Source organism: Oryzias latipes, chromosome 19 (genome assembly GCF_002234675.1).
Source record: "Oryzias latipes chromosome 19, ASM223467v1".
NCBI lineage: Eukaryota > Metazoa > Chordata > Actinopteri > Beloniformes > Adrianichthyidae > Oryzias > Oryzias latipes.
The window spans coordinates 23,103,918-23,392,275 of NC_019877.2; the positions used below are offsets into that span (position 1 = coordinate 23,103,918).

Here is a 288,358-nt window from a genome sequence, read left to right on the forward strand (position 1 = left end):
ATCCATCCATCCATCCATCCATCTCTCTCTCCATCCCTCCCTCCATCCATCTATCCATCCATCCATCCATCCACCTTCTAAACCAGCAAGGCCAATGTGCCCTATATGGTTTAAAAAAGGGCAGATAAGTGCTGTCCATCGGGCAGCTGGTGGCAAGCACCGCCCAGTGGACAGCTGAGCTGTAGCGAGCAAGTTTGCCCCCAGTGTCCGCTTAAGCCAGTGTGGGCAAACGCAGGTGGGGCCACCATGGAAACTGCAGACAAACCCATCTGCGGCCCACATTTTCTGCCCACTTTTAAACCATATGGGACCCACTTGGCCTTGCTGGCTGGGAACCCGCTGTATTGGGGTCTCAGGGTTGCTGGAGCCTATCCAAGCTACTGTTGGGTAAAGGAGGGGTACACCCTGGAGAGGTCACCGGTCTGTAGCAGGGTCACACACTCATATTCAGACATTTAAAGTCACCAATGAACCTATGCAGTATGTCTTTGGACTGAGGGAGGAAACCAACGTGCCCAAAGAAAACCCGCACATGCATGAGGAGAGCATGCCAATCAACACAGAAAGGATTCAGCCAGGACAGGATTGGAAGCAGGACGTTCTTGCTGTTTGGCGAGAGCACCAACCACTGCGCCTTCATGTCTGCACTATCACTAAAGAGGCTGCGCCTATTACAGTCAGATTCTGTAGGCAGTGGGAGACAGTAAACCAGAGGTGGGCAATTGTTTTAACTGGGGGGCCACAGGGGTGTAAAACTGGATAGACGGGCCGGACCAGGAGCAGATGCGTGGAGTGAGAAGGAAACAACATGGAATCTGGAGGAAAACATCTGGATTAAAAATCATATATTAAAACAGAACATTTTAGAGTTTTTAGGTTAAAACTTTTGTTCTCATTTTAGAGCCAACGGCTTGATGTTCCTCGTGTAAAACTTGGAGAAATGCTGCGTTCATGTGGTGTTTGAATGATGGGAAGAATGAAAAACAACACATCTACCAACACCACATGGATGCTAGAGCGGCTCCCCAAACGTTTCTAGTGAGGCCACAGGAACTCTTTTTTTAAAAACTTTTTATGATCTTTTTTATTGTAAAGCCCTATAATAAAGTTTTATTACTTCATGATCCTTTTAATACAATAAATAACACGATTTATGAAATAAAAGAAATTATCAAATAACTGATTTTCAAAGACAAAAATTCAGGAAGAAATATACTGATACATTAAAAAGAAAAACCAATAAATAGTGGATCCTCTGCCGTCATAATCCTAATGAAGACTTTGAGGCTGCAGCTCCTCTCGTCTAACAGTTTGCACTAAAACTGATCATCTGTGTCCTGCACGTCTGTTTCTCATCCAGTAATAATGAAAAAATCACATTTCTATGTCTTCTGCTGCAGCTAATCATATATCTGTGTTACCTTTTCACCAGAACAGAGTTCCCTCGTTTGTTGCAGGAGTTATGTTCTCAAAATAACTGTGATCTGTGAAATCCACGGAGTCTGATCACAGACGTTTATGGCAGTAAAACTCCTCACTGTTCACTTTCTACACTTTTCTCACACAGACATGAACATTTTCTCCCTTTTCTCTTGTTAAATTCTCAAACTTTCATAGAAATTAGGTCCAGGATCTTTGAATGAAAACAAAGATCTGATCGATCACAGATTTCTGATCTGAAGAGCTCCACGTTTACAGGAGACACGGAGGAGATTGATTGACAGGGTGTCCAACCAATCAGGATACAGAACAGGGTGCACTGTTTAAAAAAAGCAGCATAATTGCTCAGAAATAATGAGCTAAACCGAGAAAAATGAACTGTGACGTAGAAAGGGAAGACTGTCTTCTCTTCTGTTTGACAGAGATTTTAGAGGGTTTCAGGTTGGAGCTCAGACTGCAGGAGGGGGGAAGAAAATGTCACGTTCTTTGCAGGTCTTGATCGTGTGGCCAGATAAAAATTAAAAACATGAGTCTCTGATATTGTTCAGTGGGCCGGACCAAACATGAAGGCGGGCCGAGTCCACCCCGCGGGCCTGGTTTGCCCACCCCTGCAGTAAACCATGCAGGGCAGCTTGGGTACCAGGGTGGAAAAACTGTTTAAATGTAAAGGTTCATTGTGGGTTTAGTGTCTTACTCAAGGACGCAAAGACTGTCAAATCGAGAATTTTAAAACCTTTCCAGCCATTTGATTAACAAACTGTTTAAAATGACCTAAATGTTCTCTAAAACATTTAGATAAACCTGCTATTAGCCTCAGTAAGTCTTCTCTACTTTCACCTCTCGGCTGCCTTAGTTATTCACTTTTTAGTTCACATGCTGGAAACCATTTCATTTCCGCTTGAATGGTTGTTTGTTAACTTTAGGAGGTGAGTCTCTCAATGGCATAACTTTCAAATATCAGTCAGCTAGTCTGCATCCCATCCAGCAGAGTTTCAGTGGTGAATAAACTTCCAACACAAAATCATTTCTCTTTTATTCATAACTGTCAGATTTGTATTCTTCCACTTACTGCAGAGTGGAAGTGTTTGGAGGTCATGAGGTGTTAGGCCGGTCTGAGGATGCTGATGATGCACACATGGAAGCTGCAGACCTCAGAACTCCATGAGACCTTCAGACTGGCTCAAGATAGTCACAGAGAGCTTCATGAGTGGGTCTCTGTGGGCGAGCAGCTGCATCCAACCATCACAGAGAGCAATGAAAACCCTGGATGCAGTGGTGTAACGCAGTGTTTCTTAACCCTTAAGTAGCATGTTTTATCGTTTGGCCTCAGCACCACGGAGGCGGAGCTCTTTGCAGCCTTTAACTTCATTTAAAATCCTCAAATAGCTGCGCCTGAAGACTGTTTTTTACAGTCATTGATTCGTTGTCATTTGAATAATTGGTTGTTCTGGATTTCAACAAGTTGCTGTCCTTGAGGAGGATGAGAGGTCCCAAATGTTTAACGATCGTTATTGTTGTTGTTGCCCCAATAATATTAAAATTCGAGTAAAGATCTTATATTTGGTCCTGAAGAACAGTCAAAATCCTTAAAACAACTACAAATCTGAAAAGCTTCCAGGAGTCCTAAAACTGAAACTCCGTGGATTATTATGGGATGGTCGTGTGTTTGAAGACAGGTGGGTGAATGTTTTTGGGGTTTAGAGTCTATCGTTTTTCTTTTTGGATGATCTTTTTCTGTTTTCGAGCTGCAAGCTTCTCTCAGACAGCTGAGATGTTTTGCTCTCCAGGGAGACTCCAGGTCTCTGCTGACCTCTGGAGGTTTTGGACCCTTTTGATCAGCCGAACCAAGACTTCCACAAACTGTTTGACACCTCCTGAAGGAAAGCTGTGCATGTCTTCCACTGGGGAAGCAGGACCTGTGCACTTGTGCGAAGTGCTGAGTCCACTGAGGGCTGTAGAAAACTGTAGAATCAGAAGTGGATGAGATCCAGCATGTGAGCCTATCGAGGTTCTGGATGTTGGTCTGATCCCTCTGCAGCATCGTGTGGACTACTGCATCTACAAGCTGGTCTGGCAGCTACATTCCCATTGCTGGCCACCTGTGTGAAATTTGTTCTCCGCCTTTGACCCATCCCTTGGGAGAGCGGCGAGCTGTAGACACAGTCGCTCTCAGGAACCATTTGGTGGTCTAACCCCCCCAATGTGAATCCAACCCCATAATGCTGAGTGTTAAGCAAGTAGGCACTGGGTCCCATTTTGAGTCTTTGGTACGAGTCTGTCTGGATTTGAACTCACGACTTTATGGTCTCAGGGCGGACACTCCACCACAAGGGGTCACACTTGTCTGGTCTCCTTTGCTAGACTCTTCTTCCTCTGTTTTTTTTATAGACTTGGAGAAAACATTTGATTTCTTCTGAGGGTGAACTCAGCCATTTGAATCACGTAATTTCAAAAGCAGAGGGCCTTTCATTATGAAAATTTAGAATCTTTCTTCTTTTTCTAAAGTCTAACAAACTACAAAAAGCCCACTGAACCAGCAAAATGAGTTTAAAACACGTCTGCTCAAAATTAGTTCATAAACCGATCTCACCTAAAGATCTTTTGATGGATGAATCGTGCTGCAAACCCTTTTAGTTTCATCCTGACGGGCGGTAGAGGACGACCATTAAGCTTGTTTGACTTTCGCCTCTTAGCGTTTGATAAATCAGTGAGGCCGGATGAGCTTGACCTGTTATTTCATGGAAGCTAAGGTGAAGAGGATCGACAGCCGTGGAGACAGACAGAGTAGACGACAAACAACCACAAGTCTGCCAGGACACCCCCCAGCCCCACCCAGCTACCCCTTTTAAATGAGCTTCAGTGTTAGGTTGTGAAGTGGGTCCTTTAATCGTCACTTATGTAGAAAAGACAGCAGAACTGGAACAACGTGTTTGAAAGGATACCCAGAACAACAGTGGGGAGGGAAGGCAGCAGGTGAGAGTTCCGTGTGTGGACCGATGGCGAAGGGAAGGATGGCGTCCAGCATCCCCCATGATTCTACACCGGATGGACGTTGTAAAAAGACTTTTCAAACCTGGATTGACCATTTTTTGACAGACAATTTTTACATTGATGTCTTAGGAAACCTCAGAGTCTTGAGTGGCATCACAGCCTAAAAGGCGATCTGTTCCTTCAACTCTTTCATCTGCCTTGATGGAAGCAGTAGACATTTCTCAGGAAGGTCCCTGTACTGTAAGAAATCAAATTGTTGGTGATTAGTGTGAGTAATAACTACAGATTACTTGTTGTTTTTGTTGAAAAGTAATCCCTTACTTCCAACAAGTATTTCTGATTGTAATTGGTTACACGAATTATGTTACTTTTAAGCCATTTTCTTTGTGACAGTTGCAAAACATATGAATGAAAGATTTACCACAGTGTATTTAGCATTGAAACGAGGAGCAAAAAGGTTTAATAAGGATTCAGTTTGGGACAAAAGTGATATAAACCTGGGAAGAACAGTTGGAGGACCACCTGTCAGCTTCAGTCTGTTTTATAGTTATTCAGAAAGCTCATTTTGAAAAGAGAAAACAGAAGCCAAAGAGAGAACTTGAAATGATTGTGTGTGCTTCAGACAGATGAGAACTGATAAAAAATTAACTAAAAAAATAGAAAGTTACTGCTCCTATCCTACAACAACAGGACAGGCTGAATGAAGATCAAGGACTAGACAATCCTATCAGGAGCATCAGATCAGAAATTTGTCTGAGGATTTGATGAAGACGAGAGCAGAAAAGATTTTATTTCTGGTATTCTTCATTTTTTTATTACTGTTATTTTATTTAAATATATAGGAGTTTATGACACATTTCTTAAGGTCCCACTATGATCTATTATTAAATTGTTCCCAGTTGTCTTTACTCATAATTATGTCATTTTTTAACCAAAATACAAAAACCTGTGTTTTTTTAGGACCTAGTTTCTGCAGAGCGGCAGGAGGTCAATAGAGACTTGGCTCTCAGTTGTGTGTGTGTGGGGGGGTTGGCGCCTAAGTAAGCCTCAGCTTATTTCCCATGATCCCTTTGTTTATGTTCTCTCCCACTAGCTTACAGCCCCTCACATCCCCAACCTGCAATACAAAAAATGGCAGCAGCCAGACGTTCCCAGCAGACCCTCACAGTACGTTTGGGTCTTCCAAGTCTTTTCGGCCTCCTTCCCCGCCAGCGAATCCAACTCACCACCAGGTAGTGATTGGTGGACAGCTCTGCCCCCCTCTTTACCCGAGTGTCCAAGACACAAGGTCGAAGGTCGCCTGAAACAACTACAAAGTCAATAATTGACCTCCTGCCTAGGGTGTCCTAATGCCAGGTGTATTGATGGACACCCTTGTGCTCGAACATGGTGTTCGTTATGGACAAACTATGACGAGCACAGAAGTCCAATAACAAAACACCACTCAGGTTCAGATCAGGGGGGGCATTCCTACCAATCACGCCCCACCAGGTGCCACTGTCATTGCCCACGTGGGCATTGAAGTCCCCCAGGAGGACAATGGAGTCCCCCGTTGGGGCAGTACGCCTTCGAGAAACACCAAGAAGGTCTGGTACTCCAGGCCCCTAAGCTGAAACTACAGTCAGAGACCTGTCCCCCACCCGGAGGCGGAGGGACATGACCCTCTCGTCCACCGGGGTGAACTCCAACACTTGGTGGCTGAGCTGGGGGCTCACGAGTAAGCCCACACCAGCCCGCCGCCTCTCACCTTGAGCAACTCCAGAGTGGTAGAGAGTCCAACCCCCTCTAAGGACTGAGTTTCAGAGCCCAGGCTGGGTGTGGAGGTAAGCCCGACTATATCCAGACGGTATCTCTCAACCTCTCGCACCAGCTCAGGCTCCTTCCCTCCCAGAGAAGTGACGTTCCATGTCCCAAAAGCCAAGTTCCATGACCGGGGTTTGGGCCGCCAAGGCACCCGCCCTCGACAGCCACCCAAACCACATTGCATCGGCCCCTTTTGAGGTCTCCTATGGGTGGTGCGCCCATGGGAGAGTGGTCCCACATCACTCCTGAGAAGAGCCCTGGTCACCAGGTGCTCGCCTGCGAGCCCCAAACCCAGGCCTGGCTCCAGAGTGGGGCCCCGGTGACGCCAATCCAGGCGACGTAATCGGGTCCTTGTTGTTTCCTTTCGTCAGGGGGTTCTGAACCGCTCTTTGTCTGGCTCGTCACCCAGGACCTGTCTGCCATGGGAGACCCTACCAAGGCCTTAAGCCCCAGACAGCTTAGCTCCTGGGATCACTCAAGCTCTCGAACTCCCCCACCACGTTAAGGTGGCGGTTCCCCGGGGCGTTACTGCCCCGAGTGCTCCAATTACCACAGGCACCACTGTCACCTTCACTTTCCAGGCTTTCTCCAGTTCTTCTCTGAGTCCCTGGTATTTCTCCAGTTTCTCATGTTCCTTCTTCCTGATGTTTCGATATATACATACATATATACACACATATATATCCTCCATCATGAGAAAAATGCCACAAGAACATGTTAAGGTCTGTGGGTCCTTAATTAAAATATTACTAAAATTTCCTTAGTAGTGAAGCTTTGGCCCAATTTCAATGAGGAAGATCTACCTCATGCGCAGGTACGCTGGGTTATTGATTCTTGACTCCACACGTCACTCTCATCAACTAGTCTTCAATCGGAGCCAATAGCTCAAATGTTTCTTCACAGCCAATCATGATCAATTTCCTGTCTTTAGATTCATTACTGTAGTGAGCTGCTCAATGGTGGTGATGATGTGCTTTCTGTTATTGTCCATCTACACCCCATTCCTTACTAAAACACATTCAAATGGATTTATCTTTGCATTACTGGCCTGGCAGAATGCAATGATGGCAAACGGATGATTAGAGAATATCTGATCTTTAGAAAATATTAAACTAATAGAAAGAAATCTGGTTGATGGTTCTCTTTCTGACTGTTCTAAAGTCTATGTTGTTCTATGAGCTGCTTCAGAACCTTGATGGCGACGCTGTGCAGCTGCACCTTTACCAAAGCTGGAGTTAATTAAAAAATAGTCATCCAAATCCAGGCGTTTGTTTTTGCTGTATGTCCTTCACCTCTCAGGAACTGGCGTCTACATGCACAGACATCATATTTTGGGTCACATTGCTGTGTGTAGAGGGTTAGCTCAAATATTAAATGTTAATCATGAAAAGATCAGAGCTTGAAGATTCATTATTGAGGCTGATTTGAAATCTGGTTGTGATGCCGTGTGATCATTGTTGTGATCCCATCACAACTTTGAAATGGAAAAACTAAAACATGCTCTGCTGCGAATTTGACAGTTTTTTTTCTTCAAAGTTTAAATAAGATATAAGAGTAAAATTGTTAAAAGACTGAAACAGAGAACGTTTTGGGTTTTTTTCTCTTTTTATTAGAACCTCATGAAATCACTGAACTTGTTAGGACCTGGAGACCTGCTGTCTCTGAATATGGCTGAGCATTTTTGAGCTCATTTGGTCATGGTTGGAGATGGAGTTAAGATGGTGTTTTTGTGTGTCTCTCTGCACTTGCTGGTGCACATGGTTAATGACCAAGCACACTAACGAAATGAGAGTCTTAGGGACACTTGTGGAGCCATCAGAGCTTGGTCCTGGAGGTGAAGAGCTCTTTGTACAAAAAAAAACCTTAGCATGAAGCCAGCCTGCTCACTGTGTATGACCTCCTCCGTCTTACACAGTCCACACACTGAATCATCGTCCTCCATCTTACCCTCTCCTCTACACCCTCCTCACTCACACCCCCATGGCCTCCTCCTCCTCTACATCCACGACACTCCTCTTTCCTGGTAACCCCAGCACACAAAAACACCATCTTAATAATTTATTGTGACTCATCAGATTTATTCCTCTGTAGTTTCCATGACTCTTCTTTTAAAAATGAACGCCACATTTCCATCTCTGTCCTCATGTCTGCCTGGTCAGTTGTGGTGATGAGTCTCTATCTGGAAGTTGAAAGTGTGACGGGGATTGTTGTCCGTGGTTCTGTTCCTCACAGTGTCCCCAAAATTGTAATTCAAGCCCGTCCTGTGGTGAGTCCCCCTTTCTCCACAGACACAGCCCTCATCCTTGCTGCAGTGCTGCCCTCTGCTGGACAGCTCTGCTTTTACACATTCGGTTTAAAACAGAACAGTTGAACAGATCTGACCTGGATCAATGTTCAGAAAATAACGTGTCAGATGAAAAGCGCCTGGAATCCTATGTGGATCTACCTCAAAGGTATTTTTTTTATTCTGTTTAAGTGGCAGGATTCACACGCAGGACGCTGGGAAAATTCAAGTCAACTGTCTAGGTTTTAAACATCTTTGCAGACTTTCCTAACTTGTGGCCCCAGAGCCCGGACTGGGACATCTGGACAACCCCTTGGCTTCAGCGGTGAACTTTATTGTGCCAGGATGTCCTTTAATGTTTTTTTTTTGTTTGGAGTGTCACTTACAATGGGGGTCAGAAATTGTATAGCCGCCTGTGAACCCGGACACACATGAGAAGCATGCAGGAAGTCAGCAGGAAGCTGGGATGGCGTGGAGGGGAAGCGCACAGAAGAATAGACAGACCAAGAAGGAACATGAGCACATGATGAACATGTCACACATTAGTGGATCAGAGCCTTTAGCTGTGGTTTTCCTTCTTTTGGTCGGGTATTTTAATGTTATGTTTGTCTTTCTGTTTAGTCCACGATCACCGTTTTTCCTCAGCTGCTACTGTTTCAGATAATTCTCCTTTATACCGTTACTGTCCATCACTTCTTATTTCCGTTAAAGTGGAAAGTCGTTTGAATGATCCGCCACGTCAAAAGTGCTCTACAATTGATTTATTGATAGGTTTTGCAATGTTTCGGGTTTTTGTCATTTTTAAGGTCTTGTTAAAGTTTTTTTTTAATTAATTATTTGTATTTCAAAAACTCTGCTCTTTCAGATCTCCTTCATTAAAGACTTTGTGATAAAACATACAGTAAATGTAAGCGTTTTAGTGTTCTGTCACCATTATTTTCTTGATATCTTGTGTTTTTTGGAAAGCAAAATCTGAAGGATTTAATTTGTCTGCTGAAAAACAAGTAAAAATAAAAATTATTATTTTAGAACAAAATTTAAACGTTTTGTCATGTGAAACAATCTAAGACATAAAAAAATAATCTTCTATTTCCTGTCATCATTTAAGCACAGCCCCCAATGAAAACCTGTTAGTTTCAGTCTTTAATTCTTCATAGAACATACTTAGTATATCAATCAATCCGTTTATTAATGTATGGCATTTAAAAAACAAGAAATGCTGCAGAGCCTAAAGAAATAGATCAAATAGAAAAAAGGAATCACAACATCATAGAAACTGCACCACATTTATTAAAAAGAAGAAAAAAACAATAAAATTTTTTTACAGATATAAAGATAGAAAATCTAGAAGATTAGTTTGGATATTGAAAATCAGTGTATAGAGCTAAGCCTTTTTCTTGGTTTAAACCTAATTCTGTTGGCTGCTTTTACAGGAAACACTCCAGCTGCTCAGAGTTCCAGAGGTTGACTTCGTCGTGTCGATTCTGTTTATAGTTTGTACCTTTTGACCCGAAGGTGTGACAGGTCTTCTGCTGTGAGACCAGATGTGGACACGTTAAGATCAACCATGAACCTTCCGTGAAGCAGCGTTTCTCAGTCAGACGTGACGCAGCTGAAAGTGCGGCGTTCAAGAAGACGCTCCCTTCAAACATCAAACACTGGACGATGGTTTACATCGTCTATCTGCACTCGTGCCTACTTAGACTTGTTTTATTGCTTCTTCGTTGTTGTTGAATGCTGCTAAAGCATTCTGTGTCTCTGTACAGCTCTATGAACCGTATCTGGAATCTGACTGAATGCTGGTTAGAGATCCTTGTTTGAGAAAGACGTTTCTCAGGAGGGATGTCGTTGAAAACGGCATAGAAACACGGCTGCAGAGCAGCAGGATTGTTGTGTTTCCTCCATGTGAGACACTGCTGAAGTCATACAGGAAGCGTTAACTGGAAAGTATTGCTGCTGAAGGATCTGCAGGCTGCTGGATTTTCTCTTTAAGACCAACGACTGCACTTCTTTTGTGCATGTTTTCTGTTCAGATATGGGTTATCAGCGGGCGCTTGGTGTTATTAGTTGAATGCTATAAATCCTTCCACCCATTGTTTTCCTGTTTCTCTTTATTCTAGTATCTTCCTCCATTTTTTGCCGCTTAACTCCTCCTACAATTTTTCATCTATTTCAACCATTCAACTATTCAAATGTTCAGCTCTTTCCAGCTGTGACTTTTGGTCCTTCAGATCCTTGAACTTTTCCAGATATTCCCAGGATTTCTGCCGGATTTCTTCTGAAATCCATGGGGAATCCTTGGTGCAGAAGCTCGCTGGTTCGATACCCGGCTCAGGCATTTTTCACAGACATATCTTTTTTGTTGTTGTTGTGCTGTTTTCACTTTATTTATGGTCAACTTTGATCACTTCTTTATTTAATTTTTTTTGCCAATTCTTACCCTTCTTTACGTTTCATTTTCATTCAGCAATAAAGCATCAACCCTGTATTTTCTTCTGGAGATGCAGCTCCTTCAAGTTTTTAAAGATGTTTTACCTCTGAGAGCTGGTTTAAGGGTTTCTAAGAAGAAGATGTCGAAAGCATTAATGTTTTAAAGTCCTACTATTTTCACAACTTGACAAAAAGGGGTCGTGTCTTCAACGTCTTCTTCATAGAAGCAGGTGAAGCAGCTCTCATCTGGATTTCAGAACTGAGAGAGAAGAAATGACCAGTCTTTTAAAACAGAACCAAGTCCAGCTGACTGACATTTATGTGGTCCTGTTCATTCAGAATGTGTTCGGCTTCATGGTGTTTGGGTTTGAGGACGTGTAAAATCTCAGAAAACAAACAAACAAAATGGGAAAAAACGTATCAAGGAGAACAAAAGGTAAGAATGTAGCAGGAGCTGGGGCTTCCTGAAGGTGAATCTGATCCCTAAAACCACTGTTGTGTTTGCCCTGTTTGTGCTTTGAATGATGTAATAGGGGAAATCATAGCAGAGGCTTCATTTTCTATTGCCGCCTCCACACGGCCCACCCCATTTGCAGAACAATAGCAGGAAACTGAAAGTGATTGTGTCAGGCGGCCTCTTCCCCTGCTCAACTTCAGGAACGTCTGCATCAGCCGTTCTTCATCCACTGTTCTTAACACAGCACGGTCTTCACCTGGGACTTCATTACCAATGGAGTACTTCACCGCATGATAGATGAAAACAGCTTTTCAGCTTTTTGACTAAACAGACCGACATGTTTTTGCGAGGTTTGTGTTTAGGTTGACACAAAGTGTTCAGCAGGTTAATTCAGAACTGAATGCGTTTGATCATGTTTGACATAAAGAGGAGCAGCCCTTCAACCATTGACTGTATGTGAGAACTGGACTGAGTAATCATGTAAATGATAATCCAACTTTTCTTCCTATTTTTTTGACACATTTAGAGTTATTCAAGTTATAAACTGACCAATCAGATGCCTCAATAAAAGTCGGTGGTGCCTGCTGGCTCCCATGAACATTTGATTGACAGATTTCGTGTCGCCCTCTTTAAAGACCCACTCCAATGAAAATTGTGTTTTTGGTGTTTTAACGTGTTGCAGCATTTTTCTCACCATGGAGGACAAATACAAAAATTTGTTGACATTTGAAGAAGATTAAGACTGTGTTTCTGAGTATTGATCAAAGTCGTGATGGATTCCGAGCAGATAAAAACCTGGTGTTCGAAAAACGCTACAATTTACAATAAGTAAAATGGGTGAACCACAGTCTTCCTGCTCTGCTCCAATCTGATCATCCACTGTCAGACAAATAGATCCATGAACGTCTTTGTTTTCCCGGTCTGAGCTGGAATCTGGATCAGAACCGGGCGGATGGATAGATCTGATATTGCTGCCATTTTTGTTGCACCACTAATGTTAACTTGAGGGTGTGAGTGGCTGTAAGCTAGCAGGGGAGCATGTAAACAAAGGAATGATGGGATATCAGCTGTTCTTGCCCACAACTCAGAGGTGAATTTCTGATGAACTCCTGCCGCTCTACAGAAACTATGTCCTAGAAAACAACACAGGCTTTTGAATTTTGTCTAAAAGCGACATCATCTTATCTAAAAGACCACTGGGAACGCTTTTACAGTAGAGGAAAGATGATTATGGGACTTTAAAGTGGCAGGGATGTGGACGTCTAACAAGCTCACTCCTGATTGGCCAGAGTGGTTTCCATAGAAACGTTGACTCCGACCGTCTCAACTACATCTGGCTACGAAGTGGCAGCGTCTATATCATGAAACAATGGCGACTGAATTGACTTTGTTTTTGTTTTGGACAAACATCAAGTATGGTCTCTTCAAGTTGCTGTTGTGGATGTGCAACTAATGCACTTGATGCATTAGTTGCTGGGAGAGAAACCTAAAAGAAACCTCATCTGCACAGTCAGAGAGTTTTCTTGGTCCCTCCTGCATCTGCAGCCCGAGGACACAACGGCTGACTTTTATTGTGCTGGTTTCCAAAGTCCAGAGAATCACAAGATCTCTTTCCTGTTGCACCCTCTTTTTCTGCTGACCATAGCAGGTGGCCTGGAATTCACCTCCCAACCACACACACACACACACACACACACACACGGACCACAACGGGTCACATGCCGTCCTCATCACTTCAGTTGTGGTGAAGATGGACACCGACAGGCTCCACGCTGCTTTACCTGAGCCTCCAAGCCAAAATGAAGAAGACAATAAAGGTGAAGAGAAGATCTTCGGGAATATCTTTGCTGAGCTGGAGTCGGTGGACTTGCCTTTGGGAACCACTTTAAGGTGCTGACTTCAGAGATACTGCATGTCTGAATGCACGAAAGCAGCGGCTGATCCTGTGTTAATATCACAGAGAATTTTCGTCATGCGTGGAAATCTGTGAACTTACAAGGATAAATAACTTTTGTTTTGTAAGAGGCAAAATTAGCATTTTTTGTGCACCAATTAGTATTTCCTTGTCACATTTTTTAAGGCAAGGCAAGGCAAGTTTATTTGTATAGCACAATTCGTACACAAAGTAATTCAAAGTGCTTCACAAAACAGAAAAATGCATTAAAATCACAATACATCATAGAAATAATCAACATAAAATTTACTTTAAAAGAAAAGGAAGAAAAAAAAAAAGATTTAAAAAGAAAGGAAGGAAAGAAAGGTAGATAGGACCTTAAGCATTTTGTGTGCACAGTTTAGCCTTTTGTGTGCACAACTTAGCATTTCCAAAGGCACAATTTCATATTTTGTGTGCAAAAATGAGATTTTATACAAAAATGAGTATTATGTCGTCACATTTGTTTTAGCATTATGTGTGCACAAATTTGTATTTGTTGGCACGAATTAGTAGGAATTGATTGTGCAGAAATTAGTCATTTGTGCCCACAAAATACTAAATTGTATCAACAAAATGTTAATTTGTGCATACGAAATGATAATTAGTGTCAACATAATACAAATTGGTGCCTGCAAAATGTCTATTTGCAGCCACAAAATACTAATTTGTGACTAAAAAATGCAAAGTTGTGGGCCACAAATAATTAACTTCTTTTTTCTTCCTTCCAATTTTTGGAATGCCATGTCCAGGGCTCTGCACATTATTGTTAATATAAAGAAACTACAAGGCAGCATTAATTTGTAAAAGTAAGGTTAGTCTTGCAGACTACATGGAAGTCTGCTCAATGTTAGCAAATTTTATTTTTTAATACCTTTATCAATTAAAAAATTAACAAAGGCAGATAGACACTAATAACCGACATGATCAATGAGGAAACTCTTTTCAGAAAATTGTTCACATCATTTAATGACCCACACTAACAACTTAGGACAGTGGTCGCTGTATGAGCCGCGCAGGCGGCTGCGACCATCTGCTCTGCGCAGGTGCAGCTCTCCGGCGGCTGCACCTGCGCAGAGCAGCGGCCGCGCTGACCTCCGCTCTCCACAACAATCATGGCGGAGGCTGACATCCCGGAGTGTATAACGGAGCACGAGCGGATCTTACAGGAAATCGAGAGCACAGACACGGCCTGCGTGGGGCCCACTCTTCGGTAAGGATGATGCTCTGCTCCGTGAACCCGAGTCCCTGAAAACGACTGCATTTCGTCGCAGTTCGTTTATTTCCGCTGTAAACAGCAGAGCAGCCCGCGTCGGCTAACGCTAGCAGAGGTGGCTAGCATGTCAGCTGCAGGCTGATGCTAGCAGCAGCTAGCTGCGACTCGGCTTCTTTCATGGTCCAAACCTCCGCAGCAGAAGCATTCTCAGGGTTCTGTCTGCTTCCGGTCCTTTTAGGACAGGAGCGGCTGCGGATCCTCCCCGTTCGGCGCTTCTGCTGTCGGCGGCTAACGGCTAACTCAGCATTTCAGTGAACGAACCGAGCCCCCTGACCCCCCCGCCGCTCTAGTTCTGATGTTTTTGGTTATGTGGGGGAGGCAGGGGGGCACAGCTGACTGGCGTGGGTGTGTGTGTGTGTGGGGGGGGGGCTGGTCCGGCCACGGGAGGGGCCTGCATGAATGGCAGCAGCTGTCAATCACCCTGGCCTTTAAACGTAGCTTCAGGCGCTGGTTTCTGTCGGAGGACGTGAAGCATCCGAGCTGCGTTTGTTCGTTACTCCTCTTATTCCAGTTACTCCACACTGAGAGAGTTCAGCTCAGGTGTTTTTAGGTGGCGACAGGTGTAGCCTTCAAGTCCCACCCACCCGCAGTCATCCTTTGATCTATTTCCAGGTGTTCCAGCGGTCTTTTCATGAGGATGATGCTGTTTTTAGCCGAAATCTAGGACCTAGTTTCTGCAGAGCGGCAGGAGCTCTTTAGAAATTCACCTCTGAGTTGTGGGCGGGTCTGTTGGCGCAAAACAGCCCCGCCCCCTTCCGCTCCCTGTTGGGAGGGGAGGAGGGAGCGTTTTATGTCTACGTCACAACTACAGGTTTTCTGCTCCCGATTTGCAGCTATTTGAACAAAGAATACATAAAGGTTGAGCTGAATTTCGACTTGACTTATTGATTTATTTCAAGCAAAAATAGTAGAGTATAATAGAAAAAAATCACCGATTTATCAAGCTCATCTTTAGAAATAAAGAGCTGCATGGATTAATAAAACAAAGAAAAATGAGTCTGAATGAGAATCCTAAAAAAATAAACGCCACAATGTCATATTAAAAGCAGCAAAAGCACCATTGTCATTGGAGTGGGTCTGTAACAATCAAGGTCATGTTTGAAAAACGAACAAATTGTCAATTGAGTCATGAAAAAGATTTGTTTAGAAAAATCTTCTTCCAATTGTGATGTTATAGCAGATTTTCAATCATCCACATCAATTCTACATTTATTATAACTAGGCGCGGAATGGTTTTTGCGTTTTCCAATCCGACATCCCCCTAACACAAAATCCTACATGTAGACGGGAACTTGAAGATTGCTTTATCGTCAAACTAAACCTTTTGAAGGTTTTGAGCTTCCTGTCTAATTGCTGGAGCCTCAGGTAAAGAAAGCACCTCCATGCTGTGGTCAACATCATCAATTTCTTCCTAATAATGAAAGGTTCTTGAGAAAAACACAGTCTAGAAGGCTTTCAATTTAATTTCTGAATTTAGAACAATTATAATCAGCGCAAAGCAAAGCAGGCTGTTGAGGACTCCCCTTCATGTTAGTGGGAGATGTCTCCTTTAAAAGGAGGTTCCTCGCCGGGACGTTTGGGAAAGTTGTTTTCTTGACCTTCAACGTCGGATCGTGCTGTTCAGTCGACACCAGAATCTCTGGTGGCTTCAAACTTTTCAGTCGGGGGACAGTTCAGCTGCTTTAATCTGTGGTTTCAGATGAAACTGCTGGTCTTCTGTAAACCTGGTGTAACAGCAGAGTTACTCTTGAGCTTCATGAAGCTGATTGGACAACATGAATGGATTATTTTCCCCAAAGCAGCATCTGAGGAGCCACAAAAAGACGTGTTTGTGTTTTTAACATCTATGCAGATGGTTGGAAAGTAAAAGCCATGGCAGATGAAGAGATGATTTTCCATTTCTCTTGGTGGAAATGGGCAAATGTCTATTTCCTGCGTTTTATGTCAAATGGAAAATTATAAATATTTTAGCTTGTGTTCGTCAGAAGTGCTGCATCAATAAAGTTCCATAACAGAGCAGACGCTGATCTGCTGAAACCTCTAAAACAAGTTTGACATGAACGGTTTCTTCTCTTTATTGTTGCAACTGGAAACGCACTGTTCTCCTTTTATATGCAACTAAAGTCAGACAGAGATGAACTATACATTTCTGTCTTGCTGCAGCTTATTACGTTTGTACACATTTCTAAATAGTTTTGACCTGCACATTTTAGGTCATCAACCATATTTTAGCATTCCAATAGTGGCCCGTAAAGCCTGGATGTGATCTGCACAGGAACATTTTATTGCTACTTAAAAGCAAACTAGAGATAGTTTACAGTTGGATTAAATCCATGGATGTCATGAACGATCATCACGTCAGTACAGTCTGCTCTGGATGAAGATTATTCCCTTCTGGTTCAGGAAATTCCTTCTTGGTGTCTTTCAAAGGTTCAAAAAAGAGTTTCCAGGACAAAAGCAGGGCAATTCCTTGCAGTTTTCCTGTTTCTAATTAGAGATACATGTTTGTTTAAGTGTTTGTGTGAATGTAAGGAGACACGGACATGACTGGATTTTACCCAAATATTATTTTTTAACATCATTTTTCAGCCATTCAGTCTATGACCACTAGATGGCGCTGTTCCTCATGAAATACCATGATGTCACCTGCTGGCTGGTGACACGTTGGTCATTTTCAGTTCAGTTTTCGTTTCAGTTCATTTCAGACACAATTGAAAAATCAACACAGTGGTTTAAAAATTTAAAATTTTCGGTATAGATACGCTTATTGCCATTAGTACATGATAAAAGCAAGTACATTGGAATTTTTATTTGGCAGCTCTTGAGTGAGAAAAAGAGAAAAATATGACTTGAATATGATTTAAATTTAATAGTTTATCCACCTATAGGACATTAGGGATTTCACATAGTGACCTCACAGAAGAAGACAAACAACAGGTTTCATCCAGTTTCACTAATAAAGAAATAACAGGCAATATATGAAAATGTGGAGTTCTACAGGTCAAGCTAGTGGGAGAGTTTAAACAAAGGGATGATGGGACATCCGTGCTGGCTTACTCCACGCCAACAGACCCGCCCACAACTCAGAGGTAATTTTCTAATGAACTCCTGCTGCTCTGCAGAAACTAGGTCCTAGAAAATGTTTTTGGCTAAAAACGGCATTATCATCATAATAAAAAGACCACTGGGAACACTTTGACAATAGATCAGAAGATGACTGACGAGGGACTTTAAAGGTTTTTAAACCATGACACATAAAAAAAACGTAATAAAAACAGTAAAGATAATTTTGGGGTAGTTTGCATTAAAGCTGTGCCCCTAGTTTGCTTGCTCTTATTGTGTAATACTGTCTATCACAGAGAGAACTCTGAACCATGGTGATCATTCATTTAACTGTTGCAGGAAAAAACGTCTTTGGAGGCATTCATGATGTCATTTCATCTGTCAGTCAATCTACAAGGACAATTTAGGTCCAAGACATTTGTGACATCCATCCGCCTCCAAAGGGTTTTCAACAGCCTCCTCCCTGAGGGGTTGAATACACAAAAATCAGTGTTAATCTATAATAATAATAATAATAAATTGGAGTTTTCTGTGCCTTCCAGACGCTCAAAGTTCTTCCAATGTGTCCATTAATTATTCATATTTGGTGATGGTAACTACTGATGTACCACAGCTGCCGTGGGGCAGACTGACAGAGGTCGGCTGCCAGTACAGCCCCTCTGACCATCACCGGGACATTCATACACATATGCAGGGAGGGTGAAGTCTGTTGCTCAAAGACACAATGACAGCTGGCTGGGGTGAGCGGGTATTGAACCGCCGACCCTTCGATCATTGACCGACTTGCTCAATCGCCTGAGCATTTAGGTTTTATCTGCACAGATCACCTGCAGGATAGATGAGGGCTGGAAACCAGAGAAAAGACGCCATGAAAATGTTCTCTTTTGTCTCCATTGCCTCTGTTTTTTGTCTCAGGTCTATTTATGATGACCAGCCCAACGCTCACAAGCGGTTCATGGAAAAGCTCGATACCCGGATAAGGAACCATGACCGCGAGATTGAGAAGATGTGCAACTTCCACCACCAAGGCTTTGTGGACGCCATCACAGAGCTCCTGAAGGTCCGGGCCGATGCGGAGAAGCTGATGGTAAGACCACGGCTGTGCAGGCGTCACGGTTCTCTGTCCTGGTCTTTCATTCAGGGCGGATTCTGACTCGCACAGAGCTGCAGGAACAGTAAACATGCAAAAGTTGGACCTCAGAGTTTTTACAGTTCTAGCTAAATACCTGAAAGTGAGACCTAAAAACCGACTTTTTCCTTTGCTGTTTGGAACTCTGCTCATGTGAAATGCTTCTGCAGAATGACATAAAGAAAGTGATTATCTCGTTGTTTCCCGGTTGGGAAGGCCGTCATCCGAAAGCTGACTGGTCAAATGGGTCATGGCTCCGTGCCGCATGACAAGAGCTGAAAGTTCAAAAATCCACCTACAGAATTGAGAAGTTTGTCACTGAATCTGTGAGAAAGAGCCTGTCACAAGCCATTAAACCCCATGAAAGGCCCAGCGCTCCGCCGATGGGTTCAGGTCCCCGCTGCCTGGTTAATCTGAATTTGCCAGCCTTTGTCCGTGCTCCTCCATGGACAATGAGCTGATTACAAAGCTGAGCAGCTGCAGGGAGGGAGGAAGAGTGGAAAGGGCATGAAGAGGGAAGCAGAAAGAAAACAGGTTCCGCCGCGCTTCCTACAACACACATGGATGCTAAGGGGGGAAAAAATGAGACGTCACCTTCATCCCTCAACCAGAAAGGGTCTGAAAACAGCAGCTCCTTCTCACATCTGTGCGCTGATGCTGAGGGAAACTGAGACGGTGAGCTGTAGCTGCAGCTCTACAGGATGCTGGAAACGCATCCGAGTCCAGAGGAAGGACTCGGTAGGACACCTTATCAGCTGCTCCTGCTTTACTGCAGAATCCTGCAGCGCATAGGAAATAGAACCTTAATTGATCCCACAATGGACAAATGGATTCGTTATCAAAACTAAGAAGATCACAGATAATAAAAAGCACTAAAATACAATAAACAACATAATGAAGTCTCCTGCACGTCTGACCTTTATTCAAATGGGTCTTTTTATTCTTAACCAAATTAAAATATAACATTTCATTTGTTTTCTGCTAATTGTATTGAATTTGATTTTTTAATTATAATTATCTCAATTAAATGTATTAAGTCCCACAATCAGAGTTACTTTTTTTCTTTTCATTATTTTCTCAAATTTGCTGAATTCGATGAAACAGTAGAGCAGCAAGAACAAACACTGCTTTCATAGTCGCTGGAGGACGGGCCTACAGAGATGTTTTTAGGGGTTTGTTTTGTGGAAGGAAAAAGATTCAAGACTTGAATTTGTGACCTTTTCCACTGAACTATCCGCTCATGTGTGGAAACTGCAGCACATGCTCCGTCCTGGTGTAGATCTTCCTCCAGAGGGTCTTCTGAACAAAACATCTCAACTCTGCTTGTGCTTTCATTTCTAAGGGTCAAGTGACGGACACCAACCGAAGACTCCAGGAAGCAGGGAAGGAAGTAAGTGTGCTCTCATGATGTCCAAACTCAGCCTGTGGTTCCACCCCCAGGACCTTACACCGCTCTGGTTTTGCCATCCTCTCCTTCCTCCTCCAGGTAACGGCTCAGACGGAGGAGGTCATCCGCTGTCGCATCCAACAGAGGAACATGGCCACCACAGTGGAGAAGCTCCAGCTCTGTATTCCAGGTGTTTAAGGCTCACGTCTGTTTCTCTAGATATTGGTGACTTCACCAATATTCACCAAAGATTAATACTCTGCGCACACAATAATTAATGCGCACAAAAAGACGTTTACACCGAATAACTACAGGAAAAACAGTGAGCTGTCTTACACTTTCACTGCCCTGTCCGTTGCTATGGAAACTGGGTTCTTGCTGTAGAGGATGCAATGGTCGGTCACGTCTGTGGCTGTGTCCAAATTCCTTCACAACACAGTGCGCCATAAAGCGCCTTCACCATTTTAGAGTGCTGTCCGAGTCGACAGTTCCAACATTTAGTGCCCTAGAAATTTCCCAGGAGTCTCTGCGTAAAAGCAGTGGGCATCGATGATCACTAGATTGGCGCATATAGACCACAATGCATTGTGTTTGAACAATATTTGCAAAAGAAGAAGGATTTAAATATATTTTTTAAATAAACCATCAATGTTTTCCTCTTAAATGGTCGTCGTAAAACGCTCACACCGGTTAGATTTTCACTTTGTGAAAGCGGAGACGGCGTATTCGCCATTTAACAAAAAAACAAACAAAAAACTAGTGAGCGTGGTGTCGGAGTTGCTTTTAAAATCCAGGACACTAGATTGTCCGGCACGATCGAGTTTTGTATTATTTAGGGGTTAGGGAGGAAATTTGGACACAGCCTGTGTGCTTTGATTTCAGCTAAAGCAGACTTCTCAGTTGGATGTCTATTGTGTTTTCTCTTTTCACTGTAAAACAAAAAACTTTTCAGGAATGTAATCCTGTCCTCCTTCCTTCCTTTGTAGTGCTGGAAATGTACAGCAAACTGAAGGAGCAGCTGACATCCAAAAGGTAAATGTCTCACCGAGCATTCAACCAAAACTCCTACATAAATTTGAACTTCTGAAAGCCCCCATCAGGCACAAACCTTGGGTCCTGAGAGCATAAACAAGTCTCTACCGTTGGTTCCTTTCCACTCAAGTCCCCGTCCTTGTCTCTCAGCCGTCTCTCTATCTGTTCACTGCATGTAACCCCCAGGGAGATATCGGGAACATTTTCAGTCTGACCCCACTGGATTCTAACCCACGATGACCCAATGTCAGGGTGGACACTCTTCCACTGGGATAGGCTTAAGCCACAACTGAGTCTTTCCTGTGTGAGTGGCGCCGGATAAGGATAAGGGTGGAGGACGAGCGCAGAGAGAACCCATCCTATACTTACAGTTGTCGATGTTTATGAAAAGAAAAACGTTTCCCTTCAACTCAGCACGCTTTGACGAAGGATTTTCACTCCATATTTTAGGAGCTTTAAAAGCCAACAGAAAATATTTAGTCGAAGGAGTTTGAATGATTGGAGAAATGACGGTCCTGACAGAGATCTAGACGATGCAGGACATGTGCAGCAGGTTCCTTTCAGACTTTTCAACCCCTGCCCCGTTCTGCAGCTCCCCTGAACTTCACTTTTACCCCCTGAACTTCCCCTTGAGCTGTGTTTATGTGCCTGCCTGTATGAAGAACGGAGGGGAGCTCACTTTGGACAGGAAAATAATGACCCTTTCTTGTTCATGACTGTGTTCCAAAGAAGGAGACCATTCAGTGGAAGGACAATTGACCCTCAGTATGCCCTTGTTCACAACAAGGCCCCCTCACTGCCGCTCCGCTGTGGCCCTCAGCCAATCCAAGTCAATTAGACCATGATGGCCACCATGTGTGTGTGTGTGTGTGTGTGTGTGTGTGTGTGTGTGTGTGATGGTGAAGTGTACTTCAAACACCAGTGGCAGAGCTTCTGGACTCGTCAGTGAGTCGTGTACGTGGCTGTGCGTCGTCCGTTTTGCTGCCCTGCATCTTGATCAACCTTTTCGCAGTGCAGTTTGTGAGAGTGTCTCCTTTATTCGTTTGTCAGCGACACATTTTACACTCCCTGACCGACCAATTAGATCCCTTCACAGCTTGCTTAACAGTCTAATGATGGGAGCTTAGCACACTGACCCAACATTGAACTCCACGTCATTTATTCCCAGACTGTGAATTAAAAAACAATTTAAAAAATCTAAAACCGAAAAACTTTTAGAAAGGAACTGTGCTGCATTCATGCAAATGAGGTGCATCATACCATGGTCTGGGTGAATTCATGATTCTGATTGGCTGCTGGGTGTGCATTAAAAAGTGATGGACCACAACTGCACGCCTAGAAAAACGGTCCAAACCGTAAAAACAGCAAGAATAAAGGACTAAAAACTAGTTGAATATGTCATGGTATAAGTGGGTTAATGGCCTTCCAAGTGTGCATTATCAGAAATGAACTCACTTGTGTGCATTCATTTCTGATAATGCACACTTGGTCAGCCCTTACATATACACTAAGAAGTAGCGTTTGAATGCGGCTGCCGCTGAACAGAACTGTTGAAACATCTTGTCTTTGTCTCGGCTGAACGGAAATCCTTCTGCTTAATGAAAAAGTGGAAAAAAACGTCCCGAGAAATGAGAAATATATCAAACGTGTTGTGGACAAAGTGCCTCAGAGGCGCCACAGCAGCAGTCTGTTGTCCTCCAGCCTCAAGTCGCTTCCTCTCCACAGGTACTATGCTGCTCTGAAAACCATGGAGCAACTGGAGAAGGTGTACATCCCCAGGTAGGATCACGTTTGCTGTTCATCCTTGAATATGAAGAATAATTCCTCATCGTGCAGCTCTGCCCGACTTCCATCAAGAGCCATTTCAAAATGCACTTGTGAGAGAATGAGGGGCTGTGTTTGTCTTTACAGAGTGAGTCAGTACAGGTTCTGTCAGATCATGGCTGAAAACCTGCCCAAACTCAGAGAGGAGATCAAGGACGTCTCCATGTCGGACCTCAAGGACTTCCTGGAGAGCATACGAAAGCATTCAGACAAGGTTGGAGAGACTGCCATCAGACAGGTGGGTCCAGGTGTGACGGCAGCTTCATCCTCAGCCGAGTGGCTTGGATCCATCCGCCTCACCGTGAGTTGTGCACAGGCGCAGCAGCACAGGACCTTCATCAGCACGGTGGCAAAGCAGGCCGGCTTAGACCACTACACCAAACCCCTGTTCTCCCTGAAAGGACGAGCGCACTCGCACATGCCCAACGGTCTGCTGATGGATGACGGTGCAGGAGACGAAGAGGACGCTGATGATGAGGTGAGGACATATTCTCTGGTCTGCATTGCAGGTCTTTCAGTGTTTGTCTGCATGTGGTGCAGACATCCTCATAACTGTCCAGGTTTATCAGTGCTGTGTTGTTGTTTGACTACAACTATGAGCAACACTGATGGGAGAAACGTCTGATCTTGCAGTTACCTTATAATAAAAGTTAAATCAATAAATCCGGAAGAATATATAGGCCTTCAACTGCTTTAGTTTGCTTTTGGAGTCAGACTAAAAACTGTTCTTGGAGCCTAAATCCTAAACTTTCCAGGATTCCTGAGGCTTTTGTTTTCCCTTATTTAGTTTTTCAAATTGGAATATGGAAATGGCAGCATTGAATTTCATTCGGCTCGTCAGATTCGCAGGTCTCTTGTGTCTGACCTGATTTCTTGTGTGTGTGTGTGACAGATCCTTACAGCTCAGGACCTGGTGGACTTCTCTCCCGTCTACAGATGTCTACACATCTACACGGTGCTGGTAAGTGTTTTCGCTGCAAACACACTGTTCTGTGTTTTGATGCTGATGACACTCTGAGACGAGTTCACCTGCAACACCTGACCGTCCAACCTGAAGGCGCCTTGGCCGTGTGGTGCTGCTCATCCGTTAAGCAGCGTCGTGTGTTCATGGCTGTTTGAATGATGACCTTGGAATGACTTTCTGACTAAATCAGCTTTTCAGACCCACAGAACGTTGGCATTGATGCCACATCGATAATGTTTTTTTGATTTTGGCCCCTTGAACTTTTCAAGATATTCCAGGATTTCGGCCTCCATTGAAATCTATGGGGAATCCTTGGTGCAGAAGCTCGCTGGTTCAATACCCGGCTCTTGTGTTTTTCACAGACACATCTTCTTTGTTATTGAGCTGTTTTCACTTTATTTATGGTCAACTTTGATCATTTCTTTCTTTCCTTCTTTGCCAATTATGACTTTCATTTTCATTCATCAATATAGCATCAACTCTGCATTTTCAGCTCCTTCTAGTCATCACTGTTTTTTAAATGGGGCTCCAGCTCTTCATTGTGTGGGCTGCAGCGCTGAGCACCGGACGAGGTGGAAAGATGGTTTCACTGCTGATGCAGTTTTGTCAGAATCCTTTTGTCACTTGAATGCATCTCCTGACACCAAAGCCAGGGAAGCTGGTTCCGTCTCATTCAAACTGATTACATTTTTCTGATGTCGATTAGGAGAATGAGTTTATTTGGCGCGTGGGGGGGTTGTGTTAAGTGTGTGTGTGTTTGTGTCTGCAGGGCGACAGAGAAACCTTTGAGAACTACTACAGGAAACAGAGGAAAAAACAAGCACGGCTGGTTCTGCAGCCGCAGGCTAACATGGTGAGGATGAACGTGCCCTCCCTGTAAACCGGCATCAGGGATTCAGACGTGTGGTGCACGGCTCCACAGAAACCTTTATGGAGCAAACCACATTAAAAGACTGCAAACATTAGTGAATGCATCGCAGAAATACAGGAAATGCAATGTTCTTTGTTTTGGAGCTGTGGTGGAAAAGGAAGTGGAAACGACATGAATGCATGTCTGCTCACAGCATTTGTTGTGCTTCCAGCATGAGACGGTGGAAGGCTACAGAAGATACTTCAACCAGATCGTAGGGTGAGACCTCCTCCGCCTGTCGCTCTGTCTGCTACAGACGAGACGAAGAGCCTTCAGACGCTCACGCTTTTCTTGTTGGCCTCAGGTTTTTCGTTGTGGAGGACCACGTTCTTCACGCCACTCAGGGGCTGGTGACCAGAGCGTTCACGGATGAACTTTGGAACATGGCCTTGTCCAAGATCATTGCTGTGCTGCGCACGCACTCTGTAGGCCCTCACACATGCATGAACACGCCTTTGGGGGGTGACTGGAGAGTCTGCTGAGAGTTAACAGAGGGGGGTGTCTTACCATTCAGAGGCTGATACACACAGACCCCCCCCCAGACTCACTAATAACATTTCTTTTGGCAGAGAGGAGCTTAAACTCATCCAGACTGTGGTTTTGATGTTTTAACGAGAACCAGCCTGCAAGACTGAGCAGGAGAGTTCCTGACTGCTGGTCAGTCAGATGGAAATGACCCGGAGGATTATGCTAACGGGTTCCTGAATGAGCCACCCAGCATGGGAGGAGAGCAGGAACAAAAGCCCCGGTTTGTCCTTAAACGGGGCTCAAACCTGCGGCATGTCAGCCCTCTGAGGCAGATTCCTGTTTGTACACAGTGAAGCATATCCATATCTGCAACTAACAGGAGAAATCTGTGTTTTTATGTGGAAACGTCTAGTATTTCAGTCAAAATGACTGAACCATCATGGAAACCTTCGAACTGGCTTCCCTGCTCCGCTCTGAATGGCTGACTCAGCCCAGAGCTCTGTTACCCTTCATAGTGCCTCTCTGCAAACGACAGGGGTTTCTAAAATAAGGGGATACTCCATTTGCACTGCTTTCCTTTATGTTTCCATATGTATAACGGAAATTCCCACGAGTCTGCGTAAAATTTCAAACCTTTTGCAGAAAGAGGAGAAACACGACCAGTGAGACTCGCTGGTTCTCTGCTATCTCTCTGTCTTCAAGGCAGAAAGGTCTTTTTTATGTAAGCATGCAAAAACACGTCATGAGGCTGTTTTGGTCCAGTCTGCACTGCAGGTGTCGTGGCTCCAAAACTGAGACCAAAAGTCACAGACGGGTCTGCTGCTGACCTCAGCACATCTTATCTGTTGCTGCAGCCGGGAAACAAGCTTATTTCTGCAATACAATATTCATGCATCAACAGAATCAAGTAACTGCATCATCTAAAGAGCATAACAATATAATGTTCACCTCCACATTAGGTGTTATACAGTTGCAGCTGAGGTGACCCTAGAACAGATCAGTTGTACAGCTTTTTACAGTTTATCTGTAAAGAAAACGTTCCACATTACAAAAATAAACCAAGAGGCTTTTCGTGCTCCGCCGTCCCTCCACAATACACAGATTTCCAATGCTAAGCAGATCTATGGTAAAGAGTTTGAACTTCTCTGTTCGCTCCGTTTATCGTATGAATTTAAAGCACATATTCTGCACAACACTGTTTAGTTGCGTCGCAGTAGGAAGTTGCTAATAAAAGGCTGTTTGTCTATTCTTTATGTACTACTTCTATTGAATCATTAAAGTTGTGTTCAGGTTAAGACCAGGAATAATTAAAAAAAAAGGAAACCCTCAGGTATAGAGAGAAAAAATGCAATGTTTCCAGCTTTTCTTTGGAAAACATTACCTGTAGGTGAAGGATCCTATCAGACACTGGATGTCTCTTATTTTGAAAGGAAGTCATAGAAAACTATTTCACATTTATAGGAAAAAACGTTTTTTCTGTATATTTCTGTTTTTATTCAAACAATGAATTACATTTTTTTTATATTTCTAAAGTAACTACAGCACGAATGCAAACAGTATCAACATTTTCCAAAGGGTGAAAGAGACTTCTAGGAATTGATCCATAAGAAACAGACCTAAAGGCTCTTTTAGTGTGAACGGTTGCAGACTTTGTTTTTCTCTCCTTTGACTCTCAGATTGTCAGACAGGAACTTCACTGTTCAGTAACTGAAGCTGTTTCTCTCACAGTCATCAATTTATCCTGGATCTTAGTTCCACTCAGGCAAATGTAATAGAAAGCACAAATCATTGTTTTTCGCCTGATGGAATGTTAAATGAAGAACTTTTCAGCGTGGAGGAGGTCGTTCCTCTCGTTTGCTGACGTCTGTTTTCTTCTCCTGCAGTCTTACTGTGACGATCCAGATCTGGTTTTGGAGCTGAAGAACCTCATCGTTATCTTTGCCGACACCCTGCAGGTTTGTTCAGAGTTATGTTTCAGAGAAACGCGCTGGTCACACGACGGCCACCAACACGCCTGTTCATGTGTGTGCAGGGTTATGGTTTCCCGGTCAGTCGACTCTTCGATCTGCTGTTTGAGGTCCGAGACCAGTACAATGAAACCTTGCTGAAGAAGTGGGCTCTGGTGTTCAGGTAGGACGCCGCTTCATAGGGGTTAGAAACGGAGACGTGACAAAAACAAGGTCAAACTGCTGCCTAGGCTCTGGATCCTGTTCACAACTCATCCACTGAAAACTATTCGGAGAAAAAACATTTACCTTAGGTTAGATTTGGTGTCAATATGTGAGAAAGAGGACTAAGGGGGAAATTTCACTTCTAACTGCTTGTTTTTGTTGAGATGATGAAAAAAAGTCCACAAGTTGTTTCCTAGATTGCCTAGAGATGCTGTCATGTCCATCATAGAGACATTTTGAACGGACAGAGATTTGCTGTTGTGCTAAACTCTGGAATAACATCTGTCCACCTGTGTTCCGTGTTTCTGTTGTTCTGGTTGGAGTTTGGGCCAGAGCAAAAATCTACAACATTCAGGCTGTATGACCGGGGCATTTTTTTACGTGTCCATTCCCCTTTTTTTTAATGGACACCCTGCAGCCAATCAGAATTGAGCATTCACTCAGACCATTGTGTAAACTGATTTATAAACCTATTTGACCTGATTTACTTACACTGGTGCCTTATAACTTGTGTCTGGATCCAGTAAAGTCTAGTTTAAACCAGCAAGCTCATCCATTTCTGACTTAGCCGCTCTCGGTCTGTGTTCCAGCGTCAGAGAAGGACACAGGTCAAGCTGTGCCCCGAGTGAGCACGCTTCAGGAACGTTTAGCATGTGCAGTCAATGTTCTGAATGCTAAAGAAAAAAAACACCTTTTCCAGGGAGATCTTTGAGACGGACAACTACAGTCCCATCCCAGTGGAAACGGAGGAGGAGTATAAAGTGGTGGTGAGCCGCTTCCCCTTCCACGATGCTGAGATCGAGAAGGTACCCGTTCCTGCACCAACATCCATGCTGCCGTGTGCAAACATGACGCTGTCAGCTGCTGAGTTGATGAGGTTTGATGTCTTTGTGTGTGTGTGTGTGTGAGCAGCAAAGCTTTCCAAAGAAGCTGCCCATGTCCCAGTCTGTCCCTCAGATCTACTCGCAGGTCAAGGAGTTCATTTACGCCAGCCTCAAGTTCTCCGAGTCGCTGCACCGCAGGTACGATTGTTCACCCCAATGCAACAAACATCATTCTCTCTATTGTTTCCTCCCAGAGTTACAACTACAGCTTTAAATAGTTTCTTATAAAAACAGATACGTTTGTGTTTGGGCTCATCACTGAAGCAGCAGCTGAGGTGAAATTACACAAAAAAACAAACGGCATCAATAAAGTCCTGCTGAACAGTGACGGTCTGATCTAAAACACCACCGGGTCGCTTCCTGAAGAGCTTCCATTTCCACCATTGCTTTTATTTTGTCTGGGAATAGTAGCTGAATGGAATTGGTTGCCTTTTTAACAGTAACCTCTAAAGGTTTGGGAACCTTCTCTGATTTCCTCCATCAGGGACCTGCAGGTTGTTTTAGCCTCCAAAGACCAGACCTGTGGTTTACGCCGCCCTTATTTAGTCATCACAGAGCCCCAGTTAAGCAGGATTCACTTGTATAAGCCAAAGGGTGATGTCCAGGTCTGAAGGGGTCAAAGGCGCCTCTGCTCCATGAGTTTAAGCCTCTACGCTCTTGTGTGTCCAGTTCCACAGAGATTGATGACATGTTGCGAAAGTCCACCAACTTGCTGCTGACAAGAACTCTCAGCAGCTGCCTGCAAAACCTCATCAAGAAACCTCACATAGGACTGACAGAGGTGGGAGGAGTCCTGCATTCGGCGCCACGTGGGCCTACGTGCCGCACTCACCTGGTGCTTTGTGTCTGCAGCTGGTTCAGATCATCATTAACACCACCCACCTGGAGCAGGCCTGCAGGTACCTGGAGGAGTTCATAACCAACATCACCAACGTCTCTCCAGAAACCGTCCACACCACCAGACTCTACGGGTTGTCCACATTTAAGGTGAGGTGGACCTGTGCTGTGTTTGCCTCTGGACAGACTGCCAGTTTTTTGGTTGAAATAAATCCTTCAACCCATTATTTTCCTGTTTTTCTTTCTTTATTTTAGTATCTTCCTCCATTTCTATCTCCCCCTATAATTTTTCAGCTGTTTCAACCATTCATCTATTCAAATGTTCATCTCTTTCAGCTTTTTCCAGCTGTGCCTTTTGTCCTCCAAATCCTTGAACTTTTCCAGATATTCCAGGATTTTTGCCTCCATTGAAATACATGGGAAACCTTGGTGCAGAAGCTCGCTGGTTCAATTCCTGGCGCTGGCACTTTTCTCCAAAATATCTTTGATCATTTCTTTCTTTCTTTCTTTCTTTTTGCCAATTTTTACCCCTTAAGTTTCATCTTGATTCAGCAACACAGCATTCAACCCTGCATTTTCCTTCTAGCTTCAAATACTCTCATCTTTGTGTGTCATAGTTAAAGGTTTAGGGTTGGGGGTTGTGGCATTTTGGAAGGCATAGCTGAAAGTATTTATTATTCAGGGATGGGAGGTGTTCCCTCCTGGAAACGTTCTGTCAAAACACAGCCTCTGTTCAAAGTGTCTCCTGCTTTGCTTCACAGTCCAAATGCTGCAGGAATGACACCCCCCCCCCACCCCCCCATTAGCACCGTTTTCATTCAAAATTTAGGTTATAATTGTAAAACCTTTGGAATAAACTGAGTGGAGCTTTTTTATTTTAGACAATCGTCATATTATTTAGATCTCATCTTTGCTTTGATTTTGGTTTAATCCTTTTTCATTTTGCCTCTAAATGTTGAATCTTCTTTTTTTATAGATCAATAAAACAGTTTGATCTCAATGTTTGGGATTTTTGCAGTTAAAAAAATACCTCATTTAGCCCTCAGACTTGAGTTAAATGAACAGTTTCAGGTTTATTGTGGAATTATTGTGTTCTGTCATTTAGCGGATACGTTCAATAAATAGCTGATTGGTGAAATCAGCAAACTGGGTTTAATGCAGTAAAACTTGACTTTTCTCAGACAGGAACATTTTCACTCGTTTCCCTCCTAAACTCAAAGTTCAAACCTTCCTAGAAAAATAATCCCACGATCACGGAAGGAAGACAGAGATCTGATGACGATCAAAGACTTATGTCACTTCTGGTGAGCGACACATGCGGGAGACGCTGCCTGGAAGGGATTGATTGACAAGATCAATAGCCAATCAGGTCAGAGAACACAGTGCGCTGTGGAGAGGGAGAAAAAAAAGGCATGAAAAAAGTCTGCAAAGCATCCAGACTGAAAGTGAGGGAACTCTGTAATGTCATACAATATTCATAAAGAGGAGCTGGGGTTGCACTAAAAAGATTGATTCAAGCTTTGCCACAAAAACACTTTAAAGGTAAATTATTAGAGCAAACTGTGAAGTAGTATGATGCTCAAAGCGTTACTTCTTTTCATGTAAAACGTGTTTCAGGACGCTCGCCACGCTGCAGAAGGAGAAATTTATACCAAACTGAACCAGAAGATCGATGAATTCATCCAGCTTGCAGACTACGAGTGGTGCATGGCCGAGTCGGACGGCCGCGCCTCAGGATACCTCATGGACCTGATTAACTTCCTGCGCTCCACGTTCCAGGTCTTCACGCACCTTCCGGTGAGTCTCACCTCGCCGTTCAAGCCGTGTGGCTTCTCAGAGATGTCCGTCTGTGTCGTTGGTGTTTAGAGGCATTTTGTTTTTTTTGTCATACGTGTTAAGGAATCATCTCCTGCTTTCATTCCTCTCAGTCTCACAGGCTCTGCAGGTTTTTTTACCATCATGTTCACCTCTGTAGGAATGTGGATTTCTGTCTGAGGATGAACTGCAGCACTTTTCCCGTCGTATGTAACAACTTTAGGTCGTTCAAAGCAGATTTTTTGTTGTCAGTAAGTAAATAAATGAAGAGAGGATGAGAAGCTCCCTGTTAGTGTCTTCTCCGGTCAGACTCTGTCGTTGCTCCTTCTTTTCCCTGCTCTTCTCTCCAGCATCTGTCATCCCGTCCTCTTTTTTTCTTTTTGGTTTGTTTAATCTGCTGCCTCTCCATCCTCACCTTCTGTAGTGAGCAGCACTGTTGTTTTGACTCCTCGATTAATTTGCCTTCATCCAAGATTTCTCCAACTGAAATGACTTCCTCCTGTCCATTTATTCTTCCCGCTATTTTCTTTTCCTGTCCTCCCCCCCTCCCCCCCTCTCCATTTGTGGTTGGTTTGGGCTTCTCTGCTCAGAAAAACAACAATGACCATGCATCAATGTCGGTGAGTATGCTTGCCTGGATCTTCTAACGCTTCGCTGCCGGCAGTGGGGACGTAAAATGCATGCTTACGTATGAATGCAGAAGCTCCGCCCCTCTGGGCTGGTGTCTCTGCGGGCGCTTCTTACAACCTTCTCATGACCTTCATTAATAGAGACAAAGCAGATCGTCTCATCAGATTAGTCAAATTGAATCCAGTTTCATATAAAAAATATCCTGAAGTCATATACCTTTTTTTTTTTAATCAATACTACATTTTTTAAAGACCCACTCCGATTAAAACGGTGTTTTTGATGTTCTAGTGGCATTATTCTGATGATGGAGGACACATATTAAGAAAATGTATCTTCAAATTGCATTTCGGAGTTTTTCTTTATTGAAATCATTGTGAATCAGGAGAAAACACACAAAAAAAGATCCTGTTTGTTACGTAGAAAAGTCAATGGGCGGAGCAACGAGCTCCCCGCTCTGACCAGTGGATCCATGAACGTCTTTGTTTTCCTGGTCTGAGCTGGAATCTGGATCAGAACTGGACGAATGGACAGATCTGATGTTACTGCTGTTTTTGTTGCACCAGTAATGGTAGTTTGGAGGTCGGGGGGGTGTAATCTACCAGCAGAGAGTGTAAACAGTTGGATGACGGAAAGTGGGGGCAGAGTTACTCCGTGTCAGTTTTGCAGACAACTCTTTTGGCTAAAAGCGACTTAATCATAATGAAAAGACCCCTGGGAATGATTTGACAGGGGAGTGGGTCTTTCAGGCGTTCTTTGAGGACAGAGTCCATCCCATCGGTCAAAACCGTTTGGTTTCAGAAGATAATTTGATTTAGCTTTTAAACCAGATAAATGTCTTTATTTCAGACATGTAAGGGGCAGCTGAAGAAAAGAGGTCACAATGGAAAGAAAGTACAGACCTTGGTACTGAAGAAAACATGACTACCATTTCTGTTTGTTTGCTTACATTTGCACAGTTGCATGCTTTTGTATTTTCCTTTCTTTGGTTTCTTCCATTGGATGTTTGGGTTTCAGTGTGCATGGCATCAGCCCACAGGTTTATGGACAGGCTTCTCTATGTAGCCAAAACTATTTTATTCTCCGTCCTTAGACCTGAATTCAGGTGTTTCAATCCCTCATGAGAACAAATATCACGTGATGAACCTCCACACCCTCTTGCTTTTACACACCTATAACCTCATTGAGATTCATTGAGTGCAGTTCGTTTATAAAGTGCTGAGCGACCCCGGCCAGCGTGGCACACAAAGCAGATGGAGGTTTCCAGACGTTCAAGCTCTTTTGAAGAAGCACAAAGAACCTTTCAGGATCTTAGACGGCGTATCGGCCGAGGAAACTCTGTGCACCAGGAGAAAGAGACATCAAGCTCATTGCAATTAGAAATCATAAGATGTCCTGCAGTCCCATCCGTCCAGAACATGCAGACAGCTAGACCTGCAGACGTGGAAATGATCAGAACACCTAAATTCAATTTGTGGACGAGTGAGTCAATACTTTTGGTCTATTATGTGTCACGTCTTTCAATGGGCACAGTGTTTGTTGGGTTTTGATTACATTTTAGTCACATCTGAACTATTTTATAGGGGGAAAAACTCTGGTACAAATGTTTTTTTCCCTTTTTAATTTAATTGCAATAGTTTTTTTCAACTGGATTCAAATATATAGAAGCTGCCAAAACATTTACTAAATAACTTTTACATTTGTGTACTTCAAACTTCCAACTGATCTTGTGGGTTAGGACTGATTTCCTTCATTGTGGGTGGAGGTTGGTTTTTAGCTGAAAACATGAAGACATTTTGTTAAATGATTATTAAGATGTATATTTTTTATCATGTTGTGAAGCAGAAAAACAGTTGCATGCGGTCTTCTCTGATTGCTTCAGTGTGAATAAGAATGTTCTGATCAAAAGAGGCCATTCAAATCCCTTCACTTTAACTGTGTAATTGGAATTTTAGAGCAATATGGTTGCTTTTTTTTTGTCCAGCCAACTTAATCTTTTACTACAAAGAAATTGGATCATTGTACTTTTAATTTGTTAAGTTTGCATGTCCCAAGTCTTCATCAGACATGTCCTGCAAACATCTTCATTAGAGTTTCAGAATCCAACTTGTCCACCAATGGACTGAAATCCCATCTCAGGGTTCCTGGCCTGGGCGATAAATCGATTAAATGAATTCATTCAAACTTTTTGTTATGGGGCGATATAAAAAATAACTAAATAGAGTTTTTGTGTAATGGCGCATTTTTGGCTCCCCAGAGTTTCCGTAGAGTTAGTTTCACACGGTGGTACGGCAAGCGACAAACAACAACATCATAGCACACAGGAAACAGCAAGCGACAACGTGGCTACCGGTGAGGGTGGAATGTGGAGGGGGAGGGGGTTGATTGCGTCTTTTGCTGCTTCATCACCGCGGTGATCAAAAATCCCACACCATCACAGCTCTACTTTATATCTTCAGGGACACAAAAAAGCGACTTCTCCCGTACCGATAGCAGAACCGTTGAGGTCAGATCTTCACGATACTGCGGTCTTGAAGAATGTTGCCCCGGGGCTCGTTCAATACCGGGGCTCGGTACCCATCCCTAGGAAAGGGGTACGGTGGAGAACCATCATTTATTATATGAGCTGTATTGTTAATCCTTTAGAAAATGGTGCTACTATCAAGGTGAATCTTTGTCTCCTTTTAGTCTAGACTACAAAATGTGACTGAAAACACAGCTGGGACTTTGATTCCAAGAGTGAGATCATTTATTTATTATTCATCCCAGAAATGGGGGTTACATTTGTCTTGAGTTTGATTAAATAAAAGCAAAATTTGCTTTAATTTGTCTGCAGTTTGTACTAATTGCTTTCCTTAAGTGGGGGGGGGGGGGGGGATTAAAATAAATAAAATCTGAGATTGTATTTTTAGGCCATATCGCCCAGACCTACTGCGAGGTCTTAATAAGTCTTAAAAGCATTGAATTCATGAAATGATGCCTAAAAAAGCCTTAAAAACTGTGCTGCTTGAAACGTCTCTGTTTCACGTTTCTTGTCAGAAATGTTTTTGTTTTTTTACTGCGATTCTTTTGGTCAAATAGTGTTAATAAACAGCTGCAGAACCAATCCTGATCTACCAATACGCTGAATTCCTGCCGTCGGTTTAAAGCATCACAACACACAGACCACAAACAAGAAAAGAAGCCACAGCCTTGGTTATAAAAGGGGAATTTTTGAATGAAATGGGAAATAGGCGAAGAAATTGGTCTTAATTTTTGATATGCATGGCCTTAAAAAGGTCTTAAAGTCTGAAATTTCACTTGAAGAAATTGTAGGATCCCTGTTTTTCAATGAGAACGCCTGTCTAACTGTCTAAATGCTGAAGTGAGCTGACAAATTTGAACATGAGGAAACTGCAGTGTTTAATACTGTTAGGCTGCAGCTTCCTATGTTAACTGCTGGATTCCCTGTAGGAAAAAGTTCCACATCAAATGGTTTTGTTGCTCTTAATCCTTATTCCTCTTTTTTTTTACACTTCAATTTTCTTTTCACAAACTCTTCGTCCTCTTCTCCATCCTTTCTGGATGACTTGCTCTTGTTTCCTGTTCGACTCCCTCATCATCTGCCCTTCTCTGCGTCTGCAGGGGAAGGTTGCGCAGACGGCTTGCATGTCTGCCTGCAAGCATCTGTCCACGTCGCTGATGCAGATGCTGCTGGACTCTGAGCTGAAGCAGATCAGCATGGGAGCCATTCAGCAGTTCAACCTGGATGTTATGCAGTGTGAATGTAAGTTTGAAGTCCCTGTGGAGCTGTGACCATGTGACCATGTGCAGATGAAGGCATTAGCTGTGAGTTGCAGCTGATAGAGGTGGATGTTTTGGGTTTTGAAGTGTGTGAATATTTCTGCTCCAAAGGGTTTAAAGTTGTCTGGTGTTTTTTTAGTGTTTGCCAGCTCGGAGCCGGTTCCTGGCTTCCAGGGGGACACGCTGCAGCTGGCCTTCATTGACCTGCGACAGGTAACCCAACCCAGTCTGCCCGCCTCATCCATGCTGTCTGTGTCCCGCTGAGACTGTTTCAAACATTCTGTAAAAACTACAGAGGTTGTAGGCCACAAAAGACGAGATTCTGTCATCGGGAGTTGTCAGAACAAATATTTAGGACAGATTTCATTTACTTAGTTTAGATTCTAAAAGTCAAATGTTGCTGTTGACAAACCTCCACCAACTAATTGACGATGAGCTTTATCTGCAGTAATGTCTATTCATAGTGCAGTCATTCAAGTCCAAAGAAGAACTCTTGTTTCCTATGATTTCTATCAAACTGGAAAGAATTTTTAGGAAAATTTGGATTTTCTGTCTTTAAAAACAAGACAAATATTTAAGGAAAATCCCTGGAAGAGCTGGAACGTCTGCTGTTCCTACAAACTTTGATCCGTTTGGATTCCATAAAGCTCCCGCCGTTATCAGGACGATCTTAAAGTTTTTGTTTTTTTCCTATTGATCATAATCCAGTTCCTAACTTCTGTTTTAAGTTATTTAGGCTTTACTGTTCCAAGTGCAGATCATTTATCAAATTCATACGTTTGAATAACCATCCGCTCCCTCATCAAGAGGCCTCAGCAGAGGATGTTCTTCCTGCAGCAGCCGAGGAAGCTCGAGCTGCCCACCAAAGTGTTGGTGCAGTTCTACGAGGCCATCAGTAGCTGCGTTTACACGGACAAAAGGAATCAGAATAAACGCCTGATCAGAATAAAAGGCGTCATGTAAACACGCCGTTTGTAATTCTCTGCCCCGATCAGACTCATTCGGATCAACATTCCTTTCATGGAGATGGGTGTTTATGCCGATTGTTGATCCGATCGTGGTGCATAGAAACAGTTTATTCAGATCGTGGGTCACTGCTGCTCTGGTTTAGGTCATGAGTAGACGGTCCAAAGCCTCCTCCGGAGCGCCAACAGGACCACGAACCGTGTCTCTGATCAGAGCAGCCAGACTCGTAGCTTCGTGTTTGCGGGAAGGGGAGGGTGCTTTGTTACGGCGTGCGCTCTGGAGGAGGCTTCAGACTGCAGTCTGTCCAGCTGCCCTACGCCAGCGAGCTGCCGCCCTCAGGAGAACCGGGTCTCCTGGGAGAACCGGGTCTCCTGGGAGAACCGGGTCTCCTGGGAGAACCGGGTCTCCGAGCAGAGGAACGGCTTTGGGACGGTGCGTGAGGCGGCTTTTGAATGCAGAAACTCTACACAGTCCTGAGAAACCGTGTAAACAATCACGTGGATTTGTGTTTCCAGTCAGACAAATAAAGGCTGATGTTATGGCAACATTTTTACGTACAGCCCAGATGCAGATTGCAGCATTGACCGCATGGATTTGAACTACATCCACAGCTCAGTGTTGTTGTTGGCTCGTATTAGCCTAACCCTGACCCTTTTCCGGCTCCCTGTGGCCCAGAATAAAGCACTGTCTGAATCCCCCCCATGACCCCGTTTTTATTCCAAATGCAGCATCCACACAGAAATGCACGGACTTCCTAAGGCTTTAGAACTGTTACATAATAATTCATCAGGCTCCTCCTCTTGCTCATTTTATTAAGGTCAGACTCTGTAAAGTGAATAGAAATCCCGATACAGATGTTTGTGTTCGTGCCCCTGGCTCAGGTCCGTTTGTCTCGCCTTCATGTCTGAGGCCTTCAGCTCCTGTTTTATGTCCGTGTTTTTGTCTACAGCTCCTGGATCTGTTCATGGTTTGGGATTGGTCGACTTACCTGGCAGACTACGGCCAGCCGAACTCCAAGTACCTGAGAGTGAACCCCGCCACAGCGCTGGCTCTGCTGGAGAAGTGAGTGTCTGACATGCACACCTGAGACGGAACCAGCCAGGTTTTTGCTTTGTGTCAACCTGTAACTTCAACTTTACAACAGATCAGATAGAAGCTCTTCTATTAAAACAGGACTGTGTTCTCATGTAAAACACTGCTCTTCTTCTGCTCTCTGTCTTTAACGCTGCCGCCAGAGTCTACAGGGGGTAGGTGCAGCTTTGTTCTGCGCTCATCATCGTGCACGCTTCACATGCAGAATTCTTGTTATGGACAGAAATGGGATGTCATTTAGTGTACTTCTCTCTTTTATTGTCTTTTCTTATCTGCTTTAGTCTTTTTTCTTTTGATGAAGTTGAGGGTTACTGGTACAGACCATAATCAACACCAGGGGTCCCCAAATCCGGGCCTAGAGGGCCGGTGTCCTACATGTTTTCCAACTAACCTGCCACTGAAGCTCCTTATTGGTTGAACGCACCTGATCCAGGTTTTCTGGAAAACCAGCGGGAGGCCGGCCCTCAAGGCCCGGATTTGGGGATCAACACCTTTAAGATCCCTAACATGTCTTCCAGTGGAAGAGCTGATGCTGGTGGGAAGGCGTAGAAAGATCTCACCAAGTATGGATTTGGTTTAGTTGTTTCTCACTTTGAAATGAGAAAAGTGCTTCTCAGAGCTGATCCGGAGCCACAGAGTGGATCAGACCTTCCTGTCCAGCGCCAGTGTTTCATGGGGAGGACCTGAAGATGACGTTCTGCCTCTCTCTCTCTCTGGCTCTTCAGGATGAAAGACACCAGCAAAAAGAACAACATCTTCTCACAGTTCAGGAAGAACGACCGCGACAAGCAGAAGCTGGTAGAGACCGTGGTCAAGCAGCTGAGGAGCCTGGTCAACGGCATGTCCTCCTAAACCCACTGACGGGACGAGGCCGAGACCTGGGACCTGGTTTCAGCACGCAGACAGCAACACAACAGCAAACACACACAATAGGTCATCTTCTTACCTGAGTCCTTGGGGGAGGCGTTCCTGCAGGTTGACAGGAACATGTGTGGCGGTGGGAGTGCACAGAGGGAGCAGCGGCCACAGGGGGAGGGGGTGTTGGGACGCGAGTTCAAGTCCAGATTCCCTGCAAAGCAAACGCGTGGACCCACTGTTGGTGCAGCGCCATCACCTGGACACAGTGGACAAGTCCTCTGCTTTTATTTTGAAAAGAAACAGACTTCCTGGTTGTAATTAGCTGTTAGTTTTCACATGACAAATTTAAATTTAAGCTTGCCTAAAGAACTGAACGTAACATAGCCTGCTGTGGATGTGAAGCTTTAGCATCAAACTACAGCTGGATCAGGGGCTAAAGTCCTGAGCTGGATCCTCTTTAGGAGGATTTAGACTCAACCCAAGTTAAACCTGAGTATGTTGGATGGCTAAGACTCTTGCTTCGAGGAAAAATCCCATCAAACATTTGGGTGCATCAAAACTGATCCAACGACTGAATCGGTTCTGTCCGGTTATTTCAGCAACAGGAGGGATCTGGGAAAAGAATTCTGTGGTCTGATAGCAGCGGCATGAGCTCAGCGTCCCAACGCCTCAGCTCCTCTTTCTGTCCCGACGGTGTCAAAGGACTCTGTGGACAATGACGTCTGCTTAGACTGATGTTCCTGGAAAAAGTCCACGAAGGCACTTTTGCTGCTGCTCGTCTCACCGAGCAACATTTCTCCGTTTTTGACGCCTAGATTGTAGCTGGAGCCTCTGAAACTCAGCGGTGAATTCTTTTTGTTGATCCAGCTAGTAAAACCGTGTGGTTTGAGCATCAAAACCCTCAAGACGAGGAGACCGTCACAAACCCGTTTCAGAAACCTCTTTCAGTTGCTCCTAGAGAATTGAAGCTTTAGCCACACAATAAATGAAGCACAGCAATAATCCTCTGGTTTCCTGTCACACTTCCAGATCTTTCACCTCCTTCCGTTTGGGTTTTGCTTCTTTTCTAGACGCGTTTGCACTGAACTCTGGCTTTTGGGGTCAAAACTGGACTCAAAGGTCATTGCACATGGCGGGTTTAGAGGTCAGGTTTGTCTGTAATGGGGTTTATTGTTATTTTATTCCTTTATTGTAATGGGCTTGAATGAAGATCCAACCTGAACTCGGGCAGCAGGACGGGCTAACACCTACCCAGGACAACAGCGCAGCTTTTTGGGGATCTGCCTGCTGCCGTGGCTCTACAGGCCGAACATCCCTGCTGACGCTCCGACTGGCGTGACCAGAGAGGCTCACGGCTGAGAAAGCCTGCAAAGCTTTGCTCTGACGTGCGAAATGTAAATAGACCAAAATACTTCACCCAAAGACCCAAAACCCTTTCAGGAAGCGCACTCCTTATTCCTGCAGTTGAAACAGGAGGAAAGGACAGCGGGAAGCGGTCCTCATTTTATTTAAATGAAAATCTGAAGCTTTTTTTTTTTTTTTACATTTAAAGCTTTGTTGTGAATAATTGAATTTTTTTTTTTTATTTGCTTTGCAGTTTTTTCCATGTGTTACCAGTTCTTCAGAGCTGGAATTGCACTTTATTAAAAACAAATAACCCAAACTCCTGTTAATGTATGGGGATGCTGACTGCATTGTGCCAATGAATGTCCCCACAAAGATACAAAAACAAGTGTGTGTGTGTATTTATTTATTTGCCTTTTAACTTGACTGCTTGTATATACGTCTGTACAAACTGCGTTTTTGTAAAGAATCGACGGGTTTGCTGGCTGACTTGGTGATGTAACGATGTGACTGAACATTTCTTTGTCTCCTGGAGAACTTAATGCATCGTGAGGAGCTCAGTGATTTTTTTTTTCTTCCCTTCACTTGAATGCATGTTTAAAATACAAAATGCTCTGATGTGTAAATTCTGTACAACAATGTAGGATGATTTATTTAAATACAAGTCAGATTTGAACCGCCAGCCTCTGCGCCTCATCTGTTTTGATGAACACAGCACCCAGAAACACAGCAGGAAAACTGAGACGTTTTCAAAAACATGAATCAAATCCTTGTAAACTGTCTTCATATTTATGAGGCAGGGAATCCTGCAGTTTTGTTTTTGTAGTAAGAAAAGAATTTCCATGACTTTTAAATGTTGCGTGTTACCACATCCATACACGGAGGTTTGACTCTTTCCTGGTAGCTCAAGCCTCCTTTCACCATCATCCTCCTCACTGCTCCTCCCTTCTAACGTCTCCATCTGCTTCCCTGCATTGATCTCCAGAACATCTATGATCTGAGTATATAGTGCACTATATAGAGCGTTCTCCATCTTCTAGGCTCTGCAAAAACCAGTGTGCATCAATGCTCACTAGATCTGTGAATTTAGACCACAATGCATTGCAAGCGAAACAATTTTTGCCAATTTAAATGTATTTTTTAATAAGCCTACGTTTTTTTCTTCAGACTCATAATCATCACAAAACGCTCATATTCATTAGATATTAACTTGGTGAATTTGATGACGTCATGTCCGCCGTTTAAAAAAAAAAAGAGAAATGTATGATGTACTCATCAGCGTACCTTCTTACCCGTCTTCTCCTCAGTAACCGCCCTTCAGCACGCCTCCTCTGCACCTAAAAAGCGAGTCAAAGGTGATGTGCCGAACGCTGATACAGACATTCAAAAATTGTGAGCGCAATATAAAGTTTGAATGACCTAAAAGCCCAGGACTTTCATCATTTCTGCCTCTAGTTGCTTTCCCCCGCCCACATAATCCCTGACCACTGAGAAATCTGTAGTCACATGGTTGGGTTTACTAGCTTTAGTCCAGAACAGGAAAAGCTCCTTGAAGGCAGTCTGAATCCCCGGTCCGAACCAAACTAAGAGGTCTGGGTCCAGACCAACAGACCATAGTCTGAACACACCCGAAGGCAAAATGCAGCAGAGCAGCAGATAAACTGTAGTTTGGGGTCATCCATCCTTTTCTTCACCCGATGTAGCCCTTTTGGGGTCACGGGGCTGCAGGAACCTAACCTGCTACTGTAGGGCGAAGGCGGGGCTGCCCTGGACAGGAACCTGTTGCAGGGCCACACCCTCACAGTCACAATCAACCTATGAAGCATGTTTTTAGACGATGGGAGGAACCGGGACCCCCCAGAGAAAACCCACGCAGTAGCCCTGACCTCCCACCTGATGAAGACCATGGAGAGGCTCATTTTCAGCCACCTTTGCTCAGTGGTCAGCACCGCAACAGACCCGCTGCAGTTTGCCTACAGGCCAAACATCGGGGTGGATGACGCTGTCATCTACCTGCTGCACCGGGCGTTGACTCATCTGGAGGCTGCTGGAACCGCTGTGAGGGTCATGTTCTTTGACTTCTCCAGCGCCTTCAAAACCATCCGGCCAGCTCTGCTGAGAGAGAAGCTGGAAGGGGCTGGAGTGGACGGACGACTGACTACATGGACGACCGACTACCTCACCAACAGACCACAGTATGTGAGGCTACACAACTGTGTGTCGGAGGTGGTGGTCTCCAGCAGAAGTGCTCCTCAGGGGACGGTGCTTTCACCGTTCCTCTTCACCCTCTATACCTCGGACTTTACATACAACACTGGCAGTTGTCACCTCCAGAAGTTCTCTGACGACTCGGCCATTGTCGGCTGTGTGTCGGGGGGGAACGAGCTGGAGTACAGGTCAGTCATCAAGGACTTTGTGGACTGGTGTGAGTGTAATCACCTGTGCTTGAACACCAGTAAAACGAAGGAGATGGTGATTGATTTCCGGAGGAGAACACCACAATTCACACCGGTGAGCATCCAGGGCTCGGATATTAAGGTAGTGACAGTTTTAAGTACCTGGGTGTTCACCTCAACAAGAAACTGGACTGGACTCACAACACCGATGCCCTGTATAAGAAGGGCCAAAGTGGCCTCCACCTTCTGAGGAGACTGAGGTCCTTTGGAGTGTGCAGGCCTCTCCTAAGGAGCTTCTATGACTCTGTGGTGGCCTCTGTTATCCACCACGCCGTGGCCTGTTGGGGAGCAGGCAGCACAGACCGGGACAGGAAGAGACTGAACAAGCTGGTCAGGAGGGCCAGTTCTGTCCTGGGCTGTCCACTGGACTTTGTGGAGGAAGTGGGTGAAAGGAGGATGTTGGCCAAGTTAACATCCATCATGGACAACACCTCTCACCCACTGCATCAGACAGTGGAGGCACTGAACAGCTCCTTCAGTGGCAGACTGTTACACCCCCCCATGCAGGAAGGAACGGTTCAGGAGGTCATTCATCCCAACAGCTGTGAGACTGTACAATGCCACAGTTTAAACATGCATGTACAAACCGGTTATCATACATCCATAGACCATCTGTATATTCTGTGTCCTTACTTTATTTATTTTATTTTATTATTAGGCATAACATGTGTTTTGTTGTAATAGTGTACATAATTTATTACTTACTTACTTTTTCTATTTTTGCACATTTTTTGTATTTGAATACTTGCAGATTTGGGAACACCCCTCACTTTTGCACATTGCTGTCACTTTTCTTTTCTCTGCTCTTTGGAACTGCCGTGACAATTGAATTTCCCCAATGTGGGCTCAATAAAGAATATCTATCAAGGAGAACATGCCAACCCCACACTGCTGGGGATTTGAACCAGGACCCTCTCGCTGTGGGGCAAAACGAATGGTGAGCTGCAGTCAGGTGGGCCCCTGTCTGGAGATGGAGTTCTCCCTTTGCCCCTTCAGATCTGTGGCTGTGACGAGGACAGCGGTGAGAAGGAAGTGCTGAAATGACGAGGGCTGAGGGATGGAGGTAAAAACTGGAAATCAGACCACTGCTGATGAGCGCGGGTCAGCAGGATGGTCCAGATTCGTTCTGCTGGGGTTCTAATTTTGGTGTGATGACTCTTGAGTCCAGCATAGCCCACAATGCAACAGGGAGGGTGTGTGTGGCCCCTCCCTGTCCGGCCTCACACAAAGACAGACGCAGCTCTTGTTCTGGAGAGGTTTCTGTTGTCTCACCCTTGGAGCCTCGCTGAGTCCCACCACAAACACGCTAACTGGGAAACAGCAAGTGAACTTTGCCCTGGGTCAGCCCGTGAACGCCAGGATGCCTGTCGCCGCAGATGTAATGAGGCGAGAGGCATTCACAGAGCTCTATTATTGCTGGACAGCAGCCGCCTTGGCAGCGTACACACTCTCACACACGCATGGAAAACCTGCCTACTTCAGAGGGCTGCGCTGAACTCTGACCTCCGTCTGCGGCGCGCTGCGGTGGACATGTGTGGGCTCCATCCGTATGTGCCACAGGAAGGGGAATCGTGTGGCCTCCGTGCGCGTTTTGGTCGACCGATCAGCTCGGGTCAGGAGATGAGAAGCTTTGGGGGAAGACTGAAGGTCCTGGTGGAAGGGTGAGACACGGAGGAGGTCACGGCAGGTTCTCCAGAGCGCTGACATTTCAGCAAAGATGCAGAATATTGAGCTGCGAGGATTCAAAACGATTTGATGGAGAAGATTCCACAGATCTGAGCAGTTGTTCCAGTTCAAATCATTTGAGGCCCTGTTGATGACGGCAGTGTGATGCTTGCTTCTTTTTTAAGGACTCTAAGCCAGTCTTTTATTTATTTCCAGTTTGTTTTATTTTATTTTTTGAAGCTTGGTCAAAAACAAATAAAGATGCTTCTCGCCTTTAACCCTTTTTTCTTCAATGATTTGTGATCTTCACTGGTGTCCATGGATTACATGAAATCTTTCCACCTTTATCCACCTTTGTCATGGTAGGGAGAACACCTCAATGGAAGGGGGGGTCATCTAAGATAACACAAGGGTTACATTGCTCACCATAAGTGAGGGAGCTGTGAGCAGAAGTGATGTTAATGCTGTTTGGCTGGTGGTGGGTGTGTTCAAAATAAACGCGTAGATATTATTGGCCGCTAGGGATGGAAATAGAAGCTCCATGAAGCCTCATTGGGGTTCATCTAATTGTGCCGGAAAAATGAACCACCCATTCAGGGCTTCGAAACCACACAGAACAGCGGCATCTGGTGGCGGACTGGACGTACATCGACATGTTTCAACTAAGCTCCTTGTAACACTTCAATGTGGAAATGATGAAAAAACATAAAACAAAACAATGTTGTTAATGATGATTAGAAAAAAAACAATGTAAAATAACACCACGTGACGTTTTCTGTGAAAGGTGCTTGACACAGCAAAATAAACATCACATGAAAAAAAATCAACGCAACGCAAAAAATAAAAAAGTAAAACACCAGCCATGAATTCAGGGCCTGTAGAGGCAATCCCCACTGAGGGTTCCACTGAGCTATCTCTACTGAGACCAATTTGGTTTGCCATTATAGATTCATTGAAGTATTTTATTTATACATAATGTTCATAGTGTATTGTTTTATTAGGAGAAATCGAGTTGAAACGATCTTGAGCCACAGTACGTTATTTACAAGGAGCCATGATAAAGTGAAATGAACTGACACTGATTCCAATCTTGGGGAAACAATAGACCATGTCGGGGACCTTCGGGATTCATTTTGTATTTCTAGAGAATAGCGCGCCCAACTGTTCAAAACACAAGTGACATCTGAACCCTGGTTCGACCAAATGAAGCATTTGGCGCTTAATATGTCATCAACCACGTGATCTGCGCTAGTTGACACACGCCCCGAAACATTGTGCCGAACCACTCTGTTTCACGAAGGTGAAACGTGTGCCGAAGCGTCTAGCCATCCCTGTTGTCCGCTAACTTATGTGAGTGTCGTTCTCAGCAAACCACGGTTGTGCTCTGCATGGGGCACGGGTAGCAGGTTCGGACATGTCCAGTGGGTCCGCTACTAAGTAAGAGGATAGTGAATTAAGACTCGGGCGCAACGGTTCTTGCCTGGATAGTAGAGGGTGGCGATTCAGTGCTTGCTATTAGTAATTGTGGCACTTTAGTTCTGCTATCGTGAAATATATGGAAGAGTACGGAACGGCCTGAACGGTCAAATTGCACTGTCTGCAGGATTGAAACTTGAAACTTGAGAAAGAGGCGTGTGTGTGCGTCTGTGTGTGTGTGTGTGTGTGTGTGTGTGTGTATGAGGAAGAAAAGGGGAGGGGTAGTGGGCGCAGGTTGCGAGGTAAAACGGCGCACAGAGAACATTGCTCAACACCTGGATCATCGGGGGCTTAAATGACTCAGCTCGTTCTAATAATGTCATTCTTCACCAACTATTGCAGACGTTTTTAATACTTGTCTGTATTTTCCATATATATTTATTTCTACGGTTGTTTAGTTGGTGATAGTAACGTATAAATAAAGACAGCAGGTAATGCAGGCTGGAAAACAGCTGCACTTTTTCAGTCCATAAATAAACTATGGATCATTTGTTTATGAAAATATTGAGGATTTAGGAGGATTTTTACTGTTGGTGTTGCACAAAATTAGGAAAATGCCAAATATTTTGGAGTAATCCCAGTGATGAGTTCTGTGATTTAGTTTTTAATGTTTTATGAGACCTAAACATGATTTTCACAATAACAAGACAGACACAGGAACAGAGACACAAACAGGAACAGAGACACACACAGGAACAGAGACACACACAGGACCAGAGACACAAACAGGAACAGAGACACACAGGACCAGAGACACACACAGGACCAGAGACACACACAGGACCAGAGACACACAAAGGACCAAAGACACACACAGGACCAGAGACACACACAGGACCAGAGACACACACAGGACCAGAGACACACACAGGACCAGAGACGCACACAGGACCAGAGACGCACACAGGACCAGAGACACACACAGGACCAGAGACACACACAGGACCAGAGACACACAAAGGACCAAAGACACACACAGGACAGGAGACGCACACAGGACCAGAGACACACACAGGACCAGAGACACACACAGGACCAGAGACGCACACAGGACCAGAGACACACAAAGGACCAAAGACACACACAGGACCAGAGACACACACAGGACCAGAGACACACACAGGACCAGAGACACACACAGGACCAGAGACACACACAGGACCAGAGACGCACACAGGACCAGAGACGCACACAGGACCAGAGACGCACACAGGACCAGAGACACACACAGGACCAGAGACACACAAAGGACCAAAGACACACACAGGACAGGAGACGCACACAGGACCAGAGACACACACAGGACCAGAGACACACACAGGACCAGAGACGCACACAGGACCAGAGACACACAAAGGACCAAAGACACACACAGGACCAGAGACACACACAGGACCAGAGACACACACAGGACCAAAGACGCACACAGGACCAGAGACACACACAGGACCAGAGACACACACAGGACCAGAGACACACACAGGACCAGAGACACACACAGGACCAGAGACACACACAGGACCAGAGACGCACACAGGACCAGAGACACACACAGGACCAGAGACACACACAGGACCAGAGACACACACAAGACCAGAGACACACAAAGGACCAAAGACACACACAGGACCAGAGACACACAAAGGACCAAAGACACACACAGGACCAGAGACACACACAGGACCAGAGACACACAAAGGACCTGAGACACACACAGGACCGGAGACACACACAGGAACAGAGACACACACAGGACCAGAGACACACACAGGACCAGAGACACACAAAGGACCAGAGACACACACAGGACCAAAGACACACACAGGACCAGAGACACACACAGGACCAGAGACACACACAGGACCAGAGACACACACAGGACCGGAGACACACACAGGAACAGAGACACACACAGGACCAGAGACACACAAAGGACCAAAGACACACACAGGACCAGAGACACACACAGGACCAGAGACGCACACAGGACCAGAGACGCACACAGGACCAGAGACGCACACAGGACCAGAGACGCACACAGGACCAGAGACACACACAGGACCAGAGACGCACACAGGACCAGAGACGCACACAGGACCAGAGACACACACAGGACCAGAGACACACACAGGACCAGAGACGCACACAGGACCAGAGACGCACACAGGACCAGAGACACACACAGGACCAAAGACGCACACAGGACCAGAGACGCACACAGGACCAGATACGCACACAGGACCAGAGACGCACACAGGACCAGAGACGCACACAGGACCAGAGACACACACAGGACCAGAGACACACACAGGACCAGAGACACACACAGGACCAGAGACACACACAGGACCAGAGACACACAAAGGACCAAAGACACACACAGGACCAGAGTCACACACAGGACCAGAGACACACACAGGACCAGAGACACACACAGGACCAGAGACGCACACAGGACCAGAGACACACACAGGACCAGAGACGCACACAGGACCAGAGACGCACACAGGACCAGAGACGCACACAGGACCAAAGACACACACAGGACCAGAGACGCACACAGGACCAGAGACACACACAGGACCAGAGACACACACAGGACCAGAGACACACAAAGGACCAAAGACACACACAGGACCAGAGTCACACACAGGACCAGAGACGCACACAGGACCAGAGACACACACAGGACCAGAGACGCACACAGGACCAGAGACGCACACAGGACCAGAGACGCACACAGGACCAGAGACACACACAGGACCAGAGACACACACAGGACCAGAGACGCACACAGGACCAGAGACACACACAGGACCAGAGACACACACAGGACCAGAGACGCACACAGGACCAGAGACGCACACAGGACCAGAGACGCACACAGGACCAAAGACACACACAGGACCAGAGACGCACACAGGACCAGATACGCACACAGGACCAGAGACACACACAGGACCAGAGACACACACAGGACCAGAGACACACACAGGACCAGAGACGCACACAGGACCAGAGACGCACACAGGACCAGAGACACACACAGGACCAGAGACACACAAAGGACCACAGACGCACACAGGACCAGAGACACACACAGGACCAGAGACACACACAGGACCAGAGACACACACAGGACCACAGACACACAAAGGACCACAGACGCACACAGGACCAGAGACACACAAAGGACCACAGACGCACACAGGACCAGAGACACACACAGGACCAGAGACACACACAGGACCAGAGACACACACAGGACCAGAGACACACACAGGACCAGAGACACACACAGGACCACAGACGCACAAAGGACCACAGACGCACACAGGACCAGAGACACACACAGAACATCACACACCAAGCAGAAATGAACTTATTGCTAAAAATGATGTCAGGAGTTGAGCTCTAAAAAAATGTCAAAAGAGCAAAGAAAACGGAATAACTTGATTTATTATTTCTAATTATTAATATTTCCTGGCTTTGTTTGTTCGTAATTGCATAATTTTGACAGAATATATTTATTATTCTGGATTAATGTTCCTGTCTGTTTATATTCACATGTATGTTATAAAAGTTAAAGTTAAGTTAAAGTTTTAAAGGTTTAAAGGTTTAGCTTCAGTGTGTTCAAGAAATGTTTATCTTGTTCGGCCTGAAACCTAAAGTGTTATGGATTTAGGCCCCCTCTGCAACTGAGTTTGACCCCCCCTGTCTAGAAAATTCATGCATTTCTTTGTGTAAAATGAGCAAATAAGTAGGGCTAGGGGGGGGTTGAGGAAGTTTTTAGCAAGCAGGTCCACTTAGAGCCCATGAAATAGGCCTCAGTCTCAAAAAGGTTGGCGACCCCTGGTCTAGTGGGTCTAGATGACCCAACTCCCAATGCTAAAGTGCCTAGGATAGCAGGGTTACCTGCTCCGCTCAGCGTCGCTCAGCCTGTTTTGTTTGTTTTGCAATTTCAGTTTTTATTTATTAAATTAATAAATAAAAAGAGAAACAAAGTCACAAATTTGGCATAAAACCATTTTAACTAAATATTCCTTTAAATGTTTTTGCTTCCTCAGAGTTCTACAAAATGTAAATATGCAAAACATTTGAATGTAAATAATAATTTGTTCTCACTAAAAGGAATCAGTTTGAATCTTCTGCTGTACTTTGACTCATAACTGTGTAACTTGTGATCTGATTTTGGCTTCATCTTCTCAAACTTGTAATTCTACGTTCAGAAACTCTTGAAACGTTTTTTCCAGAAATAAAACTCATTCAGGTACACGGCAAAACACCATGACACTTCCACCGCCGTGTCTGTATGTAGGCTTTGATAAAACAGCTACTTTTTGACTTATCAACTTTAGCTTAGATATCATTGGGAACGCGTCTTTCAGAGCCAAGTTTTTTTTCTTGGAAACATGTAGGATATTTGATAAAAGTGAGTCTTTATGTTCTCTTTTTGAAGAAGATATTTTGTTTTATTGCGTTTCATTCGCGATCACACGCTTCTTTAAACATGGGTTAAATCAGCTTTAAAAAGGTTGTTGCTGTTTTTGAATGAAAAATATTTTGGGGGTTAAAAAGAAGAAAAAGACTCAGTGATCAGTACATTTCAGATCTCTTTATGCAGAGCTGAATGAAAAGTATGGTTTTTGTTTCATCTCTTGTTGTGTAGCTCTGATCAAACCAGAACCAGTAGTTTGAAATAGTCTATAGTTTAGGACAGTTGGCTGAAAACATGTGTTACCTGTAACTTCAGGCACTTGTCTGCGTCAGGATGTGTCATCTGGAGTTATCAGCAGTGAAAGCAAAAGCACAAACGTTCCTGTCCGTCGTCATGGATGATGGTTGTGTATTTATGAACAGGACTGTGTTACAGTTTTAGCTTTTGAGGATTTATTTCAGGGTTTTGGGGGTTTGGTCATAGGAGTCAAATGTCATTTGTCAGATCTTGTGTTATGTAGCTTTTCTTCACGCTACTGTTTCTGTGTCCTGCACTACATTCCTCCTAAAATAAACTTGTACAGGTTTTGAGGCTGCTCAAAGTGTGACGCTGCTGCTCCGTCTCTCATGATTTGTAGCCACAACAAAGTCCCACATTTGTGCGTGACTCTTGGCATAAAACAGGATGTGTTAAAGTATCAGAGTTTTAACGTTAGAGCCTATTAGTCCCACATTTGTTCAAAGGAAACTGACAGCTTGGTGTCGCCGTCCTGTAAGGGACACCAGCAGGTTTGAACTTCCTGTGTCAATGCAGGGAAATGAAAGGAGGAGGAAGGCCGGCGGGTCGTCCAGTGTGGATTTTAGTGCAAAGATCAAACGCTTTAACGAGGCAGTAAACCTTTACATTTACTCCAACAATGCAGCAGACAGACAGAGGAAGAGAGGGCGGAGGATACACACCCCGGCCCTGACCCCAGCTCCGCTAGAGCACGCCATTCCCGGCAGGCCAAACGCAGGACTTTCCTTCCTGGTTGGTTTGAGGGTCACTAAGTTGTGGAGCTGCAAACAAAACGGAAAATGAATGCAGCAGAACGTCTGCAGAACGTCTTCTGTGCAGATCCTGCACTGACTGACTGCAAACGCTCAGACTTCTGCAGGTTTTCTGTACTTCTGATCACTTTTCTGTTTACTTGCACTGATGCTCATCGCTGACGTCAGGATGAGAAGAACACAAACTCTCATCTAAAGACGGCTCCATCACAAAAAAGGAAATGTGCAGGTTGGAGAAAAGCTGGTAATCTATTTTCTGAATTCTTTTTTAGACAGAAAGAGGCAGATCCTTGATTTGTTCTAATTCCCATCAGAGAGGTGATCCGTATTTTGGATTTCAGCCCTCCTTTCCCTCACCAGCTCTCTAAAATTCTCTATTCTGGGATGAGTGTGCTTTGTTCTTCATCATCTGGGGAGTTTGAGCACACCAACTGGACTGGCCCCCTTGGTACACTCTTTTGGTCATTGAGATTTCTATGGTACCATTTCCCTGGGACTGGCCCGCCTTGCAGAGGTGTGTCATGGTCCATTGACCCAAGGAAAGTGGTGCTGTGGACGCGAGCTGCGATGAACTGTGCGGACAGTAGGAGGAGTTTAACACCGACCCCTACTGTCCTGGAGGATGTGTGGGTCATGCCTGGGAACTGGCGGTACAGCTGTCAAGCCCCTGTGGCGCTGCTGGAATGGTACGGTCCAACTGGTGTGCTGCGAGTGGACCCAAACGAACAGAACACTGTGGAAATCTGACGCTACGTACACACCAGGCATGTGCGACGGGTTCAAGAACGCCATAAACGTGGGTTTCTGAACATGCTTTTATCCCACGAACTGTTCCTACCCGATTCAAGCACATGTACGCAATTTAATTCAGTTTTATTTCTACAGCCACATATTACAACAATAGTCGTCTCAACGGCTTCACTCATTGTACAAAAAATAAAACCAGTTATAAAATACGAAAGCTGATAAACGAAATTAAACGGACTAAACTAAACCGGGGTCGCCTGCCCTTTGACCCTCCTTGGAGTTAAGGAAAAACAGATTCAAGGGAACAAAAAGAAGAAAACTCATGGATGTCCGGGACTTTTTACATATATAAAACCAATGTGATGTATTTTCCAAGAACTGCCAGCTACACGCTAACATACCGGCGACTATCGATGACGTCATCAAGGGGTAGTAACATGTGGATTTGAAGACGGTTTTTTCCATATCTCTCCACTTGGAGAGGTAAATGTAGGAGAAGCCGTAGGGGTAGGTAATGAATTCTGATTCAGTCTTCCGGTCGGGCTCAAACCACAATTATTCATTTCTCTGTCATGATCCATTGTCCAGCGGTTGCCACTTCCGTGTTTTGAAAAAGACACTACTAAATCCAAAAGTTTTGCGTTCAATGGTTGCGTGTTTTGTACGCAGAGCCGGAAAATGGTCTTAAAATTTGCGTAGTGATGCGTGAATGTGCGAATATTGAATGCGGAAGCCCGAGACGCGTTTACATGGACTTTTAATTGGAAGTGGTCGCTTGAACGCGCATTTTCAAACCCGTGTGAACATAGCTTTACAGAAAGGCAGGGGGGCTCTGAGCCTGAAGTATGTGAACCCCATGCCATGTACAAACAGAAAACAGTGCTGCAGTGATGGAAGGGGGACATGAAGGCCAGTATCGAACTCCCATTCATGACACCGTTTACAGTTTACTATAGTAATGAAAGTATTTTCTGTACGCAGTGAACAAAGACTAGGAAATTGGACTTAAACTACTGTCAGTGTTACACAACACAGTTTGCTTTTGTTAACTTTGTCTGTTACAAACAGGAAACCGGCGTACAAAAATCCGTTTTTTGTGATTCTGTAAACGCTGAACAGAGATGGGCTCTGGTCATATGCAATAACCCCCACCACCCTCACATATGCACACACCCCATCTGATGAACACTGAACTTGGTTGCACACAAGAGTTCACCGGGATGTCAGGGTCACAAGCAGGTCAGGCCTGGGGAGGGAGGAGCCATGCAAACACGCACAGGAAGATGAAGGTCCCTGGTTTTTTCTGAGTGCCCCCTCCCTCTGTGAAGGACTTATGTTTGATGCAGGTGAGAGCTGAGCTAACGCACTAAACCGTTGTTCCCCCCTAACATCTGTTCCTCTGGACTGGATTAGCAATAAAGACAATGAGAAAATAATACAAAACGAACATAGAATCAGTGGAATTTATGATAAAAGGAAAAAATGTTTATGCCACTGGAGCAGTTAGACAACATAAACTGAACAAAGATAAACTCTTGACCTTCTGTCAAAAGACAAATAAGAAAAACACCAGAGACTGCAACCATAAGAAAGCCCTGAAGCATCGGTTTGAACACAAAAGACATGGATTTATAAGTAACTCCAATAATTGTATTTGCATTAAGAATCCAATAGAGAATCTGTAAAAGTCTGTTGCCCAGAAAACAAACCTGTAAAGCCACAACAGCCATACCGGGGTTGACCCATGCCGCTGCATGTGACTAAAGCTTTACATTACAAAGTACTGAGCTGAACTTTCATTGGCCAAATATTTGTTTTTTGCGCCATTTTTTAAATTATACAATGTGATTTCCTGGATTTTTTGTTTTTCAGTCTGTCTCTCACAGTTGAAGTGTTTAAATATTATATACCAAACTTTTTCAGACGGACATCTTGCAGAAGATGTGACCGTATTTGTCCCAATGTACCAGTCTTTGAATGGCTTTCCAGTACATAAATGCAGCTGCATCGTCTTACATGAGACGTCACAGATGTCCTCCCCGCCATCTCAGGAGTCAGACTGTGGGAGTCTCTGCTGCTGACGTTTGTCTCGTCCATTCAACTGTCTGTCTTTCAGCGGTTCCCTCCATCTTGTCAGTGAGAAAAAGCGCCACGAGGTCCGTCACAGATGAGAGCCAATCTTTGCTGTCTGTTCATATGGACCCCCCCCCCCCCCCCCCCACGCCAAAGGAAGGCGGCGAGGCTGTGAGGAAGAAGCCGTGCTGACAAAGTTATACATTATTAGGATGTTTTCTGATATATCTCATAAAATTCGAAAAGCATTGATATGACAACAATGCAATGAGCATGAAAAGCATTAATATTGCAATAATAATTAAATTTTTTTAATTTAATAATAATATCTCTTTTCATTATTCAATCAGAGTTAATAACAAAAGTGATGGTTCCAGCAGCCTTTCAAAGTAGCAGTTTGGCACTGGGATCACATAAAAGCCTAACAGTCTCCATCTCTAAATACGCATCACCTTAACCCTTGAGCTAACCTATGACCCCCCCCCCCCCCCCTTCCATTGAGGTGTTCTCCCTACCATGACAAAGGTGGATAAAGGTGGAAAGATTTCATGTAATCCATGGACACCAGTGAAGATCACAAATCATTGAAGAAAAAAGGTTCAGAGCACTGTCTAGTGGGTCTAGATGACCCAACTCCCAATATTACAGTGCCTAGGATAGAACAAGGGTTACAAAAAATAAAATTGTGTGACCAGAGGCTTTCCTGACACAAAACGTTCACCACTGAGTCTGCCGGCATCTGTAGATCGCCACCCTTCCTGTTTGACTGCAGTGATCCATCATTTTCTGCCTTCATCCCGCAGGAATCGGTAAAAAGATTTAGATTTAGATTTGCTTTATTGTCATTGTGCATAGTACAATGAGATTTAAGCATCGCCATCAGTGCAAGAACAGCAAGGAAGGAAAAACAAAGTTAAAAAAAAACATCGTAATACTATAAAATCAAACAAACAAACAAACAGTGTATACAAGTGTGCAATATAAACTGTAAACTTAAATAATTGTGCAAAAAAAAAAAAAAAAAGAGACACTTGACTTTGGAGTTTTTCTGTTGTGAAAGCCAACAGTGATGCACGTGAACCACGATGAGGTTTGGTGGCTGTTTCTGTACCAAAGTCGCTGATTTCACCTGTCAGATGTATCAAAACAATCTGTGCTTGACTCCCAAAATAGCATCGTGTCACCGCGTCTACGGCTCCCATTGAACTCAGACGTTCCATTGACTTTTCTTTTTTTTGACGGCTTAAGCTGAACTCTGAACCAGACCTTGTCTGTTATCAGTGGATATCACCAAACTTTAACTTAAATCTGAATCAAAACCCAAGAAAACCTTTTACACGAGGAAATGAAATGAAGCCCACTGGTCCAGGTCTGTTTTTTGGTCACACCTCTGACTAGGACAGGAGTCCACTAAAGTCTCTAATGGAAATCAAATCCGTCTTTCTCTAAGTCACATAAAAGTCCTTCCATAAGTAAATTTAAAAAAAAACTAAATTTCAAATGACTTTTATTCATAACACTGAAGATAAAGTTCATTTAAATGCCTTTTTTCCACACCTAAGGTCACAGGGCAAACGAATAATGAACCAAAATGTTTTATCTATAAACTTAAAGATGGAGCAGATCAGGACTCCACCCTGACAGAACAAGATAGCCTAAACAGACGAGTTTTCAGTTTTTATTTGAATTGTGGAAAACAGATAGTGTTTCGGAGATGTAGACAGGATCCATACCTGGGGGGCAGACTGCTCTCTGTCCAATGGAAGTGAGACAAGCAGAGGTGGGGAGGGGGGTGGAGTTATGGAGATAGCCAGACGAGATCAGAGCGAGGCTGTGGACGGTCTTGAAAGTAAAAACACGTCTGTGACATTTGAACGGAGGTGATGCTAAAACTGGACCAGGATAAGCGCTTCACTCTTCGTTCATACTTGGTGACGGTGGAGGCCTGGCTGCCAGTTCCCACCTACGGTCCCTCTGACCAACACCAGGATCATTCATGCACAATCATGATGGTAGGCAGTAGCGTTAAAGGTCTTGCCCAAGGGCCCTCACTGGGTGTTACCTGACTGGTGTTCTGCTCACCAATTCAATTTCTTGCTTGTTCATTGCCCGCCACGAATTGAACCCTGCATGTCAGTCCTTCCCCTTACCAACCGAGCTACCCAGCCGCTCATGTGGTAGTGTGACATGTGATAGTAGGACAGAGCTCTGAACACCAGAGCTGACTAAGAGAGGATGGACAGATTTGAACTGCTGCTGAAAGCAGATTAGGCATGGATGGAGTCAAAGGCCTCGCTCCGACCACGCAGGATGAACCCCCGACGGCGAGGAGGAAGGTCAGTAGTTTGGATTGAAGCAGTCAGTCTCTGTGAAAGGGAGAGGAGGAAACCCCCGTTTATTCAAATGATTTCATAAAAGACATTTTTCAATGGAAAAATGTTGAGATCATTGGAACCAGCAGCAGTTTTAGAAATGAGAGAGGAGAGAGTCGTGAGGAGAGATGCCAAAGAGGAGGTGGGGGCTTTGAGAGCAGCAGAGGGAGGGAGATCCTCCTGATGGTTCCTGTTTGATGAGACATGCAGTCACTTTAGTGACAAATGAGAAGAAATAAAAGGTTTAAAAAATAAAGCGTGTAAAAGCACAGCCAGCCTGTAACTTCAGACTGTCTGGCTCCGCAGTGCCGCGCGTGCGCGCGCACCCACATACCTGATTGAATGACGACAGCGTCAGGGATCCAAACACAACAGATCCACGCGCAAAGTGGGGATGTCGTGGTGCACTGCTGCCCCCCCCCCCCCTGTTTGTTTGCGTGCAGTGGCGTGGCCCGGGGATAACCCTGCGTGCGTTTGCGCGCGCGCCCTTGCATGCCTCATCTGACCCAAGTTTGAACCCGGACAGAGATATCATTATAGCCGCCGCGCGGCTATGTGGAGGGTAAAGGGGGTTCTTGGGGGCCCGGTGGTCCGGGCGTGCCCGGGGCCCGGCGTGCGTGCCAATGGTGCGTTCAGGGGCCCCGAAGAGCCTCTTTACCATTTAGTAAAAGCCGCGCTAAGCCCGTTTTGCTTGTGAATGCAGGCCGTCGCCCTGCAGGCATTTGTGCTGTTCCTTAAGTGGCTCTTGGCGCGGTCATGAGGGTAACAAAGGCGCCTCGCGCCCCGCAGTCATTGTCTTCGGGGAGAATTTTCTGGGGGACCTTCAGCGGATTGTCTGCGTGCAACAGGAGGTTGAGATTAAAGATGCAGCACTTGAAACAAATTATGAGGCAAATCAGCCAATGCAGGCCAGAGGCGGGGCCAGCAACACCCCGCAATTAGGCTGAACTCTCCGTGAACTGACTCATCTGAGGGAGGTGAGGGCTGCGCGCGCTCCTGCAACCTATAAAGGGTCCGCGGGGAGCGCGCGGGACCCCAGTCTGTGGGAGACGTTCACCTGAGCCGCAGCGCCCCGCACACCGCGACATGGCCCTCAGCGCGCTGCTCGCCACGCTCCTCTGCACCGTCGTGCTGCCGCTCCTGCTCTTCCTGGTGGCCGTGAAGCTGTGGGAGGTTTACCTGGCGCGAGGCGCGGACCCGAGCTGCGCCAGCCCGCTGCCCCCCGGCTCCATGGGGCTGCCCTTCATCGGAGAGACGCTGCAGCTCCTCCTGCAGGTACGTCTGTCTGTCAGTCTGTCTGAGCGGGCGGTGGCGGTGCGCGGGTGGTTTGATCACGTGCCCCGCTGGTTTCAGAGGAGGAAGTTTCTGCGCATGAAGAGGCAGAAGTACGGCTACATCTACCGCACGCACCTCTTCGGGAGCCCCACGGTGCGCGTCACCGGCGCTGATAACGTCAGGCAGATCCTGCTGGGGGAGCACAGGCTCGTGTCTGCGCAGTGGCCCGCCTCTGTGCGCACCATCCTGGGCTCGGACACGCTCTCCAACATGCACGGATCCCAGCACAGGACGAAGAAAAAGGTGAGTCTCCAGGTGGTTCACTTTGTTTTCTTCTGGGAAGTCCGACTTCTCCTGTTTTCATCAATCATGTCCATCAGTTCAGTCTAGCACCTGACAGTAAACTAATGTCAGTGTTTATGCATATTTGCATCATAAAATCAGCTTTCTTTAAATGCTGGAAACAATCCTCTCATGGCTGCTTCCTTGTCCCTGAAGCCGCCGTGGCTGAAGGCCTCTTGGATAAACCTGTGACCGTCTTTTCAGGCCATCATGCGGGCCTTCTCCAGGGAGGCTCTGGAGCTCTACATCCCCGTCATCCAGGAGGAAGTTCAGGCGGCGGTGAAGTCGTGGCTGGCCCGGGACTCGTGCGTGCTGGTGTACCCAGAGATGAAGCGGCTGATGTTCCGCATCGCCATGAGGATCCTCCTGGGGTTTGAGCCGGAGCAGATCAGGACGGACGAGCAGCAGCTGGTGGAAGCATTTGAAGAAATGATCAAGAACCTGTTCTCTCTCCCCATTGATGTGCCCTTCAGTGGACTGTACCGAGTAAGGAAACAATCAGCATCCCTGCAGCAGAATGCGGGCTCCCAAAAGACTGTTTGAATGTACCATTCTGTGGACCTCTTTCCATTCCTCCTCTCTCCTGTCCTTGTAGGGTCTGCGAGCCAGGAACTTCATCCACTCCAAGATTGAAGAGAACATAAAGAATAAGGTGCAGGAGTCTGAAAAAGGTTCAAAGCACAGAGACGCGCTGCAGCAGCTCATCGACAGCAGCAAGAAGAGCGGCGAGCCCTTCAGGATGCAGGTAGCAAACGTCCCACGTTTGCAGATCCAACAAAACGTGTTCGGATGAAACTTTGACACTGTCTCCTGTCTACAGGGAATCAAGGAGTCTGCCACAGAGCTCCTGTTCGGAGGCCATGAAACCACGGCCAGCACAGCCACCTCACTGGTCATGTTCCTCGGCCTGAACCCCGGAGCAGTGGATCGACTCAGGCAGGAGCTGAGGGACAAGGTGATGTTTCTGGGAGATTCCCTCTTGGTTCCACAATGAAAGGACGTTTAAATGTCAGGTGGGGGTCATAGGTTTTACACTGAGCACCCAGGGAGGGTTCAGGATGTCGCTTTCTGGAGGACACTTGTATGAGCTGAGCTCAAATTACTGGGGATGCATTTGTTAAGAAAACTTCTGACCCTGAGATTTTCAAATGGTTTGACCGCAGACGAGCACCAATCTGTCTGACTGCAGCTCACTTATGTCAGTTTGAGCATCACAAACACAAAAGCTAAGAATATTCAAAGGAAGTCTTGAATTATTTGAAGTGTTTTGGTTCATTACTCCCAGCAGCCATGCTGGAGGAACTGTCCTCAGACCAGCAGACTGCAGGACGGGGGTTGGTCTCAGGGTGTGTCTTTGCACCAGCTGTTGACTGATTTCTGCTTCTTGCATCTTTTTTAAGGGTATCCCCTATTTTGAACTTTTAAGTGAATTATCATGTTAATTGCTCACTAAAAACAACCCCAAAGTGGTATTTTGATCCATTCATTTCTGAGCATTCCTCAAAAAATCTGCTCTCTGAGCACCAGCCCCTCCCAACCCACGAAAACCAGTCTGTTCTCACATTGTGACATCACAAAGTGAGGGACCGCCCCTTCCAGGAAGTGTCTGTGCTGGCAGCCCCGCCACGGGGCTAACAGACACACACACTTGATCCATGGAGCTAGTGGTGATCGGCTAAATTTCATTTTATATGAACATCTATCTTTGAAAAAGAAATGCAGAAATGCTGCAGAGGCCAGCTCTAGGATGACATCATTAGATGGGCGGCACCCACAAGGAGCAAAAGGCGGGACCTCAGAGTCGTCATACTTCTGGGTTGGAAGAGGAGCTGTGAAAATACTTCATATTTCATAAAAAATGGTTTAGTGTGCCAAAGGTCATATATGATCGTATATGTGGATATAGTTTACTCTGAAAGGCTGAAGAAAAGCATCATATAGACCCTTTAAGCTACTGACACACTAGCGCTAAACACACATTCAAGAACCTGCATTTAGCCCATGGTGTTCACACTGGACATGCAGGGAGGGGCTTCTTTTTCTAGTGTTCACTAGTGCATGTCCATCACCTACAGTTGGAAGATGTTTGGTCTGAAATGTCAAAGCGCTGTAAAATCTCACTCCAGGCGTTTCCTGTCACAGCTCTGTTGCGTTATGAGAGACTTGACGCATAGAATTCCCGCCAGACACATACCGCAATTATTTATTTCTCCTCCATGATCTGTTTTCAAACATTTGGTACTTCTGTGGATTAAAGGGACGCCATGCCATCCATAATGTCATGACTCGCTAGACGAAGCAGATCCAGACACTGGAACCCGGAAGGAACACAGGAGAGAGAGAGAGAGAGAGAGATGGAGAGTAAAGAATTTATTTTCCTGGATGAGAGTTAGTAGTCAAGTATGCTGCGAATTCTCCGATGGCGTGATGGTACTGGCGTGGCGACCAGGTGTTGTGGCTTGGGGTGGTGACTTGGCTGGAGTCGTGGCGTGGCTGGAGGCTCAGGTTCCTTGGTGGGGATTAGTCTGCTCGTGAGAAGGCGAGACCCAGGTAGACACTCTTGGTTATTTGTCTTGTAGACAAGGCGGAGAGACGAGATCAACATAGAACAAAAGCGTAGAGAGCAAAATTCAAAACTTGAGACCAGACTAAGCACCATCAGGAGCAACGAACTGGTGATGAATGCTGGAGCTGGATCTCCGTTAAGAAGGCTGGTAGGTGATGTGGTGAGTGTCCACAGCTGGTCCAATCAGGAAGCAGAGCAGAGAGGGGAGGGGGAGGAGAGACTGCCAGAGGCACCATGACACATACGTCACTACCAAATCCCCTTTTCTGATTGGTTTAACTTTCAACGGACGTGGTTTTTTTCTTCCCTAAACCCTGAAAAAGTAGCATAGGTACGCATAGACACGGTTTTAAACACAGAAGCGTTTTATGTTTCCTAACCTTGACTTTCCTCGTCTCCCATCCCCGTGTTCAGGTGGAGCTGGGCATGGACCTCCAGAATCTAAACATGGAGTCGTTGGAGCGGTTGAAGTACGCGGGCTGTGCCATCAAAGAAACGCTGAGGATCAACCCCCCCGTGCCTGGAGGCTTCAGAGTCGCTCTGAGGACCTTTCAGCTCAATGTAAGAATCCAGACCTGCAAAGGGAAGTCGGTGTGTGTGAAGGAGCTTCTCAGTGATCAGCCGTTTCCGTTTCAGGGCTTCCAGATTCCCAAAGGCTGGAACGTCATCTACAGCATCTGCGACACCCACGACGTGGCCGACATTTTCCCAAACAAGGAGGACTTCCGGCCGGAGCGCTTCATGGACAAATCCTTCGTAGACTCCTCTCGCTTTCAGTACATCCCCTTCGGGGGGGGCTCCAGGATGTGTGTGGGAAAAGAATTTGCCAAAGTTCTGCTGAAGATTGTCCTGGTTGAACTGGTGTCCAGATGTCACTGGACTCTATTGAATGGTCCCCCCACCATGAAAACGGGACCCACTGTGTATCCTGTGGACAACCTTCCTACCAAGTTCACCAGCTATCTGCCAAAATGAAGTGAAGGTCGAGGACTGGAGTCTAGGACTGGGATTGAAATGTTTCTACTTTAATCCTCAAGACGTGTACATAATGTAGATGACGTAAAGCATTATGGTTTTCTACTGTCATTCATTTGGTGTGTATATATCATTCTTTGGACTAAAAGTTACCATCTCTAACCACTACAGTGTCTTGCTATAGGCTGTGTGTACATAGGCTGCTCATGACGTTTGTATCTTCCCAGGTTATTTAAGTTGAAAGGAGCTTTTTATTTAATAAATGGTTTGTGAACGGACTTTGTTTTCTGGAGTCCTGTCTGGAACAAAGATCTGTAAACATACAGTGAAATGAACGGTCTGGAAGATGATTGACATGAGGACCTGCACCTGTCTGAGCAGGTGACCTGCTGCTGAAAAGCAGAATCTGTGAAGAAGGGGGGGCTGATTTACTAAAAAGTGGGCCTTCCTCTCATAAATGATCTGCAATTCGTCAGTCTTTGCTGAATTCTATGCTAAGCCCATAAACTGCCCCATGAGGGTAACTTCTGCACATGAGGACACATTCACAGCCGCTCACTGGACTTGGAGATTTGACATTTTATCACAAAGTGGTGTCATGCATAGCAGTGTTGGAAAAAACACCTCATATACTCACAAAGCATGTCTACTCATACATTCATCCATAATACTACCACATTTACAATACAATGTAGAACTTTGGGGAAATACTTTTAAAACAAATCTACAGTGTTTATACGTCCTACAAATGAAGCTACTGGAATAATTCAAGGTCTGGATTATGGGACACACATAACCGTGCTATTTGTAACCCTTGTGCTATCCTAGGCACTTTAACATTGGGAGTGGGTCATCTAGACCCAGTAGACAGTGCTCTGAACCTTTTTTCTTCAATGATCTTCACTGGTGTCCATGGATGACATGAAATCTTTCCACCTTTATCCACCTTTGTCATGGTAGGGAGAACACCTCAATGGAAGGGGGGGGGGGTCATCTAAGATAGCACAAGGGTTAAAGTCGGGTTTATTAAAATTATGGGAACTATTGAGACTTAAAACAACACTCATGTTTAAAGCCAGAAATAACTCACTTCCACTAATGTTCACTGTACAACACATGTTGACGGACAGAGATGGGAGTTACGATCTAAGGAATCAGCTGAAGTTCAAAAAGCAGAGCATTCGTACTACAACAAAAGAAAATGTGAACATCAATTTGTGGTGTGGATTTATGGAAAAGACTGGATGAAGGTTTAAAACAAAGCAAACATGTACAGAAGTCACTGATGGAACTGTCCAAGGCCAGAAATGATCAATAAATAGAAAAATGTCACTTCTGCATAGGGGCTATGCAGAATATAATGTGAATGTTCTGAACCAAACTGTAAATAGAAATCAGGTGTTCTAAAAACGAAAAGGGCGGGGTCACACAAGATTTCTCTTCAACCTTTTCAAGCACACTGTCTTGGTTTATCCGTCTATTTTTAACTCTTGTGTCTATTTTCATTTGTGTTTGAAATAAAGAAAATTGAATTGAACTCAAATGGTCTACGAATGACTTTACTGTGAACATAAAACAGACTCAAATCCCATTGATCATCTTTTGATCTATTTTCAAATCGTTCCCAGTAGTCTCTGAAGATTATGCTGTTTTTAGCCAAGTTTAAAAGAAAAAAGCAGTTTTCCAGGACGTAGTTTCTGCAGAGCGGCAGTATGAATGGACGAATTCGCCTCTACGCTGTGGGCGGGACTGTTGGCCTGGAGCCACCCCGCCTCCCCTTCCCGTCACCCATAACTGAGAGCTCCAGTTCTGCTTTACAGTTGGTGTAGTCATCAGCTTCTGAAATCTTTCTTCAGGTTTGTGAAGCTGAGAGACCGCCCTCCTGTTGCCATGGTGACGTCACAGTCAGCCTTCCAATAAAACGGACACATTTTCAATTTATCTCTATGAAACAACTCGTCTCACGTTAAAAGCAGAGGAACGATTAGCATAGATCCCAGCATTCAGACTATTTGCTTTTTGAGACAATATTTTATCTGAACAACTCAGCAAGCAGAGCGACGGAGCCAGACAACGCCACCGTCCGAAAAGAAGGAGCACGCCATATTTAGTCAAGCTGGGTTTAAGAAGGTGTTTTACCGCTCTTCAGGCCGCCTTTGAAAATTCCTCCACTGGTTGTGACTTACGGATCCTCAGACACTGAGCTGCTGTAAGTCACCGTGGATTCCACTTTCCGCTTGATGGCTAAATTGTAATAGTAAATTGTGGCTGACGTCTTTATGTGGTGCCATCCTATCCCCGATGGTCCTGCCCTCCAACGGGCTCAATGAACTTTTCTGAACTCTGCCTCTTCTCTCGGCTTGAAAGAGCGTCTGCCTCTCTCCATTGTCCGTCCCCCTCTGGAGACACGACTCTGCAGGGCCGTTTCTGTCTGCACTGTGGGGAATTTACAACACAGAGCAGCTCAAGGTTCAGAGCTTGTTTTTCCTCAGATCAACAGGCCCAAACATGGCCCAGAGTAAATCTTAGTAATAGCTGGTGAAGCTGCTGCTGACGACAACACTCACACAAAACACAGCTCTGTTTCCACGGACAGTACACGACTCCCAGCCCATTCAATTTACACGCTCAAAACGCCATGAGAGAGGTCAGCTGGGAACCCAAAGAAGCACAAAACTAAGACGTTGGAGGATTTTTTTTGGACCATAGCCTTTGGTTATCTCAGCCAGTTCACAGTTTGTTCATCTTTGCTAGACATCAGTAGACATCAATCCTCCTATTTCTTTGACCATTTTCTCTTTGTTGCTCAGCTACTGGAATTGACAAGTGAAAGATTCCAAAACAAACAAAAATAATCTTTCAGGATGAATCCGGCGACACAAAGGACCTCAATCTTTGTCAGAATGAGTTCATACCCAGAATGGTTTTTCCTGGGGGGACATGTGATCATCCTAAAGACCCCCTCCCATAAAAATGGAGTTTTTATCATGTTGGTCTGGCATTTGTCTGATCATGGTGGACGTGGAGGACAGAATGTTAGGCTTGAGTTGTTTTTCTTTATTCAAACTGTGGTGATGAAAACAACATTTTGTGACGGAGAAAATAAGCTGGGGGGGGGGGGGGGGGGGGGGGGGGGCTACAAGCTCCTATGCGCCGAGCTCTCAGAAACAGGCAGGGGTAGTGGGGACGGCGTTGCTCCACATCAGCAGCACTGCCCACAACTCAGAGGCGAATTTCTGTGGAACGTCTGCCGCTCTGCAGAAACTATGTCCTAGAAAACCAAAGATTTTGAACGTTTTTGGCCCAAAACGGCAGATTGACCACTGAGAACTCGTCAGAGGCCTCTGAAGGCGTCAGGACGTTATTCCTGCACATGTCTGTGGACAGTCTGTAACGGTAACCGGAAGGAGGAAAACAGGAAGCTCGGGGGGTGGGGGGGGGTGGGGGGGGGGGGGGCGTAGGGCGTGGTAAACCCCGGGGCAGCATGGCAACAGCTGCTGCTTCACTGATTGGACAAACCCCTACGGGAGCTCTAATTGAAGCTGTAAGAAATACTAAAACAAAAGTTTTTTGTTCAGCACCATCAGATCTTTGGTAAAAACAGTAGAAACAATAGAAATCTTCTGAAAGCAGAGTAAAGTTCATTTTAGGAGTAGATCAGTTGTTGTTTTTTTAACAGCAGCTGATGAAGAGTTGCTCCCTTCAGCATCCAGCATTTTTTTGAGGCTCTGCAATGATTTGTTTTCCAGTTTGGGTCATATTCAGAACCAGAAGGCGGAGCTTTGGTTCCAACCATCCCGGACACAGCAAGACTTTCCATCGTCATAGAAACAGCTCATTATTTTCAGCTTTACATTGAAACACGTTTCTCAGGGGGGCAAACGTGCTTCCAGTGTTTTTCCTGGACATCCCAAACAAAAGGTTGAATCAAACTTGACCTCTGCGACCGGCTCGGCTCAGAATATGGAAGCCCTGTTCAGCTGTGATGATGATGATGATGATAATGACCACAACAATAATGCTTTTGTTGCGCCGTAATTACCCGCCGGTGCTGGGGCCGTATCGGTTTCTGCAGGCGTGATCACAGCTCCTGCCTGTGTACATTTCTACAGAGCGTCAGCGAGGTCCAGGCTGGACATCCTGGGCTTCTTCTGTTCGACTTTTGATTGAACAGAGGAACGCCATGATGATAAACTCCAGAGCTGCTTTGAGAAGCAGCAGAATGCTGTGGACCGGTAGCCTCAGGTCTGCGCAGACGTCACTCAAATGTTGTGTTCTCTGTTCTAGGACGAGATGTGTCCAGGCTGTGCCCCGCCTTTGCAGCTGGGATAGGCTCCAGCAACCCTCCCACCCAGAGAATGATGAAACAGGATGGACCTCAGATCAGGAGGTTTCAGAGAAGTCTAAAGTGTTTTCAGCATTTTTACAATTCCGTTTTTGTGAAGCAACAAACGTAGAAACGGTTAAGTAGATACAGCAATGAAAACACCCCCAAAAATGTCACGTCAACTTCACACCCGGAAGGTCACATGTCACATTTTTGGTCAGTTGAGAATTACGCAGTTTATGCATTCGTGCAATTGTGTGTGAATTTTGTGAGTTGCATACACAAATTTGTGTCTTCCCCCGGCCGTTCCACTTTTGACACATGAACCACAGATGTGTAACTTTTAGATCACGAATACGGCGCACATATCACGTTCAAATGACGTCATTGATGCATGAATCACTGATGAATTACAGGTAAACAGCACGACAATCACACGTTCATGCTCTACGTGTTCTTTGTGTTGTTTATTCGTACTTCTGTGCTTCATTCCTGATGCATCTGTGACAACTTCAAGTAACTTTTCTCACTTTTTCCACATATGACCACTTTTTCATCCGTGCAACATGTACTTAGCAGCTGTGTGGCACGACCTTAAAGCTGCACACACAAACATGGGAGTGGTTTCTCCTCTTATGACTGAGGTCACGTCGATATTACAGAACATGACGGAGGCGCTTCGCACGCCGCCTCCTTCTGAGAGATCAGTGTTTGTGCTGCAGAAGCTTTACATGATAAATCTGTCAATTGATCACACGTGTCAGGCTGAGAGTGAACTATTGGCCTTTGATGGGCGGTAAATGCAGGTTAGCAGGACAGAGGTTGAACACAGGTCACAAGGCGGGAGATCGGCGGTTGTGTTTGTGTTGAATTTAGTCCAACAGTGTGAAGTACAGTGTCAAATTCCACACAAAAAACGGATAGCTTCTAAAAAAAGTAGTAAAAAAAAAAAAAAGGAATCAAGTTTAGATCAATTTTAGAATTTAAAAATAAATGTTGGCCTCCCTCGGGTGGGACATGATGTTCCAGGCCTGTCCCACCTAAAGGAGGCCCCAGAGAAGATCCAGGAGGAGGAACTTGCTCTCTTGAATGGTCTGAACTGAATTTCATTTGTTGTTGGCCCCCAACTTCGTCTCCGGAGAACCAGGAAAAGACGGATGGATACTCTACAAACCAGTGTTTGTATTTTTCCATCAACTACAGTTTTCTGGTGGCCTTCATCCTGCCAAGTTTGACTTGTTTTCCAGCTGGACTCTTGACCCGCTCCTCTCGTTTGTCAGAGGCGTCAGATGGCAGCCACCTTTTAGCCCCAACAGAGGCTCATCTCTGAGTCCCGCCTCCCACCAAGACACCCAGGTCAAAACCACTGACGCCATTTTACGCCCTTCACACACACCAGGAGTTTCTACAGGACAGCAGATGGGAGGTGATGATGACCACCACACTCTTCATCAGACCCTCTTTTAGTTCCGGGTCTAATTTTCCACTTCCTGTTTATTGTTTTTCTCTTATGGCAAACTGCAGATTAGCATCAAGGCAGCCTTCCCAAAACAATAGAGTATCATGGAAAAGTGCATTCATCTCCATGATTCTATTAAAAAATTGACACTCATGGATTCAGGGTCCACTGTATAATTGATTTTAAGGGTTTAGTAGTAAATAAATTGCTGTTTCAACTCATAAAACCCAACAGGATGGATGGATGGATGGATGGATGGATGGATGGATGGATGGATGGATGGATGGATGGATGGATGGATGGATGGATGGATGGATGGATGGATGGATGGATGGATGGATGGATGGATGGATGGATGGATGGATAGATAGATAGATAGATAGATAGATAGATAGATAGATAGATAGATAGATAGATAGATAGATAGATAGATAGATAGATAGATAGATAGATAGATAGATAGATAGATAGATAGATAGATAGATAGATAGATAGATAGATAGATAGATAGATAGATAGATAGATAGATAGATCAAATGAAAGTCTTTCCAAAAGGATCTGTCCATCTTCTTCGGACAGAGACCAGGTCCTGCTGGACGTTGAGACCTGAAACAGTCCGGTCCTTCTTGGCTCAGTTGAGACGTTTCCTCCGTTGGTCCAGGCTCAGGAGAGGAACCCGACAGCAGAAGCCCGTCTCCCGACTGCGTCAGAATGTGGTGGTTTTTGAAGCTGTTCCTCCACCTCATTCCAGTCTTTCTGGAGGTTCTCGAATCTCTTCCTTTTGATGATCCGCTGAAGTCCACTGTCGTCTCTTTTGCTGCTGCATCTTCTCCTGCTACATTTTGTCCTTCCATTCGACTTTCCGTTGCTGTGCTTGGACACAGTCCTTTGTGAACAGCCAGCCTCCTTATAGTGGTTTAGCCATAAGCTGACAGGATATTTATGATGGTCTTCTGGCTAGTTGTCTAGTCTCAAGTCTTTCCCACATTGAACCAAATTTGGGGAACCTGCACTGGTGCTTTGAGTTCAGTAGATGATGGTGAAACTCTGAAATCTTCAGATGTTGAGCAGATTTCTCCACAGGATTAGGATTTGGTGAAATCACCCGATCATGAGGAGAACTTTTGGTTCCCAGGTAGGATGTCACAAGTTTGTTCAGCAGCTGCTCAGGAACTTCAGCTTAATCTCATCCTTCAACTCTGACTGAATGTGTCAAACAGGAAATCTGTTCCAGCGAAACATGTTTCACTCTTTGGTTTGGTGACTTCAGGCTGTTTCTCTGATCCGCCTCTTCCATCGGTTGTTTTCCTGGATCTTTTCTCATCTACAGACAGTGAGGCTCTCATGCACCTGAAAGGAAAACTGCTTTGCTGCTTTCCACTGAACTAAGATGTTGACACTTGTGATGAACACGTCAGAGCGGCGCTGGGATGGTGTGTGGAGGCGAGGAGGTCATTGAGAGGACAGAAACTCCCAGGCAGTCTGTGTCTGCCCTTCACTTAAACCGTAACACACACACACACACACCTCTTCCCCTCCCGTTCCCCTCTGCCCTCAACTTAAACCCTCACCCCGGTCTTACCCCAGCCTGCTCCACCTTACCTTAACCCCCATCCAGCAGTCATCCTCCACCCATCAACACACACACACACACACACCCAGACACACAGACACACACACACACACACACATCTCTCGTTCTGAACCTCCATGTCCAGATGAGATGTCTGCTCCCGTCAAGGTGGATGACGTCACCATCATGAGAGCACAGAGTTCGGACCTCCATGCTTCAGTTCACCACCCGGTCCGTGAATGAGGAACTCTGGAAGGAAGAGACGGTCGGGACTAAGTCATGACTCTGAAAACAGTTGAAGGGTCGAGCAAAGTACAGTGAGGACCGCAACAAGAATCACCTCAGATCTGAGAAGCTGATTGTTGGTTATTTCTGTAGATTCATGCTCTGCTTCTGCAGGTTTTGTCATTCTAATTCTAAGATGTAAAGTAAGGGATTACTTTAAATAACAGGTAATCTACATGTCTAGTTACTCTGTTTCAGTACAACCTGCAAACATTTTTACACTGATTGGAATGTAAAAATCTTTCAAACCAAATGAGCTGATGCTTTTATTCCTAACAGGAAACAAATTTTAAAGACCAAGATCTCCTTTCTCACGGGTTCTCTAACAGTCTGTCGCATCAATAAAACAGAGACGACGTGTCTCTCGGTTCTATTTGAAACAGTTCTATGATCAGATGTTCTTCAGCTGCTTTTGCTTTTTCAGCTTTTTGTGTCTCAACACAGATGAACTGTGTTTTTTTGTGCGTAACGTGCAACACTTTCATGTTTGTGCAGTAAATGTGATGTCGCTTTGTGTTTTAAGAGAACCTGTCAGGCTTTTCCGCCATCCAGCTTCATGTTGGTGATTCACTTCTTCAGTGTTTGGACTGTTGGAGGAATCAGGACTTTGCTCAAAGGCACGCCGGGATTCAGCCAGCCCCACCAGAAGGTGCAGGTGGAATATTGGGAAGGGGAACTGTGAAATCCCTCAGAGGCACTAAAAGGCCGTGTTCATCTGTCCTTTCCTTTACCGGGCTTGGGACAGGCACAAGTCAGACCCTGGTTTGGCTCTGGGGAGGCTGCATTTGTCTTTTTATTACATTTTTTTGTCTGTTATTGTAATTTTTTGTCATTTTTATTTCATTAGTTAATTGTGGATTTTGGTGGGCCATCACATGGGGGGGGCACAGTTTGTCGGTGGGGGGGTTGCCTCCCCCCCTTCCCCGTTCCTATATCCTGCCTTGCTCAAAGGTCCTTCACCTGTTTCTCCCTAATCATCGAAAAGGTTGATGCACCACAACTCTAGCACGTCGCGTCAGCTGCAGCTACAACAAGAGGTTCAGCCCACTCTGCCGTGTGACATCACGGAGCGATGAAGAACACTCCTGTGGACGAAGGAGAGGAGACGTCACGGAGGTCGGTCCGAGTAAAGCCTCCACATTTAAAGGAAGAGGCGCTGAGGGGAAAACAGAAGAGGAGCGACCTCTGCGTGAACTCCTGGTTGAACTCCTGCCTCAGTGTTCTCCAGTTAACCTGCCCCCCCCCCCCGCCCGCCCGTCTCAGCTTATGTAACGCTCAGGAGGAGAACGTACCTCCAGTTCAGCTTCAGCAGTACGACCCGCGTTCTTCACCTCAGGTTCCTGTAAAAACACCGACACACAACCTGCAGTGAGACAAACACACAAACTACACGCAGGGGCGCAGCTACCCAATTTCATAGGGGGTATGGGGCCACATTATGAACCCCCACCCCCCACCTGACATAAATGCACTTTAGAAAACGTCCCATCCACCCTTCCTAAAGTCATCTAAACACCAACACAATGTTTTTATGTTTAAATCTCTTTACTTCTTATCTGATCTGTATTTATGACCCAGCAGAACATTTTTCAAAGCTATTTTCAATCATGTTTTGCCTCAATTATCCCCCAAATGTTTGTTTTGAAGGCCATTCAGAAGGATCTTCTGAGTAATGCCTTTTCCCCAGCCCCCTCCTCTGTAGCTCTCCGTTCTTCTCCCTCTTCATCATCAGCTAATCGTCGCTCTTTCTCTCCATCATCATCATCATCATCTGAACCTCTCTCCTCCTTCTTCTCTGTTGGGACTGACTGTCATGCATGTCTGCACTTGTTTTCCTAAAATAAGTGAACAGGTGATCAGCAGAAGTTTAAACCAGAATGAGCATCCAGGTTTTTGTGACTGTTTTCTCCTCCACTAAATATTGCGGCCAAGTAACAATTATTTTACGCCGCTGCTGAGTTTAGGGTTTTGCAGCTTTCAGGGATGAAGTTTGTGTGGAGACTCATCATCACTAAACTAAAACTAAAAAAACTAAACTAAAAAACTAAAAGAATTTTACTCAGAAAATCTCACTACCTCCCTCTGAATGTTTCAGTTGCCCCCCTCCCTCACTGATCACTTTTAAAACCCGTCTTCAAATCCGTTTTCATTTGAACTCCGCAAGACTTCGTTTCTTTCTTAATTCTTTGTGTTTCTAAACTGTCTGTCATATTGATGCCTGTTTTTTTTTCAAAATGAACAGCTGCAGTTGTTTTAAAGTGCTTTATAAATAAAGTTGATGATGACCTTTTACACTTTCATTTATCAAATGAGTTTAGCTTACATCTGATGAAGGGGGGGGGGGGGGGGTCAGGTCTTCACACATTCACGGCTAAAAACACAATAAATCCTGAAAAAGATTCAACTGGAAGAACATCTGCTGGTTCTGAGGGTTTCCTTTAAAAATGAATGAAAACTCATTCAAAGTAAAAAAGGAAAGCAGGTTATTCTATTGGTTATAGAGCTTTGCTCCTTCCATCCCATAATTCTGTGTGATATTCATCAGCCGATTCTTCCTGCTCTGAAGGACACAGGAGGGACATTTGGATGAGATTGACATTGATATGAGGTCTGTAAAGCTCCGCCCCTCTGAGGTAAACATGCAGACTATAAACATTTTAAATGTCAAACTGCAAACATTTGGAGACTCTCTTTCTCGTCAGGGCTGAACGCCTTAAAAACATCCAGAGAAACTGAAGAAGTCTCTGTGTGCCGGGGACCTTTGACTCCTCCTGCCGTCAGATGCCTCTGCAGGACTGATGGAGGCCAACCATGAGGTTTCCTTTGTTGTTCTTGGAGAAGAAGAGGCCCCGCCCCCTGACAGCTGATTGGGAACAAGAGCTGGACGACCTCCACAGTGAAAGAAATGTTGAGAGCAAACGCTGGAACTGCAGCTCAGCGTCTGAGTCCGGCAGAACCGGCTGTGAGGGTTTCTGGGTTTCATCCCGTCAGTCAGTCACGAGGCGCCTGTAGCTGGCATGCGTGTGCACGTGTGTGTGTGCATGCACAGCATTCCAGACGCTGGTATCTGATGGCTTTGTGTTCACACATGGAGGTCAGCGGATCCACAAAGAGATTCCGAAAACAGAAACGGGCCGAACAGCAGGACAACACTTTGGACGCGCTCTTCCTGTTGCACTTCACCACATCTCAGCGGGTCCAGGAACACCGGAGTCAGGGGCAGCAGGGCCAGCCCAACAGCACCCCCAGGTGGTGGAGGTTCCACCAATCAGCTGCGTGCGCCGCCCGCCACGCGTCTTCTCGCAGGACGCTTTGGCGTGCGTGGAGCAGCAGAGAGAATGCAGATGTGACTTCATCACGGCGTGTTTGGAAAAGTCTATGAAGGTGTTTTAAACCAACAGGTGAGGATTCTCTGACCTAAATGGATCCAGAACGTCTGTGCTGTCCTGAGGGGTCCAGATGACCCCACTCCCAACGTTAACGTTGGGAGTGGGGTCATCTGGACCCCTCAAGACAGTGCTCTGAACCTTTTTTCTTCAATGATCTCCACTGGGGTCCATGGATTACATGAAATCTTTCCACCTTTATCCACCTTTGTCATGGTAGGGGGAACACGTCAATGGAAGTGGGGGGGGAGGGGGGGTCATTTTGAGAGAAATTCCTGACGTTTTCCAGATTCTTGGATTTCTTCCAGATCATGAAGTGGAAATGAAACATGTGTCCAAACAAACCAGAATCCTAAGGTTGAGTTTTCCACATCCAGAGAATCCAAAGGGAACATTCTCAGACGGTTTGGTCACATGACTTTGCTCCATTCAAAGAACAGAAAGTCCAATTACTGATAAATCCATTTTAATGGAAAATGTAAAACCTTTTAGAACTTCAATGTACAAAGCATGTAACACTTTCAAATTTCAAACTGAAGCAAGCCGTGTTTTAAAAAAATACCTTGGTTAATGTATATATATGTATATATTTACACGTCATTATTCACTTTTAACCTTTGACTTCAAAAGTTCACAATAGTAAATCTTAACAAAAGTAAGACAATTCTTTACTTAAATAAATTACATCTTTTCTGTAAATGTTGCAAAGTTTACAGTTTGCTGTGAAGAAGCTTCTGCTCTTCTTTACATACAAATGTACAAAGTGGGTTCTGTTTGGCAGTTCTGCTGCAGAAACGGGCTTTGTGGGGGGGGGCTGCAGCGCCAGCATTTCCTGTGTGTGTGTGTGTGTGTGTGTGTGTGTTCTTCATCACAGTAACAACACAAAGGACTGTACAGCTCACATTTACATGAATACTCGTCTTCCTCATCACAGAAATAAATACGTCTGCACACAGGGAGGGAAACGATCCAACAGAACCACGAGCAGAACGGACGAGGACACAGAACAGCCTCTTTGGACTGATTATAACATCACAGATGTCGGTTTGGATCCTGATGCTGCTGGTGATCGGCCTGAGCTGAAGATGCTCCGCCCACACGGGTGAGGGGGCGGGGCTCCGGACCGCCAGGACCGGATGGGAGTCTTCACGCTGCCAAGCAGCCGTCTGCGGTTTGGGCCGATGATGGAGGGAGAGGCCACGCCCCCTACCAACCACCTGTAGGGGGGACTGACGGCGTGGACCGCCTGCCGTGTGCGAGGAGGAGCTGCAGGGCGGGGCTGAAGCTGAGCGGGGGTCATGAGGTCTGATCGTCAGCGTCTTTGTCGGAGCCGCTCCTCTTCAGCGAGCTCACCGCCTCCTTCACACAGTGGTACAGGATGTTCTTCACCTGAGGGGAGGGAGGAAGAGGAGCGTCAGCGCCGAAGACCACAGACAGAACGCCGGCTTCAGTGACGGGATGAAGAGGAGGGAAACCTGGGAAACATGCAGGTGTGAAGGACGTCGGAACATCGGCGGCGTCTGAATTCTAACTCCTAATCATCTATGTAGCGTCCTCGATTTGAAAAGCAGCTTTCTTTTATTTTAATGGTGGATATGACGTCAAAGGTAAAATGTAGGAATATGAGCGTTTTGTTACGATTATTTATGATCCACTGTCTTCTGAAGATGAAAACGTTGATGGTTTATGAAAAAAATAGATTTTTTGGGGCAGAAATTATTCAGACGCAATGCATTGTGGTCTATATTTGCCGAACTAGATGATCAGCAATGCACACTGGCTTTTTGCAGAGGCCTCTGGATTGTGGATTTATAGATTGGGACGGCGCTACAACACGGGAGACGCGCTACAGAGTGAGCCGTGCAGGAATTCAGGCTGAAGAAGCTGCTGGAAACAGAAGCCCCTCCCTCACCTGCAGCTTGTCCTCATAGTTGACCTCCTCCTTGTTGGCTCGGAGCTCCTGGGTCAGATGGAAGGACTTGACGATGTGCTCCGGGGACACAAAGTCGTTGATGACCTGAACACAGCTGTGCAGGTTCTGGATCTGGAACACAGGAGGAGTCAGGAGCAGGCCCCCACGCTGCCAGACATTAAAGCCGCCCCTCCTGTAGCACCGCCCCCTGGGGGGCAGGCGTGTGGGGGTTACCTGGTGCATGGCGCCCGCGGGAACGAGGACGGAGTCTCCAAGGAACTGGACGATGGTCCATCCGTGGACTCCGTGCTCATCCAGCAGCCGCTGCCGCTGCTTCCTGCTCAGGTACCAGGCCTGCTCTCGGACCGGGTCCTGGTCCTGGGACGGGTCGGATCCCTGCTCCTTGCTGAGCTGAGGAGGTGAAAACCGTTCTGCTTAGGGAAAGTTTTCTTTTTTGAAGGGGAAGCCCTGTTCTGGACCGCCACAGCAGAACCAACCTTGTGCAGGAACTCCTGGATTCTGTCCACGTCCTTGTTGAGGTAGATGTGCCACAGCGCTCCCGGAGTTTCACTCGAGTCTTTCAGTCTCTTCCGAACGCCTTCGTCCAGATCCTCTTCTTCAAGTCGCTTCAAGACTCCTGCAGGCAGACACACACTTCCTGTTACTCCTCGCCCTGATTACCCCCCCCCCCCCCCCCCATCATCACAACGGCGCCGGAGTCGTTTACCGGTTTTGGACAGGACTCCGTTGCCTTTGGCTACTCCAACGTAGACCAGAACCGAGACGACGTCAGAGACTTCCAGGTGGAGGTTGGCCGTCCCAAAGTCCTGCTCCTGAGAGGCAGCGACACCTGCAGCCCAACACAGCTCAGAGTGAGAGAGAGGAGGTTCTGTGGGGTTCTGAGTGGAACCACAGCGAGACCGTCTGATGTCAGGTTTGGAGCGGATTCTGTTCAGGTTCTGTCCGCTTCAGAGAGCATCCCGGACCAAGCACAGCCGCGGGCGGACCTGCCTTCCACTCACCGTACGCACAGCAGAGCCGCGGGCCCAGATCCGGACGGACGAAGAAGGACGGCAGGTGGGAGGCCAGGTTGAGGGCCCCCTCAGGATCGGAGTACTCCGGAAGGGGCAGGTTCTTCATCAGGTCGTCGTACCTGCAGAGAACGGTCAGTCAGCATCGTCTCCATGAGCGTGGTGGTTGCTACGGCGATGAGCGGCAGGGGCCTCACCTGGAGGGCATGAGGGCCATGAACTCCTCTCCGGACGGCCAGTCCTTCAGCCGGTACACCAAGGGCTCTCCGTCCTTGGACTTGGGCCGCTCTGAACACGCAAACAGCTGGGAGTCAGACACGGATCCTTGTGGTTCTGGTGGGCGTTAAACTGAGACTTACTGGTGAGATCCTCAAATCCATCCCAGAACTCCTTGATCCCAGAGTTTGACACCACCTGGTCTTTGCAGTTGAGGAGGTCTCCCTGGTGGTCTGCAAACTCCTGGTTGAAGGAGTCTGCCTTCCACAGGCTGGCATTCAGTCTCTTATGGATTCCTGACACCAGGACCGGCTGGACAAACAGAACCGGGTCAGTCAGACCCTCTCAGAGGGGCCTGGCTCCACGCAGAGGAGAAACCTTACCTGTCCCTTCCTCCAGCACTCTCTGAACAGCTTCCAGTTGTTCTGGTTGCGGTGATCCCGCAGCCACAGCAGGCGCCTGTTGCTTAACCAGCTGTGGGGGATGCCCGGGTGCTGACTGACCGAGTCCTCTGGCGTGGGCGCCGCTGGAGGCGTTGGCTTCTTCCTGTCCGCTTTGGCGTCGTCCGTGACGGCGGCGGCGGGGCAGGAGTTGTTCCCCATGGTGATCTGGTCCTGTTTGATTGACAGCTTGGTGGTGATGCTCTGCCGGCTGGCCGGGATCTTGTTCTCCACCACCGAGGCGATGATGTCATCCAGGATGTTGGGCATGGCCTGCCCCCCCTTTCCGGTCTGTGGAAGCGTGGTTTCAGATGTGAAGCCTGTGAAACCGCCAGCAGAGGAGCATAAACGCCGCCTGCATACCTGAGAGGCCGTGGAGTAGACGGGCGCGAAGGCGATGCCGGCGTCTGTGGAGCCCAGCTTCAGCTTCCCTGCCGTGGTGGTGAGGAGGTCTCGCAGCGTGGAGCCCTGCTCGGCGCCGCCGGCCCCCAGGGACGTGGTTTTACACTGCTGCAGCACCTCCAGGGCGTCCCCGTCTTTGTCCTCCTTCAGAGCTTTCCCCAGCAGCGCAGACTGGTGGTTCTCCTTCTTCTCCTCCCTGGATTTCTGCTCCGCCAGATCAGCCAGGAAGTGCAGGGGCGACTGGGACTCCGGCGGCGTGACGGAGGCGCCCCGCCCCGCATCGCTGCCCGGGCTGCTGCCCCCTCCTCCCGACCCGTTGGTGTCGGCCTTGATTCCTCCGTGCTCTGAGTTCTGCAGGGAGCCTGGTTCTGCTTTGACCAGGGCCAGCTTGTTGCTGTGGTTCAGAACATTCTGCAGAACCTGGCAAACAGACATGATGAAGGTCAGTCTGAGCAGGAGCTCTGAGACCACAGCCCACGCCTCCTTCACTCCATGCACAAACCTTCATCACGAGTCACACCCTTTATTCTATATCTACGCTCACGTTTTTACTGTTTAGTCTCTCTCCTGGTAGCTCCAGCCTCAGCCTCCTTCACCATCATCATCCTCACTGCTCCTCCCCTCTAACGCCTCCGTCTGCTTCCCTGCATCGATCTCCAGAACATCTATGATCTGATCCTCTGATGGATTCATTCCTGATCCCTCCTCAGCATCTTCATCTCTGCTTCACATTTCAAGTTCATCATTACAGATAAATGCTCTACTGGAAGTCTGCAGATCATGAACGGATCACAACATTTAACTGGTGTGAAGCTCCTCAATAAACTTTAAAAAATGGGTTTGTCTTAACTCAAACAGAGACTTACAAAGGGATTCCAAAAGAAATAAAAGATCTTTTTTCAATTTTACTTTTAATGAAAGTTAAACAGAGGCAGCGGTGAGACGGCTGCCAAGGGGGCGTCTATGAAGTACAAGCTCCTGGAAAACGTATAGAAACACTAATCAATGGTTACACATTGACATGGGCTGAATATTCATCATCATCTTCAATGATTTAAAAGAAAGTCAGCATTCAAATTTATTCACGAATCTCATCTGATCAAAATAGATCTGAAGATCCTGAAGCTACAAACTTTCTCACATGACTATTTACTAGTTCTTTGTTTTTTTAGTTGCACTGCAATTGTTTGAAGCTACCTGACGTGTGAATAAAATAAAACCCTGAATCTGTTTACTAAATGTGTTTTTTCAATGTTTTACAAAAGAATCTCTACATCAGCAAATCCTCAAAATCCAGCGACTCGGATGGGAACATCATCCCTGAAACCGACCTTCAGCCGTTCCCACCTCTTCACCTCCTTCCACACACTCGGCTGTTCTGGACTGCTGACCTTAAGTCCTCCACCTCCTTTCCAGATCAAACCCCCTCCTCTCCACCGGCTCCCTCCTCTCACTACATATCACCATGTCATCTGCAAACATCCTGATCCTTTTCAGACAGTATTTGCTGACACGTCACGCTGCGGCGTAGAGGCCGTCAGTGCATGAGTGACATCATCAGTGCTGGCTCTTCCAGCAGACGTTCAGGCTGATGGCTGCAGGGAGGTTCTGCTTTGGTGCCGGTGGTACCTGTGAGACTCCGTTGGTGACGGGCAGCTTGTTGAGGGCGTTCTGTTTGCTGGTGCAGGAGCAGCAGGACCTGATGTTGTGCTTGTCTCTGAGGAAGTGCATGGAGGTCACCAGCTCCGTCAGCGCTGAAACATCAGAGGGAGAGGCTGAATGACATCAAACAGCTGCAAAATGAACGGACCTCACGATGAAGTCAGGTCGTCGGTGGAAACTGGAGGGGCTCTCTACCTGTGCCAGGTATGATCTGAGTGGGCATGAGGTGCTTGTGATCGTGGGGCTGACCTTTGACACACTTCAGCCAAACGTACAGCTCTTTATCTGCAGGGACACAAGCGCATGTTTAGGGAGGAGGGTCTCCAGAGAGCTGAGGCTCACCTGTCAGACCCAACATTTCCTCGTTTCATTTGACAGTTTCAGACTGAGAGTGAAGCCTCATTATGACCATCAATGCTGCCCAACACCAAGAAATCAGATTCTTTTTTGGTTTTATGGAACAGATGATTTATTTTTTAATGCTTAAGTGGAGATTTTTATTCCAAGAAGACTGTCGGGAATCTTTGTTAGAAAACGTTTGCCTTTAAAAGAAAATTTAACCAAAGACAGCTCTTTTGTTCAGGCTCTCACAGCGATTTGTTGAGTCTCTCAAATATTCACTTTGGTTTTCTCAAACTCCGTTTTTACTGCATGATTCCGGTTGTTTTGCCATGAAATGTCATGACGGCTAAAACAGATTTTCCTTCACTGGTTTACTTTGATAAAAATACTCAGAGGAGGTTGTACTCTATTACTACTACTCCTGCTTTTGTCAAAAAAGGATCCTTTTCAAACTATAAATTAGATGTACTGCAAACAACCACATATGAATGTTTGTAACCCTTGTGCTATCCTAGGCACTTTAACATTGGGAGTTGGGTCATCTAGACCCACTAGACAGAGCTCTGAACCTTTTTTCTTCAATGATTTGTGATCTTCACTGGTGTCCATGGATTACATGAAATCTTTCCACCTTTATCCACCTTTGTCATGGTAGGGAGAACACGTCAATGGAAGGGGGGGGTCATCTAAGATGCACAAGGGTTAAAATGCGTTGTTAATCCTAAGACTCTGCCCCCTAGTGGAGCCAGAGGGGAAATGCATTTCTTCCATTTGCAGCAAAACCAAACTGGAGTAAAAATGTAGAATCATGAATTCAAACGCTTGGCAAATATTGCACAAATGAACTTTTTCCAGTTGAGCAACACCTCAGCCTGCACGCTGCTTTTGCCGCACTGCAGACTTATTTTGAGGATCTCCTGCACAAGAAGCAGACGAGGGTCTGCTCCCGCTGAAGACCTGCGAGCGTCACAAACCGCCGTAAGGTGAAACGCAGATACTGACCCTTGGAACTCTTTCTCTCCTTGGCCTTGTAACAATCCAAGCAGACCACAAAGCCACACTTCTGACAGACCCAGTGGATGTTGAAGAGCGTCGCCTCACAGGCGTCGCACATCTCCCTCACCCCCCTCACGGCTCGCTTCCACGCCATCTTGGCTGAAAAACAGGCGGAGCAGATGTCATTTAGAAACGCAGCTGGGAAAAGTCGGTGGGTTTTATTTCCACGCAGCTCACCGTCCTTCTTGACCCAGCTGGCTGCCGTGTTTTCGGTCACAACCATCTGGCAGAACTTATCCCCGATGAAGCCCAGGATGTACTTGGCGGTGGTTTTGTCCAGGTGGGCGTCTTCCATCGCACTAGGGACCCACAGGGCCAGAGCCTCATCGTCAAACTGGTCCGGAGCGGAGAAGCCGTCCATCCGGATGACTCCATTCTTACTGAAGGACAGCCTTTGAAAACAAACAGCTTTGAGATGCCGCCGTCACCCATCATTCCTCTCATTCCTGCTCGGACCCTTAGCTTCAACTTTTCCTGGTTTTTCCAACATGAAGCAGTTTAAGGACAAAACCAGGGTGCACTTGTTTCAATGCGATAGCGAGGGTGTTGGAGGGGTGTCATTTACCGTCTGAAATAGTAAAAACGGCAGAAGACGGGCGAGTGTGTTGGCTCCTCCCCCTTTTTGCTGCGGACCACCCGGCACTCCCGGCACTTCTGGAGGTTGGGTCCGATTTCCGAACAGGAGTCGTCCTGCAGGAAGGACTCTCCGGTCTGCTTCAGCTTCTTGACCTTCCTCCAATCCTTCAGCACGGAGCGGGGAATCCCATCTGAGCAGAGCGTTCACACCGTCACCGCCATTTCCTGCTTCCAGCGGCTATCTTATCTCACTATAGTGACTGATCAGGCTAGCCGGTATATTTTATTTGTCCTTTTATGATTGGGCCTGTTAGCATGTAGACATCAATAAATGACACTGAAGTTTTGAGAGAAGCCGCCACACATGAACAAACATGCATTGCTAGTGTCAAAATGTTAGGATTTTAGTTTGAAATGAAAATGAAACAGTGCAGCAGTAGCAGCTTCTCCCACTGAGGGCAACAGAAAAACCTGCAGGACTTACTGCTGCTGGCCAGTTTGAGTTTGGTCTTCTCGCGGGCCGACCTGAAGATCCCGTTGGGCTTCCCGTCATCGTCGTCCTTGTCGGCGTCTCCCCTCCTCCGGGCCATGTCGTTCTGCTTCTTCTTGTACGTGGGTTTGGGTTGGCGCTTAGCCCTGCCCTCCATCTTGCTATCACTGCCGTCCGAGTCGTCTCCCGCGGTCTCTGAGCCGGAGTCGTAGGAACGTTTGTGTCCTCGCCTGGACTTCCTGTCCTCCCCGCCGCTCTTCTCCTCCGCCTGCCTCTCTCTCTCCAATCTGCTGCCGCCCTCTTTGCTCATGTCCACCTCGCTGGAGGTGGAGGCACTCAGGTTGACGGTGCAGGGCCTGATCATGTCCGACATGGCTGTGGCGCTGCAGCTGCTGGTCGTAGTGGTGAGCAGTTTCTCTGCTTTGGTGGTGGTGGAGCTTGTAGTGGCGGTTGTGTTCTTGTCCTCCTCCGAGTGGCGAGTTAACCAGGCTTTCTTCAGCTTGTGGTAGTTGATGGGTTGTCCGCAGCCGGCGGCAGCCATGGTCTGCCCGTTGGGTACGGGGCTGGACTTGCCCGGAGTGGAGCGCCCGGCTGCAGAGCCACTGCTACTGCTTTCAGAGGAGGACGAGGCCTGACTACAAGAGGGTGGAGGCGTTGACGTGTGGTTTGGAGTCTTGTCAGATGACTCAGACAGGGTGGGGCTTCCAGTCGTTACAGATGGAGGAGCAATAGGGAGGCTGGTTCTGGACTGGGCTGCAGCCAGAGCTGCTTTGTGCTTTTTCAAGTGGATAAACGAGGAGGAGTACGGCTGAGAGGAGCCAGAGACGGAGTACGACGGCGAGGCGGGGCTTTGGCTGGGGAGGGATGCCACCGTAGAATTGGTTTGAGGCAAAGACAAACCTGAAAATCCAGCGTGAGAGTCAAACGCCACATGGTTCTCTCCTTCTTTGTCTGCACTTGACTGGCCGAGCGGCCAGCCTCCGACGCCCGCTTTGAGGTGAGGAACCTCATCCCGAGAGGAAAACGCCGACTTTAAAGTTTTATTCTGCAGGTCGACAGCAGATGAGACTAAAACAGCAGACCTGTTCAGAGGGCTGCTGGAACTTAGAGGTCCGTGCACGAACGAGCTCTGACACCTGTCGTCCACGTTGGACTGGATCACCCTTCTAGCTCCGGGTTCTCTCGGACTTTCTCCGAACCTGGCAGATTCCCCCTCGAGCTTGGATGGGTAGAATCTCCCTGAGGGGGGCTCCTTGTGAATAATAGCACCAGATCTGTTAGCACCAACAAGGCTGTCGTACTTGGCAGACGTTGGACCCACGATGACCGAGGCCACTGCTGCCGGGGGCTTCCCCCTGGACGCGTCTCTCTCTCTGGAGAACACGGCTTCCCTTCCCTGAGTCACGGTTCTGCCTCTCCACCCGTCTGCCGTCACGTCTACGCTGGTGGCGGGAGCCACGGAGGTCACCGCCGCACCGACCCTGTGGCTCTTGATGTCCCTGAGTTCAGGCAACAGCGTGGGGGGCTTCTGCTGCTCCACCAGTGTTTTGGTACCAGCCAACGCCAGGCTGACCGGTTGGATGGGTGTGAGCGTCGGTGGAGACAGACGCCCACCGAAGCCGGCTCTCTCCCTCTCCCACTCCTTCTCCCGCTCCACAGCTTCCTTGCAGTCCAGCGCCTGCTGCGTGGGGGGGTGGAAGACCGGAGCCCGGTAAAGAGACGGCATGGTCCTGAGCTGGTGGTGCTGCTGCTGCTGGTGGTGGTGGTGGTTGGAGGAGGAAGAAATGGCGGGGCTACAGCGCTCCATCCTGTCGACACTTGCGTGATGTTGCTGCTGGACCAGCGTGACCTGCTGGCTCAGTTGTTCTGTGATTTTCCCTGCCAGACCCTCTCCCCCCTCTGGTTGGTGCTTTATCAGGGGGGGCGGTTTGGAGAGGGAGGCTTTGGAGCTGTAGTTCCCCAGAGACTGGAGTCCCTGACTGGGCACCACAGCTCCAACGCTGGTCACGATCCCCGCAGACACCTTCTCGTAGTAGGGAGCCATCTCCTTGGAGGGGTAGAGTCTCGGGGGCTCGTTCACCACGCTGTTGGACAAGGTGGTGAAGTAGTTGCTCTTCTCCTGGTGGATGATGTTGGGGTGGGTGAGGCTGGCCTTGGGGCTTTGGGAAGTGAGAGCTCGCACGGGGACCGGGAACGCCGGATCCCTCGTCCTCTCTCGGTCCATCACGGGATCCATGGAGCGCTGGATCTTAGAGGTGAAGGGGGCCACCTCGATGCTTTCCTTCAGGATCTGACGATTCTCCTCCTTGTATTTAACGGCTCGGTCCGCTCCCTGACCGGCCTCCTACAACGAAAGAACAGGCCGAGTGGATCAGAGTCTTTCAGCAGGTCAGATGTCTTCCAGACAACCACACAAATGTATTGAAGTTAAAGTACAGTAAACCCTTGTTTATCGCGGGGGTTCCGTTCCAAAAAGACCCCGTAATAGGCAAAATCCGTGAAGTAGAAACCTCTATTTTTTTAACAAGTATTATACAATTAAATACTCTATAATACATTGAAAAGAAAGAACAAACCATTTTACAGGCTCAAGCATTTGTTTCACAAATAAAAGTACTTTAGAAACGTTTTCTTTTCAACAAATAACTTCTGTACTGTACTGTCAAATAATAATTTTAATCATCAATGTGAACACAAGGCTTCAAATCGCGGAGATAAGCCCCGCCCACCGCGACCCGAGAGTAATTGAATTAAACGGGAGAAATTTTAAAATAATAAAAAAAATATATAAAGTACAGTGGGACAAATACTATTTGAAGCCTTCTGTTCACATTGATGATAATAGTGACTCAGGCGTATTTCACAGCTCCTGAGCCGCTGCATCCTGACTCCGCTCTGCAGTGTTTTCTCCTTTTGAACCCCGCGGTGCAGCTGTGTTTGTTCGGGAGAGGAACATAGTGATAGACAGTTGTTGTCGATCTTTTTTCTATGGGTTTTAGAGATACTCCAAATTGCAAGATGATTTGCAGGTTCGTGTTGTAAATTTGGCAAGCTGATTTACGTACGTGTACATATAAAACTGCAACGTTATTGACGCACAGGTAGAGAAGAAGCGGAGTGACTCTTTAGCCAATCAGAATGCAGAACACAATGCACGATGCAAATCCGTGAAGTAACGAAACCGTGAAAAGTAAACCGTGTTATAGCGAGGGATCACTGTATTTGAATTGTTTTCCTAGACTACAAAGACTCGGTGTCCAAAGGAACAGACACTGAGGAGCAGCAGAAACATCTCTGTCAGAAACTTCTTAGCATTTTGCATGTGTGACCTAAATTGGCCAGTGGCTATAATATATAGTAATATAGAGTTCTAAGTGATCACTGGTGTTAGAGTTCGGCTATCAGATGTAAAGCTCTTCTGTTCAGAGGGGGGTTACAGAATCAGACATGTTTGTTGTCCACCTGTGTCCCAGCCTGTGGGTGCATGTGTGTACCTGTGGGTTTCCCAGGCGGCTTGTGCTGTGAGGATCCAGGTAAAGGCGGTGATGGAGGACATCCTTGCCTGCTGGAGTACGACTTCTGTCCACCTGGTCCTGTTTGAGCTGCGCCAACGTCCTGATGGGGTCAGAAAAGTTCCTTTTACCCACATCTCTGCATACAGCGGCAGCCAACATGCCGCCCGTCACCTCTCCGTCCCTGCCTCTACCTCAGCCACCGGTAGCTGTTTCAGAGCTGCAGAGACATGCTAACACCACGCAGACCCGGTTCAGTTAACTGTCTGTGCAAATCCAAATACCACGTCCTGCTAACGCATCCTCCAAACACGCAGGCCGGCCGGAGAAAGACTTGCCAAAAATAACATGTAAAAGGGGCTTTACTGTAGCAGAATATGTTCAAAGCAGAGCCCTCCACATAAAGCCGTCACCTATCGCTGAGTCCGTACAAAAAGCTTGTCGTTCGTGGTCACCAGCTGCAGAGCAGACCTTCTCGGACCTTCACCTGCGTCTTGCTGACCTTGGGAGTCCGTTTTGGAGAGTTCCCGCCTCGTTTGGATTCAGAGGAAACAGGAGCGTGAAGGAAAACCTCACCGGTACAGGCCGAGTTTCAACGTGAAGCATTCCCGTCATTTCGGACGTGCAGAGACACGGAGAGGCGTTGGGAGGATGGCCGCTGATTCCACGAGTGAGGCACATCTCAACAAGCAGAACTGTCTAATCACATCAGATCAGTGCTACTTCATGGAATGTCCTGTGTGCGCCCCGTGTGAATTATCAGACATCACACAGCCTTAATGCTGCCGCTAAGCCGGTCTCACAGGGCTTCCACATTTAAGGAGAGCTGTAAGCTCAGAACGATTAATTCCACCGAACGTGAGCCACGGAAAGTTTTAATGTGAGCTTATCCGAGAAGGTCGTGTGAAGGAACAAAAGCCGTTACTCCTGCTGAAATGAAAACGAACAAGATTTGAGGGAATTCCCGTTTGAAGCCAAATCTGATCACGAGGTGTAGAGGCTGGGAAACGGAGCAGGAGGATGCTGACAGGAAGTGAGCTCTTACTCCTTCTGAACGCTCAGGCTGGCCTTCGTCATTGAAGGGTTTGAGTGCGCGGGCATCTTCCCTGGGGGGCGGTGGGCGTCGGCGCTGGCGGGTCGGACTGGCAGGTGGTTGAGCAGACCCAGACTGTCGCTGGCAGCCTGGTGCAGCCACGGACTGGTGGTGTTCTGAAAACACACACGAGCATCACATCAAAGAGGGAAGAAGGACAAACATCTGGAACATCTGAACACCAGACGAGAACGCTGTTCTTCTTCTGACACAATGTTAGTTGGAAAATGAAGGATTCAGACTTTTAGAGATCGTGTTGCTTGGCAACAGCAGACCTGGTGACTTCATCAGAAGTGGTTTGAGATGATTTAAGGGGATTACCAAAGCAACACGTAAAAAGGCTTTTTCTGAAAACCAGTGTTACGCTCAGCTGCTAGCTCCTTACACACAGCAGCCGGTAGAAACCCAAAGGGTCTTCGAACGTGGGGGGTGGAATCGGGAGAGTCCAACTCGGATCCTCGAGGGCCGCTGGTTTCTCGGGATCATCTGCCCTTCCTGCTCACCTGGATCCGCTTTGTTTTGTTAGAAAACACGCAGGATACCGGCGACGAGTTCTGCAGAGGACACCTTCGCTCTGAATCGGCGTTCTGACCTTTTTCAGGCCACAGACCGGTTTAACGTCAGACCATGTTTTCACAGACCCGTCTGTCCAATGTCTTTCGAGGGTAAAGTTGATCCTCATCCTCTAGATTTCCTGCAGGAACCATTAAAACGGGATCTAGAGTTTCTCTTAACCATAACTGTCACAGTAGAAGCTAAAGAATCAGACGCCAACTTCAGCCTCGTCTGACTTTCAGGGTAAATACAGAAAACGTCACTAAAACTGATACTTGGGAAATATAATCATCAGCATTTGAACAACTTTATTAGCAGCATCCTCGTAGATGGCCGGTTGTTGAATATTCTACTATTATGGTCTGTGGAAACGGCTGTCACAATAAAACCATATTTGGAGGAAAGATTCCTGGTTTTTGTCTGTTAAATGCACGTTTCTCTTGAAGTTATAGTCTTTTGAAGTGGCGGATTGATTTTTTGACACGTGATCGAGCAACACGACATGCAGCAGGAACGAGTCGGGCGTGGTGGAGAGAATCCAGCAGTTTTTCAAAATAAAACTTCCTTCAGGATCAGATTATAGGTGAAACAGAAAAATGTAGGTCAGGTTCTTTTTTTCTGCGGCCCGGTACCGTCTGCGGGACAGTTGGCGTGTTCTCTGGGGCCCGAGGGGTTTAAGGGGCCACTGCTCCGAAGAATCGGCACTGTGAACCCCCCACTAGTGAAGCCCCTCCCACAAACAACACTATGAAGTCCAACAGATCAATGATGTGTTTTCCAAAGAACAGACATTTTATCCCAGAACCAACCGGGACCGGACTTACCCTCCTGAGGGGGGAGTCAGAGCTCACGGGAGTTTCAGAATGGACCCACTTAGGAGTGGGAGGCAGGTTGAGCCCTGGGGGGTATGAAGCTGGTGTTCCGTTAGGATACTGCCACAGGATGGGGTAAAGGCTGAGCCCCGGCGTCCTGCCGTGACCCTGAAAAAGACGGGTAAAAATCTTACCAACTTCTAACAAAACGGTGGCTTTGAGGGATTCAGCCCCCCTCCTAACAACCCCGTGGTGGGGGTTTGCAGAGACACACCTGTAAGAACTGCTGCTGGTGTGTGGCTGCAGGGTGGGCGAGGGCCAGGTGCCCCAGGCTTCCCGGAGACTCCAGTCGGGCGTGGCTCCCCAGGAGCGACGTGGCCGGGGGGGGCATGGCCGGCAGCATTCCAGAGGCCAGGAGGTGGGGGTGAGGTAGGGCCGAAGAGTGAGGGGGCGCCAGCAGGTGCGACGTCGCATGCGTGTGCGAAGCGGGGGTCAGGCATGGCGAGTGGGGGGAGGAGGGGTGCAGGGGGTGCAGGTGGGGGTGCAGGTAGGCTGCCACGTGATTGGAGGAGCTCTCTGCGTCCGACTGAACCAGCGCTGGATCCCTGTAAACTGTGAAGGTCTCGTTCTTGTCGATGATCAGGGGGCTCTTGGTGCTGCTGCCTGTGGCGCCCGCCTCCGACCTCATCGCCACGGGCTTGAAACCGGACCGCTGAGGTTCTGCCGGCTCCTCCTTAGTGGGTAAGCGTGCCGGTGGGGGGGAGGCCTCGGAGTACCTGGTTATTTTATGCTTGGAGATGTCGGGGGACGTGTTGGGTCTGGGTTTGGAGACGTCCAGCGGGCCGGGGCTGGGCTTGACCTTAAGGTCAGCCAGGTCAGGGTGGTGCTGGTTCTGGGGGGTGCTGGGGGATTTCTGCTTCAAGGACTCAAAGTGGGAGGAGCTGGGGTTGGGACCGGGGCTGGTTTTGGATCTGACAAAGTCTGTGGGGGCACTTGTGTTTGTTTTGTGTGGGGGCAGCTTTTTTGCCTCGTTGGAAAAAGGCGGGGCCGTGCTGGGGGGGGTGGACGTGTACTGCCGCTGCTCGTGCTGCTGCTGAGGATGAGGAGGGACGCTCTTCTCCGTCAGAGGCAGGCTGTCGCTCATGGAGGAGACCGACCTGAAAGACAGAGTCACAAACGTTTGATTCCTCCATGAGACGGTCAGACGTGACGGTCAGAAACACTGCAGGGGGGGGGGAATCCTGACCCCTCCTGCTGGGAATAAACCAACAGTTCACACCCGTCAGCTCCAGGTGTGCTTCACCCTGTCTGCATGCGTCAATGTTGGACTCAAGTCACAACTGTGGACGTCTGTGCAGGTCGTGGACGGCCCGGTGCAGCTGTGCGGGTTTGGCGGGCTGAGATCAGAACATCCCAACATTTTGGACCCTCTAGCTTTTCAGCAGACTTCAGGGAATTTTCTGGATGTTTCTTTCTTGAAAAACCTGCGTTCTTTCAGACATGCATGGGTAGAATTGAAGCCGTGCAGAAGCCGCTTCAAGCTCCAGGATTTCTGTTATCTTCTCTGAAGATCTGCACGGCATCACGGGGGTTTGTTGTGTCATTTCCTTTGTTTACAAAGCAAAGTGAAGTCAGCTGTCCGTGTGGACAAATCGCTGTAAGTGAAGAGGAAACGGAAATCCACTCTGACAAAGCGGTTGTCGTGTAAATGAAACACAGAGCGTAGAGAAAAAGAAAAGCATTCAAGCAGACAGATACGCTCCCCCCCCCCCCCCCCCCCAGATGCTTTGGGTCCCATCTCTGCAGTGACGTGTGGTCAGGTGAGGCAAGTGAGGCTCAGCCTCACCTGTGATTGTGACAAAAAAGAAAAACGTCCATTGAGTAAATATTTTTTCCATGGATCCGTGTTAAAGATGCATTTTCAGTTGACTCGACAGATTTTCCACAGATTGAGGTGAAATCGCTGAATTTCAGTGATTCAGATGGTGAGGCTTCACAGCTTCGCCTCATGTCTGACTGCAAGGCGCAGTTTTAACCGAGACGTACCGTCAGAGCGCAGAACAGGCTGCTGGTGAGGCGAGCCTCGCCAGCAGGGGGCAGACGTGAGCTGCTTTGCAGCTGTACTGGTGCCGTAGAAACAGAACTAAGGACGTGGAGAAGGATCAAGACATGGACTAAAAATGTAAAGCCAAGCATGTAAGTTTTTGAAAACTACATTTTAGGCCTAAAAGAATTGTTGTTATGATCATTTTCACAGAGATATTTGATAACCGATTAAAGCACCAGAATCTGAAGCTGGAAAAATACCAGAGATCGTTACTGAGGGTCCAAATGTGTGCTGAACACATCTGTATACTTTCATTTGTTTACAGTATATAAGCATTATTTATACACAGGAGGAGTGTTCTATTCATGTCTATGACAGAAATATTCTCTGTAGGACAAATATGTTCTTGTGTATATCTTATCAGCCACATGTGTCAAACTCAAGGCCCGGGGGCCAAATGTGGCCCCCATGTCACTTTATGTGGCCAACAAGAGCAAAAAGTTTTTAATTTTCTTAAAATATTTTTTTTTTAGTTGATTACATATTATTTATGTGTAGCTGTAATTATTCAATGTGTGCAGGTCTTCTGTGTGTTTGCAGACAAATTGTTGTCAGTTGGATGTGAGGCTGTGTGCAGCCTTTTTATGTAAAATAACATACATGTTCTTTCTAGCTCAGTTTGATGTTATCACTCTTTATTCACTTGGACAGTTTGAACCTTCATTAATGCAGTCATGTGTGTTTTAACAAGCGGAATCAAATGTAAAAGGATTTACGCTAAAGTAACAAGCAAACACATGTTTTCTATGCAACTGTAATTGTCATTTAAAAAGTTATAGTAAATAAATAATGAGTTTGGAGTAGTTACATTTATTTGTGATTACATTTAGTTACATGTATAAGTTATATTTGGCCCTTTGAGGACAGACACTATGCTGATGTGGCCCCCAGTGAAAATGGGTTTGACCCCCCTGATCTTTTCTGTTTGCTGCTGAATACTGAGATATTCAGTTCTTGTGAATCTGACTCCAGAGGATTCAGGGTCTCACCTGCCATCAACCTCCCCGCACGTCACTCCATCTCTGTAACCTTTAGTATGACCCCACCGCGGGTTTGAACCCCCTGGGGGTGGACACTGTATGACTGCACATAAGCTGCAGGTCAAAGCGCCTCCGTGGAAAAAGCTACTGCCTCTGCTCTCACCTGATGACCTCCGACGAACCGAACTCTATTTTGTTGCTCTTGGCTGAAGGGACGCCGCCTCCCATGAAGCCGTGCTGCTTGGCGTGCGACTCCACGTCCGTCCTGCGACACCCCTCTGATGGGGAGGAGGCTGGAGGGACGGGAGGCGAGGACACCGGAGACGGGTTGAGAGGCAAGTAGGGTGAGAGGGCCGTGGACTCGGCCTTCTGGGACGCCAGCAGCGCCGACACCGCCTCCGAGCTCTCTCTGTGCACCGTGGCCTGGGCGTCGTCCGTGATGTCGATGACGGCGGCGCCCGGAGCTGGAACAAACGCCGACAAAAACATTAGAACGGAGAAGCGCTGGATCGGCGCCGGATGTCCTTCAGCAGAGTACCTTTCACAGCGTTCTTGATGCTCTCCAAGGGTCCGCCCTGGCTCATGTCCACCATCAGCTGCGACGGCTGAAGAGGAGACTGAGTGATCTGTGTGACTGCCACCAGCTCTTCCTCCTCCTTTGTCATCATTTTTACTGATTCCTTTAGCACACTCTTCTTCAGCTTCTCTGCAGCCTCCATGTCTGCCCACGGGGATAAGTGACCAACGAGAGAGGAGGAGTCATTCATTTTAGGTCCCTTCATCCCTGGCTTCTCCTCCTCCTCCTCCACTTGGGAAATGGTACTTTGTACCTCATCGCTGCTGCGCATCTTTAGTTCATTCTCAGAGTTGACCTCTGAGGAGGAGGAGGAAGAATAGGACGAAGATGACAGGGATGAGGAGGAGGAAGAGCAGCAGGATGAGTCCGTGGTCCTCTTGTTGTGGAGGTTTTCTGAGTCGCTGCAGTCCGACAGGTCGGACGTCACTTCTGTCTTCAGCCTCTTTAATCCTGCCTTCTTCTCATCTTCCTCGCCTTTCCTGCGTTTGTTCATCGTCTGCTTCACTTTGGCCTTGGACTCTGAACAAACACCAGAGAAAAAGTGGGTTGGTTTGGATTTCTTCCCTTTATTAAACCCTTTTTACCAGTTCCCACGGCAACTTTCAGAGGGATTTTCACAATAAAATGCTCTGGTTGTGGCGCTCACCTCGGCCCGCCGCCTCCTTGTCCTCCTCTGGGACGCTGCTGTCCGAGCCTTTCCTCCTGGAGGAGCGGGAGGCGCGCGGCTCTCGCTGCTCACGCCCGCTCCCACCGGGCGAGTGATGCAACGGGTTGAGCGCCAGCTGGACTTGCTGAGACTGACTTTGCTGCTGGGGGGAGCTTTTAGGGTTGGGTCCCGATGATGTCATCACTGGGCGGGGGCTGTTCGCTTGAGCTCGTGTGTAATGACTCTGCTGGAAGAAAAGAAATGACATTGAAACGGAACAGACAGATACAAAGTGTTACTGTTTTGGTGAAGGTTTGTGGAGACAGAAACGCAGACGTTCACCGCTGTTCGGGTCTCTTCATGTGGACGGTTTAGGATAGAGACTCATGAGAAGCTAACGGCAGGCTTGCTAGCCGGCCTGCAGCTGTTAACATGCCGACGGGGAGCAGATCTGTGCACACATGCAGAGGAGCTCCTCACACACCAGCACTGAAACCAGGGAGGAACCAGCGTTCTGATCAGTGAAGCTTTTAGCTGCCCGTGAGCGTACGACCACATCAATGCCTTCCACCTCCAATCAAAACACGATTATTGATACTGTGGAAAGCAGCGGCTGATAAAATCCAGTGACATCCACACAGTCTGAAGGACTAACAGCAAACACGCGATTCTGCCACTGAAGTCGGGTCTGATGGGAATGACTTTCGAATCTGACTTTTTCATGGATTAACGTCCATAATAAATACAGTTTTCACACGTTTTCCTCCATGACAAAAGACCAAAAGCCTCCTGAATCAGAGACGGCTGGTCTCTACGTCACTCGTGGTTGTGGTAACATCTGAGCTGCAGCATCCTGCTGACAAGACATTTGCAGCCCTCGTGTGTGTGTGTGAGGCTGCAACACAACAGACAAGAAAAAACCTTTGGATTTTACCAGTTTATGCGTATTTCACGTAGCTTATAAGCAATTATTACGTAAATCTTATGCAATTGTGTGTGATTTTTGTGAGATACAGACACAAATGTGTCTTTCCACGACCGTTACAGACTTTTCACGCATGAAACACCGATGTGTAACTTTTAGATCACAGATCACATTACAATTATGTCATTGATACAGGAATCACTGATGAATTAATAATCACACGGTTCATGTTCTACGTTGGTTTACGTGTTCTTAGCGTGGTTTATTCGTACTTCTTCATATTAAAAATCCTTAAAAAACGTGTCGAGCAGAATTTTAGAAAGAAACCCCCCCCTCAATTTTTTTGCAAAAAAGCCCAAACAATAAATAAATCAGCATCTGTTGAGCTCTGTCACCTGATCTTAGTTTAATTTATGATTTACAAATGGCTTCTTGCATCCAGAGGAAGCCCCTTCAGAATAAAAGTCACTTTTGGTGGTAATCCTGGCTGAAAATAGTATGTGACGTTGAATCTAAAAAGGATCTTTAGAGCATTCCTTCAGGGGGATTCACTGGAAACATGGCATCAGTCTTAAACGTCTGTAAATTGCTCGTCAGCATTCACACAGGCATTTCTGAAGGAACATCATCCTTTCAGCTGGATGCAAACTTGACCGCATCGTGTGTTTGGAGTACAGACAGCAGAGACAGCTGGGGGGTCTGGAGGAGAAGGAGGGATTTGAGGGATACCTGAGAGTTGCCAGTGGTTCCGCAGGGTCGGCCTCCAGCCATCTTTGGAGGCAAAAAGAAAAGAGAAAAAGAGGAATTAACAGACATAAAATGTGAGAACAGAAGAAATGTGTTCCCAGCTGCAGGAGAACTGACAGTTTTCAGTGTCAGCTCCTTTTGGGGAAAATGTTACCAGTAAAGTAATGGCAGAACATGAAGCCAAACAACAACAGCTGACTGAAGCCAACAGAGCAGCCACACAGCAGAAGCAGCTTCTGGATCAACCGTTGTTAGGTGACATTTGCCTTTTTTCCAGTTTCAAGCTGCATCTAAAGGCCGTGTCAATCTGTCGCTACGTACATTTTGTGCATTTTCCACATACAAAGTTTCGTTCTTTGGTGATCCACGCGTGATAAACGGCATCCATAAGCCTTTCTCTCGTTCGTCGTGTGCGACGGGTCTTTACGTGAATTCAGCTTTGAGCAGTTTGAGTATTTTACATAATTTCTACGTACATCTTACACAACTGTTCAATGTAAGCCCATTACAATGAGGTTGGGGGCTTGTTGGGACAAAATGACGAGAGTCAAGAGTCCTGGAAGAGAATCAATTCTCTGAATTTCTCTTGTTCCTAAACACCAACTACATGCATATTGTGTGGCACCATATCTGGGAAACATACATTAGATTTAGGTAAGGTGGAAACAATTGAAAGCAACCCTACATAATGACTGAGAATAAAATCCCAGAAAGTGTAAGTTTTATTCTTCTCTTTTAACGTGTTTCTACTCACATGGGCCGTGTTGCTGTTCTGGCTGGACCGCGACCTTCGCCTAGAGGTGATGCCAATGTTCTCTCCTTTCAGCAAAGAGTGGACCACGTCATCCAGGAAGGTCATCTGGACCATCGAAGGATCCACGTTCTGGGGCTCTAGCACCTGAACACACGTTACTCTCACCTTTATATCATAACCCTCAGCAGGATTTGAACCCACTGCAATTATTCAAGCTCACCCAGACGCAGTACAACGAGCATTTCTGCTTCATAATATGGAGGAAATATTCTGAAACCATTCAGTGGTTTCTCTGCCGTCAAGAAATCCCAACTGTGGAGTTTAAATCGGTTCATGGATCAAGTCTTTTAATCGTTACACCCCAACTCTGACTAACCGTTATGTCTCAAGGTAAAAAGAATGTTGATTGAAACCTAGCCTTCTGCTTTTATTTTGAAGGCTGTTTTGCTGTTGGCAGCAGAAGCGTGTTTGGCGTGTTTAGCGTGTGCTCAAACCGCTGGTCACAGTCCAGGGATGTGAAAGTGCTCAGTTCTTTAAAACACATGACTGTTGAGAACGTGACTGGAGAACAGCAGCAGAGCCGTAAAATCATGCTCCGTCTTTCAGATAACACGAAAAACAAACCAACAAATAACTAAGAACCAAATAAACTATTAAAAAGTATGCATTATTTGAAAGATCTGTTTTTTTACTTTTAAATTTCCTGTTTTATTGATTGCATTTAACTTACCACATACCAGATATTTAAGAAGATTTTAAGTTGTTCCGTTTTCTGACACCAGATACCTTAAAAAGCTCCACCTATTTTTATTGAGTCTCATATGTTTATGTTTGATTTTTTTTTATAAAATAAACACCAACATATTACAGGAAAAATCCGTCCTAGACAAAATCAAAAATCCACATTTAATTTGTTTTTGAAATGTGAACAGAGTGACAGAGTCCCATCACATGTTGTGTATACCGGCAAAAGTATAGTTACAAATTCTGCAAGAGTCTGTGTTGCCGAGCAAAAACCCCAAAACATCACAGCTCTAGAGAAGATCTGCATGGAGGAATGGACCAAAATAGCAGCTACAGTGTGAGCAAACCAGGGTAACATTCCGTAAAATTACTGTAATAAGTACTGAAGTAAACATTTGTTATTGACCAAATATGTCTTTTCTGCTCCACTTTAAAATATTATTATTTTTTTTTTAATCAAACAGTGTAATTTTCTGGATTCTTTATTCTGTTTCACAGCTAAAATGTTTCTATCATTAAGACCAAACTCATCTTTCTATGTGGGAGAATTTACAGAATCTGTGACAGAAATACAAACTTTCTGTTTGCTACTTTGTCACTACTGGATTTAAACACTGCAGGGTAAAAATGACATTTTCTAGTCATACATTAAGTCTACTATGATGGGCTGTCACTGTTTCTCTATGTACTACAGCTGTTAACCGAATATAAACAGGACTATTGGCTCGTGGTTTACCAGAATAACATGTATATTGGGCACAAATACATAGTTGGAGCACCTGTCCTCCCCAGGACAGCAACTAAACATTGTAGTTCAGCATAAGAAAACAGGTGATTTTAACTTAATAATATTAATACTAATACAAACAACAGCAACAATAAAATAGAAACACCTGGAGCATAAATTCATAAATCTAACCAGCTAAATATAAATCAGCGCTAACCAGGTAACCTTAATTTCTAAAATTAAACAATGTGTTGTTGTTTTTGTGGCTCTGAAGCCTCAGGTTGCAGAACCCTGATCTGTTGCATGGACAGAACGATGGCTGTAAAAATAACCCTCTATGAACGGGTTTCTTCATGGGTCACCCCCCCATCGACCCAGCTCAGACCCAAAGAGCCCTGAGAGTTTCCTGATCAGAGTTTATTCAGTGAACACCAGTGCAAGCATCCGTAATGGAAGGGCCATCGAAGGAAATCTAAACCGCCGGTTACCATGGCAACAAGTCGATACAGAATGTCTCCATTTTATTGCAGCCCAAATATGAATGAGGTCAATGTGAACCCTGACATTTTTTTATTTTAAGGACCTAAGCAGTACAAAATTATTCTTTTTCAATTTGTAAAACATCTTTCTAGTGCATGCAAAGATAAACGCGCCACGAGTTTGTGACAGTAAAGCTCATACATGCATTCAACACTCGGTGTGTGTGACACAGACGGCGGGTGCGGGTACCTGGTCGTTCATGACAACCATGTTTCGGCTGAAAAGGTCGTGGTGAGTGATGATGCCCGTGAACCACTGGGTGGCCGAATCCTGTCTGTACACTCGCACTCGGTAGCCATTCAGTGAGTAGGGTCCTGGAGGGGGGAGGACACAGGTAGAGTTCATGAAATGCACCACTTTCCTTCCTCCACAGCAGTTCCAACAATCACATGGCAGAGCAGAGCGCTGTGCAGCCATCTGCAGACAAAGAGCCTCCCGAAAGAAGACAACGATGCATAAATGCTTACCTTGCATAAATATTTCCTGCACCTTCTGGTCTTTCAGCCAGCTCTTCACTTCTTCATGGAGCTGTGGATTGTCTCTGAACAGAGGGTTCTGACTGTCCACCTCGTCCTGAGGAACACAGATAGAACATCGGGTCACAACACAACTAATGCTCCAACAAAGAAAAATGATCTCAACTGTTGCAACAGTCATCCAGAGGAAACCTCAAATGGATTCAGCACAGAGCAAATGAAATGTTTTGGGTCCTGTTGTCTCTGAGAGGAAACAAACACCCCAATCCAAAACAGTCCTGATGTTTTAAAGCAAGAAAATGAATGAAAGGCAGAACGCTGACCCTCCTGAAGTGTGTGATGGTAAACCACAGCAGAGGGAAACACACCAACTCCAAAGCAACAACATTTGGGAGACTTATGACCTTACGAACTCTCCGGCTGAAGAAAAGGAAGAATTGCAAAAGTCTTTTGGGGGTAAAGAGTGTTTCCTTGTAGTTCTCCCCTTATTAAGGCTTTACAGTCACAGTTCAATTCCCCCATCCACACCCCCAGGCTGTTACGGTTAATTGATGAATCCATTCATCCAACCAGATCCATCTGTCTGTTAGTCGAATCGACCTATAGAATTACAAATGGTTTTAAAATGACATGACTCAATTATATCTTTACTGGAAACTGGCATTGTCGGTTTACTTTACTATAACACAAGAATGACCATCACAGCGGACAACACACACGTGATGATCAGTCCATCATTCCAGTCTAATGGGGGGAAACACTTTGAATGTAGCAAAGTCATGTGACCATCCAGTGTACTAGGATGTTCCAAGAATGTTCCCTTTGAACCCAGATACTCATCTCTGAGTCACATTGGTTGAATTTTTGGCTAAAGATGTCCCGGATCGATTTTAGGTCAGTATATCGGATCGTCAACCACAGATTGGGATATGAACCAAATTTATGTTAAATCAAATCATTACACCCCAAACACAAATTCACACACTGATGGCGGCGCCAACCTTCAACCCCCAGGAGCAATGTGGGGTTCAGTATCTCACCAAAACGCTTTGTCACATGGGCAGGCCGGGCGGGAATCTAACCTTTAGATGACTTCTATCATCACGAGGACCGACAGGTCCTAACTGAAGTTAGGTTCTCATTACCTACTATTCCAAAGTTTTCATCAAAGCGTCACTTCCAAAGCGGAGTTTCAAACCGCTGAATGTAGTCAGTTGCTTCAGTTGTCAGTGTCTGAAAGCACATCGTTTTCTGCAGAACAGTAAGAACTTTGGCTTCAATGTATACGTAACAATGCATTGAATCTCATTAGTTTCTGCCAGATTAACCAGGAGAGCTTGGACAGACGTTTGCAGAGTCAGCAAACTGTCTTCCGACAGGCAGATTAGCTATTGTGGTGCCTTCACCGATGCTGGTCGTTATCATCAATAAGGCTTCTGTTTTTAACAGATATCCCCACAGATCAAACCCGTCTTATCCAGCAGACGGCTAACCCAGAGTATGACCTTGTTCTGGTTCTGGTTCAGACAAGAGAACCAACAGGTCCAGAGTATTTGGGAATAGCCTATAACGATGTAAACACAGTCTCCTGCCGCTGCAGCAGCCCTCACCACGACCTGCTCAGATGCACATTTAGCCTTACCAAGACGACACGGTCACCATGACGACCACGCGTGATGCCATCAGAGCCGCAGTCATTAATGAGCCCAAACCTCTCATCGGTGTTTGATGAGTCAATTGGCATCGATGCTTATCACAACTGGAACATCTCTAGCCTGGTGAACACTTTATTTCCATTACTTCTGCGACTCTGCCACTTACATAAGGTTTCCATGGCAACAGTGACAGAGCTCAAACTGCAATCTTGAGTCAACCTGTAGCAGAAAAATCTGCAACGAGGATTATCATCCTTCAGAGTTTACTTTCAAATCAAAGTGTCCATTCTTGTTATCAGAGTGTCCTGGTCAGCGTTCACTAAACCCGACCAACAAAAAAGTATTTCTGTTAAAAAGGGAATTGATAAAAAGGTTTATTCTTTCAAACAACTCTGAAACACAAGATTACTACAGACACTGCAGCCCCTCCCCAAAAATGACCAAATACGTCACAATCAAATGCTTAACATACACTTTTAAAGTAATCTAATTACAACCACCAACAATGGTAAATGCAAACAGTGGAGATTAAGCAGAAAAGAACAAACAAATCAAAGTTCTGTAATAGAAAAACAAGGTTGCTTTTTTTTTCCAAACAGAAACCATCACACCAGTTAAAAGGCATTTAAAGAGGTACAAAAAGTTTAGATTAATCAGCGTCTGATCATTTTGAGAAGAATGGAAGCTGCTTTATGGAAGAAACCAGAATAGAATGTCTAATAATTAGAGGTTTCTATGCATCTACACCTTCGATGTCTAAAGGGGGGGGGGCATTACCCCTGTGAAAATGTTTGTTATGCAACACATTTCAACTATTCTGCTCTTGCTACAATAAGTCCACTAAAAGTGAATAGAAACTGTCCAACAATGATGAGAAGAAGACGACACTGACTCAGAGACACAACGCCGCCTTGTGTTTGTTGGTTCATGTAGGTATGTGTGCGCGTGTTAACAACGACATGGAAACAGGAAAACGAATCTCTATTGGAGATGCCAAACAATACAAAGAAAGAAAGGAAAACAAAAAGTAAAGAGCAAGGCGGTTTGTTGCTCGGTGGGTTTGACAGACAGAGACCTGCTTCACACAGACGCCGAATGTTTGACAGTTTGCTGAGACTCTGCTCCAAAGCTTCCTGACGGATTTAGACATCTATTTATAAATTAATACGATTTATAATCCTGAAAGTCTCTCTTTCTGATCATCTATTGATCTGTTTTCAAAGCATTCCCAGAGGTCCTGAAATCATATTTATGCCATCTAGACAAAATCCAAAAACCCGTGTCGTTTTCTAGGACATAGTTTCGGCAGAGCGGCAGACGTTCATGTGAAATTCACCTCAGAGCAGTGGGCGGGACTGTTGGTGCAAAGTAAGCCTGTCCCCTTTTCCCATCATTAATCTGCTTGCATCTCCTGCTCACAACCCCACACTACCAATAGTAATATGGTAGCCATCCAGCCGTACGGTTCTGATCCAGATCCCAGCTCAGACCAGGAAAACAGAGACGTTCCTGGATCCATTTGTCTGCAGGTGGATGATCAGAATGGAGCAGAGCAGGAACACTGATTTTTTCAAACGTTTTTTTTTGTCTGCTCCTGATTCAGGACAATTTGTATAAAGAAATACTCAGAAAGGCAGTTTAACCATCATTTTCTTTATACATGTCCTCCATGATCAGAAAAATGCTAAAAGAACAAGTTAAAAACAACCAAAAATACAATCTTAGCTGTTTAAGGCCAAAAAGTGCCTGGTTGGTAAAAATACATTAGTGCAAAGACAGAGCTCATGGAACAGTGGAGCACTTCTATGAGGGAAGGTCAGAATTCCTGTCCGTCTGAATGAAGCCTGAAGGCTTTCTCTGCTGCGATTACATAACGCCTCCACACAATGGCTGTGTGTCCAGGAGCTCCCTAAAGGGAAGCAGCCTGGAAAAGCCCCAGGGAGGCGGGACACCATGCACACACTTTTTTTTGGATCATGCAGAATTGGTTCTGGATCCCGTCAGATCGGATGAAGAAACGGACTCGGCTAACTTCAGGGTTCAGACGTGACAAAGGATTTGGCGGGCTTGGGTCAGACTGGAGTCTCCGCTACTACCGTCTACCAACAGGACTGCAGAACAGGGCTGGCCTTTCAAACAGTGACTTCATTGTCAAATTGATGCCAAACAGATTGTAGCCCATCCCCCTCCCTCCCTTCCTCCCTCCCCCCGTTCTTCCTGTCCAACTGGATAAACAGAGAGGGGAGTGGCCGCCAACCCACGGCGCAGCGTGTTTTTCATGCGCTCTGTGGCTCGGAGGTCTGCAGGAGCGGAGCGGCTGATTTAAGGCAGAAGGAATGCACGGGTGTGTGGAAGCGCCGCAGCCGGCGGTGCCAGGGAGACTCGGAGCCTCCGGCTGCTCCCGCCGCTGATGTGGGCGGCTGGAAGGACGGATCCGGCCCGAGTGATGCAGCAGCTGCAGCGCTCGCCATTTCCTGTTTTCAAACGCATGGATACTGACTAAATCTATAATAGTAAACACATTCAAATACTACTACTTAGCTACGCAAGAGACCTGCTCTAGACCTGCTCTAGACCTGTTCTAGACCTGCTCTAGACCTGCTCTAGACCTGTTCTAGACCTGCTCTAGACCTGTTCTAGACCTGCTCTAGACCTGCTCTAGACCTGTTCTCTTCTGGGCCGAGCTTCCGCTCTTTGGAGAATGGGATGTTTCGTCTTTGTAGACATGAACTCATCATCAGAATACAGCTCATCTAATGTTCATCTGATCTGATTAAACACACTAAACACAATCATCTGCTGAATTAGAAGACTGCAGAACCACAGATGAAGACTGTAGAACCACAGATGAAGACTGCAGAACCACAGATGAAGACTGCAGAACCACAGATGAAGACTGTAGAACCACAGATGAAGACTGCAGAATCATAGACGAAGACTGCAGAACCACAGATGAAGACTGCAGAACCACAGATGAAGACTGCAGAACCACAGATGAAGACTGCAGAACCACAGATGAAGACTGCAGAACCACAGATGAAGACTGCAGAACCACAGATGAAGACTGCAGAACCACAGATGAAGACTGCAGAACGAGAGATGAAGACTGCAGAATCATAGACGAAGACTGTAGAACCACAGATGAAGACTGCAGAACCACAGATGAAGACTGCAGAATCATAGACGAAGACTGCAGAACCACAGATGAAGACTGCAGAACCACAGATGAAGACTGCAGAACCACAGATGAAGACTGCAGAACCACAGATGAAGACTGCAGAACCACAGATGAAGACTGCAGAATCATAGACGAAGACTGTAGAACCACAGATGAAGACTGTAGAACCACAGATGAAGACTGCAGAACCACAGATGAAGACTGCAGAACCACAGATGAAGACTGCAGAATCATAGACGAAGACTGTAGAACCACAGATGAAGACTGTAGAACCACAGATGAAGACTGTAGAACCACAGATGAAGACTGCAGAATCATAGACGAAGACTGTAGAACCACAGATGAAGACTGCAGAACCACAGATGAAGACTGCAGAACCACAGATGAAGACTGCAGAACCACAGATGAAGACTGCAGAACCACAGATGTAGACTGCAGAACCACAGATGTAGACTGCAGAACCACAGATGGAGACTGTAGAACCACAGATGAAGTCTGCAGAACCACAGATGAAGACTGCAGAACCACAGATGAAGACTGCAGAACCACAGATGTAGACTGCAGAACCACAGATGTAGACTGCAGAACCACAGATGTAGACTGCAGAACCACAGATGAAGTCTGCAGAACCACAGATGAAGACTGCAGAACCACAGATGAAGTCTGTAGAACCACAGATGAAGACTGTAGAACCACAGATGAAGACTGCAGAACCACAGATGAAAACTGCAGAACCACAGATGAAGACTGTAGAACCACAGATGAAGTCTGCAGAACCACAGATGTAGACTGCAGAACCACAGATGTAGACTGCAGAACCACAGATGTAGACTGTAGAACCACAGATGAAGACTGTAGAACCACAGATGAAGACTGCAGAACCACAGATGTAGACTGCAGAACCACATATGTAGACTGCAGAACCACAGATGAAAACTGCAGAAACACAGATGTAGACTGCAGAACCACAGATGTAGACTGTAGAACCACAGATGTAGACTGTAGAACCACAGATGAAGATTGTAGAACCACAGATGTAGACTGCAGAACCACAGATGTAGACTGCAGAACCACAGATGTAGACTGTAGAACCACAGATGTAGACTGTAGAACCACAGATGAAGACTGTAGAACCACAGATGAAGACTGCAGAATCACAGACGAAGACTGCAGAACCACAGATGAAGACTGCAGAACCACAGATGAAGACTGCAGAACCACAGATGAAGACTGCAGAACCACAGATGAAGACTGCAGAACCACAGATGAAGACTGCAGAACCACAGATGAAGACTGCAGAACCACAGATGAAGACTGCAGAACGAGAGATGAAGACTGCAGAATCATAGACGAAGACTGTAGAACCACAGATGAAGACTGCAGAACCACAGATGAAGACTGCAGAATCATAGACGAAGACTGCAGAACCACAGATGAAGACTGCAGAACCACAGATGAAGACTGCAGAACCACAGATGAAGACTGCAGAACCACAGATGAAGACTGCAGAACCACAGATGAAGACTGCAGAATCATAGACGAAGACTGTAGAACCACAGATGAAGACTGTAGAACCACAGATGAAGACTGCAGAACCACAGATGAAGACTGCAGAACCACAGATGAAGACTGCAGAATCATAGACGAAGACTGTAGAACCACAGATGAAGACTGTAGAACCACAGATGAAGACTGTAGAACCACAGATGAAGACTGCAGAATCATAGACGAAGACTGTAGAACCACAGATGAAGACTGCAGAACCACAGATGAAGACTGCAGAACCACAGATGAAGACTGCAGAACCACAGATGAAGACTGCAGAACCACAGATGTAGACTGCAGAACCACAGATGTAGACTGCAGAACCACAGATGGAGACTGTAGAACCACAGATGAAGTCTGCAGAACCACAGATGAAGACTGCAGAACCACAGATGAAGACTGCAGAACCACAGATGTAGACTGCAGAACCACAGATGTAGACTGCAGAACCACAGATGTAGACTGCAGAACCACAGATGAAGTCTGCAGAACCACAGATGAAGACTGCAGAACCACAGATGAAGTCTGTAGAACCACAGATGAAGACTGTAGAACCACAGATGAAGACTGCAGAACCACAGATGAAAACTGCAGAACCACAGATGAAGACTGTAGAACCACAGATGAAGTCTGCAGAACCACAGATGTAGACTGCAGAACCACAGATGTAGACTGCAGAACCACAGATGTAGACTGTAGAACCACAGATGAAGACTGTAGAACCACAGATGAAGACTGCAGAACCACAGATGTAGACTGCAGAACCACATATGTAGACTGCAGAACCACAGATGAAAACTGCAGAAACACAGATGTAGACTGCAGAACCACAGATGTAGACTGTAGAACCACAGATGTAGACTGTAGAACCACAGATGAAGATTGTAGAACCACAGATGTAGACTGCAGAACCACAGATGTAGACTGCAGAACCACAGATGTAGACTGTAGAACCACAGATGAAGACTGTAGAACCACAGATGAAGACTGCAGAACCACAGATGAAGACTGCAGAACCACAGATGTAGACTGCAGAACCACAGATGTAGACTGCAGAACCACAGATGAAGACTGCAGAACCACAGATGTAGACTGCAGAACCACAGATGTAGACTGCAGAACCACAGATGAAGACTGCAGAACCACAGATGTAGACTGCAGAACCACAGATGAAGACTGCAGAACCACAGATGAAGACTGCAGAACCACAGATGTAGACTGCAGAACCACAGATGTAGACTGCAGAACCACAGATAAAGACTGTAGAACCACAGATGAAGACAATAGAAAAATACAAAAATATATAAGTGAGAATATTTGGGAAGGGGTTTTAAAACACAAAATTTCATTACATATAAATGACCTGCTTTTACTGATATAATTCAATTAAAAATAGATCAAGTTTTAATTTTGTGGACGTTTGTATTTTTGTCTGTGAATTATTTGTAAAGAAATGCTGCGAGTAGTTTTTAATGCAAAGCAAAAACTAAACACAAACTCTGAAGTCAAAATATGTCAAAGCAAACATATCAAAAGAATCAATGAAGCACAGAAGAGCTGATAGTAATCTTAATAATGAAGAAGTTCTGCGATCCCAAAGCTCCACAAATGCATCCATTACTGCTCACTAGGCCTGCACAATATACCGCAAATTTATCGTTATCGCGACATTAAGCTGTGCAATATGCATACCGCAAAAGACGGCGAAAATCGCAATAAATGGTTATGATAAATGTGCTAAAACAATCTCATGGCAGCTTGAAATATTGAACAAATGAAATAAATCCCCTTATGCATTTAACCAATCGGAAGGACCCGTTTACGTTGTTGATGAATCAGATGAGCCCTTTTATGTTTGATGTTTGCCTCCTATGTCGCCAGGGGTCATTTGGAGTATAATTTTTAAACTGTTGCAGTGAAATGGAAATGATGTTTTTGGTTGTTTTGCTATTTGTTTATATACCGCGAATTATATCGTTATCGCAATATTAATCACCAATATCGCATATCGCGAGTTTTCCTCATATCGTGCAGCCGGATAAAGCTCTGTCTCCAGTGGAGTCTCCCACTAAGAAATGCCTGTTCAAGCAGTATCTGTGGGGAAAGAGCTGCATGAATCATGCAGACTATTCAGGAAAACCTGTGTGATCCTCAGCCCTCTGGCTTTCTCAGCCAGCGTTACCTGTGAACTTTGGCCAACAGCGGTCACGTGGAACACAGAGCACAGTTCAGCACATGTCCTCACGTTGATCCTGGACACAGCTAACCGAGAAGAACCTGACATTCATTCACGCCAAACCCAATAGAAGCAGGTTTCCCCCTGAACTTTGAATGCAAACGTTGGTTCCATTGCATTTCCAGGTCTTCCACTGACGGCTGACAGAACAGAGAGGATTGAGAGCGTGCATGACGTCTACACAGATTCAGAGCATGAGTCATCACAGGACATGGCGGCGACTCCGCAAAGCCTGAAACAAAGAAAAACAGCAGCTCCGTCGCCTCTCTCTCCCTCTTGCTGCGTTTGGACTTGTCCAAGGCACAAATGGATGGGTGAGGGTGTGAGCGCACAACCCAGTCATCCCATCTGGCTGACAGAGAGGAACACAATGTTCCAGACGGAGAAATACAACAAGAGTCCTGCACACACGCACACACACACACACACACAAAGACTCAAAGACACAGCAACATGAAAAAAAGATGTTGGCTCTCTGCCTGCTTCCACTGCCTTTCCCTCCGTTTGATACAAACAAATCCAAGCAGCATCAGACACGTCTTGGTAGTGAAACTAACTTCTGTGACGGCGATTTCCTGCATCACTACATCTATGATAAAGGGAAACTGACAACAATCTTGCTAGGGAGAAATGATGTCTTTACTATGAAATCAAAGGAAAGATCAAATCTGGAACCATTTCTGCTTTTACGCCAACAAGGTCTTGCAGTTCATGGACTGTGGCTGTCATTTACGCATAGCAGCAGAATCAGTTTCATCCGTCGTCATCCTCACGTTCAGTGAAAAACCTCGACTGAAACACGTAGGTTAACTTTGACACAACAAGGCGGTGCTGTAGATCAGCGGAGGGCACCCGACAGCAGCTCTCCCGCAGACTTTGATTAGTGTGATGACCACTGACTGGTCTGGGTGACCCCTCCCCCCTGGTGTTACAAACAGGAAGTGGCTCCAAGAAGCCAAAATCCCATAGACGTCTATAGAGAAATAAACAACGGTTACTCAGTCAGTCATTCTATTGGTCAGAAGAACCGTTCTGGATCTGATACCTTTATTTTGTAACATCTTCTTGATAATCCTCTTTTTTTATTATATATATTTTTTCTGAGGTTATTCAAGTTATAAACTGACCAATCAGATGTCTCCATAAAAGTGGGTGGTCTCATGTTGAACATTCAAAGCGTTTACTTGACAGATTCTACCGAACACGCTTTCAAGCGGTGGGGGTTGTGACCTTTCAACAAGCTCACTCCTGATTGGTGAGAATGGTTGCCATAGAAACAATGACTTGGATTGGATTCGCGAAAAATGGCGACTGAATTGACTTCATTTGGCTGGAACCTGAAGCGAACCGTTTTCTGTAGGTGCCGTCGCACTCGCTCGGTCCAGTTCCCACATACAGTCAACAGTGATGACATACAGAACTTCCAGGTACAAACCTTCCATGGTGAATATTTGTCCTCTTTTTTCCAAAGAACCAATACCATTAGAGAAGTTTGGTTTTGGAAACCGTTTGAGGCCAAGTTGCATTCGAACCTCCTTCTGTAGGGAGCTACCACAACCAGGATGTTTCTACAAGAACCCCACGTGTTATGAACATTAAAGATCTCAGCAGATGCTCTCCTGCTGTGACATGTAACATCACAAACGCTGGAGCAAATGTCGCAGATTTGAAGGAAAGACGGCAGATTATGAGGAACCGTGAGTTTCATCACGACACTATCAAACCACATCCTGGCTGAACATGAAGCAATAGGAAGTGCAACCTAACTGAACTGGTCTCCCTGGAGAAGTTTTTAAATGCCCTCATGACATTAGACAGTCAATGCACAGGATAAAGTATCCCTAACCAGATGCGGGATGGGGAGGTTGAGCTAAGTTAAAGCAAAATCCTGAGCAGACGTCAACACATATCAGAAACTGGTTGGTTCCACTTGGAAAAATATAATTTCTGGATCTGCTAGCTTTGGATGGAGGCACTTTGTCCTAAAGTGGCCAGAATCAACTTTACACAGGACGCCACGCACAATTGACCTGCCCTTCAGAGAAGACGTAACCACAGATGTCATAAAAGACTTTCAATGACCTTTTAGCAATTCTGCATTATGGCGTTCCTGCGCTATGCCAGGGTGCAGTGTTTAAAGGCATTTTCATTAGCCGGTACAATGCTGAGCCCAGGGAGGGTCCGCTTCTCTGTGTCCTACAGCTGAGAGCAGAATTTACAAACGTTTTTAAACTGGATACAAATGTGCACTATAATGTATATCTGTCCTTCTTTGGACTTTTCAATAACATTTACTTCAGGTTCTATATTTTATGAGCATTTCACACTATAAACAGCACAGTGTTACACAAAAAGCAACAAACTATTTTAAAGTGTAAAATCATTCCATCAAAAACATGCCAAACAGCAAAGTTGAGTAGAGGTTTTTTAGCCACACTGACCCTCCCCAAGGCTAGATGCTAGCCCGGAGTGAACTGTGCTTTTTGTTTCCACCACCAGAAAACAAGTTAAGAGCATCAACCACGCATTGATGCCAGACATGCACGTGTGTCAGACACTGGACTTTGTTTCTTGCTGACATCAGCAGCAGAAGTTGCAGCCCCATGCCCACTTGAAGACAAAAGGAAGTCCAAGCCTTCAATAATCTAGAGGTTCACCGTAAAAACCTCAGAGAAATCTGTTCAGCTGGAATGGAACCAGCACCTGAAGAGGAAAATGCTCTCCAGTAACCAGACGACAGTTGATGAAAACAACAAGAACTCATCTGCAGTCAGACAAAAAACATTCAACATGCTTTCAGGGAGAACAACTCATTATATAAAATGTGTACAGGTCAAGTTAAACTATTGCTCCACATGTGGATGAGAGGACAACAGCAGGTGGTGGTGGTGGTGGTGGTGGGGGGGGGGGGGGGGTTCACTGCCAAACTATGCATCTGATTTCATTTTCAGTGACAAAGTTCCCAATTTGATTCCCTTTCCCACTGAACGTGACTCCAAATAAATTAGTGATACATTTTGTTTGCTAAACGCTAGTCCAGATTCGCTGGAAATGTCAACACTAAAATGTTAAATCTCCCCAAAATAAAACTAAAAGAAAAGCAGCGAATTACCTGATAAATACAAACTTCCAATTGCCCACATTAGAGGTGGTACAGCATCCATGCACCGTCACTGCTGACTGTGACACAGACAGGAGAGCATCCAGCTCACATTACCGTAATTTCCGGACTATAAGCCGCTACTTTTTTCCTGCGCTTACAGCTGTGCGGCTTATTCAGTGACGCGGCTAATTTATGGTTTTAATTGGCGGCCGCCATGTACGCATTTTCGGACACAGTGAATGGTTTGTATTCTCTATCTAACACCAAGCACAAGTCATTTGTTTTTCAACACACCTCTAAGCAGCCAAACAGCATGGACTTGACTTCAGGTCTTAGACACTTCATTCATGGTTCAACAAAACGAAACACGCATGCCCGGCCGCATCCCAGAATCCTTTGGTGCCATCAGACCCAACGTGCACGTGATCGCCACTACAATATGATGAAGCTTTCAAGTTAAAAGCAATCGTTAAAAACAGCGTGAAAAAATCCACCATCACCATCGGGTTTGGAAAAGCCGGTCAGCTGCGTGACGGAGAGAACAGCGCATGGAGTGAATTTACCTCTGAGTCATAGTGACTCGGCTGGCTGCACGTAAATATGTGAGAATAACATCAGCCTTTATTTTGTCGGGACACGACTGGAAACACAAATTGACGTGGTCGTGTTAACGGTTTCTAAGGACTGAGCGGAGTTTTGCATTGAAACGCTCACAGCCTCCGTGTGAGCTGGAGACTGCGTGTCGTGTGAGCTGCGGGGCCGATGGCAGTCTGATGGCTCCCACACGTAACAACGCATCCGCCCCTCATACACAAAACGTACAGTATTAAGTCCGATTGCTCTGCACAGACACGATTTGCTCCGTCCACCGGCGCAATGGGGACGAAGCGCTCCTCCTTGAAGCTGCCCTGGCCAGAGCTGTCGGAGTAGATAGGAAGGGGAGACAAGGAGCGCGCGGGAGCGCGGAGGCGTCGAGCCATTCTGCAGGCTGCAGCCAGGGCTTACTCGAGGCGTCCGCGGAGCAACAGTGTTTGTTGTGGAAGGAAACTTCTGACCCACGCGCCGCGAGGAGGCGCGCGTATCGCGCTGAGGCGCGCGCTTTTCAGTCGTCGCTGCTTTATTTTACAAGTGTGTTTTTTAACCAGCCCTGTTACTCCCATAACGCTGCCGCGACACAAGCGGAAGGAGAGCTTTACCTGTTCACCCCTCCATGCACTGCTGATACTTGCTCATTCTTAAACATGTACAACAGAATGGCGAGCGGGCATTGGCCCCGCCTTTAGCCCCTAAGACTCATGGGAAATGGGGGATCGCGGATGTAAATTTCCTCATCATAACTGAGGGATGTAATGTTGATTATATGGTTACTGTTTGTAATTTTATGTATGATACCTAGATTGTCAATAAGTTAAAAAAAAAATAAATAAATAAATAAATAAAAAAAAACCATAACTGAGGAACTTGTGAACAGAATAGAGTTCCATGCTGTTTGGCAGATGTAGATAAACACAAATACATGAGCCTGAGGAAAAAGCTGACTCCTCCCACTGTATGCTAATAAATCACACTTACTCTGGGAGTCAGGACGTGATTTGTCAGGATGACAATGTTGCCTAATACATGCGGCTTGTACTCCGACCCGGCTTGTGTATGTATAAAAGTAGTTTTTTTTTTTTTAACTAGTCCTGTCCAACAGCTAGGCAGACAGATGAGAGCTGAGGGCCTCTTGTGTTGGACATATTTTATTTTAACAAGAGGGGTTATTAATCTTCAGACAAACCAAAGGTATGTCTGAATAAACCCCTTTTGGAATTGAGGCCAAACTTTATTAATTTCAATCATGTTTGAAAATCTTTGGTGTTGGACCGGACGGAAAAGGAAAGAGGGGAAGAAGAGAAGAGAGAGGGACGTTAGAGAGGGGGGGGTAGGAGGGTGATAATAGGAGGGGAAGGGGGATAAGACCATGAAGCAGCATAAAGCAACAAGTTTACTGGTTGTTAATCATTACGGTAAGGTTCAAATGTAGTACAAAAAGGGCGGGGCCTGTCCACACACACACTCAAATGTTATAAACACACCTGCTAGCTGCAAAAATGTCCACCTGTCGACATGTACACAAAACAGATAGTGTTCACACGCATACCTATGCCTTAAAACCAACTAGTGTGAAATATTTCAGTCATTCAGTCATGCAAGCTATTAGTGCAAAGGTGAGCTAACACCTGTGCTCAGGTGAGTGTTTATGTTCTTCTAAAATGGATGGTGGAACGTGACAAGAAGGAGGGAGAGTGCCCAGCCATCCCCACCCCAAGACCCCCACCGCAGCAGCAGCGGCAGCCGAAATCCCCCCAACGCCACACGGGAACTGGCAGGGAACAACCGCCGCCCGGGCGACCAAGCCCGCCACCCAGGCCAGGGCCAGCAGGGCCGCCGCAAGGCCCCCAGAGCCAGAGAGCAGGGAGGCACGGAGGGAAAGAGAGCGCCGCCCCAGCCCAACCAGGAGAGCAGCCCCCCCGCCGCGCCGGGAGCGCCCAACGCAGGGCCCCACCGGAGAAGGACGCCCACAGCCCCAGACGAGCACCCCACCACCACCCAGGAGTTCCGGGCATCCCCGGAACTCCTGGGTGGTATAAAAGTAGTTAAACACGTGAAAATGGGTGGGTGCAGCTAGTAATCGGGTGCGCTTTATAGTCCGGAATTTACGGTACATTTAAAGTGGACTTTTTCCCCACCATTAGTTATTTACCAAAGCAATAGCAACAGCAATAGTAATGGGGACAAATAAAACTCTGCCTAATGGAGGAAAGGAGAAAAATTCTGCAAGGACTCTTTAGAAGAGCCTTCTCCAGCTGTCTGTGGGAGGGGCTGAGTTACAGGCTGCAGCCTCAACTAATGGTTGGAACCTAAAGAAAAGTGACTGGTGCTTAGCAAGCCAGGTTCAGAAATTCTTCAACTCCAGAAAAAGTTCTCTTTTGCACTGGTAGCTTTTCCCAAATGTGCTGCAGTTCCTGTCGTTTTCTGTTTTTTTTAACCTTTGGAACATTATGTGGGAGGACTTTGGCCAGTTTCTAAGACTCTTCGTGCTCCGTCATTCACCAGAACCAGAGTCCAGGAGGGAGAACCATCTGCACTGACTGGTGGGGTTCAAACCCATCCCGACTCTGTGACATCACAACAGTGGTCCTCAGCAGTCCACATCAGCCTGGTCGTTTCCTTGGTCCGGGGGGTTCTGTGAGGATGTGTGTGGGAGCCCCTTACCTGGTACGGTTGGCAGGCTGAATGCTCAGACAGAAAGTCCAGTTTACGATCCAACAAGAACTCCACCGCCGTTACCGAAGACAGCAGGTTCTTGCCCACCACCGGCTTAAACGCCTGCAAACAAACCAAACGATGTGCTTGTCAGCTAGGATAGATCTATTTACACAAGAATTGCAGCACTAACAAAATAACAGCACGTCAACACTGGAGTAAGAGCTTCCCTTTTCACAAACAGCAGCCTTCTGTTAACTGTACAACACGGAAAAAAATTTGCCGTTCCATCCTAGGGTTGTAGGTGTTAAACCAAATGTGCCCAAAAAAAAAAAAAAGACATCAAGACAAGAATTCAAAGAAAGGGCAGATATGAAGGAGAGAAGAAAAATGACAGAGATAAGCAAAGGATTACAGGGAGGAAAGGCACCAGTGGAGCCATGATGAATGGAGGAGGAGGAGGAGGAGGAAGAGCTTCAGAGCTCCATGAATAAATTAATGAGTAGGAGAAGTCTGACAGTTCAAACGCAGAAAACTCTGCTTTGATGTTGCCTTTTTGCCACTTGGGCAAACAGCCTGTGTGAGAGAGTGTGTCGGGCTGACGCCGGAGCTCAGCTGCTGCTGCCGCCGCCGCCGCAGAAACACAGCCAGGAGGCTGCAGCTGCACACTCCTTCACTTTACTCATCTGCTATGCTGGGAACAACACACTCATTTTCATCATTGGTGCATCATTCTCCATCTCCTCATTTTCCCCCTCTATTATATGAAACTAATGTTTCTTCCAAAGGAAACTGGAAAATAACACGATTAGTAGATGGACTCTGTTCAGCCCAAGTAAGGACTGCAGAACTCAGGGTTTCAGCTCAGACCTGCAGAGAAAAGTTTATTGAAGAGTCTATTCCCGGCTTTTCTTCAGCCTTTCAGAGTAAACGATATCTATGTACATATATATGATCATGTATGACCATTGGCACACCAAAGAACCATGGTCTAATGCAGTGTTTTTCAACCTTTTTTGAGCCACGGCACACTTTAACCTTGTCAAAAATCCCGCAGCACATCAGCATCCAAAAATTGGAAATAAAAGGAAAATCTCATAGTCTGTATTGATCTACATTCCCTCTGCAATCTCACATAAATATTTGTGATAATTGTGGCAGAAAAAGCTGGAAGCTGCAGCTGTTTTTTCTAAAAGATGTAATAAAAGTTAAGTTAGAAGATTTAAAAACTGATGTGTGTTTGTTGTGGTTTCAAGACGTTAAGAGGAGAGACTCATTGTGCGCTGAGCCGGTGTCACTTTAACCCAGTGCATCATGGGAGATGTAGTGCGAATAACCGCCGACTGCAGACAGACTCTCTTCTCTGAGCTTCATGGTTTTGTTCACTTGTTCCACGGTCTGACACCGGATCCCGTGGAAAGTTACACCGCTAAAGACGAGCTTTAGCTGGTATTTTTGTTGGAACTGAGAGACTTTATGAGCAGAATCAGAACAAGGAAGTGAAGACTTTAACCACTTCTGATTGGTCAGACTGATGACGTGTGATTAAGACTCCAAGAATGATTGGTGGAGACGGTTAAAGGGGCGGGACTTTCTCAAAAAAAAACTGTAGCTGCAGCTAAATCGCGGTACCGTCATTCTGATCAAAATGTCTTTAATAGAATCAAATAAACAAAAAGAAAAAAGTATTTTATTATCTCTTATATTCCTAACTACTCAGTGTTTTATGAGGGCCTGTTTGGATGAACACAGAGCTGATATCCTGGAGATGGGAAATGTTTTTAGATCAGTTAATGAGAGTGATTTCCCACGGCGCACTAGTTGAAAAACACTGGTCCAATGAAATGAGTTATTTTCACAGCTCATGTTGCGACCCGGAAGTAAGACGACTTGATCTCTGAGGCTCCGCCTTCCTCTGTGTGAAAGGGTTCAAAATTCCACTTTGAAATTGTTTGTGGTGAGGAATTAACATTATAATACACTTAAGAGCTCCAAACGTTGATTTAGCACGATATAGACCCTTCAAACATGGAATTATCCCATTTTTCAGATTAAACTCCCTTTCAAAAGCTTGTATAAAACATATCTGATGCTCAACGTGACATTTTATTGTTTGATAAATAATGAAGTCTCAGGCTTCATTAATGGTAGAATCAGCAGTGGGATGGAATAGTATCCAGCAGTAAAGAACAGCTTGATAACCGATGAAACCAACAGAACTGTGACATGTAGAATGAAGAAAAAAACTGTTGTAAGGAGGCAGAATGTCAGAAAAATGCTTCCAATACTTGGGAAGCAGTTATTGGAGGCTACAACCACAGATTTTATACAAATCTGGGGGCACCGTTCACACTTTACTCTCCAACAAAGTTTTTTTGTGTCCTTCCCGAATGTAAGGCTTTACTATGAAGACTGGGAACTGGATTAGGAACTGATGGCCTCGTTTTTCCGATGAGTGCTATAAAAAGGAATTGGTAGATCTTGAAGGAAACACAGAGGACATCCAGATGTTACAGCAACCCATGTCTTTATCAAGACATCCATCTTTCCACAAGACAGTGCTAATCCACACATTTCATCCATTACAAAAGTATGATGGAAGAGTCCAACCCAAAATTCGAGAAAGAAAAACAACCTTGGGAAACTCCCGTAACTCCGGCCCATGCATGTTTCCAGATGTGCATGTAGTAAAAAAAAAAAAAGGGTGCCGTCATACAGAAGAATGACTCTGTTGGGTTTTTTTAAGCTGAGCTGATATTTCTCTAGACATTTTCTGCCACATTAACATTTGATAAGTACGTAAATCTTTTATTGGGAATAGAAATCCAGCTTAGAACTGTTATAAAATATTTACGGTTTGGTTTTTGGGACACCGTGACAAAGTAAACCAGTGTCCGTCTGTCATCCCTGACATTTCTCAGCTGTGCTCATTTTACAAAAGGTGCTTTCAAATCACAGCAAATCAAAGGAATCGGCTGGTGGAGACGCGTCAGGAACCGGTCCCAACACCATCATGGTTGATCGTAGACGATCCAATCATTACTGCAACTGACACATGCACATGCACAGACTTAGTGACCCGAGTGATGGCAGATATGCAGATTAACCAGATAAAAGGGAAAGCAAGAGAATTCTGGAGATTTCACTGCTCAACCAGACAGAAACAGACTGGCAGCGTATTACAACAGCTCAATCCTCCAGCTGAACTGTAGCCGTAGGACTCACCTGCATTTTTTATTCAAAATTGGAGGATAATTATGTTTATTAGATGTGTTGCTGATGCATCATTACCTCAAATGCAGAGGTGAGGGTACATTCAGAGACGGTTCAACCTACAACGGTTTGCGTTCTAAAGAAGGTGCATCAACATTAAGCACCAGAACCTGGACTTCAACTCTAAAACGACCCGTTGCTGATGAGACCTTCCATTCCAGAGACATTGCTCCAGACATGTCAACTCACTGAGCAAAAGTTGAAGATGCAGCAGAAAGACAAGTGTGTTTGAAACCTCAAAGCCTTCTTGGACAGAGTGTTACCAGGCAACAGACAGAGATCCTTACAGATTCACCGCCGCAGATGCATCAGCTGAAGGCAAAATGCAGATGCCCTCAAAAAAGCAGAAGTAAACAATCCTAAATTCAGTTTAAACCAATCAACATCGCGATGAGGAGAGAGACCTGCAGTTTGGTATGCGGCCGTGGAAGCATTCATGCTTCGTCTGCTTCACTCAGACCATCTTGCCGCGTTTACTCTGAAGATTAGTAGAAAAGCACAAAGCAGGGCAGCCATAATCCTTAAAACACGACCAAATACTTCATCGCCCCAAAAAGCTCCTTTAGTTTAGTTATCAGAGTCCGCGTGATGAAAGGAGTGATTTCAGCTTGATTCGTGTGCTGGCTTTCATTTCTACCATGTAGTTTCTTCCTGCGGATGTAGAGCTCTCCGTCAGAGGAGGCGCAGCATCTTATTTGTGTCGCTCCTTGGAACAACGTGACACACTTAGAATAAAAACAAACAAGCTGACGGTGAATCAAACAAAACCGTCATAGACACTTTTGCAACTGTAAAATCTAGACAACAATTGTTTTGAACGCCCACTTCCCTTCGTTGTGTTAGCCCAGTGGAACATACAAAGAGAATGATCCTTTATTTAATTTATTTATATTTTATAAAGAATCAATCACTTTTTCATGTCTTCCCTGCGAGGATTCTTTCTCAAATATTTCGCAACCAACAGAGCTCAACACGACTGGCTGACAGATCCATTAGCGCAGCAGCAGCTGCTGGTTTGAGCTCTGCTGAGGAGGATCAGTCCATTGAAATCACTCAGACTCCACCCTGAGGATGAGGTTCACAGCACAGACTCTCCCTGAATTCTGCTGGCTGTGGAGAGGGAGCATCCTCATGGGGCAGAAGGCTGGGGGCATTCTGCTTCCATTCTACATCCCATCTTTGTGAGGCACATTGCAGCCATTAACAAAACGTCCTTTATTTAAGTCTCTAGCAGCAGGAATGTTTATTATTGTGATATGGTATTAAAGTCAATATTTGGCTTATTTTTTTCACAGTTTTTTCTTGGGGGGATGAACATTTTTCCTCCTCCAAAGGGGGGAACATGATAAAAAGTTTGAGAACTACTGTGTTAGCTCATGACCATTGTTCTTTAAGAGTTTATAATGCACAGCGTCTGAAAGTAATTATTCTCATCACTCATGAATATCTGATCATCCTGGCTCCAGAGTCACAGGTACAGCTCGAACTCATGTGCCGGTTAACTACCTGACACCACTCCACGCCGAGTATCCAAATGTTCAGCGCTGACGGTTGTCCTTTAGAGGAAGAAAGTAACCGGACAGAAGAGACCAATTCCAGCTTTTAAATCCTCAGACTGGGGTCTTCAAGATAACAGGAAAGGAAATTTTAAGATTCTTAGTCTGGATTGTTATTTGGCAAGACCTTCAAAATGAACTTTCTATTACTTGTCATAATTAAAAGAGAAAATAAAGTAAGCTGAGCTTTCTTTTAGCCCTGTAGCCAGGCTCACCGGCAGTCACACTTCCGTCAAAGCCGGTCTAAAACCTGCAGAGGCTGACTTACAGGGGGGATCTGGAGCATGGTTCACTGGACTCTGGCGTAGTATGGCTCTGGTGGATTCGCTAAGCATGCCACACAAGACCAAGCAACATGGGTCACATCAATCACTATTCATCAGTCGCTAAACCACGAAAGCAGAGCATACAGCCAATTCCTGACTGGAACAGTTGGCAGCGGTGCTCAGACCTGCAACGACCACGGGAGCTTTGGTCAGGAAGGTGCGGGACGAGGTAAAAAATAGTGCTCTAGAACTCTTTGATGTGGATCAACTAGTAAATCATCCCCTCTGTTGAAGGGGGCTCCTACATGATTAAAATGTTCTCATTTACAGGTTGTACACCTGTAAAGGTAATGGAGGCTCCTGCAAACCTTTATTGATGCTCAGCTTCTCCCAAATGGTTGCAAACCAGCTGAGACCACCGAATCAGAGACATTAGCTCCAAACAGTCAGCTTGTGTCTGTAAATTCTCAGAGCTGTATTTAAATCCAGAACTGTAACGATTCGTTTACCATTGATGCATTCAAGGACTGAAGGGACTGTTTAGACTTGATTTTTTCCTATAAAACATTGTCATGTTGAATAATCAGAGATGAAAGGCACAGATGAGAGATATCCACCTTCTTTGAATGGCAGCAAGAAAAAAGGCTAATAAACACCGAGAGGTAGATCCCAGAAGGTAAACATAAAAGGAAACGCACTCGTCTCTAACTAGAGAGAACTCCTCATTCTCAGCTTTTCTTCCAGCTGCGGGTCTTAATGTGAAAATGTAAAAAAAATTATCAAAAACATGTGGCAGCTTGTAAAGGTGGTGATCTGGTTCAAACAATGAAATAAGATTCTTAATAATCCAGTTATAAGACATTAACACATAGTAGTAATGTTTATAAGCCTGCATAAGACATGTAAAAGGCATTATTTAACATTTGTAAATGTCTCACTAATGCCTTATAGGTGCTAGAAAGACAACACAACAAACCACTTCTATCACTTAAAGAAGGTCCACAAAAATGGATATTTAAGATTACAAAAGAATCTGAGACAAACCCAAGTTGTGGAACAGAGGCGGAGAAAGAACTACAGCCATCTGAAGATTAGACAGTCTGTGGCACAAAACACGCCAGATGAGAACACGTCCCACTGAGAACATACACATGTCAGAGTTTGTTTGTTTTTAGACTGAGGTTATTTGCATGTCTTTATGTTTCTGTATTCATATTGGCTGTACATAATACGTGCACACTGCGGCATTGCCCACATGGATCTTAAGGCTGAATTTTTTTTTTAAAGAGTTTCTTTGCAAATGTAGTTGAAAGGACTTTAACTCCATGTCAGCCACATCTTTTCTCATTAGATTTATTTTGCTGCACTAAAATGTATGTTTCTCATTGTGTGTTGTGCCATATGTTTTTTTTCCATATCGCCCAGCGCTATTACAGAAGAGCACAGGTGAGTAAATGAGTTGATAGATGGCATCAGATAAATGATGTTTCTGAAAAAAATCTCAAATTTTGATCGCAAAATTAATCAATTACCAAACAACTACCAAAATACATGAGAAATGATTTATAGCTCATGCAGAAGATGGTTCAAAATAATTTATAATTTAAAGGGATCTAGAGCTGAACTTTAAAAAATACCTGAAAGCTGAGATTTCTTACACTTTTAGGAGTTTTCTCTTACTTGTAAAATCCTTACAGGAAGAAAATACTTTGACGTGGGGGAACTTGTAATTTGCACCTATGTGGCGTAAAAGTGGAAGTACTTAGATTACACAGTGTTCAAGATGAAAAACTGCAGACAGTTGCTGAAGCGGGTAATTATGCACTTTTGGAAACAATTGCTAATCAAATAAATACTGGCAAATCAAAAAGAAAACCTCCTGCAGCCAGAAGCCTGCTAAAGGTGAAAGACGAAACGGTTCACTCCAGGAATAACTGACACAGCGACCGGCTCTACTGGCTGAAGCACGGATGTTTGTAGTGGCTGGATGTTGTGCTGGAGCCGAAGCTTCATAAAAAGCATTTAACGCTTCTCCTCCTCGGTAGGGAAATATCAGCAGCTGGTTTCATCCCTCCGTTCAGAGTTCAGTTACTTCTGGTGGTAAAGACGAGCAGAAAGTAGAGCCAACAATCTAGGACATTACCTTCCCCTTCGTCTCCAAACATCATCAAGCAGCGGCTCTGTGGAAACGGTTGGCAAGGAGAGGTCTGAAGCAGACACCGCAGAGGGGAAGGAAAAAAAAAAACATCCAGTTTGAGAAAAAACAAAATCTCTCTGTCCCTCCTCGGATGAGAGGAGACGGATGATGAAGAGCGAGAGGGAAAGCAGCTCGCCAGCTACAAAGCCGACATTTTAACTGCCGCCGACGCGAGGAAGGGGGGGAAGAAAGGGAAAGACCGAGAGGAAGAGAGGGAGGGAGGGAGGCGGTGTCAACAGACGCTCACTTCCTCTCCGTCTGACGCCGGCTTCTCTTTCACTTTCTGTCCTGCCTCTCCATTCTTGTCAACTCCTCTCGTCATCACTCCTGCCCTTCCTGTCTGCTGACTTTAGATTTGTTTAAACCCCCCACCCCCCTTCACTATTCACCAACATGTGACTCTAATTGCAAACATGAGCAATTTATTTTAAAAAAAAAATGTAAAAAACTTAAATCAGACCAGGCAAAAACTTCTCTACTACACTGTTTCTATGGGAACATAAAACGCCATCGTTCAGCCCTAAACTCTGACTACACTAACTGCAACCTGAAGGTCTAATCTTTAGAACATTTTAAGACCGTGTTCTAGCGTTCAGGGTTTTTTTGTTCAAAGAGAAGCTCTGAAGGAGAAGCTACAGAATCCACATGTGTTTCATGGACGCCTTTTCCAGAGTCTCTGCTCTCTTTACAAACAGAAACAACCATGAAAAGAACAGTCACACCGCTAACAAAAGGAGGTCATGACCTTTGGAGTTCAGCGGGTCACAATTAAGATGTTCAAAGCATCGTGATTATCGTCCACAAAACAGGACTTAGAAGAGGGGTGGGCAAACTACGGTCCGCGGGGGTGTAGTTTGCCCACCCCTCTTCTAAGTCCCTGACTTAGAAGAAGAGCAAAGGATCAGCCGGCAGCACTGCAGAGGCAGTTCAAGAAAGGTTCTTCAGGGTCTCAAAATCTGCTCAATTGGATTTACCTGAGCAGCGGATCCAGAAAAATGTCCCTTCATTTAATTTGATCTCAACAGGATCAAAACACCTCACAGCCGTCTCATCTGACAGACTCGAACGCTGACCAGGAAGAACCACAAACGCTAAGCGGCTCATCCCGCCAGTCCTTTGTCAACAGCGTGTTGATTAGCGCCTTTATCCTGTCATCACACTCGCCAATGAGAGGCTTTCATTCATTCTGCAGTCTGCCTCTTTTCCCGTTTTCCATCACCTATGTCTTTGGAAAGTCTGGCTGCACTCACTTTGTTGGTGAACTGCAACAGGGTTCACTTGAGAGTGAATAGAGGTCAGCGTTTGCATGCAGACCAGGGTCTGCTCGTGTGGTTAGCTCCGTTTCTTCCTCTGATCCCAGAGAACTAGTGTTTGTTAAAACCCCAAGAAGGAAAGATAAAATGGCAAATGTAATGCTAAAACAGAAAAAGTGCTTCAAAAGAACATTATAGATAAACCAAACAAATGTTTAGGTCTACAGCTAAAAAAAAACTGAAAATGAATGATCACTACAGACAACTTAACGTCTAAGAGGCTTTTCTTTCTTACTATCTGTGCAATAAAATCTCTAAAAGAACAAGTGTTGCATTTGCATTGTGCACAGATTCCCAGTGGATGGTGCTTGTGGCTGTAGTGCAGACGCTGCACAGATGCCGTGTAAAGATCCTGCACGGCGTGGAAGAGAAGGCTGAACTGCTGCAGATACTGTGGCACCAGACTATAATTATACACACACACAATCCACAGGAGGCAGATTAGACTAGCCCAGTTCCATCTGCACAGGGGAACAGACGGGGGCACTGACAACAGTGTGTGTGTGTGTGTGTGGGGGGGGGGGGGTAGTATTTTTATTGACCCATTTTATATGAAAACTGCATCTGTCTTGCTCCCGGCTACCAATTCCCACAACTAAGGCGTCGCAATGCAAATATACAGCACAGATAGAAGTATCAGTGGGGGTGGGGGGCACGACAGTAAACAATTTATTATTGATTGAGTTAATGACTTTGAATAAACATACAAAGTGTAGGAAGGGTTTAGTAAGATGTAACCGCTGAAAAAGAGCTGATGGGTATGGAGCCACAGCGGAGGCAGAGGGGCCCAAGCCGCTTCTGAAACCTCCGTACCTGGGCCTGATGGAGGGAGGGGGTTCGCTTGGTTGAGGCGGGCTGACGGCTCAGAGGCTGAACTCCTAAAGGATTCTGCTGAACGCTCGTGTGCTTATTGGCACTTAAGCAGACCAAAACAGGAGGAAAGGGACAACAGAATGAGTGGAATTCTTCCGTTTAAACAAAAAGATGTGGAGCAACAGAATTCTGAGGTAACAGCCCCCCCAATAATGTTTGGAGTTGAACAACCTCAGTGTTTAAACAAATCAATAGCTGTGCACGAACAGAATTCATGTGCCACCTCACATGACCCCCCCTTCTAGGGCTGCACAATGTGAGGAAAACCTGCGATGAGTGATATGAGTGATCAATATTGCGATGTCGACATAATTTGCGATACATGAACAAATAGCGAAACAACTAAATACATTGTTTCCATTTCACTGCAACCGTTTAATTAAAATAAGAGTCAACAGCACAGCTGAGCTACATCCAGCTGCTGACCAAGTACATGGGGGGGGGGCAGCGAAGGTGGACCATCCGAAACCAATTCCTGAGACCCTACAGCCCCCATCCATCCATCCAGGCGGCATCTGGCCTGCATAAGCGGCAGCTTGTGAGCGCAGACGCAGAGGATGAGTCACCACGGGCCACATGTGTCACGCAGACGGGAACGTTGATGGTGGAGAGCGTCCACAGGAAAGGGGCTTGCTGACTCATGCAGCCAAGGCGCTTTTAGAAAACTGAAGACGGGAGGACGGCCGCTGCCCTTCTCCTGGTGATGCCCTTTTGGGTATAGATGGTATGCACTACTAGTGATGACTGGAGACTTTCCCAACGTGATAAAACATCGAGCGTGTCCACACTTTTCATTTTAATGGAACAAATAAATCATGCTGTAAAGTTTCACCCTAAACTTTAAAGCCGTAGAAATACAGGGTCAACTTTCTCATGTGCAGAGCAATTCAAACTCTAGTCAGACGGTTGTTTAAATCCATCTATGCCATGGTCTGGGTGAATTCTCAGTTCTATTAAAAAGTGATCATGCACGCCTAAAACAGAATTTCTGGTCACGTAGCCTAAATGTTCTGTATGACTGCGCTGTTTTCTTTCAAACCTTTTCTTCATCATCTGGACAAAAACAAGCGGTAAGACGTGAACCTTCTCTCTGAACCGATGCTTTATTCAACTTATCATAAACATCAGCATAAATATCGCTTTTCTTTACTGCACTAGAAGTCGGTGCCGGACCTGCACTGTCTGTGAAAAAAGCGATCCAAACCGAACAAGCAACAAGAATAAAGTACTAAAAACGGATTCATTATTTATGTCTTTTGTAGGTGACCATGGTATAAGCGGGTTAGGGGCCGACCAAGTGTCCATCATCAGAAAAATCGACGAACGCAATGAATGACATATTTCTCACATGTATCACGAAAGATCGGCATTTCATACGTGGAAAATGTACTTAGTGGCTGTGTGAAGCGATCTTTAAATCAAAGGTTATTGGCACGTTTGAGTCACGTTACCTTATCCAATCTGAAAGACTCAAAGGCAGCAGCAGAACTTTCCTCACTGAACACCAGTCCGGTAAGAGACAGGAAACCTACCGTCGACTCATGTCCTCCACCAACACACACTCACACGCCTTCAGAGAGGAAGTGACAGGACTTAGGAAACAGCAGTAGCAGTGAGAGGTGGGGGTCAGTTGGAGCAAAAGTCACATTGGGAAAAGAGACGGAAGAAAGTGCTGTAGGTCTAAGCTGTGTTTGCTGTAGGGGAGATAAATACCTGACCACATGTCTTTATCTCAGCTTGTTAAATGACCCCGCTGTCTGTCTAAACACACAAACTGAGAAAATAAAAGAATATTCTGCAGCAGTAGACATCTATTTTATTTTATTTTTCACGTTGTCTGATCATCTAAATGATGGCAGCAAACACATGGTTTGAGAGCTTGTAGGTTCAGTTCTTTCTTCGCACTGATCTTGTGAATTTTTCCAAAAGAGGTCGTCTCCTGAAGGCGAAGATTTACAGAACCTTCTTCAGTCGATCAAGAAAAGTACCAATAAACAGGTAGTTTATTGAAAGCAAAGAAAAAGTGAGGAACCAAATGAAACACATTGGTGTTTTCTTTCCATTACATAACAACGTAATAACTGCAGAAGCTGGGCCTGCCCGCCCGTCTGTGTATGTTTGAATGATGACCAACAAATGTGCAAGCTTTCTATTTTTAGGCCTACCAATCAAAACACAGTCCCTAGGTTTTATGTAAGCAGCACACTGCTCATCCAAACTTTAAAGTCCAGTTTATCCGGGCTTTGACACACCGAGGAACCACAGTCTGAAGCTGATGTGTTTGAGGTCATTGAGGTCATTGCATTGAGATGAAGGTACACTATTTGGGAGACTTGGGTTGGTGCCAACTCTTGTGCATTTCAGTACAGATTGAGTTAGCATGTACCAGAGCAGGCTGTGCATTAACCAGCTGTTAGTTACTGGTAAACGATTAGGGGTGTGCCAAAATATCGATAAGGGGATATATCGCGATATTTAGTCCCGTGATTGATTCTCGATGCGTCTTCATCAAGTATCGACCTATTATTTACGTTTAAAGACCCTGTAAACAAGGAGAATAGCGAGAGCTGCAACTTAAAAGACGCGCCGGCAGCATTGAAGCTGCATCAACGGAGTTGTGTGAGAAAGCCGGGGCTGCTGCCGTCTTCTGCAAGAGCAGAGACAATAACAAACGGGAAACTGTTTCCGTCCCTGCAGCGCGGTGGAGAACGAGGGATTTCGGCTTTTATTGAATGCAGTAGAGCCACACTTTGACATTCCCTCTGGGAAATACTGAAAAAAGGATCCCTGCACTGTACGCCCAGACCAGAGCTATGGTTGAGGTGGAAACAGCAGAAAGAGGGGCATCCCTGCCCTCAGACCCCCCCTTCTCCTCAAAGGTAGATGAGCGGCGTCTAGACGCTAAAAACCCTTTGGTTCTCCAGAAAAACATGAACATATAAACATACATCACATGCAGCTTTTCCCCAAACGTGTTGTTCACAAAGATGTTTACTTTTAGATGCACTTTAAGTTCAGGTATTTTATTCCTGGTCATTTATTTTGAAAGCAGTTTCTGTCTTAAATAACTTAAAGGAAAGTTTCTATCTACTTGATTTTATTTTTCCTGGGAGAATTTTATTTTTGTTTACACCACATTTGCACTAAATGGTGTCATTTATTTTTAACAAAGACACAATAAATTATTCACAGAATTAATATCTGATTCACAGCTATTTTTTAAATAATACGATATCTATGGTTTTGTTTTTCAAAAGTTAATACCAATGTGCCTGGCAGCTACAAAGTTAATACCAATGTGCCTGGCAGCTACTTGACTTATTTATTTTTTATCCCGTTTACAGCAATTTTGTGTTAAATCATGGCTGTTGTTCATGTTCACTATTGTTTAAACCAATTTTACAGATTTTTCCAAATGAAAATTGTCATTGTTTTTCAAAGAGTTTTACTGATTTCAGAAAGATACACAAAAGTATGTTATTCTTTACACCAAACAGGACACAAGTTGTTCATTATCATTGTGTTTGAAAACTAAAAAATAAATGGGGAAACATTTTCCAAAAAACAGTTTTTCAAGTTCTTCTTTCTTAAAGTTTGATATATCGTGATTTGTTAGAGACGAGATATACAGTACAGATTATTACAATATCGCCATATCGTGATAGTATCGTTATCGTGAGCAATGTATCGTAAATCGTATCATATCGTGAGCTACCCAGTGATTCCCAGCCCTATAAACAATCACACATAAAAACCAACAAAGATCCTTTTGTTAGGCAAAACTCTAAGGTTTAAGCTAAAAATGAATGTAAATTGTTGATCTCTCTCTCTCTCTCTCTATATATATATATAGCTATGTGACAGCTGTGTGACCTCCATTTACCCCATGCAGCTACTACAGAGAAAGTGCAGCTTTTAACCAAGAGTCTCTTCACTGCGATGCATCTGTACTGAACTCTGCCAAAGACAACAGGGCGCTTACTGCTCGCCTGCCCAGCCTGTACTTAAAATTCTGCTTTATGGTTGGCGATCCAGTCCAGTTGCTATGTACACTGGTACAGCAGGGGGCAATGTTTACTCCTTCAGTCAGCTGTAAGACACTTCACAGCTTGTCTACATCAGTGTTTTTCAACCTTTTTTGAGCCACGGCACACTTTAACCTTGACAAAAATCCCGCGGCACACCAGCATCCCCCAAAAAAAAAAAAAAAGCAGAAACTCATAGTCTGTTTTGATCTACAGCCCCCCCCCCCCCCCCCCCCCCCCCCCGGCAATCTGACGTGCATTTTTGTGATAATTGTGGCAGAAAAGTTAAGTTACATACAAACTGTATGTTCGTTGTGTTTTCAAGACGCTGTCCCTTTAAGCCAATGCATCATGGGAGATGTAGTGTGAAAACTGCGAGAAAACGGCAGAAAGACTCGCGTCTCTGAGCTTCATGGTTTTGTTCACTTGTTCCACGGTCTGATACCGGATTCTGTGGAAAGTTACACCGCTAAAGACGAGCTTTAGCTGGTGTTTTTGTCGGAACTGACTGAGTTATGAGCTAAATTGGAACAAGGAAGTGGAGACTTTAACCAATTCTGATTGGTCAGACTGATGACATGTGATTAAGCCTTCAAGAATGATTGGTGGAGTCGTGGAGACAGTAAAAGCTGCGGGACTTTTCCTTACACAGTTATAGCTGCAGCTATTTCGCGTCATTCTTATCAAAATGTCTTTAATAGAATCAAATAAACACAAAGAAAAAAGTATTTTATGATCGTTTATATTCCTAACTACTCAGTGTTTTATCAGGACCTGTTTGGATGAACAAAGAGCTGATTTCCTGGAGATGGGAAATGCTTTTAGATCAGTTAATGAGGGCAATTTCCCACGGCACACTTGACCATCTCCCACGGCACACTAGTGTGCCGCGGCATACTGGTTGAAAAACACTGGTCTACATCACCAACATTTAAATTGGTGGTCCTGTTTTGTTGCAGATGCGCAGCTTTGTTAAAATCCAAAGGCTCTCATAGTCTTCTCTAGTCTTTATAGGACTGTTACGTCATGGGTCATGTGGCATATTGTTTGGTCACACAATTATCGTCAAACATACTCTGAAACGTTTCACATCTATAGTACAAGTGTATTGTTCTTGTCAGAGTAAGGACTGATGCTACGACACGAGCAGATACGTGTTCTGTGTCCGAGAACAGAACCAGAACATTTCTACACAAACTTCAAAAAGCTGCACTTAGTCAGTTATGTGAAACTAGCTTGGATTTAATGCAAAATGTAAAGACCCATAAAATTAAAAGAACAGAAAAACCTGCGATTCCTAACAGAAACCAAGTTTTAAAGTTAAAATACATTAAGATTCTGTAGAGTGGTTTATGCCACAAATACAGGGAATACATAAATCTTCATTATCAGAAAAATATATATATATTTCACCAACCAAACTATTTGACATTTAGGTTATTTTTCCACACAGCAGTAAATGTGTCTGCTGGAAGCAGCAGCAGCAGCAGCCCTGCGATCACCAAGACCATTAAAATCTAAACTAACCGTCGCAGTGCAGCTCCAGGTCTATACCTGCCCGTCTTCATGACAACACGGCTGGCACTGCCGTGAACAAATCAACCCTTTGTCTGGAAACATATCATCACAGCTGCTGTGCTACTTTGACAGGAGAAGAAGAACTTTTTTCAGGATTTTCCTCTTTGCTGGGGATTGAATCTAAGCAATGTGCTCTTAGTTTTCTTCATGAACCATTTGGACCGTGACCACAGCCCCAAACCCTCCACATACTGGTTATGAAACTGTGCCCACAGCACCACAACCCGGTGGGGCGGGTCATCGTTTGTACTTTTTTTTTTAATGTAACAAACGGTGGACAGAAACACCTCAGCAAACAGTTAATGAACAGACAAGAGGGAAAAAGGTGACAGACTACTCAGCCACTGCTACCTTTACTTACATGGGGGGGTTTGAGTCTTATCTCACGTGTGTGTCAGATTGCGTTGTGCACTCTGCTGTTACGTAACCAAAACAGCGATTACACACAAAGTCGCGTCATGCATTGACATGTGGAGGAATACAAAGAGTCCAAAGAACGCCCTGTGAGTCTTTAGACGATTCTGACCTAAACCTCACATTCCAGAGACACAAAAACAAGGAGTTCCCTCCTGCACCAGCCACACAAGCTCAGAATAATGCAATGTTTGTGTGTGAACAACACTCAGAACACACTAAAGCAGCCGCATGGCACCATAACAGAGCTGCACAGACACGAGCATCAATACGACCAATCACAGACAAAGTCACCAGGAAACCCTTAACACCAGGGTTACTTTAACTTCTTTGATCCACAGAACAAATGTTCATTTAAAAGCAGGAGTTACACAACTCTAAACCTTTGCTCATGTGGTTCACAGTCAAGTGGACTTCAAGGTCTGTGGAGTAGACGACTGATGCATTGAGCTGTGACATGACTGGTTAACTATACATTTCTGATTACCAACACCCTTTTAATCTGGTAAAAAAAAAACACTCTGGTTTCATCGAAAATGATATAAAATGGTACAGTTCAGTCCAGACAACCAAAAGCTCTCTCCAGTGATCTAGTTTTTGACAGCAGTATTTCAAATGTTAGCAGGTAGTAGAAACATAAATTGTAGAAACAAAGAAATAGAAAGTGTATCTGTGACGGGTTTGACAATGATCCTGCAAAGACCTCCAGGGTTTAGATCTAATCTGTCCAAGCAGTGATGGATAACAGGACAGTGATAAAGAGGAAGATCTTGCAGATAAGAATACTCCAATGCTACGAACAGCCAAGTAATTTATAGGACTTTAGTTACTAGAAGACCAAAGCTCGGCTTGGTTAACTGACTTCAAATGATCCTTTACTGAAGAATGCTCAAAATGAAACGTCTACCTTTCCTGAATCACTAGTAATGTAAAAAAGTTTTTTTTATAACCAAATTAAAAAATTTTGAACTGGAAAACTGACATATGAATTGATATTTAATTGAAATGGAATGAATGTCAGACATCGTCTGGGTGGTCTAGTTTTTGCTTCAGCTGGCAAACTGAAGAAATGCCAACCTCTTTTTGTCCGTTGAAGCCAAACCAGATGGCAAAGCTCTTGGTAGAAACCGGCGGCCAAACCGGCGGCCACCAGAGGTCCCACAGCGTCACACAGCTCATCCAAAGTTGATCGTGTCATGTGGAATTGTTGGATCCACAGCTCCTCTGGAAAACTCCAACCACCATTTCCCAAAATCCCTTCATCTGTAGCCCCTCCCACATGTAAGGAGTTCGCTGCTTCACGGTGATGATGAGCGATAGTGCCGTGGCAGATATATTGATCAAATCTGTCACACATCTAACATTTTAGTGTGATGGAAACTGAGCTCATGAAACGAATCAGGTCTTGAGTTCATGAGGGCACAGGAGGTAAAAAACCAAGAAAAACCACGACTGGATCAGCCAGAGCAGACCCCAACCTTTCTTGAGCCTGGCATCTTAAGACTGTACGAAGTAAACCAACATGGCTTTCCTCGCTGTCCGTCACAAAGTCAGAAAGCATCCAGAAACACCGGTGTAACAGCAAAGACAGCAAAGACGTGATCCTGGACAAAAATCTGAGACAGCAGCAAACACCATAAAGAAAAGTCTGAAAACCTGCTTGGAGCTGAAAAGCAGCACTGTGTGAGGCAGAGCAGCATCTCCGTCATGTGACTCACTAATCCTATTGAATGTGTCTAGCCTATAAAACCAACTAAGCTCTCACCAGAGCCGGCCACTGTATGTGCTTGGCCTTGGTTCCCGGCAGCAGGCCTCCTGCTCCTGCTCCTCCTGCGGCTCCCTCCTTCCTCTTGGCCCAGACCAGCTGGTGCTCCAACAGAAACAGCTGGAAATCCTCGTAGACCTTGACCCACTCTCTCTTCTCCCACTCCTGGTCATCGAATTCCACATAAACCTAAAGGAGGAGGAAAAAAAGGATTCATTACAAACATTCCTGTCAAATGAAGTCATCCAAAACGGAGAACACGGATCAATTCTCCAACAGACTCGACCAGCATTTGAGAAACACAACTTTGCTTTAGAAGTCTAGCACAGGAGGAACGGTATTTGTTCTGGAAAATGTTTAAAATAAAAATGAAAGATTAAGAGAACATAAACTAGAAAAAAGGTCAAATATACAAGGAGAAGGAACATTTCATTGAAATCCTAAAACAGAAAGCTACAACGCGTAACCTTAAGTGTAAATTTACGCTCAACTAGCACGAAAGATGGGAGACCGTGAAGGGGGAAAAAAAAGCAGGAAGTTCTCCGTTTTTCCTAGCCGTTATATTTTGGGCTGGAGCTGCCAACAGTCAGACATCCAGCGGTGAGAAGAAAGGAGGAGAGGTTACAGAATCTAAACAGCAGTGGTGTAATGTTACAGGATGACATCATCCGTTCTGAACAGATGACAAAGAGACCATGAGCACAACACCCCATGTGTTTGTGAAATCTCTCCACCACACCCCACTGTCAACGACACGTGCAAATGTTTCAGATGTTTGTTTCTTCTTTGTTCACGTTAAATTTGGAGGAGTTGATGCTGCAGTCAGCTTCACCCATGGAAGGAGGCCGCTAGAAGCAACTGAACACATCTTCCTTTGTTTCCTGCACAACACCGAGAGGGTAAAGAGGGTCAAAGTTTATCCATCTCCATGACCCCCTAGGACGGTTGCCCCGTGGTTAAACCCTAATGCCTCACATGTACTTTATCCCATTCACAGCAAGTCACTCAAAAGATGAGCCGGGGTCACCACAGCCGCACAGCATTCAGGTCGATCTGGAAGGCAAATCATTTACTTCTGGGAAAAAAAAGCGTCTGGACATGACCTCTGAACTGTCCACGGGGTGCCAGCGTGAGTCGTGGTATAATTTTATGCTAAAGAGCAGATCTAAAGATAAAACATGTTGCACAATCTACATTCATACACACAGGACTGAGGCCAAAAGGGCTTACTGTACAGCATTGTGTTGCCATGACAACCACTGTAGTAAAATATCCTTATATTTGATCAGGGTCCGAATCTACAGTTCCAAAATCCAGTGCCCTAGAAATTTCCCAGAAGTCTCTGTGCAAAACCAGTGTGCATCAATGCTCACTAGATCGGTGAACTTAGACCACAATGCATTGCAACGGAACAATTTTTGCCAAAAAGATGTGTTTTTTAAATAAACCATCTACGTTTTTATCTTCAGAAGGCAGTGGACTCATAAATAATCATCGCCAAACGCTCATATTACCTAGATTTTAACTTAGTGAAATCGATGACGTCATATCTGCCGTTTAAAAAAACAAAAACAAAAAAGTAGTGAGCGTGGTGTCAGAATTGCTTTCAAAATTCAGGGCACTATCCCTATCTAGTTTGTTAGTCGTTAGAGGTTGGGTGGAATTCAGACAGCCTAAAACTCATGGATGGTGACTATCCTGTAAGATGGTCACCATGATCCTATCCATCTCAGTGCAGCATGTAGAACAAATGAAGGCATAAGAAGGCATAAGTCTTCCCCTTGTTGTAAACATAGCATGTCAAACTCTTTCAGACTGCGGCCGAACGCGCACACATGCATTGACCATCGTCGCCTCCTTCTCATGCTTTCCAGCCTCACCTTCATGCTCCCTCCCCCACTGTTCTCAGCAGAGGCAGAGATGGAGGGATCAACGAGTGCATGCCTCCTCATTCAGACTCCCATCCTCCTCCCCGCCCGCCCGCCCGCCCGCCACAATGGCCGTCCGGAGTGATCCGAGTGATCGCTCCCAGCCAGCAGAGCCTGAAGTGCAGCCGCCCGCCCCCCTCTCCCCTTTGTCTGCGGTCCGTCCACAAATCACCGCTGCTTTCCAACCACCTGAATGAATCTGCTTCACAGCACAAAGTTCACCCAAAAACAAACCTTTTGGGTCCCAAAGACTCATTTGATCTGCAGCTAAAGGAGGAATTCCAAACCAAATCCTGGACCCGCACATGATCCACCATCCTGCGTCAGTCTCCATGTTTTTATCCTGAACAAGGAAGCTCCAGGGAAGTCTTTGAAATGATCTTACAGCTTTTAGAGGAAGACCAAGACATTGTGATTTCAATATGTAGGACTCTAAATCCCATTTCTAATTGATCCTTTAACTTATTAATGAAAATAAAATGCAGTGGAATTAAACTTTAAAAGAAATGCTTTGTTCATTATTATTTATTGGTAAACACTATGATTTTATGTAATTGTAAATGTGTTTTTTTAAAGACTAAATCACATCATTCCTAAATATAACGAGAAAACCTTTTTCTCTGCCATTTCATTTCCATTTAGCTTTTTGTTTGACAGTTTGGCCCTAAAGCAGAAAAAAAGCTCCTGGATTATCGGGCGTCTGATTGGTTCAACTGCCACAGAGGCGTGAGGATGTGCCGTTATTTCTGAGCCGTACCGCCGGTTTCATGTCCAAATTCTGCCTGCAGGACTTTGCATTCTCTCTTCAGGAAACTTGTCCTCATGGGACCTGGACAGAGGCACTTCCAGTATCCTCTACGTGTGTTTGAAGAAGCTCGTTTCTGGAAAAAGGCCAGTAACACAACCTTTCTGGTTGGCTGCCTGACCGCGCATCACCACACACACAAATCCAGTCCTTTATATACGGCAAACATTGCACCTCTTGTTTTAGTTTTTTTTTTTTTTTTTTAATTCAGTAACTGGAGCCAGATGAGTTCACTGGGTAATCACAGGGTGGCTAAAGATGGCGACAAACACAAAAGTCCACCAATATTTTTATCTATTTTCAAACGCTCCCAGTGGTCGTTTAATTATGATTATGTCGTTTTTAGCCAAAGTCTAAAAAACCTGTGTGGTTAAAGACATATTTTCTGCACCACGGCTGGTGCAGAAGTAAGCCTCTGCTGATATCCCATCATCCCTTTCTGCAGCCCCTCACACCCACAACCCAACATTACCAGTGCAACAAATATGGCGAACAATATTGTAGCTATGTAGACGTTCAGATTAGATCAGATTCCAGCTCAGACAGGGAAAACAAAGATGTTCGTGGATCCATTTGTCTGCAGGTGGGTGCATCAGATTTGAGCAGGGTGACTTTTGTTCACCCATTTCAGTTGCTGCGTCACAAATACAGTTATTCCCCCCGTTCTCACGGTGGTTAGTACGCATCTTAAAATACGCAAATGCGGAGAGTCCCACCGCCGTTCATCACCGATCTGTCCCCATCAAAAACCCTCTGAAACATACAAGATACTTTGTGAAACATGTATAAAAGTCTATTTTAAAGTCTATATTATTCAGATCATTAGACTGAACCGTAACATACTTTATAACAGCAGGAGTGTCTCTCTGTGTCTTAAAACTAAGAGCCCATTCTTATTGAAACGTCAATAAGCGGGGGAACACTGAATGATCTGTTCAAAGGGGGGTTTTGTCTGCTCCTGATCCATCACGATTTGAATAAAGACAGAAGAAAATTCTGAAATTCTGAATTCTTTTATATTTGTCCTCCATTGGGAGAAAAATGCTATGACATATTTAAAAACCAAAAACACTTTTTATTTAAATCAATCTGTCATTAATCAGCTAAATACCAAGCACTGTGGACATCACAAACCCCCACTCCATCTAGGTTATGAGGGAATCACTCCGGTTTCTCAGGTAGAATCTGCCTCGCTGAGCTTTTCTGGGTTATGTGGCAATCACAAAAACCAACAGACTCAAGAACACTAATTGTTACCCGATCCCTCACTGGAGTGCTCCGTGCGTGTCATTGAAAGATGACAAAGCAGAGTCTCAAGGGTGAAAATACAGCTAGAAATCCCTTTGCTGACAATCAAGTGTGAGAAGGGAAAGCTGTCAATGTTCTGACAGAGGAGGTCGATGCAGAATCGTCTTACTTCATGCTCTCCAGCAAATAACCCTTGTGCCGTCTTGTGGGGTCCAGATGACCCCACTCCCAACGTTAACGTGCCTCCAAGGCACATTAACGTTGGGAGTTGGGTCATCTAGACCCACTAGACAGTGCTCTGAACCTTTTTTCTTCAATGATTTGTGATCTTCACTGGTGTCCATGAATTACATGAAATCTTTCCACCTTTATCCACCTTTGTCATGGTAGGGGGAACATGTCAATGGAGGGGGGGGTCATCTGGACCCCACAAGACAGCACAAGGGATAAAGAACAACATCAGCTGACAGACTACCCCCATCTTGAGAGCCAGGAAGAAAGACGGGATGTGTGTGAATGTACATGTTGTCTCCACGTTTGTTTAAAGCTGATTATAAACCTTTAGTGCTCATTAACTATGATTGGTGTCCATGCTGGTAATGCATTTTACAGAGCTCCTTTTCTAGAGTTGATGCTGATCTGCTCCCACATGTTAACACTGCTGCTCCTTGCATCATGTGAGGTACCAGCATACACCTACCAGCAGACAAAACAACTGATGGGCAGATACAAGTCAGAGCCACTGCGCGTCTGCTGTTTTTTCTTTTAACTCTTGTGAGTAACAGGCTGATGAAATGAAAAATCCGTCCTCTGCACATCTTTCTGTTTGGCTGGATTCGCCGTCACAGAACCACACTAACCACTTCCTGCAGTCTGTATTAGCCGAGGTAAGGAAAACGTTTGCAGCCAATGAACTGTGCGAAGTCAGTTCATCTGTCATTTATAGCGAAGACGTTTTCACGCTCAATCCCTTCAGACCATAGGAGAGGAAGACATCCCTCCAGCTCCTCTAATAAAGGAAACAGAGATGCAGTGTGACAGAGATCAACTGCAAAGGCATTTAAAACCATGTGTGAAGGCTGTAAATACAGAGGAAAAAAGGATGTACAAGGAAATACTGCAATCAAACCTTATGTACCACACAGCTTACGACTACCTTTTCTGCACCTTTATACTTTAAACTATCAGTGCATGAATGGACGTTTGGATATTTTCTATGATTTGAACCAGACCTCTGGTTCTCATGAGGACCTTCGGTTCTGGCAAGGCCAGCAGCAACGGTGGTAGAAAACAGGAACTCACACATGCAGCGACCACTAGGAGGAGGATTATTTAGTCACAGAGTACACACATGCTGCAAATGAATAAAATGCTCATCCAGTCTGTTGCTATAGTAACTGGAAGCAGGAGTGAGCTCCCAGCATAGGTGCACACAGACACACATCTGAGAGGGAGAAAACAAAGGAGACGCTTCAGTTGCATCACTTCCCAGTGTCTAACACTGTTAATGTGGTCTTTTTATCCCAATCACAGACATTTGCATCAACAATCAGCATCATCTTGGACCAATTCTTAGGGTTCAAGTGACATGAAAGCCAGCTGGTGTTTGTCGTCGTGACTTTTGTGGGCTCAAGAGAAGAATGTTAACATGGACCTCGCTCCACAGTTAAGGCTAAGAACGAGTGACGATGAGAAGAATCAGCCCCAGCAAACCATCGTATAAAGACAAATGTATACAGGTTTACTTTTGAGAACAGTTGGTCCATAAAACTGTTCACGTCGCCCAATGACGTGGTGAGAACTCAAATGAAATCAAACATTTATAAACTCCATCATCTAGAACACTCAATCCCACATGAACACCTGTTCAATTGCTACTAAACTGTGCCTCAATAAAATGGTGAAAAACTATAAAGAAAACACTGGGAAGATGCATCCCGAGTGTTATGATCCATTTCTGACCTTTAAAAAAAAGAAAAAGAAAAAGAAAACAGCATTTGTTGTTTTGGAAGCAGATAATCTGCCCATCATCGGTGGATGAGATGACGTCTGGCTGGCTGCGCCGCAGCTTTGCAGCAGCCAATAGGCATGAGATGCAGGACTGTACGACCAACCAGAGAGAGCAGCCATGTTCTCAAAACTGTATGGGTTAGGGTGAGAGAAGAACACAAGTGTGCCTCCTACTGATCAAAAATGTTAAGAACCAAGATGGAAAACATTGTTGTGCTGTTGTTTACACATGTCCTTTCACCCATTTAGTATAACAATAATCCATAAAGTACAAAGGCTTTCACACCTTGGATTCATCTGTAATGAGTAATCTGTCACTTCTGTCTCATAAAACATACATGTTCAATGTTCACATTGACTTACAATGTTGCCTTTTTAATGCTATGCAACTTCTCTCCAGTCCTTTTAATAATCATGTTTCAGGCGTTGCACACTACAGCGTACACATCTACGGACGCAGACACAGCCTCTTCATCAAAATCAAAAATCTAACGCATTAAGCTTAACGAACAGACAACAAAAAACCCACAACAGAAAAATGTACACAATGCCAAAATGAAGACAAGTTTAAAAGAAAGAGCTGACGGGGCAGACGCTGTTCCAATGGTACTGTCAGTAGTGACATCCTGATAGTTGTCATTTGGTTACCAGGTCAAACAGAGGTCATCTCTAAGAGCTACACATTAGTGGAAGAAAACATCTGAGAGTGGTGACCTTGTGTGACCCTGATATCATGTAGAGATCTCGACACTAAAACCAAACTGTGTCCTTAAATGCAGGGTTCCACAGCACACAACCTTCTCTGTTCCTTCATGCATATCTGCCGTTTCACATTTGTTTGGGGTGACCACAGCAATGCGAATCCCAAGACGACAAGTTTTACGCCAAATGTCCTTTTCCTGATGAAGCCCTGGGCTGTGGCTAAGCCCGTGAAATTCCATTTTGGCACCAAATCATTTTTAGGCGGTTCCTCTATAAAGACTAAAAGGAGAATTAGCTTCTGATGTTTAGCAACAGATGTGATGAGGAATGCCTTGTTTTCACAGCTAAGGTCAGCTAAAAGAAACCTTAAAGAACCCCTAAGCGTGGTTTGACCAGAATAAAAAAGAAAAAGAGGAGCCCTAAAATGACCCGAGTGATTCAGCTTCCACAACACACAGACAGACTGAACTCTGCGAGGAGAGAGGGTCTGTTGTGGATGTTCTCTGGGATGGAAGTAATGTGAGGAAGAGGGGCAAAATAAGGCTGCAGACAAGCTGAAGTAATGTCCAATGACAGCATGAAGAGACTCTCCCTCTTCCACAAGGTCAGTCTCGTCCCACAGAGGCAGCACAGCAGATACAAGGTCAGAAGAACAGAGCAGCCGGTGAAGATGAACACAACAGTACACAACAGTTTGAAAGGACGGTCACGGAAGACAGACAACCGGCTAGACGACGGCTGATAAAGACGGCAAGAAACAACAGATGAATGAGTTTATGGGATGTGACTTAGCGACCCCTTTCGTTTTCCTTCAATTATCTCTGCGGGGACGGATGTGTTGGGTCTGTGAAATGAATTTACTGGGAGAGTTGGAGCAAACTGAAGACCGGCAGTGTTTTATTCTAAACAAATTAAAGACTGCAGACACTGAGATTAACGCTGTCATTCCTAAATCTTTTCCTGTGCAACAGCCATAAGAAAGCAAAGCTGGAAACCCTGGAAGAATTAGGAATAAACCACGCAAAGAACACGTAAATGAATAGGTAGTTCATGCGTGAAAAGTCTGTTAGACAAACGTGGAACGGTCGTGGAAAGACACAAATTGCCGTATGCATCGCACAAAAAACCTTCATGATTGCATAGGTTTCACATAATTATTGAACATAAACTACGTAAAACAACCATAAGCTGAGCAATTCTAAACCTACCAAAATTTTTAAAACAACTCTAATTCACGGGAAGACCCGTCGGCTGAAACCCTCGACGGAAATCTGCACAAATCGACGAATGCAAGAAACACTTCCGCATATCACGCATGTACCATGAAAGACAGAAAATGTATGCGTGAAAAATATGTGACATAGCCTGAACATATGACCATATCATTAGCAAAACCCTTAGACATCAGGCCCTTCATTGAATCTTATATGGGAAGTTCGACATGTTGTACAAAAGTATTTGTTCTGCAGTTCAGATTAAAAAGGATTTTTCATAAAAACAAGTATAAATTCTGATTTTACATACGTTTAGTAAAAGAAAACTTTTTTTACCAGCTTTTTCCTAATCTGAACCAAAAAATAAAATGTTCAAAGTGAGACAATAAAAGTCCGTAGAAGAATGAACATTACATGGACGTTTGTTTTGTTTTTTACATTTGAAAAGGAGGGCTGTGTGGACAGAGATGGAAAAGGTGAAAACTCTGACCTTTCTAAGGTTACTGCATTTGTGCCCCCCCTCCATGGTTCCATCTATGTCCACGTTTGTCTAACTGACTTTTCCTCAGCTTCCTGTGTCACATGGCGTCTCACTTCTAAGGTTTCATCTACAGCTGGGCGTTATGGCCTTTATTTAGTGTCTTATTTTAAGCTGCATTACCACATTGTAATTTGATGTAAACTATTCATGAACAGAATTTACAAAATCGCTGTTTCAGCATTTAAAATGAGATATTAGGATCTAGGATTTTGGTCATATGGCCCAGCCATATATTAGTACTGTACAAAACATTTAGACAAATGCAGATAAATGCTTTTGAAACCAAAGTACTTTTCAAAAAATAGAAAAAAAATAACTGCATAAATAAAGTTCAACTAAAGACAAATCCAAATCTACCTTTTGCCTTCAAACCAGCATCAATTCTAATAGGTTCACTTACACAGGTCTGAGATTCAGTAGAATCATGATCAGGTTTATGATCGACCGTTCCCAATAAACACCTGATGATCATCAATGTGACACGTAGGTCAAAACCCGGTCATGAGGCAAAACAAAACACAGCTGTTATAAGGTTTCAACGTGGCTGAGGAACAAATCAACCAGAATGAGGTTGTAAAAGACTGAGCACAACAACAAGACAAGGTTCTTCTACTGCATGAACAAGTTCTCCACCAGACAAATGTTGAAGTCTTCTTCAATGGCTTTTGAGGAAGCACAAAGAAATGTTGAGGTTCGTAGACACAGTGGTTGATCAAGAAAGAACGACACATTAAACTTATAAAAATAAATGTCAGCTAGACTAATGACTCCAAATCTGAAATATCTGATTCCAAATGTTTGGAAAATGCTGAGTTCCTTCAAAAACTAAGCCAGTGTACCTAGAATAATAACAGATGCCTTTTGAAGGCAAAGGGTGGAAACAGCAAATATTAATAATAATAATAATAATAATGGATTGGATTTATCTGCGCTTTTCAAGACACCCAAAGCGCTTACAGTGTGTCCATTATTCATTCACTCCTCATTCATACTTGGTGATGGTAAGCTATGGTTGTAGCCACAGCTGCCCTGGGGCAGACTGACAGAGGCGTGGCTGCCATTTCGTGCCTACGGCCCCTCTGACCATCACCGGGAGCATTCATACACATTCACACACAAGTGGAGCCACACTGGAGGCAAGGAGGGTGAAGTGTCTTGCCCAAGGACACAACGACATTTTGGCTGGTGGGAGCGGGGATCGAACCGCCAACCCTTCGGTCATTGGACGACCCGCTCAACCACCTGAGCCACTGTCGCCCCTATAGATTTATCTATGGATCATTCACTACATTCTATTGATGAAAATAAAGGATTCATGGTGATTTAATTGTTGTAAATGTAAGCAGTCATCATTAGTCCACCATAAATTATGAAGCCTTAAAGTGTTTATTATACCTTTGAATTTAAATATGTGTCTAACTCTGCCGATTAGTAATTAGCAATTAGATTGCTGGAAGTACGACATGCCTCTGACAATAGGTCCTGTCAATACCAAAACAAAGCCCAGTAAATCCTGTTTCTCCCCCACCACCTCAATTCCCCCACCAAAGTGTGCACACTGGATTTAAAAGGGCAGCAGAATTACAGAAAACTGGTGGTTATGCAAAAGTATTTACAGTCACATATTCTGAAAGTTGTGCCACATTAAAAGCTGAGTTTGGTCTGTAATGTTCCTCATATAAACACTTGAGAAACAGGACGTAGAAAGATAATCCAGGAAATCCAACAGTTTCATTTTTAAATGATAAGTACAATGGAACAGAAAAACAAGTATCAACAAATAAGAACTCTGTGGTACTACTTCTTTAAGAAGCTCTTCTATCCTCCACTGGTTACCTGCATTAATGTCACCTGTTTGAAGTGGTCACCTGTATAAAAGACACCTGTCCAGACTCAAACAGTCCGACTGTAACCTCTCCACCAAAGAGTTGTCAAAGGACACCAGGGACGAGATTATTCATCTGAACAAGACTGGGATGAACCAATCTACAAAAAGCAGCAGACTGGAGAGAAGAGATCAGCTGTTGGAGCAGTCCTTAGACAATGGTCGCTGACGATCTCCCTCCACCTGGAGCTCCATGAAAGACTTCACCTGGTGGGGAATTAGTGAGCTGGAGAACCGCCCAGAACTACACTGGGGAACTTGGTCAATGACCTGAAGAGAGCTAGGACCACAGCAAGATTTAGTGTGCACATCATCACAGATTCCATTTCTGCAGAGCTCCTAAGGTCCTCCTGCTTAATCCAGCCCATGTCCCGGCCTGTCTACACAGACCAACTGCATGATCCAGGAGGACTGAGAGAGGGTCATGTGGTCAGATGAAACCAAAATGGAACTCTTTGGTCGCCGTCTTTGGAGGAGGAAGAATGCCGAATTGCATCCCAAGAACACCATCCCCACAGTGAAGTATGGAGGTGGAAACATCATGGTCTGTTGCTCAGTAGCAGCCTCAACACTTCATAGCTCTTGAGAAGATCTGCATGAAAGAATGGACCAAAATAGAAGCAGCAGTTCAAACCTGCTGAAGCTGTACAGGAAACCTTTGACCTACTGGATTCAAACCAGGATTAGATTACAAACTTTTGTTATAGATCAAATACTTATTTTCTGCTCCATTATGCAAACAAACTTTTTAAAGACCCACTCCAATGGAAATGGTGTTTTTGGTGTTTTTAACATGCTCTTGTAGCATTTTTCTCATGATGGAAGACGTGTATGTAATACTTTAAGATTAAAACAATTCAACAATTCTAAATCCTCCACTTGCAGATAAATAGATCCATGTACGTTTTCATTTTCACACCTAAACTGTGCGGCTGGATACCTCCGGTAGTGCTCGCTGTTTTTTTGCTACGCTTATGTTAGCTTGGGCTTGTGAAGCGCTTGTTGTCAGTGTGAGATAATGTAAACAAAGGCATGCTGGGAAATTAACTAGGCTAACTTCTGTACCAACAGTCCCATCCACAACCCAAAAGGGAATTTCTAACGATCTTCTGCAGCTCTGCAGGAAATAGGTCTTAAAAATGACAGGTTTTTTTTTTTTTTTTTTTTTCATTTTGGCTTAAAACTGTTAAGTTATAATTAAGACCACTGGGAACAATTTTACAACCGAAAAAAAATGTCATTTGATTGGGACTTTTAAAAAAAAAAAAATCAAACAATGTTTACCTCCTGTCTCTCACAGTTCACCCGTTTCTATGACAAACTTTACTGCCTGACAAATACCAACTGTACATAAGTAATGGCCAGCTAAATAAAAGTTAGAAAGTCATAAAAGAGGCGCATATTCTATACATTTTAGTACAAAATACAAACCAGGACAAAATGTTGAACATTATATTATGGAGGCTCTTAGAAAGATGAAATAGGATGTGGTTGTTGTCTCTATTCTGCATCGTGCAGTGTCCCTATTTTTTCACTCCGTCTCTCCTGATAATACAGCGCTAATAATAGCTGTGTTGCACTGAGACAATCGTTTATTGGAATCTAGGGCATCTGCTGCAGAGGGTGTACGGGAATATCCCTTCCGTCTTCTCCAGCCTGCATGCCTGCCTGCCTGCCTGCCTGCCTGCCTGCCTTTGCAGTGAGCGCCAATGCTAAATCCGTCATGTTGACACCTTAGAAATAAGGCCAGATTCCTGCAGTATGTGCCCAAATCCTACTGAAATGGGTTGGCTTGGACTGCCATATTTTTAGGAATAATATCTGTAAAGTGGTTTGGTGAAATCAGAAAAACTTTAAACTCATGCCATCCTGGTAAAGCTGTCTTTGGATGGGCACTCAGTCTGGTTATGGTCTTTGTTTTAGTGAGTCTAGAATTACTTTCCTGAAAGAGCTGCAGCTAGTCAGGAATAATTCATGTCTGCATTTAACCAAGAAACAGTCTGGACTTCAAGTAACCCCAAGCTGTCAAGCCTACAAATGCATTAAAAAAAAATAGGAAAAGAAAAAGAAGCTAAATGTGTTCCAAGAGCCACAGATTTTTTTCTTTTCGCAATAAACCGTGTCCACTGTGACAGAGCTTTCTGTGAAAACACATTCACCTAAACTACATTTCCCATCAGCATTCACCGCCCTGAAAATGCTGGACAGAACCCTGCAGAAACTCCAGTTTTTAATGAAGAGACTTGAAATCAGATGCATGCAGAAGAGGGAACGGGGGAATATTTTTCAGATCATTTCAGATTTCTGAAATGTAGCTCCAAATGTGCTCAGAATTAAGAGACCTGACACTTGCTGCTGGCTTTGTGCTGTGCCACACATCACACGACCTGCAGTTTCATATATTATTTACTCTACAAATAATACATTATTTTTGGAATATTTTTGCAAAGCCTTTTTTGGGTTTGTCCAAACCAATATCCAGCTTTCCAGCAGTTGGAGGCAATGTGGGGTTAGATGTTTTCCTCCTCTGACAAAACTACTGTTAAAAGAGTTAGAACTGCGAACCAACAGACTAGCTGAGAGATAATTAATAGCGAGGAGCTAAGTTTTAGTTTGAAGACATCTTGTCAACAGTTTCCCAGCATGCAGCTGTCTACTCTCTGCTCGAAAGCAGCTAAACTCAGTGATCATTTCCTCACATTCACCTGGTTGGATATTTGCTAAATGAATTGTTTGGAGCAAGAGTTAAGGAGTAAAAAAGATGGATTATTATAGATCTGTTCATTTGTTTATAAAATTATCTGGTTCTACTGAATAAGGTTTCTGTCGGAACAAGTCACAGAAAAAGCACATTTTTAAACCACATCATGCAAAAATTCTCTTTCAACCAGATTAAAGGAAATCTCAGCTGAGGAAGAAGCTCATCCTGCCTTAGCAGAATGAGCTCTACACACAAAATCATTGTTATTTCAGAGAGCACAAGGTTTAGATGAAGGGGGGGGGGCAATGAGGGCCACAGACTGTGAGACATTTTCATGATTTCCCTCAGCAAACTATTACTCTTAAGCTGTGTACTTGAATGATATTCGGCCTTCATGAGATATTTGTCCCATTGGTTGTTTTGGAGAAGCATGCGCCTACAGTTGCAGGGCCACTGTGACATCTGTACAGCAGCAAATAAACTACATTCGGCACACGATCCTTTCAAACCGACATGAACTCAAAAGCTTTGGCTATGAAAGCAAACAGAGCTGATTACTTACAATTACTTTCATGTGACTGGAAAACCTTTTCACATGAAACCGCAGCCTCCTTTGCCCCTTTATTCTGATAGTTTTGTATAAAATACAGTTGTATACACGGTTATTTGTTTGGTGTGGCCGTAGGCTAAGTGCTTTACCCAATCGAGCGCCCCATACTCCTAGGATCACAGAAAGTTTTGGAAATTGTGTTCTTCTGATTTGGTATTAGCCAAGCTGTCCTTGTTCCCACTTCCACACGTGACACTACAGCAGAGCTGCTTCAAAAGCCTTCAGGCACTCGGCAGCGAAATGCAACCAGAGACGAGGAGCAACAAGCAGAGACAGAATCCTAACCACACTCATTCCCTGATCCCGGGTTACATAGGATAATTCAAACCAAAGCAGTGACTGTGCAGGTCTAAGCAATAATCAAACAAACATGAGAAAAATCAAGGCTCTAAAACGGGGGGGGGCAAAAGCGGATCCACGGCGCCATTTGGCAATCCAACTCCAAAGACAAAGAAATATCATGGAATCTGTCGAAAACATGTTTTATCTTGGATTGAAAATTCATCCATCCATCCATCCATTCATTCATATTCTTCAATTTGTCCCTGTCAGGGTCACGGGGCTGCTGGAGCCTATCCCAGCCACTTATGGGCGAAGGCAGGGGACACCCTGGACAGGTCGCCAGTCTGTCGCAGGGTCACACATATCACACACCCATTCACACTCACATTCACACCTATGGACAATTTGGAGTGACCAATTCACCTATGAAGCATGTTTTTGGACGGTGGGAGGAAGCCGGAGACCCCGGAGAAAACCCACTCATGCAGGGGGAGAACATGCAAACTCCCCACAGAAAGGTCCCCCATTGGTGCTCTGTTCAGGTCCCCCAGCCGGGACTTGAACCATGGGCCTTCTCGCTGTGAGGCAAAAGCACCAACCACTGCGCCACCATGCACCCATGTTTTAAAATATGTATATATTTTAACATATAATATAAAATACATTTTAAAACAGAACATTATGGTGTTTTTAATAACAAAACTGTGACTTTTGTTCTCGTTTGTTATGCCTGTTGCACCAACGGCTTAATGTCCTTCATGAGGAGAAGCAAACTTAGAAAAACATTTGCTCCAAATGATCTAATTTTTTTTATATAATAAAAAGGATGTGTTATTTCTTTACTTCTTCTTTTATTAAATTATTTTGTCTTCAGAGAAGATTCCAACCCAATGAATACAGAGATTATGTCCCAAGCTTGGCCAGCAGCGATAAAGGACATGAGGACATTCTCCAAAGTGTTCTACTCCCAACGTTTCCAAATGCAAGTGGGAAGTCCGTGTTAAATTTAAGTCTCTGTTGGTTCGCTCATGAGACCAAACAAAGCTGCTACTTAAGGGACAATAAACATGTACAGATTAAAGCTAATAAAACCAAAACAACTGAACTACCATGAGACTAGAACAAGCAGTCTTATTAGCCAGGATATTTCAACCCTCACTATAGATCCTCCTGCTGCCTGCTGCTGCATAAGGCATGTACTCCAGGTGTTGCAGGAATTAACAGTCACAGGTACCAAGTACAAGACAGGAGGTTTCACAGCAGGTAACACTTGAGCAGTATCCCTCGCCATCAGCTGCTCTTTGATGTCGACACCTGATGAAGTCAGAGGGAAGGTCAAACGCCAACGGCGAAGTTTCTGCCTCACGTATGATATTTCTGTGTGATCTTTTAGTAAAATTAGCTTAAATCAAACTGTTAGAAGATGTTTTGGGTTTTTTCTAACACTTTTATTTGTCATTACCAAACACAGTTGAACAACACAACTTTAGCTCATCATGCTTACAATTTAGGTTTATTGTAGCTTTCACAATACATGAAATGGCTCGTTTTAAACTATAATCATTAAAAAATAATAAAATATATATATATTTTTTAACTGTAAATGTGATGTTTAAGCTACATTCTGTGTTGGCTAGCTAGTTCAATATAATCCTAGTAGGGTTTAAATCTAGAAACAACATAATTACACTTTACCTAAAAGTCAAACCACAAAGCGCTCTGTAACCTACCAGAATAGCTTGTGTTTCAGCAGGAACCAAAAAACACCAACCTATCTCTGAATAGTTGTGATAGTTTTATTGAAAACAATATGGCCCATTTACACTGCATGGTTCAAGTGACCCAATTCCGATCTTTTCCTCTCATGTGGCACAGATCGGATATGACCGGTGAACGTGTAAGCAGGACAGAACCGCATGGATTCTGATTTTCTGAGATCAGATTCAGGCCTCATTCATATGTGGAAATAAATCGGATACGAATTGGATACATGCATTTGCGTGTGCCATGTAAGCAGACAAATCGGATATTCCCCAGTAAATGGGAGTCGTACGTCAGTGACGTCAACTCAGGACACCACCAACTGAGATCACATGACTTATTAAGGTGCTTTTGTGCGCTGATTTTGCTGTTGGAGGACAGCTGGAGCCCCATCAGCGTGTTACCTTACAGCCTCAGGCTTCAGACCGTAGTCGGAAACCACTGTTATTTCCGGTCCAGTCCCGGTCGGGACACAAACGGTAACTAATCAAGCGGGACACCTTTGCTCTGGAACAGGCTAGAAGCCGTTTATTTCTTTGCTTGGATCAAACTGTTAGTCCGGCACAACATTATGCGTCAATGAAGATTTATCTAGATGACACCTTGAAGTTTTATCATTTGATCCGATTGTCTTCCGAAAACATTTTTCCACCCGTCCAAGACATTCTTCAAATTATGTTGTGATTGTTTGGGGTATTTCAAAGCAGATTTGTGCTCTAAATGAAAATCTGTTCATTGCAATTACAAAAAATATTGGGGAAAATCCCCAAGGCTCCTCCAAGATCCCTGGTCTGAGGTGTGTTTCTATTGAAGCACCACAGGAATAGGACCCAGTGGACAACAGTCGTCTGAACAAGGTCAGAAAAACTGGTGGACTCGTTTCAAATAACATGGTGACAACTCAAGTAACCTCAACGCATTCAAGCTATGCAAATTAGGGTGGTTCCAGCTCACTCATAGACATGTTTGAGTCTGAATTATCTGCCATGTTTTTATTCTCCTTCCTGCTCTGGCCAGAGTCTGACACTTTTTCTGTTCCTCCTTTATCACTCCCAAGTCTTCTCCTGCCTCGTCTTCCTCTCTGAGCACCTGTGTCTGCATTTCGTGTTACCCTCTCAGTCTAGAAATGGATCTGATAAGCTGGTGTCCAAATTCGATAGACGCATTTTTTCCATGTAGTGAGACGGGAAAGTTGATGTTGAAGATTGTCCAGCCACTTGGATGTTTGATAATCCAGTTTCTGAAAATTTGGACCGCCGTCAGTTTGGAAACTGCTGACAGCGAGAGGCGGGGTTTTGTACGTTTGTGGAGACACACCGAGTGGTTAAGACTGAGACTGGGAGACGACGGTCGCAGTTCAACCAAAACGCCTTACCTGCCCAACAGGGCAGACTGCTTGTATGGAAAATGGAGGACATTCTGCTCAGATCGGAAGAACCTGAATCAAATTGTCCGAGAAATCTTGCCCCAGACCGACAGACTACTCAAAGCCGAAGCTGGCAGACAAAAACAGGTCTGCTAGCTCTAGGAATCCGTATCTATCGGAATCGGGGAGTTTCCCGAGGGGTTACCAGAACTTCTCCAGTCAAACGTGGGAAAATGCGGTCTAATGTGCCAGGCTAGGACATTGCAGCCTTGGTTGATTGGCATGGTTACTCCGAACCTCCTGTACTCACTGCCCCCATCTGCTGCTTTTGTTTAAAAAAAAATCTTTTTTAATCCCTTTTTAGCATATTAAACCAGTAATGCCACGGAAACTTTATTTAAATTAAATGATAAAAAATAAAATTTTCTAGAAAAACAATCTATAGAAAACAGCATCGTGTCTTCATCATGAATTTGAATAAAATGTCACGTTTTCAAGTTAAAAAAATCATATCAACTTATAGGGCAGGCTCTTCTTAAGGAAGAGTAGAACTTCAGCTTTGCTGGCAGCAAACACGTTTCCTTTTTTGGTCCATACCATTGGAGGCTGAAATGAAGTGTCTTTCAATCTCCACACTTGTTGAAGCAATATTGGATCAGAATAGATTCAGATATCCAATCCAATCCACACATCCTGGTATAGGTCTCAAAGCAATTTAAAGTACTGGACCGGCACTTTCCTAATGCAAATGTAAGCTAAAAACAGGCAACATCTCAATGCAGGCAGTATATGGAGCAACACAGTACCAATTTATCCAATTCAGTTTATTTAAAAAGTTTATAAAGTTCCCAACGAAAGCAACACAAACATCCACATTAAAGTTCCCTAATAACGATCGAGTCCAATTCAGTTCAGCTCATTTCAAAAGGCACAGATAGTCTTATTAATAACAACAGCCTACAAAGCAAGCAAAGAGTGACAGCGGAGTGAAAAACTCCAAATGGACAAGAATGAAGGGCTTTGATATGTAAATGGATGGAAATGGTGGATCTTGATGTGTGCATTTATAGTCTTTGGTCATGTCTTATGAAGCCTGTGCTTAGTTACAAGAAAATAAGAGCATCTTAGTTTAAAAAAGTCTGCCAGCTACACATTCCTATTTTCCCCAAATGCACCTTCTTTTAGTACATTTAAACAATGTTGAAAAATGAAAAATGATTGAATGAAGACAAATCAATGCAGAAAAAAGCAACAACAGTCAATGTGGTTCCAGGCTGGATTCTTTTTGTTGGGATGCAATACTGCCCATTAAATTACTTCTGTTGTGAATAAATAACATGCTGTTATTTGTTTTTCACTAGATGCAGCTTTTGTGTTGTATCAAACGAGTTGTGTTGAAAAAGTATCTCTCAGATTTCCTTCAGTACGGTTTCCTTTTCCCATTTTATTCCTTCTCCTCTCCAGACGGATTTACCGCCACCCGCCACCCCTCCCAGAGATGCTTTGAGGTCATCCGGCTCACATGCCGCCGTCTCCCACTGCAGCATGTGGGCTCAAAATTCCACCATTATCCCACCATTTCCAATTGCATGTTTCCAGGCTCGAAAAAAAAACACAGTGCACGCTCACGTGCGCGCGCACAAGCTGCCTGCAGCAAAAGAAGTGTGTGCATACAAACATGCTGTGTATTTGCTTACACAGACTATTATATACACATTCACAAACACAACTGGCCATTACAAACCAGAGTCAATGATTTTAACAGAAACTAGACTGGGATGTGAAACAATAATCATACAAGTCTTTCTATAGGTTTGCTGGGAATTCACTGCAATTCTTTTGAATCTTGCTGATTACGGGGAAGTATGGAGGAAGATCAATGAAATGATCTTAACCCGTATCATCCCAAACATGCTCTTCTCTTAAAGACCCACTCCAATGAAAATGGTATTTTTCGTGTTTCTTAACATGTTCTTGTAGTATTTTTCTCATAATGGAGGACATATATTAAAGAAATTCAAGTTTAAATTGCGACTGAGACTTTAAGTGTTCCTGCAGGTGATTTTATGGTGCTAGCATCCTTATGTGTGTCTGTTTGTGACCACGAGGGGGTCTACTGACAAGCAGACCCAAACCAGATCTGATACAGTGCTTGTAATCAGATCCACAGTAAGGTTAGCAGCCAAGACTGAAACGATGACACACAGAGGAACAACAGTGAGGACATTTGTTCTGATGAAAGATTCCCTCCAAGTTTCCTAGAATCTCAACTACAATAAAATAATCTGCATGTATCTTTAAGCTACAATCTATTTACTCACAAGTGCTACTGCCACTTCCTGCACTGAAGTATGAAACTGAATACATGCGGTTAAGTACAGGCATCAGTTTTCAACAGTTTTTTGTCGATCCATCAAATATCCATGGTTCCCTACCTCCCAAATTGTACTTCAGACAGAGGTTGTAATTATTGGACTATTTGTAGAAAAATCGGACTCTCCACATATAGCGTTAACCAGAGTACGACAGCAGCACACCAGCACTGAGCAGGCATTTCCCCACAAAGGTAAAGCTGTAAAATAACAAGAATATGGCCACAAATGTATTCTGGTTGATAACACAAAGCAAGCGCAGGGGTTACACTTGGGTCCCAACCGCTGTCTCAGCAGCTCAGACCCATCTTGCTGGCAGTCCTGTCATGAAACGTTTTTCCCCAAGATCCCAGAAGGCTTTGCCAGTAATTCACCACAATTAGCAGTCATGAAAACTCATAAAAATATGACAAGCAAAAGGTGAAGCTTTTTCTTTTCTTTCTGAGGTTCCCCCAACATCTGTGGGATGAACGTGATTGGGCCCCAGATTCTGTTCTATTCTGTGCAGAGTGTACAGAAAAACACTGCTTTGTACATTGTGTGTCAATGCGCAGAATGCGTAATAGGATGTACACAGGTAGAACCTGGAACAGATTACCTGCATATTTGTGACCCTGGTCTGAGTTTTGTCCTGAACTCATTTTTTTCCAGCTTAGGTGAATCCATTATCCACTTACAGAAGGCTTAAGTGTCAAACAGGACGCAATCAGAGCTCAATCAAACCGTTACCATAAGTCCTGTCGCTGTAAGGGATTGGTATGTGTGTTCAGTCATTCTAATCCTTGTCAATTACTATTCAAAACCACCACTGCTGGCAGCCAATGACCATGCAAATCCTCTGGACTGAATCAGTGGCCATTTATTTCCATTTGCAAAAGAAAGGCACCAACCATACAGTAAAAGTGCTTACCGCTTTCAGAAAGGGTTTAGAGGTCAGATTACCAAGTAATGGAAGGAACAGCTGCAGACTCCCCGTCAGGGTGCGTTTCCAGCGGAACAATCCCACAATTATCATGGCAGCAAACAATAGCAGATTGTACAATCTGTGGTTGTAGAGATTTCATGACAAGAATAGTAATGGTTGTAGCAGAAGCCGCTGTAGCACCAGTAAAATCCCCTTCACATTAGCGTGACATTCAGGTTAGAATGTTTTTACACCCAAAATGTCCCCCCTTAATACCTTGGGTTGAAAAAATGAAGACATCAGACCAATGATCAGTGATGGAAAACAACACACCTAGATGCTGATGATGATAATGCTGACGAAAAATCAGCTGTTATTCCAACTGTTAATTGGAATATTCTATAAATGTGTGCACCATATAAACCACTCACATGTGACACAGAGAGTTATGTACAAGCAAACGATCTGACCTATAAGTCTGCAACAAGCGGGTCCTCACATTGTGACATCACAAAGTGAGGACCCGCCCCTTCCAGGAAGAGTCTGCTCTGCCAACTCCGCCCCAAAGCTAACAGACATGCCTTCTTTCTCCGCGGAGCTAGCGGTGATAAATGGCTAAACGGTTTCGAACATGGTGCGGCGCCCACATGGAGCGAAAGGTGGATCCTCAGAGATCAAGTTGTCTTACTTCTGGGTTGGAAAAAGAACTGTGAAAATAAGTCATTTCATTTAAAAAAATCATTCTTCAGAGTGCCAAAGGTAATATATGATCATAAATATGGATATAGTTGAATCTGAAAGGCTTAAACAAAACATCATATAGGCTCTTTAAACTTTTCTCTGCAGGTCTGAGCTGAAACCCTGAGTTCTGCAGTCCTTACGTGGGCTGAACGAGTCCGTTTACTAATCGTGTTATTTTCCAGTTTCCGTTGGATACAAAAACATTTATATAATGGCAATGCAGGCAAAAAAATTGGGAGATGGTGAATGTGCAAACGATCTCTGAAAGGCTTAAGAAAAGCATGATATAGACCCTTTAAAATAAAAAAAGATTTTCCTTAACAGCTTAAAATTAAATGTACTCAAATACATTAAAATTTTTGGCCGATATCATTTCTAAAGAGTTAAAAAGATCAACATAAATTACAATATTAGGCCTCATCCTGAAACCCTATTACCAATAACCCCTCCCTTTAGCCATAAGGGGAAAAACGAAGAAATGAACCCAAGAACATGACCATGACATACAAGTTCCCATCCTTCTAGGCTCAAACTAAGCTCAGAGAAATCTTAGAATTCATCGCCTCATAGAACATATTGTCATCCTCCAACAGTTGTGCGCTTGTCATGAAAAGTGACGCACATCAGCAGCTAGCTCAGTTACAGCACTGCATCTACCAGACAAAAATAAAAGTGACAGCAGCTGTTTGAGGACAAACTGTTGACTGATGTTGCAATCATATGGAATGACGTACACATAAACCCGCATTTCTTTCAGAAGCAGACAGAGTTTTTGGATCCTGGCCACCACTTTGGAATTTTTTGGCACCAACTTCACATGTTAGCTAACTGACAAAAGACATTCAACACTAATGATTATGACCTGTTGTGTATGAACTCAGGTGCTCCAAGTTCAAGGGATTTCAAAAGTAAAAACAATTTAAGGTTACGAGTACACAGAACTGGGGAGGGCTGTTGAATTAACCCTTCCCTAAAACATATACTTTTATGTTTTAGTGCTATTTAAGTGGTACGCACTTACTTGTATTTTTACTACAGTTGCAGTCACAGGCTGGTAGGTACCCAATATGGCACCATAAGAGTTTTTAGAAAAACTGATAGAAGTAATAATGAAATCCATTAGCCAGATTAGGTGGGTTTTTTAATATTGAGGAATGAGCCATTGTTTGTGTTTCCTGCAAGAAAACTGGGAACACAAAAGAGTAAATGCAATCCCTTCTAAAACCACAAAGCTTCACACTCTTTGGTAGAAAGTCACAATTCTGTTTTCTTTGGTGCATCAAAAGCAAAACTAGAATGTAGACTGCAATCAAAGCATGACACATTAGCGGTGGTCCAGACTCCTGTGTCAGGTTCAGGTATCCTGTTAAATGTCTAGTAGAATCTTCTAAATCTCAGTAAACATGGATTTCTGAGAGGGGATCACCACGTATGAGTGATTTGATTCATTGATCCTCATTGATCTATAGTAATGCAGCGGACCTGGACCTGCAGCGGATTCTGGGGAAACCTTTTATTACTGTTCTCCTTCACTCCGTAACACCAAACATGAAGGTGTGCTGTTAGATTTCGAAGAATATCACTACGTGTTTTGTTTGGGAACTATTTTTTGCGGCGCAACGTTACATGTCTGGGTGTCAAGCTTCATGGCTACCGCAAAGGTGACAAAGTGTCTGCAGTCTGTTTATGACTGGGCAATATATAATATTCTGAGAAGATGCGTGTACCAGAGAGCACAGGTGAAGCCTCACGTACAGCTCCAGAGCGGTCCACTGCATAAGAATCAACACGCACCCCCACACATTTGTGCACGCTCCTTCCTCCTACACACACAGCGCGCTGACACACACACACACACACAGTCATTCTACAACACCTACAGTATATAGTTAGTTCATTAGTTGGGTAGTAGTTAGTTGTTACTGTTATTTGTTAATAAAGAATACTGCGTTGTAATTGTATTCATTTCCGACGCGGCCGCCAGGGGATTTTGTGTTTGGCGGTGGCGGTGGCGGGGGGGGGGGTAACCGCAACACCGTGCCCCCCCCCTTGGTTATCAAAAATCCCACACCGTCACAGCTCTAGTTATGAGAAACTGTTTTCACCCAATTCGTGACCAAAAGTGCAAAGATGTGAAACTTTGGTTCCTAAAATTATAAATGTTTATATTAAAAACAAAGAGAGAAGTATTTTTTCCTTAAAACAAAACAATAGAATGCATGTGAGGAACCGATAGTGCAAAGATTAGTTGATGTTTTTAAGCTCAGTCCTCCTTTGCCTTACTGCATGTATTGAAAGATGGATGTATGGACGAGTCATAAAACTAGCATCATGCCGTCTGGCAGAATGGGGAGAGGTTTTTTTTTTTTCAGAGCTCTCTGGAGGATGTGAAATACTAGAGAAAGGTGACACACTGTCCTCCAGCAGCCTCAACACAACCTCAGCTGCATTCCTGTACTGCCAAAGCCAGCAGAGCTGGACTAAAATCCTCTGCATGCGCCTTTCCTGTCTCCCAGCCCCCTGCCAAGATCCTTTTCACTCTTTCAGGAAAAAGTGTGAACTTTTTCACAAGAAAACCCTTTCAGTGACAAGTGATCGGAGCAGATTGTGACAGCAACGCAGAGTGAGTCGACATACTAACAGAGAAGGTGAAAAAGTGTAGCATGGAGTTGGTAAACTTGTGTCCTGTGGGTGTTGGCGGTACCGATGCATGTGTGGAAGTCACTGGCAGCGTTACAGACATCTGCTGTGGAGGTCATGTTACAGGCAGTGTGGAACCAATCAATGGAGCCATCAGCAGAACACCCTCCCTTCTTCAGCGGCTGCACTGGGACTGGTAATTCACTCTCTCACACACAGCGAGCATTCACAGGCCAAGTGTGATCACACACACACACGTGCACGCACACTGACTTATCGTTCATACAAGAACTGCTCCAAACACACTCCCGCCTTTTGCACAAAAGCATACTTTCAAGCCATTATTACATTTACTATCAAATCCAATTACACAAGCAAGTACACACGCACAAACAACGTACGGATGTGCACTTGAAAGCCACCAAGCAAGCGCAGCAGGCGTAGACAGACACACACGTGTGGAGAAAGAACCTTGCCCTACATTCTCAAGGAATAATCTCATGTTACATCTCCACTCACTGGCCGTCCTAAAAGCTGCATGTAAGTCACTCAGGCCAGCATGTGCAGTCCTGCAGGGACCATGCACAAGAAAACACAGTCCTTACACATTATACAGCCAGATTATCATGCATTGTAACCGGACATTTGTTTATGTCTATAAAAAAACCTTTAATGTTCCAAGCGCTGCACTCTGGATACGTTCTGCAGTCTGAGAGGGGGCTCAATCTGTTCCAGATGCTCCGTTTTTGGGTTAAGAGTGACCCAAACTAGCTTCCAACACCAGCTTTGTTCACATGCACACCACATTCCAAAGAGGGAGCTTCATCTGCATGTATGTAATATTCTGTATATGGCATTTAGGCATGTTTGAGGACTTTCACCATTTCCATTTTTCTGATTATATTCCGACTAAAACATTGTCCGGGACAGCCGACACGCTGTCGAAATTTGTTTTGTTTTTTTCCATTTAGATGGACAGTTGCTTGGTTTATGGGAAAGAATTAGCCACAGAGAAACTTTTCAGACCATAATTCACAGCAGAGTTCACGGTTTAGAGGGAGAGAATGTCGTTCAGCAACTCTATTATCTGACAAAAACAAGCCAAAAAACAGAAAAATAGTGGATTACTGCACGCCTGTGCCTTTTAATCACTTGAATTCTTTGAAAAGTGTTAATATGGCAAAATATTACATATCCCAAATGTGTTTTCCCAAACAGGGTCTGTATGGAATATGACCTTTTTTTCAAGATAGAAGCACTTTTCTGTGGCTGTCTTGTTTGGGATTTGAGTGTTTGGGATAAAAATGGAACAAAAGTTTATGTGAACTTGGAAAGAGTCATATAATTACCACGCCACTCAAGTGTGTTAGTTTATGGAGTCACTGCGTATGCATAAACAGGAATGTCGGGGACAAACTGGGTTTGTGGACACTCTTAAGATCCTGTTTCAGACAATCATAATGTGAATGTTCATTTGACCTATTGTCTCCGGTAATCCAAACAGCTTTTTGACTCGTGCTGCAGTGGAATCGGATTTGTCCGTTCCATCTCCATCGTTTTTTTAAAACACCTCCATACATTCTTTACATCTCAAACAGGTTTCCTAGCAACAAAGATGGCCGTTACATTCGATGCACTGATGTGGACCCCAGTAGCTTCAGTTCCCAGAAATGCAGTATTCTAGAAACATCCGAAAGCACCATTTAGTGATGTTTTGTGGGCTCTTGTTGTGGGTTTAGGTTACAAATGTTCCATCACTAGGGTTTGTGATTCTTGAATTAGTTGTGCATCTCTACAGCGGCAGAATAAAGTTAACATCAAGTTTACTCCAAATTTATTTGGGGGGGAAAAAATAAATAAAACAAATCAGCCAAATAAATGTCCAGGACTGTCAGTGAACTGATAACGATGTTCTATCTACAGACACATGTGTTCCATCCATTTTAAGTGCTCTTGTTTTGGCTTAAAGTCATTACATAACTGTTTTCTCAGTTATTTACAATACCTTATTATCATAAACATATATCGTTAATTTCTTTGTAAAGCTATTAGGGAGGCTCAAACTTTTCTAATGTTATGTGACAAAAGGGAAGGAGGAAAACGTGAGCCGCTTTTCTTCCCGTTTTTTCACGATGGTCGTGACAGCTGTGCCTCCAGATCAGCTGCAACAGTGTGCTGTCGCAAAGTCAACAGAAACTTTGGACTTCACACACTTCATCGCAGTCAGACACAAATGTACAAACACACAACACCCTGACAGTGCACATTTCAGAGTGTACTCTGATGTTCCAAGCCATACTTTCAAATGATTTGACTTTTGTTACTAGAAATGGAGGGGGGTGTCTGCTCAAATCTGACCAATGTAAAGCCATGCTTTCAATATTACAGTTAACTGGGCTGGCTTTAAGAAAATACACAAAGCTTAAGGCAAGTCAAAACCTAAAAAAAACATATTAAAATGAGCTGTTTTCGTCTGAAACGTGTTACTCAAAGCCACAGTCCTGCTTCTTTCCATAGTCACCAGTCTAACTGCCCTTTCTGAAGCCACTACTAAACCCCGCCTTACAACTCAGCTGTGTGTGTGTGTGAAACCAGACACGCCCAAGACACTTCTGTTTGAATGTGTTTTACACGGCAGCTCGATTGCACACATTCTATAAGAAAACAGCCTGACGTCTGAATATTTCCAGGAAAGAGTTAGGCAGCTTCAACATAAAGTGTAATGCCGCGCATCAGGGTGGTGGGCTGAGGCCTGACTGAACAAGTGGCGAGGCAAAAAGTTCTCATCCCGCTTCATCTGTACCCGCCTTTTCCCTATTAGGGCCATGCGGGTGCTGGAGCCAACACCAACAGTCTGCAAGCAAAGGCAAGGTGGGCTGAGCAAACATGGATCTACACACTCAGAACATGAACAGAACAGTTCGCTGCAGCACTCCAACCAAACAACATGGTTAATACAAAAAGTTGACTCCAATACTGAGGGGATTAGATTCATAGGTAATAATAATGCTGAAGAAAAACTGGGTTTGCTGCTGGATTCCTGTCATGTCTTTAGTCATGAGTTTAGTTTATAGTGGAGTGTTCTTCCTAGTCTTGGGCCAACAGTTTAGAAGTTGAGTCATGGAACCTGGACTTAAAGTCTTCTCTCCTTAAAATGTTTTGCCATTCAGCCATCATTTCGCCACTTGTCCAAATAGCTTCATCAATCTGACATGTCAAGAGAAGACTATAAGTCCAGGTGCCATGAATCGACTTCTAGTCAACCTCACCTGGCATGAACCCCTTCATTGTGTAAACAGTCCATACATCATGGTGGAGTTCATGAGTGTCTGAGCATTCCTCCTGAAAAAGCTGCCTTTTGTTGCTGGCATCAAAACCGTCACCACACTCCATCCCTAGTCTCTGACACGTAGCCACAGAAGTTCTTTAGAAAAAGATCAGATGAGAACAGAAAAACATGTAAAACCGTATCGTTTTCATGTTTAGTGGAGCTGCAGAGTAACAACTGAGGCCTCAGAGCATCTTGGCTCTGGTTCTAATCCTGTCCCTAATCTGTGCGTGTTCTCCTTGTGTATGTACGGGTTTTCTCCAGCTTCCTCAGGCAGTCCAAAAACATGCTCCAACTCTAAATTGTCCCTAAGGAGTGAATGTTGGTGTGTCTTTGTGTGGGTCTGTGAAGGACTGGCTTGTCCAGTGTGTACTCCACCACAAATAAGCTGGACCGGGCTCCAAAGAAACCCTGATCTGGACGTAACTCTTGATCTGGACATCTGGACAGCACCAAACAGGGGGAGCAGATGGATGGACTTTCTAATGATCAGCAACTACAAGTTATATTATTTATTTCAAATGTATATTAGTACTTCAGCCAGATTTTTTTAACATTCGATGGACTAAAAAAAAAAGTTGTACAACATTCTGCAGTGCGAGAAATAACTCACACATGGAAACATTTTGGGCCGATCCCAATCTTCACAGGGGCCACCATCCCACCACAGCCTAACAGCACAATGCTCGGCAAAAAGACTTCATCTGTCGAGCCGTGTCAAAAAGCACTCAGTCATTTAGGGAGGAACAAACTAGTGTTGTATTTTCCTTTATAATATAACCAGAAGATCCAGATTAAATCAACAGAATAAAGAAAAAAAAACACTTTCAATTGTTTTTGTGCGTCAAAACAATGCCTCGTTCTTCAAAGCACAAATAAATTAAAATTAATATTAAATGACTAGAACAATCTGTAGTAGACATCATTTACATGGTTAAACAATACATTTGTAATCAGCATAACAATAGGTTATCATTAAAAAACTGTCAGTCATGTTCATTTATAGAACATTACATCTAAACATCTTATCATTGCAAGTCTTCAGCAAAGAGCAAAAGTCTTGTTTAAGGGCAATTCAAACAGAACGACGACTTCCTGATTGATTTATGACATAAAATAAAGAATCAAGTAGTATTCAGACTTGCTTGATCTAAACCCACATTTGTGTGCTATGATAATTCCCTCAAATTAAAAAAAAGATGAAAATTATAGCTAAAATAATTTAACCAGCTATATCATTGATTCATTTAGTTTTGTTGTAGTTGTTGTTTTTCAATTTTAGATTGTTTTTTGTTCCTGAACAATTGTTTGTTTTTGTTTTTGGTGTGAACTTCATTAGTTATTTCTGTATTTTGAAAAAATTTGTAATGTTTTTTTACAGTTTACATGTTTTGCAGACCGCATGTTTTTTACACTTTTGCAGCTGTATTTATTTATTTAATATTTAATATTTATTTCTTTATTTAATAAGAATCTCATTTTTGATAATAATTTTTCATAATAATTTTAGTAATATTTTTAATTATCTAATATAAATGTCATTTGTGATGTCCTTTATTGATGTTATATTATATAGATTATTTCTGAATGTCGTGTTGCTGCCACAGAAATGAAATTTCCCCATTGTGGGATTAATAAAGTCATCTATCTATCTATCTATCTATCAGAATTAAAAAAGAACAGGCGGACTACAGCAGGTGAAAGGCAGAGAATAAAGCTTGTGGGCTTGAACCATCCTTCCCCCAGGTAACAGGAGTTAACTTGTTTAATTGCAGCTCACATTCCAGCCGACGAACGTCAAGAACCGACGCCATTCAATCCTGGGTTGAAGCACGGTCCGTTAAACTGAAGGTATGAAGCTAAATGACATGTTTCAAACACTAAATAAGATGTCATTTCAACTGGCAGACGGCTCTGTTTTTAGGAAAATATGTATATTTTAGGCTTTATGTTAAACAGATATTCTGTAACTAGACAGAAATCAAACGACTAGTCTAAAACGCAAACAATTTAAAAAAAAGTAAAGTCCAGGTCTTTACTGACTCCACATTTTTAAATTATCTCTTACTTAATCATGGTAAAAATTCATTTTAAAAAGTGGGAGGGGCTGTCCAAATGTTAACCTGCTCAGGTAAGATTTTTGTAAATAGTCCCAGGAGAAGATAAGGCAATAACCAACTGTAACAGCAGTGTGTAACAAGCTGTAACAGCAGTGTGTAACCAACTGTAACAGCAGTGTGTAACCAACTGTAACAGCAGTGTGTAACCAGCTGTAACGGCAGTGTTTAACCAACTGTAACAGAAGTGTGTAACAAGCTGTAACAGCAGTGTGTAACCAACTGTAACAGAAGTGTGTAACCAACTGTAACAGCAATGTAACCAACTGTAACAGCAGTGTAACAAACTGTAACAGCAGTGTGTAACCAACTGTAACAGAAGTGTGTAACAAGCTGTAACAGAAGTGTGTAACAAGCTGTAACAGCAATGTAACCAACTGTAACAGCAATGTAACCAACTGTAACAGCAATGTAACCAACTGTAACAGCAATGTAACCAACTGTAACAGCAGTGTGTAACCAACTGTAACAGCAGTGTGTAACCAACTGTAACAGCAGTGTGTAACCAACTGTAACAGCAGTGTGTAACCAACTGTAACAGCAATATAACCAACTGTAACAGCAGTGTGTAACCAACTGTAACAGCAGTGTGTAACCAACTGTAAGGGCAATGTAACAAACTGTAACAGCAATGTAACCAACTGTAACAGCAGTGTGTAACCAACTGTAACAGCAGTGTAACAAACTGTAACAGCAGTGTGACCAACTGTAACAGCAGTGTGTAACAAACTGTACAGAAACAAGTCTTGTCTAAATGTCCCAGGACAACAGATTATCTTTACTACAGGAGATTAGAGGAGCACAATCATAGAATTGAGGGGCACTGGTTACCTCTACTTTAACATCCCAATGCTTCATTCTTTATTTAGCTTGCAGCACTCCTTTAAAAAAATGTAACCATTTTAAATTGTAGCAGCTGGATGGCTCAGTTGACTGGGTGACCGACTGCCACATGGACAAACCAGGGTTCGATTCCCAGGGTCAGGAAGGGCATCTGAAGATTTTGGTCTAAAAATAACCCAGGATAGCTGAAGTAGTCGTCTTTTTTTTTTTTTTTTTTAAAAATCATAGATATTTATTAATATAAAACTCCTCACTACACACTTTATCCACTTTTCTCAGATGGGGACGAACATTTTCACATTTTTCTCTCGCGTTTAAACTTTCAAAGTTCAAACGTTTGTAGAAAAAAAAAAGATCTGATTGCGCTAAAGAGTAGATTTGACCAACTGGATGTATTCTGTACAGAAAACATGGTACGCAAATTGATTGATGAGGTCTACAGCCAAGCAGGACACAATCTGCTGTTCAAAAGAAAAAACATACAAAAATTGGACTCACAAAAGGAATCTGCATAACAGCAATACTGCAAAAGGTGAACCTCGTTATAGTGAGGGACCATTGTAGACCATCAACTATTTTCAAATATTATTATTATTATAAGTGTTGAGCAAACTGTTTTTTTCAGCCCCAGATTTTGTCCCACTTCTCTCAAGAGGACAGCTCTGTGCTGTTCTTATTTCTTTTTTTATCTCCTACAAATAAAGTGCATCTATAGCTGCGTTTCCATCACACATATGTGCAAAACTTTATCAAAAATTCTAGAAATGTAATTTCTTAATTCAAACACCTCAAAAAAGCTACGCAAAGACACAAAGAACCCAAATCTTAAACACATGATACAAATATGGTTCAGAGTTCTAAATTACATGAACCAAACTCAACCACTATCACAATCCAGCCCAGTTTGGGGGAACAAATTCTTCACCCCAGGTAGAGCGGATGCCACCTTTAAAATATGGGCAGCAAGGGTCTTTCCACCATCCAGGACTTATATTTTCCTGATTCAGATGTTATGATGTCATTTGAAGAGTTAAAAACTAAATATGAGTCGAGTAAAAAAGTGTTTTTGTAATTTCTCCAAGTTAGAAAATTTGTATGAAAGACCCTCAATAAACCACCATGTTCAATTTTAGAAAAGTTCATGGTGAGAGACAGTTCCAAAAAAGGTGCCATTTATGAGTTTTATAATCTGTTTTTGTCTAATTCAAACAAAAGTTGACAATATAAAGTAAATGCTTGGAAAGAAGATCTCCAAAAACAAATTACAAATGAGGAATGGGAGGCTGCTTGTGCTGCAGCCCAAAAGGTGTCAGTTAACTCCAGACTAAAATTAACACAATACAAGTGGTTAATGCGTACATACGTAACACCAGCAATGCCAAATGACATATTTGAAAAGACAAAGAAGAAGAATTTGAAAATATGGCAACCTTTCAAATATTATGTAAAGTTTATGGATCCTTTAGAATAGAATGGATGGTATAACAGACCTCTGTTTTTACTTTTTTTCTTTCTTAATTTTAAGTTTGTTAAGTTTATATTCTTAATTTTGTCAATGTCTAAGGAGAGACACTCTTGTTCTTGGGGTGGGGGGGGTGTTAAAATAAGACTATGAATAAGAGAAGGCATTACCTAAATACTGTTGATAAAAGTTGCAATTTTTGTAAAGGCTGAATTAAGTGAAATGTAAAATCTGTTTCAGATTTTTTTATTGCATTGAAAATTTAATAAAAAAAGAATGTGGCAAAAAAAATTCTAGAAATGTCGAGAAAAAAAACACAATTTCACAATTACACAGTTTTCATTAAATCACAATTATGCGAATAAACACAAACCAACTCATGTGATCATTCATGCTAAAACACAGATATGACAAATAATTTGACAGCGGAAACATTCAAATTTCTGCCACAGCACTAGCGCTCATCGTCATTGATCGAAGGAGACGTCGGCGTCTTTTTCAGCCATGGAGCGGCGAGGTCCTTACACGTGGGAGGGGCTACAGGATGAAGACATTTAGGCAAATGGTGGTTGGTGATTTTCCAGAGGAGCTGTGGATCCAACGATTCCACATGACACACTCAAGTTTAGATGATCGGTGTGACACTGTGGGACCTCTGGTGGCGCCCGCTGTGCAGCGCCCAAGGCCGCCAATTCCTACCAAGTCATGTGACTGATTGTTGGTCATGTGACTCATTTAATTTGAAAAAAGCATTTCCACTGCAGTTTCGCAAAATATGCCTGAAAAACCACCTCCTCCAAGCACAAAAGACTTTTTTTCCAGATAAATTAGATTTTTTTTTCAAAAATTGTTGTGGGTCCATCTTTTGTTTTAGACACCATCTACAGGCATTTTTGCATTTATGGAGCATTAAAAGTCACGTATTATGGAGTGTCTACATTGTGTGCAGGGTCGCATGGGTCAGCTGGAGCTCCTCTCTCAGCCAGAGGAGGGGTTCACCTTGGGCAGTCTTTTACAGAATACTGAAAGAACATTTGGGGGGGGGGACGGACGCTTGCCTTCTGCCAGCTATCAGCTGCAGAAAGTCACAGCACGCTTACCAACACAATATACCAGCACCAGTTTAGCTGGCTTTGTTCTGTTGACAAACGATTGCGGTTTCTATGCAACCTTCTGTTAACTGAATCCCAATAAATGAAAGCGCATAAATGTGCATGTGAACGGTTACAAATTCAATGGGAATTTTCAGTTCATAGGCATTTCCTTGGGAGAATTCAAGTAAAACTAGTTTGTCAATATTTGGGGCGAGAAAAGATAGAATGTCAAAGACTGTAGAAGACGCAAATGCAACTCTGCTTGAGTTTGATGAGGTAACATTGCAGTCAAGCAGAACTGAACCTGTATGGGTCAGTGTTTTACTCTGAGCCTCACTTTAGGAAAGGCCCGTATTTTTATTTCTAATGAACTTCTGTCACTCTGCAGAAAACAGTTTTTTTTTTTTTTTTACCAAAAGTGACAATGAAAATGAAATGACCACTGGGAACACTTGAAGTGGCACTTTAAAGTGTTACACAGTTATGTTAAAGCTAAAACTAGCACTGCTTGACATTCAAAATAATTTGATGACACCTCATGAAGCTGTGTGAATAAAATCCCATTATCGGTTTTTGCTTTAATTTAAAAAATGTATTTAAGAATTCTTAAGGTGACATTTGAAGAGGCTTCTAGAGAACACTATAGATGCATTTGTGCTACAAAAGAAAGACACCTCAAGCTTTTTTTAAGACACCATAACCAACATAATTAAAGGGATACATTAAATGGTTGTGCTTTATTGGAATGAAGTTAGGTGTGTTAACTGCAAGAGCAATGCACCAAGCAAAATAGCTGAAGTAACAGACAGACCAGCATATGATGAGCGTTCAGAAAACGCAGGTTCTTGAACGCGCCTATAGCTCATGGTAGGGCTGGGCAATCTACGAATTTCTTTTTTTAAATTCGATTTCCGATTTTTCCCGACCCCCCCCCCCCACACACACACACACACCACACACACACACACTTAAGGAAAGCAATAAGTACAAACGGCAGAAAACTTAAAGCAAATTTTGCTTTTATTTAATCAAACTCAAGACAAATGTAACCCCCATTTCTGGGATGAATAATAAATAAATGATCTCACTCTTGGAATCAAAGTCCCAGCTGTGTTTTCAGTCACACTTTGTAGTCTAGACTAAAAGGAGACAAAGATTCACCTTGAGAGCAGCACCATTTTCTAAAGGATTAACAATACAGCTCAGATCTGCAGTCAAAGGTTTGAATTCAATTAATAAACCCCGTCTTCTCCACGGTACATACGGGTACCGTGTCTTTGGCTATATGCCAAGCGACCACTTCAGTGATTGTTCTCCACCGTGCCCCTTTCCTAGGGATGGGTACCGAGCCCCAGGGCAACATTCTTCAAGACCGCAGTACCGTTAAGATCAACGATTCTGCTATCGGTACGGGAGAAGTCACTTTTATTTGTGTCCCACAAGATATAAACTAGGGCTGTGACGGTGTGGGAAATCCGTGTCCCTGATTGGTCAAAGTTCAACTGGTGTAATTTTCAACGCCGCACATTTTGTACGTAAAGCCTGTAAACGGTCGTAGAACCGTGCGTGTTCTGTGTGAAATGTGTGATCGCAGAAGACCCGAAAAGCGCATTTACACGCGTGAGGGCAGTGTGAACGTGGCTTGAACAGCTCCTGAACCGGCTAAACATTAATACAAATGCTGACAGAAGCAGCAGTGTGGTTTGCACACACCAAGACGTGTTAAGTTATAATTATTTAAACACATTTTCAAAGCTTAGGAATGTGGATGTAAATAATTCTCTTCTAAAAGCACCATATTTTTTTAACAGAGAATAGGTATTTTCCAGCAAAAACAGGTCAGAATATTATAAACAGTCTTTGGTCTCCAGCAGAGCGTGACTGCAGATCCTCGCTGCGCCCGTTCCGTCTGCTTTCCTGCCTTTGCAGAGCGGAGCTGCAGTCTGGGGCTGAAGGAGTTAAGTTCTTGCAGTGGGTGAACTCAAAGGAACTGCTATTCACGTGGCTAAGCTACTGTTGCTATGGGAGAAAGGCCAGACGGAGCAGAAAGAAACCTCTCTCTCTCAAACCAAACCATTAATAAGAGTACCCAGCTCTTCAATTCGCTCCCTCTCTCCTTTTCTTCATTTTTTAAATGGCATGCAGCCTTTCACAATCCCCTGTCTCCTCCCTTCTTCTCATCTCTTTCTGCATTTCAGTAATATCAGAATGCCAGTGAGGACTCATAAACCGCACAATCTGACAGCAAGGAAGCCAGAAGAAAATACCGCCACCCGCCCAGTTTGGACAGGACTTTTTAATTTGTTGGCCTTAAGCTTTTTAAAAAACAGAAGAAAAAAAAACGACCTGAGGAAGACAAAGAGGTTCTGGCTGATGGAAAACACAAGAGCAGCAGCTGCATTCAACTATTTCTGGATTCAAACCTTGAAACGCATCAACGGTCCATCATTTCATGCAGATTTCTTTGAATCTGCTGGACTCCAAAAACAAATTCCAGCTTACTTGAAAAGTTTTTGGGTTTTATTTATTTTCCTTGAAGTGGGACCTACCTGAGTATGCGCCAAATCAGTGAGAAGACGGTTTTTACTTTGCTTTTTATTAGTACCAAAGAGCTATGAGCCAACATCTTAATATACAAATATACCATCAACTGTGTACCAAAAAAAAAACAAAAGAACAAGAAAACGAGTGCAGTCCCAAAGAAACGGCCGTATGTGCAAGCTCACTAACATCCAAAGAAAACTCATCTGACGAGAAAGACGCTGAAGCTCAAAAAGACGTAGCCAAGCTAGGTTTCAAACTCGTCACAACCCGACAAAGCTTTGCTGCACAACTGTGGAGTCTCACTATGTGCTAGACGAGTCGCCACAGCCTGCTTGACTTGAATCAAGACTTTCACGCACAGAGTTACACAGCAGAGGGAAAAGTGCCCAACAGGACTGTACAACATTTAGAAAACATGCGATACACACATCTGCTTTGGTTTTATCTTTCCTATTAACACCAGACAACACACAGTTTACAAAGACAACAACAAGCTAAGGGGGAATCAAATTAAATGCATTTCTTTTCCAACAATCTGAAACAAAAGGTTAGCACTGCCAATAAACAAAACCTGCTAAACAAACCTGCTCTACCAAAAGAACATTTTCCCTGATGCTTCCTTACTTTGTCCAACAAAAACTCATGGAACCAAATTCAACCAGTGGCAAAACCAAAAAACCCTGCAGCTGACCTGTTAGCGATGAGTTCAGCATCATAAAGTAGAACTGAGAAATGCATCAAAATTAACAATGCAAAGGTTCACATCTATGTTTTAAGAAGTTCTCTCTGTTAATTTACCAAGAACTACAGAGTACAAAGAGGGCCTTCTCTTATGCGGACTATGTAACTTTGACCACAGCGATGCATGTTCTCGTCTGTGTTATTATTGTTAGTGGTAATCTCAATGCTGAAGAGAGTCATTTGGGCAAAAGCATCATGGTCCTAAAAGCATAAGGCGGCTCTCCTATGGAGAAGGCGTGTGGAGGCTGAGAACACCGTCACACATGATGATACATGTGTGAAATCTCTGGCTGCACGGCCCTTTATAATATCCCCATACAATCTTAATGCAATAGTTACTACACAATCTTTGGTCGACCCTAAAAGGCCTTTAAGGAAACGTGGCTCGTTTCTGTTTAGGACATGAAACTTATTTTTGCTGCTTCCTGGTGGGATTCCAGTTTTTCAGCTTCTCTCTGATTTACTTACTGTGGCTCAAGTTTCCTTATTTCCTGTGGTCAGATATCTAGAATGACGAGCACCAGCATCAAATAGGAGAAAGGGGTTTGGAGCACAGAAGTATGAATATGTGACGGAGGATTAACGCTTTCAAACTATTATCCGTTTTGTTTCCCCTTCATGTTTCACAAAACCTTCCACTTTTTTTTAGGTCGTGATCCTCAAAAATCTGTTTTTGCCTTGAAGACAACAAAAAGTATCCGAGTTAGTTCCAGATAATAGAAAAGTAGAGCACGGCTAGTGTGGCTTATCCTGCATTTAGGAATTTTTAAGCTTGAAACTATTTAGGTCTCCCATTTTCCTAAATTCGCTTTTTGTTGTTTTGTTTTTGCGAGACCACAGCAGCAGGTAAACATGCGAGTTAAATATATTCCCAGAGTTATCTAGGAAGTCTGCAGAAGCCTTTATGACTGCTGTATGTGGCAATGTGTCAAGAAGATTTAGTGCCGCGTGTGCGCCGGTCCGTGAGCCTCACTGAACTGGGGGAAGGGGAAAATCCAACCATACCATCCAGGATTCATCTTACACTCAGTATTCTGTTTGTTTTCTGGTGCCTTAGGAGACAAAGTTCCAACACATATCCAGTTACTGTGCAATCAAAACACTGTTTCACATGGATGTCAGATGAAAAACTACAGCTCAGTGCATTACTGTTCAGCAGAGAACCCATTGTCAACAATATTGCTGTGTTTATTTCTGTAACTGCACTAAAACCTCACTCTGGTGAAAGCACCGAGTCTCAGTAAGGCCTCATGACAGCAATGAGTTCAGCCGCCTCCAAACAGGAACATTGCAGGTCTTCAGGAATACACGGCTTTAGCTTTTGCATCTCCATACAGTTGGTTTACCTTCAAGAGCGTCCCTCCTTCCTTCTTTTACTAAAGCAGTGTTTCTGTAGACAGCAGCAGAAAGGTGAGTAGAAAGGGAAACGAGGCACCAGCTTTTACCAGCTTTGACATGACTCAATTCCCCCTGCTTCATTGGCCCATGGCATGCTCTCCAAGGGTGTTGGAAGAGGGGAAAACATGTCCTGTGCAAGACCACAGCAAACCAAAGTGGAAAACCCTGTATGATGTACACTAGATAGATAAAAAAGGATCATTTAAATGAATAAATAGGAAGTTTAATGATTAATGGTTTTGTTTGTTTGGCTAAAAGATGAAAATGAAGAGTTGTAGTTCAACCTCCACCCCTGAGGTCAAGAAGGAACAACAGATTTATATACTGATTAGGAGACAATACTTTAGTTTTTAGAATCAGTAAGATAGATCTGGATTTTTGACAGCTCAAACTCCAAGAACAGCTCAGTAATGTAACTAGCAAACCCAACCATGAGCTCCCATCCCCTTAATGTTGACACGATTCTGCTCCTGGACTGACGACAGAGAACAAAGAGCCGCATTAAAGGCCCAATCCTACCAGAGACGTTGTGACTCTGGTCAACAGCGGTACAAACCCATAGCTGTGGTACTTGTTTTGTAACCATTGACCGTCTATGAGAACTGGACCGAGTGACCCCTCCCCTCTGGTTTCCAAATAGAAGTACCCACTGGTTCCAAGAAGCCAAATTCCCATAGATGCCTACAGAGAAATAAACAGCTGTTACCCAGTTATTCTATTGGTCAGGAGAACCATTCCAGCTCCAATACCCTTCTGCAACATCTTCTGGACCAATCACTGCTTACTGACGACGTCTGACTCCAACATGGCAGCATTTGCATCGTGACTTCATTTGGTTGAAGCCTGAAGTAAGGCCCTTTCACACTCACCCGGTCCAGTTCTCTGATACAGTCAATGATTAAAGCCAGACATAGAGGTCCCACTGAAAGCACAAACAATCTGCTGTGCTTTTATGTTCCTGTACGCCGGGACCCAGACCAATCAATCTACACAGTGAAAAACAGAAGGCAGGACCTGTTTGAAAGGGGGGGGGGGGGGGGGGATGTTTGCTGCTGTCCCAACAAAATAAAAAAATACTTCAACAGCATTGAACAAGGCCAAGACATTGCAGATCTGCATAGGTCCATTGATTCCATTATCTAAATGAATAACTTTGTACACATTGTTATATTAATTTTTACATGGCGCTCTGCTCAAAGGACCGCCCTCAGTGGGATGGTACATGGAAACCTGACACTTTGTGTGCCCATGCGGATCACTGTCGGTGGAACCGAGGTTCCAAGTGTATGTGAATTTCGGTTCTCTCAATGAAATGGAAGAAACACAAAGTGGATTCAGCCCTTCTTAGCCTGAATCTAACCTTTAGATGAGGGTGGGCAATTCTGGTCCTGGAGGGTCAGTGTTCCTGCAGGTTTTTGGTCTTTCCTTGCTTTAACACAACCATGACAAACATGACTGTGTCATCAACAGAGTTGTGCAGACCTTGGTGATGTGGGGATGATGATTGTTAATTAAAATCCGGTGTGTTGAAACAGGGAAATATCTAAAACCTACAGGACACCGGTCCTTGAGAACCGGAATTGCCCACCCCTGCTTTAGATCATTAAAGCCACTAAACATTGTCTACAGAAAATACCCAGAAGTACCTCTATACATGGTTATTTGAGTTTTTTTTTGTAAATTCTAAAATGAGGAAGCCACTGTTTATATGTGATTAAAGCAATAATAATTTTAGGAATCAATTTTAAAATCGTTTCAGTTTTTTCATCTATTGGTTAAAAAGGGTTGATGTTTTACAACTAAATGCTGTGACGTTTTTCCCGTTTGAGTTGAGGCAAAGTTACAGTCTGTCCAGCTTTGGCTTTCAGCGGGACCCATCTTTGAAAACGAACACCTTTAGGTTCACTTTTCTAATTTATATTAGGCCAGTCTTCAGGGGACTTCATAAGGAAGCACACAAAAAACAGAGTAAACTGTGGACACTTTTAAATGTAGCACGTCTGCTCAGAACTGCTCATTTACCTTGGAAAGTATCAAACCTAAATGAAATAACGATATAGTTGACGTTGGTTTATGGTGATACATGAGTAGAAATTAGACAAAAAGACATTTCGTCTTTTAAATACAAATTCTAATCTGCCACAAAGGCAATATTTTCTAAAATGGTCAGAGGGAAGCAGCAGAACCGTAAACATCCTTACACATGTACACTTGAAGATGAAAGCGGCTCTCCTGCCACGTTAACTCTCAGCCCATGTTTGTGCTCCCAACAACGCTGCTATTCAAAAGCCAGCTCCCTCTCAGTAAACTGCAGCACTGCACTAATCATGCATGGATGGATGTGGAAGGTTCTTCCCCGGTCACATCCATCACTTTCTGCTGATCAGCAGCACAGATGAAGCCCACTTTCCAAAAACAAACCAGCAGTGGTGCTACTGTACATCCACTGTAAAGTCAAACAAAGGAGACAAACTGGTTACCCTCCTCTCTTCATTCACAGAGAATCCAGAGGAGTGTGGTGGTTTCATGCTTCCTGGGTTCAGCTTTACCGGTGAGCACTCAGCAGGATTCTTACAAGAAGCAGAAACCGAAAGACGCACCCCAATGAAAATCTGGATTTTGGCGTTTTTAACATGTTCTTGTGACATTTTTCTGACTATGGAGAACGTTTATTAAGAAAACGAAGAATAAAATTGCATCTCTGAGTATTTCTGCATTCAAATCGTAGCATATCAGGAGCAGAATAAAAAATGCCGCTTGAAAAAGCGTGTAGTTGTTCCGTAGAAGCTACAACGACAAGCCAGAGGATCCCTGCTCTGCTCCATTCTGATCATCCACTGTCAGACAAATACATCCATGAACGTCTTTGTTTTTCTGGTCTGAGCTGGAGTCTGGATCTAAACTATACAGCTGGATAGCTCTGATATCACTCGCTAACTTTGCTGCAGCGCTAGCGATTGGTTGGAGGTTAAATGACCACGCTTTGAAAATGCGTAAATGTGTAAATGTTTGTCTGAACGTGCACAACAGCTCCCAAAAACCCGCGATTCCAGCAGAAGTTGGGCAGGATCAGAGTCTGTTCGTTGATGTTCAGCTTGTTAACGGATTTTCAAAACTGATTACTGGAATGTAATGATCAACATACACACTTTAGTTTTTCTGTTCCTTTGGACTGTGAGGAACAGAGAATTATTATTCAATTATTATTTAAGGCCCACTATAAATAAAACTTTTTCAGAAAGCCACCAGAAGCCTCAGAATATAGACAGACTCCAGACTAACTGGACCCTCAAAAGTCCTGTGTGAACACCTCAAAGATACCCTCTGAGCCCCGGGCTTCTCTGACCAGGCCTTTCCCTAATGGGTCTCAATCCACACCACGACTCGGCACCCATCCGACGTGAGGGTTAGCCCTTCAAAAGACCATTTCAGACAACCCTGCCCCTCTGAATGCCCCTACAATTAGAGGGGTAGGGGAAGACTCGGACATTGTAACTTCTCGACTGTTACCTGCGATCAACATAAATCAGCTGATTCTGACGTGGAGAAAAGCAGCTTTTCATTTGAAACATATGTAACGCGTAAAGTCACTTTAATTTAAAGCGAACGCTGTAAATTAAAGTATGTTTGATGTCCTTTATGAACAGCAGCACTGGTTTTATAAAATAAAAAACACACAGTTTAAATCAAATCTCACTCTGGGTTTCTGTTAGTTTTTAATGTAAAAATGTGTAGATGTATTTAGTCAAAGCTCTTCTTTTGTTCCGCTTAAAACGCAAACAAGTAAAAATGCTTTTATAGCAGGAATGGGACGTTTTCCTCTTTAATCAAACTGATTCAGGAATCTAGCAGCAATACTCCGTCATAACTGATAACAGTTCAGAGATGCAGGAATCTGCGGTGTTAGACCTGATAACGCGTGTGTCTTATTACTCAAGCGGTAGATTCTGACATCTGTGGAGTAACAGTAAGGTAATCATGAGCAGAGGTAAAGAGTCCTTCTGCAGGGACTTTCTTTTGTCTGGGAACACATTTTAGCTTCAACGGTTTGAAGAATTTCCTCCATTTTACATCCGTGTGAAATAAAGTCATACATCCGGATTCCTTGAAACACCACAATCAATGGATGGACAGTGAAACGCGACATTTGAGTGTTTCCATGTGTGACCACAAACAGTGACAAAGACCTGACAGCTTGGCTTGATACACTTCTAATCTAATCTTGAATCCTTCACCACTGTATTCACTCAGCCAGTTAAGCCCCTTACTAATGAGACTGTACCCCATTGTAAGGATTAAACCAGGACACTACTCTGCCTAAATCATATCACACGCGACGACCGGTTCGACAAAGGATTTGGGAAGCAAGGACCAAGCTGTTCAAGAAAAAAGTACACATTTTCCCCTGCAAACCCTTTGGTTGTGACACTTGAAGGGATCCACTGAGTTAAGTAGACGTCTTATGGGTACATCATAATATTAGGAAAACAATTAGGCTGACTTGTCTGGTTTCTTATGAAAAAAGCTAAGCAGGAAATCACAAACACAAACCTGTCACTTATGCTGGCCGGGTTTCAACAAAATACAACCAAAAGACAACAGATGTCTTTCCAATTACCGGAGACAAAGGCGCCTTCACTTCACATGCCAGCGTGTGATGATTTATCTGATGACTTGCTAACATGTGCCGATGAAGGACGCATGTACCACCAGAAAAGGTACCAAACAGTCCAGTGGGAGCTGTGCTTTGGAGTATCCGCACAGGCTGAGAGGAGGCATCTCAGAACAAAAGAAAACTGATGATCCAGTCAGATCAGTGCAATGCTGCGTATTTTCCAGCCAGGAGCCTGACAGCCCATTATTTGCTGCTTCGGGCATGATTATTGTGATGATTAAAAGACAGGAGCACTGCCTGCATCCACGTACAAGCAGCCAATGAGACCCAGTTTGTGACCACGCAGACAGTCCTTCAGGACACATCGACCATTGTTCCGCCTGCAGCTGGACACTTTTTGCCAGAATTCCTGCACAGGTCGATCATGGGGGTTATTATCGGACAGACGGAGGGAGCGGGAATCACGAAAGGAGGTGGATCATTTCGCTCAGGTGAAAACCGATCACCCTGCAGGAGAAGCTGCAGAGCGCCAGCTTCCGTCAGCTGATGATGAGCGGTGTGCCGCGGATGAAGGCGCCCGGACGGACGGACGGACGGACGGGCGTTCTGCCACGCGCCGCCACGGTCTGAGGATGAGGATGGCAGCTGTTAGAAAACGGGGCGCCGGGACATTTCAGGGGATCTAGGATCCGCAGTGGAGGTTCCGCGGGATGTAATGTTGACAGAGTTGAAATAAATGGACAGCAGAGAGAGAGAGAGAGAGCTGTCTGGACACACACTGCATGTTTGCTTCCCATCACCCCCTGCTGTTCGTCTGCCCCCCCCCCCCCCTCCCCGGCTCACCGAGCGGTCTGAAGACCGGGGGATTGAACCGAACTCACGAAACGAACACGAAACCATGACAAAAACCCCGAGCGAGACAGCAGGACAGCCCGATGTAGAGCCGCCAGCCTGTTCCCGGGAGCGGGATAATCCAGCAGCGCGAGCTAGCTAACAGCCCCGATTCCCCCCCGTTCGCTGTAGCCACACAAACGTAGAAAATGAGGACAAACCGCCTTTTTCTTACCGTAAGGTCGACTGGGTCGCCGTCACGGTGGTTCACAGCCCGTATAACCCCGGACCTCCACGGCCACCGGGCGATGGTGCCCAGTTCCGGCGGCTCGTCCCCGCCGACACAGAGGAACCGCTTCCCGACCAGCTCCGGCCGAGCCTCGACTGCCATGGCCCTTCACTGGCCAGTCCCCCCACCCCCCCGAGAAAAACTTCCCAACCACGACGCCCTTACAGACCTGTTATGGGCGACATTAAAGTAGCTATCTAAAAAGCGTCCAGCGGTACAAAGAAAAACAAAAACGTAATTAGTGTCTAAAATGTGAAAAACCAGCCAGGGGGATTTAAACGTAGAGCAGTCTCCACCCGCTCGAGCGGCAGCCTCTTTCCTTCCAGCCTTAAAAAAAAAAAAAAAAAAAAACGCTGGAGCCGCATCACAGCTGCCATCCATGCGCGTGTTTCTCCGCTCAATCCCAAAGCATTACCAGACCGCAGAACGGCTGTATTCTTCCGCTGAACGGAACCCTTTGGATCGGTGTTTTTCTCCAGTTTCCCAGCAGAATTTACTACTGTTTATTCTGCTGATCTAGTCTAGTGCCTGCCTCGTTTTTCCCAGAGCCACGGTGGTTTCACCTTCCCCTACTACTTTGTTGTAGTCCTGCTGGTGCAGCAACATTCTTTAGGGTATTAGGAAAGGCATAAAGATGGGAATTCAATTCTTTTCATGACACTTTACCATAAACTGTTTAAAAACCTAATCGAATCACGCTTACATGTTCTTGATTTGCCTGATATCACAGGATAAAATGAAAGGACACATTATAAACACATTTTATTTTAGTTCCTCATCTACAGGAAAAGCTTTGGTAGGTCTTTAAAAACTGCTAAATCTGAATTGATCATCTTCTAGACCAACTTTTTTAAATCAAATGGGACAATCATATCCTAAACTAGGAATATGGAAAAACAGATATGTTATCATATTTATTTAAACTCCTGAATGCTTTATAAAAAAAAGAAATGTCTTAAAAACACGCTCCAGTTAAAATGGTCTTTTTGGTGTTTTTAAAATGTTTTTATTGCATTTTTCTGATGATGGAGGACATACATAAAGAAAATTAAGATTTTCTGAGTATTTCTTTAAACCAGTCACGTTAAGTTGGTGATGAAGTGTAAGTTAGCAGAAGAGAGTGCAAACAGATGGATGAAGGGAAGTAGGGGCGGGCTTCCTCCGCACCAACAGGCTCGCCAACAGCTAACAGGTGAATTTCCAATGAACTCCTGCCGCTCTGCAGAAACTTTGTCCTAGAAAACGTTTAAACATCAAAACGGCATCATCATAATTAAAAGACCACTGCTTTAAAAGTAGATCAAAAGATGATTGCAGAGGGACTTTAACTTTGACGGTGACTTGAAATGCTCCTATGAGTCAGGATATGAGGTCAGATGGATGTTTAGTCATCTCTCCCATCTGACCACAGATACCCAGAAGACCAGCTGAGCTGTGGATGGAGGTTCTGCTTCACAGTATCTAAAAGTCTGGAATTTAACAAATTGAAACGTGAAGAAATGCAGAGAAAACTTTCATGAATATGTATGGAACAAAAATATGATTTTTTAAAAAGTAATACATAAATGTACAAATCAATTGGAAAAAGAGGAAGAAATGAAACTGCACTTTTTGTAAACTATTGAATAAACAAATGAAATAGAAACCATTTCCACACACATACTAACATGTTGACACGATTATTTTCACTTAATAAATAGGGTATAAGAGGATCTCTCATCAAAATCATTCATTACTGGGTAAAATAGTTTATAGACATTGAAGAAGCATCCCGCGATTATTTGTTTTGCATCTTTTTAAACAGGTTTTTACTATATCTGTGACATTCCTTTAATGCTGGTTCTGTTTTGGTTTCTTTGGGCCAGATATTTATGAAACAAAATCTGACACACCAAAAACGCTTAACACAATAACACACCTTCCTTAAGACAAAAGCCAAGAATCCAAGTTACATTCAGTGATTCACATCAGATAGAACACATTTCCCCCTGTTTGTATGGAAGCGATTATGTAGCATAAATAAAAAGCAAAGTCAAAACCAGAAATGCTTTTTCATTTTCAAAATGAAGCTGCATTTTTTGACTCAAAAATATAATGAAAAAGCAATACTTCAAAATGCTTTTTCATTTCCTTCCTCAACACAGCTTATTCTGTCACTTAATTAAAATTAAAATGAAAATGGTATTTGACATTTCATTTTCAAGACGTTCCATGGTAAATGTGTAGCATAATTCATTTAGAAATGTCTAATTTGACCATTAAAATGGATTAATAGAAATGCTTTTTAATTTTCAAAATGAAGCTGCATTTTTTGACTCAAAAATATAATGAAAAAGCAATACTTCAAAATGCTTTTTCATTTCCTTCCTCAACACAGCTTATTCTGTCACTTAATTAAAATTAAAATGAAAATGGTATTTGACATTTCATTTTCAAGACGTTCCATGGTAAATGTGTAGCATAATTCATTTAGAAATGTCTAATTTGACCATTAAAATGGATTAATAGAAATGCTTTTTAATTTTCAAAATGAAGCTGCATTTTTTGACTCAAAATTAAAAAGAAAAAGCAATATTTCAAAATGCTTTTTCATTTCCTTCCTCAATACAGCTTATTCTGTCACTTAATTAAAATGATAAATAAAATGGTATTTGACATTTCATTTTCAAAAAGGTCCCTGGTAAATGTGTACCAAAATTCATTTAGAAATGTCTCATTTGACAATTAAAATGGATTAACAGAAATGCTTTTTAATTTTCAAAATGTAGCTGCATTTTTTGACTCAAAATTAAAAAGAAAAAGCAATATTTCAAAATGCTTTTTCATTTTATACTTAAAACCGCTTATTCTGTGTCATAATTAAAATGAAAATGCAAAGAGGGGATTGCATTTGCATTTTAACATCCACCCCGCGCAAGTTGTCACAATATTCAATTCGAAAAAGCATTAGCAGAGGGGAGGCGGGGCGATGACGTCACTGCTCTCTCTGTGTGTCCGGCTGCTGACTGACGCACACACGCGCACCAAGAGCAGACTGTGTTAGCGGCAGAGACGAGGGTTTTGTGATGGTTGTGAACTTCTGATGAGTTTCCACAGCTTCTCAGGACTACATAACAGCATGTCCGCCTTCTGCGGTCCTCCTCCTGACCCACCGCGGACAAGCTTTGTTCTTCGGACCGCCAGCTGCCTTCACACAGCGGAGCGCAAAGCTCCCGATGATCGCTGAGGCGGAAATGCTGCTGCGATCTGAGAAACCATCATATGAGTTTGTGTTTCCAGTGGTGTCCAGAACAAAATAAAGACTGATGTAATTCACAGATATTTACACCTTGATCTGCAGCTTCGCGGTGAATTTGCTGTTTGATGACAGCTGGAGCTCCATCAACAGATAGCAGATTTCTCGATGCTAAACGTTGCTGGTTGGACCAAAAACACTCACTCAGCGCTAAGCTGCAGGAGACTATCTTCATAATGTGCTTTTATTACAGTAATGCTAATATTTTACGGCCTGCTCTGCTCGATTATATGTTTTTAAATCCGTGCGGTCAGACGACGCTAAAGTTGGCTTACGATTCACAGCTTCTGATTCGCGAGGGAGCTAAAGGAACATTCTGCTGCATTTTTCACATTAAGATTACGTAAAACCGGGTCCTGTTCAAAAACCGCTGGACCTGGCCAGCTCAAACCTGGATTCCTGGATCTTAATAAATCAAACAGCAAATTCACCGCAAAGCTGCAGATAAATGTGTAAATATCTGTGAATTACATCAGTCTTTATTTTGTTCTGGACACCACTGGAAACACAAATTCATATGATGGTTTCTCAGATCGCAGCAGCATTTCCGCCTCAGCGATCATCGGAGCTTCGCGCTCCGCTGTGTGAAGGCAGCTGGCGGTCCGAAGAACAAAGCTTGTCCGCGGTGGGTCAGGAGGAGGACCGCAGAAGGCGGACATGCTGTTATGTAGTCCTGAGAAGCTGTGGAAACTCATCAGAAGTTCACAACCATCACAAAACCCTCGTCTCTGCCGCTAACACAGTCTGCTCTTGGTGCGCGTGTGTGCGTCAGTCAGCAGCCGGACACACAGAGAGAGCAGTGACGTCATCGCCCCGCCTCCCCTCTGCTAATGCTTTTTCGAATTGAATATTGTGACAACTTGCGCGGGGTGGATGTTAAAATGCAAATGCAATCCCCTCTTTGCATTTTCGTTTGAATTATGACACAGAATGAGCGGTTTCAAGTATAAAATGAAAAAGCATTTTGAAATATTGCTTTTTCTTTTTAATTTTGAGTCAAAAAATGCAGCTACATTTTGAAAATTAAAAAGCATTTCTGTTAATCCATTTTAATTGTCAAATGAGACATTTCTAAATGAATTTTGGTACACATTTACCAGGGACCTTTTTGAAAATGAAATGTCAAATACCATTTTATTTATCATTTTAATTAAGTGACAGAATAAGCTGTATTGAGGAAGGAAATGAAAAAGCATTTTGAAATATTGCTTTTTCTTTTTAATTTTGAGTCAAAAAATGCAGCTTCATTTTGAAAATTAAAAAGCATTTCTATTAATCCATTTTAATGGTCAAATTAGACATTTCTAAATGAATTATGCTACACATTTACCATGGAACGTCTTGAAAATGAAATGTCAAATACCATTTTCATTTTAATTTTAATTAAGTGACAGAATAAGCTGTGTTGAGGAAGGAAATGAAAAAGCATTTTGGTGGATTGCTTTTTCATTATATTTTTGAGTCAAAAAATGCAGCTTCATTTTGAAAATGAAAAAGCATTTCTGGTTTTGACTTTGCTTTTTATTTATGCTACGTAATCGCTTCCATATGTTTGAGCCCGATGTACGTGTTGTAATTCTGAGTCAGACGATGGTTGTTGTGTACACGCAGTTTAAGAAAACACAATCATCAGTGAAGACTATCTACACTCTGCTTGTGGTGCTTAAAAGGGCCCAAAGAAAGACCAAAGCCATGGTACTTCATCACTGGATGTAGAAGATGGTAAATGGTGTGTACTTGTAAAGCGCTTTTCTACCTTCCTTGAAGGCCCAAAGTGCTTTACAGTCACAGTGCCATTGAACCATTCTCACACACATTCACACACACTGATTGCGGCTTTGCTGCCAAACACTGGCACCAACCTTCCATCAGAGGCTAGATGGGGTTCAGTGTCTTGGGTTCAGTGTCTTGCCCAAGGACACTTCGACGGGCAAGCAAGAATCGAGAATTGAACCTGAAATCTTCCGACTGGAGGCCGACCGCCCTAACCCTGCACTATGGCCGCCCTACAAGAAGAGAACTGGACTGAGTGGCCACTCCCGCATGGCGTTCCAAACAGGAAGTACCCGGTGGCTCCAAGAAGCCAAAATTCCATTCCTTCTATGGAGAAATAAACAGCTGTTAGTCATTCTGTTGGTCAGAAGAACTGGTTCTGGTTCTGATACCTTTTATATAAGAACTAATATAGAACTAAAGTTATATATTGACCAATAAATGTATGCAGCCTCATGTCCAACGTTGAAAAGGTTTGATTGACAGCTGCACAGCCCTCTTGTTAGTGGAAGGGGTGTGGCCTTCGAAAAGCTTGCTCCTAATTGGTGAGAGTGGTTGTCATAGAAACACGGAGCCAACACAGACCAATCACTGCTTACTGATGACATCTGGCTCCAACATGGCTGCATCCGTATTGTGAAAAAAACGGCGACTGCATTGATTTCAATTGGTTGAAGCAGGAAGTAAGCCATTTTTATGGGTGACATCACAATCCCTCACTCCACTTTTCAGATGCGTCTTTACCCTGGTCTTTAGAAAACTTAAAATATTGTAGCATTTATTAACATGTAGTAATTAGATGCAATCTGAACGAGACGAGAAATATCATTGTGTGCATTCCTTCTGTATTCTTTTTGTATTGACTTAAAATGTGTTTGTGTGTGGTGTGTTTTGGTGCATGTGGATTGTGGCAAGGCCTGGAGCATCCTCTGGGGTGAATCAAAGGAAAAGGAGGAGGAAAGAGAAAAATGGGATAAAACGATGGTAGAACTGTGGAGAAGCACTGAGAGAAACACCTTGATGAGATGCGGCCAAAAAAGGAAAACTAAAGTCATTAGAAGGAACAACCAGGAAAAAGAAGAAAAGCTAAAGTGGACCAAGAGAGTCTCTTAGCAACCAGATCAAGAATGAAAGGGGAAAAGCTTGGTGGCCACTTCAGACATTTCACAGTCAAACCAAGGAGAAGAACACTACTGAAGAGTTCAAATGAGCAAACAGACAAACTAATGAGATGCACATAAACCAGACAGAGCAAATGAATCTGAGCAACAGGTTGTAAAGTCAAGAACTCTGTGCTGGATTTTTTTTAAATCCTATTCTACCAGAGGAATCTTAAGGAGAGCAAGAAAGATCACAGTGACTAAATAAAGCTGTGAGTTAATCTAACACTTACAAAAACATGATTTAAAATGGTGGGCTTTGAAATTGTTAACAGTCTCAGTCTTTGGAACCAAGGAAATATAACTTAAGTTGGATCAAAAACTGTATGTTTATTATTCCAACGGCTGAGCAGACAGACAGGAGCTGAAGGCTTCTTGTGTTGGACATATTTTACTGTTACAACAAGGGTTGTGGGTCTTCCAACACGCTAGATTTGTATTTGAATACATCCCTTTCTGGAATTGAGGATAAACTTTATTCATTTTGATAACATTTTACTCCTTTTTTTTCATTGTACCGGACAGAAAAGAAGAAGAGGAAAGAAGGGAGAGATGTTGGAGACGGGGGGTAAGGACACAGAAGAAAGGGGGAGAAGAGGAGATAAGGAAATCTGGAGGAGGATTACAGAGGTGGTGGGGGTGGGGGTTAGAATCATAAAGCAGCAAGATGCTGGAGGATTATCACCATTACTGTCTGGTGTAAATGTTAGTCAAAAGGGGCGGGGCCTGTCCACACACAAACACACTCAAGTGTTACAATCATACCTGTTGGCTCCAAAAATCTTCACATACAATCATGTCAGCATGTACTGAACACAACTACAGTTCACACACACACACATGCACACAGACCAACACATGGAACCTGAAACAGAACACCAATGGGAGACCTTTCTGTGCGGGGTTTGCATGTTCACTCTGGCTTTCCCCCTCCATCCAAAAACATGCTTCCTTGGTTGCTAAATTGTCCGTAGGTGTGAATGTGAGTGTGCACGGGTGTGTGATTGTGGCCCTGTGTCAGACTGGTGACCTGTCCAGGATGCCCCCAGCCTTCGCCCTGGAGTGGCCAGGATAGGCTCCAGCAGCCCTGTGACCCAGAAGGGAACAAAATGGGTTTAGAAGATGAATGAAAAGAAGACGAATAAGCAAGTAATATAAAAAGTATTTGTCCTATATCTGACACTACATTCTAGTAGATAAATTACTTTGAAGAAACTCATATTGTGTTGTCGGCATAAAATACTAAACTTCAAGCCATTTTATATTGATTCTGTGTTTTCCCCGTTCTTTCTTTGTTTGTACAAAGTCAGTGTTTTTTTTTTTCCAAAAAGATTCACTGCACTCCTGAAGGTTCCCCAACACAATGAACAGCTGTTGCTTATTGCAATTTTCGTCATGAACCTGTTTCATTTTTCATCTCCATAGTAAAATGTTTCAGACAAAAAGACGGGACCAGCTGTGAGTGTTTTGGGGTTGGACCTGGAGCCGTGAGGCTCTCTGAGGGGGTTATGATGGTCTGATGCCGCACCGCCAGGCTGTGTTGCTGGAGAAGCTCCACTGGGAATCTCCCTCTCAATGCTGCACACTTCTGCAGCTGCCTTTATGAATGACAAGTAGCTACAACCCCCCCCCCCCCCCCCCCACCTCATCCTACTGCCAAACATGCCTGTGCATGCACCTCCAGAACACACAGGTCTGTAAAAATACTTGTGCACAGCTCCATGTATTCAAGATAACAAAGATAAAATTATGGGATTAAATCTCATTGCACACATCTACAGATGGAGACGTGTGCAGCACGCACAGGCCAGCGTGCAGAGGCTCTCAGACGCCACTTGCATGAGCCAAAAGCTGTTTGGAAAACTGTGGAGAGGTGTGCTTTTGTCGGGACAAAGACAAAGGCTTTGAACTGCAGGGTTCCCATCCAGCCCCTTTACTCCATCTTATCACTCTGTTAAGGTGACTACTCAAATATATATAAATTAGAGTACCGTAATCAGATTACCAAAATGACCAGTTATGTCATGTTTGCATGAACTCTAAAAATCTGATCATCAAAAAAACCTCTGTTTGGTGCCTCTGTCTATCACCAGATTTGATCAAAGGATGTGTGTACATGTTAACTTAAACCTCAAACTTTCTGTCCTGGTTCTTGTGTCCAGTTGTTAAAGTGTTGCATGTTTAGTCTCTGAGCTGTTGTGCAGGAGTCACGGGTCTGGAAAACCGGCTACATGCTTCTGCATGTTGAAACTGCATGAAGAAAAAGAATGAAGGTTGGTGCTTCTTCCACAAACATCTGCCAACCATCTTTTATTTGTTCTTTAAAAAAAACTTTTTTTTAATAGAGAACTTTGAACAAACATTTCTCCAGTTTTATTTGGTTAAATTTATTGAGTTGCATTTCTCAGTATTATGAAAATATTACAAAATAGTGATTTTCTGGAAGATGAACCAGCTAGACAGACAGACAGACAGACAGACAGACAGACAGACAGACAGACAGACAGACAGACAGACAGACAGACAGACAGACAGACAGACAGACAGACAGACAGACAGACAGACAGACAGACAGACAGACAGACAGACAGATAGATAGATAGATAGATAGATAGATAGATAGATAGATAGATAGATAGATAGATAGATAGATAGATAGATAGATAGATAGATAGATAGATAGATAGATCACTTTCCTCTCTTCCAGTGGCTGCTCACTCGCTCATGGAGACTGGATTTTCAATTATTCATCCTGCGCGGTGATTGGCTGTCCTGTGGTCTATTCTGATGACGTCAGCATCCTTCAGAGCCTCCCCTGGTGTTAGGAGCCAGGCAGCAAAGTGCAGACGGGGAAGGAAGAGCATCGATCAAAACAACAGCAACCCATATTTAAACACTGGCCCATGGGTGTAGTGGCCGGACAGTGAGGCCGGAGGTTCTGCTGGAAGCTGCGTGGGGTCGCAGCCGCCTTTTTCTTACGTAGGTCATCGAAGTTGTTGAAGTTTACAGCAGACCTCGCTAACTTTAGCACCGGGACTGTTTCTGCCTCTGAGTCGGCTCCAAATCCACTCAAGCTGTCGAGATGGTGTCTTGGATGATTTCGAGAAGTGTCGTGTAAGTACAAAGACAGTCCCCAACTCTGAAAACGATCTGAAGTTTCTTCTGGAATGTCGTAAAGTCGTTGGTCTTCTTGCTAGCTTGTGCGGCTATCCTGCCACATTTAAGCTAGCTGTTATTGTGTTGACCAAAGGGTTTCTAAGACAACACTCGACATTTTCCAGCCGCACTGTGGCTTTCTGCTCCTACCTCATTCTGTCTAAAGTCTTGTAATAATGCAGTCTTTTTTATTTACTGAGAAGGTGTTGAGAAGTTCAGCTGCAGGTGAAGGCGGTTGGCTGCCATGCCAAGAGCAGCCTAACGCCCTTCATGTTGATGTGTTATGAGAACCTGCTGACCTTTACGTGAATGCCTGTTTCTCTGTCTATGTATCTCCACACCATTTTATATCCATTTAAGATGGGGAAAGAGGAGTGCATAACCACAGCCTGGTGTCCTCGGCCTGTCCCCCGTGGACCTGCCTGTCTGTCCCTGTAATTGTTTAGAGAGAGAGGTGGTTATATAAGGACGGGTGACGGGATCATAGGAATGTAGTGGAAAGACCTCAAGGGAGTGGCGGAGGAAAAACAGCACTGCTTCCCTCCCCGGTGAAGCAACCTTTGCCTTCCAGCACAAGATATGAAGCAATGGAGGGAGAGTCAGACTCAACCTGTTTACCTGAAAGATTCTCCCCTTTCCGCCCGGAGCGCCAGGTTCCTGGCACCTGGTTTCCACTCCAGGCGTGAAGGCAAAAGTTGAAGTGGTGGATCTGAGTCTGGGTTTTTGTCTAATCAGTCGGGTCATCTTTGAGTTCTTGTAAAGGCGGTTCTGGTAGACGGTTTATCACACGCGTCACATATCGCAGTGTTCATGCCGTGTCACGGACAGATAAGCTCTTTCTACAGTTCGGTGCCAAAGTCTTGGGTACCTTGTTGAAACAAATATTACCTCCCAAAAAAGCAAATGTTCTTTATAATCTTCTTTAACAGTTTTTAATAGCGATTCTCAGTCTGAAACTGAACTACGCTACACTGTTGGTTGCATCTTTAATGCATACTAGCATACGTTGAGTGTCAGATGTGTGTATTAGAAAATATTGATTAGGGCTGCACGATATGAAGAAAACTCGCGATATGCGATATTAGTAATTAATATTGCGATAACGATATAATTTGCGGTATATAAAAAAATTAGCAAAACAACCAAAAATATTATTCCCATTCCATTACAACAGCTTAAAAATTATACTACAAATGACCCTTGTTGACATAGGAGGCGAACATACAACATAATAGGGCGCCATCCGATTAGTTAACAACGTGAAAGGGTCCATCTGATTGGTCAAATGCAGAAAGGGATTCTTTCAATCCATTAAACACTTCAAGCTGCCATAAGATTGTTTGGCCACATCTAAGGTAACCATTTATTGCAAATTTGCTGTCTTTTGCGATATGCATATTGCACAGCTTGATATTGCGATAACGATAAATATGCGGTATATTGTGCAGGCCTAATATTGATCATTTTTATTTCATTAGACCAGGTAGGGCAACTGAAGGGTTGTCGTCATTGCCTATTGGCAAATAAATTCAGACATCTAGGCGTTTAACTTTTTGACCTGTCAATCAGGTATATTTACCTCACCTTACCTGCATTCTTGGTTTGTCTTGTGTCTATCAGCCCAATTTGCTGTAAATAATTCTTGCATTAAAAGGCAGGTCACTTAATGGATGAACCAGTCCTGTTCATACATAATAAAACCTCCAAATCCTCTGCAGACAACAGGCTTTAAAACCAGAACAGAAATGCCAGAAGAAGAGTCTCGTATCCAAAACGAACATGAGGGTTTATAAGAGGGCTGCACGATATGAGGAAAACCTGCGATATGAGTGATCAATATTGCGATGATGATTTAACTTGCGATACATAAACAAACAGCAACGAAAAACTTCATTTCCATTTCACTGCAACAGTCTAATTTAGATAAGAGTCAACAAAACTAAAATCATACTCCAAATGACCCTAGACTACATAGGAGGTGATAGTCTAACATAAAGGACTCCAACTGATTGGTCAACATCGCGAAGGCGTCCATCTGATTGACAAAATGCAAAAAGAGATTTATTTGACTCCCTAAGTACTTCAAGCTGCCATTAGATTGTTTTATCACATTTAAGGTTACCATTTATCACAATTTTGTCCGTCTTTGCCATGTGAGTGTTGCACAGCTCGATATCGGGATAACAATACATTTGCGGTTTATTGTTCAGGCCTAGTTTATACTCAGCCTTAAAAATGTGATAACTCTAGGAGATTACAACAAAGTTACTATAATAAAATGGAATATTCCCACATTTCCAAGTATCAGATTTAATATCCATTCTCCTAATCAATAACGTTTACAGCAGAAGTTAGTCTGAAATTTCCCAGAAGCTGTCGTGTACATTTCTTGTAAAACCAAAGGCTGTGTTTATCTAGAAACACACACAACAATGAAAGCCTGTGAAAGTCAAGATCTAAAATCACTGTTGCTGATGAGTTTTTTTTAGTTGCCTTGATGAAACCCCCTAAATGCTCTGCTGTGTTTTCCGGCACGTTTCCTGTGTGAATTCCTGAATGCCTCATGGATCTCTGAGGAGGTTCTACACGTATGACGGCCAGGAACAGGCTGGGCCGCCGTTTGTCTCAAACTGCTGTTGTTTGAGGGCTTTTGGTACGTGTGCAGAGAAGCAGGTTTGAGGACGGTGACGTGGTTACACTTGTTTGACTTTTATAGGTTTAAAAACCAAATGCTGGAAAGACTGAAGAAAAACTGGAAAATCTAGTCCTAATTAATAAATACCAGAACAAGTAGCATGATCTGTTCCCAAAGTAGTTATTGAGATATACTTTTCTAATTTGAACTTTTTTCTGTTTATTGTAATGTTAGTTTGATAATATCGATTGTCTTGTTTGTAAGTACAGATACACATTTTCGTGGTCTGGGGAAGCGGGGCTTAGTTTCTGTTCAACAGTCATAACATTTCTGGACTGATTTACACACAGTGTTTTTAAATTATGTTTATGAAGAGTTGTGTGCTTTTTAGTTTAGAAACCCTGCCTCGTGGCGTTTATTTTACCAGCCGTACTGCGAGTGCAGGGGCCACCTCTTATGGTTGGTCACGTGTCTGATTCTGTTGATGCTGAAGCTGCTGAAGCTCTCAGTTGTGACGTAGGGACTGAAATGGGTGGGCCAAAGTCTCCCTGCTCCGCTCCATTCTGATGCATCCATTCGTAAACAAATGTTTTGGTGTGTTAGCGCTAATGTTAGCTTAGGAGAGGGTGTAAACAGAGGGATGATGGGATATCAGTGTAGGCTTACTTCTGCGCCACACAACCCCACACATAACGAAGAGCCCTGGAAAACAACCGTTTTTTTATTTTACCTAAAAAATGTCAACATCATAATTTAAAAAAAAATACTGGGAATTCTATGAAAATAGATCAAAAGATGATCTTGTTAGAAAAACAAAAAACAAAACCAAACTTCATATAAATGTGTCTGTAAGCATTCAGACCATTTATTGAATATTGGACACAACTGAAAGCATAAACTCCCCATTGCCAGAGATCTATTAGGAGCAGAATGTATCCCTGCCAAAAATAACTTTTACCAGAAAACAGTCAACTACTGACATTAGCTGTGTTTACATGGACAAAAGTAATCAGAATAAACACCTGATCAGAATGAAAATGCGTTATGTAAACATGCTGTTTGGAATACCGCTTAGTCCTGAGAAACCGTGTAAACTATCAAGTGAATTTGTGTTTCCAATCGTGTCCAGACAAAATATAGTCTCCTGTTATTCCCACATGTTTGTTTGACCAAGATTCACATTGCAGCATTGACTGCATGGATTTGAACTGGATCCAAGGCTAAATGTTGTTGTTGGGACGTATTAGCCTAACCCTCTTCCGGCTCCGTTCCGCCAAAGAATAAAGCACTGGCCGCACGGATTAAGAAAAATATGAGCAAACGAGCACCTAATAATAATCATAACAGTCATAAAAACACATTTAGAAGATCATCTTGCTCTACGCTGCAGATAGTTTGTTTACAACGGAATTCAATATTTCTGCTTCGACAGCCGTTTCCGGTATCTTACAGAGTTTATTCTGACCCAAAGTGTGGCCAACAGTATGTAAACGTTTGTTATAATCGGAGTTCAATTCTAATCTGATCTTTGATCCGATCACAGATATTTTGCACATGGAACCGCAGCTACTGTCTGTAAACATAAGCTTCCCAATCTATTAGGAACAAGGGTGTATTTAAAAAAATGAAGTCTATCTGAAAACACCCAGAAGAATTTCAGTAGATGTTTTAATATCGGCTGATACGATACTGGCCCCGATATATCGCACATCCCTAAATACAACGTATTCTGTGGTTTTTCAAACTACCAGATTCTAACGTGTGATATAGTCCTGTGGGACCATCACGTTGCGCAACATGTACCGGTAAGTGGTGGGTTCAGCCCAACTCGCGTTCATGATTTCCCCACTTTTCTAAGTGGTTCATTTGCAGCAGCAGTTCTTTCAACAATCCACCCTCTGTGTTTTTCAGGGAACAGTCCTGGAATCAGATTCCTATTCTTGAAGCTCAAACCAGATGCTCTGGGCTCCAGAATCATTCGCCTCACTGTACCCCTCCCTCCCTCTCTAACTTTCCTTTTTTCCCTCTCTTTCCTTGTTTTTTACAACTTTTTTTTTCCATCTATTTTTTTCTGGGTTCCATGTTCCCTGGCTCATTCTGGTTCTCAGTGGTGTACAATGTCAGGAAACCAGGAAAATTGACCCAGAGCTGGGACTCCAACCCTTCTAAAAGCTTCAGGGCTATTTTCTCAGCTGCAGTCAGAGGTGGGAGGTGTGTGGGGAGTGCCGTATGAAAAAGAGGCCCTGCTTTTAAAATCATGTCCAGAACATTGTTTACATTTATCCCAACTTATGATGTTAGTCATCGGTGCATATCAAGATTTTAGACTGGATAAATCCTGTTAATAGCAGTGACTATGGTGGTGGTATGCTCTGTCCTGCTACTGAGGAGGATGATGATTACTTCATCACAAGCTTTTATTCATACTCTTTTTACCGTCTGTGTATTACAGTTTTTCTCAGTGGCTTTAGTACAATTCTCAGATCAGAATGACATTCCCAAAACTATTTGTTCAATCTTCACATCATGATGTCACTCGTGTACATCATATAAGCAGTTTCTCACTTCTTTGAACAAGTTGCAATTGCTTTGGTACATCCATGCAAATGATTATGTACAATCCTCTGCTCTTTGCTACATTATCAATTGTTTATGTCATGTTGATCAAAATGTATTATATAGTTCACTGTGCAATAGTCTTACTCCTCAAAACACCTAGTCATTAGTTCATCGTGTCAGTCATTAACTGCAAAATGGTTGACCAAGTTGTCATATTGTGACAAACATATTTCGCTGCGTTGCAAGAGAGGATATTCGCTGTGATGTGGATGAGAATTTGTGGCCTAACATACAGGAACGACAAGAGGTGTAGGAAGACCACACCAATTCCTACTGCACTGCCTGGACTGTTGGACAGAATATTGTCCTATCTTTTTTTCCCTTTGTGTTACTGTTTGCAGTGGGTTTTTTTCTATGTTGGTATGACATGGTCTGTCAACAAATTACAATATGAACAATAAAAGTGTAAATGTGAATCTTGTCCAGTCTCTTGCAATCAAACAAAAAAGGTGTAACTTACATTTTACAATAATTGTCATCAAAACTTTAGCCATAGTTTCCATCAGAACCTCCCTCTAAAGTACACAGTTATATTGACAACATGACTAAGTCATTTGACTGTCTTGTTCGTAGACAATGACACAAGGACTTGACATTCTGATGGCACTGACATGTTCAATGACATAAAGACTTAGTTTTGAGAGATGAACTAAAGATTTTGACCAAGTTACAGGCTTTTGCAAGAAATCCATAGTGTTTTGCTGTTTGTGCAAATTGTTTTGAGAAATGCACACACGTATTTGCAAACTTCAATTCTGATCTGAGAATTGTACTAAATCGACTGAGAAAAACTGTAAAGTGACAGCATAATACTTTCACTGCTTTACATGAGTTTTCAGGCAATATCAATCCAAATTGGAAGATAGATTTCATTTAAAAGTGCTGAAAACTAACGATGCTGAAGTTCTGCAGCATAATAAGTCATAAGTCGGTTAACCGCGACACCGCGCCCCCTTGTGGTTCATCACCGCGGTGATCAAAAATCCGACACTGTCACAGCTCTACGTAGACAGTGAGCTCTCAGTAACGGGGAGGGAAAGGGGGGCAGTGTTGGCCCACAACTCAGAGTTCAATTTCTAATGATTTCCTGCCGCTCTGCAGAAACAAAGTCCTAGAAAACGACACAGGTTTTAGATTGTAGCTAAAAATGGCATAATCCTGATTAAAAGAGCACTGGGAACGCTTTGAAAATGGATCAAAAGATGATCGGAGTGGGACTTATAACGTTTAGGAACGGGTAAATGCTAAAAGTTAAAACAACTTTTATCAGCTGAGCAAAGCAAAAATAAAAGTTTTTACCTTAACTAATGTCCTTTTAGTTGAATAATAGTATTTAACAAGCTAGCTGAAGAGTGAGCTCTAAAGCCACAGCAGCTTCTGGAACTGCATAGATATATAATCATGTTTAGAAAAAAGGATTTGGGTTCAAACTAAATAAGGAGATGTTTGCTGTCTTTTAAATATCGTAGTGTCTCTTTAAAAAATGCTTTAAATGGCTTCACTTCATGTTAAGAGACTTTAAGAAATAAGTCTTTAAGAAGATGTAATCAAATCAAATGAGTGATTTTGACACAGTCTTCTGGATTATTTTCGTGTCTGGTGTTTTTGGGCTCCTGAGGGTAAATGTGCTCATCGCCATGGAGTCTGGCGCCGTACTTTGAATGATGTTAGTGAGGACTTCTTTAATTATGGTGATGCCGTTTTTAGCCAAAATCCACAAACCTGTTTTGTTTTCCAGGACATAGTTCCTGCCGAGCGGCAGAAGTTCATTAGAAATTCCCCTCCGAGTTATCGGCAGGACTACTGGTGTGTAGTGAGCCCCAGCTTTCCCATCTTCCATCTGTTTCCCACTAGCTTACAGCCCTCGCCAAACTTTAGTGGTGCTATAAAAATGGTGAGCAATATTGGAGCAAATTCAGCAGTTTTTCATTTTTCATTTTTTGTCTGCTCCTGATTCACAACAATTTGTATAAAGAAATACTCAGAAATGCCATTTTAATTGTAATTTTCTTCATGTATACAGTTTGTATGTCCTCCATCATAAAGATGCCACAACAAGTTAAACACACCAAAAACACAATTTTCTTCAGAGTGTCAGAATTTATAGATGGTTGTTTATCAACCGTGATCCACAGAAACACATGGAAATGCCGTTTTCCCTCATCCGAATGACTCTATTCAAAGACATGTTTCATTTTCATGTCCTTGCAGAGCGGCTGACCAGAATCAGGGACATTGAAAGAACATGTCGTCTTGCTCCCCCATCCGTCCCGCAATGCATTTATGATCCACTTTGATTGTATGTTTACCTTACAGTTACCGGTACGAAGCCCATTGAGACGACTGTTGTTGTGCATTTGGGCTATACAAAGAAAATTGAATTAAATGAATGTCCTCCACTTAAAAAGGCTGTTTTAATAAAATCCTTTATTTGAACAAATCTACATGTAGAAGGTCACTGGATTTATCTTCTTTAAAACATTTTTTTGTATTTGGTTAGCAGCTTTCCTGGTAGCTCTGTAAGATTTCATCATTACTTAAATTGCAAAGGTCTGCTTTTGTTCAGTTTAAATCATTTTGAAACTAGTTTTGAGAACCAAACAAGGTCACAATAAACACAATCACAAATAAACAAAAAAGCTGCAGCATAGAGCGAGATGATCTTCTAAACATTATTTTATTATGGTTTTGATCATTATTAAGTGTTTGTTCGCTCATAATTTTCTAAGTCCATGCGGCCAGTGCTTTATTCTGGGCCACAGGGAGCCGGAAAAGGGTCAGCGTTAGGCTAATACGAGCCAACAACAACATTGAGCTGTGGATGTAGTTCAAATCCATGCGGTCAATGCCGCAATCTCCATCTGGGCTGTACGTAAAAATGTTGCCATAACATCAGCCTTTATTTGTCTGACTGGAAACACAAATCCACGTGATTGTTTACACGGTTTCTCAGGACTGTGTAGAGTTTCTGCATTCAAAAGCCGCCTCACGCACCGTCCCAAAGCCGCTCCTCTGCTCGGAGACCCGGTTCCCCCCGGAGACCCGGTTTTCCTGAGTTCTCCTGAGGGCGGCAGCTGGACAGACTGCAGTCTGAAGCCTCCTCCAGAGCGCACGCCGTAACAAAGCACCCTCCCCTTCCCGCAAACACGAAGCTACGAGTCTGGCTGCTCTGATCAGAGACACGGTTCGTGGTCCTGTTGGCGCTCCAGAGGAGGCTTTGGACCGTCTACTCATGACCTAAACCAGAGCAGCAGTGACCCACGATCTGAATAAACTGTTTCTATGCACCACGATCGGATCAACAATCGGCATAAACACCCATCTCCATGAAAGGAATGTTGATCCGAATGAGTCTGATCGGGGCAGAGAATTACAAACGGCGTGTTTACATGACGCCTTTTATTCTGATCAGGCGTTTATTCCGATTCCTTTTGTCCAATGCGATGACTGAATTGAAAAAGATACTTTAGGGACTAATAGTAGCATGGAAATGGAGAGGTTCCTTTTTTTTTGGATGTGTTCTTTCTATAGAGCTGTTCTGTGTGCAGAAGCTGCGACTCATGAAGCTTTTTCAGATCAAACAAGTGCTTTGTGAAATGGAAGAAAAGAGTTTAGTACGGGGCTGGGTTCCTGTGGAAAACGGGAGCAACCAAATGGAATCAAATTTGGCATTATCCAAAACCACCGCTGAGCAGAAGATTACAGAGGAAACACTGAGTCACCGTCTTCAGTGCTTCCAGTCCTCGTGGTCACTGCTCAACACGAAAGGCAAATCACTGCTTAGCGTGCACGCCTCAGACTCCACTAAGTTTCCCTTCATGGTTGGTTTGGCTGTCACCAAAGTAAGGGACTACTGAGGTGTTAAACTGCATCTGGTGCTTCATGGTAATGTCAGTGAAAGGCCTTTCAACTGCTCTTTGGTTTCCAGCCCAGCAAATGTTAAAATGAGATAGTATGACATAAATGAAGATGATGATTTCTTGTTCTCTCCGTTGACAGGCTGCTGTTTGGGACTCTGTATCCTGCATACTACTCCTACAAAGCTGTGAAGACCAAAAACGTCAAGGAATATGTAAGTGTACAAGCAGAATATGACAAACCGTTTCCAGACTAAAATAGATGATCATTCCCTCCATACCTGAAAGATCAGGGAGGTCAAAACAATCAGATCAAATCATAATGCCTGACTGAAAGAAAAGAAAATACCTGAAAATAAAGCTGTACTTTGAGAAGCTTTACTGGTAGTTAAACTGAGGACTCCAACATTTTTTGACCCTCATTTTAGTTAAGAATATGGTTGGGAATGGGAAATCAGGGGGTGAAAGTGTCTCAACGCTGGCTGCTGTTTAAACCCAGGGGTGTGATGGGAAAGTGCTCATGGATATAGATTGGAGGGCTAGAGCCTGTTGGGTGATGCAACTCATGTCGGTGAGGGTGAAATCCTGCTCCTCTGAATTATACATGCTACACCAGTTACAGGCTTAAAACACGTCAGCTTGGAGATCCTTTTCATCTTCCGTCTCTGCCATCCGACTCCTTAATTTCTAACTGATGGTGGGATCACTGGGGACCGGGGAGGAGTTGGAATAAAACCGGCTTGACACCATGATGTTGAATGAATGTTTGATCAGACGCCGCCGTACGGTTAACGTGCTCTGTGCTCAGAATATTCACACGCCGAAACACTTGTTTTTATGTGGAGGTGGTTTGGCATCTGAGGAGCTAGAACTGTGGATTGGAAGTCCCATCGCTCAAGAAGTTTTAATAGATAATCTTATTTGTTTGTTTATTTATTAAGGTGTGGAATATTGTTGCTGAAAATCCAACTGGAGGACTAGTTGAATTTAGAAAACGATCAGAGAAATCCCACAAGGAATCTGTTCTATTGAGTCAGTTTAGACTCAGAGGCTGTATGAACTATAGATTAAGATCAAACTTGTCTGAAAACCAGCTTCTCGGCGTTCGAGTCGTATTTTTGGAGGCTTTCTTTGCTGTCTTTAAGTGAGAGTCTCAGACAGAAGCGAGGCGGGAAAAGAATGCAGAGGACAAACTGTAAAAGGACTGCAACCAGGACTCCCAGTCCCAGCACATGATGTACCTGCTCAACTGGTTCTGACTCAACTGGTGAAGTGAAACAGCATTGATTGATTAATGTCAGTGGTTTTGAAACGAGAGCTTTATGAGACGCCACATTTCTGCGTGAAATCAGGCAGTTGGTCTGAGATGTTTGGGTAGCTCTGCTGCTGCTGCTTTGTGTCTGTATAACTTCATTTTGGATTGTATGAAGATGTCCAATACTGAAATCTTCTAAGATTTACAGCTTGTAGGTCATGACTGCCCGGCATTTTTAGAGAGGTCAGGGGCCGGGTCAGCTACTATACACGGTAGACGGAGTGGTCCGGTCGTAGGACCTGTGGAGAGCTGGCTCTTTAACCCTTTATCTCCAGTGTTGACATACTTTCGGCCTCCGTAACGCTCCAACTGTTACCGCATTTAACGTGAATCTAGCAGATTCTGAGGCTGAGAAAAGCGAACCGCTTCGTTTCAGAATCTGGTAATGGACGTTGATGGCGTGAATGGTTGATTAGTTACCGTATGTCAAAAAGTGTCGAAGGCGACACCTCCAGTGTTAAAGGATTAAAGATTAAAGAGGAACTCTGAGGAGCAGAAGGTCCGACGCTGTACTTGTTTGTGTTGATGAGCAGAAACGGGAACACAAGGTGGCTGGTTGAAAAACCACATTCACGCTAGGACACCGTGTCACCAGCTTGTGTTGGTATTCAGACGCCTTAACCCACTTGTGGTCAGTCATGCAGCAGCAGGCAGGTCCAGCCCAGTCTGACGTGACGGTTTCATCCCGCTGTTGGTGAAAATCCACTCAGAAGTTTGGAGAGCGTGAGGAAGGATGAAGAGGAGGGATGATGAGGAAGGATGAGGGACGATGAGGAAGGATGAGGAGGAGGGACGTTGAGGAAAGAAGAGGAGGAGGGACGATGAGGAAGGATTAGGAGGAGGGATGAGGAGGAGGGACGATGAGGAAGGATGAGGAGGAGGGACGATGAGGAAGGATGAGGAGGAGGGACAATGAAGAAGGATGAGGAGGAGGGATGATGAGGAAAGAAGAGGAGGAGGGACGATGAGGAAGGATGAGGAGGAAGGATGAGGAGGGATGAGGAGGAGGGATGATAAGGAGGGACGATGAGGAAGGATGAGGAGGAGGGACGATGAGGAAGGATGAGGAGGAGGGATGAGGAGGAGGGATGATAAGGAGGGACGATGAGGAAGGATGAGGAGGAAGGATGAGGAGGAGGGATGATAAGGAGGGACGATGAGGAGGGACGTTGAGGAAGGATGAGGAGGAGGGATGAGGAGGAGGGATGATAAGGAAGGATGAGGAGGAGGGATGATGAGGAAGGATGAGGAGGAGGGATGAGGAGGAAGGATGAGGAGGAGGGACGATGAGGAAAGATGAGGAGGAAGGATGAGGAGGAGGGATGAGGAGGAGGGACGATGAGGAAGGATGAGGAGGAGGGATGATAAGGAGGGATGATAAGGAGGGATGAGGAGGAGGGATGATAAGGAGGGACGATGAAGAGGAGGGATGAGGAGGAAGGATGAGGAGGAGGGACGATGAGGAAAGATGAGGAGGAGGGATGATAAGGAAGGATGAGGAGGAGGGACGATGAGGAAGGATGAGGAGGAGGGACAATGAGGAAGGATGAGGAGGAGGGATGATAAGGAGGGACGATGAAGAGGAGGGATGATGAGGAAGGATGAGGATGAGGGATGATAAGGAGGGACGATGAGGAAGGATGAGGAGGAGGGACGATGAGGAAGGATGAGGAGGAGGGATGATAAGGAAGGATGAGGAGGAGGGGCGATGAGGAAGGATGATAAGGAGGGACGATGAGGAAGGATGAGGAGGAGGGATGATGAGGAAGGATGAGGAGGAAGGATGAGGAGGAGGGATGATAAGGAGGGACGATGAGGAAGGATGAGGAGGAGGGACGATGAGGAAGGATTAGGAGGAGGGATGATAAGGAGGGACGATGAGGAGGAGGGACGATGAGGAAGGATGAGGAAGAGGGACAATGAGGAAGGATGAGGAGGAGGGATGATAAGGAGGGACGATGAGGAAGGATGAGGAGGAGGGACGATGAGGAAGGATGAGGAGGAGGGTGATAAGGAGGGACGATGAGGAAGGATGAGGAGGAGGGACGATGAGGAAGGATGAGGAGGAGGGACGATAAGGAAGGATGAGGAGGAGGGACGATAAGGAAGGATGAGGAGGAAGGATGATAAGGAGGGACGATGAGGAAGGATGAGGAGGAGGGATGATAAGGAGGGACAATGAGGAAGGATGAGGAGGAGGGACGATGAGGAAGGATGAGGAGGAGGGACGATGAGGAAGGATGAGGAGGAGGGACGATGAGGAGGAGGGGTGATAAGGAGGGACGATGAGGAAGGATGAGGAGGAGGGACGATGAGGAAGGATGAGGAGGAGGGACGATAAGGAAGGATGAGGAGGAGGGACGATGAGGAAGGATGAGGAGGAGGGATGAGGAGGAGGGACGATAAGGAGGGATGAGGAGGAGGGATGATAAGGAGGGACGATGAGGAAGGATGAGGAGGAGGGATGATAAGGAGGGACAATGAGGAAGGATGAGGAGGAGGGATGATAAGGAGGGACAATGAGGAAGGATGAGGAGGAGGGATGATAAGGAGGGACGATGAAGAGGAGGGATGATGAGGAAGGATGAGGATGAGGGATGATAAGGAGGGACGATGAGGAAGGATGAGGAGGAGGGATGATAAGGAGGGACAATGAGGAAGGATGAGGAGGAGGGACGATGAGGAAGGATGAGGAGGAGGGACGATGAGGAAGGATGAGGAGGAGGGACGATGAGGAGGAGGGACGATGAGGAGGAGGGGTGATAAGGAGGGACGATGAGGAAGGATGAGGAGGAGGGACGATGAGGAAGGATGAGGAGGAGGGACGATAAGGAAGGATGAGGAGGAGGGACGATGAGGAAGGATGAGGAGGAGGGATGAGGAGGAGGGATGATAAGGAGGGACGATGAGGAAGGATGAGGAGGAGGGACGATAAGGAGGGATGAGGAGGAGGGATGATAAGGAGGGACGATGAGGAAGGATGAGGAGGAGGGATGATAAGGAGGGACGATGAAGAGGAGGGATGAGGAGGAGGGATGATAAGGAGGGACGATGAAGAGGAGGGATGAGGAGGAGGGATGATAAGGAGGGACGATGAGGAAGGATGAGGAGGAGGGATGATAAGGAGGGACAATGAGGAAGGATGAGGAGGAGGGACGATAAGGAGGGATGAGGATGAGGGATGATAAGGAGGGACGATGAGGAAGGATGAGGAGGAGGGACGATGAGGAAGGATGAGGAGGAAGGATGATAAGGAGGGACGATGAGGAAGGATGAGGAGGAGGGATGATAAGGAGGGACAATGAGGAAGGATGAGGAGGAGGGACGATGAGGAAGGATGAGGAGGAGGGACAATGAGGAAGGATGAGGAGGAGGGATGATAAGGAGGGACGATGAGGAAGGATGAGGAGGAGGGACGATGAGGAAGGATGAGGAGGAGGGTGATAAGGAGGGACGATGAGGAAGGATGAGGAGGAGGGACGATAAGGAAGGATGAGGAGGAAGGATGATAAGGAGGGACGATGAGGAAGGATGAGGAGGAGGGATGATAAGGAGGGACAATGAGGAAGGATGAGGAGGAGGGACGATGAGGAAGGATGAGGAGGAGGGACGATGAGGAAGGATGAGGAGGAGGGGTGATAAGGAGGGACGATGAGGAAGGATGAGGAGGAGGGACGATGAGGAAGGATGAGGAGGAGGGACGATAAGGAAGGATGAGGAGGAGGGATGAGGAGGAGGGATGATAAGGAGGGACGATGAGGAAGGATGAGGAGGAGGGATGATAAGGAGGGACAATGAGGAAGGATGAGGAGGAGGAGGGATGATAAGGAGGGACAATGAGGAAGGATGAGGAGGAGGGATGATAAGGAGGGACGATGAAGAGGAGGGATGATGAGGAAGGATGAGGATGAGGGATGATAAGGAGGGACGATGAGGAAGGATGAGGAGGAGGGATGAGGAGGAGCACCTGACAGGACACAAAGGAAGGTGTAGAAATGAGAGTGTAACTCTGTGGAGGCTTTGAAGTTGTGGAAACACTGATTTGGGCTCAATAAACCAAGTTCCTGTTTGAGATCAATTTTACATTAATAACATTGTTTAGAACAGAAGTTCTGGTTTGAATCTAAACAGTCCTCTACTGGGTTTGGTAATGTTACCTCTTCCATTAGGTTGGGGAGCTGGCGATGCCTCTGAAGTGTTGGTTGTGTTGTCTGAGTGTGTATTTTTGTGTGCAGGTGCGGTGGATGATGTACTGGATCGTGTTTGCCCTCTACACTGTTGTGGAGACCATCACTGACCTGACAGTGGCGTGGTAAGGCTTTGCAGGTCATCCATAGATCTAGCTTTAATGTTCCTTGTAGTCCGAATAGACGTAAAAATCAGAAACAGCCCTCTTGACCTCTGCCCTTAAATGACTTATGTCCAGTTTGCTCCGTGAGACCGCCGTGTGGCTTTTAGTTTGACCTGATCATGTTGGTTTTAATCCAACCCTTCTTTGATTCTGATAGAATTCGTCCATCTTCACCGTCAGTCCTGTCTCGGTAGTGTTGTTTCAGACGACAGTGATTCTGGACATATGCAGGTTATTTCAGTAACAGGCCGGTGAACTTAGTGTTTGCTGTGGACTAATCAGCACCTCTGATGTCAAGGAAAGCTGCTTCTAGTAGAATTCTGCTTGGTGAGGTCATGTGACGATGGAGGGTCGGGCAGCACTCTGCTGTCCTGATGAAGAGCACATGCCTCCTCCTCGTCATCATTGCTCCTGAGTGTGAGATTGGGCTTCTTTGTTGTCATTCCTTCTCTGGACCTGCTTCATGCTGGTGTCCTCAGAAATGTTAACACTGACCTTGTTAGAGTCTAGCGCCCCCCGCTGGGCTGCTGACAACACTGCACATTACAGAGCCGGGGCGGGAAGAGAAACACAACACCTTAACCTAACAACAAATGAATAGCTTGATAATTACAAACATCCCGGATCAAAATGAGCTGAGTAGGTCTATGGTTGTAGTGAATGGATAACAGATTCCTGACTGTAGAGAGTTTAAAAGCTAACCAACTGTGGAATTTGACACTGCTAAATATGATAGCGTGTCTGATGCTAGCTCTGGTTTACGGAGTGGCTCCATGTCTTCAAACACGCTGCAGAAATATTCATCCTGTTCATCCAGATTGGTCAATGCTGCTCTCCGATACAGTCCTGCTCATATAACGGTGGCCCAGCTCTCCGTGGTCAGACCTGGTTTGGGGTTAAAGTGTCTGTGGAGGCCCCTGTCAGATGATGCTTCCTCCCTGTGCCTTCAGGTTTCCGCTCTATTATGAGCTGAAGATAGCGTTTGTGATTTGGCTGCTGTCCCCGTACACCAGAGGAGCGAGTCTGATCTACAGGAAGTGCCTGCACCCTCTGCTGTCCTCCAGAGAACGGGTAAGGGCGTCCGTCTGTCCGTCCACGCCTGCTGTCAGACAGGAGGTCGGTTTTTAGACCAGAGCTCAGGTTTGTGTGTTTTTTCTTCTTCCAGGAAATCGATGACTACATTGTGCAGGCCAAAGAAAGGAGCTATGAGACCATGGTGAACTTTGGCAAGCAGGGGCTGAGCATCGCCGCCACCGCTGCCGTCACCGCAGCCGTCAGGGCAAGTCCTCTTCCGCCGGTCATGTTGGGATCTTTGATCAACTTTTAAAACCCAAACTCAGTTTTCTGTTGACCTCACAGTGGAGTCTGTCAGTGCAGGACCTGTTCTTTTGCTTATCAGGCTTTCGTCTGTTACCGAGCAGAAACTCTGGATACTTAAAAACCTGATTTTTCTGGATTCCTTCTTGTCCACATTGGACCCCGTAGTGATGATGAGTAACTGGTATTGACTTTTATTTGATTGGTAAGAAAAACTTGTTTGACGGTTTTGAAGTTATTTGCCTGTAAATAATGCCATCGTGTTCGTATTCAGGAGTGTTTGGGATGTCCGGTAATACAGGATTAGATAAAGATGCCGTGGCGCTTTGGTTCAGACTGTCAGGTGTAGGTCTATCCAGAGGATCTTTGTCATGCTAATGGACATTTCCTGTCACCGGCTGCTGCTGTGGATGTTTTGTTGGTGTGGATGGAGAGGTTTTCGTCTGGACCGTTGACGTCTCAGCAGGTTTTCATCTCTGCAGGAGCTGAAAGAACACGTCATAGCAGCGCTCTGCTGAAGACTTCATGTTTAAATATTTGCTCTTACTGCTAGAGCTCCACAGGATCAGGCTTCTCATCATATGGCAGAGTATTTGTAGATTCCACAAACCTTCTGGAGCTCATCCTTTTGGTTGCTCCTGAACATATTTTGGATTCAAAGGCGACTGATTGTCCCAAACTTCTCTGCCTCTGTCCTGTTGCCCCACTGCCCCAGCTGAGGCTTTGAAATCACACCTGATGAAATTTTGATTTGTTGAAGTTCTTTGTCTGTCTTCAGTAGAGTTTATTTGATTCCCTAAATACTTCAAGCTGCCATTAGATTGTTTTAGCACACTTAAGGTTGGCATTTATTGGGATTTTCGCAGACTTTTGGGATATGCGTGTTGCACAGCTAGACATCGTGATAACGATGAATCTGCGGTGTATTGTGCAGGTCTAGGCAGGAGTATGGTGTGTTTCTGTGCAGGTCCTTTAAATAGAAGCCATAGTGAGGTGTGGCATCTTTAAATTCTGTTGAAACGTGGCTCCTTGTCCATCATGTACACCTTGAACCTTCAGGTGACTTTTTCTTCTTCTGTGTCTCCGTCGGCGTCTTTCTTCATGGGTTGTGTGCTTCAGCGGGCTCTTCTGGGAGGTAAAGTCGGTCTGTAGAAGCTGCATGAACATCTTTCCTTTTCCATCCCATGCAGCCCTCCTTTGAATTTCCAATCACATTTACAAATTCAGTTTTCTTCATTTCAACCTTCCTGTGACCACCGAGTCCTCCATGTGTGGTTGTTCACTTATGGTTTACATCAACATTTCTATTTGGGGAATTTCTCCCTTTTTTTTTTACTGATAGTTTTGTTTTAATAACTTCAAGACGCTTTGCGTCTGATTTTCTCCATGTTTTCTATGAATTATGTGGTGAAATGTGTCCACGGTGCATGAAGACTTTGGTTGTGGTCGGTCCTGGAATGATCATTCCTCTCCATTCCACGGTTCATATCGTTTGGTCCTGTGTGGCAGCAGTAGATCCTGATCTGTTGCTCTTTGTGTATGTGGCTGGGCTGAAACCGCTGGTGTTTGTCGCACAGGGTCAGGGCGCCATCACTGAAAAGCTGCGCAGCCTGAGCATGCACGACCTGTCTCAGATCGGCCAGCAGGACGAGGGAGGAAACCAGCTGTTCCAGTACAGCTCCCGCTCCGCCAACCCCGCCGCCAGGAGAGCGCAGAGCTCTGAGCACGCCGCTGATGGTACGTACACGCATGCAGCGCCGCTGACGGTACGTACACGCATGCAGCGCCGCTGACGGTACGTACACACATGCACCGCCGCTGACGGTACGTACACATGCAGCGCCGCTGACGGTACGTACACATGCAGCGCCGCTGACGGTACGTACACACATGCAGCGCCGCTGACGGTACGTACACACATGCAGCGCTGCTGACGGTACGTACACGCATGCAGCGCCGCTGACGGTACGTACACACATGCACCGCCGCTGACGGTACGTACACACATGCAGCGCCGCTGACGGTACGTACACATGCAGCGCCGCTGACGGTACGTACACACATGCACCGCCGCTGACGGTACGTACACATGCAGCGCCGCTGACGGTACGTACACACATGCAGCGCCGCTGACGGTACGTACACATGCAGCGCCGCTGACGGTACGTACACATGCAGCGCCGCTGACGGTACGTACACACATGCACCGCCGCTGACGGTACGTACACATGCAGCGCCGCTGACGGTACGTACACACATGCAGCGCCGCTGACGGTACGTACACACATGCACCGCCGCTGACGGTACGTACACATGCAGCGCCGCTGACGGTACGTACACATGCAGCGCCGCTGACGGTACGTACACACATGCAGCGCCGCTGACGGTACGTACACACATGCAGCGCTGCTGACGGTACGTACACGCATGCAGCGCCGCTGACGGTACGTACACACATGCACCGCCGCTGACGGTACGTACACACATGCAGCGCCGCTGACGGTACGTACACATGCAGCGCCGCTGACGGTACGTACACACATGCAGCGCCGCTGACGGTACGTACACATGCAGCGCCGCTGATAATCAGACCCCAGCTTCAGCCTCGTCCGACTTTTAAGGTGCAAGGAATAAATACGAAAAGAAAAAAGGTCATATTTTCTAAATATAATGATCACCATTTGAACAACTTTGTTAGCAGCATCCTCGTGACATTAGACAGCCAGTTATTAAAAGTGTAAGGGTTGATGGCCTTAGAAGTGTGCATTATCAGAAGTGAAAGCACGACGTTGAAGCCTGAACCATCTGATGCTTCCAGGAAGTGCGTTCATTTCTGATAATGCACACTTCTAAGGCCATCAACCCGCTCATGCCATGGTCACTTGCAAAAGAAAGTAATATTAACCACTTATTAGTCCTTGATTCTCGTTATTTTTACAATTTGGAACGCTTCTTTCACAGAAAGCAGACTTTTTAGTTACGTGGCCCGTTGTCACGGTAACCACCGCTGCAGTCAAGATCCGGCGATATAAAGTGATATACATGCTGATGGTCACGATGTGTAAATAAAGCATCAGTTCAGAGAGGAAGTTCATCTCTTACCGCTTGTTTTTATCCAGATAATGAGGCAAAAGTTTGTTTTCAAGAAGCCAGCGTAGGGATACAAAACATTTAAGCTACGTGACCGGATCTACTTTTTTAGGGGTGCATTATCACTGTGGTATATCACTTTCTAATGCACACCCAGCAGCCAATCAGAATCAAGAATTCACCCGGACTGTGATACAATCTGCATTACTATTATGGTCTGTGGGAACAGTTGTCACAATAAATCTGTATTTGGAGTAAAGATTCCTGTTTTTAAGTCTGTTAAATGCAGATTTCTTTTATTTTGAAGTCTCTGGATCTTTTCTGCCAAAAGGAACTTTGTTCTTCGTTAACTTTCCCAGCTTGGGGGTTTAATTCAGTGGTGCTGCTGCCACTTTAAGAAGGTAGCGGATGGATTTATTTAATGGAACGCAGCGACTCAAGAATGAGTCAGATGAGGTGTAGAGAGGATTTTCAAAATAAGACGTCCTTCAGAAGCAGGTTAGAAATAAAAAAGGGAAAAATGTAGATCTGGTTTTCTTTTGTCTCAGCGGTTTGGTGCAGGTGCTGGTCCAAGACCTGGTTAGTTCAATAATACAGGCTTCACCCTCAAACCTGAAGTATTGGAGGTACCGCTGTGGGAACATGCAGATTATTTACTAAAAAAAAGGAAGAGCTTCCTTCATAATTGATGCGTGTGATCAGCGCGAGATGAGAGGTGTCGGTTTAATCATCAGCAGGATGAAGCGGCTCTCCTCTCTGAGTCTCTCTGTCCTCAGTGGAAGCTCTCTGCAGCTGTGGAGCAGTGGGATGACTTCCCAGAGGATGAGGCGAGGATGCCGGTGGAATGTCAAACACTCTCTAAGTACAGGGCAGCAGCAGGAAAAGAGAAGCCAAGGAGAAATGTCTGGCAGGCGGCCGGAGATGGAAGATGAATGTGGGTGAGGACGGCGAGGGGGCAGAGTGGGTCGTGGATTCGGCTCAGGATGCATTCAGAGGAGGAGGAAGAGAGCATTTCCTGAGCCTTTCATCTTGGTCTCTGTGTTCGTGACGTCAGCCCTTCTGTGCTTCTGGTGATGGACGTCCAGCACTGAACTGATGCAACACAGAGTTTCAGAGTCGAATCCAGAGGAAAGGCTTCTGTCAGGTCTCGTGTGCCGCATCGGTTTTTAATAAGTGGTTGCAGTGCAGATTGAACTGATGGAATCCAGTTTTTTAAAGATGAAAACGCCGTTTTTAACACTTTTCTGACAGAAGAGGAAATTGGGCGCAAAATTGAATTTCTGAGCGTTTCTTCATTCAAACAGTTGTGAATCAGGAGGAGATGAAACATGGCATTGGAAAAAGTGACTTGAAAAATATGTGGGGGTGGGGCCACAAGCTCCCTGCTCCGCCCCATTCTGATGCAGATGGAGCTTCCCTCCATGAACGTCTTTGTTTTCCTGGTCTGAGCTGGAATCTGGATCAGAATTGGATGGCTGGATGGGTCAAATATCGCTCAACATCAATGTTAGGTTTGGGTGTGATAACAGCATCATCAGAAATAAAAGACCACTGGGAACATTTCGGAAACGGATAAAAAGATGATTGGAGTAAGATTTTTTATTTTATATTTTAATTTGATTGTTTTTTTTTATTTTTCTTATTTGTATTTTTTGTTTTAATTGTAAAAAAAAATTAATTTATTTTTTTAATTTTAATGTATCATTTTTTTTATGTTTTATCATGGAGTAGGACTTTAAATAAACTTCCAGGTTCTGAGGTTGTTTTCATGCAGCAGCGCCGTCAGCAGCTCTCTGCCGCCCCCTGCTGGCCTCTGCTGCACTTTCCTGTTCTACACAGCAGCTCCTCACGTCACTGGAACACGCCTGTCTTCAGTGATGACGTCACAAACCAGTGTCACACGGTGGCGAAGGAAATGCTGAATCCATTTTAATTCACCATTTACATTGTTGACCATAAATAAACTGAAGCAAACTAAAGACTAACATGTTTGCATTATTAGTGATACAAACTGAACCGGGCCGTGAAAGTAGGTTAGAGTTAAACTGGTGGGTCGTTGGTAAACCAGAGCAGAACCGATGGGTTACATTTCTCCACAATGGTCACATGATCAGAACCGCTGTCCTAATGAGGAGAAGCTCTTCTGTTGTCGTGGGAATGAAGCGTCATCCACCTTCATCTGCTTCTGTTTGTCAGAGAACTATTACGATGAAGAGGACAGATCCGACGAAGAGGCCGAGCCGACCTTCTCTGAAGACGAGGCCGTGAGTCAGAAGGGCCTGAGGCGATCGCAGAGCGTCAAGATGACGCGCTCCAGAGCGCGGAAAGACGTGGGTGAAGCCGCCGCCGCCGCGCCATCGGCGTCCCCTCGCCATCTACATTCACACGTCTGTTCCTCTGATTGGCTCTGCAGGCTCGCTACGGCTCCCTGAAGATCAAGGGCAAGAAGAGGCCGGCTCTGAGCGCCGTGAACTACAGCACCATGAGGGACACGCCCAGCTGAGCGCAAGCAGCAGCTGATTGGAGGACGGCCCCGCCTCCTCGCTCTGATGGAGGCATCCCCATCACCCTGCTCATCCAAAACCAGCAGCTCAGAGACGACCTCTGACCTTTGTGGAAGTGTACCGTGTACATAAGGTGTTTTTTATCGGTGTGATCTTTTTTGGTTCTTGTCTTGTATTTGTTGTCGTCTGAGGATCTCATTGGCTGAACAGAACGGCGTGAAGAGCTGGCGTCTTCTGCTGCTCTTTCACCATCTAAACTGTCAGCAGTAACGAAAAAAAAAAAAAAAAAAGAAATTTTTAACCTGCATTCCTCCAGCAAATCCCAAAGAGGTTGAAGACGAACCTTCAGACTTTTGTTTTGACATAAGAAATGTGCAGAAAGACAGAAGAGCTGCGCTTTTGTTTTTTTTAAACGTCTTTCTTAGAGCTTTTAGCCTTTCTGCATAGACTCCTCTTTCCAAAGCCGTTCTGCCTTTGCTGCTGGTCAGTGGCTCTCACACCAACCTCCAGGCCGGACCTCGGTGGAGTCGAACACACCCGTCTCTCCTCTGCACCGGCAGCCGAACACTCTCCGAGTCCGCTGAGCTGGAAGACTAAACCAAAGAGGTGTTTGGGGGGGGGGGGGGGGGGGGGGTTACGGTTGCTGTACGGCTCCTCACTTCCACTTCCTGAATCATGGATTGTGAACTCTGGTTGGATTTTCCTGCTGCATTTCCTGGGATCATTGAAGATTCCCTTTTTGTTGGATGAAGTTTCCATGTCGGCGTGTGATTTGCACAAACACTCACCGGCGTCTTCATGAAAGACGCCATCCGTCTGTCTGTTGGGGATTTGAACCTGAGACGGCGGTTCTGGCCCGTGAGCTTTTTCCTGTCCACCTTTGCTGTTGCCTCCTTTCATCTCACCTGAGCTGGCGTTTCTACCTGTTGGAGGCACGTTAACCATGTTGACAGAGCCGTGGCGTTTTGTGGGCGGCGCAGCGCTGCTGGAGGCGGGGATTTCTGCAGAGGAAGCCGACCTGCTGGTCTTCCTCCGTTTGTTTTTTATACTGAGAACTATAACAAGCTAAGGTTACTCGTGTGATTCGTGTGCGTTGGTTGCTCTCCTGTGACTGAAACCGAAGCCGGACGCCCCCACCTGATGCTGGACGCCGGAGTTGTGTGTCATAAATGAAAGATGAGAAAACACGTGTGTCTTGGTTCTTGGCGTTCTGGGATCTGGACGGGGCGGTTTTGGTGACTGGGCTGGAGTTCTGAACAGAACCATCAAGAAGGTGTTGAGACTGCGTTTCATTCTGGTTACATGTAACTTTGTTGCCTCATTGTATGCTCAGTTGGGAGAAAATAACCTGTTATGAAATCATGTGTATTGATCTGAACTGAAACAATTATTTAAGTTTGTTGACATGGCTGCAGTTTGAATTCACATGATTTGACCCCCCCCCCAGCTTTATTTGTGAGTTTTCTCTGTAAACATCTCGGCTCACTCCAGACTTTCCAGTTTTTTTTCTCAATTGTTGGTGACAAAACAATAAAAAAACGTACATTTTCAATTTCCACATTTCAGGTTCTGTAACAAGAGTGTCGGCAATTCTTCAAAGATGAAATGGTTCAATGTCAACCTGCAGAACATCTGCAGAGCAGAACGTCCTCCAAAACTCACAAAGTGGAGAAATCTCTGTGTGTCAGGGACAAAGATGAAGACTCATTGGATGCTAGAGGACCGGGGGTGCATAATGGAGATGATGTGACTCATCTGCACAGGAAACCAGAGCTCTAGTTTAGAACACGGTCCATGAGGACGGCCGGGTCCAGAGTCCCGTTTAACGTGTTCTGTGGTCGTTCTCATTAGGAATAATTAGAATAATAAACTTTATTTGTGTAGCACCTTTCAAGATAAAAACCACAAAGAGCTTCACAGTAAAACAGAATATAAAAAGAATGATGAAAGAGCAATTTTAAAAAGATGTTTTTAGCTGCTATGTTAAAGAAAACAGTCTGCAGATCTGAAGCTGAGAGGAAGGCAGTTCCAGAGGGATGGAGCCACTGCTGCAAAGTCTATAACCACCAGCAGACCCTGGTCACATGACCTCAGGGACCTGCTGGGAGTGGACGGCTGCACACGGTCTTTTATGTAGACCGGTGCTTGGCTGTTAAGAGCTGTGTATGTGTTTTTGCTTAAACGTGAAGATGGAGTCGCAGTGATGAAGATGAGAAGTTCTAAAAGCGTGGATGAGCATCTCTATCTCAGAACGCGACGCGGACTCAGTTTGGCAATGTTTTTAAGATGATAAAAACAAGAGTGAACAAGTGACCCGACATGAGAGCCCAGGGATAAAACCGGGTCTAGGGTCACCCCGAGGTTCCTGACAGACGGCTTGATAGAGGAAGCAAGGAGCAAGGGGACCAAACCACTGCAAGGGGGGGGGGGGGGCAACTGTCAGAACCACAGACTAGGACCTCAGTTTTTGGTTTCATTTAGTTGGAGAAAGTTGTTGTTCATCAAACTCTTGACTGAATCCAGACACCTGCATAAAATCTGTATTTTAGAAACATCCTGGGCTTTAAAAAACATAAAGCTGAACATCATCAGCATAGAAATGACCGGAAATATCATTAAAAGAACTTAAAATGTGCTGCAAAGGCAGCAGATGTATAATAAACTATAAACTGAGGCTTGTGGCACACCAGAAGGGGGGGACGCCACTCTGGCCAAAGGAACAGGAAGACCTTCACCCCAAACGGGTCATCAGCTGGAAACCTTTTATCAGGACTTAACCAAACTCCCAGCCTTGATGTCTCCAAAAACAGTGGAGGAGGAAAATGACAGCTAAGGTTGGTAGTTTGGATCTTCTGTTGTGAACAGAAGATCGGACTCTTTGGGTTCAAAGCTTTTCAGTTTGAACATCCAGAGTTTTTGTTCTTTCTTACGGATTCCCTGTGATGCCGTGTGCGGTAGAGCATTGAGGTCAGAGGTGACGTGGCTCCACCCTCACGCCACAACATGAACGTCGACGTTGGCGCGGCGCAGGGCTGAGGAAGCGACGGGTCAGGAGTTGAAGGTTTGAATCTCGGGGATGCCGCCGCATGTGTCAGAGCTTGTCTGAAGACCTGCCACCTCTGAGCAGACGTCAGATCCTCCTGCTGCCTCCACATCCGCTCACAGAAACACACGAGGGTTGAAATCGATCTTTATTTTCAATCACGGTCCTGATCACAGTTCAGTCAGAAAACAGCCATTCATGATCTACCAACATGCATCATAAAGTAAGGGAGTCCAGGCTCTGACCCTGAGGATGCTGGGAGGCTGCAGGGTCAGGCCGGTCAGTGACCTGAGGAGCCCTCGGGTCTCCGGCGCCACATCTACCGTTCAGTCAAAGGTAAACAGTAACGGGTGAAACGTCTCGCCGCTCTCTGGGGAAGGAAGGAGCCTCCGAGGAGCTTCAGACGCCGTGGGGTTTGCAAATACGGCGTTCAGACGAGCGACAGTGTCAGACACGAAACACCAAGGAGCAGCTCTGCTGTCCTCAGAGGTCCGACCCCCTGAGACACCCGAACCCTCCAAGGAGACGTTTCCATCTGCTGGACCCGGGGGAGGAAGGACCTGAGCGGAAGCCTCATCGGTCAGAGTCTGGCTGTCAAACAGGATGTCTGAACTCTGCGATGAGTCTGGCGGCGAGCCGGCATCACGGTTTGTCCAGCAGCTCCTGCAGTTCGTGCTGGATGTCCTCCGGCAGCTCCAGGGGAGGCAGGTCGTCCAGACACAGGTCTTCCTGAGCCGGCATCTCCAGCGGCGGCAGCTGGGGGACCGTGATCTCCTTGCTCTTCCCTGGGATCTTCCTGTCGGCTCCGCCCCCCATAGCGCCCCCTGGTTGTGGGAGCACCCAGAGCTCCGAGCGCTCCACAAAATCTGCCGCCTCCGACTGCAGCCGCACATTTTCCGAGCGCAGACGCTCGTTGTCGGCCGTGAGCCGCTGGTTTTCGTTCAGCAGGTGGTCGACCAGGCGCCGAAGGTCCTTGATGGTGGTCTGCTGTTCTTCCAGGCGGGTCTTGTCGTCTTTGGTGGTTTTAGATCCAGCGCAGGAAGGAGTGGGAGTCTGGCTGCTGCCCGTCTGCCGGACCTGCAGCTGATACAGTAAGGTGTCGTATTCCCTCTCCCTGGTTTCTCCGTTCTCCTGGGAGAGACCGTGAGCCTGCGGCTGACCTGAGAGCGGACTTTTGGTGAGAGGCGCCGGCCCGCCCTGGAGATGAGCGGCGAGGCCCGGTCTGGCCTTTGAGGCCTGGCGGCGGAGCTCCCTCTTCCAGCGCTCCTGGATGAGCTGCTGCTGCTTGATGTGACTGTCCCTCTGCAGCTCCATGGACAGACGAGCCTGCGGGACATCCAGATCAGCCATTAGCGTCACTTCCAGAGTCGATCCAGGAAAGACTCAACACCTGACAAGCAATCCAGACTCTGGGCACCGACATCCAAGAGCTTAAATAGAAGCAGATCCTGAAGACTCACCTCCTCACAGAGCAAAGACTCTGAGGCCAAAGGAAGGAAGGGGAGGGGGTTGTCATTTTCTCTCACCTGGATGGACTCTGTTGTCTTCATAGCATCAGTGAGAAGATCTGAGAAAGAGAGAACAAACAGCTGAGCATGCTGGGAGCCGGGGAGTCCGCCGTCAATCAATGCCAGGATCAGCTGCACAGAAGCTGTTGTCTTCTCTGTCCTCTGAGGACTTGTCCAACCTTGATGTCTGCTAAAACGACGTTTTCTCTCTCTGGAAGACCTCGCCCCACTGATGAGCTTCAGCCACATTAGCATGTGCTCCCCCCACAGCATCCTCCCCTTTCATCTCCTGTCATCCTAAAAGGACTAAAGGATGCTGGCAGACTCAGCTTCAGGACACCTGACAGGTGAGGCCTCCGGCGTTCCAACGACTAGGACATTTAGCTGCTGTCCTCTCTCTTTCCTTTATTCAGCTTATCAGCTCGATAAACTGGTGGCATCAACCATAAATTGCTACTTTCTGTGTGTCTGGTGGATCTGAACCGGTGGTGGGCGGAGCCTACCTGCTGCTCTTCTGTGACAGCAGATGGCTTCCTCGTATTTCCCAGCAGCCACCAAACGCTCCGCTTTCCTGGACTGTTGATGAGCCTGGCGAGAAGCAAACAGAGGGCTGAGTGGCTTTTCGGGGACCTTCTGCTCTCAGTCACACCTGCACAGGTGTGAATCAGAAGACATCAGTGAAGACCAGAATTCCCCCTGATTTGGTTCACATACTTATCTACCTCGATCAGTCTATACCTTTTAAAGTGGGCAAACCTATGAAATACTCAAGACTCCAATACATTTTATGCAGGGCTGAAAGTACTGTCCGGTACGGTGTACCGGTACCTCCACCAGATCTAATACCTGTACCGGTATACGACCGGCTGACATACTGGTGGCCACGCCTGGAAAAGCGCAGATAAATCTAAATTTATTCAACCTGTTTTTGACGGACACGGATTTGTTTTGTTTTTTTTACAATATTGAGTGCCTGCTGCTCCTTTTTAGACCGTTTCCACCCCATCTGGGTCTGAAGAGCCGTTGGCTGAAGAACTGGACGGATCGCGTGTGACGTCATCCATAGAAAGCGCCTCGCTTCCGGTTCCAGCCGCACAAAGTCAATTCAGTCGCCATTTTTCCAAGATACGCCTGTCACCGTGTTGGATCCAGACGTCCCTGATAAGCCGTGATTGGTCCGTCTACATTTCCACAGCAACCTCTCTCTCCAATCAGGAGTGGGCATGTTAGGAGGCCACACCCCTTCCACTGAGAATGCGCTTCAAATGCGCTACAGCACGGAGAATTATCAAGAACATATCAAGCAGATCCAGAACGGTCCTTCTGACCAATAATGCCACCGTTGATCGACTGGAGACCTCAGGAGAAACCGAGCAGACTGGGGTCCTTCAAAGGGGTGGTGTTCAGGGGCTGCGACTAATGATGACGTCACAATGTTTGATTGGCTGTATGTTGGTCCGATGACGTGTCAGATGGTGATTGGTACGGAAAAAGTACAGTACAACCGTAGAAGAAGACTTATTCCCCCCTGCTGCAGTCTGAGCTCCAACCTGAAAGCCTCTAAAGTCTCTGTCAACCAGAACAGAAGACAGTCTTCCCTTTCTACGTCACAGTCCATCTTTCCCGGTTTAGCTCATTCTTTCTGAGCAATTATGCTGCTTTCTTTAAACAGTGCACCCTGTTCTGTGTCCTGATTGGTTGGAGACCCTGTCAATCAATCTCCTCCGTGTCTCCTGTAAACGTGGAGCTCTTCAGATCAGAAATCTGATCGATCAGATCTTTGTTTTCAATCAAAGATCCTGGACCTAATTTCTGTGAAGGTTTGAGAATTTAAACCAGAGAAAAGTGTGAAAATGTTCATGTCTGTGTGAGAAAAGTGTAGAAAGTGAACAGTGAGGAGTTTTACTGCAATAAACGTCTGTGATCAGACTCAGAACACAGTTATTTTTAGAACATAACTCCTGCAACAAACGAGGGAACTCTGTTCTGGTGAAAAGGTAACAGATATATGATTAGCTGCAGCAGAAGACATAGAAATGTGATTTTTTCATTATTACTGGATGAGAAACAGACGTGAAGGACACAGATGATCAGTTTTAGTGCAAACTGTTAGACGAGAGGAGCTGCAGCCTCAAAGTCTTCATTAGGATTATGACGGCAGAGGATCCACTATTTATTTATAATTATTTTAATGTATCAGTATATTTCTTTCTGACTTTTTTTCTTTGAAAATCAGTTATTTGATAATTTTTTTTATTTCAGAAAGAAAAAGAGTTCTAGAAGCGTTTGGGGAGCCGCTCTAGCATCCATGTGGTGTTGGTAGATGTGTTGTTTTTCATTCTTCCCATCATTCAAACACCACATGAACGCAGCATTTCTCCAAGTTTTACACGAGGAACATCAAGCCGTTGGTGCAATTGGCTCTAAAATGAGAACAAAAGTTTTAACCTAAAAACTCTAAAATGTTCTGTTTTAAAATATAATTTTCAATCCAGATGTTTTCCTCCAGATTCCATTCTTTCTCACTCCACGCATCTGCTCCTGGTCCGGCCCTTCTATCCAGTTTTACACCCCTGTGGCCCCCCAGTTAAAACAATTGCCCACCCCTGATCTGGGGTAACCCAGCAGGACTATCAGCTGTCGGAACCACCTGGCCGACAGGTGTGTGTCACCTGTCTCAGCAGAATCCCTCACGACGCTGCCGCCGTGGACACTTGGCGCGGTCCACAGCCAAACACAGAACGGCCACGTTCACCGTTTTCATCCATAATTCCGTGGTAATCCTCGTTTAACGGAGAACTGCCCTCATCCCGGAGCTTTGAACCCCCGCGTCGGTGACGTCGGTGCCGTTTCGGAGCCGCGTTAGCCGCTAGTTAGCTAGCTGGTAAACATCGCCTGTGCTAGCCTGTTCCGTTTTCAGGACGGGACTTACGAGGTTGAGCGGGCTGTCCATGACCTCCATGGAGGCGGGTCTTCGCGGGCTTTGTCGGCGTGAAACGTGTCTCTGTCCCGCGCGGATTGTCATTCGCGCAGCGACATAGCTCAGTTCTCCTGGAAGGAAAAGTAACAGCCAAGAATTATCGTGAAGGCAGCGCAGAAGCCTTTATCGAAACTTCGTGACGTCACGACGCGCATGCGCGTCTGCCATCCGGCAGCTGAGGTCAACGTTCGGCCGTAACCGGAAACAGTAGATAAAATTTTCAAAATAAAAAAAAAATCATTGAAGCTGTTTTTTACTTTAAGATTGTTTTTAATATTTTAGTTGGAGAATCCAGTAAGGGTTTTAAAATACGAGTTAAATTGTATACAAATATTAAATTTGAAGTAAAGAACATCTAGTAGAAAATATCAAACTGACATTGAACAATAAAATGAACAATTTCTTCTCAGTGGATTTTAAAATAAAACGAAGACCTGACATTTAATGAAATCGTTTTTAAAAAAAATATCCTGAGGCTTTTCTTGGTGCTTCTCCTGTTGCTATTTACACATGAATAAATATGTTCCCTTCTGTTTTAATTATGCTGTGTTAATAATACTAATAATGTTACTGCACTGTATTTTTAATGGCATTTATAATGTATTTCAGTTTATGTATAATTTACTTTTCCCTCTTCTCAAGTCCTTATTGTTATAGGTTGGGTGGGTTTTAACTCAACCATGAAAATATATACAGGTTCCTTTTGTAGCCATATAGTTGTGTTTTTCCAGGTATTTCTGTGTTTTTCCACTTTCATCTAATGCAGCAGCGGGACTGACAGAGAATCTGTCCACTTTATTTGCAGCCTTTAACGGAAAAGCTGCTGCTCTTCTTCACTTTCCACCTTCATGTTGTTTTTGCAACAGAACAGGAAGAGGAAGAGGAAGTGTTTTCCTCCTCTTCCTCTTTGCATGTCCCGTGCTCGCTGTCGTTGGATCCCGGTCCCGTCATTCCAATCAAGGCGGGGGTCCTGCGCTCCCGCAGCGGCTCCTGTGCGGCGGCGGTCCGCCTCGCCTCGCAGCAGCGGGCCTCGAACCCTGATCTTCCTCGCTGCCGCCGATGCTGCTGCTGAAGAGGAGGGGCGCCGTGTGTCTGATCGCCTCCAGCATGGCCTCGCTGGTCCTGCTGGCGGTGGTCCTGTACGGCTCCGTGGGCGGCCCGCCGGCCGCGGGCTCGGACCTCCGGCGGGACTACCAGCTGCTCGGCAGGCCGCTCTTCAGACTGGACGTCAGCTGGCCCAAAAAGCCGGAGCTCTTCGGCGGGCAGGTGTTCGGGGTGGCGGTCAACCAGGTTGCTGGGGTGGTTTATGTGGCGCAGAGAGGTGAGAATCCAAGTTTGGGGGTTCATTCTGGAGCTTTTGGTGAGCAGACAGGAGCCGATGCCCTGAAGCCTCTTTGCTCTGTTGGGTGTTTCCATCTGTTCCTTCCACCTTCAGCATGCAGGATCTGCTTCAAACTCAAGAATCATCTCCTTTCAGGGAGGAGGAGGAGGAGGACACGTCTGCTCCTCCTCCTGTGTTCCTGATGGTTCAGTTCCTTGCCTTCCAGGTGACCATGTGCCCAAAGTGCTGGTGTTCACCACAGACGGAGAGTTCCTCATGTCCTGGAACACGTCCACCATCGAAATGCCTCATGGGATCTTCTTGGCGGACGCCGCGTCTTCAAATCCCACCGTGTGGATCACAGATGTGGGGAACGGTCCCTTTGGCCACACCGTCAAGCAGTTCTCCCCGTCAGGAAAGCTCCTGCAGGTGACCCAGACGCTTTGGTGCGGGACGTTCACAGCGGTCAGGTGAAGCATGTCCAGGAACGTGCTGAACGTGCATTTAGCCCCCGGTGTTCACACTGGACTACCCGATGCTAGTGCATGTCCGCCACCGACAGTCGGAGAGGCTTTTTCCTTCACAGCTCTATTCTGATAAACCCTTGGTGTCGTAGAACGAAGGTCGGGCACAAACCGCCATTATTCAATTCTCCTCCGTGATCAATTTTTAAACGCTCTTGAATTAAAAGGGACATCATCCATAGGTCTCTACCAAATCTGAGTCCCTGATTGGTCAAAGTTCAACCTGGTTTCACTTTTAATGGCTGTGCGTCTGTATGTGGAGCCTGAAAACCGTCATAGAGAACGCCAAAGTTTTGACCGCAGAAGCCCGAAACGTGCATATGTTAATATGCATATGTGTTTTCACAGACTTCTCATTGGAAGTGGTCCCTTGAACGTTCGTTGCCAATGGCGGTGTGAATGTAGCTTCACGGTTGTAGCTTCAAGGTTGCTAAAGGTTTTTTCTTTCCGTGTCCGCCAGGTGCTTGGTACTCCAGGGAAAGCGGGTTCGGGTCTGGACCCTCTGCAGTTCGATCAGCCCGCTGAGATCTTCGTCCATGAATCTGGAGAGATGTACATCGTAGACGGCGATGGCGGGACGAACAACCGCCTCCTCAAGCTGTCCAAAGAGCTGGAGGTGTTGTGGATGCATGCAGAGAAAGGCCAAGGCCTGGCCCAGTTCTACATCCCACACAGTGTGACGGTGGACGGCGCTCAGAGGGTCTGGGTGGCTGACCGGGGCAACAAGCGGATCCAGGTTTTTAACTCCATCACCGGGGACTGGCTGGGCACCTGGGGGAGCTGCTTCTCTGAGGACGCCCCCTACTCTGTCCGCCTGACCCCAGACAAGAAGTACTTTGTGGTTGTTCAGCTGAACACCAATCAGATTTCCCTGCTGGACGCTCCTCCGGTGGGCCTGATCGGCCAGTGCAGAGTGGTCAGTGTGATCCAGCTGGCTGAAGACGTGAAGCCCCACCTGGTGGACCTGGACCTGAAGACCGGTGCTCTGTATGTGGCTGAGATTGGAGCACAGCAGGCTCAGAAGTTCACCCCCTTCAGCCTAGGCACGTACGTGGTCTAGATCCACGGACATGTCAGAACCGGCCAGAACCAACACAAGGAAACAAAAGTCTTTGGTAAAAAGGTTTCACAATAAGAGCCCAGGAGCAGAACCCACCAGAACCACTGATGGTCCCGGTGCAGGGGCAGCTTCAGCTTGGTGATCTTACAAGGAAGAATTTGGGGCTCTTCCAGTTCTAGACATAATTTCAACTGTGATAAAGTTAGAAAAAGACAAATCAGAATCGAACATGTGAATAAACTCAGCTGCCCGCATGTGTCCTCGCTGTGCTGCAAGTCCTGCATGAAGGGACCGCCGTGCACAGCGGTCCACGAAAACACGACATGTCCAGCCAGGAGCAGAACCTCAAGTCCAGCCCGTTCCCTTCACCCAGCCACAGATCCATTGGAGGTCACAGCAGAACCAGTGAAAGGACGCGGCGTCCCTGTTTGTGTCCGCTTTTGTCATTTCCTGCATTGTGGGACAAACGTGCACGCTCCCCGCCGGCCAACAGCAGCAGTTCTGGACTTCAGATGGACGGTTCCTGCACGATAAGAATCACCTGCAAACCCAACTGCACCCATGATCCTTTGATGATGGTGCGGTTGGGTTTGGTTCTGCTGTCCGGTACTGACGGCTTTTGTTCTGGGTTTCCTGACTCGGCACAGACATCGTGCCGCTGGCTGGTTCTGGCCTCAGCCTTGAAGGTGAAACTCTCTTCTTCTGCACATTTGTCTCTTTCTGAGCTGCAGAGGTTCATCTCTGCATTTGGACTTGTTGCGTGTTTCACAGAGGAATCACTACACTGTGGATGTGTCACCATGTTGGAAAGCTCAGTGGGATTTTCTCATCCAGACATTTCAGGGACTGTTAGCTCCAGAACAGAAATCCAAACAGACTTCCTCACATATGTGACTGTGAGGAAGTCTTCATGAGGAAACGCTTCAGCTTTGTCACTCATGTTGTAATTCTTTGGACTGTAATTGTGAAATGAAATGAAAGGATGCAGAGGAAGTGAAATAAAGTCGGTGTGAAGTCCAGACTCTGAATGTTCATTTTATTTATTTTGTTTCCTTATTTCTCAAAATAAAACCAACATTAAGTCTTTAAAACAGAGCTGAAGCTTCACATTTATTATTATTTTGTTTCTTATCTTTTCTACTCTTGAATATCTGTTTCAGCTGCAGTTTTTCTTCCATTTGCTGTTATAGTTTCATTTTTTAAAGCTGTATTGGTACAAAAACACAGTTTGTTATGATGATGTGCAATCCTTATCTATGTGGATCTTTAGCTGGTTAAATGAAGGTTAAATAAAATAAAAAACAGCACAATCCGAGTTTCTTCCAGTCAGCAGATGGAATTTTTGGAACTTCATTGATTTTTTCCCGTTAAACGTTCATCTTTTGAACAGTTTGGTCAAACAGGCAGAACCAGGAGTTTCAGCAGCAGCTTGTTCAAGACTTTTGTTCATTTTTACAGCCTTACAGAATTCCTTCTGATCAGCTTTGAAAACTCTAAAGATGATCAGAGAGCAAAAAAATTACTGTAGTAGATTGTGAATCTACATTTCTAACGATTCGTCTGAATCTGCTTCATCCTCACTCACAGATCTATGAACTTCTGTTCTGTGTGATCCTTTAGGTGTAGATCAGGGGTGTCAAACATACGGCCCGCCAGATGGTTCAATCCGGCCCAGTCATGAAGGGTAAAAATTATAAGAATGTTTAAAAAAAACAAGCACGTTTTTAGTCCATTCCTGTGGCGAGTTATGATTTTTCAAAGAAATAACCGAAATGCGCAATTTCGCCACTAGGGGGAGCAAAGGCTGAGCAAATCAGGTGAAAATGTATATCCTTGCACCTGCCAAAAGTGAAATCTAAGGGCTCTGTGTCTGAATAAGATGTGTTTTGGTTCCCCGCCAGCCCCACTGCTGTTACATTGTTATAAGAATGATCAGTAGTGACACTCTAATGACCAAAATGTTGTCAAAAAGAAAAAAAGGGTTGAAGTGAAGTGCTGAGTTTAATTTAGTTGAATTATTCATTGATTTGCACATTTACATTTTAGGCAGATGTTTCATTTTTCTTCCGTAGCCCCTCTTGAGTTTATTATAGGAATTGATTCAGCGTCAGATGTAAAATATTCAGTTTGAATAACAATTAAATAAACCAATTTTTCAAGTGAAATGGATTTTATTTTACATCCATTGGCCTCTGTGAATGAATGTGTAATAATAAATTATTAGGCTACCATGTTGGCTGAGGCTTTTTTTCCAACTAAGTAAAAACAAAACAAAAGAAAACTGTTTTTTGCTTTTATGTTATTGGTCCGGCCCACTTGGGATCAGACGCCTTGAATGCGGCCCCGAACCAAAATGACTTTGACACCCCTGGTGTAAATGAGCGTCTCTGCCCTCATCAGGCCTCTAGAGGGCGCTGCGCTCGTTCAGTTTGCACTTTAGCACGGCTGCAGACTCCATACATGATCATAAATCCCATTTGCACAGACCAAAGAGGGATTTAACCTTTGAACTTTGAGCATTTCTCAGCTGCTTCATTCAGATGTTTAATACTGAAGAACCAAAGCGAGGAGCTCTGGTTTAACTCTGGTGAACTTCTCTGAGGAAATGTAAGAAGGTTCTGGCTAATTAACACCAGACGGTGAGTTCAGTTCACGACACGTTTTTTACAGTTTAAACACTTGGAGACGCTCAAACACTAACACAAGAAAAGACGGCTGGACCAGCCTCACAAAAGTAAAAACAAGAAAAAGTACTGAAGAAAAATCAAAGACCAAACTGCCGCCTCACACATGAATGATGACAACTCCATGCTGCTGATGGGAGCCTTTGGATGTCTTTACGGATGTGAATCGCCAGCAAAGCAGTTCAGTGCAGAGAGGGAGCATGAACGGGCTCAACTGAAGGAGGAATCCCTGCTCCCATCCTGGGGAGACGCTGCAGACTTGGAGTGAACGGTCTGGATGGACTTTTCTATCCATCTCTGCAGTTCTGCTGCACATGCCTGCATGCAGTTCTGCTGCACATGCCTGCATGCAGTTCTGCTGCACATGCCTGCATGCAGTTCTGCTGCACATGTCTGCATGCAGTTCTGCTGCACATGTCTGCATGCTGCAGCTTCCTTCACTCACATCCCACAGGAACACATCCAAGCATCTGCAGAACGCCGCTGGGACACGGAGCAGCCGAGAGTCAACACCAGCGTTTTTTTTTGGCTTCAAACCCGATGATGAAACTTTTGAAAAAGAGCCAAAAAAAAGCACGGCTGGTTTTTGTAAATCCACACATGCACTACCTGAGAAATCCATTACATTACACGTTGTAATCAGATGTGTTTTTAGGTTATGGTAAAATACACCTACTGTGCATACTTTCTAAAATTGATTATAATCAGTTAATTTCATTTTCAAACAACGTTTTTATGGTATAGATCAGGGGTGAGCAAACTACGGCCCGGGGGCCACATGCGGCCCATCAAGCTCCTTAATCTGGCCCCCCAAACTGGAATAAAATATATTGATAATCCTTATTAATGTTTTATTATCCCAGTAGTTTTGGTGTCTACCCACAGATGGTGCACTGCAAATAAACTGGCCTTTGTGTCATGTTGGAAGATTTGTTGTGTTTTGTGTTCATGTGCGTTTTCCGAGTTGGAAAGTCATTTTTCCCATCATTCCAACACCACATGAACGCAGCATTTCTTCCTGAAGGACATGGACCTATTGATGCACTTGACAATAAAATAAGAACAAAAGCCACAGTTTTGAACTAAAAACTCCAAAATGTTCTGTATTAATCAATATCAGATCATTTTGATCAGTTTTCAATCAAAATGAAAGCACGTCTTCATCCAGATTCTAGGTTATTTCTTTCTCTTATGGGGGGATTACCCCCCCCCCCCAGTATAGATCGATTTGATCCGATATGATGAACTACTTGCCGCGGACGGATCAATCAATAAATCAGTTAACTGATGAATGGATTCATCCATACACCCCTAACTTTAATGTTTGCATCATGCAGAGGATGAACTGATGTAAAATGGAGATTTTATTCTGCTTTTGGGACAAAAGTTTTGGATAAAGATCTTAAATGAGTTCAGGCTGTAAATAAAGGTTATAATAAGGTTATAATAACATCTGTCAACTTGATATCAAGCTTTGTTTCTGTGTACATTTTCCCCCCCGATGGGCTTCGATAAGCGTGACGCTTCAGTTCAGCCTCTTTTGGTTTATCCTGATCATATTCAGTTTAAAGAACCAAATAAAGTTCAAATCTTTTTTCCAGCATCCATCCATTTTATTAATCCTCTATAGCCCTTTTGGGGTTTCCAGGACTGCTGGAGCCTGTCCTTGCCACTGTTGGGTGTGTGTGTGTGTGTGTGTGTGTGTGGGGGGGGGGGGGTTGCCCTGGACAGGTTGTCAGTCTATTGCAGGGAGATGCAATCACTCCCTCACAGAGAAAACCCTCACCGAGCCGGGATTTGGACCAGGGCCCTCTCACTGTGAAGAGAGAGGGCTGACCACTGCACCACAGTGCAGCCCCAACATCACGTTGTCACCACAAAACTAACAAGAACCAAGAAATGTGCGCTCGTTCATGTCTCCCCACCGCCGCCAGAGGTTTAAGGCCACCTGCAGACGGCGTCCTGTCTCCAGGAGGAGCTTTGGTCTCATTAACCGAGGAGAGACAAGGGAAAAGATGGTTTTGAATCTGGCAATCTGTGCCAAGGGTAGGTCAGGATGAGTTCCAAGGAGAACCTGCTCCGAGAAACCTCCCGCAGAAGAAGAGTCCGGTCATCCCAGAACCGCCCAGCAGGTTCGGCCCGTGGGTTCAGAACTGGAGCCCCCTGCTGGGTCCAACACGCGTCCAGGAGGAGATCCCATGAAGGAGGTGACCACGGCCGAAGCCGCAGGGCAGAGACGGACACCTGCCTGCCACACGGACACAGCAAACACCTGGAAACACGCCACACCTGCAGGTGTGGTGTGTTTCCAGGTGTTTGCAGGTGTTCAAACACACCTGGACAGAGCTCTGTGGTCAGTCAGTCAGTCCTGCATCACAAACAAGAATTTACTGAGAATTAGGTTCTAACCAACAAATAAAGACAAAAACAGAAAATACAAATAATTAATTCACACATTTCAATGTTTTCTTTTATGTCTCTTGGCCAGGATTCCCTTGGAAAAGAGATCAATGGGACTGTCCTGGTAAAATAATGTCAGATAAATGAACAAATAGTTATTAAAAAATAGAATATAGATCTAATAAAACCAGAATAAATAATAACAAATATCCCCAAAAAATCTCTAGACAGTTAAGTAAGTTTAGATCCACAATAAATCAGCAGATTTCCATTTTTAACACTTTTTAAGCACTTATTGGAATTGTTTCTACTTGTGTTTTTAGTTCTGCATAACTTTTATTTCCCACTTTAATTCCATCAGCATCTCAGACGTTTGACAGCAGAAGGATGGAGACATTCGGATCATTCAGCATTTTATTTTTAGCAAATCGTGCTTTAGTTTTTTTTTATCACTAAAATAATAATCCATTTGAAGATAAACACAGAAAGACCAGAGTGACGAGCGTCCTGAAAGGAAACCACAGAAAACATGAGAACAACGAAGCAAATCCTCTGCTTTATGTTCTGAGGAACAACAAATAAAGATGAATTCACATCTTCATCTGGGATTTTTCTAAATAAACCAACAGAAGCCTTTGATCAAAACTCTGGCAGTTTTTTGTGTAAAGAAGATGCAGATGCAGAAAGTGATGAGTCATTGTTAAAGAAGCCCCTGGCTGCTCCTGGAGGGCTCTTTGTGGCCACCTTCCTCACTGTGTGGGAGTGCCGTGTGGGCTCTCCCCATACAGGGGCCCGGGCCAGGGGCCCGCCTGTCCCCCAGCCAGCGCTTCCAGCTGGAGTCTGTCAGCAAAACAGCCGGCGGGGCAGAAAGCATAGACGGCGAGGACAAGAGAGCGCCAGCAGGAGGACAAAGGCCGCCGGGAGAAAGGGGAACGTGTGAGGAAGACGAGGATGCAGAGAGAGAGAGAGAGAGTGTGACGGTGTGACCGTCCCTGCGAGCGGAATAACGTCCCTCCCACACACACATTCCTCTGCATTATGGACACGTCGACGGGAATAACGGTGGAGACAGGCGTCCCCTCAGCGGCACCCGTGTGGGGGAGCCATCCAGAAGAACTGGACCTTCTGGTGGGCAGACCGACCCGAGCTGCGTCTTAAACGTCCAACTCAAGCCGCCACACAAACCTTTTGTGTGTCGAGTGTGCTGCAGATGGGCGTGAAGCTCTGGAGCGTCCAGGTGTGCCGGGAGAAAACTGTTTTCATCCTTCTTCACCAGTTCTAAAGGCCATGTCACATTTCCCACGTATGACATGTCGGTCTTTCATGATCCATGCGTGATCTACGTCATTCATGGGTGTTTGTTGCGTTCCTCATCCGTCAGTGTTCGTCTAGGGTTTTCACTTTGTGTGAATTGGGATTTAAGCTGACCAGAAGTTCCGGTCGGTTGAGAACTACACAGTTTATTTTTTTGTGTGTGATTTTTGTGAGATGGATACACACATTTGTGTCTCTTCACCACTGTTCCACGTATGTCTGACAGACTTTTCAAGCATGAGCCACTTTCATATGACGTATGCGGCGCACACATCACGTTAAGATTATGTAATGGATGCAGGAATCACTCATGAATTGCAGATAAACAGCACAGTAATCACACGGTTCATGTTCTACGTTGGTTTACATGTTCTTAGCGTGGTTCATTTGTACTTCCTCTGTGGTTTTATCGTGGTTCAATCCTGATACAACTGTGAAAATTTCACAACTTTTCTCACCTTTTTCACGTATGTTCATGTATGACCAGTTTTCATCCGTGCAATATGACTGAATGTACGTAGTGGCTGTGGGACAGGGCCTTAGCCCTCGATGTTCACATGCAGAAGGTCCACATCTAAGGACTCCTGGAAGCAGACTCAAGGAGAAACGCTGTTTCAAGGAGAACGTCTTCTCTGTCTGACAGCAATTTGGAGGCTTGACTGAACAGAACACAACCTTTTTGGTCAAAACAGAACTCTACCTGTTGGGGGTTCCTTTAGAACCTGTTCTGTCTTTAATCCAGAACAGCAGTTCCTCCCAGAAGTCCCAAATCTCTGGGACTTCTGGGAGAATCCCAGTCCGGGGAGATCCTTTCAGTCATCAGTCTTTACATGAACCAGCAAACCTGAATCTGGTGTTTTCCTTGATTACATGTTTCTGTTAGATTCTGAACAGAACTCACATGCAGATCAGAACCTTGTTCCAGTCCCAGCCACCCAAAAACCCTTTCAGACTTGAAAAAGCCCTTTATCCCGTCTTAGAAATCATCATTTCCATCATCAGGAAAAAGACAACAACAGTCTTTCTGTCAAAGGGATTCAAAGTTCTCAGACTTTAAAAAAACAAACACCTTGGTCACCTGATTGACCATATAAGGACTCCTGCGTCTTTCCCAATGGTCTCTAGTCGGGGTTTTATCTTCCGTAACATTCACGTGTCGCACCTGCAGATGAAGTTCTGAGGATGACTAGGAGGCCGTTTGTCTGACGTATGAAGGACAGAATGATGGAATCTGCTGCTGCAGTCAGATCCACGTCTGACCAGTGGGATTTTAACCATGACTATGGTTTAGCCAAAATCCCAAAACCCGGTGACGTTTTCTAGGACATAGTTTCTGCAGAGCGGCAGGAGCATGGAACATCCTGCCCCCTCTCTTGCTGAGAGTTCAGGCCCCCCCTTCTGTCTCACAACTTCCATCTTTTTCCAAAGTCTACTTTTTTGCAGAATTTTCTTTCTAAATGTCGTCCATCATCTTCTCAGAGGCTGCAGCTGTTTTTTTTTCAGAGACGGAAGTGGGTCGGGACGATCCGGTTCTGGCTTTGCTGTTTTTACACAGAATTAGAACTTAACAAAAACATCACAACTTGTTGTTTTCAAGTTTGTCTGATCTATTACTGTCTGACTTTTTCATGGCACTAATGATAAGAACCTGAAACGTGTCCTTGTTTTCCGTTTTGTTCTGATCCTCGTGCAGGTATTTGGACCTGTGGATCTGAGATTTTTGGATTCATGAATTAGTGAATAAAAGGACGACAGGAGGGGGATGGAGGGACGCAGCAGGGCGTGATGGGGGCTGCACCACGAGAGGAGGACGAGTGGATGAAGGAGGACTGCATGAACATTAAACACAACACAGCGTAATAACACAGCGGTGTCATTTCCTGCGCTGGAGTGGCCTCTCAGCACAGGAAATGACCGAGGAGAGCAGCGGTGAAGAGAGCCTGTGGAGTGGAGCGGCGGACTCTTCTGACCGAGAATGGCGACCCGGTTGCTGCTCTGGATGATGGCAGGACTTTGGGGTTTGGAAGTGCTTTAAAGAAGGCTCAGACAGAGAGTGAAGAGCGACTAAAAGCCTTTTGGCTGTCGTTTGGCGTCTTCATCTGCATGTTTGTCTTTGTTCGGGAATCCTCACAGCTGCACACCAAACCAGAGGCTGCAGGAGTCCTGGGCAGAACCAGGTCCGTTCCCGCCGTTCAGCTCAATGAAGTCTGGTTATTTACCGTGTCAGTGCAAACCATTCCACCGGTCAATCAATCTCCTCTGTGTGTCCTGTACAGAAACGAGGAGCTCTTCAGATCTACAGAAATCTGTGATCGATCAGATCTTTGTTTTCATTCTAAGATCCTGAACCTAATTTCTATTAATAGTTTGAGAATTTAAACAACAGAAAAGGTGAAAATGTTCATGTCTGTGTGAGAAAAGTGTAGAAAGTGAACAGTGAGGAGTTTTACTGCCATAATCGACTGTAATCAGACTCCGTGGATTTCACAGATCACAGTTATTTTGAGAACATAACTCCTGCAATAAACGAGGAAACTCTGTTCTGGTGAAAAGGTAACACAGATATTCACACAGATCCGTTGTTTTTCATTCTTCCCATCATTCAAACACCACATGAACGCAGCATTTCTCCAAGTTTTACACAAAGAACATCAAACCGTTGGTGCAATTGGATCTAAAATGAGAACAAAAGTTTTAACTTTTCTAGAATGCTCTTTTTTTAAATATAATTTTCAATCCAGATGTTTTCCTCCAGATTCCATATTGTTTCTTTCTCACTCCACACATCTGCTCCTGGTCCGGCCCTTCTATCCAGTTTTACACCCCTGTGGCCCCCCAGTCAAAACAATAATCTGTTCACAACCCCTGCCTTAGACTGAAGAAAGGTAAACTGGGATGATGATTCCAGCACAAAGCAGGAATCCAGAGGAGGTTGATGAAGAGGAGCAGAGGTTCCTCCACACATCACTGAGCTTCAGTCTTTGTTTGGCCTTCAGAAGTGAGTACGTGAAAGCAAACCTTATGGGGGGGGTTCATACTGAACTCTGACTTCTGATGGACAGACTCTCCCAAACATCCCATCATGTTGGAACACCTGACTTTAACTGTAAAACCCTCAAAGCTTTCAAACTCACAGCCTACAGGCTGATGAAGACCAGAGTTTCACCCTAATGAAGATTGTGTTTCTAACATGTTCTTGTGGCATTTTATTTGATTACGTTTCTTTTTGTTGTCCTGAATGATCAAACAGTTGCTTCAGAGGTCCTCCTTCACATGAGCCGAAGATCCCGTAAATGTACCACAGGCCTCCTACGTCCTTCGTTACGCTGAGCCGAAACCCCAAAACACGACGAACCCACAGAGTTTTCTGGAAAACAAGAACTCGTCTAAATCTCTGCCTCTATGCCGACGCGTTCAGTGAGTCCTTGATCCATCTGACGATTGACTGACAATACTGAAACGTGTGCGTTTGCAGCAGTTCCTGTCCACGGTTAAACATTAACAGGCTTCCCATCTCCAGGCCACCGCTGTGAATAGCAGTGAATGTAGCCTCTGCTCTGAGCTGCATCCTGAAACCCCGCTGAGACAGACAGCAGCCTGCTGGACTCTCATCCACATGCAGCCATTCAACAGGATCCTCTGTCTTTGTTGCTCTGGATGGGACGAGACAGCGCCGACGACGCGTCAGACATAACGGCCGGCTCTGAGCTTTTCTGCTCAGGCAGGAACTCAGTCAGCGGCTGGCGGAGACGAAGGCCGAGGAGAGGAGGCGCGAGCTTTTAGTGAGGATGCAGAAAAGGATTTCAGGCCTCTTTTGTTAGGAAAAGGAAAATGTTCAGCAGAGATTCACAAGCTAGGAAGATGTTGAATCATCTGCTCATGAACAAGTCTACGAATGAAACACGGTCACTGACAGCAACACTTTAAGTTTATCAAAATGACCGTTAAGTTGTGTCAGGTTGTGTTTGATTTCCTTCCCTATTTACTATACAGAGCGTTCGCCATTTAGTATCACTGTCAGAATCCACAATTCCAAAACCAGTGCCCTAGAAATTTCCCAGAAGTCTCTGTGAAAAACCACTGTGCATGGATGCTCACTAGATCGGCAAATATAGACCACAATGCATTGCAGCGGAAGAATTGTTGCCACAAAAAACGTTTTAAATGTATTTTTTTCAATAAATCATCAACGTTTTTCTCTTCAGAAGACAGTGGATCATAAATAATCATATTAGATTTTAACTTTGTGAAATCAATGACATCATATCTGCCGTTAGAAAAACAAAACAAAAAAAAACTAGTGAGCATGGCGTCTGAATTGCTTTTCAAATTTAGAGCACTACATAGTTTTTTAGTACTTAGGGGTTAGGGTGGGAAGTCGGACACAGTCCATGATCATGTCAGAGAAAGGCCAGAAGAAAGCTAGCAGCAAACAAATGAAACAACACGTTTGGCCTTTCATGCCCCGCATGCTAACCAGCAGAAACACCTTACATCAGCTGTCAGGCACAGAGGAGGAGCAGTCATGGTTTGGGCCAAAGAACCACAGATGAAAATGAATCACATTGGGGTTGAATGAGGGGAAAACGTAACGTACACAACATTTTTGCATCAGCTCTGAGTCTTTATTTGCTGTGAATACGCTTCTTTCATCCCCTGGTGCTTCTCAGTTCTGTTCATGTTGATGTTTTGGGATCCATGATCACAAATTTAAGGTCGGGATATTATTTCTAATTCTGTCAGGAACTGGTGGTGCAGGACCCAACATTCAGAAGACCAAGGCTTGGTGGCAGAAACTAAAACATTTCACAAGCAAACATAAAGACGACAAACCCAGCGGAGCTACAAAAGGTGACAAAGCAGAACAGATGAGCCGACAATGAGGAACTGAAAACCAGACACTTCTATGCACTGACAACAATGAACAGGAATGAAAACGGCTGTGGATGATTAACATGAACCGTGAGTGAGTGACTGACAAGACATGATTAACAACAACTGGAAGACCGAGCACAGTCCTCACTAATTCTATAAAGTTGATCTGGTTTTCTTAAAAAAAATAAACAAACATCTCTGAAGAACAAGAAATGGATTAATAAATAAACTTCTAGCAAGAAATCCAAGGAATGTGGAAAACTTCAGCACCAGGGATTTCTCTCTCAGTCACACTGGTTGGAGTTTGGGCTAAAGATGTTCTGGATCCATTTTAGGTCAGAGAACTGGACTGTTTGATGAGAACCAAATGTCTGTTTGGATCAAAACAATCAAATTCAATAGTTTTATTCCAACAGAACGCTCAGCAAGCACTCAGCTAAACTCTGTGGAAGCAGTGAACAATTACTTTCTGTTCATTTTCTTTCAATTAGTTAATTAGCGGCTGAGAGGACAGGAAACGGGCCCAAAGATGGAAGAGGGGGGAAAATGTCAGTAGTTAAGTGTCACAGTCCGTCTGGTTACAGAGCGACCTGTAATTAACATGAAAACAAATAAAGATTAGCCAAAATTACAAAAGGGGGTGTATGCAAATACAAAACTAGTGTGTTAGAAGACCCACAACCCCCTGTTGTAGCAGTGAAATACGTCCAACCCAAGAGGCCTTCAGATCCTACCGGTCTGCTCAGCTGTTGGACAAGTTACAAAAAAAGAAGAGCGAGCTCGTTTTTCATTTTGCGCTGCTTTCTTTGTCGATCCTCACGAATTCCAGCCTCGCTGAAGAGGAAACTCTCCGCTTCAGGCACAGGGAGGTTATCCATCTCTGGGTGTCTTTGTTTTTCTGAAGGGACAAGACAGGAGCGACAACACATCAGCCATAATGGCCACGTCTGTAGATTTTTTCAAACCCAAGCGCACGGAGGAAGGAAGCAGCAGAGAATGGAGGAAGAGGGAAGAGGACGCGGGAAGAGTCGGGATACCGCTGACCAAATCAAGTCAAATCAACCTTTATTGCAACTTCGCTGTTTAACAGGGATTTTCACAGTTTCTCCTACTTAGAGATGCAGCAAGACTGGTGAAGTACGGCCCAGGACAAGCATGAAGGGAGACTAAACAGATGAGAGATAAAAGCCATCCACAACCCAAATGTTTCCCAACTGAATGATTTTATCAAATGTCCTTTTCGCCAGAAAGATCATTCGTGTTTTAAATACCGACGGCGAGGAGCCGATGGCAGCAGGAGCTGATGTTTTATGTGCTGCTGCTGCTGCTTCCATCATTTTGAAGGAACTTTAGATTTCAACAAAGAGCAGAGGGAAAGCATCCACCAGCGGTTACAGAGACACTAGCTATTGATCACTGATAAGTTATGAGCAGAGTGTATTGATCCTCCACCACATTTACCCACAGCAGTAAGATGAGCACGCCTCTGCCCTGACTATGAATATTTTAGGACGCAGTAAAGATGCTCCAACTCCAAATAAGTCCTTCAAAACTCATGAGCTGGAAAACCACGATAAACTCATCATTCAGATGGCTTTTTATTTCACAAACGCATTCTAATGAAATGAAATCATCCAGTTTCCCATCCACCCACCAATGGGGGAGCAGCCATGTTGGGGGTGACTTAGGGGTTAGTGTCTTACCTATGGACACCTGACCTGAGGCTATAGCTGGTAATGAGACCACTAACCCCCATAGCAGGGAAATGGCCGCTCCACCGCGGATCCTCAGACTGGCACAGAGTTTTCCATCCTTTTGGCGACTGGAACCCGGTCGGTCCTCACTTCCATCTTCTGAACCTGCTGTGCTCCCATTTGGGGGGGTCACAGGGTTGCTGGAGCCTATCCCGTCACTGATGGGTGAAGTCCAAGTCTTCATTGGGTAAAGTTGAAAGGATCCGGGCTTCTGCAGCCAAAGGTGCAGAGTTTTGAGATCATCCCAGGATTTAACCTCCACATAACTGGGAGAAAAGTTTTTCTATTTCTGCCTCAATGTATTTAGAGTCTAAATATTCATTTAGATGCATATTAAAGTTCGGTATTTGCGGGAAAAGGAGAGGAAGATTGAATAACAGCAAAAACTAATATGGGAAATGGTTCCCGGAGTTTCCCCGCATTCCTCTGTTGCGAGGAGAGGGATGGATTCGGCCATGTTGGGCTTTCATCATCCTCGGATGGCATCATCTGCAGTGTTCAATATGAGAGTAAATACATCAGGATCAGCTCGGCGGCGCTGAGCTCTGCAGCAGAAACACAACACACCGGCAGAGACGGAGCCGTTCTTGATGATTTTGTAATAGAGTTTATTCTGCTCTCCTGTCATTAGTCAAATGATGACAAATCCATCTGATCTCCGCTGTGTGATGTTATATGAACTTCACTGGGGAAACTATCTCCTCTTCCACCAAATGAGCCTGAAACTCGAACCCTCACATTCTCCTTTTTGCCTAATTGAAGCATCGAGAGGCAAATTAAACAATGGCTCGGTGTAATTAAATTTCTGCAATACCCTGTTGTGTTAGTTTAAGCCTGTAATGGTGTTTTGCCACACTTCTCCCTCCGTTCCACACCAATTACAACCCAGCGAGTAAGTGTAACGACAGCTGGATCAAGTTCTCCTTAATGCCAACACCGTGTTTTCAGCCTGCGCCCTGGTGGCTCTGAAATCCAATAAATGGGATGAACGTCTTGCCTTAATGGGCAGACGCAGGTGCGAGATGATTTGTTTATCCTGATTCGGCAAGCAGGCTGAGACAAAAAGTTGTCCCACGGAAAAAAACCATGTGAGAAAGTTTGGTGATCTTTAGCTATTTAAACTAGTCCAGGCTGACAAAAACAAGAGTTTATGACCTCAAACTGATACAGTCAGAACTGCAAGCCTAATAAAGACAAACGCTCAGAGTTGGTTGGTAGCCTGAATGACACAGTGTAGTGATGCATGGCCCCTATGATTATTCCATTTCCTTCAGACACTAGGCAGCAGTGCTGGGGTGAAGCTAACCTCACAGACAGGTCTGCTTCATCAACAGGGTTTACAGAGACTGAAGCTCGGGGGCCAAGACGTTCAGAAGCCCCCGAGCAATTCAGCAAAAATAAACCAAAAAATCTGTTTGCCTGTCACCCAGGATCAAAGTGTGAGACTACATTTAAGGAAAGGAAGGAGAAGAGGATCACCAAGAGGCAGAAATTCCTCTGAATAGATGAAAAATTGGAGCAGAGTGTGACTGACATGTGACTCGACCAATCAAATGCCTGTGTTTATCTAGTTCAGGGGTGGGAAGCACCAACCCTCAAAGGCTGGTGTGATGTCCAGGTTTCTATGCCCTACTCATGGCTGATTACCTGGATGAGGTGTGTCCAGCCTATTAAGACATGGCAGAGCAGGTTCTGTTGGAAAACAAGCAGGAATATGGCCTTAGGAGCCATAGCTGTTTTTCTCTGAGGTCTACCTCTCCAGGTGGGCAGCTAAGTCTCAGCTCGGGAATGTCTCAGGTACGGACAGTTGGATGTCTACTTTGTTACTCATTTCTTCATCACACCTTTCTGCAGTTCTGTCTTGGTCCTTGTTTCCAGCCTCAGTGTGAATGGAGGGTCCTGCTTCTGATGTGCAATGTTCATCCTACAGCCAAGCATGTCACAGATCACGATTGTTGTGGTGCATGTCAGCTCATTGGTCTCATTGATGGCGGCAGACAGGATTGTACTCCATGCCACATCTTAAACTGCAATCCCACCAAATGTGTTTCACGCGGCACAGGCGTCCAGTTTCAGTGTTAAGTCAACGTACAGAAGAGATTGGAGGTACTGCGGCACGATTTGGGCGTCGGGCGTGCCGTGTTGGTCCAGCAGCAGTGTCATTTGGGTGTCACAGCATGTCTAGAGTTAAGAAATCTGAACTTTGGCGAGGACGAGGCGCCACGCCAACCAGTTAGAGACTCTGCTTGGGCGTGTTCAGTGACGCGATCAGCGTGTGGTGGAGAACAAATCGGTCATGGTGACTTTAATGCAAGTCTGCAGAAGCTTGAGAAGAAGGTGGAGTCATGTGACAATCTACCTGAGTAGAAAAAAAGGATCAAAGACTGTCTTGTTATAAAATTGGCTTTTCAGAAAACTCTTCATAGACAACAAGATCAGCCATCAAAAATACAGAAAAAGCATCACCTTGGAGAACAAACATGTGGATTTTCTGCAGAGAACTAGTATTTTTAACATTAAAGATCTTTTTTTCCAATTAAATAAATGCATACCAAAGTATTCCTTTATGCTTTTTAGATACTACTTTAAAACTGTTCTGAGAGTTTCAATGAAGGCTCTACCTGTAAAAGTTTTCCTCTAGATTCTAGCTGGTAAAATCTTTTTTTTTTAAATATTAAAATACAAATTTGGATATTTACGGATGTAAATAAAGACAGAAGTCCCCCCCCCCCTTCCCTCTTTTCTTCTCCTCTCTGCTTGTTTCAGCAGAGTCTGTTCTCCTGAATGCCATTCAATTATGAGCGATGTTATCAGCCTGGAGGTTGGGGCCTCGTCTAATTCCCTCCCACTCTGTTGTCACAACATTAAGACCCCCCAACCCTCCCGCTTCTCTTCTGCTGTCTGCACGGCACACACTGGCCATCTGATAATAATGCTTGATGTTATGATGTCTACCCCCCCTCCTCTGCCCCTCCACGCTAAATGAAGGTGGGGAGTGGAGGGGCTTCTCCTACGCCGCTTTAACGGCATTAAAGTGCCGGGGCAGGCACGCTTTCCTATCAATTTTATCCAGGAAGAAACACGAGACTCACAAGCATCATTAGTGAGCAGTTAGAGTTTAATCACTCATGACCGAGCTGTGCGAGCATGTGTGTGTGTGTGTGTGTGTGTGTGTGTGCGTGCATGTGTGTGCGTGCATGTACTGCATTCACAGCAGCACCAGTGGTTATTAAAAGTGAACTTTCGGGACTTGCTCTTCAGGCGTGCGTGCACGTTTTTGTCATGTGTGTGTAACACAATCAGCACTAATTGTAGGTGAACTTGTGTGGAGCAGGTCAGAGGTCGCACATTTATCACAGTGACACGTCAGAAACACCAGGTGGGCGGGGAGACGAACTGCAGCAGGTAATAAAGAGAGAATGAGCGTGATGATGAAAAATGATCCATAGACTGAAAGGAAGAGGAAAAAAAACTCTGATCCTGAGAAAAAATAAACACAACTAACACAAAAGGGGATGACACTTCAAGTACAGAAGAATTAGGAATTTTTTAAATTCAACATGTCTGAAAATGAGCAAGAATGAAAGAAGTAAAGGGGCAAAAATTAAGAAACCATAGGAATAAATGCTGGGCTAAAAAAACTCAGAAAGTATGTCAAATGAGTGGATGAAGGGAGGAGGGAGAACAAGAAAAAGTGAAAGAAGCTGAGAGGGAAAAAAAATCCTCTCATTCATTTTTATTATTTAAAAAAGAACTAGAAGGACTAAACTTTACACAGTTGGAAGAATCTATTTTTAAATCTTTAAACCTTTTAAATCTCTTTCTATAGTATATATAAAATAAGTATATAACATATATACTTATTACTTATATAGCAAGTATATATAAATAACAAGTATATAGTAAATAATGATATATGTATATATATATATATATATATATATATATATATATATATATATATATATATATATATATATATATATATATAATATGTTTGAAAGGATGAGGATGGAAGATTGTGCAAAAGATTCAACAGTAAAATAAACTGTAAAAAGGAAATATAGGGACTTGAGCGAAACGAAAGACGAGGAAAAGAGACAAAGGATGAGTGAGAGAACATGCAGGAAAGGTGAGAGGATGATACGCATGTAGAAGAAATGGAGAAAAAGAAAAAAGGGTTGAACATTAACAATGAGAGAAATAGGGATGCAGAGGAGAGAGGCTCGGCTGGTAACGAGAAGAAAGCCTCTTCATGCGTGACGCACGGATGATAGAACCCAAAGACCTTCAGCCCGTCCTAAATGTCTGTGCTTCCCCGGTTCCTGTGCGCTAAAGTGGGCCGCTTGCGGTGGGGATGATGATGCTCTCATTTTGTCCTCATCCTTTCAGTTCCTGCAGCTCGGACTCTGCGGCTCCATTAAGACTCTCACACGTCGGCTGATTTGCATTAAGCGCTTGACGTTAGTGTGTGCAGGTTCACACAGTCCAGGTGGACCAACAGAGTCGCTGATGTGTGACTCAGCCGTTTTAAAAAGACCTTTCACATCATTGTGCTCAGCACGATTGAGCTCAGAAACTGTTTGATGGATCTTCCCGTCTAAACCAAGTGTAACACATATGGGAGGGACGACATGGCTGCTCTTTGTGGAACAGAAAAGTTACCTTCCTGGACTAAAATAATGATTTTTAGGGCAACATTTTTTCTGCAGCCACCGTCACTACTTCATGGATCCTCCTGACTGAGATTAGGCCTTTGGTCTGGAAAATGTTTATGTAACAAACAAAATGACGACCCATAGATCCAGGGAATTGTGCAACAGCATAGTGGCCTTCTGGAGGGCAGCCTGTTGGGACTGCGGCTCCTGTCCAGCACATGGATGTCGTCTGTATTTCAGGGTCTGGGAGAAGTTCTTGTTCCTGAGTGGAGCTTCGCTTCTGGAAGGAGAAACATCTGGAGGGACCACTGTGATGTTTGGGATGTTCTTGTAAAGTCTGCACAGCTTTGGCACAACGATGCTTTACCCTCTGAGTGAGGTATCAGCACAGCTGGAAGTTGGTCTGTGACCCACGGGAACAAAGACCGCCTGACATGAACCCGACTGAAGGAAGCGAACTATCAGAAGGCCTCCTAAAGGTCAAAGGTTAAACAAATTAGACTCATTCAACATAATTTACCTGAAGGCCAGAGTCTGGACTCTCCAGATTTTCTTAAAGCTAGTTACGTTGAGAAATATCCTGCATTGAAGCAGCAACCTTAGAAAAAGCTTTGCCGTCCTTTTCATTGATGCTTCAAGTTTATGGTAAAGCAGCAGCTGCTGTCCCCCGTCTCCTCCCAGACCAGACTGTTCTTTAAACGGAGAGAATGCGCACAAAGGTTATGTCCCAGTTCTTTCCCTATGCACTACATAGTGCACTATATATATATATATATATATATATATATATATATATATATATATATATATATATATATATATATATATGCACTATATATAGTGCACTATGTAGTGTTTTCTCCATTTTCTAGTGCTGTCCGAATCTACAATTCCAAAATCCAGTCAATTCCAAAATCCAGTGCCCTATAAATTTCCCAGAAGTCTCTGCGAAAAACCAGTGTCCATCAATGCTCAGTAGATCGGTGAATATAGACCACAATGCATTGCAGCAGAAGAATTTTTGCCAAACATTTTTTTAGCGTTTTTTTTTAAAAATAAACCATCAATGTTTTTATCTTCAGAAGACTAGATTTATGAAACGCTCATATCAACTTTTACTTCGTAAAATCGATGATGTCATATTTGCCGTTTAAAAAAATGTAAAAATAAATAAAGCAGTGAGCATGATGTCCGAATTGCTTTTAAAATCCAGGGCACTACATATATATATTGTTTTTGAGTAGTTAGGGTTTAGGGTGGAAGTGTGGATACAAAAAAAGACAAAGCTCAGTGTTAAACTCCCATAATGCACCTTGCCCACTACTTGTCTTGCAGTGAGTGGGGTCATCATTACAATATTGAAGTTAAAAGTTGAATGTTTGCACTCTCTAGCATGGATCCATGAATGAACCGGATGTTTCTGTGTCATTTCCATAAGCTGCTTGTTTTTCTATTCACTTTGCAGGCTAATGCTAATGCTAATGCTAATAACTGTTGACTTTTCTTTTGACATGGCAGAAAAACAGCTCAGAACAGAAGCTTTAGACAGCATAGTCACAGAGAAAGGAATAGCTGTAGCATGGACCGATGCTGGGAATAGATTGAGATTGTGTCAGCCGCTGTACCATACGTGCCACACACTCAGTGTGAAACCTTCTGGCTGCAGTCTTCCTCTCCTGCTTCCTGCTTGTTTCTGAATTCTCAAGACAGATTTCATGGAACTTGACAATCCAAGCTAGATGAAACAACACGTCTCAACAGAAAAGAATCAACATGACACGAGGAGAACCGTCTATCAAGAATAGTTCTACAGCGTTCCTCTGCTTTGGCAGCGCACCATGTTCTGTGCCCTGATTGGCTGTAGACCCTGTCGATCAATCCTCCTTTAAAGGTTACTAAATAAAGACAGAATCTAAAAGTATACCGTCTCACTTTGAGGATAGACTAAGTAAACGCTGTGAATATTAGTGCACTGAATTCACGTGAGGACCAGTCTGTCACTCAGGGGTTTGGCTTACACTCCAACATTTCTGCCGTTGCCCCCTGTTCTTCTCCCCTCTCCCACATTTCTACTTTCTGTCTCTCCTCACGAGGGTTAATTTTCCTCTCTGCCACGTCTGCTGACACTCTTTCCTGGGTCTCATGCTTTGACCGACACATGCAGGATCAGAAACCAGTTAACAGTGGTTGGCTTTCTCCCACACTGACAGCAAACGTCAGGCTGGGATAATGATAGAGAGCGTTTTGCCTTTGAGGAAAGCACCCAGCTGCAGTCTTTGCTGCTCTGTTTGGGAACCGACTTGGAGGTTTAACCCCCAATCCAGATGTTGGTGCCAAGTCAACCTGAGGTTCTTTGAACTTTGAGCAGCAATGATGTCACTTCCATTTACCTTTGGCAGACACCTGCACCATTTCCAATCAATAAGAAACTTCCTGGTTGAATAAAAATGACCTTTAGTTTCAAGTTTACTGGGGGTAGGAATCAATTCAGGCTTGACTCATGTTGACACTGGTCTCAGCGTTTTTGGGTTTTGCCAGTCTTCTGGTCTCTTTTCCGCTGGGTTCTCTTTTTTTATCCTGAAAGTCTGCACATGTGTGCTCAAGGTCAGATTTTTTGTCTTGATGTCTACATGTTGAGCTGCGATGACTGGCAGCTGCTGCACGTACGGTGAATACAGGAATCCCTAAAGCTATGTAACGATGAAGCAGACGTTTTCTTACTTCTCGGTATCTCGCGGCATCAAACGTCCAGGAATGCTAATGAGTGGAAGAAAAATTCCAAGCTTGGAGCAGTTGCTGTTCAGTTTATTGTCAGACGCACACTCATAGCTGAAGCTAGCAGATAGGTGTTGGGGATTTCCCTTCCCACCCACCTGGCTGGGCTTGGATGTGGTTGTTTGTGTGGTTGCACTAGCAGTGCGCATCACCGCACCGCCGGGTCTTTTTCATTGACATTTAACAAAGACAAAAAAAAAACGAGGCACAGAATAAATCTAATCTGTGGGTGGAGAGTAAACATACATGTTCAGGGGCTGAAGGTGCTGTTGGAAAAGGCAGACCAGACTGTCCCATGTGGAAAAACGATGAAACACCAGCCTTAAACGGAGCTCTCCTTTCTTTATGATTGGGTTCAAACCTCAAATTTGGGTCACGGTTTTGTTTTGTTTTGATATATGATTTGTGTAATAAAAAAAACAACACAACAAAAACACAAATTAAGAAAAATAATTTTTAAAATTTCCAATAAGTGAGTCGCAATGAAGAAAAACCTTTCAGTTGGTTGATGCTAAGCCAAAAGAAGTTTTAGAATATTATGGGATGGCCACAGAACATTTGGTTTGGCAGACGTTTTGTGGCAAAGTGGAAACATTTTGTGATTTTATACATTTTTTCCCACAATATGGGACAGACAACTTTTGTCTGAGCGATCTTCACGACAATTCCCAAACCAGGTTGAGTCTACAACCCCAGAATTATTGACCTTTGACCTTCGGCTCCCATCTTGAATCAAAACAAAAAACCTTTAGTGCCTTCTACAAATGTCAACACCCCCTAGGGATGTTAATGTATCGTCTCCTAAGTCCTCGACCATCGCTGGAAGGCTACTTTGGGAGAAAAACTGTCGGTTTTAAAGTTTGTTGGTTTTTAACGGCGTTCGCATGACGAGCTCACAACAGTGGCGTTCCCCTGTTGCTCGCACAATTTTTTATTAGAATATTGTGAAAATGTAATATATGAATCGTTGGCTCACGCTGAATGAAACCATATGACATATGAAAGGAACATCTTAGGAGTGTGGGCGTGGTTACAAAAAACTTCCGTTGCCAAGGAAATCAAAAATTGTACTTATGCTGATAATAATAAAAATTATATAAACCTGTTTGTCATCCCAAGGCGACCAAAAAGTAAAATGGTTGCTATGGAGATAAAATCAACAGAAAAGCCGCCATTTTGAAAAAAGTCTTATTTTTGTACAGGAATTGTCCAGTAAGAGCTCAGGCAGCGGCAGAAGGGGAGAGTGCAGAGTGGAGGCGGGTAGGGTAGGGCGTCCGGGACATCCAATCAACGCCGCACTCCGCTTTAATTCATCATTAATTCTGAAAGCAAAGATGAACCTGACTGACAGACTTCAAGCTCTTTTCAGTCATACATCTTGGGGGAATTTGAAGGCAGCTATGTGTTTCTAAAATAAATGATACGGAAGTAGCTGAGGAATTTCTCAATGGCAGTCAAAAAACAAGCTGGATCCTGCTTCTTTGTTTAAAACCTTCTCTGGTTTGAATGTATCAGTCCAACGAGCAGATCCTTTTGTGAAGAAGTTTGTTCCAACGGTTGTGGTTCTCGTTCACGCCGGACGAGAGAGCTTCAGGTTGCATTTGAGGACGGCTCAGAAAACGGACTTGCCTGATTGTTTTTGATAGGATGAAGAAATGCAGAACGATCAGTTCTGTCACTGTTCAGACAAAACAAACCACACACGTTTGGAGGTTTTTTTGTAGAATCTGCAATTCTACATTTTTGTTCTCCATTATATCAGAAAATGTTTACTTTTGTCTTTCTACATTTTTCGATCACATCTTAAACAAAAGGTGCCGGACATTAGCTGTAGGATAAGGTTATTGTTGAACGTAAACTCTTAAAGAACAGAGCAGTCATCACTGTACGTTCTCTCTGCCAGCGTAACGCCGTCTTGACCTGAAAACCCGTTTCAGATGTGACCTACAGTACCTCAGCTTCAAACAGGGCGGAGGTAGTGTACATCATGGATCTGGAGTGTGGGTTTTTGATTGTCTTTGAACTTTAGCACTTGTTGCAAAAGACAAAGTTATTTTTACCACTTTGCGAATGTTTGCTTCAGAAGGAAACAGAAAGGGCCTCCTTTGCAGAATCAAAAGGAAAAACCGACAGAAAGTTTCGCAGCTTTGACTCACGTGTTAAAGGCAGATTAAAAAAAAGAAATCTGGATTTTGTGAGCTAGCTTTCTTCTGATTCGGCTCCTGAGCACCTATAGTTTTATGTAGATTCCAGAATAAAACAAAGTACATTTTGACAAACGCTTTCTTATTGGTATTTTAGTGGAATGATGTCTTTTGACTTTGATCATTTATCTTCATCGAGTTTGATATGATTGTTTGATAGATATGACAGCAATAATGCCTCAGCGCAGCAAAGTCCTCCGTCAAGCTCTTTCACAAGCTTGTCTGCTTCTGTTTGTCACTTATTTTATCTCAAACGTGACTGATTGTTGAAATCTGCATACAATAAGACCTAATAACATCATTCTTATTTCTTCCATTCATATTATTTAACTGCACTGCAGTAAAATTTGATTTGTCATTTTACCAATTGGGACTTATTGATTTATGCTGAACGCCTGAGCCCCCCACCCCCCATCTGCAGCTCCGCTGTGATGCGATGGATGGTCAATAACTGCTCGCGTTTACCGAGGATTCTGCGTGGGTTTAAGCCAATTTCAGCAAACCTGCAAGGGTTTTGGCTCTGGGAGGCCGACTGAGATCAGAATTGAGTTCAGTTTGTTCACCTTTGACCTGTAGGACCAACCAATCATTAGTTAGTGTCACCTAGATGTGTTCAAACTGCTAACGTGTAAACCAGGATTCCCAGTAAAGCTTGAAGCAGAGGATGAAGCAGAAAATGAAGCACAAGATGAAGCATAAGATGAAGCAGAGGATGAAGCATAAGATGAAGCATAAGATGAAGCAGAGGATGAAGCAGAGGATGAAGCAGAAGATGAAGCAGAGGATGAAGCAGAAGATGAAGCAGAGGATGAAGCAGACATGAAGCATAAAATGAAGCAGAAGATGAAGCAGAGGATGAAGCAGAAGATGAAGCAGAGGATGAAGCAGACATGAAGCATAAAATGAAGCAGAGGATGAAGCATAAGATGAAGCAGAGGATGAAGCATAAGATGAAGCATAAGATGAAGCAGAGGATGAAGCAGAGGATGAAGCAGAAGATGAAGCAGAGGATGAAGCAGAAGATGAAGCAGAGGATGAAGCAGACATGAAGCATAAAATGAAGCAGAAGATGAAGCAGAGGATGAAGCAGAAGATGAAGCACAGGATGAAGCAGACATGAAGCATAAGATGAAGCAGAGGATGAAACAGAAAATGAAACAGAGGATGAAACAGAGGATGAAGCAGATGTGAAGCAGAGGATGAAGCAGAGGATGAAGCAGAAGATGAAGCAGAGGATGAAGCAGAGGATGAAGCAGACAAATGAAGCATAAGATGAAGCAGAGGATGAAACAGAGGATGAAGCTGAAAATGAAACAGAGGATGAAACAGAGGATGAAGCAGAGGATGAAACAGACAAATGAAGCATAAGATGAAGCAGAGGATGAAACAGAGGATGAAGCTGAAAATGAAACAGAGGATGAAACAGAGGATGAAGCAGAGGATGAAACAGACAAATGAAGCATAAGATGAAACAGAGGATGAAGCAGAGGATGAAACAGAGGATGAAGCTGAAAATGAAACAGAGGATGAAACAGAGGATGAAGCAGAGGATGAAACAGACAAATGAAGCATAAGATGAAGCAGAGGATGAAACAGAAAATGAAGCCTGCTCCTCCCCGCTCCCACCCAAACACATTTTGCACACGGGCACATAGGGCTCCAAGAACTGGATGGGTGGGATGTGCTGGCGGGGTTGACCCGCTTTGGGGCCTTGTCGGCACCCGCCCTCCATTCCACTTTTACTCACACATAGACACCTTGATTCACTTTGTGGGTATGGTCTGGTGGAGGGGGGCACAGTGAAACACCCGGGCTCATCTCTCACCGGTCCGCCCCCCAATTTTAACTTTCACCTTAGACACCACACACACAGCAAATACACACTACACACAAAGGGGCCCGGGGTGGGGGATTTGCTGTTTGGCTTTAGTGGGGACCCCACCCCACTGGAGACCTCCCATTTTACCTTCAGCACCCAAACCACAATGCATAGGGGGAATCGGGGAGGGGTGGCCGGTCCTCTCGGGGTGGGGATCCTGTTGGCTGGGGCAGGGGTTTTGGGGAGTCGGTTGGCCGGCAGGGGTTCTATGTGATAATGGGGGCAGGGGGCAACCAGAAGAATATGTGTGTGTGTGAGAGTGCATGGGTGGGGACAGGCCTGGGGGGCCACCTCGCCAGGACCCGCTGGGGCTCACTCTGCAGGGTGGGGAGAGCGCCGGGGGGCGGATACGGGAGGAGGGGTTGAGGAACGTGTTGGATGAGGGGGCTGTAGAGGGTAGTGTGGGGGGAGGTAGCGGTGGAGCTGTGGTTGTGTCATAATCCTTGGGCTGCTTGGGTCGGGCCCGGGGCTGGGCCGAGTTGGGGGGCTTCTGGGTATTCTGACTCCTGGCTCCGTCCTTGGCTCCATCCTTGGCCCGCGTCCGGTGGCCCCAATGGCTCCTGCCCGGTATGGCGGAGCGTGGCCTTCAGGCCCCGACGCTAGGGTTCAGAAGCTTCTGTGCTCCATGGTGCTGGATGGGCCCGGTAGGGGGGCCTCCTCTGCACCTGACCAGGTGCCCTTGCACGGGCTGCGTGGGTCCCGTCGCTGGGGGTGCTCCTGGTCGGGGTCTCCCCCTCTCTCCTGGTCCTGCGGGTTGTAGCATTTGTCTCTCCAGCAGTTCTAGCATAAACGTTGTGAAGCTTAAAATCATAACCTACTCAAATTAGGCACTAGGACCCCCTCACCCTCCCTCTTTTTTTCCTTCTAAACCCCCCCCACCTCTTTTTTCCTCTTATTTCACACTTTTTCCCTCTCTCTTTCCTCTACAAAAAAGAAACTACATATATAAAATATAAAATGTAAAAAATGAAAAACAAAAAAGGGTTCATATCAGTTTACACCCTGGCTATCCGAAGACTCATAACCTCTTATTGTAACAGTAAAACCTGTCCAACACCAAAGGCCTTCAGCTCTCATCTGTTTGCTCAGTTGTTGGACAGAACAATTAAAAAAAAACAGAAAAGGAGATGAAACGGAGCTAAATACTGAATGGAGTACAAATAGCAACGTTAGTTATGTGTATCAGCATTGTTGTGTTTCCACAAACAAACTGAAGTGTATAGTAGTTCATTTCTATGGAACTGTGGCGTCTGTGAATTAGATCTTTACTGAGCGCCTGGAGTCACAACCATCCCATGTTTAAATGGTTCCCAGTAGCTGTTTGTTAAAGATTGTTCAGCTTGAATGAATTACCGAGACCTGAGATCAAACCTGATCCTTCAGGCTCCAAACCAGCAGGGCCAATCAAACAATTAAGTCCTCTCATTAGCTCTCTTTGCTCTGTTAATGGACTTCTTAAGGAGTCACTGCAATAACATGCTGATGAAATTATATGCTAATTCAGGAAGAGAGGGGAGGGGTTGGATCTGACCCAACACACAGCAGGGACCAATATATCCTGTCAATGACCTGCTTAACATTTGTGTGAAATGAAAAAGAAAGGCCTTTGCCTGAAGCTGAGATGAAGAAACAGATTTATGGACTCACAGCTGCTCCAAAATTAATACGGCAAAAGTACGATCTGTGGAATGACGGAAATCAAGACGTTTACACTGGAACCATTATGCAAAATACATAGAAAGCAGGCTGGACATTTTAAAGGCTGGATGTTTCAGGTTTGTGTGCCATGTGCACTGAAAGGTGCTTTTCTGAAGCTAGCAGATAGCTTCAGCAGAAAAGCTTCAGCAGCTTTTCTGCTGAAGCTATCTGCTAGCTTCAGCTATGAGTGTGCGTCTGGTGACGCCTTCAAACACTTTTCTGCGACTTGTAACATTCACCAAATATACCCACCCCAATCCTGCCCCTGCAAATCATTAAAGAGACCCAGCTGCACCAGTTACCCGTAATGTCATATAAATACCATTGGAGATTCATCATCCACACACACATGATTTTAAGACTTTACTAAACACAAACAACCTCCTGTTACCTTTTCAAGCAATAAATAAAGCTCTACTTGACTTTAGTTAGTGATCACTGTATTTAGTTAAGCTAATGTGATTTAAGTGATTTCTTTGTTTTACTTTTTGTCTTTTTAATCTATGCATTTCATCATTTCTGTAATGCGTTTGATAAATATGTGTTCATTCTTTATTGCTTTGACTACAATGCTTGAAATTAACCAAATCAAATCAAATATACCACCAGAAATGTAACATCGTTGTCACTCAGGGGTTATAATTTCGCTCCTGTAGGGGGTGTTGTCGAGAGGTGGGCAGCCAGTTTAAGAATACAGGTAAATGGGGTCATTTGAGACCCCAACCTGCTGTTTCTGGACTGTGGGCAGGTTTGTGTGTGTAAAAATATGTGCAAATGTGTGCTTGAAAGCTCTTCATACATGCTCCTCGTCTAATTGTCAAATGTTTTCTTAGCCCTTGTGCTATCCTATGGGGTCCAGATGACCCCCCCTTCCATTGACGTGTTCTCCCTACCATGACAAAGGTGGATAAAGGTGGAAAGATTTTCATGTAATCCATGGACACCAGTGAAGATCACAAATCATTGAAGAAAAAAGGTTCAGCGTACTGTTTAGTGGGTCTAGATGACCCCACTCCCAATGTTAAACTGCCTAGGATAGTACAAGGGTTACTACAGTCTACAGTCTACTACAGTCTTCTTTCAGTGGAAAAGGCCAGCATGAATGACAGAGCTTCTTTCCTTTTTATTTTGTGCCCTTTATTTTGAAAATCTATGTATTTTAGTTTGCAATTCATGAAATAAAGAATGGAGGATTAGAAGGACATTTTCAGAACATTTGAACATCTTGTGTGATGTAGACTGACAAACTACCACCAACCAACAGCAAACCGCTCTACTTACTGGGTTCCAGGCTGATTTGCTCCTAATTTGTTGCAGTTTCTTCCTATTGTTCATGTTACCGTGCTGGAGAACATTAGTTCTTTAAAGTGGATGAATATCTGCCATTGAACAATGTTTATTTTCAGATCTGGGACTTTTTCCATCATAGGAAATCCACTCTAAAATACAGAAGCTGCAGGGAAAAGTGGTCAGATACTAAAAAAGGTGGAAAGTCACTGAGAAAATCTGGAAACTTTTTTAAACTACCTCAACAGATTGCAGTTTTGACTCCATTCAGAAAAGCAAATGAAGAAAAAAAAAAAAGAAAAGAAAATGAAATTATATATAATTCTGATGCACTGACAAAAAAAGTTCAGAGAAAACATTTTATGTTTCTTTAGATGAATTGATTGTTTGTTGCGTCACAAAGATTTCCAAAATAAATTAAACATTTATTTTCAATTCAGCTGCATCAAAACTAGATTTGTGAAGTGTTTATTTTAGTTAACCGACCTTCTTTCTCTTTACGTTTTGATGAAAATAAAATGCTGGAACAGAAACACACATTTTTTCCCCTCTTTGATCGGACCGCTGCCTCCTTGACACCGGGGTCATTCATCTTCCCGACACCCTCCCACACGCACACACACATGCATGCATGGACGCACCCACCCACACACACACGCACACTCAAACAAATAAGCATGACTTCTCCTTACATTGTACGGTTTACCTGTTTTCCCACTTACCTAGTTCCTGTGAGGTAAATGAGGAAGTGAAATCCAATCTCTGTTCTAATTGACAGGATGACGTAATTGATGATGTCACCAGGATGGGGCTATAGGGAGTTGGTTTATTAGCTTTTGTTGCCTGGGACATTTCTGTTTGACTAATACGCAACATTTGGCTGTAATAAGAGATTTACATTTGTTTTTTGAGAAGAAAAGTATGATTTTTATTTATTGCAGGATGCTTCACTCCTTTAATGGTAAAGTCCAATGATCTGCTGCTAAGCGGAGAGGTATTTAAAGAGTGAGACAGATGGCAGAGGAAATGGTGTTGGACAGATTAAGTTTTACAACTGGGGTTTTCTTGTAGACTTTTCTGGAAAACCTTGGGTATATTTGTATAAACTCCTTTTGTGGTTGAATCTTAAATTTAGCTTGATTATTTGTAATTAGCTATTTTTTTTAACTTTAAATTTACTTCTGATCCTGTTTTCAATCAATCACCACAAATGGAGTATAGTTGTGCCAAATCTTTTAAGCAATACTTTGATAAATCAATTAAAAGTAGGAAGCCGCAAAAAAAAATCTCTTTTGGTGCAAAAACTAAATGAAACTTTTCAATTTACAAACTTGAATTATGCATCACTGCATAACGTTTTGTGGTTCGGGTTTCTTTCCAACAAAAGAGTCTTTGTATACATTTCTGGAAGCCTGGATTTCTATAAAACCTAAATGTTAGATAATAACAATATGTTTGTTTTCAGTTGGATGTAAAATTTAAATCTAAAAAAAACTAAAAATGTAGACATATCTAAATATCTACAAATATATCAGTCATAGTCACTGTGAGGCTGTTAGTCTTCCAAAGCACTGATCCACCAAGATCAGAGTCATGCTTTGGACATGATTACTCAACAAAAGACGAAACACTAAAAACCCAGAACCACAGAACCTACCCAATCAAAACTCTGCTCAGACTGCTACCCCCCACAAAAATAACCCTTATCCCTAAAAATATTCCTCTACCAGGCTTTGTGTTTTCTTTTAAGCATATTGTTTTGGGGCATCATGAACATAACAATGAGAAAAACCTCTGTATTTTGAATTTATGTTATTTTAGACAAAAGTTATGAACATAAATGCTACTCTAGAGGTCCTAAATCCTTTCTCCTTGTATTTATTTGTGAAATAAAATAAGAACAAAAATCTAAAAGTGATTAAAACCTTTAACTTATCTGAAGTGGGTCTTAAGTTACGATGATTGTCTCTTTATAAATAAAGTTGAAAATACAAATAAGCAGTTGAAAATAAAAATAAGCAACAAAAATGACTTTCAGGGCAAACAAAAAGTCTTTTTGCATGAGTCTCGCCAGAGTATGTCTGTCACAAACCTGCCACTCAAACCCTTATAGCTAATGATCACAAAAGCTCCAGAAACCCCTCCCACCAGCGAGAAATTAGTCCAATTAAAAACTGCAAAAAGGAGAATTTGCAATGGAAAGCGCAGGTGACGCCCGCATGCAGGGATGCACACGGGTTGCAGATGAAAAACGTTTAGTCTGCGCCGTTCAGTCCTAAACTCACACATTGACACACTGATGGGTGAGGTGCCACCCTATAACCACTAGGAGCAATGTGGGGTTCAGTGTCTTGCCCAAGGACACTTCAACAGATGGGCAGGCAGGGCGGAAACCAAACCTGTGACCTTTTGATCAGAAACTGACGGCTCTCTCTCTGCACAAAACACAGACACATACACACACACACACACACACGCACACACACACACACACACACACACACACCCGCACACACACACACACCCACACACAGACACACAAACACAGAAGAACAGCCTGTCTTCTAAACTACAGCCCACAGCTGATGTCAAATCTCAGTCTAGCGTGAAATTTAAAGTTAATGAAGATGATCAGATTTGATTCTTGTATCAATAAAGTCCCACATGTTTAACAATGCTTGGATTTTTTCCTCCTATTAACCGGCTTGTAAATTTCATGACCATAGTATGTACAGTACAATAGCTTCCTGTGTGTGTATATGGATTTGTGTGTGTGTATATGCATGTGTGTGTATATGCATGCGTGTGTGTATATGTGTGCGTTTGTCAGTGTGTATGTCTGTGTGTATGCATGTGTGTTTGCGTATATGCATGTGTGTGTCTATGCGTGTTTGTGTGTATGCATGTGGGTGTACGTATATATGCATGTGTGTGTGTGTGTGTGTGTGTATGCATATGTGGGTGTGTGTCTGTGGGTATATGCATGCATGTGTGTGCGTGTATGTGTATGTGTGTATGTATATGCATGCGTTTGTGTATGTGTGTGTGTATGTGTATATGCATGCATTTGTGTGTGTGTATGTGTGTGTGTACATGCATGTGTGTGTATATGCGTGTGTGTGTATAAGCATGCATATGTGGGTGTGTGTGTGGGTATATGCATGCATGTGTGTGCGTGTATGTGTGTGTGCGTATATGCAGGTGTGTATATGCATGTGTTTATATGCATGTGTGTGTGTATATGCATGTGTGTGTGTGTATGCAGGTGTGTGTGTGCGTGTGTGTTTATGTGTGTAAATGGTTTATACTTTTCTAACTTGCAACAAAGACCTACTCCAATAAAAAATTGTGTTTTTGGTGTTTTTTACATGTTCTTGTCCACAATTGAGGACATTTATAAAGAAATTTGAGATTAAAATTGTGTGTCTGAATGTTCCTTTTCTCAAATCATCGTGACTAAGGAGCAGACAGAAAAATGCATTTTGAAAAAGCCTGTAGTTGTTACGTTTATGCTACAGTCAGTGGACCACAAGCTTCCTGCTCTGCTCCATTCTGATCATCCACCGGCAGACCAATAGATCCATGAACGTCTTTGTTTTCCTGGTCTGAGCTGGAATCTGGATCTAAACTGGACGAATGGATAGCTACGATATTCTTCACCATTTTTGTTCCACAGGTAATGTTAGGTTGGGGTTGTGAGGGGCCGTAAGCTAGCGGGAGAGCGTGTAGACAAAGGGATGACGTGATATTAGCGCAGCCTTACTCCGTGCCAGATGATTTTGAGGAGGAGTTTAACCTTTTAACGCCAGCGACACCTACACACCTAAATAACACGCTCTGACATATACTGTAAATCTTTGAGTGTGCATTTGAGCATTAAAGTTATACATCGGTGGTTCATTCCTGGAAAGTCTGTTAGACATACATGAAATGGTCGTAGAAAGACACAAATTTGTGTATGCATCTCACAAAACTCACGAGATTTATGTGATTAATTGCATATAAAGTACATAAAATTCTGCCTAATTCTGAACCCACCAAATATTTTGAACAACTCAAAACCAAAATTACTTAAAGACCCGTCGGCCTAAAACCTAGGGTTAGTCCAGTGTTTTTCAACCAGTGTGCAGTAATGTGCCGAGGGAGATGGTCAGGTGTGCCGTGGGAAATTGCCCTCATTAACCCGTGTGCTATCTTAGATGACCCCCCCCCTTCCATTGACGTGTTCTCCCTACCATGACAAAGGTGGATAAAGGTGGAAAGATTTCATGTAATCCATGGACACCAGGGAAGATCACAAATCATTCTTGGAGGCTTAATCACACGTCATCATTCTGACCAATCAGAAGTGGTTAAAGTCTTCACTTCCTTGTTCAGATTCTGCTCATAAGTCTCTCAGTCTCTTAGTGTCTTAGTGGTGTAGCTTTCCACAGAATGCGGTGTCAGACCGTGGAACAAGTGAACAAAACAATGAAGCTCAGAGACGCCAGTTTGTCTGCGTTCGGCGGCTGTTTGCACTACATCTCCCATGATGCATTGGGTTAAAGTGACAGCGTCTCAGAGCACTATGAGTCTTCCCTGTTAAACGTCTTGAAACCACAACGAACACACATCAAACAGTTTTTGAATCTTCTAACTTAACTTTTATTACATCTTAGAAAAAAACAGCTGCAGCTTCCAGGTTTTTCTGCCACAATTATCACAAAAATGCATGTGAGATTGTGGAAGGACTGTAGATCAATACAGACTATGAGATTCTCCTTTTTTTGACATTTTTGGATGCTGGTGTGCCGCGGGAAACACTGGGTTAGACCAACGCAAGAAACACCTATGAAGTGCGACTATCATGCATGAATCACGCAAGACCAAATTGTCATATATGGAAAAATGCACAAAATGACCGTTGTGGCTGTATTACACTGTTTTTAAATACCAACCAGCTGTTTCTCCTCCCACATGGCACTCTCATTTATCAGAAGCAGGTCCATGAGAAATGAATATGCAAACACTCATAACAGCTCAGAATTTTCCCAGACCTTAAACTGAAGGAATGGGTATCAGTTCAGCTGAGTTCTATTAAAACTGTTCGAGTTTAAGGAAAAGGAGGACATTCACTTTGAATTCTTAAGGTGTTGATTTCTTTCTAAAACCAGTCACATTTTAAGGTGAAATCACCTGCACGCTGTGAGTGGGGCACTCGCCGACTCCCATGATGCTGTGGGTCTGTGATCTAACATGTGTGATGTTGGCAAAGGGCATTTAAAAAACAAATCACAAAAGAGGACAAGTTTAGACATACAGCTGCCATTTGCTCTACCTCACACACACCAGTTACACCTTCCGTGGATGTTAATGGTCTGACCCCACAGGAACCCAGAGATTATCATTAATACGATTAAAGCACATATTGACAAATAGATTAACTTCCCATGTCTAGAATGTACACAGGCAACAGACTGACCGAGGATAGTTTCCTGGACTCTATTTGACCGTCGTGTCATTTTGTGACTGCTGGTAGTAAATTAAATAACGATTAGTTGAGACCATTTGTTAGCCAGTCTGACATCTGACCAGCTCCAGGGAGGTGCTGGAAGACGAATGGAGCGCACCACGAGAAACAAGTCAACAGGTGAAGATAAACGGACTTTAATGATGCTATTTGCTTAATGTCTTTGCTGTTTTCTTTCCCTCTCAGAAAACAAGCTACACTGTGGATAATCTCACAAGTTCAACTAAATGGTGTGAAGCTCACATCACTCTCTCAGACATTCATCAGAAGCTGAGAGAATGTTGTTCATTTGATTCGATTTCTAACATTCAGCCGGTATTTAAAGGGAGGAAAAAAAAGCAATTAAATGAAAGCTAATCATTTTTTAAAGAAAGTTCTGCCACATTCTGCAGGGAAACTGGACAAATACTTTACAAATGTGTTTGTCTGTAAGAATATGTCAACAAATGGTCAGAGAATAAAAGTTTCCAAACAAGTAAATGAGGTTACATTTTCTGTCAGAGCTTAGAACCAGCACAGTGGCCCTGTGGAAGAGTGGCCGCCCTGTGACTGGAAGGTTGTGAGTCCAAATCCAGGGCGAGTCACACCAAAGACTCTAGAAAATGTGACCCAGTGCCTCCCTGATTGGCACTCAGTAGTAAATCTTGGCACTTTAACATTGGGAGTTGGGTCATCTAGACCCACTAGACAGAGCTCTGAACCTTTTTTCTTCAATGATTTGTGATCTTCACTGGTGTCCATGGATTACATGAAATCCTTCCACCTTTGTCATGGTAGGGAGAACACGTCAATGTAAGGGGGGGGGGGGGGGGGGGGTCATCTAAGATAGCACAAGGGTTAAGTGGTTGGATTGGGGGGTGAAACCACCAAATGGTTCCCGAGCGCGGCGGCTGTCAAATGCAGAGAACAAGTGTGTGATAGCTGATGGGGCTTTAACTTTAACCACTGAAGTCAGGAACATCAACAGGTAACACAGGTCACCAAACAGGTGGAGGGTGGAGACTGTCTGCAGGATTTCTCCTGATGTGGACTTAGAAAGCTGGTTGAAGGTAAATAGAAAATCCTTTAGCCGCTCAGTATTTGGACCCCTAAGAAAATGTTCTGAAACAAATAATTGATTTGAAGAGTGTTGGGTGTCACGGCCTTTTCTGAAGGCCTAAAAAAACATCTGAATCACGTTTTTTTGGAATGATTTAATGAGTATGCATGGTCTGTCCATTTCCTTTTATTGTGTTTATGAAGGTTATGCTGCTTCCAGACAGACGTCTTTTCTATCGAAGCATTTAACCAATCGCCTTTCAGCTGTCCTTTGTTGCCAGGCAGGGTAAGTATGTTAAGTTCATCAGTTAAGTTCATCAGTATGAAGGTCCTGTGATGCAAAATCAATGTTGGTCGTTCATTTCCTTTCAAATGATTTGACACAGAAAAAACGAAAAACCAGAGCTTTTCTGACGAGGTCACAAAACCCTGCAGTTACCAGTTTAGCACAGTTAACTTTTTCAGGGGGAGGAGGAAACTATGGCATTTCCTCCTCCCCCTGAAAATGCGAAGATGAAACAGAGAGGGCTGATATTCAGTAAGTGAGTCAGACCAGGTGTGAGGAGAACTCTCAGTCTCTGTGCGTGGGACGCCTTTGCACACAGGTAAGCTGTGCTTCAGGAGTTTAGTAGTTCTGATGAGTCAAAATCAAGCCTCACCCCCCCCCCCCCCCCTTCCAACTTTGTTTTTTTACCAAGTTGGATGGTTTTGATTATTCAGTTCCTCAAAAGTTCCTACGGAGGCAGATTTCAGATTAGAGACTCACATGTTAAACCGTTTGTGTAAAAATAAAAACACAACCCTTTTTGGATCATATTTTATGATTGGCAGGTGGGTGGAGCTGCCAGAACTTTACGTTGTCCTGCCGGTCATCAGAATGTCACTGAAGTGGGTGGAGCAAACTCCAGTTTCCATCCCACTTCAGGCTTAAGTTACGCCACCCAGAATTCAGTGATGGACCTTTGAGTGGATCTGTCTGCTTCCATGTCTGTGGATGGAATGAAGACTAGAATAAATGCTATCTTAGATGACCCCACCCTTCCATGGACGTGTTCTCCCTACCATGACAAAGGTGGATAAAGGTGGAAAGATTTCATGTAATCCATGGACACCAGTGAAGATCACAAATCATTGAAGAAAAAAGGTTCAGAGCACTGTCTAGTGGGTCTAGATGACCCAACTCCCAACGTTAAAGTGCCTAGGATAGCACAAGGGGTAAGATGCATAATCATAAAATACTTTCCATGAAACCTACAGTCCATGTTACACAGGCACTAAGTGCGTTTTCCACGTCTTTCTTGACCCGTGCGTGATCCACGACATTCACACGGTTCTTGGGTTCGTTGAAGTGCGCAGATGTCTGTGGAGGGTTTTGGCCGACTGGTCTTTGCGTGAATTCAGTTTTGAGCTGTTCAGAACTTTTGGTTGGTTTAGAATTATTCAGTTTATAGTTTATACACAAATATTAGGTAAATCTTATGCAATTGTGTGTGATTTATGTGAGATGCATACACAAATTTGTGTCTCTACAACCGTTTCACATTTGTCTAACAGACTTTTCACTCATGAACCACCGATGTGTAACTTTTACATCACGTAAACGGCGCAAATATGACGAGTTGCAGATAAACATCACAATGCCAACCTACGTTGGTTTACGTGTTCTTTGTGTGCTTTATTCGTACTTCTTCCGTGGTTTTGTGATGTTTCCCCTGTGCAATGAGGGCCAGCTGGCAGAGAAAGAGGAGTTCAGCAGGCATTACTCAACATGGAGGATCAGCAAGACTAAACCTAAACAGCGAAAGAGATGCAGCTAACACAGACAACTAAACCAGAGCAAAACCTCTCCAAGAAAACATGGCTGTTCTTAAACAGCCTCTGGCATCCCTCAGGTTTCTTCTTTTTATTTCCAGAATCTGTTTGTTTAGGAGTTTTTCATTTACCGAGAAGGAGGGTCTAAGGACAGGGACGCCCGGTTTAGTTCAGTCTGTTTAGTTTAGTTTGGCCATTACCTATTGTATTTTATGACTGATTTCATGTCTACTTTACAATTACTGGTATGGAGCCCATTGAGACAACTGTTGTTGTACTATTGGGCTGTAAAAATTGAATGGAATTGAAGTCATTTTACTTTTCCAGATTATTGTGTCAAAAATCACATTTAGTCCATCCATTCATTTTCCTGACCTGCCATATCTCTTTTAGGGTCACGGGGTCGCCAGAGCCTAACCTGGCTACTGTTGGGTGAAGGCGGGGGCCACCCTGGACAGGTCACTGGTCTGTCACAGGGCCACAGAATCACACACACACACACTCCTAGGAACAGTTTTAGAACGACCAATTAACCTATAAAATGTGTTTTTGCAATGTGGGAGGAAGACTTAGTGCCCAGACAAAACCACAGTAAGAGTCACTTGTTCAAAACATGAAACCTGAAACAATTTTACAATGGACACAAAACACACAAACAGACACACAATTTATTCAATGATTTCTGTTCTTTTTCTAGATTTTCACTTTATTCTGTAAAAAGGAAACAGCATCCCATGACATGGCTCATGTCTATCTCCATGATGAATCTGATTCCATCTCCTACATGTACACAGAAATAATACTCTGACTCGTTATTCATGCTGGTAAAGGAAACTTTCACAAGGCTTTATTGTTGTTACAAGACATTAGCCTTAATGTTTTCTGATAATGGTACAGAAGTCAAATGTCAATGGTGGAGCCCGGCTCAGTCTAATGACTCAGACAGGGGATCGCTTTAATGAGGGGAAACCAATTATCTATGACCTGCTGATATTTGCTGCTCCCAGGTGATCCTCCAGACATGAAGGGGATGATGGATGAGAGCCACAGGATTTACTCTGAGATTCTGCAGCTGTTGCTGCATGGACGCCTGATCGCATGTTCGATTCCCGGTCCAACAGAGTGCAATACCGTCTGACACATCTGTGGCGGAAAGAAACAAAGATGACATTCCACAAAATACATGCAGGATGCTCTGAGATGTGTCCAGATCTGTCTGTCTGTCTGTCTGTCTGTCTGTCTGTCTGTCTGTCTGTCTGTCTGTCTGTCTGTCTGTCTGTCTGTCTGTCTGTCTGTCTGTCTGTGTGGGGTGGCCGTGGTGCAGAGGCCGGCCTCTGATTGGAAGATCCCAGGCTTGGTCCCCCGCCCTGCCTGCCCATGTGTTGAAGTGTCCTTGGACAAGACCCCGAACCCCACGTTGCTCCTGGTGCTTACAGGTTGGCGCCATTGTTTGGCAGCAGAGCCACCATTAGTGGGTGATTGGGACTGTGACTGTAAAGCGGTTTAGGTCTTCAAGGAAGACAGAAAAGCGCTCTATAAGAAAACGCCATTTGCTATTTACCATGTCGACCTATCAATCAATTGACTGAAAATGAGTTGTGCTTGTGCAGCAGATGCTGACACCCCGGCCAGCAGGAGGACAGGGTGGACGGCGCCTTCTGGGTTCTCTTTTGATAAGCTCTGTCATTTCTCTTTTACTTGTGCTTGTTTTTGTGTATTTTATTATGAAGGGCTTCTTTAATTATTTTATTAAGTGTGTGGGGATTGGTTTTATTGTATTCTTGTTTGTTTTTTATGGAAAGCACTTTGAGCTGTCTGTTTGACATGAAAGGTGTTTTATAAATAAAATTAATTTGAATTTGAATTTGAAAAAAGGTCGGATTTATTTCACTCAGAGCTAAAAATATAAAAATGTAGTAAACTCCCCTCTAAAAATAGTAAGCGCTGGTTCCTCTCTGACTCCTCCTCCTTCAATGGCTTTGATGGTCTCGAGGAGGAAAAAGCCACCAACGTTGGAACACAAAGACAAACAGAGGCCTCCCACGGCCCACCGAGAAGAAAGAGAATCAGCCACCAAACAGGCAGCCCACTCCCACACAGCCACTTTCACCGGACTCTGCACACATGGGTGTGTGTGAAAGAAGGTCGGGGGGGTCTCAGCAGTGTCGGGCAGAAACTGAGGATGTGGGTGGACAGTGACGTGCTCTGAGAGCACATGGAGGACAAAGAAGGTGGAGTGGGTCCCCTTACTGTCAGCACTTTCATCTGCAGCAGCAAACAAACAACCAGAAACCGCTTGAGGTAAACACTTCCTGATATGGTGACCTCTGAACCAACATTAGAACTAACCATCACACTTGAATATAACTGAACTTTTTTTAAGCTAAACTGGAGCCCAGCATTAGCCAAGTCCCAGTTAAGGTGGATTTAAGGCACTAAAAAAGGAGCAAAAAAAAAGCAAATCCTTCTGATGGTTCTTGTGATCTTTCACCACAGAAACAAGCCTCACCTACGATTTCCCCCTAAAAGCTGCCGACATCTTCATTAACCCTTGTGTTATCTAAGGCACTTTACCATTGGGAGTTGGGTCATCTAGACCCACTAGACAGTGCTCTGAACCTTTTTTCTTCAATGATTTGTGATCTTCACTGGTGTCCATGGATTACATGAAATCTTTCCACCTTTATCCACCTTTGTCATGGTAGGGAGAACACGTCAATGGAAGGGGGGGGGGGGGGGGTCATCTAAGATAGCACAAGGGTTAAACAGCAGGAGAGAGTAAAGAAACTGTGTGATTTTAAACCTACAAAAAGAGAGCAAAAGTCTGGTGTGTTGGAGTCCTGAAGTTGTCACAGACGCTGCGTTTGTTCTCCTCACTCCTGTCCAAATGTAGCATCCACAGAGGAAACAGAAATAAACCTGAGTTGATCTGCGAGTGGGGATTATGTAAGGCTCCGCTGCAGCAGAGAAAGGCGGATTTATCATATGTATATATATATATGGTGGGGCTGGGGGAGCAGGTCCCTGCACTTGTTTTTCCGCCTGACTCTGGAGCTGATGTTGGAATAAAAGAGGGGTGATGGAGCGGACAGAGAGATGTGGGCGTGCAAACCCCAAAGGTCCCATCAGGGACCTCTTGGGTTTCTCTACCTCCTTCTGCTCCAGATCTTCAACCCACTGCCGACTTTATACCCTCTCTAATTTGGTCCAAACTCCCCTTTTTCCCCCTTTTTTTCCCTGATGTCTCCACTCATTTCTCCCAGTCTTCCTCATGCTCCTCATGCTTCCATCATCTTTATTGACACATTTCTCTCTGAATCTCTTCCACACACTCTCAGTCCTCTTGCTGTACTGGTTTGTCCTGAGCATCCCATCTTCTTCCTCGTCTCCTTTCACTGCTCTGTTGCCTCTTTTGCCACAGTGTGCAAACATTTTTCAGTCTGTGGGCGAGACAAAAGAAAAACAGGCTGCATTATCTGAGGACGTCCCCACAGCTGAACCATTTCCTCGTCTGAGTTTGTGGAGGCGGACAAGAAACATTCCTGAAAATGTGAAACATTCAGATGAGGCTTTTTAATGCCGGGGCTTTTCAAATGCTTTCAGTGTTCTGCTGAAACTTAGGAGCTTTTGTGGCAGCCGGGCTATTGTCAAACAATCGCGGCCTCGTGTCTCACTGAGCGGCCTCACTGTGCTGAGCAGTGCTGTCAATGACCTGCTTCATACAGGGTTCATCATATGATGCTCATTGTCCAGGACTCACACATGTGCTTTTATTCTTGAACCATTTGAGCCTTTGAATCAACTCAAAGTCGCACAGGAGCTTATCGACAGGATGACACGCCGCTGTGAGGAAATCACCAATCAGGACCAGAATTGACATGAAGAGGAACGGCAGTTTGTTTCAATCTGAGGGAAACGTTTGTTCAAGTTTGCTCACTAAATATAAAAGATAATTTTCCGATTTGATCCTTAGAACCCAGAATACCTTGCAATCATCCTCAGTGCTCTCAAAGAGAGGATTCCATTGTTCATTTAAGACGCTCACAGTTGAACAGGATTCCTCTCAGCTTCTCAGTTTAGTTCTTTTACCTGAAAATCAGCAGATAATAAACCTACGATGACCAGAGTAAATTGATAATGAGCGATAAAATATCCTTTTTTTAAAGGTTCCAGGGGAGTCCGCTCTGAAGCCTGGGGGGCAACTGTGACCCCCGCAGGACCCCAAAAGTAAATAATTATGGTTCCTAGTCACAGCTTGCCCTTGACTTTCTTTAAGTTTCAGTTGGACTGCAGCTGCTTTTTCAAACTGGGCAGCTTCATCATCATCATCATCATTATCAGCTTCATGTTGACAGGAAAACCAATTCAAACCAACCAAGCTCAAAGATGGGGGTGCAGAGGTGCAGGCTGAAATGAAACCAGGGACACTTTTAAAGGTCTCCTTTACCAAAAACATCACGTCTCCAGTGTGTGTGCGTAACACGCAGGATACGTGTTGGATTTTTTTATTCTACATTTTCATGTAAGTCCCTGAAGAACAGAGGAAACTCAATAAAAGAGATTTCCTAAAATGCCTTTGAGGGCTTTTGTGTGAGCTATGATCAATCCTCCAAATGTCTGTGAGTGCAGGTTCTCTGCTCCTTCTGATCCTAATGACCAGTTCTCCATTTTTTTTCTGTCATGTTCCATGTGGACTATCTTTGAGCCATATTTCTATATATGGTCCTGGAATATATATATTATCCTGGAAGTGTAGTTTGTATGTCATGTGTGTTTTCGTTGACAGTTTTCTCTCTTTCTTTTAACATCAACCTGCCAGAGGGCTGCAGATGGAAAGTAGCCTGAGGCTTTAATCTGGCATATTTACAGGTTTCCTGCATCCACCTTCAGAACCTGTGGAATCCATTGGGTGCTGCTGGAGCCTATCCCAGCTACTGAAATTTAAACTATTATTTAAATTTCTCTCTATACTTGTTGGGTTGTTTCTTGGAAGGTAATGTCTTCCGGCTGCTGCTCTGAATCCCCGTCTGATTTTTTTGTTTGATGTGGTCAGTAATGAGTAACAGTTGATGAAATCCATGCAGTTCAGACAGAGGGAACCAGCAGCATCTTCACAGACACAAAGTCCTGTCAGCTGCTTGTTTTCCATCCAGATGTTTTTTCTGGGAAAAAAGGCCTTGTAGCTGATGTCATGTGATGTTTGACTCCTGTGACACACAAACGTAACCCTGAAGAACCAAAACGCAATTCACTTCTGCACCTTTAACCTGCATTTGACTTTTTCTTTTTGTTTGTTCATTTTGGATTGCAGCAATTAACAGCTGCAAAAAAATGCAAACTAAAAAATTAATTAGAAGGAGCTGCATTTCCAGAAGAAAATGTGGGGTTAAATGCTATATTGCTGAATAAAAATTTAACTTGAAGGGTAAGAATTGGCTAAATGAATAAGAAGTGATCAAAGTTGACCATAAATAAAATGAAAACAGCACAATGACAAAAAAAGGTATTTTTGAGAAAAATGCCAGAGCCGGGTGTCGAACCAGCGAACTTCTGCTCCAAGGATTCCCCATGTGTTTCAAAGGAGGCAGAAATCCTGGAAATCCTGGAACATCTGGAAAAGTTCAAGGATTTGAAGGACCAAAAGTCACAGCTGGAAAAAGCTGAAAGAGCTGAACATTTGAATAGTTGAATGGTTGAAAAGCTGAACAATTGGAGAAGGAGTTATGTGGCATAAGAAATGGTGGAAAAAAACTAAACTAAAGAAAGAGAAACAGGAAAACAATGGTTTGAAGGCTTTGTAGCATTCAACCCATTATAAAAAAGGGAAATAATTAGATAAAATAAATAAATACAATGAAAACCTGTTGGTTCTCCAGGGAAACCAAAGAGATGTTTTTTCACAAACATGTAATGCGGGAAACTGTTAACCGCTTTTGTTTGATCTGGAGAGTGCACATCCCTCCAGATTTACCACAATCTGACAAAAGATGAAAGAGATAAATGATGAAGAGAGATAAAAGAGGAAATGATATAGCAGCATCTCCTGTAATGAGAACATTAGAAAACGGTGTAACATCCTCATTCAGTAAAGGATGTTGAGGCTCATGGCAGAGAGGAGGCACACTGTCATGTGTCACACCCAAACTCCTCTGGAGGGAAGACGCCATGCTCTCCATTCTAACCCTTGTGCCATCCCAGGCACTTTAACGTTGGGAGTTGGGTCATCTAGACCCACTAGACAGTGCTCTGAACCTTTTTTCTTCAATGATTTGTGATCTTCACTGGTGTCCATGGATTACATGAAATCTTTCCACCTTTATCCACCTTTGTCATGGTAGGGAGAACACGTCAATGGAAGGGTGGGGTCATGTCTAGTGGGTCTAGATGACCCAACTCCCATTGTTAAAGTCCCTAGGATAGCACAAGGGTTACAAAAGATCAGATTTTCCATGAACAGTTGTGCCAAAGGGTTTTTCAATGTCTGGCAGGCAGTTCTGAGGAAAATCAAAGATGTTTCTGAGTCTTTCTGCAGGGTAACATTGTTCCTCCGGTTATTACAATTTTTGTTTATTTTACTGAATTATTATTTTTTGTGGTGCAACAGGGTGGGTTTGTTTTGGGTTTCTAAAAATAAAAAATAAACAAAAAGAGTTGGAATGTCTTTTACACTGTCTATGTTGCTAAATACTCAATAAATGAAAAGAAGCTTGGAAAAAAAACCACAATCGCTTTAAGATTAGCGTAGTTCACTCTAGTGTGAGATTGCATGGGGTGTAATCTGGCGTATTTAGCATGCTCCTGGGAGGCAAAGGAGAATGGTGGATCCTCTTGGAACGGATAACAGGAAGGGACTTCCAGACTCAGTGAGGCTGACTCCAGAAGGACTCCAGAACACTGCACAGAGGCTGGGATCACTGGTGCAGCTTAGACCCACAGATTTGAGCAGAGCTGCACCAGAACAGGAAAGTGCAGGCCTGTGCAGGGTCTGAAGGGGAATCTTGAAGTTCAGAAATTGCTGAATTTCCACAGTGGAACAGAGCAGTGGAGATGTCAGACCACAGTGGCTCTGCTGTGCGGCAGGGAGCAGAGGTGGATGGTGACGGGGACAATGACTGTACACTTTCAGACATCACACTTGGCTCAGGAACTTTGAGGTTCAGGAAGGTGGGAGGCTCTGCTGCCTGCAGCCCAAAACAGATCTCAGTCAGAGCAGCCTTTACCTTCATCACATGTCAGATGGGTCTTTCACAATAAAAGCTGGTTTTACATCCTTTATTTGCTTCAAAGTCACAACAGTTTATGGTTCCCATATTCATCTGCTGCTGTGTGAAATAAACGTATCAAATAACAGTGACACCTATTGGAAAAATGAAAAAGCACCACGGACCTTATAGTTTTCGTTGTTGTGTTGTGTAATTTCCTGCAAGTTGCCTGAAGATGGGAAGAAAGGAAATCCTGTGTGCAGGCAAGACCATAAAATAGGTAGTTTATAAATCTAAAAACCTAATTCACTCATCTTTTCCCTCCAAAATAAGGAGGTCCTTGTACTTTCTAAGTCCTAAAGTTGGTTATTCATTGTGAATTTTCTTTAATTTAGAAAAATCCCTTAAATATCTTTACAAAAAAGGATTTAAAAAAGACCAAATGTTCAGCTGAAAAGATCCCTGTCTTTATTCAAACCCTTTAAAACTAAGTTTGAGTCAAACTTTAAAAGTATAAAACATTATGAGGATGCTGAGAGGTGAAAGGATTTCTAACTTTTCGTGTCTCTCATGGTGTCACTCGTGTGCTGAACAACCAGAAGAGGAAGAAAACACATTTTTGTGCGTTGTGTAGATGGAAAAGGCAAAACGATAAAACGCTGTCATCCTTTTTTTTCATCTCCATCAGCATTTCTCTAAAAGTCCTGCAGCTGCCATGAAAGAGGCTAAACCGAGTCTTGATGTTTTCATCCAACAAAAAAACATTTTTTTATTATTGCTTATGTTAATGAAGAATGTGTCTGAATTGACAAAAAATTGCTTTTTTTAATTAAACTTTTGTTTCATGTGGTCTTTCTTCACATAAACATGGTCGCTGGTTGACAATGAATGTCCCCGTGACGTTTCACAGAAAAAAAAACTCCATTCAGTGACCTTTCAGGTCAGAGTTGTACATTTAAATCTGTTTTGCCTCCCATGGAGTTCCTGGTCAGGTGGCTGGTACAGTACAAGGCATGTCTGTATGATATCTGCACAAGTTTGGTCTTTTATCTGTTACTCTCTTTTCTTCCTCTCTGGACCAGAATCAGAGGCTCTCCGCTCACTTTCATGTTTCCCTCAGATGAAAGATGTCCGTCTCAGAAGCAACAAAGCCTGCAGTCATGGAGGCGACCAGCGCCTTCAAAAAGAGAAGTCACGGAATTAAGAGCCTTGACTTTCACAATTCGGGGTAGCGATCTTCCACCTCTGGAAAAGGGGTTTTGATCTGGTAAAAAGGCTGTAAAAAGGCTGTGAGTTGTTTGGGCAGAACATGGAAGAAGCTGCTGTTCGTTGTAGAATCAGCTCCATGTGAGCTGCAGCTTAAAAGAGCAGAATGTGAGGGGAACAAACCCTCTGAAGAGAGAAAACCTTCACTGAAAGAATCCTGATCTGCATTTGGAGGATTCACTTTTCCAGTAAAAATGACTGAAACTGTCTAAGAACTTTGCCTTTAGCTTTATGGGACAGAATTATTTTTTTTCTGGGACAGAATTTGTGGGACAGACCCTCGTTCACTCTGCCACACATCCAGACTGCAGTGTTCCCCCCTTCCTGAGTTATCTGTGCTTTGGAACGATCACCGACACTACTCAGATGTGATGAAATGAGCTCATTGTTCTTGTTTGGTGAAGTCGGTGTCACACAGCCACTACGGACGTTTTGCGCATTTTCCATCCATGAAATTTTGGTTTTTTTTCAGGATCCATGAGTGATATACGTCATTCATTAGTGTTTCTTGCATTCGGTTTAAAACTGTTTAAAGGTTTTGGTTGGTTGAGAATTACACAGTAGTTTAAATGCAATTATAACGTAAATCTTATGGAGTTGTGTGTGACTTTGTGAGATGCCTGCTCAAATTTCCACAACCGTTCCACTTATGTCTAACAGACTTTTCACACATGAATCATCGGTGTATAACTTTTATATCACGTATACGGAGCACATATCACATTCAAATGACGTAATTGATGCGCGAATCCCTGATGAATTTTACATAAACAGCACAATAATCACACGGTTCATGTTCTATGTTAGTTTACGTTATTTGCGTGGTTTATTTGTACTTCCGCGGATTTAACGTGGTTCGTTCCTGATACGTCTGTGAAAATTCCACGTAAAGAACAAAACTTTTTTCACTTTTTCCACATTTCAGTCAGACAACTCATGCAGTAAAAATATATTTATTTTCACATTCTTTTAGTTTAGCACTTACATCTTTTAGTTTGGCATTAGGCTCCGTACAATTCCATGACACAAAATTCCCATAAAACCTTTGGGCAATAACTACCCCTAACGGAGCTCACAGGTGGAAGGAGGGTGGGGTGATGAACGCAGAGCGGCGGTAAAGGAAGAGAATGAACAACTTGCACACCTGGACTTAAATAGAACGCTGAACAGGTTAGTTGATTAAACTGAACCGCCCTAGTAACCGAAGTAAAACACTGCTAGAGTAATCTGCCTGAAAAACTCCCAAGGTCGCTCATTTATGACCAATTTTCATCAGTGCATTATGCACTAAATATTCGTAGTGGCTGTGTGATGCGGCCTTTAAGAGGATGTTTGAAGACTTCCTCACCTGTCTGCTTTACGCCTTCCACCGGGAAAGAGCTCTGGCACAGTGGAGGGAAATAAGTATTTGATCCCCTATAACCATTAAGAGTTCTGGTTCACTCAGACCAGTTAGACTCTCCTCATCAACCTGTCACCTGACTTGAAGACACCTCTGTGAACTGATCACCTGTTGAAAGAACAACTTCCTGTGACGTCATTTCCGGGTGAGCTATTCCCAGTGCTAGCTGTGTGACTGCTGTCCTCTTGTTTGGCATTAGCCTTACTACTATTGCTTACTTTAAGGGTTATCTGGGTTAATATTCACATCTAGTACCTTTTATTAGCGAATTCACCACTGTTAAACCGCTTGCTGTTCACTTTTCTCATTTTGCTAAATAAACCACTTCTCTTTACTTAAACACCGCTAGCCTTAGCTTAGAACCTAGTATGGCCACCACCACTCCTTCCGCCTCTCCTCCTCTCTCCTGTCCCATGTGCCATATGTTTAGTGATGATCCTGCCTCCTTTAGTGAAGATAGGGGTAGGTGTGTTAAGTGTAGTCTTGTGTTAGACTTGGAGGCCAGGCTGGAGCAGTTAGAAGCGCGGCTCCGCACAGTGGAAGCTAAGCCGGCTAGCCAGGTTGTTACTCGTAGCGCGGGCCGCGCTACCAGGGCTAACTTAGCTAGTACCCCAGCGCCCTCCCAACAGCCGGGAGACAGTCAGGGGTTTGTACCGGTTGGGAGGAAACATAGTGCTAAACGCAAAAACTTAGAGCACCCGAGACTCCACGTTAGTAATAGGTTCTCCCCCCTCAGCGACACACCCGCTGAACACTCAACTCTGGTTATAGGCTCTTCTGAAGTTAGAAACGTGGAGCTCCCAGCGGCTACTGTCAGGTGTTATCCGGGGGCCAGAGTTGGTGACATCGAGGGGAACCTTAGGATGTTAGCTCAGAGTAAGTCCAGGTTCCGTCGAGTCGTGATTCACGCAGGCGGTAATGATGCCCGACGGAGACAGTCAGAGGTGGTTAAGTTAAACGTAGCTTCGGTGTGTAAACTGGCTAAGACGATGTCCGACACTGTAATTTTCTCTGGTCCCCTGCCGAACTTAGTCAGTGATGAAATGTACAGCCGCTTTTCATCATTTAACCGCTGGCTTTCTAGATGGTGCCCAGAAAACGGCGTTGGTTTTGTGGATAACTGGAGCGCGTTTTGGGGGAAGCCCGGTCTCATGCGGAGAGACGGCGTCCATCCCACTCGGGACGGTGCCGCTCTTCTTTCTAGAAACATTTCTGCTAGCCTTACTCTGTTAACCTGACAATCCAGAGACGAGACCCGGGCGCAGAGCAGCAGTGTAAAACGCTCCTCTGAGCCTCCCTTAGGGTTAGTGCCGGTGCAAAACCCATGCAGGGAAAGTCAAGCAGGTCCAAGCGTTAGCTTATGTGCTGAAAGACAAATGAAAGGAGCGCGTCATAGAAACCTTAAAGTGACAGACAGCAGTTCTCACAAGCAGAATTATGATGTCATTAAATGCGGTTTATTAAACATTCGATCCATTTCCTCCAAGTCCCTCTTAGTCAATGAGTTAATTACTGATAACAATCTTAGTCTTTTAGCCTTAACAGAAACTTGGCTCCATCAGGATGACTATGTTAGATTGAATGAAGCAACCCCCCCCACTTATGCTAACTATCAGAAATCCAGGATTTCAGGGAAAGGAGGTGGTTTGGCAGTAATATCACAGTCTAGCTTACTTCTCAGCCCTAAAGTTACAAATGCTTATAATTCATTTGAAAGCATCATATTGTCTTTAAGTCACCCAAACAGGAAAACTCGAAAACCTGTTTTACTCATAATTATTTATCGCCCCCCCGGCCCATATTCAGAATTTTTAACTGAGTTTTCCGACTTCCTATCGACTATTGTCTTAGATTCTGATCAAATTATAATATTAGGGGATTTTAATATTCATGTTGATGACCCCAGTGACTGCCTAGGAAAGGCTTTTGCAGCTTTATTAGATGATGTTGGTTTCACCCAAAGTGTGAATGAACCCACTCACTGTCATAAGCACACCCTGGACCTTGTTCTAACCCATGGGATAGAGATCAGCCAGCTGAGTGTCCTTCCTCTTAACCCCATCATTTCTGATCACTTTCTGATTACCTTCCAGCTTACACTGGAACATCCTTCTGCCCCAGTGAATAAGAAACAGCTTAGAAGAATCTTAACTGACCGTTCTGTGTCTGAGTTTAAACACACAGTTCAGCCAGTACTTAGTGATATTCTGAGAAAATACTCTGAGACCAGCTCCCATAGTATCAGTCCTAGTATAAATGACCACTTTGTTAATGATGCCTTACAAGCCCTCAGGAGTACACTCGATGTTGTTGCCCCCTTGAAACCTAAGTTCGTCAGACAAAACCGAGTAGCACCGTGGTTTAACGCTGAAACTCGTTCTCTTAAACGAGAAACCCGTAAGTTGGAAAGGGAATGGCGCCGCTCCGGTTCAGAGCAGTCTCTGGATATCTGGAAACATAGCCTATTAAATTATAAAAAAGCTCTGCGTAGAGCTAGAAGCCAGTACTATTCAACCTTAATATCAGAGAATGGAAACAATCCAAGATTTCTTTTTAGCACTATAGCTAAATTAACTCGCAGTCAGAGCTCAGTAGAACCACATGTTCCTGTTTCTCTCAGCTCTGATGATTTTCTTACATTTTTCGATAGTAAAATCTCAAATATTAGACATAAGTTAAATCAAGTTATTCCTACTATCAGCCCAGAACAGGCTGAAGCGGTAGAAATGGAGGCATCCATAGAAACCTCTGTAACATTAGACTGCTTCACTGCTGTGGATCAAGCGGAAATAACATCAATTATTACGTCCTCCAAATCCTCAACGTGTCTGTTAGACCCAATTCCCACTAGACTTTTTAAAGAAACTTTTCCCCTAATTAATGATCCCATATTAACAATGATAAATGCCTCTCTGGAAACGGGTTACGTGCCACAGTCTTTTAAATATGCAGTTGTTAAACCTCTTCTGAAAAAGCCCAGTTTGGATCCTAGCATCTTGGCCAACTATAGACCGATATCAAACCTGCCCTTTATTTCTAAAATCCTAGAAAGAGTTGTAGTTAAGCAGCTTTACTGCCACCTACAGGACAACAGCCACTTTGAAGACTTTCAGTCGGGGTTTAGACCTCACCACAGTACGGAAACTGCACTAGTTAGAGTCTCTAATGACTTGTTATTGGCCTCAGAAAAGGGACTACTTTCTATTCTGGTCCTGTTGGACCTCAGTGCTGCCTTTGACACTATCGACCACAGTATTTTACTCCATAGATTAGAGCAGGACATGGGGATCAGAGGATCTGCTCTCCAGTGGTTTAAATCCTATCTGTCTGATAGGTATCAGTTCGTTAATGTAAATGGCCATTCCTCTCAGTGCACTCGAGTCAACTATGGAGTCCCACAGGGCTCAGTCTTGGGACCGATCCTGTTTACGCTTTATATGTTACCCCTAGGAAACATAATCAGGAAACACAGCATTAATTTTCATTGTTATGCCGACGATACGCAGTTGTATTTATCCATGAAGCCTGACCAGAATGACCAGATAGAGAAACTGAACGCCTGCATCAGTGACATCAAGACCTGGATGACAATTAATTACCTCCTCTTGAACCCAGAAAAAACTGAGGTCATTATACTTGGTCCTAAAAACCTCAGAGATGCTCTGTCTGCTCAGATAGTCTCCCTGGATGGTATAAGTATAGCCCCCAATTCCACAGTTAGAAACCTTGGGGTTTTACTTGACCAGGATTTATCATTTAAGGCTCATATATCTCAGGCGTGTAGAACTGCCTTTTTTCACCTGCGGAATATTGCTAAGATCAGAAATATACTTTCTAAGAGTGATGCTGAAAAACTCATCCATGCATTTGTTACGTCGAGGCTGGATTACTGTAACTCCTTGTTAGCAGCGTGTCCTAAGAGTTCCTTAAGAAGTCTCCAGCTTGTTCAGAACGCAGCTGCTAGATTGTTAGCAGGAACTAGCAGAAGAGATCACATCACTCCTGTGTTAGTTTCGCTCCATTGGCTCCCAGTTGATTCTAGAATTAAGTTCAAGATCCTCCTGTTAACCTATAAGGCCTTACATGGAATGGCCCCGTCCTATATTAAGGACCTCATAGTCCCTTACCAACCAATCAGAACACTTCGCTCGCAAAATGCAGGACTGCTTGTGGTTCCTAGAATTGGTAAAAGTACGGTTGGAGGTAGAGCGTTTAGCCACCAAGCCCCTGTCTTATGGAATAAACTCCCAGCTCATATAAGAGAGGCCGACTCAGTTTCTACATTCAAAGCTAGACTGAAAACATTCCTCTTTGGACAGGCTTATTGTCAGACTAGTTAGTATTCAGAGATTATTTAACTTAATGTTAGTTTGTTTAAATTAAACTTAATAATAACTATTTCTTTTAAAAGGCTGCTAGAAGTTGAAGCTGGGGTAACTATGGTGCACTGGGGTTCTGTCCTCTTTTCTTTTCTACTTCTACCCTTCCTCTCCTCTATTCTTGATCATCATTTATCATTTAGTTCTCCATGCCTCTGTTTGGTGCAGTGCGATTCATGTATTGTCCCTCTTTTCCTCTCCCCTCCTGGGGAGTGGGAGTGCTTCCAGACTCCAGTTGGCTCATCCGTGCTCCAGTTCCTGACCGTTTACCTCGCCTTTGCTCCCGCTCCTACACCTGGCTGTGGATCCTGCCTCTGGCTCATCTCTGGCTCGTCTCTGCTCTGTACCTGACCGAGTACCTCGTCTCTGCTCCTGCTCCTACACCTGGCTGTGATTCCTGTCTCCGGCTCGACTCGCGCCTTTGACTGTCCCGATAACCACGGCTGGATGAAGCTCGTCTGCTGGACTTTTATATATGTAGTTGTAGATTTAGATAAGTTAATTCTTCTCTAAGATTTCTGGTAAATCGCCTGTCCGTCCTGGGGGAGGATCCCTCCTTCATGTGGGCACCCCTGAGGTTTCTTCGTTTTTTCCGGAATCCGGTTTTTTTGGGAGTTTTTCCTTACCGCGAAGGGGGGTCTAAGGGCAGGGATGCCAGTATAGCTTAGTCAGTTTGTTAGTTCATTTTAGTATTTTTCTATTGAACTCTTTGTATTCGTGATCCTTTTGATTTCATGTTTTACTTCGAAGCCCATCGAGACGACTGTTGTTGTGATTTTGGGCTATACAAATAAAATTGAAATTAAAATTGAATTGAAATCTGCCCACAGAATCAGTCCATCAGCCAGACTCTAAACTGTCCAACACGGAGAGACCAAAGAGCTTTCAGGGGATTCAAGGGGGGAGGATTGTAGACCTGCACAAGACCGGGTTGGACTACAAAACCATCAGCATGAAGCTGAGGGTTAACGTGACAACTGATGGTGCCAAAATCCAAGAACATGACCATCAACCCACCTTAAGGTCTGGGGCTCCAAATCAGATCTGACCTACTGGGGTTTCCATGATCATGAGAACAGTGAGAGCCTAAAACAGGAAGCCAGGAGTTAGTTGATGCTCTCAAACAGTCACCAAGAAGACTTTACGCCACAACGGATCAACATCTTGCAGAGCTCGCAAAGTTCTTCTGCTTAAGACACGTGTCCAGAAGTTTGAACACATTCATGATTTAGAGAGAGATTGGTAGAAGGTGCTGTGGTCAGATCAGAACAGCATGGAGCTCTTTGCCATCAACTCAACCTGCTGTGTTTGGAGGAAGAGAAAGGCTGCCCAAGCACGGAGGTGGAAACATTATGGTTTGGGAGTGTTTTTCTGCACAGGGATAATTCACCATGTGGATGGCAGGATGGGCGGAGCCATAGACCGCTAAATCCTGAGTGAGAACCTTCTTCCCTCCACCAGGAGGCTTCGATGGGTGATGGATGGGTCTTTCAACAGGATAATGACCCAAAGCAAACAACCGAGGAACGGATGAAGAAGAAGCTTAGGTCTAGTCCAGTCTCTGGATCTCAGTCCTATAGAAAACCTCTGCAGAGAGCTGACGCTCAGAGTTGCTAAGCAACAGACACCAAATCTGAACAATTTAGAGTCATTGGTAAAGAAGAGTGGACCAAAATTCCCGCAGAACACCAGATCATCAACTACAAGAAACCTCTGACCTCTGTGCTGCTGATTATAAGGGTTTTCCAGCAAGAGGGTTCAAATACTTATTTCCCCTCAATGAAATGCAAATAAATGTATGTAAATTCATTAAAGACAATCTATCTGTCTATCTCTCACTGTTCAAATGAGAGGATCAAATGCTCCTTTCCTCCACTGTGTGAGGAACCGCTATCGTTATGTCAGCAGAAGGAAACAATATTCAAATAATATTCAGCAGACGGAAGCTCTAATTTAAGAATAGCTGTAATAATGATGCAAGATAAGTTATTGAACTTTGAAAAGGATCTTCTAGGAAAAAAATGTCCTTAACTGGTAATGTAAATAAAGACTGTCTGCTGTGCTTTTCAGATCATTTCAAAGGAAAAGGGGAAATTTCTGTCACCCCTGTGTTTGTAGAGACGTCCTGCCTCCTGGCATCAACCTTACCCCCACCCCCCCATCTCAATAGGAGAACCAAGGAACCAAGCTTTTCTGAAACTCCAGTGTGAAGGAACCCTCTCTACACAATGCTGTTTGGCATTTCATGACTTCACTGAAAGTCCTGGAGCCTCTGAGAGCTGCTGACAGCGTGCATGTGTGGGCAGGAGCTGCTGCTTGTTAATCTGTCATTTGAAGACGTGTTAGACGAAAATCCAAATCATATTAGCATTCTCATTTTGACAGCCACAGGCTCATTGTTTCTCTTTGCACATACTTCACGCACGCACACACACACACACACACACAAGTACAGTGCTTACGCACACACAGTTGTTGGACTCCCACATGAACACAAGTATGTGGGCCAACAAAAGCAAACTGTATCCAGTGTGGGCTCTGCCTCGATGACGGTGAGGATCAAACCAACCGTTTATTGGCTACAATAGAAGTGGCATAAATGGTAGTTAGCTTGTGTTCCTAGACAGGTATCCATGATGGCATCATCAACATAACCTGTCTTTTACCTGAGCTGATAAGTCAACTTCATCTGGCCACTGGAAGTCTGGCATCCGGACAGAAATACTTCATTTCAGAGATCAATGAAAGCGACCACATACTCACTTAAACACACTGAAAGTTTTTAAAATAGAAATCAGGTTTTGTCTTTCTGCTGCTTCACAGATTTGTGCATTTCAGCCTGTGCTTAAAACATGTTGTGTTATTGTAGTCAGAAGAGCAACAGGGCATTCTCCTCTTCATGTCACCGCAGCCACTTCAGGGACAGTACAGGGAAATTCCCCGCTTTGTTGTGAAGACGATAAGAAGGTTGGAAATATCCTCCGCGAACCAGCTGATGCACTAAAACCTGAGTTCAGTCTATGTCACTCAGGACGTTTTAAGGTGGAAATGAAGCGAGACTGTCTTGTGTCGTTCGGCTTTTGGAGTTCAGAATCAGTCTTGCAGCCAAAACCTTTTTCTGTCTGTGTGATTTGTTATGAGGAACGTTCAGCCCCATCATGTCAAGTTCTGTAAGCCTCAATCATTTAGTCAGATTCATGAAATTGTCATGAACAGTGGTTGCTGAGGACTAAAACGGGGCGGACTCTCGTAAACACCTCTTGATCAGAAACCCCTACAGCCACAAAGGGAGGGTGCTTTTTCTTCTGCAGGCCCATAGAAGAAACCAACAAGACACTTTCCTGAGCAGCCAACCTGCCTTTGCCGTGCATCTTTCCAGAAGACCACCTTAAACAAAGTCCTGGTTCCCCAGCATGGGAGAGCCGTGTTACCACAGGAACATGTATCTTATTCCGATCAAAGAGCCATTCCATCATCGTGTAAGCCAAGTGTGTATCTGCTGCCAGAAAAGCTTCATAAATCTTCATTAGTTGCGCTGGCATTTGGTTGTAATTTCAAAGGCGTAAAAAATTTACCCAAACAAATGTGAGCGTAATGACTGCACATGGGAGCAGGTCAGAGTCCAGAACAATTCATCTTCCAGGAAGTCTGACGTTCATTACTGTCTACGTCTGAATCGCTCTCATTGATGGAAGTGACAGACAAAAGTTATCCCTGAAAGCAAATACACTTGTTTTTAGCTGCGTTTCTGAAATTGACTCTGAAATTGAGCGAATTGGATTTGCGATACTGAATTTGCGTAACAGAAACACACAACTTTAGAAAAAACTTGCATTTATGGAAAAAAACTGTTTTCGCTTGGAGGAGGGTTTTTTTTGAAGCCTATCAAAATTGACATATTTACTGAAACTGCAATGGAAACACTTTTTTCAAATTAAATGAATCACGTGACCAACAACCGGATGGCGATGTGCTTCTTGGTAGGAACTGGCGGTTTTGGGCGCTGCACAGCCGGCGCCACCAGAGGTCCCACAGCGTCACACAGCTCATCAAAAGCTGAGCGTGTCGTGTGGAATTGTTGGATCCACTGCACCTCTGGAGCTCCAAAATGGCTTCATCCGTAGCCCCTCCCACATGTAAGAATAAAGTCTAATTTCACTCTCCTTCTTTCCGCGATTCTTGATCATTTATCTACCATTTAGTTCTCCATGCGTGTGTTTGGTGCAGACCGATTCATGTACTGTTCCTCCGTGATTCCAGATTCCCTGCTCCTGTCCTGGGCTGTGGACACTACCTCCGGCTCGTCTCGCACCCCCAGCCGTCCCCCACTTATCTGGATGAAGCTCATCCCTGGACTATTTAAGCATGTAGTTGTAGAGTTAGATAAGAGTTCTGGTTTATGGCCTGTCCGTCCTGGGGGAGGATCCCTCCTTCATGTGGACACCCCTGAGGTTTCTGCTTTTTTTCCCGGAATTGTTTTTTTTAGGAGTGTTTCCTTACTGAGAAGGAGGGTCTTAGGGCAGGAATGCCCAGTTTAGTTTAGTGTGTTTAGTTTAGAATTTACCTATTCAACTCTATGTCTTCATGTTCTTCATGATTTCATGTTTACTGTACAGCCTGTTGAGACGACTGTTGTTGGGATATTGGGCTATAGACATATAATTGAATTGAAAAATAAAATTGAATTATAGAATTTTGATTAAGTTTTGCGCATATGAGTGATTAAACCGTCATTGGTACAGTAAAACAGATCATTTATTAACCTTCCAGCTGCTTTGATGTCAGGACAAAGACATCAGTGCACGAAGCCCCATCACACACTGTCTAAAATAAAAGTGAGGACTCTGTGCAGAGTGTCACTCAGAGGGATTTAGTGAAACCAAACAACAACAGCTGTTTGTCCATAAAACAAAGACTCGGGCATGAGTAGGAAGAGCCCGATCATTTCTCACTGATAGATCGATCTGGCATCTAACACACTCAAACCTGTTTATCAGGAGAGGCCGTGCCCGAAAAGAAGATGGCCTAAATTCAGCAGCTGTGAAAGAAGACGCTGAATCCACTTGTTTTTGTTAGTGACATGACCATTTGACTTTTCAGAAGTTTGGTTACTTCGGGTCACCAAGAAGCTTATATTTAGCTCACAGGAAGATGTGGGGATGCTGTGGTTTGCTGAACAAAACACACAAACACACAAGAAGACAAAACGGAAAGTTGATTCCACCCAAGGTGCCCAATATTTTCTGCTGTCTGTCTATCAGCTTTCTCCACCCACAGAGGGACTTTACACTTCAAGGGGGCCGAACATCTCACTGTGCACTAGAAACTCCCAGAGGATCTGCAGACTTCTTGAGGCTTTTGACATCAGTAAGGTGCAGACAGCCGTCATCAACAGGCTGGAAGGAAATAAAACTGCAGAACAAAAAGATCATTTCATTTTAAATATCAAATCCAGCTGATCTTTATCAGCCTAATTCAGAACTTACTGTTGCAAATCAGCAGCATCAGCTGCTAAATGAGGGAATCAATCAAAAAAGTAAATCTCAAACAAAATTAGAAGCTATTGCTGACATTTTTGATAGTTATCCTCCAATCCCGACTTCTTTTATTTGATTCCGTTTGGAAAAAAACCATCAGAAGCTCCTGCCGCATCACTGATGTCATTACCATCCTTCCTAACATTGACTTCCTGAAATTCATGTGTTGCGGGTTTCAATCCCAAACGTTGCTTCAGAATTCCTTCACACCGGTTCCTCCCAGTTAAAGACAAGAGAATGGACTCTATAAACGCATCTCTGACCGACGGAGATCCAAAAAGTCTTAATGTGAACAAACAGGAACATTTCTAACAGACCCTGCTTTGTCAATTTCTGTGAACTTTCTAAACATTTCTGTGGGTAAAAAGGAAAATGGCAGAAACTGTTCTAATCTTGACTTTTGGATGTCAGACGCTGACCCCTGCCCTCCAGTTTATGCTTGTGAATTGTTTGCATTGCACCGAGTTATTTTGTTGTAGCAGCAGCTGATGTGACAAGCAGCAGAAAAACGCCAGAACTTCACAGCCTTTACATCTTTTTTTAATTGGATTTTTTACAAAATGTCAGATCAACGTTGAAATATTTTAGTCATTTTGAAACTAGATATTGTTTTCTGAAACTGTGATGGCCACACAGGAGAAGGATCACACAGGATGAGTAGCCTTAGCATTCTAAACAAGTGTGACGTCATCTCCAGAACCGGTACCTGTGTTTGACGGAGGTCCGTCTGTGGGTGCCGCCCGACAGTCACATTAAATAATGGCGATGCTTGCTGTGGTGGAAGAGCAAAAAACAAACGTTAGATGTGACAATCGGGTGATTGTTCTTCAACCCAGACAGACAATGCGCCATGTTTGTGTGGGCCAGCTTTATTTTAAAGCTCGTTGTTTTAACACCTAGGCTCTGAAAATGCTGGTTTCCTTTTCCTAAGCTCTAAATGACTACAGTTGAGCGCTCGCTGAACTAAAAGCAGTCTTTCCAAGAGCGTAGTCAAATCCGCGCGTCAGAAGTTTCCACGGCCGCGCGGCTGCGTGCGGCGCGCAGAGGAGCAGGTTCCACTCCCCTGTCCGGATCATTTGACTGTGGTTAGGCTTTTTTCTCTCTGAGCTCTCGGCAAAACTCGTCACTTTCCGATGATCAAATTCCGGAACTCAAACCAAATATGGAGCATCGGAGGACTTTCACTTGTGCCGGATTCAGCCTTTTATGGGTTAAGACGCTCGACCGGAATTCCTCTTCTGATGTTTCAGCGCAGCTGAGACGCGATGAGCGACAAAAACCGAGAAGAAAAAGGAAGGAAAGCATCTTTTGAAGTGACCGGAGTGTCTTTTCGCGCGTATTTGGGACGTTTTGTGGTAAACTGCTGCAGAGCTGGTGTGAGCGGAACAGGTCGGCCGTAACAGCGGCGCAGCAGCGGGTTTACCGCGGACAAGAGATTCCCTTGTCACGGAGCCTCCTGGCCAATCAGCGTCAGCAGCGCCTCCTGTCTTTCTTTGTTCTCATAGGCCCACCCACTCCATATTTGGATAGTGACGTCACGGCAGCGTTCAAAAGGTTTCCCATATATACATACCAGAGTCAGGGCCCCCGCTCCCGTTACTTTAAGTGAGTAAACTTTACGCGCAGAGCGCATGAAGTGCCGCAGACGCACGGCGCGCATCCTTTCAGAGCCGCAGTGAGCCGCAGGGACATGCAGCTCTAACCTGACCTGGACGCACATCCTCAGTGTCCGCGCGCTTTCAAGAACAGACGCCAAAGATCCAAGACAGAGTGGAGCGCGCGCACGCGTTTGGCTCCGTGCACGATGACAGCAAAAACTCTGGAGAAAGTGAATCCGGTGAATCTCGGGGGGTTCGTGCATCCGACAGGAGAAAGCGTGTACTCGGTGGATGACATCGCCACCGGCCTGCCGACCTCTGTGGCCATCTTCCCCAACGCAGACCTGGGGGGCCACTACGACCAACTCAATGTTGCAGCAGGTAAGAAGCCCCCAGCAGACTCCTGTAGACAGACAGATGCGCTTCTTCCCGCCTGGCGCGAGCAGGTTCTTCATGGTTCGTGTTGTTTTTGTCCGCAGACAGCCTGATGGACATGTGCACGGAGAAACGCTCCATGGACCTCTCCTCATACTCCACCGGCTTCTCGCAGCCCCCCTCCCACCGGAACCAGACCTTCACCTACATGGGAAAGTTCTCCATCGACTCCCCTTATCCAGCTAACTGGAGTCCCGACGGGGTGATAAACATCGTTTCGGGCATCTTCAACATGACCCAGCCGCCACCTCCCCCCCCTCCTCCCCCCTCATCTTCCACATCCTCCTCTCCGGCTTCATCAGGATCTCCGCATCACTTCTCCAGCGGAAATTTGAGTTGCACCATGGCGGCTCAGAGTCAGGCAGAAATAGATCACCCCCACCATCCGTACTCCCCTCCGCCTCCTTACCCTTCCTCCAGCTGCCCGGAGGTGTACCACCAGGACCCCTCGGCGTTTTTGTCCACCTCCACCTGCCCCATCAGCTCCTACCCATCGACCCCCTACCCGTCACCCAAGCAGCCCAGCAGCTTAGACGCCCAGGGGCTGTTCCCCATCATCCCCGATTACACGGGCTTCTTCCAGCCGACGTGTCAGCGGGACATGCACACAGCGGGCATCCAGGACCGGAAACCTTTCGTCCCGTGTCCTCTCGATACTTTTCGAGTCCCCCCTCCTCTGACTCCGCTCAACACTATTAGGAACTTTACGCTTGGAGGTCCGGGAGCGGGCGGCTCAGACGCAGGGCAGCAGAGGCTTCCTTCTGCCTACAGTCCACAGAACCTGCCCTTAAGGCCCATTCTGCGACCCAGGAAATATCCGAACCGACCCAGCAAGACCCCCATCCACGAGCGTCCGTACCCCTGTCCGGCGGAAGGCTGCGACCGGCGCTTCTCCCGCTCCGACGAACTGACTAGACACATCCGCATCCACACGGGGCACAAGCCCTTCCAGTGCCGGATCTGCATGCGCAACTTCAGCCGGAGCGACCACCTCACCACGCACATCCGCACGCACACGGGGGAGAAGCCGTTCGCCTGCGACTTCTGCGGCCGCAAGTTCGCTCGGAGCGACGAGAGAAAGAGACACACTAAAATCCACCTGAGGCAGAAGGAGAGGAAGTCCTCCGCCGTGTCCTCCTCCTCATCCTCCTCCAGCAGCAGCTCCGCGCTGGAGCGTTCTTCGGGCGTCATCAGCGCCACCAACGGGCTCTGTTCCTAGGTTTCCACAGAAACCTGGCAGCACACTAACCCTGAAAGGGACGGGACCAGTGAGATAATCGCCCAGACTGTTCAGTGCTGGTTTACAGACTGGATGGAAATGAACAACCTTGGTGCGTTTTGCGCTTTTACGCATGGAGATGCCGCAAAACTCCCACAAAGACTGAAGAAGAATGCACTTTGCCTGCACAGTCTACTGAACATCAGAGTCATTTATACACATAGCCATTTATTCATGAAAACCTAAATGGACTTTTGCGTTATAAAAGGGGATTTAAAAAAAGTCTCCAACAGTCACACTGAATGCTATCATGCGCCTGTACATATAAAATACTGCAATAACTTTTGAGGAAACATGTTTAAGTTATTAGACTGACGGTGGGTTTATTTGAACGTGTTTGTGCTCGGCTGCGTGCGCGCTCCAGTGCCTTGCTGTATGTTTGTGTTTGTTCACTCTGACGCTCCTAATGCAATGTAAATACCCAACAGTTGGAGAGCTTTCTATTTTTCTACAGCCTCGGTTCGTCCTTTAATTGACTGTGATTTTACTGAACAAGGGTGTACAGATGTGGAACTTTTACCGACTTGACATGCGTGCTGTGATGTGTCCTTTAAGATTTATTAAACATGGTGACAACCCTCGCGGCCTCGTCTCTTGATTTGTGAAGCCAGTTGGAGCCTCGAACAGGAACAAAATCAGTGACCTCACTGCACTTATTTAGGTTTGGAAACACTGGTGGGTAAAATCCCTTATTGCGTCACCCGTGGCACCTGTGACTCACACCGTTTGCCCACTCACTATTTGTATGGGTGATCCAGAAGCGCATGCAAATCTGCGTTTGCGCGCAGCGCTGAACGCGCTCAGGGAGGGTTCCATATGTCAGCGTTAGGCCCGAACATCTCCTTTATTTCCTCTCTTTTTGACAGATACGTGACACAGATTACACGCATTTTTCAATAAAAGCTCTTCTGAACAGTCATCATTTATTGTTTTGCGCTTCATAATTATGTTCACGTATTTTTCGGCACATACGTCATTTTGCAGAGGAATGTTTTCGCCACTTTTCCCCCTCCATGTATGTAAGGCGTTCATGTGAAGAAACAAACTCAGTTGCTGCTCTTCCTCCGCCGTAAACCAGCTGTTCTTGATGCGCCTTCAAGCAGACATCACGCGACGCGCGGCCTTTCTTTTCCAACGAAAGTCACAACTCTGTTTCGCTTCAATAAACTTTTATCCTTAAATAAACTTGAGATTTTTTTGACATAATGTCCTCGAGTCTAAAAACAGTTTTGCCCAATTTGCTGCGCACCGCCACAGTCCAGATGTGGAATGAAGACGTGTTTTTCTTTTAGAGATTTCACTTAATTTTTTTTTATCAACGAAAGTTTTTATTTTAATTAATCTTTTTATATGTAATAGTTTTGTTATATATGCAGCGCTTTATTCTTTTCCCGCTAGTTTTTGTTTCCTTTTGCGGCGCAAACAGCAACTCACCTGAAGGATGAAGCAGGAGGGGATTGCGTGCTTATTTTAATGTCTTGACAATTACAAAAATAAATAAATAAAACAATGATAATAATAATAAGACAGGAAATGAGTGAAAATTTACCCCCCAAAAAGTGATCAAGAATAAAAAGCTGAAGAAAAAATGTCGGTATCTCATTCAAATTTTGCACAGGGTGGGAGATTTCTCTAAAAATGAATAATCTGGAAGTTCTGGTTGCTCCAAAAGAGTTCTGATAACCATGTAATGGGTTTGATCAACAACAACCACAGGATGCAGTCAAGATCAGTTTCTTTGAAAAGTTCTCAGAACGTTTCATTTTAAATATAAATACATTCACATTTCAACCAGAAAGATTTCCAGCATTTTCTTTTTACAGGTAAAGGTGGGATCCAACCCTGGGTTTTACATCCACGCGGCGGTCAGGCCTGCTGCGGCTGATCACAGGCAGAATTACACCTCATAGAGTGACTCTGACGCCTTAAAGTGGCATTTTTCTTCATCACAGGCGTTTAAATGCTGACAGACATAAATGTAACAGAACTGATGCTGTAAACTCCAGATCAACCAACCTTCTGATTTATTCTTTTAAAGGAAACAGAACTAAATTCCTCTGGAGAACATTTTTATGCTAGTGGTTATAAAAAAAAAGAATAGACTTTATTAATCTCTACTATTTCAAAAATGTTTACATTTCTGTGTTTCAAGTTTTAAATTTTTGGGGAGGATTCAGCAAACCTCCTGCTGCCTTTTTTATTTTCAATGAGTTGAGAGAAGCGCCGCAGCTCTGTAGTCGCATGTTTAACTCATGTTAAACCACCTAAAACCATGTAAAAAAATGTAAACCAAAGGCAAAAAAAGAGTAAATAATCCCATATAACCCCAATTTAAACTGTTTTTAATGCAGGAAGTGTCGCCAAAAGAATTTCTGAAGTTACTGAAAGACAAATGAAACAGTCCAGAGTGATCCCAATGTTTGAGTTTGGCCCTGATGCTAACATGGTTTTCTGTGCTCTGCTGTTGTCCTGCCTCTCCTTTCTGGATTCTTCATTGGGGGGCAGAGGAAGAGGCGAGCTGCTGGGACTGAACTTCACAAAGAGCATCTGTGTCCTCATCTCCCACGTTGTCCCTCCTCGCTGTGCTTCGTGGAGATTTCAAGGCTAGTTTGAGACGTTCTGACCCGTTCCACCTCAGCGGACGTTCAGGAGGATATTCCTGCTGATATTTCTGTCCACCACAGTTTAAATACAAAAGATAGACTTCAGAACTGGAATGTCATCACAGAATTTGATGCAAGGAAAAGGGGGGAAGAAGCATCCAGAAAAAGAGGCCAACTTTATGAAAGCAAATTCTTCATGATTTCCATGTGTTTTATTTTTAGACATCTGAAGGAAAACAAAGAGACCTGATCTTTGGTGGAATTTAAAACAGTGGAATTGCTCTGAAGGTTCCTGATCTCCCATCAGCCACTGAGCACTGAGGGGCTGAAAAAAAAAACTAATTTTGATCAGTCACATTTATTAATTGATGCTATTTTCATGTACACAACCATAAAAACCAGAAAAGCTTAATTTTTTCTTCCTCCAACCTGATTTCATCCATTTAAATGGTGTCACCTATGTGAGAAATTGAACATTTCAGTGTAAGCTTGTAGAATGTGTGAACTGTGCCAAGAAAAAAGAAGGCTGATCGTCCCTGCTGCTGACCAACACCTCAGCTGTTCTGATGGACGGACGGATGAAACCAGAAGAATCCCACCAAACGAGCAGTTGGTTCATGGACCGTGGAGGAGCAGCCGCCTCTCGGTGCTCAGCAGAGGACTTTGGACTCCTGATGGAGCAAGGTTGCCATGATCCCGCAGATTCACCAATGCATGCAGCTTTCTCAGTGCAGCCACACACCTTCACCCCCCCTCTGCTCTGCCAACCAAACTGCCTGTTTCTTTTTTCATTTTGAAATAGTTTATTTCAAGCAATCCAAGCAAGAATAATGCACAAAAAAACACAATCAGCAGTTACACATTCATACAGAGACGTATCAACTTATGATGACAGACATTAAATTAAAAATTGCTTGAAAGGGAGTAGAAAAAAGCAAACTTTTATAATCCTACCTCTGTTCTATTTCATTACATGATTTATCATCATCCAGTTCCTAACCGTTATCAGATATCTATGCCTTACCAACACAGTTTCAGGTCATTAAGAATATTTAAGTATCAATAAATCACATGACGAACATGAAGTACTTAATATTTTGGATATCAACATAGTACATGCAGATCAGTTATCTAAAATATGTGCAGATTATTATTCATTAGAAAAATCCTGACTTTTTGGGGCAAGTGAAGTGACATCATCAGAGATCAATCACCTGATTTCTTGCCATGAACGCCAGAATCTTCAGGATTGTGAGTCTGTTGCAGGACCACACACAGACTCACACTCACACGCACACCTATAGGAGCACTTCAGAGACACACACTGCCCCATGAAGCAGGTTTTTGGCGTGTGGGAGGAAGCTGGAGGCACGAGGAGAACGTGCAAACTCAAACAGAAATGGGATTGGAACCAGGATGCGAGGGCGCTAACCACTGCACCACCTAATCACCTGATGAGGTCACATCCGGTCACATTTCTTCCTTAGTTTTTTTGAAACCCCAAAGCTGTCCATCTTTCCTTGACTGAAATGATCTGGACTCTTAAAACATATACTATGACTGTAGCTTGGATATTATTTTCATTTTACAAGTTTTGCCAAATGCATTTTTGTTCATTACATAAAAGTTCTTTATACATTTGTTAAAAACTATGAACTAGAACAGAAATGAAAGATGGGAGCATGTTTTTAATGTGCTGGATTCTGTTTCCTGGCTCTTTTCCAGTCTTCTCGCCGTTGTTTGCTGCTCTTTTGGTCTCATGCGATCCGGCGTTTGCTTCAGTCTGTCCGATCTTCTCAAACATCAACATTTCTAATTAGCTGAGCAGAGAGATGATGGATGTGGGCTTCAGGAGCAGCCATGTCTCTTTCTAATCACCCAGCAAGCCTCCTGGCATCCCCTTCCCTCATTCAGCGCTGTTTGTCTTCTCCTCTGGACTTCGCCGTCGTTTTCCAGAGCCATTCATCTTCTCTCAACACGCCCCCCCATCCCCATTCATTTCTTTTCCTTCATAAGCCTCATTTTTTATCCCTTACCTCGTCTCAGCTTGCACTCATCCCTCTTCATTCGCTCTTCTGTCCTTTAGATCCCTTCCTCTCCCAGAGCCAGAACATCGGTGGGAGTTTGGATCTTCTGAAGTTACCGACCTGCTGAACCTGAAAGCACATTTTCGAGACTCGTTTTAATTCTTACAAAAAAATAAATGAATTTTTCTCATAAAATGTGTTGCAGGTGACTCAGCTGGACTCTGTGGATGGGGTGGGGTGGGGGGGTGTTAACCCCCTCCAGGACTCCATCACAAGCTTCAGCAGTGGTGTAGTGGTCAGCACTATCACCTCAAGCAGGCTCTAGCTTGAGCCCTAGCTGGGTCCCCCCCTTGAGTGGGCCCCCCACACTTTCCCCATGCACAAGTGTCCTGCCCCCCCCCCCCAGCCCCAAAGCAGCTGGGAGGGGCCCAGGCACCCACCTGCAGAGGAACAAAGAAAAGGAATGGATCAAAGCTAAAAGACTTTCCGATCACATGACCCCGTTTTTCAACATTTTTTTACACTGCTGTAATTTTATTTCATTTATAATTTGTCTGGTTACCGTGGTTACCGTGATGCAGCTCCTGCTCAGCTTTTCTAAACAGTTTACAGTTTGTGAGTGTTAGTGAGGATTCTGATCCATTTTAGGAGAGAGTTTTCTTTTGACGTGTTTCTGTTTTTTTTTTTTTTTTTAACAAATGTCCTCTTTAGGTGAAAGATCTGGCCTGGAGGGAGTAGCTGGAGTCTTCTAGAATAAAGCCACGGCGTGCTGAAGCTGCAGCCTGAGCTTCTGTATCACACAGCCATGCCTGTGAGTGAGGAGGTGTCGTACGAGGGCCTGAGAACCACGGGCATGTGGGAGGCCGGACGGCAGAATCCCCTCCAACGCAGGCAGGACGAGGGACGTCCACACCATCCACTTAGAAAGCAGCAGGAAGAGGAACAGCCCTCACAACAAAGGTGTTGGAGCTGCGGGTATGACTTGGTGACCTGGCGAGATGTGAGCAGCAGGGACGGAGCTGGAGGTCCTCACGGGGAGGCCGTTTACCACCGATTGAGGAGGTGCAGCAGCAGTTTCTCCTGCTGGATCCACGGCGGTCCTTCCTCTGGTTTCTCCTGTTCACGTTTCAGGTCTTCAGTTTTCTGTCGAGTCTTCAGAACAGTTCTAAAGCCTGGTTCTAAACCAACAGAATTCAGTTGCTGGAGCCTATCATAGCCACTGTCAATGTTGGACAGTCCATCCCGGTAGATCTACCACCTGTCCGTCTTACAGTCCTGTCTGCTGATTGGCTGACTCAGGTGTCTCCTCAGTCTGATTGACTGAACACACCTGATCCAGGTGATCAGGGGCAGAAAGTGCAGGCAGGGTGGAGGATCTTCAGGACCGGGAGCGGGCCGCTCTGCTTTAGAACATCGATACCACAAACTAGCAGTTTAATCTGGTTTAATCCCAACGGTCTCACAGAGATTTGGAGCTTTGCATTACAGTAAATCTAAAAGACCCGATTGATGTGGAAACGTCTCTGCAATAACAAAATAGGGATAAAATCAATTCATTGTGTTGAATCTATCGTAAGTCTAAAAAATGCTAAATATAGAAGCTTTTATTCATAATTTAGTTTGGTTGTTTTTATTGTAAAAACATAATTTTCTTGTTGAAATTTAGATTTTTGTTCAGTTTAGATCAGTTATTGGAAAATCTTTCTTACAAAGTGATTTTGAAGAGTAAATCTGACAAATGAATGAAATCCTGTTGAAGTGAACGTCGACCTTGTGAATTTGGTAGAGAAACCAGCTTTATCAAGCATGATGCTGATGCTCAGAGATAGAGATTTCCAGGAAACTTCCTTCTAAGAAACATTTCTGTCAGATTCTTTTATTTCTTTCACCACAGGAGGCTTTAGACGGGAAACCGAGACGTTATCAGAGCTGACAATCTGAATGTGAGAGACAAAAGATGAATAAACATATCCTTCTGACACAGAAGCTTGTGCAGTGTAACATGTGAAGAATCTCAGCTGACGTACAGTGACATGACCGGGGCCGTACAGTGATGAAGCAGGGCTTTGTCGACGTCTGAAGCACATTTGGGTTTGGGACGAGGCTTCAACAGGAGCAGAGTTTTCTCTGAAAATCACGTCTAGAGTCAGTTCCATGAGTTCCAGTTACTGGAGGCCGCCGTCCGTTCAGGAAGTTACAGAAACGAGGCTCGGAAGGGATCGACTGGACAGAAAAACCCGCCAGTACTTCCTGTTGTGAAGCTGCCATCGTGGCCAAACTCTGCTAGAAGACAGCGACCCGGCTTTATCCGGATGGGAATGTGTCAAACGGCCCGTCTGAATCAGAGATATGATCACGGTTAGATAATACTGTGGTGCAGGTTAAGACAAAGGGATAAAGTATGTGTGCATATATAAGTATTACGTAGTGTGAACACCAATAATGCTAAAAAAATCTCTTTCAAACATTAAGGCAGCTGGAGTTCAGCTCCAGGCTTCGGCATTAAGACACGTGACGATGAGGAGGGCCTCTGCAGCCACGACGAAGCACAGCAGAGAAGCTGAAGGTCCCTCACCATCAGGCTGATAACATTCATTGTGTAGAAGGCAGCAACATGTGTCTGATGCAGTCTGGGAGGGGGGCGCAACCCTGAAGTAGAGCCTTCAGACGAGGCTTTCCGTCCGTTTGGCTTCCAGGTGATCTCTGCTTCCCTGTGGGGGGGGGTGCAAAGCTGCATCTCCCCACGTGAATGGACAGATATCGGAGGACCTCGCCCCACAGGGAAGGCGAGCTGTGCCTCAGATCACGACGGCAGGGCCAGGGTACGGCTCCCCGCCACACCAGAAGTCCTCTGGCTGAGGGATTTCTAGCAGCCACACCTCCTCGTCCTTCTCCTTCTGGCCTCCCTTCGCCACAGTCCCGTCTTCCGCCGCCGTCTGCAGCAGTTTGTAATAGTGACAGTCCCTCCCATCGTCTGGATTGTAGGGAGGGGCCAGGATATCCAGAAAAGCCACGGGCCCGTCGACGGCGTCGATCTGGTGGAGGTTGTCCCGAAGCGGCGTGAGGAGACATGGCCCGCTCTCCTCGGAGTACTGGGCGACTGAGCGGAGCGCCGAGCGCCACACGGAGGCCCTCTGCCGCGGCTCCAGGGGAGGGTCGAAGGGAGGAGACGCGCCGCTCTTGGTGGAGCCGCCCTCAAGCTTGTCGAAACATCGGACGTTCAACTTCCCGTAGAGGACCTGAGGAACAACGGAAAGAGAAAAACATGGAAAGTCAAAAACACGCTGGGCGTTAGAACGAGAGCAGTAAACCGCTGGAGGACGAGGAGAACGTCCGACTGCATCTGTGTTCTCTACACACACGGATGTTGTCATGAACACTTCCATGAGATCGGTTTCATCAAACAGCCTCCTCAGACGGGGAGGAAGGAGTGAGTGAGCTTAAGTGTTGATTGGGGAATCGAGGAGCTGGAGGGGTCCGATGAATCGACCATATCTAGCATTTTGACCACCTAGCTTGCGTTCATTGTGTGTCGTAAGTCCTGGTTGTGGCGTCCGATGCATCAGGGCCGTCAGTGCTGCATGGAGGAGGCTCTGTGTGGCGTGGATTCAGTGAAAGAAAACCCGCCGAACATCAGCGGCATCCTCTCCACCTCCCTGCTGACTCCGCCTCACCAGACAAACACAGGCCACGGTCACATGACCAGCCCACATGGAGTTATGTTCATCTTTGCTTTGACATTTTTACTACCTTCTTTTATTTACTAGTGTTATTTTGATCTCATTACATGTCGGCTCCTTTCCCACGTTGTTCTGCACACATCTTAGCCCTACCAGAGAAGTTACATGTTGGGGAGGGGGCATGGTCACTTGACCACTGGAAGGAGGTCTGAGACCCACGCATACACTTCATTCAGCAGGGGAATAACTCCACACACTGTGGAAAAAAGGAGTGCACGGCCTTAGCTTAAGCTTTTTAGGGAGCTGTCCTCTGCTTTAGCAAAACTGACCCATCACAGGACGGCACCACATTCACCAAAACCAGCTGAGGCCCTCAGGCGCGTTCATGAATAGTACACAGACACGTGAGGAGAAGAAGGAACTTTGGATAAATAGACTTATTCTGAGACTTTTTTGCTTAAGGTGGACGAGCCGATTCCGGATCAATTCTCCAGACCAATCGTACTCCTGATCTCCTCTTATCTTAGACAGCATTCCAACAGGAAGAAGGAATCCAGAGGAACCCAGCCAGCTGTCTCATTGAAGAAAAAAGCAGACGAGTTCAACCAGACGGGCCTTCAGCTAACAGACCGAACCTTTAATGAAGACACTGTCCCTACAGGAGTGAAGATCCTGGAAGGACAGAGTAGATTTACGGACCTCAAAGGAAACAGAAATGCTCCCTGGTCCTGGTGGCAGATGTGATGGTTGTTCTCTTATCTGCTATACCAAGCGGGCGTTGGGGGGTCTTGGTGTGAGGATGGCTGGACACTCTCCCTCCTCTTTTTACATTCCATCATCCATTTTAGAGGAACACTCACCTGAGCACAGGTGTCAGCTCACCTTTGCACTAATAGTTCGAGTGACTGAATGAAATATTTTATACTATTTAGTCTGAATGCACAAGTATGCGTGTGTGAACATTGTTTGTATTGTGTACATGTTGACATGTGGACATTATTGGAAACAACAGGTATGTTTGTAACATTTGAGTGTGTGGACAGGCCCCGCCCCTTTTAGATTTATTATACATCTAAACCTGACAGTAATGATTATAAACTTCCAGCAACTTGTTGCTTTATGGTTTTACCCCCCCCCCATAATCACCCTCCTAACCCCCTCTCTCTCTTCTTCCTTCCTTTCCTTTTCCGCCCGGTCCAACAAAAAACAGTTACAAGTATAATTAATATGAATAAAGTTTAGCCTAAATTACAAATGGGGTTTATTCAAATATACTCCTCGTGTGTCAGAAGATTCATAACCCCTAAAATATGTCCAACACAAGAGGCCTTCAGCTCTCATCTGTTTGCTCAGCTGCTGGACAGGAGAAGTAAAAAAAAAAAAAGAAATGCTCCCATTTGCTAAACCTCGACTTAATTCAGTTATAATGTGAAACAAAAATGCAATAAAGACAGAAAAAGGAAGCTGTCCTTAAACTGGAGTAACTAGAATAGTCACTCTTAATTCTGGCGGATGCAGCTGACGTCTATTTAGATGTTTGCACATGTTTTGAAAGTGTACAGTAAAGTTGTATTAGTCCACTTGTAAATGCAAAGAGCCTAAACCAATGAGAGTGATCCTTCCTCTCCTTTCCCTTCGCCGTTGTTCCAAAGTCACTGTCCGGGTTTTTTGGGATGATTCGTCAAGTTTGTTTCGTTTATACAACACTTCCCACAATCCAAAAAATCGGACCTGTCCTACATTGCCTGAAGACATCACGCCTCGCTGTGGGAACAGGCATCTGATGTCCAGCTTTTGACGCCATTTTTGGTCATTTCAATTTAATCCAACCCCCACGCCACTAACAGTGGGAATGAATTCCTGTTTGCATTCAGGCTGGATTCCGAGCTTGGATCAGGACGACTTCAAACGTTTGCCAAAGTCACCAACTACTGCCAAAAAGTGGTTTTTCAGAGACCACATTCTCGCTCAGATATCAAAATACCGCAGACTCCACCCCACAACAAAACCCAAATAGGCTCCTCCCACTTCTGGACTCATCAGTGGACACGGGCAAAGCTGCTGAACTCAGTCAACAGTTTCTCGACGGCTTCCTTCTGTTATTCTTACAGGACGTCATTTGAAGTGTGTGCAGGTTTGGGCGGGGTTACGGCCCCACTACCACGCTGAACCCTCGTGCTACCTTGTGGGGTCCAGATGACCCCACCCTTACATTGACATGTTCTCCCTACCATGACAAAGGTGGATAAAGGTGGAAAGATTTCATGTAATCCATGGACACCAGTGAAGATCATTGAAGAAAAAAGGTTCAGAGCACTGTCTAGTGGGTCTAGATGACCCAACTCCCAACGTTAACGTGCCTCTGGACCCCACAAGACAGCACAAGGGTTACGGTGGACGTGGTTAAAGGTCAGAATAAAAAGAAATGAACTTTTCTGTCAATTCTTGGGGATCACAGAGTTTTCTCTGAACGTCTCCTCCAACTGCCGCTCTGACTGTCAGGATCTGCCTTGACCTTTTATTTAGGCCTCATGCTGGAAAAACATCAACCGGTGAGTGAATGCATGTTCATTTCTTTGTCGGTTAACTTCAATTTGAGCTTGATCGGTTATACTTTCTCAGAGAAAACGGTAACGGGTTAAATCCACAGGAAAAACGACACGGCTGACAGACTATTGCGACTCGGTTTCTGTGTTTTGGTCAAAACTACTACAGTAATTGAGTTTTCACCGACATTCTTTTTAGTGTTTTCTTACGGAGTTTAAGGTTCAGAGCATCTTAGGGGGGGGGGTTCTCTGTGACTTAATCAAACCAGGGTCATTTTAGGTGACTGAACAAACAAACAGGAGAAAAAAAGACTGAAGGAGTGTGTGGAAGAAAGGGAGGCTCAGAAGGTCAGGAGGGCCTCATGATAGTTTGACCTACTGGAATCCAAACAGAAGAAATGGGAGGAGCCAACGTTTTTTCCTTCCTTTTACACGATAATTCATCATAAATCATTTCTGTGCTCGCTGTACTTTTTTAACCATTTTGGTGGAAGCTGCTGCTGAGCCGAGGCCTGTGTGGTCAGAGAGGCTCAGGTGAGTCGCACAGGTGAGAACAGGTAACCTGGAGGAGAACAACGGAGGTGAGGGAGTCCAGACCTTCAGCATCCCGTTCATGCCCGGGTGGTCGTGCAGCGGGATGGAGGCGCCGGGCCGCAGCAGGAACACCCCCATGCTGAACGCCTCCGTCTCGCAGATGTGCATGTACGTGACCGGGGGGCTCTGGAGCCCCGCCGCCCCGGAGCCGCCCTTGCTCCTGCGGGGATCGAGCTTCAGGTCCGCGGCCCTGACGGAGGTCACCAGGGAGAGCAGCTTGTCCGCCGCCGCTCGGTTGTCCCCGTTGGGCGACGTCTTCATGCCCCTGAAGGCCACGTTTGCCTGCTTGGCTATTCTCTGGATGAGGGGGGGTTTGTTGTCCCGCGGCATTCTAACGGGTATCAAAGTGTCGACGGCTCCGGTCCGAAGGAAGCGCCTTTTCAGAGGCTTTTTTCTCCCCGAATGTCCCGCGGAGGAGGTCGGTCCGAGGTCAGAAAAAAGCTACACTGGATACCGGAAGAAACAGGAATAAAATTATACTTGAAAAGGTCATATTTCTCCGCTACAACTCATTCCACCGTCTCCTCTCCCCTTCGTCCACCCTCTGAGAACCTGCGCGCGGAACGAAAGGCTTTCTGGGAGACGTAGTATGATCAGGAGCATCGTCGAGCTTTACTTTTAGCTTCCTGTAAAAAAACATGTATAATTGTTTCATTCAGTGGTTTTTAATCAAAAATAGGGTAAATTTTGGTGGTTTAGATGTCAGCTTACTAGCTAAAATAGAATGTACATTTCTTCAAACCTTTCGTTAACTACAATTCCCAGAAGCCACCGGGAGCCGATTGTGTTGAGGGGGGAAGGCCACACGGGCCATTGAACTCTCCGCAGCCCAGCCCTGTCTGGTGCTCTTTTCAGGTGACATTTACAGCATGTTTACGATCACTTTCCACGCAAACTTCATTTTATTCACCATGGGACACATTACAACGTTTTTTTTAAGCTGAAAGGCAGACATGAATGTTTGTTCAAATGTTTCTGTAGAGGAAACCAGAAATGCTTTCTTTGAATGTAATCAACTTCAAATGTTAATATCAAAGTTTGAAATATACAAATTTTATACAGAAACTTACAGCAATATTTGTCTTGGACTTCCCATGAATGTTATAAAAAAAGGTCAATAAAAATGCAGCTTAAATGCCATTAAAGATCAGGAACCTGCAGCCATTAAAAGAAGGATTGACTCCATCTTTTATAATGGAGTCCACGTTCTTTTTTTTGTCACAACTGCAGTACTTTTTTTTTTTTTGCAATACTAGTTTAAATAAAGAGTAACTACATTGTTTAATGCACTGTTTAGCTGTTATAGATTTTTTTATTTCAAATTGCATAAATGAATTTTAAGATATTGTAAAATTAGATGTCTGTGGTGACTGACAGCAGAAGGAAGTGAACATGATGAACCCCAATGCTGACTCACACCCCCAACCCTCTGAAAGAAAAAAGCTGAGTCACCAAACTCCGTTTATGACGAGTACCCCCCCCCCTCCCCCATGAGTGCCTTTTCTTTCATTTTTCGCACATGTCATTCAGCGTATTTGTGTTGATGGGCTGCTCGTTGCATTGTGTTACCTGTGTGATGGTAACGGGGGACACAAAGCAAACAGAATCCTCTTGAGAAATAATCAGGGCGCTGTATTCGGTGTGAGGAGGACACCAAAACGGTGCGTTACTACCATATATCCCCGTGTTAACATTATAACAGTAAATAGGAGAATAAAAAACACATCGGTTGGTTAAAGGAGGCTGAGGGTGGAGATGCCAGGAAAAAGGTCTAGAAGAGGAAGATCAAGGAGAACATGAAGATGTAGCTGGATAAAGGAGAGGCTGGGATGGATGCAGTTAAGAAGAAGAGGGCGTTCATCATATTTTCAGACCCTGACACAGCTGCATGGAATTCACAGCTGTACGCTGCAGACCTCAAACGAATGTATCCACGTGTATCTTGGAGTTTTGGGTCTCCAAAGGCAAACAAACGAACACTAATAAGGAGCTTATCTCATTTGAGAAACAGTCAGTTTTGGTCTGCGATGTCCGTCTCACCACTGCGAGTTTGTGTGCATGAAACAACATTGTTGAGTTGTGTGTTCAGAGAGGACAAAGTTGTCTCAGACCTCTATTTGTCTGAGATCCTATTTGCATCTGAAGCTGGCCCTCAGACATAAAGCCGACATTATTCTCCTCTGTTTAAAATGTGCATGATTGGCATTGCAGAGAAGTCAAGCCAGCTTCATCATGCAGCGTTCAGAGACGGCCAACGGACCCGGAAAGGACAGACGGCCCGCTGACGGCGTGCACACTCGCAGAGATGCATGCACAGCTGGAGGACACACACATGTTCATGTTTAAATAAGCGTGCGTTCATAAAGTTGATGGAGGGACAGGTGGACATCACTCTGTGAATGAGGGATGAGGGTTTGACCTCATGCAGCCATATTCATGAGCACACACACAGCTGTATTCATGCACACATTCCTGGCCTCTGGAATTAGCATAACGGGACAATGAGACAATGGTAACAGCTCCTCATGTATGGCCGAGCCGCCTTTGTGTGTGAGTCAATATACAGATTGTTCTTTTCCATCCGATGTGTTATAACTTTTTCTTTTTTCATATAATGAGTCTTTGAGCTCTTATCCTCGGTGGCCTCATTACCACCGAGACAGAAGCCGACTCCTGTGTTCACAGGAATGTTGCAGCCGTGGCAGACGGACAACATCAAGCAGCTTGTCTCAGAAGAAGAAAGTGGACAGAAGTCGGTTCATCAGGAGGAACAGTTGATCGTATGACATTCATTCAAAACGTTTTTTCCATGAACACAAACAGTGATGCATAACTTCACGCATCACATTTCTTTTGCCCCTCTGAAGACCAGTGACCTCCTCACGGCCTCAGACCTCTGTTTTTATCCTGTTAGATTTCATGATGCGTTCAGCAAAAACAATCCGCATATTTTATTCCTCAATGCGTTCAGTTTGTCTTATTTGTTGGGGTCAAGAGAAAATGTGGCATCAATGCCAACGTTCTGTGGGTCTGAAAAGCTGATTTAGTCAGAAAGTCCTTCCAAGGTCATCATTCAAACAGCCATGAACACACGACGCGTCTTAACGGATGAGCAGCACCACACGGCCAAGGCGCCTTTAGGTTGGACGGTCAGGTGTTGCAGGTGAACTCGTCTCAGAGTGTCATCAGCAGACCTGCATCAAGACTCTGAACTACTGACAGAGTTTGTGACAGACCCAGGAGTGGAGCACCAGACCGCAACCATGACCAGTACCTAAGGTACCTTCTGTACAGTTGCAGGTCCGTTTACCAGATGTGAGCCGTACTACGGTTTCCAGACAAACCGTTCAGAACCAACTCCACCGCTTTGACTGGAATACACGTGACTCCACTGACACCACGACACTGCCGTGAACGTTTGCAGTTGAAGACCACGTCACCTGGACGATGCAGCAACGGTCTACCTCCCTGTTCACTGATGAGCGTTGGGTTGCAAAGAGGCGATGGTCGGAGAAGGCAATTAGATTATTGTAGAAGGTCCAGGTTCCTACCTCGGAGACATAATAGAGCCGTCATCCACCCCCAACTTTCTGTTCGTGGGTGATAATGCTGTACCACATGGTACCAGAATTGTCCCGCTGGACTTCAGGAAGTGGGAGTGGCTCATTTGGTTCAGCCAGCAATGACCTCTGACCTGAACCCCTCAGAGCATCTCTGGGCAGAGACATCTGTTCTTTTTACCATGAACATACTGATGTTTTTCTAGGCCTTTTAAAGAGCCTTCCTGCTTTTCTTCAGCCTTTCAGAGTAAACTATATCCATATGATAATATGTATGACATTTGCGACACTAAAGAACCATTTATCGTGAACTACGAGTCATTTTCGCAGCTCATTTTCCTACCCAAAGTTAAGACAACTTGATCTCTGAGGCTCCGCCTTTCACTCCTTGTGGGTGCCGCCCATTCCATGATGTCATCCTAGAGCCGGCCTCAGGAACGTGTGTCTGTTTTTCACCCATGAAAAACAAACAAACAAACAATATCCAAACTTTTTCAAAGATGGACATTCATATTGTGGATATTAATAGAAACCGTTTAGCCGTTTAAGAAAGTGGGCGTGTGTATTAACCTGGGGGCGGAGCTTGCAGCGCAGACTCTTCCTGGTAGGAGCAGTCCCTCACTTTATGATGTCACAATGTGAGAACCCACTCGTATTCGTGGATTGGGAGGGGCTGGTGCCCAGAGAGCAGGTTTGTAGAGGAATACTCAGAAATGTGTGAATGGATCAAAATACCACTTTGGGGTTGTTTTTCATAAGAAATGAACATTATAATACCCTTAAAATCTCAAAAAGATGATTTTTCATGATGTATGTATTTTAAGGCTCCCCTGGTTCCTTTGCAATTTCAGTGATCAAATACAATGATCAATTATAGGCCTTTAGATTTGTATTCTCTGGGAACATCGTGTTTTTCTGTAATTCAATAATTGAACTTCTGTCTCTGAAAGATCATAGTATCTGTTTCCTGTCTGAGTCATAATTTCTGTGGTAAAAGGTACACCCCCCATGCACACACAAACACTCACACACTCACAGAGGTACACAAAATCACTTGAACAGCCTCTTGAGATAAGACACTGAGCCTCCATGACTCGTTAAAATCTCTCCGTCACTTCCCTGTTTTGTTCTTGCGGTGGTCTGTCCCTCTTTTCTGCTTTTGTCTGCTGCACTCGTCTCCTCCTGAGCAGCCCTCTCAACCTCCATGAACACAATGGTTTGGATGTTTTTTGAGCTCGTACGTACATCTCTATCATGTGATTGCTTCTGCTAAATTGCAGTAGGTCTGAGTTGACTTTTGAATTGATTTCTTTCACTCGTTATGCTTGGCAGAGCTCTCTAACTCATGCAGCTCCACCTCAGCCCTCTTCTCTCAGACCTGAATGCTGCAGGCAGACCTAAAGGAATCAGAACCGTGACGACTTCAGGAAGTATTCATGTTCTGCTGCAGCGACTGAAACAACTTTAAAAAAAAATCTCAAGAGGTGTTTGACATTACTTTCATTAAAATATCATTAAAAAATGCACAAACAAACACGAATCCCGTAAAAATCCACAATCTAAGCAGCTTGTTCAGCAGCAGCTCGGTGGAGTTGCTGGAGAACTTTAGTCCATTTCAGTTCTGTTTCTAGAAGCAGTCTGCCTGCAAAGATGCTGAGACCACGAGGTCCAAACGTTTTTGTTTGTTTTATTCAGTAAAACAGTGAGAGAGCAGATCGGGTCAGGCAGTGCTTTGCATTTCACGTTTTCATGCCTCATGGATGCAGTTCAGACAGCGATTCTTAAAAAGTTTAGTTAGTACAACTGTGTTTTGGTTCAAATGTGCATCCAGGCAATGCTGATGAGAGGCATTCAGTGACTGTATAGAAGAACTGGAGTGAGTGAGAATGACATCAAAAATAAAGCCGTGTCAATCAGCAAATATTGCATGGATGAACACTGATCATACTTGAACATAAAAGAAAGAAAAGTTGTGGTTCTTTACACGGAATTTCCACAGATGTATCGGTAATGAACCACGTTAAAACTACAGAAGTATGAATAAACCACGCAAAGAACTGGTAAATTATTATTATTGATATTGTTACTATAATTGTGGTGTTG

General features: G+C 44.5%; 8 protein-coding genes and 1 long non-coding RNA gene across 18 annotated transcripts; 5 read left to right on the plus strand and 4 right to left on the minus strand.

Moving 5' to 3' along the window:
* Positions 1 to 4,305: 4,305 nt before the first annotated feature.
* Positions 4,306 to 14,972, minus strand: LOC110017192. Its single transcript, XR_002872077.1, has 3 exons — positions 14,506 to 14,972; positions 13,187 to 13,348; positions 4,306 to 4,669 (listed from the first exon to the last, which is right to left on the minus strand). It is a non-coding gene; the product is annotated as an uncharacterized LOC110017192 (long non-coding RNA).
* On the plus strand, positions 13,094 to 40,450 carry exoc6 (exocyst complex component 6). 7 transcript variants are annotated; one of them, XM_011488543.3, is made up of 25 exons: positions 13,094 to 13,295; positions 18,593 to 18,764; positions 20,149 to 20,196; positions 20,293 to 20,383; positions 21,180 to 21,225; positions 22,951 to 23,004; positions 23,137 to 23,287; positions 23,366 to 23,527; positions 23,942 to 24,010; positions 24,783 to 24,866; positions 25,096 to 25,142; positions 25,228 to 25,348; positions 27,275 to 27,346; positions 27,424 to 27,521; positions 28,263 to 28,368; positions 28,475 to 28,584; positions 29,116 to 29,227; positions 29,299 to 29,433; positions 30,901 to 31,080; positions 31,689 to 31,718; positions 35,350 to 35,491; positions 35,648 to 35,721; positions 37,424 to 37,536; positions 37,710 to 37,721; positions 38,292 to 40,450. In XM_011488543.3, the coding sequence occupies exons 1-25, from the start codon at positions 13,156 to 13,158 to the stop codon at positions 38,416 to 38,418; spliced, it is 2,496 nt and encodes an 831-aa protein (XP_011486845.2). In that variant the 5' UTR covers positions 13,094 to 13,155; the 3' UTR covers positions 38,419 to 40,450. The 7 variants fall into 7 exon arrangements, with proteins under 7 accessions (XP_011486845.2, XP_020567739.1, XP_011486846.2 ...); XM_011488539.3 differs by lacking the exon at positions 13,094 to 13,295 and adding an exon at positions 14,429 to 14,551; XM_020712080.2 differs by lacking the exon at positions 37,710 to 37,721 and having other exon boundaries at positions 13,095 to 13,295.
* Positions 40,451 to 57,130: 16,680 nt separating this feature from the next.
* cyp26a1 (cytochrome P450, family 26, subfamily A, polypeptide 1) lies at positions 57,131 to 61,202 on the plus strand. The gene is made up of 7 exons (NM_001278843.1): positions 57,131 to 57,319; positions 57,398 to 57,622; positions 57,866 to 58,147; positions 58,257 to 58,406; positions 58,482 to 58,616; positions 60,642 to 60,788; positions 60,864 to 61,202. The coding sequence occupies exons 1-7, from the start codon at positions 57,131 to 57,133 to the stop codon at positions 61,200 to 61,202; spliced, it is 1,467 nt and encodes a 488-aa protein (NP_001265772.1).
* An 11,479-nt stretch (positions 61,203 to 72,681) lies between these two features.
* On the minus strand, positions 72,682 to 171,084 carry jmjd1c (jumonji domain containing 1C). Of its 3 annotated transcripts, none has more exons than XM_023949614.1 (30): positions 170,699 to 171,084; positions 127,781 to 127,969; positions 110,530 to 110,643; positions 95,546 to 95,651; positions 95,268 to 95,392; positions 93,068 to 93,211; positions 92,296 to 92,337; positions 90,642 to 90,885; positions 89,957 to 90,514; positions 89,582 to 89,882; positions 86,606 to 87,488; positions 86,344 to 86,499; positions 84,917 to 85,080; positions 83,854 to 83,974; positions 80,354 to 82,703; positions 79,859 to 80,060; positions 79,471 to 79,685; positions 79,240 to 79,392; positions 78,091 to 78,180; positions 77,863 to 77,987; positions 76,195 to 76,653; positions 75,775 to 76,122; positions 75,535 to 75,703; positions 75,373 to 75,463; positions 75,167 to 75,297; positions 74,872 to 74,994; positions 74,642 to 74,781; positions 74,379 to 74,555; positions 74,145 to 74,276; positions 72,682 to 73,621 (listed from the first exon to the last, which is right to left on the minus strand). In XM_023949614.1, the coding sequence occupies exons 1-30, from the start codon at positions 170,852 to 170,854 to the stop codon at positions 73,529 to 73,531; spliced, it is 8,301 nt and encodes a 2,766-aa protein (XP_023805382.1). In that variant the 5' UTR covers positions 170,855 to 171,084; the 3' UTR covers positions 72,682 to 73,528. The 3 variants fall into 3 exon arrangements, with proteins under 3 accessions (XP_023805382.1, XP_023805381.1, XP_023805384.1); XM_023949613.1 differs by having other exon boundaries at positions 90,642 to 90,888; XM_023949616.1 differs by lacking the exons at positions 90,642 to 90,885; positions 92,296 to 92,337; positions 93,068 to 93,211; ... (3 more) ...; positions 127,781 to 127,969; positions 170,699 to 171,084 and having other exon boundaries at positions 89,957 to 90,139; positions 90,249 to 90,461.
* An 8,683-nt stretch (positions 171,085 to 179,767) lies between these two features.
* On the plus strand, positions 179,768 to 203,380 carry LOC101157167 (receptor expression-enhancing protein 3). Its single transcript, XM_004080731.4, has 8 exons — positions 179,768 to 180,094; positions 189,390 to 189,462; positions 194,798 to 194,874; positions 195,864 to 195,984; positions 196,079 to 196,192; positions 197,808 to 197,967; positions 201,517 to 201,650; positions 201,734 to 203,380. Exons 1-8 carry the CDS (start codon positions 180,063 to 180,065, stop codon positions 201,821 to 201,823), a joined length of 801 nt encoding a protein of 266 aa, XP_004080779.1. The 5' UTR covers positions 179,768 to 180,062; the 3' UTR covers positions 201,824 to 203,380.
* A 1,622-nt stretch (positions 203,381 to 205,002) lies between these two features.
* On the minus strand, positions 205,003 to 209,547 carry nrbf2 (nuclear receptor binding factor 2). 2 transcript variants are annotated; one of them, XM_011488545.3, is made up of 4 exons: positions 209,308 to 209,547; positions 206,879 to 206,963; positions 206,328 to 206,434; positions 205,003 to 206,193 (listed from the first exon to the last, which is right to left on the minus strand). In XM_011488545.3, exons 1-4 carry the CDS (start codon positions 209,398 to 209,400, stop codon positions 205,510 to 205,512), a joined length of 969 nt encoding a protein of 322 aa, XP_011486847.1. In that variant the 5' UTR covers positions 209,401 to 209,547; the 3' UTR covers positions 205,003 to 205,509. The 2 variants fall into 2 exon arrangements, with proteins under 2 accessions (XP_011486847.1, XP_004080830.1); XM_004080782.4 differs by having other exon boundaries at positions 206,394 to 206,434; positions 209,308 to 209,542.
* A 666-nt stretch (positions 209,548 to 210,213) lies between these two features.
* On the plus strand, positions 210,214 to 213,279 carry nhlrc3 (NHL repeat containing 3). The gene is made up of 3 exons (XM_023949673.1): positions 210,214 to 210,676; positions 210,903 to 211,105; positions 211,661 to 213,279. Exons 1-3 carry the CDS (start codon positions 210,415 to 210,417, stop codon positions 212,258 to 212,260), a joined length of 1,065 nt encoding a protein of 354 aa, XP_023805441.1. The 5' UTR covers positions 210,214 to 210,414; the 3' UTR covers positions 212,261 to 213,279.
* A 55,194-nt stretch (positions 213,280 to 268,473) lies between these two features.
* Positions 268,474 to 271,827, plus strand: egr2 (early growth response 2). The gene is made up of 2 exons (XM_004080784.4): positions 268,474 to 269,912; positions 270,011 to 271,827. The coding sequence occupies exons 1-2, from the start codon at positions 269,738 to 269,740 to the stop codon at positions 271,183 to 271,185; spliced, it is 1,350 nt and encodes a 449-aa protein (XP_004080832.1). The 5' UTR covers positions 268,474 to 269,737; the 3' UTR covers positions 271,186 to 271,827.
* A 5,896-nt stretch (positions 271,828 to 277,723) lies between these two features.
* LOC101157575 (2-aminoethanethiol dioxygenase) lies at positions 277,724 to 283,276 on the minus strand. Its single transcript, XM_004080733.4, has 2 exons — positions 282,699 to 283,276; positions 277,724 to 279,114 (listed from the first exon to the last, which is right to left on the minus strand). Exons 1-2 carry the CDS (start codon positions 283,023 to 283,025, stop codon positions 278,674 to 278,676), a joined length of 768 nt encoding a protein of 255 aa, XP_004080781.1. The 5' UTR covers positions 283,026 to 283,276; the 3' UTR covers positions 277,724 to 278,673.
* Positions 283,277 to 288,358: the final 5,082 nt, after the last annotated feature.

Coding starts and splice junctions, on each gene's coding strand:
- exoc6 (XM_011488543.3), top strand. CDS start 13,156: ATGGACACCGACAGGCTCCACGCTGCTTTACCTGAGCCTCCAAGCCAA. Junction 29,228..29,298: donor CTCACATAGGACTGACAGAG/GTGGGAGGAGTC, acceptor TTGTGTCTGCAG/CTGGTTCAGATCATCATTAA. Junction 31,081..31,688: donor AGGTCTTCACGCACCTTCCG/GTGAGTCTCACC, acceptor TTCTCTGCTCAG/AAAAACAACAATGACCATGC.
- cyp26a1 (NM_001278843.1), top strand. CDS start 57,131: ATGGCCCTCAGCGCGCTGCTCGCCACGCTCCTCTGCACCGTCGTGCTG. Junction 57,320..57,397: donor CGCTGCAGCTCCTCCTGCAG/GTACGTCTGTCT, acceptor CGCTGGTTTCAG/AGGAGGAAGTTTCTGCGCAT. Junction 60,789..60,863: donor TGAGGACCTTTCAGCTCAAT/GTAAGAATCCAG, acceptor TTTCCGTTTCAG/GGCTTCCAGATTCCCAAAGG.
- jmjd1c (XM_023949613.1), bottom strand. CDS start 170,854: ATGGCAGTCGAGGCTCGGCCGGAGCTGGTCGGGAAGCGGTTCCTCTGT. Junction 95,652..110,529: donor CAGCCTGCCAACCGTACCAG/GTAAGGGGCTCC, acceptor TGTGTTCCTCAG/GACGAGGTGGACAGTCAGAA. Junction 82,704..83,853: donor GCCGCCTGGGAAACCCACAG/GTACACACATGC, acceptor CTTTCGTTGTAG/GAGGCCGGTCAGGGAGCGGA.
- LOC101157167 (XM_004080731.4), top strand. CDS start 180,063: ATGGTGTCTTGGATGATTTCGAGAAGTGTCGT. Junction 189,463..194,797: donor CCAAAAACGTCAAGGAATAT/GTAAGTGTACAA, acceptor TTTTGTGTGCAG/GTGCGGTGGATGATGTACTG. Junction 201,651..201,733: donor GCTCCAGAGCGCGGAAAGAC/GTGGGTGAAGCC, acceptor TTGGCTCTGCAG/GCTCGCTACGGCTCCCTGAA.
- nrbf2 (XM_011488545.3), bottom strand. CDS start 209,400: ATGACAATCCGCGCGGGACAGAGACACGTTTCACGCCGACAAAGCCCG. Junction 206,964..209,307: donor TGGACAGCCCGCTCAACCTC/GTAAGTCCCGTC, acceptor GCTTCTCGCCAG/GCTCATCAACAGTCCAGGAA. Junction 206,194..206,327: donor AGTCTTTGCTCTGTGAGGAG/GTGAGTCTTCAG, acceptor GATGTCCCGCAG/GCTCGTCTGTCCATGGAGCT.
- nhlrc3 (XM_023949673.1), top strand. CDS start 210,415: ATGCTGCTGCTGAAGAGGAGGGGCGCCGTGTGTCTGATCGCCTCCAGC. Junction 210,677..210,902: donor GGTTTATGTGGCGCAGAGAG/GTGAGAATCCAA, acceptor CTTGCCTTCCAG/GTGACCATGTGCCCAAAGTG. Junction 211,106..211,660: donor CGTCAGGAAAGCTCCTGCAG/GTGACCCAGACG, acceptor CGTGTCCGCCAG/GTGCTTGGTACTCCAGGGAA.
- egr2 (XM_004080784.4), top strand. CDS start 269,738: ATGACAGCAAAAACTCTGGAGAAAGTGAATCCGGTGAATCTCGGGGGG. Junction 269,913..270,010: donor CCAACTCAATGTTGCAGCAG/GTAAGAAGCCCC, acceptor TTTTGTCCGCAG/ACAGCCTGATGGACATGTGC.
- LOC101157575 (XM_004080733.4), bottom strand. CDS start 283,025: ATGCCGCGGGACAACAAACCCCCCCTCATCCAGAGAATAGCCAAGCAG. Junction 279,115..282,698: donor GCATGAACGGGATGCTGAAG/GTCTGGACTCCC, acceptor GTTGTTCCTCAG/GTCCTCTACGGGAAGTTGAA.